Source organism: Pleurodeles waltl, chromosome 6 (assembly GCF_031143425.1).
Source record: "Pleurodeles waltl isolate 20211129_DDA chromosome 6, aPleWal1.hap1.20221129, whole genome shotgun sequence".
In the NCBI taxonomy this organism is placed as follows: Eukaryota; Metazoa; Chordata; class Amphibia; order Caudata; family Salamandridae; genus Pleurodeles; species Pleurodeles waltl.
Window position 1 is genome coordinate 345,834,960 of NC_090445.1, and position 216,934 is coordinate 346,051,893.

General features: G+C 45.6%; 1 protein-coding gene across 4 annotated transcripts; it reads left to right on the forward strand.

Moving 5' to 3' along the window:
* Window positions 1-53,571: 53,571 nt before the first annotated feature.
* Window positions 53,572-202,897, forward strand: SLC7A7 (solute carrier family 7 member 7). Of its 4 annotated transcripts, none has more exons than XM_069238247.1 (10): window positions 53,572-53,723; window positions 70,408-70,986; window positions 152,790-152,915; window positions 153,807-153,951; window positions 171,273-171,396; window positions 171,501-171,604; window positions 172,043-172,139; window positions 174,776-174,925; window positions 201,509-201,692; window positions 202,051-202,897. In XM_069238247.1, exons 2-10 carry the CDS (start codon window positions 70,482-70,484, stop codon window positions 202,155-202,157), a joined length of 1,542 nt encoding a protein of 513 aa, XP_069094348.1. In that variant the 5' UTR covers window positions 53,572-53,723; window positions 70,408-70,481; the 3' UTR covers window positions 202,158-202,897. The 4 variants fall into 4 exon arrangements, with proteins under 4 accessions (XP_069094348.1, XP_069094347.1, XP_069094349.1 ...); XM_069238246.1 differs by lacking the exon at window positions 53,572-53,723 and adding an exon at window positions 67,124-67,348; XM_069238248.1 differs by lacking the exon at window positions 53,572-53,723 and adding an exon at window positions 67,434-67,457.
* The last annotated feature ends 14,037 nt before the right edge of the window (window positions 202,898-216,934 follow it).

Below are 216,934 nucleotides of genomic sequence, written 5' to 3' on the forward strand. Positions count from 1 at the left end.
TTGTATGTTTGTCAGTGTGTGTTGCTGTGTGTGTGTATGAATGTATGCAGGCGTGGGTGAATGTGGGTATGCGTGGGTGAATGCGTGTGTGTGTCTGTGCGTGTAGGTGTGTGTATGTCGTGGGTGAGTCGGGAGTGTGGGGGGACTCTGGGGAGGGGGGTGGGAAAGACCCCTATCAGTGCCAGGGAACGAATTCCCTGGCACTGATAGTGCCCACCCCCATGGTTTTTGTGGCAGTAAGTTTGCCACAAAAACCATGGCGGTAGGCAGGGTTAAAATCCCGAGGGTGGGATTGTGATGGCTGCCTGGCTAGAGATTGAAGTCTCCAGCACGGCGGCTGTTACCTCCCTGGCAGATGGAGTGGTACATTGGCGGTTTGGCTTGAGCCAAACCGCCAATGTCATATTTTGGAGAAAGGTACCGCCAGCCTATTGGCAGTACCTTTCTCCAAAATAACGCCGTCCGCCAGGGTCATAATGAGGGCCATCATCTCTTAGGGCCACATAAAGATCCAAAACAAGGTGACAGAGATTGGAGGTGTCACAAAGGAAGCAACAGCTAGGGAGGGGTCTGGGTTCAATCCCGCGCTGGTCCCAACTATGTATAGCCACCATCAGGGTGCACATAGCACAAACAGTCCTGCTGGATTATCTGGAATATCATAGACTGTGCACAAGACATTAAATGACCACAGCAATCCATCAGCATACAATGTCCGAACTTGTCCACTCCTGCAGTCCCCCATTCTAGCAAGCGTCTTTCCTCAGTACCCTGCAATTGGGTAAGTAGTGCCCATAGCGGCAAATTCAGGTAATTGCAATCGCATACTCGCCCTAGTAAGAATGCAAATTCAGCATGCCCGGAAGACTGTTAAGTCATGGCGACCTTTATGGATGTCACATGTCCGGTAAAGCATCGGGGTCCAAAGTTGTTGTGGGTTAGGATGTTCTGGCAATTGTAACAATCCAGGGACATCCCATCCTGGAAACCAGCCTGCACACTACTGCCGTTGAGCTGTTAAGGTGGTACAGGTAGATCTAAAGGGCATTCATCCCACCACCCGATGTTACGCACTGAAATTGAGTCCAGGTCGCTGACCCTTGTTCCAAATAAGGTCAATGAGGATAGAATCGAGATCCCGGAATGTGGTCCACGGAATCACCAGAGGAGCACTGTGAAGAAGTATAAGAGGCGGGCTGAAGCCACTATCTTGACCACCCTAATGGGGCCCGCCACAGATAGGAGCAAGGTTTTCCAGAATACCACCCTTTGACGTGGTGACTGCCGCACCTATGTTGCCCTCTAGGAGATCAGAGATGGATCGCTATACTCTCAAGCTTAAATAGTGCACCACTGTCGGCTCCCAGCACATCCCCTCCAGATCCGGTGGCTCCTCCTCATCATTGCGCATTGAGAACAGGTTGGTTTTCAGCCAATTCACCTTGAGGCCGGAAGCCTGTCCGAAGGTAGAGAGGAGGCAGGCCGCCTTCGGTGGTTCTGAACACAGATCATGAAGGAAGAATACCTTGTCATCTGCACAGAGGGAGACATAATGAGTCATCTCACTGATGAGCATACCTGAAAAGGGTAGGGCACTACATGCCCAGCACACCAATGGTCCCACAGCAAGGGCAAAAAGTAATGAGGACAGTAGGCATCCCTTTTGGGTACTCGGCCAACCACAGATTGGTCACAGATCATGATTCCGGTGTATATCCTGTCCACAGGGTCTGTATAGAGTGAAAAGGTCCAGGACACAAACCCCACCAGAAGCATGGCCGCATGGAGCTAGCTCTATGTCTATAAACATGCACCCCACCCATCTTGGGAGTTTTGTGCCCTCTCTGAGAACTGCCAGAAGCTGCCTGATATTGAGGGCCCTTCATTGGCCAGATGTAAACCCGGATTGATCAGGGTGGATCAACCCAGCCATGTGAGGGAGCAGGCATGCACACCGCTAAGAATTTTGGAATCCACGTTTAACATAGACAAGTGTCAATAAGTGGACACATCAGTGACAGCTTTCCCAGGTTAAAGAAGAGGGACAATACGGGCCTCACACAATGTGGGGTACAGTGCCCTGATAATGAGTGTGTGTTTGTGTAAAGTCCGCGAGACGGGGCAAGAATGTCAGTGTATGTGATGTAAAACTCTGTTCCTGGTACCTTCCCACGGGCCATGCGTCGGATCTCAGCGCTGATCTCCCCCTCAGTGCTGTCCCCCCCAATGCCTCCACATTTTCTTATGCAGCTCACCCGTCGGGAGAGTGGCAAGCCACTCATCAACATTGCAATCTCATGGCGACTCGCAATTCTGGAATCACTCTCGCCAGGCCAGTCAGGCCAACAGTGGGCCAGATTTGTCCTCTTCAGTGTGTGTCTTGCCCATGTAAGTTTTGTGATCGAAGCAGGAGAGACATTCCACATGCTCTGCCACCCTCTCTTTACCCTCCAGCAGTTCTTGCTGTAGGTCCAGGTGGTCTGGGCATCGGCGTTCTTGATCTTGAAATGCTCATTCATTTACTACAACACCCTGCAAAATGGATTTCTGGATTCCTGCAGATTCAGACAAGCAATGCCCCCTAATGACCACTTTAATGGCTTGCCACTCTACAAGTGGGGAGGTAGCTTTACCAGCGTTCTCATCAAAGTAGTTCTGAATGCCCTTGTGGATCAGGTTGTGGAACATGGGGTCCTCCAAGCTCGCCGCCTTCAGCCCTCAGCTAGGGATGTAGGTGTGCGCTCCTCAACATTGGGGTGACATTTATAGGGGCTTTTGATTGGAGATCGCGCGTGTGAGATTTTCAGTGGGAAATATAGTCCAGAGTATGTCCTGGGATCAAAGAAAGGTGGCTACGCATACATGTAGAGGGTATACAGTCGAGTGAAAGGAGTAATCTCACTCCATAGGGTGGCAGTATTACCATCCGACTATTAGGCCCCAATGGTCCTGCCAGGTAGCAAACTTCCAAGCCAATCGGCCTGTGGGAGAATCACAGGGGAGGAGGATGGGACTGATCCAAGTCGATATTGGCAATATAATTGAAGTCCCCTTTGATAATAAGCGCCTGTGGCAGTAGAGGGGATAGCACCGGGACAGACCATCAAGAAATAGAGCCTGGTCTGTGTTAGATGCGTATAAATGACTGAAAGAAATGTCACAGCCATCCAAAAGACCCATTAAGACTGAATACTGCCCCTCCGTATCAACCACCCTATTAGTGAGCTGAAACAGGACCCATGTTTCACCCGTATCAATGTCCTCTGTGCAAATCTGAGTATGTGGTACACCCTGACATCTCCTACAGAGCGTAGCCTCCTCCTGAACATTCAGATGAGTTTCCTGTAGGAGGGTCACATGTATTCCCCTGCACTTCAAGTATGGGAATACCGTATATCACTTAGTCATATTGTGGAAGCCCCTGACATTCCAGCTAAAGAATTTGTAAATACAATGATCATCCCCCATCAAAGAATAACAAATTACTATATGCTCCTAAAGGAGCAGCAAGCATAGGTAAAGGGCCACGCAGTCGCAACCAGGCAGGGTGGAAGTGGAATAGACCAGTCAGAGGTGCCTAGAAACTAAAAAAAATAAACCAATACCCCCACTCCAGGAAAGTAAGGCAACAACCCCCCATCCAAACTACAAATAGCGACAATTAGCTAAACAATTCTGTAGGCCAGAGATGCAAATATGAACCGAGTGGAAGGGTGGTATAAACAAGGCATAGCTTCCCGAAGAGGGGAAGAGAGCCCCAATCCATTACCCCCACCCTAAATCCTGAATGAAGGAAATAGCAATGACCCAGCCAGGTCTTGTAAAAGGTACAGTGAGGGAAGTAGGGGGAGAATCCCCCACCCAACCCACTGCAAAAATATAGATAACAATATTTGAATCATACAAAACAATAAACAAAAAGACAGGAAAATAAGAGACCAGGAAAGAGGCAAAGCATGGAAGCATAAAGAGTACGTGGAAACATAATGTCGAAGGAACAGGTTATCAGCGGATGGTTTCCGCAGTCTGTGACATGACCTCACGCAAGTCCCAGCTCCGGTAAGAGTTCAGTGTGGAATCAGACTCCAATCCTGCGTCAGGGCCAGTGGATGTATTTCACTCTTCTGGAGAGTGATGAACTGGGCTGGAGACTGTACATTTGGCAGCTGACTCCAAGGCATGCTAATAATCTTTGTGCACCTGGTCAGAAGAGCGAGCCCCACTCCTTCACTGGATGTTCTGGGGTCTATTCCTAGTATGTTGGCTGTGACCTCTCACCTCCAGATGTAAGTCAAGCCAGTCCTACACCTCCTCTGTCTCTAAGAAGAATTTCATGCCCTGATTGGTGACAACCCGCACCCTGGTAGGGTAGAGCATAGCATACTGGATACCAAGGTCCCTAAGCTTGCATTTCGCCTCCAAGAATGAGACCCTCTGCTTCTGAACAGCGACAGTGAAGTCAGGAAGCAGGAGAACACGGCTGTTATCCAGCGTCAGTTCCCCAAGAGTTTTGGTGCATTTAAAAATGTGGTCCTATCTCTGTAGTGAAGAAGATGTGCCACTATAGGCCGGAGTGGTCTGGTACGGGGCAGTGGGCAGGCTGGAATCCTGAGGGCTTTTTCAAGCATGAAGATGGGGGACAAGCCTTCTGGTTCCACTTTCTCCCATAGCCAGGTCTCCAGGAAGGCCACCACATTGTCATCCTTTGCCTTCTCAGGTGCACCCAACACTCCTATGTTGTTTCTACAGGTATGGCCCTCAGAGTTTTCAGTCTGGGCCGCATGGACACATACATGCCCTATCATGTCTTCCAGCCATATGGATAGGTCTGTGGTTTTGGGAACAAGTTCCTGCATGGTGATTTCAGTGGCAGTAATCCTTCCCCCAATTTACGATGGTCAGCCCGGAGGCAGCCAAGGTCCACTACCACTGTGTCAATTTATTGTTCAAGGGTGTCTTTTGAGTCCTTGATAGCCAGAAGAATAAATTCCAATTTATCTTGTGTGACCTTCACTGGTTTGTTGGCAAACCAGTGTCCACTGGAGAAACAGTGGTGGTGCAGCACGTGGCATGATGAGAAGTTGAACAAATGAAGTGAACAGAGAGAGCAACTGTCATTATGGGTCAAGACAGGTGGGTCTCACAATGCACGTCCCCCCTGGATGTCACTATGCCCCAAAGCAGAGGAAAAAGCAGAGGAAAAACTCAGTCCAGCTCACCACAGGTAGTCATTTAGGTAGGTATATACCGAAGGGCCCACTAGTGACAGTGGAGTATTAGCAATGAGTGATGCCACTGCTGTCATGTCATAGTGAGGAGCATAGACCGTGGTCTCTGGGGACCATGGCCTTTATGCAGTCCTGCAGCAACTCCTGTATCTGCTGCCAACTAGGTACCCAGTTCTGGGCGAGCAGGGTGAGGGCCACACTAGGGACGAGCGACCGCAGTGCCCCGTGTCCACATCTCACAACAAAGCATGGACCTAGAAATATCCAACACAAAAGTGCCCACTCATCAGGTATTCTGGGGACTCAGAAATGAAGAGGCAGGGCACAAAACAGGTCATCTAAGGCTGAGAAATGAAGCAGGACTTATAGTGGCAGTCAGAGTCACAGCTCAGTCTGGTGGGGGGCCTCCGGTTGCCAATGGGTGCCCCCTTTTCAGGTCAGTGTTGTCTGCTTTACAAGCTGCTGAGGGGTCATAGGAGCACACAGTTAGAGTGTAGTGTGGGCAAGCCAGGGCCAGTGCAAAAGATAGGTCCCCAGGGAGGCAAACAGTATTATTACAGATTCTGGCTGTGGCCCGTGGTCATCAAAGTGCTCCCCTTACCAATGTCATCCACACTGACTTGCACTATTGTTGGCAGCCACGCCGCTTGGCCTCCCAGTGTCAGACCAGCCTCATAGAAGGAGAATGCCTAACTACTGTGGCACTTGACATGGCTTGCTTGCGGGTCCCTGATACCCCCAGGGAGACAGAGCAGGTTGTGGGCCTATAAACGGGGACGAGGAATCCAGCTATTGCGCCACCGGGCTGCAACCTTGCCTGCTCTTGCCTGGGACCATCATGACTCTGCCAGCCCCCATCAGGCCTCTAGATGTATCCACCACCCCCCAGGTATGGCCACATAAACAGGGAAGCACTCCTGCTACCTCGCCACCATTAATGCTGCCTAGTTCCAGACCGTGGCGACCTTGCTCCCAAATGTGAGGCCCCTGCATTTAATTGATTGCCTCCTCGCATTGCTGGGACCGCTGCTGCAAGGAGGGCTTCCCCTTTTTTATTTTTTCCCCCTACCTATTACGTCTTGGTTGCAACATGGGTGGCTACCAATGCTGGCATCAGGAAAGCAGCATGTTGCACTCACCTGCACCCTGAAGGGCAAAGCCCCATAACACCACCACAGGGACGCCAACCATGACGTATCTCATCTGACCCCTCGTACTGGCTCAGATAGGAAGTTCGTAGTGGCCTGGGGCGATAGATGAGCCCCCCACCCAATGGAGTGCTGGGTAAGTGTTACAACCCAGGTCCTACTGGGGGGGAAACACCCGGCAGCGCACAATTCTCTGCCCATTTAGGGGCACGGCATGGACCCAGATTTGGTTATTTGAAAGACGCCCTTGCCCTTCATCCTCCCCTTACCTGGGTCTGACTTCCGAGAGAGTGCTCAAGGTGTACCATACTCCCCCCAGAGTATACTGCGTGACTTGACTTGTGCCAGCTGAGAACCACAGCCAGAATCCCCTACCGAGGGGGCCCTTGCCACCACGGCCTGAAGATGGAGAATTACCTACCCCTAGCACCACTGATTATGAGCCATCCAGAGGACAATGCACCAGGATCCAAGCTAGTGGTTCCTGACCTCCCATCTACTATATCACCCCCCATCAGATGGGCGCCATGGGCAATCCTCCAGAGACCTTCCGCTATAAACTGGACCAAGTACTCGCAGCCATTGAGAGCTCCTAGAAGTCCATTGAAACTGCCTTGGGGTCTATGGTCACAGAATTGAGCTTCCTTAGGGCACCGAGCCCTCGCCCACTGCTCTCCACTGGGTACACTGCCCCATCTTGTGCACGCTAAACTACTGCACCTCTGGGATCAAAATGCCATTTTGTAGGCGCCCCCTCCAAGTCTTCAAGACAAAAACATTATGCTCCTCCCAGCCCATACAATCGCTGTGCAATGACAATGTGCTACCTTTCTAGGAATGAAACAGTAACTCCACCAAATGGGGGTTCAATACTTATTACTCTTCCCCACTCTCCTCAAAATACTGGACCAAGGCAACTCACACTTCTTTACTGACCCCTAAGATGTATGGGACTGGGTAGACCATCACTCAGGCACCTTCCTACCAAACACTGTGAAGAGATCATCTCAGCCTCCAAGACCCAGCCAGAAACGCTGGAACAGTTCTCAAAAGAGCCCTTTCCTCAAATCCCTCACCTCGCTAGTTCCCATCACTCGAACAAATCATAGCAGAACGTTGGCAGGCCCTCAAAGCTGCAACCAACCTGAATGCCGAGGCTGGCCCATCGGACCTAGACAGCGGCCCACACTTATTCTCCTCGGATGGTGAGTCAGACTCTCCCCAGCCGTCACATAAACTACACCTCCTCTACCTCTGGTGATGCCACAGATGGCAGAAGATATTATCTGACTGACCTCCTTACCCCAAAACCCCCTACTATGACTGTTAAATGCTCATGCCTTCCTAATGCAATGTTCATAGAATATGTCCCACTGCATACTTTCCTCCTTTCAGCATATGGCCACGTTACAGGCTCAACAGTCACTCCATTTCTCAGATTAATTTTCTCCCCCTATGGCTTACATATACTTGATCAGTACTCACAGGCAGTCAGACCGAGAATGTCACTGCTCTACTACATTGCACCCATTCTGCTGGGCCTAGGCCGTGTACACTGTCAATACATGGGGTGGACTGCACTCCCCCACCCCCCATGTATTGCAAGCTTTGCTTATTGACAAGCAGTTTTGGTGTACCGCCTATTGTGGTAGGCTCTGCTTGTTCCCCTTAGTTCATAGATCCCAGCATGCCCCTTACCCCTTATTCACACACCAAGAAAGCGGACAACTTAGGCTTGCTATATCTGTCTGGTACAGAGAAAAAGGGTCCAGGGCAGGGCAGGACTTGCCTTTTACTCCCTCCTCCCTGAGAAGGCACCTCCCCACACTTCACAGGAATGACATCTCCAACCACCACTACACTTCATACACTCAACATCAGAGACACGCACACTGCATGAAAGCGATCCTCCATATATTCTTACCTCAGAAGACAGCAGTTGCACATCATCTTCCTTCAGGAAATGCATACTACAATTATGGGAGTTACCCCAACTTCAGAAGTGCTGGTATGACCCCATATATGCTACAATGTATTTTGCATGCGCGAGAGGAGCCACAATTTGGGTTTGCCCGATTGCCCTAGTTTCAATCAGTGGATTATCTGGACTGCATGGTATCCGACCACGATGCCGGCCCCTATGCAGCACCTACGCCACAACTGCCTGGGAGATCCAAGAAACACATATACGCAGTTATTTCACAGAGAACGAGGGTTCGCCATCTAATAAGCTTCTTTTATGGTGCACTTTCAAAGTAGTCACCCACGGTAATTGCATTCAGGAAACAGTGGGCACCCGGACAATAGCTCCCGGCCTTGGAGCATTGTAGGAAGTTGGCTCTGTATGCACTATTTCAAAGTAAGGAATAGTATGCACAGAGTCACAGGGTTCCCCTTAGAGGTACGATAGTGGCAAAAAGAGATAATACTAATGCTCTATTTTGTGGTAGTGTGGTCAAGCAGTAGGCTTATCAAAGGAGTAGTGTTAAGCATTTGTTGTACACACACAGGCAATAAATGAGGAACACACACTCAGAGACAATTCCAGGCCAATAGGTTTTTGTATAGAAAAATATATTTTCTTAGTTTATTTTAAGAACCACAGGTTCAGATTTTACATGTAATACTTCAAATGAAAGGTATTGCAGATAGGTACTTTAGGAACTTTAAATCATCAAAATAGCATACACAGTTTTCAAATAAATCAAATATAGCTATTTTAAAACTAGACACAGTGCAATTTTCAACAGTTCCTGGGGGGAGTAAGAGTTAGTTAGTTTTTGCAGGTAAGTAAACCACCTACGGGGTTCAGGTTTGGGTCCAAGGTAGCCCACCGTTGGGGGTTCAGAGCAACCCCAAAGTTACCACACCAGCAGCTCAGAGCCGGTCAGGTGCAGAGTTTAAAGTGGTGCCCAAAACGCATAGGCTTCAATGGAAAAGGGGGTGCCCCGGTTCCAGTCTGCCAGCAGGTAAGTACCTGCGTCTTCGGAAGGCAGACCAGGGGGGTTTTGTAGGGTCCCGGGGGGGATACAAGTTAACACAGAAAGTACACCCTCAGCAGCACGTGGGCGGCCGGGTGCAGTGTGCAAACACGCGTCGGGTTTCCAATAGAAACCAATGGGAGACCAAGGGGTTTCTTCAGCGATGCAGGCAGGCAAGGGGGGGGCTCCTCGGGGAAGCCACCACCTGGGCAAGGGAGAGGGCCTCCTGGGGGTCACTCCTGCACTGGAGTTCCGATCTTTCAGGTCCTGGGGGCTGCGGGTGCAGAGTCTTTACCAGGCGTCGGGATCTGGGAAGCAGGCAGTCGCGGTCAGGGGGAGCCTCGGGATTCCCTCTGCAGGCATCGCTGTAGGGGCTCAGGGGGGGCAACTCTGGTTACTCATGGTCTTGTAGTCGCCGTGGAGTCCTCCCTGAAGTGTTGTTTCTCCACAAGTCGAACCGGGGGCGCCGGGTGCAGAGTGGTAAGTCTCACGCTTCCGGCGGGAAACGCAGTTGTTTTAAAGTTGCTCCTTTGAAACAAAGTTGCAGTCTTGGATGAACAGAGCCGCTGTCCTCTGGAGTTCTTGGTCCTTCTAGAGCAGGGCAGTCCTCTGAGGATTCAGAGGTCGCTGGTCCCTGGGGAGAGCGTCGCTGGAGCAGTGTCTTTAGAAGTGGGGAGACAGGCCGGTAGAGCTGTGGCCAAAGCAGTTGGTGTCTCCGTCTTCTCTGCAGGGTTTTTCAGCTTAGCAGTCCTCTTCTTCTTAGGTTGCAGGAATCTGAGTTTCTAGGTTCTGGGGTGCCCCTAAATACTGAATTTAGGGGTGTGTTTAGGTCTGGAGGGTTAATAGCCAATGGCTACTAGCCCTGAGGGTGGCTATACCCTCTTTGTGCCTCCTCCCTAAGGGGAGGGGGGCACATCCCTAATCCTATTGGGGGAATCCTCCATCTGCAAGATGGAGGATTTCTAAAAGTCAGAGTCACCTCAGCTCAGGACACCTTAGGGGCTGTCCTGACTGGCCAGTGAGTTCTCCTTGTTTTTCTTATTATCTCTCCTGAACTTGCCGCCAAAAGTGGGGGCTGTGTTCAGGGGGCGGGCATCTCCACTAGCTGGAGTGCCCTGGGGCATTGTAACACAAAGCCTGAGCCTTTGAGGCTCAATGCTAGGTGTTACAGTTCCTGCGGGGGGAGGTGTGAAGCACCTCCACCCAGAGCAGGCCTTTGTTTCTGTCCTCAGAGAGCACAAAGGCCCTCACCACATGGGGTCAGAAACTCGTCTCTCAGCAGCAGGCTGGCACAGACCAGTCAGTCCTGCACTGAACAATTGGGTAAAATACAGGGGGCATCTCTAAGATGCCCTCTGTGTGCATTTTTTAATAAATCCAACACTGGCATCAGTGTGGGTTTATTATTCTGAGAAGTTTAATACCAAACTTCCCAGTATTCAGTGTAGCCATTATGGAGCTGTGGAGTTCGTTTTTGACAGAATCCCAGACCATATGCTGTTATGGCTACCCTGCACTTACAATGTCTAAGGTTTTGCTTAGACACTGTAGGGGCATAGTGCTCATGCACCTATGCCCTCACCTGTGGTACAGTGCACCCTGCCTTAGGGCTGTAAGGCCTGTTAGAGGGGTGACTTACCTATGCCATAGGCAGTGTGAGGTTGGCATGGCACCCTAAGGGGAGTGCCATGTCGACTTAGTCATTTTCTCCCCACCAGCACACACAAGCTGGCAAACAGTGTGTCTGTGCTGAGTGAGGGGTCCCTAGGGTGGCATAAAACATGCTGCAGCCCTTAGAGACCTTCCCTGGCATCAGGGCCCTTGGTACCAGGGGTACCAGTTACAAGGGACTTACCTGGGTGCCAGGGTTGTGCCAATTGTGGAGACAATGGTACATTTTAGGTGAAAGAACACTGGTGCTGGGGCCTTGTTAGCAGGGTCCAAGCACACTTCTCAGTCAAGTCAGCATCAGTATCAGGCAAAAAGGGGGGGGTAACTGCAACAGGGAGCCATTTCCTTACAAGCATGATGCTGAATGCACTGCTTCCCATTGCCCCACATTACCTGAGGCTAAATGCCAACATGCAGCCCTTTTAGCGCACCTACGACACTTCACCTTTGCCACATATGTAGCTAAGGTACATATGTACGGTGATAAATCAGGTTGGCTTCTCGTCTGGTTGATTCACCAAGAGAAGCCCCTATCCTGGTCTTAACCTCCCCTGCGGGCACGACGCTCAATACGCAGCATGACATACTCCTTGAATTCTATGGATACTATTCACACATGCAGAGCACCTCTGGCTCGCCCTGAGGCAGCTGAGGCTCTGTTTCTAGCGCACCTTCCTCTACCAGTCATTGTCACTGCCCTCCATGATATGTTAGACACAGTAATAACACTGGCAGGCGTCAAGCAGGCAATCCTAGACCTGGGCAGGAATAAAACACCAGTCTTTGTCTGTCTCCCTATAGAATACTACAGCACCTTTGCCAGTAGTTCAGCACCCAGACTCACCGCCATGTACAATGCAGCCTTGGAGCTGGAAAAACTGATGGCCTCACTCCAGGAATCCCTCCTGGTCTCTTTACTCAAACCAAGCCACAACCCCACCTGTGCATCCTCTTACCACCCAATTGCTATACTAGCGGTGGACTACAAGATATTAGGAACGATCCAATCCACAAGTTATGCCCAGACCCTTCCGGGACTCTTTCGTTCAGACCAGATCCGGATTTGTCCCTGGACGTACTGCCTCTCACAATCTTTGTCACCTCTTTCATGTCCAGGACAGGGTACAGGGGCATTTCCCATTTGCTGTGTGGCTGGTCCTGGCCTAGAGAAGGCTTTTAACTCTCGGGACTGGAGCTACTTGTGCCAAGTCCTGATACGGATGTGCATTGGCAGGCGTCTCCTCGAATATAGCTGACCATTGTACAATAAACCTCTCTCGCGGATTTGACTGGGGTGTTACATATCAGCCGCATTTCCAGTTGAGCATGGCATCCCCTCTCACCTTTACTCTTTGTGATGGCTGTGGAGCCCCTGGCCATCTGCGTGGAGTCCTCTGATGAGGTCGTTGTGGGAGGCAGTGCCAAAGGCTGCAGAGAGGTCAAGCAGGATGAGGGCGCTGTTTCTCTTTGGATGATTTCAAATTTAATTGGTAGTCATGATGAGTCACGATGAGTGCTGTTTTGGTGCTGTGGCTCTTTCTGAATCCTGATTGAGGGTTATTTAGAAGATGGTGAAGCTTGAAGTGGGTTGTGAGTTGCTTGTTGATGGCCTTCTCAATCGCTTTGGCAGGATAGGGAAGCAGGGAGATTGGTTAGAAGTTGCTCAGTTGATTTGGGTCTGCTGCGGGCTTCTTCAGGAGGGTGTTGATTTCTACAAGTATCCATTCATCCTGGAAAGTGGCAGGTATGATAGAGGTGTTGATGATGTGGGTCAAGGTGGTGCATATTGATGATGTTCTCAGGTTATAGATGTGGAATGGGCATAGTTTCACTGGGGCCCTTGAATAGATGGTCCGCATAATTGCCATTGTGTTGTTTCTGGTGAGGGTTGCCTATTTGATCAGGTGTCTATCTTGATTGTTGGTGGGTAGGTAAGCAGTGAGTTCTTTGGGGGTGGGTTGGTGTGCAAAGTTGCTGTAGATGTTTTCTATTTTGCTGTGGAAGACGTTTGATAGATTGTCGCAGAGTTGTTTGGAGGCAGCAATGTTGTTGACAGTGGCTGAGGGTGAGGTGAAACCCTTGACAAACAAGATCTCCTTGCACCTGTTGGAGCTTCATTCGATGCTGTCCACTAGTGCTTTTATCTTGGTGTCTTTAATTTGCTGGTGATAGCATCTGACTGCAGCCTTGTAGGTAGTTCTCTCTGTGGTGTTTCTGCTGGCTTTCCATTTCCTTTGTAGCTGTTTACAATGCTGATTGGTGTCTTGGGGGTCTTCTGTGTACCAGTTGGCCTGCTTGTGTAATCTACTATGGTTGTTGGGTTTGATGAGTGGAGGGAGCCCATGCAATTCTTAATCCAGTTGTTGAACTTGTTGATGTCATGGTCGAGTTAAGTGCATGTCTCACAGAAACCTCCCTGCTCCTTATATATAGAGTCTCAGCCCAGAGTAGCAAATCTGCTGAACTCTTCCAAGCCAGGGAAGAAGGCCTGGAAGAGTTGGGGACAGCCAGGGACAAACATGCAGAGAAAAGTGTTGCAGGGGCTCACCAAAGGTTTTTGCAGTACTATGCAGTACAGGATTTGCTTGCTATATTTGTTCTGTCCTTCCTATATTCAGTTTCTCTTCTTCCAGGCAGGAAGGCTGTAAGAAACACCAGCCTTCGATCACAGATGTTTCTTCAACAACCTGCATGAGTGCCTCTTGAGAGATCGTCATAATGAAGTCTTTGGAAGACTAACTTGGTGTTTCTGCACCATTCTTAAAATCTGTTTCCAGAAATGGTTTATTTATTCTCCAGGCACAGTTCTGGGACTGGTTTCAGGTGGTTCTGCTGCTTTTGCATATTCACTCCAGATGGGTCAGCAGCAGTCTGTGTCTTCAAGTGTCTGCAGGAGGAAGGAGTGGGGAAACCTGGAACAGAGACCCACTTAATACCTATTAACCTAATGAGGTAACACCTCAAGAAGAGCCAACGACCAGGACATGAATTTCTGAGAGATTTGCCCTGTCCTTCACACCCTAGAGCCTGGCTTATAACAAGGGGTTGAGGAATGTATTGAAAGAGCGCAGCATGTCAGGATACCTTCATCCTCAATTTTGTACACCATACCCACTGAGGAAATCTAAAATTAATTCTGCGATGTCACCAGTCAATAATGACATGTTCCTTACTCATTCTGTTACATACGCATGCAACATCCACACACAACTGGGTGCAGGGAAGGACCCGGTAGCAAGGGAGTGTCTAGAGGTAGAAAGCCAGTCGGCATCTCTCCCTGCGCAGGTTATGGGTAAGAAGGCTTGCCCTGCCCTATTAACAACTGGATGGAACCTGCCGGTCTGCTGCAGCCCGATGGACGGGGGTAGCCCCGCTCGATAAAGGAGGATACACATGGTGTGCCGTCCCAGCCCACAGAACCACGCTATTAGTCACAATCTATTACACAGTGGGGCCTCAGGAAACACATGTTTATTGTGTGTGCAAAGGCAAAAGATAAAGTATCAAAAATACCTGCTACTCGCCGCGTGGGTTAGTGGTGCACGCTCTTAAGAGTCATGCAGGGGGCATCCTCATCCCAACACCCAATAAATATTCAGATCTATTATTGACTGCAGTCTGTTTCCCACAAATATTCTTCAAACCAAGCACAGTACGAACAGGATTTATATCCTTCCTGGGAGGATCTCCGTCACGAAGAAAAAACAGAAAGCTGGTCACGTGTGCAAGATACGTTGTTCAATCATGAAACTTATTTACTAAACAAGACCACGGTCCTCCTTATTCATTTTGTGACCGCGTGATGGAATTTGTGCTTTAGTGATGCCTGTGGTGAGCACAATTCATCAATGTGGCCTGGAGATAGGGTGGAGATACCCTGGAGATGAGGTGGTATATTTACACTTAGGCCCTGATTCTCACTCTGGCGGTAATTACCGCCAGGGCGGAGGTCGGCGGTAGCACCCCCAACAGGCTGGCGGTGCTCCGCCGGGCATTCTGACTGCGGCGGTACAGCCGCGGCCAGAAGCGGAAAGCCGGCGGGGTACCGCCGACTTTCCGCTGCCCGTCTGAATCCTCCATGGCGGCGGAGAGCGCTCCGCCGCCATGGGGATTCAGACACCCCCTACCGCCATCCTGTTCATGGCGGCTCTCCCGCCATGAACAGGATGGCGGTAGGGGGTGCCGCGGGGCCCCTGCAGTGCCCATGCCAATGGCATGGGCACTGCAGGGGCCCCTGTAAGAGGGCCCCGCAAAGTATTTCAGTGTCTGCTTTGCAGACACTGAAATACGCGACGGGTGCAACTGCACCCGTCGCACCTTCCCACTCCGCCGGCTCAATTCTGAGCCGGCATCCTAGTGGGAAGGTTGATTTGCCCTGGGCTGGCGGGCGGCCTTTTGGCGGCCGCCCGCCAGCCCAGGGCAAATGTCAGAATCACCGCCGCGGTCTTTCGACCGCGGTGCGGTGTTCTGACGGCGGTACCTTGGCGGACGGCCTCCGCCGTCCGCCAAGGTCAGAATGACCGCCTTAGTGTGTACATACGTAGATGTCAAAAGTCAGGTAGCGCACTTGAGCAATCCTCTACTGAGACTCATAGACCCACCTTCTAGGACCCTGATGACATCACATTGTGCACAGGACCAAACATATCATTAACAGACATGGAAAAACACAAGACTATCAAAAACCATACTAGGGAACTTACCACCACAGCACCGCAAAATACCCACACGCAGCAGACAACAAACTAGGAAACTCGACAAGACTACCACAAAATCCCAAAAACCACCCACACTTAATTTTCCTTGATGCAACGTCGAGGCAATCGAAAATGTCAGTGATCACACCAAATCACACTTTTTTGACGTAATAGTATTCGAATTCGGAAAATAGCTTATGAATTCTATTTAGAACACTGTCCGTTACGTCATCATTTACCACGTCTAGTATTAAAGCGCTGCTCTACTACGTGCTTCCCAATACCCCCAGTACACATGCAAATATATCTCTGCTATGCTGTTGTGTAGGTAATTTGCTGTTTGTCACAATTTGCCTCATGTCCTTCACTCTGTTTCCTTCAGTACCACTTTCCATGACTGTGTGAAGCCTGCTATTAGCAGTTGTAAGTGATGAAATACACATAAATAGTGGAAAGTGATTGATGTGGGACTCACTGCTGTCACATGCGTGTGTGAGTTGATGTGGGAAATGATTTACAGAGAGTGGGCTATGTGTAAGCTACACAGAAATCAGGGGCATTTTCGAGGGCCCTTTCCCATCACCAATCTATACACAGTTCAACAGCATTAGGTGTGCCTGTAAAGGACATATACAGTAAGTGGATGAAGACACTTGGGAAGGATCGGGGTAGCTGTAAGGCACATAATTATCAACCTGTGCACACAGACCACATGCCGACGGAATGCGTTTAAAGAATTTACATCTTTCAAGGTTTACCCAGATCTGCCTTGCTAAAACCTGCAAGTTTAAAAGTGTGGGCTGAGGATGTATGAATATTGACAGTGAAGGCAACTAACAGGCATCAACATAGACTATGTCCAATGGGTTTCGTGGCAGTTGTACTGGGTGCAGGGCAAGTCTGATGTCAGAGCCCTGTACTGCAGGGTACTGGAAACACGGGGTAGCCAACGGCCACACATCTTGGTAACGGCCAGCTGAGCAACTCTTCGACCCATGTTTGATGGATTTTTAGGGGAAAGAGGCTGGGGGTAGCACATAGTCAAAGGTGAGGACCTGTGCAAGGAGCCCACTTGGATTCCTGCGCATGGCATCAAATGTTTGGGGCAGTAGACTGCAAATGTCTTGTTGAAGGCCACACTGTGTGCCGTCATTTGTACACGGCCATCGGCTTACCCACAAGAACTGATGGCAGGGTGTGACTAAAGGACGTATCAAGTGTCCAGTGTCTGCAGGTCAGGTGCCCAGTATGATTTAGGGGCACGGTTGGCATTCTCTGTGGAACTAAGGATTACTGAAAGTCCTTTCTAACAAAGGGTGATTTTCCTCTTGCCTTAGATCAAGACAGTGAGCTCGACAGATGCCTGTGGAGGGGGAATATTGAGCTCCACAGCTTACTATGTATGCACTGGGGTATTCAAGGCCTATTTATTTTGATCCTCCTGAAGTATTGTGAAGAGGGGATTGATTGTTGGCTGAGTATGGAATATTCATTAATCTCAACATGCCATTGTGGACTGTGGGAAGCTTGGAAAAGGTCCGATGTGAACAATGATGAGCAAGATTGGGCAGTAAAGTAAACAAGCATTTGCAATGCAACTGGTCTTGCGTTTGCTCGTGTTAGAGTTGATAGCGTTGTAAACTCCTAACCGGACTTTTCACTCATAATGAAACCTATCAGCAAAAGTGTAATTAGGTACGTAACCGCAAAAAGTGCAATTAACTGTGTAAAAGGGTCGATATTATGTAAAGCGCTCGACTTCTGCCAAGCGAGATCGCGCTGGGAAAATAGAGAAAAAGTAGTCCACGAGCCGGACGGAAAACAGCGAGCCTCGCATGTTTTTCTGTTCTTGGTCGATGCGCTCGAGGAGGGCTATCCACTGGAAAAGGCATGACGTATGCATGCCTTCCACTAATGAAATCAAGCGGATTCTAACAGGCAAGCCCATGAGCCAATGAAAGACACTGACGTGACGTGGACAGGGCTCTGAGCCTTTTTAATTCCTAAAGCGTCTCGCTTAGCGAAATGACGCAGGCTCAACCCTAAAATTGATTGTAGGATCACCCAAAATTTAAAAAAAGGTACAGATATGTTGGCATCAGAGGTCTGATGACGAGGGAGTGATACAGTGATTAAAAGTTGAGACAAAGAATCAGGTCTGGATAGATTTTTGTTTTCTATGATGTGGAGGGAGCTACAATTTGTGTTCATATTAAAATATTGACTTATTTATTAAGGAGAGCGTGTTGTGTATCCCTTTTTGTTATTTCAAAGCGCTTGACAGAGGTAATAGACTTTGCTCATGAGAAAGCGTTTGGAGTCTAAACAGGCAGAATGAATGAATGATGCCTGAATGCTTCACTTGATATTCCTCCTAAATAATAGGTTCAATTAAAGTTTAAGTAGTTGGATTCTGATCTCAGGAAGAGAATAAGCACATTCCAGAGTCTAGGTAAATGTAAGCCCAAAGTGCTGTTGTATTATGGACAAGAGGATACTTTCCTTCAGTACTGCATTAGGAACTAGTTTGATATTGGCAATAAACAAATTAAACTGATGGGTGAGAGAATGCAGTCTTGCCATACCGCTCGACTAGCCTTGACGCTTTTAGTTACTGACTTAGGGCCCAATTCACAAAGGTAAACTTATATTTCGGTGTAAGTTTATGTTTTTTTCCTACTCACAAAGGAATTTTATTAGTAGCATCTTTAGGACTGCGGAGTCTTTGCATATAGAAAGATAGGAATTACCTATTGTTTTATGTGCTGAGTCTCTGCCCCGAGTGTGGAGACTTTGCAGTCCTACAGATACTTCTCATAAAATACCTTTGTGAATAGGGAAAAAACGTATACTTACACATAAGTGTAAGTTTACCTTTGTGAATCAGGCCCCTAGCACTTCGAATTTTTATCGACACCCAACTGAACTAGCACAAACTATGATTCATCTTCAGACGGTGGGTTGGCATATCCATTAAGCTTGTGCCACAATAAGGCATGGTTGATAGATTCAAATGTGGTTTCTAGATCCTCAACGTAACAAAACAATGGAGCAGTTTTCCTTTCAGTTGCCAATACCGCTAATTTAAACACCACAGAGTAATTGTGGCGTGGTAGAGCTTGCAATTTAGAAGTGTCCCTTGTGTCACAAAAGTCATCAGACAATATATGTCTTATTTGATTATTTGAGCAATAACAGTTTAAATGTAGAAGGTTGCACTGACAAATTTATGAATGTGCCTTAATATAATGCAGAGTTTGACTTAGATGGTATTTGAATTAAATTTAATGTAAGCAGGATAAAAGTGGTATTAAAATGTAATTTAGACTCTAGCCTAAAGAATATATTGAAACGATATTGAATTTCTCACGAATAATGAGTTTGAAATGCGTGCAAAAATGGGAAAATGCACTTCTCTGGTATACCTAATGAAATGCGTTTACAAAGCATTCTCGTTTAAAATTAAACATATTACTCATATTATTGAAGCATTTTTAATGTTGAATTTATAAGTTTGCATATAACATGTGTTTTATTAAAACGTACTAATTAAATGTAATGTCATGATTTTTGCCTTAGTGTAAGCGAGGCTTTTAGAGTTTGCATTTTGTGTTCGAGTTAGAAATGCTGATTAATTTTCTAGCATGAACTTCCTTGTAGGTTATGTTCTTATGAGAAGCTTAGCCTTTTGGAAATAGATTTAATTTTTTAAACATAAAAAAGTTGTATTAAATTGACCTTGAAGCCTGAAGAGTGTGGAACAAGCACTGACATGGTATACAATTGTTTCAAACTTGCGTGGAGTCTCACGGATGGAAGATGTTGTCTTGGAGAGCCTGGGAAAGGAAAAGAGTGTTATAATTTGGAGTTGTGTGATTGATTGTTATTGGATGATGCCCCTTTAACATGACATGAACTGTTACCTTTGGCAAATCAGAAAGTTAGTGACTTTTTGATATGAAAGTGCCAAGTTGGACTTTGGGCAGTTGCAGTTGCAGTGAAGGATGCTAGGAGATGCTCCTTATGCTCCTGACCTGGGCGTTTTGCTGATGTACAGTCCATGAATGCCGAGCACTTGGAGAAGTATCTGTTTGACTTCATTAAATAGTGATTGCATTTTGTTTAATGGTTCTACCACACCCTATTGCTGGGTCGAAGGGTCCGTCGACCTCCATGAGCATTGATTCCTGTGAAGAATGAAAATGCTCCAGCAGAAGTGTAAAGAAGACTTTACAATATTCAGTCTGTGATCTTCCTGGCTTCTCCTGGTATGCTATGGCTATAGCCAACAATTCCGATAAGCATACTCATGTCTGTCTATGAAACAGATGGGTTAATTCTCAAAATGGCAGAAAGTTGGTCTTTGGACACCTGTTTCACTACCTTTCCCAAATGAATGGTTTCTATTTGACATTATTGTAATTTAGCCGGGGATACTGTACACAGTTTTCACTCAGAGTGCTATGCCTGGTGAGGCGATAGCCATTCCGTGTGATAGCTATGTGTCCCTTCTCAAACAATGGGATCAGGATTGAGCCTTCAAAACAAGAAGAATTTACACACCTGCACGCAGTCTCAAGCCCAGGGCACAGAAGCCTTCCAAATAATTCCTTTTCAGAACAGTGTTGGCTAAACTATAAAAGCCTTGAGGATTTGTGACCCATATGTTTACTAATAGCCCTTGTGTTGCTGTGTATGTTCCTACATGTGATTTGTATTTCAATATTGAACTATGATGAGCTAATATTTGTGGTATTATCCATTTTCAAATTACCCTAATCACCATTGTCTGCATTCAAAATTTCCATTACAAAGAAAAGACGTTTATTACCTTCATTTATCACCCCATTCAACAATAGGCCAGACCTACAACATGAGGATTTAATTTGTAGCACCTTGCCTCTGTCATGACCTTGAGCACCTTCCCTCTGTCATGACCTTGAGGAAGATGACATAATCACATGCAGGTGTTCTCGCTTGGCAATGTTTTGATAATCAAATGAAAACACATTCCCACTAGGCCGTGGGCCTTCAAACTGGGGTGAGGCCCCCCAAGCTGGGAGTATGTGTCAAAAGGGAAGGGACTCCAAATACTCATCAAAACCCCCACTCTCACTTCTAATAATCACATTGTGGATACTTTTACACCTTAGTAAGACCTGTCTGACCAGAACAGTATGTTTGCCATCATGTATTTCATTGCATTTTTAAATCAGTAGAAGAACTTAACTGCAATGTTTAAACAAGTGTAGGCATATTTAAACATTTCCAATTTAATAGAATTTTTATGAAAAATTGAGAGGGGGCCTAAAGATTCTTTTTTCCACAAGGGAGGGATGTGGTGGTGGGGCGGTTTGGCATTAAAAAGTTTGAAGACCACCGACAAAGTGACGTTTTAGCATCCTACAGTTTGCACTTCAAAAGTAGTGAAATAATAGTTTACCATGAGGGTCCATCCAGTGTTTGTTCAGACACAGTCCTGTATTTGCGATTCTTTGTTATATCTACCATGGTGTGCTACCTGGATATCATGTTATAAATATTGTTCTACACAAATATTGTATCCAGAATATTGACAACCACTCTATTTCGTATAAAGATTTTCTATTATTAAATCCACATCTACATGCTGTTGCGTAAACTGAGTCTCTGGCTCAGCTCTACAAGGTTTGCTTTAACACCCACAGGTGACACAAGTGAACTTAGTTCAGTGCACCGCGCTAGAATGTGAAAGACATGTTTTTGTAGCCCAACAGAACTCCACCCATTACATAGCTGAAGTAGTGTCAATACTTTTGGGCTACTAACGGTCCCTAAACAAGGATACAGAGACACCATAGTGATCAGAAATAAACATTTTTCATTCTCTTTAATGACACACACACAAGACAATTTAACTAAAAAGTGCTTTTATTTCAACATGTGCAACCTATTGCTAAACACGTCTGAAATAACCCCACAAAATATGATTAAAACAGCACAAATGTACTTTGCCAACAACAGAATAAAATGAACATTTCTGCTAGGGTTAAAATGTTATCTAAAAACCCAACACCTTAAAATCTATTTGTATGCGCTACACTAGGAGAGCCTACAAGTAGAGTAGAACAACATGCTGCTAGGTTTTCTTAGGGTGTATGAGTGCACTGCATACCTTATTTAAAGCAAAACACTGTATTTATCAAGAATCAAGGAAGCCGTGTTCTGTGTGAAAGGCAAACACACATTCAGCATCAGCATCAGCTCCTCCCAGGCTCAGTTTTAACTTTCAGTAGAAAGAGTAATAAGGCGGCAGCATCTCTGGCATGCAGGATCGTTTTCTGATCTGGCAGTTTCTTTTTCACGATAATCTGGGGGGAAGGACCTCTCCTGACAAGTGGTAGTTCTTTTATATTATATCTTATCTAAAATGAAATTTCGAACATCACCTTAGAAATATTTGATATAATCAATGAGCATCTAAATGCTAGTCTAAGAAGCATTCCTTTGCACAAATAAGGTAAAAATATGATGATTCAGACTACAATGTTTTGGATATTTTTCTTTGTTTGACCTTGAAACTTGAGATAACAAGGCACTTGTTGAAGACTGATGTTGCATCACGTATTTTGTTGATGTCTATATCTAAATGACTTGACATTTTCACAGTTCTTGGAAAGATAAGGACAGACAACATTTGTGTCAAAGGCATACATTTGATGATTCTGCAAAAACCATTGCAGAAAATGGAGTTGCGGCCTACGTGAAATGGAATCAGGCTTTATTTCTTTATGTTAATGCCCTGACCACATAAATATGTGCCTTGATGATGGAACTTCAAGATATCCTTAGATGTGTAGCTATGAATTGTAAATATATAATTATCTGTATATACTACCTACCAACATATTCTGTCATTTGATGTATTAGATGATACAAGGCCTGTGCAAAATAATGATATAGTGATTCCATGCTGTCCTGTGGTACTAAATCCTGCAGTAATTTTATTTCAAATTCTAGCCAAAGCTGAGTGGTTCACTGTCACAGACTTATGTCAATCATTTTTCTTGATTGCTCTTCATGAGGATAGCCAGTTTCTTTTTGTGTCCAGGCGGTGATGCTTTGACCAGAAACCGCTGGTCTAGTTTCCCCCATCCAGATAAACAGTCCTTTAAATGGTTGCTTTCGGAGTGAAAAAACTTTTAAAATATGCTGTTCTGACCACACCCACAGCCACAGCCAGGAAACCATCAGACTGCAGATTGAAAAGTGTAATAAAGATAAAATAGGCCAGCAGGCCTTGTCTATCTATGCAGCCAGGATCTGGAACAACATCGCCATATCCATCAGCACCACCCCAACGCTGCTCAAATTTAGGAAAGAACTAAAGACTTACCTTTTTAAATAAAACTACATTACAATCCATTAACCGTCCACAATCCAGCTACCTGTCTTCTACTCGTTAACCTTATGCTTATCTTTGACCCTGTACAGTGCTCCATTACTTTTTGGCTAGAGTCTTGCTATTCAAATACATACATACATACATACATACTGTATAGTAATGAAGATTTTGGCTACCTATGGGATATCTTCCCTGTAGTTGTCAGACATCGATCAGAGATTACCTTGCTTAAATTCACCCCATTTTCCTGTCTAGTTAAGGTCCTTTGTTCCTGCTAGACCCTTGTATGGACAATCTTTGGGGTCCAGTGCCAGACAAATTCCATCATGAATGGTACCAATGTCAGTCACAGTCTCACGGATGCTTCTTCTTTATTTGGTCAGTTGTAATTTTTCTTTACCACAGAAGGCCACTTTAAGTATTGAGACTCTTAAACACATATAGTTGTACTAGGAATGCATAGTATATTTGTGAGAGGAAGCATAGACTATAAGACAGGTAAAAAAGACTCTTTACCAATGTACTCAGCCATAGCAATCTCCTGAAATATTAGGTCTTCAAATGTGAAGTCCTGAGGGGCACGGCAGACAGGCTGAACATCAACAGCAAAACTGATCAACATTGTAGCAATGACAATTAGCAGTAGTGTTGATCAGCAATGCAAGAGAGGCAAAAGAGAAGCTCTCTATGTTTCAACCTCACCTAGTAACCGTGCAGATTATAGAGCAGATACTAATACTAGCCTTCACAAATAATTATTAGTTAATTAATACTTTAATAATGTTAATACACCACCATGGATATAGCAACCATAACTGGATATGCCTAGGTGGGATTTCTAATTTCTTAATGCCTGAGGGGAAGTGCTGTTTGAACTCTTGTTGGGAAAGAGAGTCAGTTCCAATTCAGGAGTTAGACGTCAAGGAAAACACTAACTGCATCTCATCTTATGTAATCCATCCAATACTTGAGAAAACTGGTGCTACTCAAATCATTTAGAGAAGACTCATTTTTTAGTCTTCTTCAGATCAGAAGCCACTCAGTTCTTCTCAATCTGGCCATACAACTGTACCACCAGGTTCCAGAGATGACCACTTAAAGACTCTTAGTCCAAGAATGGCACATTTCAGCAATGGAGATGAGTGTCTCGGTCCTGGACCATAGGATGGTGACACAATGACTCTAGCTATTACCTTTTTTTGTAGACAATCAGCATGCGACAACCCACATTTTATGAAACACTGTGTAGTGCGTTCACGCCTGGATACCCCTTATCTGCAAGGGTTTCCTGGTTACTGTTTGATTGTACCTCTTCAATGTGTGGCCGTGTTATGAGGCATGACACCGTGTGGCAGATTGTGCCACTTTTTGAGTTAGCAGGCCTAAGGATGTCCAAGTTGATCCCTGTTATATGTCAGAGACTTACCATGCTCGAATAAGATGTGTGTGACATCTCAGGATGCCAACGGGGAAGACCGCATCGGGCGCCTGCCTTTCCTCTCCTGACCTTTTATGGAGCTGCATAGTGCGATCAGCACTATGTTGGGGCTTGTAGGCACATATCGATAATGATAATGCAAATGACAACGCGGTAAAGGTGTTGACTGTGTGTACACCCACAAACCAATATTTGTGCCACACCACTCCAGAAATTACTCATCGCATGCTGATATTTACTTCACTAGAAAATAGGCGTTTAGTAATTGGATGCCAAGAGTAATACCAGCATTTTTTTAAACTGTGCATGCCAGAACACATATAATAGACATCATCGTGTCTATGCCAACTAACAGCTGATAGGGATTTTGGTGCCAAAAAACAAAATAACAACAGAATTCCTTCTGCTATATGTCAGGGTATTGTGTACTAGCTTGGCTGACTGTCACCATAAGCTTTACTGCCTTTATCACTGCATATATCTCATTCACCTTCATTCGTACCTCATTCAATCCAGGGTTGTCTGTTAACCTGATTGGGAATCTCTGGCGTGGAGTAGATCATTTAGCAATCAAAATGATTGATTGTACATATCTTCATTTTCTCAGAACTCAATCCATAACACTATTATTGCAATGGCTGCTTGTGCTGCCTTTTTTTCACCTTTAAACATTGGCAATGGCCATTCTGGATGAGGCCCAAAAAGCCACATTCTTACTAGGCACTTTGGGGAGGCCCTGCTAGAGGTCCACGGCTATGCACCTCGCACTTTATAGAACCATAGCCAAGCAGGGTTTCCTCCTGGCTTCTACTGTGAGGGAGGTGGGGGGGCATATAAGGTACCCCGATGATTAGGCATGATATATTCATATTTCTAAATCTCGATTGAATGGTTATGCTAAATGTATGTTTTGGTTTTATGTTTATGGTTTTTATTAACTAATAAACCACTTTTACTATTACTACTACTAAACTAGGAGTTGGAAACTGATAGATTTAATTCATTAAAATAATAATGGGAGGTATATACAATACCATTTCTCTAGCAGAGCTGGAGGTATTCTGAAACCGGTTTCTGGACATTTTTGGATCCGTAAGTTGGCTCTTCTTCTTTTTGTTTAAAGACTGGGACACATCCAGTTAACAACTCTTCCTTTTACTTTGCTTTGTGGTTACAAATAGGAAAAGGCACGAGAACTGTACCTGTAATTCCACTGAAAAAGTGACTCGCTTTTGTGTCATGGAAATCAACTTGCTTCCAAAAGTGTATACATTGACACTTTTCAAAAAATGAATGAATTTCACGTTGTTAAGTATGCACTTTTACTGCTTCTCTTTCAAAAGGTTAACTCAGTGGTTTTCAACCTATGGTCCGGGGACCCAGGGCAGTGCGCAAAACCTCCTCAGGGGGACCGCGACTGCTTAAAAAATGAAATAATATTAACAGGTTAGGTCCCCACTTTCAGTAATGACTCAGTGTGGGGGTCCCCGGATTCCAATAATGATTCAGTGGGGGTCCTCAGGTTCCAGTAATGATAAAGTGGGGGTCCACAGAAGTCAAAAGGTTGGGAACCACCTGGTTAACTCATCACGGAATTCACTGTATTAAATCTTGTCTTGTACCATATGTGAAGAGCCTGCTTGCATGTACATTCTTCCAGAGAACACATGCAATATGGAAGAAAACACAAACGCATTAAGTTAGGTGCATAGAAGAGGAGGCAGAGGAAATAATGGTGTGTTGCATAGCTAGTAGGCCCGATGGGCTTGGCTATTGAGATATTCCTCGAAGGAATGAGTCTTTAGTTCATTTTTTAACTTCTAGAATGATACTGAAAGTCTCATACCCATGAACATTGTATTCCATATGTTTGTTGGTTGTATAGAGGAAAATTAGAATATGTGTTTCCTGGGCTTTTCATTATTTCCTGTTTTCGGTCTGATAATATTATGACTGATTAGGAGTACAAATTTGAAGATATGACTAGCAAATTTAAAAAATCTAATAAAGAAGCTAAAAAATGCTGTAGGTGTGGCAGTGCAGATCATTTGGCATTTGCTAGATCCTGTCCAGCAAAGAAAGTCAGGTGCAGTTCGTGTGGTATTATGGGCCATAATACTAAGGTATGCAGAAGGAAATCTAAATTAGTAAAATATGTACAGGGAGATATAGATGCAGATAGTGACACTAGCTGTAAAGATGATGATGTTTTAGAAGTCTGTTCGAATTTCAAGGAGAAACTGATATTGAGCATTATAGGGAACAAACCAGAATGTTGCATGAGGATTGGTGGGGTGAACATTCGAATATTTGGTGATTCAGCTTCACCATATACGATTGAAAATGAGGATGCATGGAGAAAGAATTTCATTAAAAATTGGGTACTAAATTATTTCCTTAGGGCATAGATCCAGAATGGTATGGAGGAGAAAAAATAGAAATGGTGGGCTTCCGTTGGTTTTGATTTGAATTTAAGAATTACCATGCTTTTGGAAAATATGTTTCAATGAAAGGTCCAGCTGTCCTCGGATGGAAGGATCAAAAGAACCTACACATCATACTTGACCCCCAATGGCATTAAACAAGTGTTAGTTATGAATGAGGACACAAAAACAGATAGTAGCCTTTTGGAAAGATTTCCATCTGTGTTTCAGAAGAACATTGGTAAACTAAATGGATTTTAACATAGAATAAAACTTAAAGAAGGTGCTGTACCCAAAATCCACAAAGCCAGGAATATACCTATAGCTTTAAGGGGCGAGGTTACACATAAATTAGAAAAAAATAGTTAATACGGATATAATGGAACCCACAGAATCATCTGAATGGGTCTCTCTCCTTGTAGTAGTGAAGCAGAGCAACTGAAAACTAAGACTATGTGTTGATCAAAGACACCTTAACGTAAATATCATAGTCGATCAATTTCCTTTACCAAAAATAAATGAAATGCTATCATTATTAAAAGGAGCCAGGTGGTTTTCCATAGTAGATTTATCTGCAGCATATCATCAAATTCCCATTGCAGAAAATTGCAAACAGCACACAACTGTTTTCAAGTTAAGAGAATGCTGTTCGGTTTGGCTTCAGTGGCAGCTGTGTTCCAGTGATTAATGCACCAATTATTGGTCAACGTAAAGCCCACAAAATGTTTCCAGGATGATTTTTTGGTTTTTGGGAAAAATAAGACGGAACATGATAAGTCACTGATTGAAGTTATGAAAACACTAGAAACAAATGAGTTAGCCACCAGATATTCCAAATGTACATTCTCAGCCAACAGTGTCACATATTTGGGTCAAATCATAGATAGCAATGGCATAAAACCCAAACCGACCCTGGTGGATTCTATTAAAAATGCACCGGCTCCAAGTTGTAAGGATGATGTGAAATCATTCCTTGGGTTAGCAGAGTTTTGTTCCAAGTACATCCCTAATTTTGCTGCCAAAACATACAACATTTGGCATTTTTTGAAAAATAGAAGTAAATTTGAATGGACATCTGAATGTGATGCTGATTTTCGCAATGTCAGGGAATGTATAATTAATGTTGTGTCACTTAAAAGCTTTGATCCTAGTATCCACAGCGTGATAACAACAAATGCAAGCATTAAAGGGTTAAGGGCAGTCCTGTCCTAAGTGACCGACAATGGAATAAAAAGTATTGTTGCATATGCATCCAGATCATTATCACCTACTGAGGAGAAATACTCTGCAAAAGAGAAAGAAACACTAGCCTATGTGTTGGCAGCGGATCACTTTAGAGCATTTGTGTGGGGGAAGTGCTTTACTTTACGCTGTGATCATAGACCTTTGGTAAGGGTTCTCACCACTGAAGGAACTAGTATTACATCTGCGAGAGTGGCCAGATTTGCAATCAGGTCGCAGGACTATGGCCCTCATTATGACATTGGCGGTATGTTCTGCTTACTGCCATGCTGACTACCGCCAACATACCACCGGTGCGGCGGATTACTGCTACCCATATTATGACACACTCATAGCAATCCATCCTTATACAGACACACACACAAGTACGCCAGCCCAAAGTTCAGTGATGAACTTGCAGTAGCAAAACCCACACCGTTACGCCAACAGAACTATGCTCACAGCATTATTACCCACGAATCACTGCAGCGGACATTCAACCGTGGTAAACCACTGGCGGTACATACCGCCACGCTCAAAATGCACACAATCAAACAAAACTACACTACATTGGACAATTCAAACTACACACACCTGACACACATACACACACCACACCCACACCCCCACATCACTATAAAACACCCACCCACAATACCCACAACTGTTTATTACTCAAAAAATTGACAACTGAGAGAGAAAGAGAAACCAAGAGCACCCACAGAACCAGAGCCACAGAACACCATCACCCATACACCATACACGGACCTCACAGCACACACCACAACACATCACCTCACACACCCTCACACACACACCACTCACACAACATCCATGGCATCACAAAGATACCCTAGGTTCTCAAAGGAGGAGCTAAGGGTCACGGTAGAGGAGAATCTGGGTAATGCCACAGCTATTCGGATCACAGGTGCAGCAGACATCCATTGCTAGGAAGATGGAGCTATGGCGGAGAATCGTGGACAGGGTCAACACCGTGGGACAGCACCCAAGAACAAGGGAATGACGTCAGGAAGAGGTGGAACAACCTACAGGGGAAGGTGCGTTCTGTGGTAGCAAGACACCAGATAGCAGGACAGAGGACTGGCGGTGGAACCCCCATCTCCTCCCCAAAAAATAACAAAATGGGAGGAGCGAGTCTTGGCAATCATGCATCCTGAGGGCCTGGCAGGAGTTGCAGGAGGACTGGACTCTGGTAAGTCAACTCTTCACTACTATCACCCCCCTACTTGCATGACATCACAAACCCCCACCCTTACCCTTACCCCCATCACTCCACCACCTCCCACACACCCCACCATCACAATCCACCCCTCCCAAAACGAAGCCATGCATGCAACACCAATGCATGGACACCCATCACAGACCTGCATGGACACCTATCACTAAAGCATGCACACTAGAGACAATCACCTAGCCCACCAAATCACTACTCACACAAGGCAAAGCTGCCTGGGCAAGAACAACCATAGAGGGCAACACACCCATACACAAGATGTCACACGCAGAAACAGTAACACTGCATTTACATCCTGTAGGAAGTTGGCTCTGTATATACTATCTCAAAGTAAGAGATAGTGTGCACAGAGTACAAGGGTTCCCATTAGAGGTAAGATAGTGGCAAAATTAGATAATTCTAATACTCTATTTTGTGGTACTGTGGTTGAGCAGTAGGCTGATCAGAGGGTAGTGTTAAGCATTTGTTGTACACACACAGGCAATACATGAGGAAAACACACTCAAAGACTTAACTCCAGGCCAATAGTTTTTATATAGAAAAATATATTTTCTTAATTTATTTTTAGAACCACAAGTTCAAGATTTGAAGTAAATACATAAAATGCAAGGTACTCCACATAGGTAAATTAGGAACTTTGAGTTAGAGCAATATCATATACAGTTTTTGTTAAAATATCAATAAGTTATTTTAAAAGTAGACAGTGAAAAATTCAACAGTTCCTGGGGGAGGTAAGTATTGGTTAGATTGTGAGGTAAGTAAGACACTTACAAGTCTCAGTTCCTGGGCATAGGCAACCCACCGTTGAGGGTTCAGGGCAACCCCAAAGTTACCACACCAGCAGCTCAGGGCCGGTCAGGTGCAGAGGTCAAAGAGGTGCCCAAAACACATAGGCGCCTATGGAGAACATAGTCTCCAGTCTGCCAGCAGGTAAGTACCCACATCCTCGGGGGCAGACCAGGGGGGTTTTGTAGAGCACTGGGAGATACACAAGTAGGCACACAAAACAGACCCTTAGCGGCACAGGGGCAGCCGGGTGCACTGTGCAAAGCAGGCATCGGGTTTTGTATTGGATTCAATGGAGGGACCTAGGGGGTCACTCTAGTAGTGCAGGCAGGGCACAGGGGGGCTTCTCGGGCCAGCCACCGACTGGGCTAGGCAGAGGGTCGCCTGGGGGTTACTCCTGCACTGAGGTTCGGTTCCTTCTGGTCCTGGGGGCTGCGGGTGCAGTGCTTGGTCCAGGCGTCGGGTCCCTTGTTACAGGCAGTCGCGGTCAGGGGGAGCCTCTGGATTCTCTCTGCATGTGTCGCTGTGGGGGCCCAGGGGGGTCGTCTCGGGCTACTCAAGGGGTCGCAGTCACCTGGGAATCCTTCCTGTGGTGTTGGTTCTCTGGATCTCGAGCCGGGGGCGTCGGGTGCAGAGGGTGCAGTCTCACACTTCTGGCGGGAAGAGTGAGTGCTTTAAAAGTTGCAAGAAAGTTGCAAAGTTGTTGCTTGTTGTTGAGCAGAGCCGCTGCTCACAGGAGTTTCTTGGTCCTTAGGTTCAGGGCAGTCCTCTGAAACTTCAGAGGTTGCTGGTCCCTGTTGGATGTGTCGCTGTTGCAGTTTTTTGAGTCAGGAGACAGGCCAGTAGGGCTGGGGCCAAAGCAGTTGTCTTCCATCGTCTCTGCAGGGCTTTCAGGTCAGCAGTCCTTCTTAGTTCAGGTTGCAGGAATCTGATTTCCTGGGTTGCCCCTAAATACTAGATTTAGGGGTGTGTTTAGGTCAGGAGGGCATTAGCCAATGGATACTGACCTGGAGGGTGGCTACACCCTCTTTGTGCCTCCTCCCTGAGGGGAGGAGGGTACATCCCTAATCCTATTAGGGGAATCCTCCAATCTCAAGATGGAGGATTTCTAAAGTCAGGGGTCACCTCAGCTCAGGGCACCTTAGGGGCAGTCCTGACAGGTGGATGACTCCTCCTTTTTTTTCTCAATATCCCCCCTGGACTTGCCGCCAAAAGTGGGGGCTGTGTCCAGGGGGCGGGCATCTCCACTAGCTGGAGTGCCCTGGAGCATTGTAACACGAAGTCTGAGCCTTTGAGGCTCACTGCTAGGTGTCACAGTTCCTGCAGGGGGGTGGTGTGAAGCACCTCCACCCAGAGCAGGCTTTGTTTCTGGCCTCAGAGGGCACAAAGGCCCTCACCCCATGGGGCCAGAAACTCGTCTCTCAGCAGCAGGCTGGCACAGACCAGTCAGTCCTGCACTGAAGGATTAGGTAAAATACAGGAGGCATCTCTAAGATGCCCTCTATGTGCATTTTTTATTAAATCCAACACTGGCATCAGTGTGGGTTTATTATTCTGAGAAGTTTGATACCAAACTTCCCAGTATTCAGTGTAGCCATTATGGAGCTGTGGAGTTTGTTTTGACAAACTCCCAGACCATATACTTAAAATGGCCACACTGTACGTACAATGTCTAAGAATAGACTTAGACACTGTAGGGGCATATTGCTCATGCAGCTACGCCCTCACGTGTGGTATAGTGCACCCTGCCTTAGGGCTGTAAGGCCTGCTAGAGGGGTGACTTACCTATGCCACAGGCAGCACTTTTGTGCATGGCATCCTGAGGGGGATGCCATGCCGACTTTGCCTTTTTCTCCCCACCAACACACACAATCTACAATGGCAGTGTGCATGTGTTAGGTGAGGGGTCCCTTAGGGGGGCATAACATGTGCTGCAGCCCTTTGGGACCTTCCTTGGTAGGGGCCCACTGGTACCTTTTACAAGGGACTTTTCTATGTGCCAGGGATGTGCCAATTATGGAACAATGGTACATTTTTAAGTGGGGAACACTGGTGCTGGGGCCTGGTTAGCAGGGTCCCAGCACACTTCTCTGTCAAGTCAGCAACAATATCAGGCAAAAAGTGGGGGGTAACTGCAACAGGGAGCCATTTTTCTACACATCCCCACAGGTCCCCCATCCAACGTCACCAGAGAGGAGGTGCCAGCAACATCCAGTCTCCACCCAGAAGAGGCCCACAGTGATGACAGCAGCTCTGCTCACCTGGATCAGGATGACACAACCTGGCCCATCAGGGACCTCCGGACAGTCGGTTACCCAGGCACAGTCCCATACTGTAGGAGGCTGGCCAGGCTTGTAGTGGGTAACTGATGGTACTTACATCTTGTGCCAGGTCCAGTTATCCCTTATTAGTAGATTAGTAGTGTTATAGCAGCTTAGGCTGATAGAGGTAGCTATAGGAGAGCAGCTTAGGCTGAACTAGGAGACATTCAAAGCTCCTACTATACCACTTATATCATATAGGTACTATATCATAAGAAACACAATACTCAGGGATAGTAAAAATAAAGGCACTTTATTTTAGTGACAATGTGACAAAAATATCTCAGAGGATATACTCCCTTAGGAGGTAAGTAAAATACACAAAATATACACACAAACCAAAATCAGGTAAGTAAACAGAAAAATAGTGCAAACACTGTAGAATACAATAGGATGCAATAGGCCTAGAGGCAACACAAACCATATACTATGAAAGTGGAATGCGAACCACAAATGGACCCCTAGGCTACTGTAGTGTGTAACGGGTCGCTGGGAGTGTAAGAAAACATTAAGGGTGTCCAAGATACCCCACCCCAAGACCCTGGAAAGTAAGAGTAAAGTACAACTTTTTCCTCAGAAACACACTAAACTTGTGATAGAGGATTTTGCCAAGACCACACCAGACTGCAACGCACTGAAGATGGATTCCTGGACCTGAGGACCTGCAAAGGAAGGGGACCAAGTCCAAGAGTTGTGAAAGTGTCAAGGGGGGGCAGGAGCCCACTACACCCCGGATGAAGGTGCAAAATGGCTGACTCCGGGTGGAAGAAGCTGAAGATTCTGCAATAACAGAAGATTCTAGGAACTTCCCCTTCATGCAGAAGATGCCCCACGGAGTGCAGGAGGATGCAGAGTTGTTTCTTTGGCAAAAGTCCACACACAAGGATTGCTAGCTGCAAGATTCACGGTTGAAGAAAAAGGGTGCTGTCTGGGCCCAGGAAGGACCAGGATGTCGCCACTTGGGAGAGAAGATAGAGGGGCCCCTCAGCAACCTAAAGAGCCCACATACAAGTAGGTAGCACCCGCAGAAGTCCTTGAACACTGGTTCAAGACATCATAACATGGCGGTCGTCTCAAAACTGGAAAAGGGGGTCCCACGAAGTCCGAGGTCAACTCAGGGAGTTGAGCAATGCAGTACAGAGTGCTGGGGACCTGGGCTTGGCTGTGCATGAATGATTCCATGGAAATGTGCACAGGAGCCCTAGCAGCTGCATTTCACACAGTGCACAGGATTGCTGTCTGGAGAGGGGAGGCATGGACTTACCTCCTCCAAATTTGGACAGCTGGACCACTGGACAGTCTGGGTCACTTGGGTCCACCACCTGTGTTCCAGGGGCCACACTCGTCAGGATGAGAGGGGTCCCAGAAAACCGGTGACACTGAAGTTTTGTGCCTGCTGAAGCAGGGGGAAGATTCCGTCGACCCACATGAGATTTCTTCGTGGCTTCCAGTGCAGGATGAAGGCAGGCAGCCCCCAAAGCATGCACCACCAGGAAACAGTTGAGAAAGCCAGCAGGATTAGGCGCTACAATGTCACTGGTAGTCTTCTTGCTACTTTGTCGCAGTTTTTCAGGCGTCCTGGAGCAGTCAGCGGTCGATCCTTGGCAGAAGTCAAAGAGAGAGAGATGCAGAGGAACTCTGATGAATTCTTGCAAGTCGTTATCTGAGGAAAAGCCCACTGGAGAGACCCTAAATAGCCCTCAGAGGAGGATTGGTCACCTAGTCAGGTAAGCAGCTATCAGGAGGGGTCTCTGATGTCACTTGCTGGCACTGAAGTACACTGTTCCATAAAAAGAGAAAGAGAGAAACCAGGGGGACCTGAGAAATCAGGAGCAAGGGCCCTCAAGCATCACAATGGATGACTGGCATCATCATTGGGTACTGCTCCTCGTCAAGCCGGCAGTGCAACGCCTGACGGGCTCCCCACATGGAGGAGCACTAAGCCGTATTATTCTGATAGTTACTGGTGAATGCTAACTATCTCAACGGGCATGCCTACATTCAAGCACCAGTACATAAAGGAGAGAACAAAAAGAATTAAGGATAAAATTGGTTAATCATCACTACGTATATCATCATTTTAATCAATAGTCAGAGATGAGGCCAAGATTAAAAACCAAGAGAAAGTAATATATTGAGTATCAATGCTCAATTACTTTCAATGAACAATAAACTCGGAGGAATAACCCTCTAGGAATCCTCCTCAATCAGGGTCAACATGTTTCGCGTCGTGTGGTCCCTACGGATCCAGTGACGCTTCACCAGGACCAAAAAGTTAATAAGCTCTACTCCAATTAAACCAATATGATATCACAATCAAGAACTCAATAAGCCGGTCACTTACATTTGAGGAATACTAGGCTAAGTCACAGTCAGGTCGCCCTAGAAAACAAAATTAGAAACAAAGCACCAAATATTGCCCAAAAGTGGTCATAGGTGTAATCATGCATTGTTCTCTCCTTTATGTACTGGTGCTTGAATGTAGGCATGCCCGTTGAGATAGTTAGCATTCACCAGTAACTATCAGAATAATACGGCTTAGTGCTCCTCCATGTGGGGAGCCCGTCAAGCGTTGCACTGCCGGCTTGACGAGGAGCAGTACCCAATGATGATGCAAGTCATCCATTGTGATGCTTGAGGGCCCTTGCTCCTGATTTCTCAGGTCCCCCTGGTTTCTCTCTTTCTCTTTTTATGGAACAGTGTACTTTGGTTGTTTTGTACTATTGTAGGGAGAGTGTACACTGGACCAATCAATCTCCCGGTCCCTTCCCCCCTCTTACATTATACGTTTGTACAGCAGCTTGCTGTGGGACCTTTTAACAATAACTTTCGCTTTAGTTAGCCCTGCTTACAATCTTCACAATGGAAGATTTCCAGGGCCTAAGCTATGATGATGACATGGTATCAGCTATTCTACAGACACCCTCAATTCTTGATAATGAGGGTTCTGCCGCAACAAGTAGTCTTAAACCTGAATGGGATAAACTTTCAGCTTTGAAAAAAGAATTGATAAAGACTGTCATGCATGGGACCATCATGACAGAGTATCTACGAGCCAACATCGCTCCTAACGGTTTGTTGGTTTCTAACATACCTCGAATATTTTTACAAGATCTAGCTTTCAGAAAGGACTGGGCACAAATAGCCTGGAAATGTACCAGAGATTGGTTGGTTCTAATTATCAATACTTCAAAGCGTCTTGCTGATACTATCACCATTCAAATCAATGCTATTGAGAACAGCCTTAAGACCACCATAACATTAACAGCCTTCAAGAGCCGGCTTGCAGAGATCACAACAGAATTAAATGAGACTAAAGAGTTCTTGACTCACCAAAAAATAACTAAACTTCAAAAAGACATCACTAGATTCAGTAGAGAAAAGGTGTACCCTTACATTAAGGATGATTATGATGTTGATAATCAGTCACGATCATCTGACGAATCCATGACAACTTCTAAAAACCTCGCACTTACAGTAGCGGTTCATCATCTGATGGTTGGAGTACGGATGAAAATCCACCACAACCCTTCTATAATTATCCTCCCTACCCAGTACATCAAGCTATGCCTTGGCAACCTCCTTATCCCTTCTTTCAGCCCTGCCCTATGATGCCATATATGCCTTTTTTAGGCCACAGCCGGGGCAGGGGCAGAGGCAGAAGAAGAGGAAGAGGCAGACGGGTCCAGTGGTCCAGAGAGGAACCCCAGATGGTGACCAGGAGCCAAACAAAAAGTCCCTCAGTGAGAACCTAGTTGTTAATTTATCATGTAGATCACTCACATCAACAGAAACAGATGTACTCAACAAGGGTTTGGGGTTCGTCCCCACACCTGAAGAGGACTTTTTTCGATTACACATCGAAATGGCTCAATTTTTCCGGAAAATCCGGTTACATTTCTTCTTTAAGGATAAGAGAGCAGAACTAACACAGTGTGATTCAGGTTTAAGAAAACCTTCAACTTTTGTGCCACCACAAGTAGTCATGCCCAGTGAAGTTGTGACTTTTGAGAAAGCAGTACTTACTGATTTAAATAGATTATGCCCGAAACACCCATTCATTAACATCCCTAACAAAGAGAAGAGGGCTCTTCTTGATTTAGCATCTGACCCTCAGATTACCATCAAACAGGCTGACAAAGGCGGTGCCATTGTTATCATGAACTCCACAGATTACAAACAAGAATGTCTGCGTCTGTTAAGTGATTCCACCTATTATGTTAAAATTAGGGAGGATCCCACTACCAGACTACAGACCCAGATTAGGATTCTTATTGAAGAAGCAAGGAACAATCTTTGGATCTCATCCAAGGAGGCTGATTTCCTTGATACACCACATCCTCGTGTTCCTTATTTTTATTGCCTACCGAAGATTCACAAAGGCATTATACCACCCCCAGGACGTCCCATTGTCTCGGGGATAGGTTCGGTCTTAGAACCATTATCAATGTTTTGTGATCATTTTCTTCAGACACTGGTTAAGAATTCCTCCACTTATTTGAAGGACACTAAAGATGTCCTGAATCTGATTGAGTCGATTAACAACTCTGGCACTGTACAAGGCATAATCACTATGGATGTTGAAGCATTATATACCAACATCCCTCAGGAAGCTACTATACAAGTTATAGAGACAGCCCTTCAGGAGTCATCAAGCACACTTTCCACTCCATTCTGCTTCATTATGCATCTAGCTAGGTTGGCTCTGACTGAAAATTTCTTTCAATTTGAGGATCAGTTTTTTCATCAAGTCAGGGGAACATCGATGGGCAGTACTTTTGCTCCAAGCTTGGCTTGCTTGTATATGTATGATTTTGAAAAGAAATTTATTTTATCACCACTTAATCCCTTTTCAAATCATGTCACACTATGGCGCCGCTATATCGATGATATCCTGATCATATGGAATGGCCCTTTGTCAGTTACGGATCAGTTCACGACTTGGATCAACACTCTTGATCCTTTTCTGAGATTCACGACTACTGTATCTGCCACACAGTTACCTTTCCTTGATTTAATGATTACTATTCATAACGGTAAACTGTCTACCTCCATTTATCACAAGCCCACTGACCGTAACTCTTTGTTACTATATGATAGTCATCATCCTAAATCGCTACGAGACAATCTACCGGTTGACCAATTTTTACGACTCAGACGGAACTGTAGTTCCTCTCATGAATTTGATCATCAAGCTGATGCTCTTCAAGAGAAACTTCTGGAACGCCATTATCCTTCCAGAATTGTGAGGCAGGCTCGAAAATGGGCGCGAAATAACAACAGGGAGTCTTTACTTACAACCTTTGATAAGACACCCCAGTCGAGAATTACGTGTGTTTCCACCTTCACTCCCCTATCGAATTCAATCAAGAAATTGATTGATAAAAGATGGTTTATTCTGACCAGCGGTGGCTGTGAGATCTCTCGACCTCTTTTTGCGTTCAAACGTTCAACCAATATCAAGGATATGGTAATTCATACCCGTCCACGACCACCACCTAATACGTACACCCAGAAAACATTGTGGGGTCTTCCCCCAGTTATAGGACATCATCCGTGTGGTAATTGCAGTGTCTGTGCATTCACTAGACATCTATCATCAGTAAACTTAGATCCGATTGGTACATGGCATTTAAAGAAACATACCAACTGCAACACTAGGAATTGTGTCTACATGATTACCTGTCCATGTGATTTACGTTATATTGGCATGACATCCAGACCGGTTAAGAACCGGATCAATGAACACCGTAGTAACATTAGGTGCAATAGGATCACGACTAAGCTTAGTACACATTTCCTGACGGTAAAACATTCCCCTGACGATCTTTGGTGGGTGGTTCTAGAAGCACCCAAAATACGACCCAATGACTCAGGATATCTTTTCAGGACGGAACAGAGATTGGTGTTCAAATTGGGCACCAATATACGGGGCGTTAATGATGATATTCCTTGGACTTCTTTAGCATAAGTATATCCATGCATAAATATATCCACGCACCCTGGTCTCGGCCCATGTATTGACTAGACCACTTAGGTTGTGTGACATCTTTGTAACATTTGAATATCATTTGTTAGCACCCTATTTTGTCCCCCATGAAGGTATTTTGGAATGTCAGATCTACTTACACTTAGTAAAATATTCACTATTTTTAAGGAATTATTTTACTGATTTTACATTCCTGCTGTTTATGGTGCTCTGCCTATGAATTTGAACAGTATAGATACTTTTCACCTATTGTATATATGGTTTATAAGTACACGACTATGCTGTTCATTGACTTTCACTGGTCGGTTCCTCATTAAAGATGGCCGACACCTTTGGCCCTTCTTTATTTTCATGACACCTCCTCCTTGCCTGGAACACCTTTTCTTTCACTTACTGTGAGACGTGCCGGGACCCGGATCGATTGTTGACTTCCGGGTCCGTGACGTCCTTAAATGCTCCGGGTTCGTTTCACCGCGTTTATATGCGGTTTCACGTCCCCGGAGGGTAGGTCCAGAATTCGGACCGGCGCTTTATCGCAGTGAGTATACTTGACACACACATTATCGGGCGGCACCGACATTATGCTTATGAGCAGATGGACGCTCAGTCAGTAACCCGATTGAGCGTCTTGTAAAACTGTTACAACCATCTGTACCCCGCCACACTGGTAACCTCAGTGTCTTTTTCAGCACTGGATACTGAGTTTAATACCACATCAGTACCCTTATGTGTTTATTTCTTTTTTCGACTTTTTACTATTTTCAATGGCCTTATGACTGGACGATGGTCTCTACACTTCCTTTTTATTCATTCACATTGCTATACTAGCAATTTCAGTGCTATAGTCAGCACGATCTACTATGTTAAATTGCCACTTAAGTGTCATGACGTGCTTTTCTCTCTATTATTGACTCTTTTACCATTTTTATTTACTTTGAGATTGGACAAGGGTCCTTATATCTCTCTCTTTTTTCATATACATTGTTTGAAGAGATATTTGTTATACATCTTCGCTACTATGTTAATTACCGAATGAGGACATTGACTAATACCCTTGTAGCAGACAATTTATATGAAACTCACTGATGATCCATGTTTACTATGTTTAGCTGATAGCCGAGTCCTTGGGACGTGCTTACTAAGGAGACTGGTCCCGACTTGGGGGTGGTAAGCCCACTTTATTGTCATCATTCCTTTCTTTTGTGATTTATTGCACAATGTTTGCATGATTACACCTATGACCACTTTTGGGCAATATTTGGTGCTTTGTTTCTAATTTTGTTTTCTAGGGCGCCTGACTGTGACTTAGCCTAGTATTCCTCATATGTAAGTGACCGGCTTATTGAGTTCTTGATTGTGATATCATATTGGTTTAATTGGAGTAGAGCTTATTAACTTTTTGGTCCTGATGAAGCGTCACTGGATCCGTAGGGACCACACGACGCGAAACATGTTGACCCTGATTGAGGAGGATTCCTAGAGGGTTATTCCTCCGAGTTTATTGTTCATTGAAAGTAATTGAGCATTGATACTCAATATATTACTTTCTCTTGGTTTTTAATCTTGGCCTCATCTCTGACTATTGATTAAAATGATGATATACGTAGTGATGATTAACCAATTTTATCCTTAATTCTTTTTGTTCTCTCCTTTATGTACTGGTGCTTGAATGTAGGCATGCCCGTTGAGATAGTTAGCATTCACCAGTAACTATCAGAATAATACGGCTTAGTGCTCCTCCATGTGGGGAGCCCGTCAGGCGTTGCACTGCCGGCATGACGAGGAGCAGTACCCAATGATGATGCCAGTCATCCATTGTGATGCTTGAGGGCCCTTGCTCCTGATTTCTCAGGTCCCCCTGGTTTCTCTCTTTCTCTTTTTATGGAACAGTGTACTTTGGTTGTTTTGTACTATTGTAGGGAGAGTGTACACTGGACCAATCAATCTCCCGGTCCCTTCCCCCCTCTTACATTATACTTGCTGGCACTGGCCACTCACAGGCCTCCAGAGTGCTCTCACACCTCTGGATCCAAAATGGCAGAGGTCTGGGACACACTGTAGGAGCTCTGGGCACCACCCCTGGGATGGTGATAGACAAGAGAGTGGTCACTCCCCTTTCTTTTGTCCAGTTTCATGCCAGAGCAGGGACTGGGGGTTCCCTAAACCGGTGTAGACTGGCTTATGCAAGGAGGGCACCATCTGTGCCCTTCAAAGCATTTCCAGAGGCTGGGAGAGGCTAACCCTCCCCAGCCTTTAACACCTATTTCCAAAGAGAGAGGGTGTAACACCCTGCTCTCAGAGGAAATACTTTATTCTGCCTTCCTGGGACTGGGCTGCCCATACCCCAGGAGGGCAGAACCCTGTCTGTGGGGTGGCAGCAGCGGTAGCTGCAGAGAAAACCTCAGAGAGCTGGTTTGTCAGTATCCTGGGTCCATAGTGGAGCCCCAGGGATGCATGGGATTGGCACCCCAATACCAGATTTGGCATGGGATGACAATTCCATGATCTTAGACATGTTACATGGCCATATTCAGAGTTACCATTGTAAAGCTACATATAGGTATTGACCTATATGTAGTGCACGTGTGTAACTGTGTCCCTGCACTCACAAAGTCTGGGAAATGGTCCTGAACTATGTGGGGGCACCTTTGCTAGTGCAAGGGTGCCCTCACACTTAGTAACTTTGCACCTAACCTTCAGCAAGTGAAGGTTAGACATATAGGTGACTTATAAGTTATTTAAGTGCAGTGAAAATGGCTGTGAAATAATGTGTGCGTTATTTCACTCAGGCTGCAGTGGCAGTCCTGTATAAAGGTTTGTCTGAGGTCCCTATGGGTGGCAAAGGAAATGCTGCAGCCCATAGGGATCTCCTGGAACCCCAATACCCTGGGTACCTAGGTACCATATACTAGGGAATTATAAGGGTGTTCCAGTGTGCCAATTGAAATTGGTAAAAGTGGTCACTAGCCTATAGTGACAAATTTAAAGTCAAAGAGAGAGCATAAGCACTGAGGTTCTGATTTGCAGACCCTCAGTGACACAGTTAAGCACCACACAGGTATACGCATTCAGGCCACAACCTATGAGCACTGGGTTCTTGGCTAGCAGGATCCCAGTGAGACAGATAAAAGACACTGACAAATAGGGTTTTCACTATGAGCACTGGGGTCCTGGCTAGCAGGATCCTAGTGAGACAGTAAAAACACACTGACATATACTCACAAACAGGCTAAAAGTGGGGGTAACAATGCTAGAAAGAGGCTACCTTCTCACACATACCACCACAGAGCCTCCCCCCTCAGGAAACACCAGCACAGCACCCACCTTACTGGCCCATACCTCTGTCCCCAGGACACGTCAATCAGCAGTGTGTCCACCACTACAGGGACCCCAGGACACCCCACAAACACAGGACGATCAGGGACCTGGGGACAGTGGCAGTGGACACACGTTTCAGGGTACAGAGGCACAGGACAACAGGGAAGCTGGGAGGACTGCTGTGCGACAGGGGGAGGACAGGCCCAGGGAACCAACTCTCCAGGAGGCACTCACCAACATCCTGGGAGCATACCACCATTCCCAGGAGACGATCGGCCAGATACTGTACAAGTTGCAGCAGACCCAGAAGCTGCAGGAGGGACAGTACCTGGGGATCATGGAGGACCAGAAGGACAGCCACACCACCCTGGTCACCATTGCAGGGGTGCTGGCAGACATTGCCAACACCATGAGGGAGGCAGTGGCACACCAACGGGCCCCTGACACTAGACACACCGAAGAACAGCCCTCCACCTCCGCTGCCGCTAGTGGACAGGAGGCCCCGCCACAGGACCAACAGGCCACCAGCACCCCTCCCCCTGCAGAAGGAGAACCACTCCACAAACAGTCCCTGCGATCCAGGCAGAAGCCAGAGACTATTGCCAAAACCCCGCCAGGAAATGAGACTCTCCTGAATGTCACCCTTGTGTCGCACTCTGTCACCCTGTCCACCTTGAACTGCTATTGCTCCACTTCCTATGCCCCCTTGGACAATGCACCTGTGATACAAATAGACTAGACTATACCCTGGACTTTCCTCCACCATCACCCCAGCCCATTGCAATACCCCCTCCACTTATTAGCACTTAAATAAACACCCTTGGAGAAAATAAAAGTATGGAGTCTGTCAAGGGATTGAACTATGTATTTGTTTAATAATCTGTAAACATTGCAATTAAACTGTACAGTAATGTATACATAGGTATGACCTGTAGTTGGATGCAGTCAACACACCAGAAGGCAGAGTGGGGCACAGATATCTAAAAATAGAGATGCCAAAGGGTACAGTAAGTGGCCATAGATTTTGGAGATTCTGCCTGCCACGTACAATGTCCAACACAAGTTACAGTGTCTTACCTGTGTGTCACTGGAAGTACTGTTGTATGATTGCTATTCTGTTGTCCTCATCCTCTGCCTCCTCTTCTTTACTGTCCACAGGGTCCACTGCTGCAACACGGCCATCTCCAGCCTCATCCTCCTGCAGAAAAGGCACATGGTGTCTCAAGGCAAGGTTATGAAACATGCAGCATGCCACGATGACCTGGCAGACCTTCTTGGGTGAGTAGTACAGGGATCTACCAGTTAGATGGAGGCAACGAAACCTGGCCTTCAGGAGGCCAAAGGTCCTCTCAATAATCCTTCTTGTCCACCCATGTGCCTCATTGTAACGTTCCTCCGCCCTCTGTCCTGGGATTCCTCACTGTGGTCCGTAGCCATGAGAGGTTGGGGTAACCAGAGTCACCTGCAAATATTGAGGGATACCTGTTAGACACACACTAACCCTTATGGCCAACACCATACCCATAAACCAACATACCCTCGGTGGGAACCAGGGCTCACCTATTAGCCATACCCGGTGCCTCTGGAGTTGAGCCATCACAAATGGGATGCTGCTATTCCTCAGGATAAAGGCATCATGCACAGACACAGGATACTTTGCATTGACATGGGAGATGTACCGGTCCGCCAGGCACACTGTCTGCACAATCATGGAGTGAAAGCTCTTTCAATTTCTAAACACCTGTTCATTTCTCCGGTGGGGGGACTAATGCAATATGTGTATCATCAATAGCCCCAATTATGTTGGGGATATGTCCCATTGCATAGAAGTCAGCTTTCACTATGGCCAAATCCCCCACCTGGGGGAAAACGATGTAGCTGCGCATGTGTTTAATAAGGTCAGACATCACTCTGGTCAGCACTATTGAGAACACTGGCTGAGACATTCCTGCTGCCAAGCCCACTGTCACTTGGAAGGAGCCAGGAAATGGAGCACAGATAGGACACAAGAGGGGGGATCCCGGTGGGCTGACGGATAGCAGAGATTAGGTCAGGCTCCAGTTCGGCACACAGCTCTGTGATTGTGGCCCAGTCCAGTCTATAGGTGAGGATAATGTGCATGTCCTCCATTGTTGCCAAGTTCACCAGGGGCCTGTACACGTGGGGATGTCTCCATCTCCTATTCATCCGCAGCGCTTGCAATTTAGGGAGCAAAACGGGGAGCAGCTCGTCAGTATTCCATATTTCCAAACACTACACTGCATTGCTGGGACTGTAACAGTATATTGTTGAATAGGCCCAAATGATGCCTATGTGTACTGTGACGCAGTTTGGTGCCATGGCCTGCCCCCCCTGAAAAGGCGTCCGCCTGTCCTGTGTGGATGGACATGTAGAAATGAGGTAATGCCACTGACGTTGCGTGCCGTTGTGGGAGGCGGTTGAGTACCGCCGTGCAACTCCTCGTCGGTTGTCATTGGGCCCTATGGGTTACAGTGGCCAATGGTGATGTATGCCAGCGGTGAAGGTACACACCACCGCGGACGTGACTGCCATTTTCTATCTGTTCACTCACTTGCCACCTGACCGTCAACCGGAGGGGACCTACACTGCAAGTGCTGCTGTGACCTGTGTCTGGAACTGACCATGGCTCGAGTCACTGGGGAAAGAGCCCCTGCCTTCACCACTGCAGAGTTGGAGAGACTGGTGGATGGGGTCCCACCCCAGTACCGAATGCTGTATGAGCCTCCAGACCAATAGGTGAGTACATTGTGAGCATGATGCATGGGGCATGAATGCATGGAGTGCTGTGTTTGAGGGCCTCGTGTGGGGGGGGGGTTGGTGGAAGGGCCCTGGCAGCGTGCTGCATGTATTGGGGCAATGTCTGTGCGTAAGGGGATGTGAGGGCTATGGTGGGACATGAGTGTAACAGTCCGGACGGTCTGACTTATTTTCAATGTGTATTTTTCTGCAGGTCAGTGTCCATCAGAAAAAGGGTATATGGTGGGCCATCGCCAATGACGTGCGGACCCTGGGGGTCTATGGCAGGTGGAGCACCCATTGTCGCACATGGTGGGAGGACCTGAGATGCTGGACAAGGAAGAGGCGGAGGCCAAGCTGGGGATGGCCTCCCAACGAGGAAGGGGGGCCAGTCGAACTCTGACCCCCCTGATGGCCTGCATACTGGAGGTGGCCTATCCGGAGCTGGATGGGCGCTTAAGGGCATCACAGCAGCCACAAGGGGGTGAGTACAGTTCTCCAATATACTACTTGCGCATGGTGGGGTGGTCTCTGGGTGGGGGAAGTGGGCATGTGGGGGCCCCTAGGCCAGGTCGGACATTGCAGGGTAGGTCCCATGTCAGGCAGGGTCTAAGGTACACCACCTCCTATCAAGCTAGTAGGCATCCACTACTGGGCAGGAGTCTGTGGGTCTCAGGTATGCTGCAACTGGCGTTAGGTATCCCTGTCCAGGGGCTGGTAACTAGCATTGTGACTATTAGTGCATTGCCTAGTGCGCAGGGCTGTTCCCTGTGTGTGTGTGTGTTGTGTACGCCAACAGTGGTGTTGTTGCCGCCACTGACCAAGTGTATCCTTCGTCCCTTCCTCCCCTTTTTGTATTGTCATCCTGTCCTTCTGTGCATTAGCATCATCTGGCGGAGGAGCAGAGGCACCGGCGACGGAGAGAGCTGCATCCCTCTTGGCCCAGGAGACCGAATCCACCGACTGTGAGAGCACCAGTGGAACGGAGGGCGAGGGGAGCACCACGGCGGAGGCAGGAGGGGACAGTTCTGAGAGTGAGTTCTCCTCCGATGGAAGCTCCCTGGTGGTGGCGGACACCTCTGTGGCCACCCCAACTACAGGTACAGCCGCCACCCCCGTACCAGCACCACCCTCCCAGCAGCCCCTCAGCGAGTTTCCCGTGCCCGTTCACCCAGGAGGGTGGGCATCTCCTTTGCCCCAGGCACCTCAGGCCCTGGCCCAGTTAGCCCTGCTGCCCTGAGTGAGGGGGCTATTGACCTCCTGTGATCCATCTCTGTTGGGCAGTCAACCATTGTGAACACCAACCAGAAGCTGGCAGCCCATTTGCAACAAACAAATGCATTCCTGGAGGGCATTCACTCTGGCATGGCTGCCCAACAGAGATCAATCCAGGCTCTGGCCATTGTCCCTGTTTCTAGTCTCCCCCTCCAACTTACTCTACCCAGTCCCATTCCCCTCAACCCCACCCTAACCCAAGCACACATGCAGACCAGTATGCACCCAGGGCAACACACAGGAGTGGCTCAGGCAAACGCAAGCACCACACCTCATTCCACGGGCACTCACACAAACACCATCCACATGCAGACATACCAACATCCACTACCTCCACTATGTCCCCCTCCTCCTCCTCACCCACCTCCCTCCCAGTAGCATCTCCACTCGCACCTGCATGCACTATATCCTCATCCACTACCTCCATCACCAGCAAGCCTATCACTACACAGCCCTCACTGGCAGTCTCCACCCCCACATCCATGCACATGTCCCCTGTGTCCTCTCCCACTGTGTCTGTGCCCCCTCCTCCCAAAGTACACAAATGCAAGCACTCAGACACCCAACAGCCATCCACCACACAACAGCATCCAGCCCATGCACCTGCACCCAAACATAGCAGACACCTCCTACAACCACTCCCTCTTCCTCCACTCCCAAACCTTCACCCTCTTCCCACCCCAATGTCCCTAAGAAGCTTTTCCTCTCCACCACTGACCTCTTCCCTACCCTCCCATCTGTCACGTCGGGCCAGGGTGGTCAGAACCAAAGTGAGCACCTCAGCCACCCAATCCACAGGCACAGTAGTGTTGACAGCTACTGCAGTGGGAGAGGCTCCAGGGAACCAGGCAGCAGCACTGAAGGTGTGCCTGCACCAGGTGCGTCGAGGAAGGGCAAGGACTCACCACCAGCTGCACAAGGGAAGGGCAAGGAGGCACCACCAGCTGCCAAAGGGAGGGCAAGGAGGCACCACCAGTTGCCAAAGGGAAGGGCATCGAGGCACCACCAGCTGCCAAAGGGAAAGGCAAGGAGGCACCACCAGCTGCCAAAAGGAGAGGCAAGGGGCTTGCACCAGCAGGCAGGATAGGACAGAAGGCCTGGTGCTGGGACTTATACAGAGCTCCCACCACCAACCATGGCTGTTCAGCCATCCAAGGCTACAGGGGATGGGCTGGAGCCTCCCCCCACCACTGCCAGCACCGCCACAAGCACCACCACCGGCAGCAGCAGTCCCCGTGGGCAGCTGTCCGAGGTTGCAGGGGATGGGCTGGAGCCTCCCCCCACCAAGCTGTGGCTTTGCATTCCCCAGGACCAAGCAGTGGGCAAACCACCCACTTGAGAGACTGTGGCTTTGCACTCCCCAGGACCAAGCAGTGGGCAAACCACCCACCTGAGAGACTGTGGCCTTGCACTCCCCAGGACCAAGCAGTGGTCAAACCACCCACTTGAGAGACTGTGGCGCTGCACTCCCCAGGACATCACACAGGGCATGTGGCCCCCTCCAGGACCAGTGGCGTTGTACCATCTTCCGGCTGAGGTGCCCCCCCCATTTCCCGTCCCCCTGAGGTGCCTGTGTATTTTCTACCTGATGCCCCTACAGTGTTCTCTCCATGTTGTTGCAGGAGTAAGGTGGGGCCTTGGCCTATGTGATGTGACCCTGTGGCCCACGGACATTGAAGACTGGGCAGTGTCCCTCCATTTGTATATGTGTATATACATTTTGAATTTGAAACACGTATTTACACTATTTTGTCTTATTACACTCACTTTAATTAATGAATTTTGTCCTTGCATTATTCCTGAGGGATATGAGGTGGATATGTAATGTTAGTGCATCTGGTTGTGTGTATGGTGTTGGGGGTGGGGGTGTTGCTTGTTGCGTGTGTGTCACTCTCTCCCCCCCTCCCTTGTGTGCTAGGTGGCAGGACTCACTGTGGTCGTCTTCGCCGGTGTTGATGTTCGTAATGCAGGAAAAGGTATACAAGTATGAGGAGGACGTGCAACTTGGGCTCCATGGCGTTGTGGTTGCTCCCTGATTCTCCAGAGGTAAGTCCTTTGACTTCTGTGTTCTGTTTCCACCGTGATTTTGATGTTGTTGGTACCGCCCCAGAAAAGGTGGTGGATAGGCCTGTTTTAATACAGTGTGCGGAACATTGTGTTCCGCCTGACTGTTGGCGGTTACCGCTGTGGTGCTTGTTGATTCTGCCATGGTGGTCGGTGTGTTAAACTGGCTGTCTGTGTGAGTGGTTTCCGCCGCGGTCATAATTCCATTTTTGTTACTGCCGTCCTGTTGGCGATATCACTGCTGCTTTATCAGCGACCGCCAGGGTTGTAATGAGGGCCTATGTGTATAAAGTTGAGTATGTTTCAGGGGAAAAAAAACATAATGGCAGATTATTCATCTACAATACCTTAAGACCTACAGGTATGTGAAGATGAGATACTGAACGCAGACCAAGTGGCATTTGTTCAGGACTACAAATATATGTGAATCAAAAATGATAAATGGGTAACAGAGTTTAACTGTGATAAAGCTTTAACTAAAGTCAGGGATTATGTAAGGAGTTCCTGGCCAAAGAGAAGTAAACTAGAAAACTCATTGAAACCCTATGAGGAAGTTAGATTGGAATTCAGATTAGAGGGGTGATAGAGTAATTCCTCCAAAGAGTCTGAGGAAAAAAATATTGACTGATAGGTGTTGAACACAAATATATATTGGTGCTTATTGCATGTTTTCTAGATGGCCTATCATTAAGGCAGTAGAGAAAATAGACACAGGTGTAATTTTAGTTTTTAGACCAGACATTTCTGATTGAAGGTTTACCATCTAACTTGTTAAGTAATAATGGTGTATAGTTCATATCTAATAAGACTAAAGAGTATTTCAACAGACTGGGGATCACACCCCGGACCACTTCATTATACACTCCCAAAAGTAATGGCATGGTTGAACATTTTAAGAGAGTCATAAAGAATACCATTCAATATGCCAACAAATTAAATGATTGGGAGGTTCAAGTTAAAAATAAATTTGGGGCACAGAGTGTCTATTAATGAGACCACAGGATACTCACCTTTTGTTTTGATGTGTGAGAGAAATCCCAAGACCAAATACACACCAGGTTGGTTATTGAAATCCAATATAGTGCATTGGTCTGAAGAATCAGTTCAAACTAGGATTAAATCATTACAGTCCAAGAGAAAGGAGTGGTATGATACCAAACATGGTACAAAGAAATGTGTAATTGATGTAGGCCAGTGGGGGAGAGTTAGGAAACCTGGTAAAATCTGGAAAGATGAAAGCAGGTTTTATGAACACAATGGAGGTTGTAGAAGTATTTAATAATACTGGTCGTTTAACTGATGCGAAAGTATGGAATCTAAAAAGAATAGCAAAATGTTTGTCACCATCTGCTGTGTATCACAGTGGTATTGGGGATTTTCTGGCGAACAAGGTAGACGCTGATATGAAAAGAGATTCTTCTGTAAATGGTAATGTAGATAAGAACACCTCACAAGATTGTACTATTTCTCAAACGTCTACTGATATTGGTAATTATAAGTTGTAGGAAAGTACCATCTCGCCTGGCATGTTACCCCATATTTCACTGTATATATGTTGTTTTAGTCTATGTGTCACTGGGACCCTGCCAGCCAGGGCACCAGTGCTCATAAGTATGTGCCCTGTATGTGTTCCCTGTGTGATGCCTAACTGTCTCACTGAGGCTCTGTTAACCAGAACCTCAGTGGTTATGCTCTCTCTGCTTTCCAAATTTGTCACTAACAGGCTAGTGACTACATTTACCAATTCACATTGGCATACTGGTAAACCCATATAATTCCCTAGTATATGGTACTGAGGTACCCAGGGTATTGGGGTTCCAGGAGATCCCTATGGGCTGCAGCATTTCTTTTGCCACCCATAGGGAGCTCTGACAATTCTTACACAGGCCTGCCACTGCAGCCTGAATGAAATAACGTCCACGTTATTTCACAGCCATTTACCACTGCACTTAAGTAACTTATAAGTCACCTATATGTCTAACCTTCACCTGGTGAAGGTTGGGTGCAAAGTTACTTAGTGTGTGGTCACCCTGGCACTAGCCAAGATGCCCTCGCATCGTTCAGGGCAAATTCCCCGGACTTTGTGAGTGCGGGGACACCATTACACGCGTGCACTGTACATAGGTCACTACCTATGTACAGCGTCACAATGGTAACTCCGAACATGGCCATGTAACACGTCTAAGATTATGGAACTGTCACCCCAATGCCATTCTGGCATTGGGGGGACAATTCCATGATCCCCCGGGTCTCTAGCACAGAACCCGGGTACTGCCAAACTGCCTTTCCGGGGTCTCCACTCCAGCTGCTGCTGCTGCTGCTGCCAACCCCTCAGACAGGTTTCTGCCCTCCTGGGGTCCAGGCAGCCCTGGCCCAGGAAGGCAGAACAAAGGACTTCCTCTGAGAGAGGATGTAACACCCTTTCCCTTTGGAAATAGGTGTGAAGGCTGGGGAGGAGTAGCCTCCCCCAGCCCCTGGAAATGCTTTGATGGGCACAGATGGTGCCCATCTCTGCATAAGCCAGTCTACACCGGTTCATGGATCCTCAGCCCTGCTCTGGTGTGAAACTGGACAAAGGAAAGGGGAGTGACCACTCCCCTGACCTGCACCTCCCAGAGGAGGTGCCCAGAACTCCTCAAGTGTGTCCCAGACCTCTGCCACCCTGGAAACAGAGGTGTTTGTGGCACACTGGACTGCTCTGAGTGGCCAGTGACAGCAGGTGACATCAGAGGCTCCTTCTGATAGGCTCTTACCTCTCTTGGTAGCCAATCCTCCTTCCTAGGTAGCCAAACCTCCTTTTCTGGGTATTTAGGGTCTCTGCTTTGGGGATCTCACCAGATAACGAATGCAAGAGCTCACCAGAGTTCCTCTGCATCTCCCTCTTCACCTTCTGCCAAAGGATTGACCGCTGACTGCTCAGGACGCCTGCAAAACCGCAACAAAGTAGCAAGACGACTACTAGCAACCTTGTATCGCTTCATCCTGCCGGCTTTCTCAACTGTTTCCAGGTGGTGCATGCTCTGGGTGTAGCCTGCCTCCTCTCTGCACCAGGAGCTCTGAAGAAATCTCCCGTGGGTCGACTGAATCTTCCCCCTGCAACCGCAGGCAACAAAAGACTGCATCACCGGTCCTCTGGGTCCCCTCTCAGCATGACGAGCGTGGTCCCTGGAACTCACCAACTCTGTCCAAGTGACTCCCACAGTCCAGTGACTCTTCAGTCCAAGTTTGGTGGAGGTAAGTCCTTGCCTCCCCACGCTAGACTGCATTGCTGAGTACCGCGTGATTTGCAGCTGCTCCAGCTCCTGTGCGCTCTTCCAGGATTTCCTTTGTGCACAGCCAAGCCTGGGTCCCTGACACTCTAACCTGCAGTGCACAACCTTCTGAGTTGTCCTCTGGCGTCGTGGGACTTCCTTTTGTGACTTCGGGTGGACTCTGGTTCACTTTTCTTCCCAGTGCCTGTTCAGGTACTTCTGCAGGTGCTGCCTGCTTCTGTGAGGGCTCTCTGACTTGCTGGTCACCCCCTCTGTCTCCTCATCCAAGTGGCGATATTCTAGTCCCTCCTGGGCCACAGCAGCATCCAAAAACCCTACCCGTGACCCTTGCAGCTAGCAAGGCTTGTTTGGGGTCTTTCTATGTGGGAACACCTCTGCAAGCTTCTTCACGATGTGGGAAATCCATCCTCCAAAGGGGAAGTTCCTAGTCCTCTTCGTTCTTGCAGAACACTAAGCTTCTTCCAACCGGTGGCAGCTTCCTTGCACCTTCAGCTGGCATTTCCTGGGCTCCTGCCCACTCTCGACACTGTCGCGACTCTTGGACTTGGTCCCCTTGTCTTACAGGTACTCAGATCCGGAAATCCACTGTTGTTGCATTGCTGGTGTTTGTTCTTCCTGCAGAATCCCCCTACCACGACTTCTGTGCTCTCTGGGGGTAGTAGGTGAACTTTACACCTACCTTTCAGGGTCTTGGGGTGGGCTATTTTTCTAACCCTCACTGTTTTCTTACAGTCCCAGCGACCCTCTACAAGCTCACATAGGTTTGGGGTCCATTCGTGGTTTGCATTCCACTTTTGGAGTATATGGTTTGGGTTCCCCCTATACCTATGTGCTCCTATTGCAATCTACTGTAACTTTACACTGCATGCATTACTTCCTTTTGCTATTACCTGCATAATTTTGGTTTGTGTACATATATCTTGTGTATATATTTTATCCTCATACTGAGAGTACTCACTGAGATACTTTTGGCATATTGTCATAAAAATAAAGTACCTTTATTTTTAGTTTATCTGTGTATTTTGTTTTCTTATGATATTGTGCATATAACACCAGAGGTATAGTAGGAGCTTTACATGTGTCCTAGTTCAGCCTAAGCTGCTTTGCCATAGCTACCTTCTATCAGCCTAAGCTGCTAGAAACACCTCTTCTACACTAAAAAGGGATAACTGGACCTGGCACAAGGTGTAAGTACCTCTGGTACCCACTACAAGCCAGGCCAGCCTCCTACATAAGTCACCAAGCAAAGCATGTAATGGAAAAAGTGTCCATTCCGGACAGTTCATTAACTAAGGAAATCAGAAGGAAAAGGTAACCTCCTGTATGGTTGAACGATTATATTTCAGACAACTTTCCACTGTAATGTGATACTTGTTGTAATTTGTTTTTCTTCTTTCTTTTTTTGATACAAATGTAGAGAGATGTTCTGTCATTTTTAATTGTTCTTTTTTGGGTTGGTTAAAAAAAAATCTTGTAGAAAGCGAGATGTTTTATCTATGCACGAATAGACTGTAGAATGATGTAGAATGTAGTGGGTGGGAGGAAACGTGAATACAGGGATTAGCCGGGTGGCGGCTGAGAGCGCATAGGTTGGACAGACATGTATCTGCCTACTCCTTATAAGACTAAACTTGAACCTGAATTCAAGATAAGTGTGGACATCTACATAACAATGGGATAAATGCTTGCAACCAGTCTATCCATTGGCAGTCCCTCCGGGTGTAGCATTCCAACCCATTGTTTATCGCCCACTGTGCCACTGTAGACATAGGCCAACGTAATGCACATCACAGGAACAGTCCATTCCGAGCCTTGGTCATCTCACCCATGCACACTGGAGCCCACTGCTTTTTAGTTGGAAAACTGGAGATCGATGCCACAGCATGCCACTAACTAAGCTACACCGTGGGTCCGTTATAGTAATAACACGTTATTAGCCACTACACGGGGTGTGAGGGGAGTACGCCTGGCTGGAGATTTTAGGCAGCGTGACGCATGTCCGGCGAGTTACAAACTTGCCTGAAATTTAATGCAAAGTCAACTGCGATTGAATGAGAACGCTGGTGGCTCCAGGTGAGTGTTAAGCGCCACTGCTACTGCGTGGCTGAAGCAAACACGGTTTGTTTTATTGAGATTGCGCACTCACTCTCACATGGGAAGAGTCCGCCGTCTTGCTGTATTGCTGTCTTTCCTTGTAGGGACGGGGCAGCCCGGTAGCGCAGGACGCTCCAGTGTGGAACGCGTCGTTGAAGCAAGTTGCTCCTGGAGACATCCTGCCCATAGCTCCGCCCCTCCCCACCTCCACAGCCCCACGCCCCGCCCCTCACGCTTGTTTAGCTCCATCAGCTGATCGTTTGACTTGGGCACAAGTTGTTTTTTCGGTTAGCTGCCGGCCGGCTCTGGTGTCCTTTGTCTCCAGAGGCAGCTGCACCTCCCGGCCTTTGTCCCGCACCGCACCCGAGGCAGCTGGACTAACAGGCACCAGTAACCCGCAGGTAAGGACCCTCAGCCCCTGTAACAAACTCCCCGGCGATCTAGCGCAACGATCTTCCATAAGAGAACGGTTTAAGTGAAATTATTCTGACGACAGCGAAGGGATGTACATAGAGCAGGTAGTGGTGGGGACAGGCGTCGAGGATGGAGAGATATTCTAGTCAGGTAAATGTTCTTACAAAAAGACAGGGAGGGCAATAAGGGACGACGGAGAGAAGTTATAATGAGTTAAGGAAAGTGTGCTGGGAGGATGTAGAGATGTACTTGTCCGGGGACAGTTCTAATAACAAGTAAACGGAGGCAGGCTGTGGAAAGATGTTCTAGTCGGAGGGTGATGGGGCTGGAGAGAGATGTTATCAGACGAAATTACTAATAAGAAGTAAAGGGGGCGGATGGGACTGTGGAGAAATGTTTTAATCAAAAGAAAGTTCTAAGGTAAGGTGGTGTGGGCTCCGCATGTGGAGATATGTTCTTATTAGAGGAAAGTTCTAATTGCCTGTAAGGAGCGCGCTGGACTATGGAGAAATACGTGTAATGTTCTGATACTAAGTAAGTAGGACATTCTGGGATGGTGGAGGAATATCTTAATAGAAGAAAGGTAGAACATGACCGTAGGTAAATGCCACTATGTTATAAAACGAGAATTACCTCCACATGATATGGGCTTAGCAGGACTGTTGTGCAGTGCTTAATTTGAGCAGGTGGTTGCTGGTGGGAGGTACTGGTACTTATTTTGGGGGCCAGCACTTATTTGTTTGCATCAGACATTTACTGCGACCAAAAGACACTAATGGAAATACGGGGGAAGAGAAATACTGAAAGTGTCTCAAAGGGAGAAAGCAGAAAGCTACAAGGGTGAGATGAAGGGACAGGGAGTGGCTGTAAATAGATTAAAGAGGCCCGAGATGGCTTTAGGACTACACTGCCTTAATATTATATGCTCGCAAATCTAATTAGAGCAGCTGCGAGTTTCAGAGGAAAGCTCTGAGCACAGGCACGTTTTTATTTACAAATTAACCATTGCTGTTGTGAGGAATTTTTCATCGGTGGAAGGTTGTTATGACAGAGAAGGATACTCTGGAACTGAGGAGAGATATCCTTCCTCACCAGGGAATGTTCTAAAATATGAACTCCGCTATCTAAACGACTCGCATTCCCCTGTGGTGTGTGCAGCAGGAGACAGAGGGATGGCCTATGCTCCACCTACCACAGGCCACCAAGCACCAGTGTGCACAACTTTTGGCTGTCCACCGGGGGAGGTTGGGCGTAGGGCTTGGCCTACTGCAGATGTCGAAGGGTTGGGCCCATATTACTTGACCATTCAGCAATTTTTGAGATAGTAGGGTTTTAAAATATTTCTTAGCAGCCTTTAAAAATTAACACTTTTGTATGTCTCTTCTGATTAAGTTCATGAATCAATCTTGTCAATTACAGTTTCAAAACATGTGTGGTTGACTGGATTAGGGCTAAATTGTTTTTCTGGAACCACCTCTTGCCCTAAATCTATAGATCACACAGTTTGGGTTTCGATGCTGGGAAGAAAAAAACATTGTTCACTCACAGCAAAGAATATCGACAGTTGTGCAATAATCCATGTAACGGGGCAGTGTGCATGGCAGTAACAAAACCTCCCCAAGGCAGAACAAATGTCAAGCATTTACAATGTCATCAAGTGAATTTTGGCAAGCCCACAAACAAATGAAAGTGACGGACATGAGGTGTGCGTGGTTAAAAGCCCATAATTCTTACAATAGGTCAAAGCACTTCCACGCTCGACCTAGAAGAAAACACTGTTAGAGTACATCTAAGTTATCTAAGTTGCAAGTCAGACCTGCCCAGAGGCCATTTTAGGTATTGTAATCGATGGACATTTTGTGCTTGACTAACAAGATGCATCTGGCACACCAGCTTCAACTACTGTAAGAAAAAAAACAGGAGCAAAGTCAAACAATATAATAAGTGTTGTCTTTTCGCTGAAGGTAGGAAGTAATGGCCTAACCTCTGCTGTGCAGGGTGGAAGGAATGTGCAGCAATGGTTGTGTAGCCACAGTGTGTTGGTTTCAGGCCATTGCACCAATCCATGCTGCATGTGGCCAACGGATAAAGCCCAGGTGTGCGTGGCCTTGCTGGATTCAAAATAAAGTAAATCATCAACAATTAAATTCACAGAAGAAACACATCTTAAAAGTGAGTTTTGTTTGAAGCTCAAATGTGTAAAGTCATTGAAATTCAGCAGCTATATTTTACAATGCACACAACATAACTCACAGGTGTCCGTCATGCAAAACACCCCTGTGCCAATGCCACACATACACAAAACACCTAACTCCAGAGCAACACAGCGGGTGGGCATGAGTTATGTTGTGTATTATGTGTGTGATAATGCATAACTATCGGATTATAGAGGTTTTATACAGATACATATATATCACACAGTGGCAGTCACCATTGTGTAATTAGTTAGGTCACAGCTTCTATAGGAAGAGCTTTTTTTGTTTCGCTAAGAAGTTTGGCACTGTTTAATGAATCTGCCTGAAGCTTTCTAAAACAAAAGTTAATCTACTTCATCTCCTTCTCAGAAACATGTTGATGCTGATCTGTCAAGCAGTGGCCAAGTTAAAGGGGAGGGTGTAGGAAAGTACCATCTTGCCTGGCATGTTACCCCCATTTTTACTTGTGTGTCAGTTTGTTTTTGCCTGTGTCACTGGGATCCTGCTAGCCAGGACCAAAGTGCTCATAGTTTGTGGCCTATATGTGTTCCCTGTGTGGTGCCTAACTGTATCACTGAGGCTCTGCTAACCAGAACCTCAGTGTATATGCTCTCTCTGCTTTTAAAATTGCCACTGCAGGCTAGTGACCATTTTCACCAATTCTGATTGGCACACTGGAACACCCTTATAATTCCCTAGTATATGGTACCTAGGGTACTGGGGTTCTAGGAGATCCCTATGGCTGCAGCATTTCTTTTGCCACCCATAAGGAGCTCAGACAATTCTTACACAGGACTGCCACTGCAGCCTGAGTGAAATAACGTCCACGTTATTTCACAGCCATTTTACACTGCACTTAAGTAACTTATGAGTCACCTATATGTCTAACCCTCACTTAGTGAAGGTTAGGTGCAAAGTTACTAAGTGTGAGGGCACCCTGGAACTAGCCAAGGTGCCCCTACATTGTTCAGGGTAATTTCCCCCAGACTTTGTGAGTGCGGGGACACCATTGCACGCGTGCACTACATATAGGTCAACACCTATATGTAGCTTCAGAATGTTAACTCCGAACATGGCCATGTAACATGTCTAAGATCATGGAATTGTCCCTTCATGCCAAATCTGGTATTAGGGTGCCAATCCCATGCATCCCCGTGGCTCCAGCATGGACCCCGGGTACTGCCAAACTATCTCTCTTGGGTTTTCTCTGCAGCTACCGCTGCTGCCAACCCTCAGACAGGTTTCTGCCCTCCTGGGGGTCTGGGCACCCCAGTCCCAGGAAGGCAGAACAAAGGATTTCCTCTGAGAGAGGGTGTTACACCCTCTGCCTTTGGAAATAGGTGTTAAGGGCCGGGGAGGAGTAGCCTCTGGAAATGCTTTGAAGGGCACAGATGGTGCCCTCCTTGCATAAGCCAGTCTACACCGGATCAGGGAGCCCCCAGCCCCTGCTCTGGCGTGAAACTGGACATAGGAAAGGGGAGTGACCACTCCCCTGTCCATCACCACCCCAGGGGAGGTGCCCAGAGCTCCTCCAGTGTGTCCCAGACCTCTGCCACTTTGAATGCAGAGGTGTGAGGGCACAATGGAGACGTCTGAGTTGCCAGTGCCAGCAGGTGACTTCAGAGACCCCTCCTGATAGCCTCTTACCTGGTTAGGTAGCCAATCCTCCTCAGAGGGCTATTTAGGGTCTCTCCTGTGGGTTTCTCGTCAGATAACAAATGCAAGACCTCACCAGAGTTCCTCTGCATCTCCCTCTTCGACTTCTGCCAAGGATCGACCGCTGACTGCTCAAGGACGCCTGCAAAACCGCAACAGTGTAGCAAGAGGACTACCAGCAAAATTGTAGAGCCTAATACTGCCGGCTTCCTCAACTGTTTCCTGGTGGTGCATGCTCTGAGGGCTGTCTGCCTTCACCCTGCACTGGAAGCCAAGAAGAAATCTCCTGTGGGTCGACGGAATCTTCCCCCTGCTAACGCAGGCACCAAACTTCTGCATCACCGGTCCTCTGGGTCCCCTCTCATCTTGACTAGCATGGTTCCTGGAACACAGGAGCTGGATCCAAGTGACCCCGACAGTCCAGTGGATCTTCTGTCCAAATTTGGTGGAGGTAGGTCCTTGCCTCCCCACGCCAGACAGTAATCCTGTGTACTGCATGATCCGCAGCTGCTAGCACTTCTGTGCACCTTTGCAAGGATTCCTTTGTGGACAGCACAGCCCATGTCCCCAGCACTCCGTCCTGCATTGCTCAACTCACTGAGTTGACCACCGGCTTCGTGGGACCCTCTTTTGTTGTGTTGAGATGACCGCCGTGCTCAGATTTCTTGAACGCCTGTTCAAGTGCTTCTGCGGATGCTGACTGCTTCTGCGTGGGCTCTCTCTGTTGCTGAGCACCCCCTCTGTCTCCTCCTCCAAAGGGCAATCTCCTGGTCCTTCCTGGGCCCGGGCAGCACCCATTATCTTCAACTGTGACTCTTGTAGCTAGCAAGGCTTATTTGCAGTCTTTCTGCGTGGAAACTCTGCATCCTTCGGCACGCCATGGGACATCTTCTGACCAAAGGAGAAGTTCCTGGCACCTTCCGTTGTAGCAGAATCTTCGGCTTCTTCCACCCAGAGGCAGCCATTTTGCACCTTTATCGGGGATTTAATGGGCTCCTAACCCCCCCCCCCCCCCCAGACACTTTCATGACTCTTGGACTTGGTCCTGTTCCTTTGCAGTTCCTCAGGTCCAGGAATCCGTCTTCAGTGCTTTGCAGTCAGTTGTGGTCTTTGCAGAATCCTCTGACTTTTCAGGGTCTTGGGGTGGGGTATCTTGGACGCCCTTAGTGTTTTCTTACACTCCAAGCGACCCTCTACACACTACACTAGCCTAGGGGTCCATTCGTGGTTCGCATTCCACTTTCAGAGTATATGGTTTGTGTTGCCCCTAGGTCTATTGCATCCTATTGTATTCTACAGTGTTTGCACTATTTTTCTAACTGTTTACTTTCCTGATTTTGGTTTGTGTGTATATTTTGTGTATTTTACTTACTTCCTACGGCAGTATATCCTCTGAGATATTTTTGGCACATTGTCACTAAAATAAAGTACCTTTATGTTTAGTAACTCCGAGTATTGTGTTTCTTATGATATAGCAACTATATGATATAAGTGGTATAGGAGGAGCTCTTCATGTCTCCTAGTTCAGCCTAAGCTGCTCTGCTATAGCTACCTCCATCAGCCTAAGCTGCTAGAACACTACTAATCTACTAAAAAGGGATAACTGGGCCTGGCACAAGGTGTAAGTATCATCAGCTACCCACTATAAGCCAGGCCAGCCTCCTACAGTAACTCAACACGCTATACTTGTGACTAATTTTCCATTCACCTTAATGGGTTTACCCTCTTAAACACTTTGAGTGACCTGCAATTGTAAGTCAAGAGGTGGACAGGCATGCATTGCCATTGAAAAGACCCCTTCTGCCAAGGCTTACGGATACACTCCTGTGGTTTGGTAGAATACACTACAAGCATTCCTAAGATGGGCACACAAGTTTAGATTTATGCTTACAAAGCCAATACTAAATTCATTTTATACACAGGCTTTAAATTAAACAAATAAAAAGATATGAATAAAAACATACTTTCCAGCATATTCATATATTTTTATTTGTTTTAAGAGCACAATTTAAATTTACTTTTAAAAGCCCACATGCATGAATTTTATATTTGTCGTGACGTTTAAATGTCTTATTCATAATGGCAGACTCCTTATGTGAACATGGTCGAGTTCGGCCGAAATGCCTAATAGCGACAAACTGAGTAAAAGCATTATGGGGAAGATTTTGGCGTGCTGGTTTCTGGTATTGAAACATGTCACCAGACTTCGTAATGTATGTACATATACATTTATATAAACATATTACCTACTGGCAGTTGCCAGTAGGTAGTTATAGTTAGGACCATGTTTCCATAGAAAAAGCGTTTTTTGACTTGGCTATATTTTTGGCGCGTTTGACAAATGTTAGGAAAAATTGCCAGAAAAAGTGTTCCTGAGAATCTTGTACATGGGAAGTTTCGGGGTGATCCATCAAGTGGAGGCTGAGAAAAAGGGGGAGGGGCAAAAAAAGTGTGTTTCCCATTATAATTCCCATTGGGATTTTGACCTTGACTACAGCCTGAACTGCTGGATGGAAAAACACCAAACTTGGCAGTAGATTTTGGTCCAGAAAGAAGCCTTTTTGTTGTTTGGTGTAAATCTGTTCAGTAGTTTTTGAGCTATTCAAAGAAAAAGATATATAGATATCTAGAGGCGCAAAGGCTTTGAAAATACTTATGATCTTATGCTGAGATCTGATCGGCTGAGAACACTTCAACTAAGAAGTGTTGGCAGCCATCTTGGGGCTCGACTTCAGCCGAGTGCCAGCACAAAGGTTAAAAAAAAAAACAGAAAATGGGGCAGGGTAGGGGCTTCCTTTCCTCTTAGCTCTGATGTTGGGGTCCCAGAGGGACCCCACCATGGCTAAAAACTATTTTTTTTGTTTTTAAATGTTGCCAAAAATCACTTCAGATCCACAAATTCATTGAGAATGTTTTTAAAATCCAAGTGCAGGCTCCTGTGCTTTTTTTTAATAGAGCCGGGGGGGGTGCAAGGCCCCAGGGCATTTTGTAAAAAATAGGAGGGTAGCATACCTTGACACACCATCTCCCCGGGGCTTTATTAGATAAGTATGTAGGTGGAGCATGTGGCCCCTCATGCTCCAGGGACCACCACCTCCCTGGGGCCAAACAGTTCTTGTAAGGGGAAGGCCTGACAGCTCCCACCAAGTCAGAGCAAACACTCCAGTTCCAGCAGGCTGGAGATGTCAAAGTTCTTTTGCCTGCTGGAAGCAGAGGTTTCATCTGTATGATGAAATGATTGCTCTTGCAGACAGGGAGCTGCATGTTTAGCAGCTCCCTGTGTGCAAAAGCAATGTTGGCTCCTGCAGGAGACGAGGAGCCGGCTGGGACCGCAGGGATCTTGAGGCTTCCCCGGTGGTCCCCTTCCACACTGGGTGCCCCGGGGACACTCAGGACAGATGGCTGGGCCCCAGGGGATGGGGTCCTGGGGCCAAATTTGGCCTTGGGAGAGGGGGGCTGCCCCCCCTTCCCTATTGAGTGAAGACATGGCCCTGAGGGTGGGGCCACACAGACCGCCTTCTCCATTTGTTTTTATGGCTAGGGCCTGGGGAATCGGGTCCCAGTGGGGCCAAGTTCTGTTGGATGGTTATATGGGTTGACTGCAGGCTCTGTGGCCAACTCCTGCCATGCACAGCTAGGTGGTTACAAAGGCTTGGCTGTAGGGTGTGGCCTGAGGCCATGCACGGTGCAGGGTTGGGTGGTTATACAGGATGGCTGCAGGCCTGGCCCTGTGGCGAAACCCTGCTGCACACAGTTGGATGGTTATACTTTATGTTAAAAAAACATAAAAAATCACTGAAAAAACAAAGGTTGAAGGGATGTTGTAGCTAAGAAATGTAATTTAAAAAAATAGAAATTCACTGAAAAAACACAAAGGTTATAGGGAGGTTATAGTTAGGTTCTGAATTTAGTCGTACAAAACCTAAGAAATTCAGAAGTTAGAGGTATTTCAAGTAACTATAACTCTTGCCCTAAGGTAACTATAACTTGTGCCCTCGCCATGCTTTGGGGGCGCGAGGTATAGTTACCTTAGGGCGCAAGGTATAGTTACTTGAAATCATTCTTACTGATAAATTTCTTTGATTTTGTACGAGTGAATTCAGTACCAAACTATAATGTTCCTGTAAACTTCATTTTTTTCAGTGTGTGTATATATATATATACACACTGGAAAAAAAGCCTAAAGTGACATTATAGTTAAGAATTGTAATTATATTTTAGTTAAAATTAAAAAAAAAACAAAAAAAAACTGCACTGTAACAAACAAAGGTCAAAAGAGACATTATAGTTAGGTAAAAATGGCAGTTAAAACATACTGTTTTAAATAAATAAAACCACTGAAATTCACCAGCTATACAGGGAGTGCAGAATTATTAGGCAAGTTGTATTTTTGAGGATTAATTTTATTATTGAACAACAACCATGTTCTCAATGAACCCAAAAAACACATTAATATCAAAGCTGAATATTTTTGGAAGTAGTTTTTAGTTTGTTTTTAGTTTTAGCTATGTTAGGGGGATATCTGTGTGTGCAGGTGACTATTACTGTGCATAATTATTAGGCAACTTAACAAAAAACAAATATATACCCATTTCAATTATTTATTATTACCAGTGAAACCAATATAACATCTCAACATTCACAAATATACATTTCTGACATTCAAAAACAAAACAAAAACAAATCAGTGACCAATATAGCCACCTTTCTTTGCAAGGACACTCAAAAGCCTGCCATCCATGGATTCTGTCAGTGTTTTGATCTGTTCACCATCAACATTGCGTGCAGCAGCAACCACAGCCTCCCAGACACTGTTCAGAGAGGTGTACTGTTTTCCCTCCTTGTAAATCTCACATTTGATGATGGACCACAGGTTCTCAATGGGGTTCAGATCAGGTGAACAAGGAGGCCATGTCATTAGATTTCCTTCTTGTATACCCTTTCTTGCCAGCCACGCTGTGGAGTACTTGGACGCGTGTGATGGAGCATTGTCCTGCATGAAAATCATGTTTTTCTTGAAGGATGCAGACTTCTTCCTGTACCACTGCTTGAAGAAGGTGTCTTCCAGGAACTGGCAGTAGGACTGGGAGTTGAGCTTGACTCCATCCTCAACCCGAAAAGGCCCCACAAGCTCATCTTTGATGATACCAGCCCAAACCAGTACTCAACCTCCACCTTGCTGGCGTCTGAGTCGGACTGGAGCTCTCTGCCCTTTACCAATCCAGCCACAGGCCCATCCATCTGCCCCATCAAGACTCACTCTCATTTCATCAGTCCATAAAACCTAAGAAAAATCAGTCTTGAGATATTTCTTGGCCCAGTCTTGACGTTTCAGCTTGTGTGTCTTGTTCAGTGGTGGTCGTCTTTCAGCCTTTCTTACCTTGGCCATGTCTCTGAGTATTGCACACCTTGTGCTTTTGGGCACTCCAGTGATGTTGCAGCTCTGAAATATGGCCAAACTGGTGGCAAGTGGCATCGTGGCAGCTGCACGCTTGACTTGTCTCAGTTCATGGGCAATTATTTTGCGCCTTGGTTTTTCCACACGCTTCTTGCGACCCTGTTGACTATTTTGAATGAAACGCTTGATTGTTGGATGATCACGCTTCAGAAGCTTTGCAATTTTAAGAGTGCTGCATCCCTCTGCAAGATATCTCACTATTTTTGACTTTTCTGAGCCTGTCAAGTCCTTCTTTTGACCCATTTTGCCAAAGGAAAGGAAGTTGCCTAATAATTATGCACACCTGATATAGGGTGTTGATGTCATTAGACCACACCCCTTCTCATTACAGAGATGCACATCACCTAATATGCTTAATTGGTAGTAGGCTTTCGAGCCTATACAGCTTGGAGTAAGACAACATGCATAAAGAGGATGATGTGGTCAAAATACTCATTTGCCTAATAATTCTGCACTCCCTGTAGTTAGCTGACTTATCTATAACTCGTGCCCTAAGGTGACTATAACTTGTGTTATCACCATGCACGTTTTTTTCTTCATTGAAAAAGTCACCAAGACAGGTTCTGGCATGCTGCTGAGCTGCCGGACAGAGGAGGAATTGGATCTGGTGTCCTCCGCATTCAGCATATACTGATAGAGTATCGCAGGACTGGTGGCAGAATACTCGCAGTTGTTCGGAGGCATTGGATGCCTTAAAGGAAGACTAATACACCTTCACACTGATGAGTTCATCCAACCTGTTGCCCTGAAGCACTGCTGGTTCCCTTTCCACCTGCGTTCCAAGGTGTAGGAGGAACTGTGAAAGCTAGAGCTTGCTGACATCATCAAATGGGTGGATGGACGAACGCCCTGGGTCTCACTAATTGTCATCACCTGCAAGCCCAATCAGCCTGGGGAGGTGAGACTATGCGCCAATATGAGGCTGTCCAAAATGGCCACCCATTGGGAACGCCACCTAACCCTGACCGTGGATGACATTGTGGCTGAGGTGAGCAGATCCAGTGGTTTTCTAAGATGAACCGGCGGGCAGGCTATCACCAACTGTTGCTAGCCCCAGAATCGCGGGTCATTACTACCCTCTCTACGCATGTGGGACTCCAGAGATACAAACGTCTCAGCTTTGGGGTGTCCAGTGCCGCTAAGGTTTTTCAGGACACGATAAGGGGGGTACTGGCAGGACTGGAGGGAGTAATAAACGCTAGTGACAATGTCCTGGTACATGCCCCCAACATAGAGGAACACCTTGAACGACTCCAAGCCACCTTCAAGCACTTGCAGGATCATGGGCAGATGCTGCATCGGGAAAAGTGTGCCTTTTTGCAGAAAGACATTGCATTTTTGGGGTATCACTTTTCAGACCGATGGGTAATGCCGGATCCTGAAAGGTCCGAGACATCCAAACAATGCCAGCGCCAACTTTGGTCATCAGAGTTTAAAGTTTTCTGGGCATGGTCACGTATTGCAGAAGGTTCATAAGGAATTTGGCATCCCTAACTGCCTCTCTCCCAAAGCTGACGAAGGCCAACCCCCCATGGGAATGGGGACCCACTAAACAAGACCCATTTCGTGCCACCAAACGCGCCCTGTCATCTCATACCACTCTGGTGTACATTGACCCCTCCAAAGAGTCTGAGTTATCAGTGGATGAAAGTCCTACTGGATTGGGAGCAATCTTATTTCAACGAGGTGAGAATGGGGAGTGGGCCCCGATAGCCTATCACAGCCGAGCATTGGCTGAGATGGAACAAAGATACTCCCACATTGAAAAGGAAGCTATAGCTGTCCATTGGGGCTGCCACCATTTTCATTTGCACTTATATGAACAGCCTTTCACCGCGCACACTGACCACAAACCTCTAATTCCACTAATAAATGGGTCAGCCTCTACACCACCCCCCAATATTGAAAAGTGGACTCTCCAGTTGCAGGAATATCAGTTCACAGTGGTTTATCGACCTGGTGCCCAAAGCCCCGCAGACTACCTCTCTTGGCATGCCAGGCCGACCACAGCCTACAAGGAAGCGGGAGCGGATGACGTGGAGGAATATGTATGGCTGGTGGTTGAGCGTTAATGGCTGCTACTGGTGTCGATCGGAGAGTTCAAAGCTGCCACCCATGCTGATGAATGTCTGCGACTAACTATCTGTATTACCGGAAGGATGCTTGCTGCATGGTCTGAGGCTGGTAGTCCCCATGTCTTTGCAACAAAGAATTCTCAACCTTGTCCATTCAGCACACCAGGGAGTCGTTAAGACCAAGGCAAGACACTGGTGCTAGGTTTGGTTCCTGGGGCCGGGGCTGGACCAACATGTAGAAAGAGCGGTGCAACACTGCCAACTCAGTCAGGCTGTTGGCCCCAGTGAACCCCTGGCACCCATCATCAGGGAGCCTCTCCCATTGATTCCCTGGCACAGAGCTAGCGCTGCCCTTGGAGCCCTGCTAGAAGGACAACACATGCTAGTCGTCATTGATGACTTCTCCAAATACCCAGAGATGGGGATTCTGGATGTAACCACAGTGGGGCAGACCATCCCACGCTTCGAAAAGATCATGGCTACGCATGGCATTATGCAGGAGCTCAGGGCAGATAACGGCAGCTGTTTTCAAGTCAGGACTTTGTAGAATACCTGGCCTTCAAGAGCATCTGTCACCGCAAGATCACACTGTGCCGGCCGTAGGCGAACGGCGAAGCTTAACGGTTTATGAGGACTTTGCACAAAGTCCTGAGGATTGGAGTGGCCAAGGGGGCAGAACATAGACTGTGCTTTGTACTCCTTCTTGAAGGAGTATCGATTTACGCCCCATAATACCACTAATATATCATCAAGCTCACTGTGCATAAACCGGATGATTGGGGACACCATCCCTCATCACGAAACACCAACGGTCCTGCAGGAACATGCAGCAGAGAGGCTGCGCCAATGTGGCCCCAACAATGATTGCATGTCAAGGAAGAGACACGCTCGAACCAAGCACTTAAGAGTGGGAGACCGGGTGCTAGTCAGGAGGCGATGCCTGGGAGGGAAGTTCGAGCCTCGGTTTGAACTGGTGCCATGGACAGTGGTGAAGGCACGTGGCACCATGATCACTGCAAGCCGTCTAGAGGAGTTTGTAACGTGCAACGTCTCGTTTTTTCAAGCTCTACCGGTCTGAAGGTCTGAGGACCTGCGCAGATGGAAGATCCAATATCCCCGAGTTTGCCAAAAGGATAATTAAGTCATTCCAGAACACACAGAGAAGGACTCTTTGCGTACCCTGGCGGACAGAGAGCTGTACCCGGCTGAGGGTCCGTCTGTGACCTTTGGGAGAGACGGGAGAGAGGTCATCTGTGGGAGGTGGACAGTGGAGAGCATCCCTCAGAGAGATGGTTCTGGATGGTGTCATCTGAGACCCCGACCCAAGCCGTCCAGCAGGCTTTGAGATTTTGTCCTGATGCGAGAGAACATCTGGAGGCGGGTGCTGGAAAGGTTTAGCGTTGGTCTTATGGCTGGTAACTGGGGTCCGACAGGCCGAACTCCCCTATGTGAAGACACGATGAGTAAAGCTCACGGCTGTGGGCCTTTTTATTTTGTTTGACGTCCTTTGTGATCTCTGTTTTAGTTTGTTTTTATTTCGGGAGCCGGTTCTGCGGTTTGATGTGTTTGAGTTTTTACTTTTTCAGTTCATTGTGGGTATAGGAGGAATGTTATGTTGTGGGATAGTCCAACTGGAGGGGAGACCCTGTCTGGGAGACTCGTGTTTCCCCTGCCGGCACCGGTGATTTATGGTATGCACCTGACATAAGGGGCGAGTGAATAAAGAGGCCCAGGCTTGGCGCCAAAGGTTACTATACCCCACGATTGTGTCCTGTCGTCATTACTACCGTGACCCAGTCTGGGTCTCCAGCGTGCAACAACACCGGCCAGTCTCGTTACACCCTACACTTTCATTATATCACCAACCTTATCATGCCCCAGGCACTAGCCTCGTTCTCACTACGTTCATTCCACACTCAGATGACATCACACACTGTCACGAGCCGCAGAGACCTCATTACTCCTTGTTCCCTCTCCCGCGGTCTCTCACTGTACCCCACACGCTGTCATCACTTCCCACCTCACCTCACGTCCTTGCACGTGCTTTCGCTCTTACTCAGCTTCTCCTCTGATACTGCTGACTGTCGCTCCTCTCTCTCTTGTGAAATGTGCGCTCTCTGCACCTTGGACTCCTGCCCCGCCGTCCCTTAAATCACTCCTCGTCGTAATCTCTTCCTCTTTTCTGTAGTCTCGGAGGAAAACGTCCGGAGAAGCGTAGAGCGGACACAGTGAGTAGGGAGCGGGCGAGTTAGACTGTTGGAGTGGGCGAGAGTCAGAGACTCTTATCTTGTGTATGTGGGGATGGTGGATTTAGGGGAGACTTTTGGGTGAGGCAAGGTGAGTGGGATGGAAGGGGAACCAGATACAGAGAGTGAGAGGAGGAGACCGCTGAGTGTGTGGGAGCGTGAAGGAGGGCGAAGTGGACGGAGTGAGTCAGAGACGGCTCGGGTGAGACGGCTGAAGTAAGTGGGAGTTGACTAGAGTGAGAAGAAATTGGCTAGTGAGAGTCGGGCCAATTGTGAATGCATGTCCCTGGGTGTAGGAGATGTCTGGGAGATCGCTGGCGTGAGGAGACAGACAACTTCATTGTGTGTAGATGTGTCTAGGGCACATCAGAGAAGTCCAGGGTGAGTAAGAGACGCCCGCAGTGAGCACTAGATGGTTGCAGTGAGTGAGTAAGAAATGGCAGAAATATTAGGAAATGGGGGAGTGAGCAGGAGACGGTCAGGTGGAGAAGTAGACAACTGCAGTAAGAAGGAAATGGCACGAGTCAGTCGGAAACAGCCGAAGCGAATAGGAGTCAGCTTGGGGCTGGGGAGGGGGTGTAGGGGAAAGCTGGAGTGAGTAGAAGACCAGACCTGTCAACTCATCTGACAACCAGAATGCCTCCGCAGGCTTTCACGGGATCACCCGCATTTCTAAGTCAAAAGGTTGGCCGGTATAAGAGACAGCTGGGGTGACTAGAAGTGGGTAGCGGGAAAGGAATGTCTGGACAGAGTAGAAGATCCTGGGGTGTATGGACAAGACGGGAGAAAGTACGAGTCTTCGGGCATGGTTAGGAGACGGGATGGTGGGTAGAAGTCACCCAGGGTGACTGTGGACCTGGCTAGTGAGTGACCAGGAGTCGTCAGGAGACCGAGCATGAGTTGGGGCGCTGGGTGGTGAGCGGTAGCTGGGCTAGTGAATGAGTAGGAGCCGGTCCGGCGAATGGACAGGAGTCGGCTCGGGTGAGTAGAACTCGGCCCGTTGTCACAGTGAGTGAGTAGGAATCGCCAGGTGAATGTGAGGTCGCTGGATAATGCACCAGAAGTGAGTGACTGAGTATATGACGTTCGTTCCCTCTGAGGTAAAGTGATATTTCTCCACATGACTGTAAATCTTACTGCATGGGCCCCTCTGACTCCCTCCATACACCCCCAATGGACAGGCATGTCCTCTCACCGATTACAGCCTTATTACCTGCACACACACTGCTGGGGCACAGTGTAGGCATTTGTCCGCCCTAACCTCAGACTCCAGGCCTTCACCCCAAGGTTTCTCTCAGGACGGTACACAATCCACTCACGACTTCTCAAAGCCCCGCTGTTTGGGGTTAACCTCAAAACCCCTCCTCATCCTCAGTCCTCCCAGCTCCCCTCCCCCAGTCTCTTGTCATGATTCGCTTCCTCTCCCCTGAACATCTGTTATCGGAAAGCCCTGCTGCTCCAGATGGAGGGGAATGGCAGATAAGAGACCAGGGTGTCGATAGCGGAGGGGGTGGTGCATGCGCCCCTCCGTATTTTCAAAAAGCTATTTTATGGCTTTTATTTAAAGTAGAATTTGACCTATGACAAATAAGCCTCGGGCGCAATGAGCATCAGCCTAAATCAAAATAACTCCTCTCCACGTAAAAATTAGTAAATTAGTAAAGTGACCCCAAAGTGTCACTTGAGCAGGGCATTCCCGAATTTCAAAGGCGAGGCGCCTAGACTCCCTCTTCCAAGTTGCAGGAACAAAGACTAAGCCCCCTCCCCCCTCCCCATCCCCCGCACACAAAATAACTGCAGGGGTAGAATAGTTGACAAAAGAGTGCACAATATGTTGGTGCACATTTCAAAATATGAGACATGGTTGATGTGCAATCTATACATCGGGGCGGGATGGCCTATGAAAAAAATCCTCATGTTTACTGACTTTCTGAAAGGCTGGTTGTGGAGGGCAATAAATAGTCCGTCGCATGTCTATGTCGCACTAGTGCTCGTGAAAGGCTACTACTCTCGAGCAGAGTGAATCATTCACAAGACAGGCTTGTTGTTGCCATACAAAATGCCGGAAGTTCCCAAGTAACGTGCGACGGTCTGCCCCAGTGCCACTGGCCGTTTTGAGGAACTAGTTCGCTGCTGTTGAAATATCCAGATTTCCAACAGACCCGCTACCGCATCGTCCCGCGACCACTGACGCCCCCACCCACCACTTCTGAAAGAAATTTTGAAGCACTCCCAACCCCCCACCCCTCACATCCACGCTTATCCACCCCATAGGTTTATCATTAATCCGGAATTACCCCAGGAGCAAGGAATTTTCGCAGTCATTAACAAATATTAATGAGCTTGCAGTTCAGAGATGGAATCTGGACCCAGTAGGTGGGAGAGAAAGGGTGAGCAGCAGAATCCGCATGCCCTCAGCGTTCGAGAACCTCCCCCACCGACCCAGGCTAATGGCTTCAGTCCCTCTTAGTCCCTTCGTCCCACTAAATTCGCAAAACATTTGTATATGCATACATGGCTAGGATCTAGGAAACTGGTGCATCTACAAGTCTACACTCTGTATAACTGCATCTCTCGACTGACCTCACGATCTACACCCTAGGACCTACCTACCCCGGTCCCACCAAGAGGCAGGCAAGCCAGTTAAACCAGAGGCCGAGCTGGGCAAGTGATATAATATAGGTCTGTGATCTAAGGCCATGGACCCCTTCATTTCTTAAAATTCCAAGGAATGCACGTGTATAATGCAAAATACACACTAGCTCCAACTATAAATCAAGGACAGAGGAGTTTTTACTTATTTTAATTTAGAAAATGTTGTACCTCACCCTATTTATGTCTAGGTATCATATACAAAAATGTAAGGTCAGTTAATACCAAAAAAGTCTCTAGCTTGTACTGGAAAAAAAGCTTAAACCAAGGACAAGTTTGACATTTGGCTAGAGCCACCATTGGGTTACCCACTTCATGTACCACCCTGCTCCCCATCCACCCCATCCAGGTGCATTCTTATATCTTGCTTTTTTTCATTTGTCTTCCAGTTGGCTATGCTGCTCCGTCTGTAACGAAGAAAGGCCTCTTGCTGACACCTCCACAGCCAGCTACCTCATTCACCATGGCTGAGGCCAAATACTACCCAGCCTCCACCACGGACGAGCACTCCACCATGGCCAATGGCAGTGCCCCTACCCCCTCTGACTCTCAGGAATCTATGAAACTGAAGAAGGAGATCTCGCTGCTCAATGGCGTCTGTCTCATCGTGGGAAACATGATCGGCTCAGGCATCTTTGTCTCGCCTAAGGGAGTGCTGATGTACAGTGCCTCATATGGCCTCTCACTTGTGGTCTGGGCCGTGGGGGGGATCTTCTCTGTCTTTGGGGCACTGTGCTATGCCGAGCTAGGCACCACCATCAAGAAGTCAGGTGCCAGCTACGCCTACATCTTGGAGGCCTTCGGTGGCTTTGTAGCCTTCATCCGGCTCTGGACCTCACTTCTCATCATTGAGCCCACTAGTCAGGCTGTCATCGCCATCACCTTTGCCAACTACATGCTGCAGCCTGCCTTTCCCACCTGCGAATCACCATACTCTGCCAACCGGCTCATTGCTGCTGCATGTATCTGTGAGTACAATCTATGACCTTTTACCCTATACATATCTTCTAGACCTAAAGTGCACATATAACTAGGAGTAACAGCTTCCTGAAGTGAAGGCAGTTGCGGCTGCCACTCAACAGGGGTGGCAGGGCGGGATGAGGGTGGGGGAGGGGATTGGGAAAAAAATAATAATAAAGCTTACATGTGGGGGAGACACATTTGTCTCCCCTCCGTCCTCCTCCTCTTCCTGTTCCCTGGATTCCAGCCAATCACGATGCTGCTATCTCCAGCAACAGCAGCGTTGTAATTGGTCTGAGCGGCCTGCTTTGCCGCTCAGACTGGGAATAGGAGCCTGGGCTTGTTCTCCACTCGGCTGTGCAATACAGCCGGGTAGAAAACTTACAAAGTGCGCATGTCTTTTCGGCCAGCCCAATACGGCCGGCAAAACAGACATGCGCACTTTATAGTGCACATGGTCCTCCTCCGACCCCCTGCCTCCAACCCAGCCCTGCCCCTTCTTCCAGGAAAAATAAAATGATAATAACGTAGCGTTATCATTTTATTTTTCCTTTCCCCACAATCCAGTTGGGTGACGCTCCTCCGCCTTAGCAGAGGAGTCGTCTTTGAGTGAAGGCACAGACTTCCATCAAAGTTGGATGAGTCAAAGTTGAGATAAATGAGGGAGAATTTAGTAGGGTTATTTGGGGATCATAGTAGTAAACTGAGCTTTGGGGTGAGCCAGATGAGGTAGAGGAGAGAAGAGCATAGGCAGGGTTATTTTGAAGATGAAAGTAGTAGAATGGGTTTGGGATGAGTTTATATATATATATATATATATATATATATATATATATATATATATATATATGGATGACAATTAGAGGTAGAAAGGACTGGAGCAACTGCCCAGGACTTGCAGTTTAGGACCTCTGGAACTGCCTAAGCCACCTGGGGTCATGAAGGAAGTAGCATGAATACAAATGAACAGGGTGCAACAGGCTCGGTATAAGTTACCCTCTGATATTACTGTGTGTCATACTGTTGTGACGTCATTTTTTGTCACCACAGACATTTTAGGAATCAGCGTTCGAGAGACTTACATCACACTGCTAGCAAAGTGCTTGAGTGTGACGCCAGGTTACTGATTAATGTCACTGTTTGAACCCATTGACAACAAATGGCATTGACGCTTCTGAATAATAAGTACGCAAATGTAAATGCAGAACGAGATTTTTTTCTACATCTCTATATGCCACACCAGATTCCATTGATTGAAGTTACAGCACTGCCATTACAGTCTCTCCCCATGCACTGGTAGGTATTTCTGCTGGAAGCGACTTCTTGCACGACCCTTGCTGTGCAGCTTTGACCTTGTTAGTGCACGCACTCGGTGTGATCTGAACACTGCTGACAGTCCGGAGAACACATGCTGTGGCTTCCTCTTCTGGCACAATTTCCCCAAGACAGGGTCCTAATCCTCACCTTTCTCCCTCCCTGCGGAGTCTGTCTCCTTTAATATCACTCACTGTTTCACTACTTTCGAGGCTAAGCGCTGCCTGGGGTTAAACCAGGCCAGAAACCACATTAACTAACCAGGCAAACGTTTCAGAACTTTTTCATCAGAGCAGAGGTAGACTGACCTCAAGACGTTGTAGGGACCTGTTTCTTGGCAGGGTAATGCCTATGAAAGGATGGCCAAGATGCCTGACGTAAGACTGGCTGTACCCGTCCCAAACCCATCTGCAAAAACGTCAGATTCCAAGTCAATCTTTTGTTTTCTCAAAGCAAAGATGTTTTAACGGTGCAATCGGTCCTAATGCAAGTAAGGAAAATTGTCAACCAACCCCTTTCAGTCCTCATTCTGTAAAAAAAAAAAAGTAAACTGCGGTTGGATCAAGTGAACTTTTCCCACCACGGGATGCCAACTCCACCTGCTACTCTATTGTGGGACGTGCCACTGCCATTGATAGCTTTCACCATCACCAAACCCCACACGAGCTAATACACCTTAAAAAACAACATTTCTTATGCACCCCAAACAAATCACAACTAAATGTCGTATACTGATGACATCACTAGTACCCTCACCAATACACCAGGCCGTGACTTCATCGTTGTGTGACAGCAGGTAAGAATGGCAATCATTTCACGTTCTCCACTACGGCAGAGAATGAAGAAATTGTGAAGAAAAAGAGTCGTCATATTATGTTTGTACCTATTACATGAATAGGCAAACATTTTATGTACGTTTTACAAAATGTGGTGAAAGGGTGGTATTTGGGGTCAAACTTCTCGTAGTTTTCCTCTGACGTGAGTAGAGGCGGGGCATACTCACTGTCTAATTTGAAAACTTAAATAATATACAATTTGAACAGGCAAGAACGCGGACAGAAATCAAAGAAAAAAATCATGTTGTGACCTGAACAATAGGTGATGGGTTTCACTTTGAAAAAGCGACTGCATGATTATTTGTCCACAACTATGTCATGTCTACCACCTTTAACTAAACACTAACGTTTTTGATACCAAAATTGAGACTGTACTGGAGATTCTTGGAAAGGCAGAAGCACATTCAATCGAAGAGAAACACCTCCTTGAGAATCAATGAATTAATTATGGACCATTGATCTGTCACTGGCATATTGGTATTCAAAATCAGTGTCATGATTTTAATACCTGCCTTGTGAAGTTATCCCAATCTTTGAGATTTTATGGCTGGTCTCCTGATTTTAGCATAAGCTAGCTTCGTAATTTTGACACAACCTTTGTGATTTTAACACCAAGATCCTGAGTTTATTTACAGTTTAATGAGTTTTTGTAGGACCCATGATTTTATCACAGGTGTTTTAATTGTATCATCAGCCTTAACACTGGCTTTGGGACTTGTGACAAAAGTCGCATTTTTTTATCACAAGCCTTGTCTTTTTGCAGTAGGCCAAATTATTTTATCACCTGTCTTTTGACTTATCAACAGAGAGGCCTACAACCTCTCTGCATCGTTCTGCTTCCCTCTATTGTGGACATCTTCCTTTTTTTAGGTCAAAGCCATTTGCTAACGACATGTGGACGTTTGGAAAGCTTCCCTGGGAATGCCTTCCGCTCGCTGCTTACCATTGCCATTTTGGTTTGTAACTCCCATTTTCTTGATTTCTGTTTGCTTGCTATATCTGTTTTAGTCTGCCCAGCTTGAGTTCGTCCCTTCCCTTGCCCACACCATATTTACAGTATCCTTTCGAGTGCCCCCTTTCTTTAAACAGGCCTTAAAGTCGTGTACTTATCTTGTCACATTTGCTGTGCATTCAAAAACAGTGGCCAAAAGCCAGACTCCGTTTTCCGAGGGAGCTTGGTGTTTATTTTTCTTCGTCTGACTTCAAAATGAGAGGATTTATGTGGCAAGCATGCTGGGTACTCGGGGCAGTTCTTAAGTGCGGTGGAAACACATATTTTAATATCTTCAAAATAAATAAATACATTTCCATACATTATAGTTTGTGTACTGTATATTTTTGTCAGTAAAACTGTATGCTTGTGCAAACGCAATGATCTTTTCAGTTGAAGATGTGTTGTCTGTTATGGAATTGGGCTACCACTTCATGTATATTCCACTTTACCCCACTTCACTCTACTCCTCACCACTCCACACCACTACTCTCAACTCTACACCACTCACACTACCCCACTCCACACTCCGTCACGGCACTCTACTCAGCACCATTCCCCACTCTATGACACTTCAGTCTACACATGTCTACTCTGCATCACTCGATGCCAATGCACTGTACCCCACTCTTCTATTGTATCCCCCACTGCACTCTTCACCACTGCACTCTTCATTACTCCACTCTATGCCACTATACTGTGCAACCCTGGACCCTAAGCTACTCCACTCTTCGCCAAAGCACTCTACTCTGTACCACTCCAGTCTATGCCAGTGCACTCTGTGCCACTCTAATCTAGTCTGCACCACTACACTCTACACTGTTGCACTCTATGCCACTGCACTCTACCCTGCACCACGCAACTCTACCATTCACCATTCTTTTGAACACCACCTCACTGTACTTTGAAACAATCTGCTCTGACCCACTGCACTCTACACCACTGCAATCTACGATGCACCACTCCACTCTGCACCACGCTACTGTATTCTGTACCACTCTACTCTCTGCCATTGCACTCTGCTCTAAGCACTGCACTCTATGCCAATGCACTCTACACCACTTTACTCCAAACAATACACTCTACGCCATTGCACTCTATACCAGTCTACTCTGCACCACTGCATTCTATGCCACTATACTCCACTCTGCAACACTCTATGCCACTGCACTCCACACCATTGTGCTATACCCTACTACACTCTATGCCACTCTTTTCTGCTGTGCATCACTCTACCCTACACCACTACTCTGCACCACCCTACTCTATGGCACTCTACGCCACTCTACTATACACCACTGCACTCTGACAGTCTATCCTGCAACACTGCACTCTCTGCCACTGAACTCTTTGCCACTCTACTCTATGCCACTGCACTCTACGCCACTGCAGTCTAAATCTGCACCACTCTTCTCTATGCCACTCTATGCCAATGCACTCTAAGCCCCTCTACTCTGTATTACTCCAGTCTGCACCACTGCATTCTAACCCCCAGCACTTCGCTCTGCACCGCTTTACTCTACACCACTGCACTCTATGATACTTCACTCTGACACTCTACTCTAAGCCGTAGTGCTCTACGCCACTCCACTCTTAACCACTGCAGTCTACCCAAAGTACTCTACACCACTTTACTAAAAACAAATGCACTCTATGCCAGCTACTCTGCACCACTGCACTCTATGCCATTGTACTCTACTCTGCAACACACCACAGCACTATGCACCACTGCATGCTATGCCATTCTACAACATTGCACTCTTCGTCACTGCGCTATATGCAACTCTGTTCTACTCTGCACCAATGTACTGTACACCACTGCTCTTTACAACACTCTACTCTGCACCAGTGCACTCTACAGCATTGCACTCAGATACTCTACTCTGCAAGACCGCACTCTCCTCCATTGAACTTTACACTACTCCGCACCACTGTACTCTTTGCCACTGCACTCTACTTTGCACTACTCATCTCTACTCCATAGCACTCTACACCACTACACTCTACGCCACTGTAATCTATTCTGTACCACTGCACTCCACTGCACTCTGCACTACTCTATGCCACTGCACTCTACACTTCATCCTGCACCACTTCACCTTACTTGGAAACAATCTACTCTATTCCATTGCACTCTACACCACTCTACTCCACCCTGTGCCACTCCACTCTACACCATTGCACTCTATGCCACTGCAGTCTATGTTGCACCACTCTACTCTACTCTTCTCCACTCTACTCTGCACCACTCCTCTCTATTCTGCACCACTCTACTCTGCACCACTCTACTCAGCACCACTCTAATCTAAACCATTCTACTCTAAACCACTCTACTCTATGCCACTGCTCTTTATTCCAATGTACTCTACACCACTTTACTCATAACCAGTGCACTCCAGCTACTCCATTCTATCACACTCAACTCCACTGTATGACACTCTACACCACTCCACTCTACTATAAGTCTACAAACAATCCACACACCATCTCTCCCTATAACCTCTTCCTGATCACCAAGAAACACACCCTTATTGGCCAATAATTTTGACCAAGAGAAGAAAAGATATGAATTGGAGCTAACATACTCAAAATATGCCCTGCACCTAAGCCAGGCAGAACCCACCCACTCTAGTCAGGGAGTAACACACTCAAGATAACTCCTGCTCACCACCTTGGTAGCTAGACACGAGCAGTTAGGCCTATCCCAGAGGCAATGTGTAAAGCGTTTGCACAACACACACAACACATGTGACGCGCTATCCCCACCACAAAGGAAACACAACATCAAGTTATATAAAAATAAACTGTATTGTACATAACATTATTAGACCAAACACAACATATCAGTAATACCCTGCTACCCAAGCAGTTTTCAGAATGTTACACAGTACTGTTACCCTGCAGAAATCAGCAGTAATCACAGATAACACACAGGTTACTCATTAATCTGCAACATAACAAGTAGTCAGGAAAACAATACTATAGAAATGCTCTTGTAATAAAAGCGAACCCGGGCTGCAGCCAGGATCCAGGACGGTATGGGGCCTGTTGGTGACCCTGGGATGCTCTTCGGAGCATACTTTGCCATGGGGGCACCGCTAGGAGCACTTTCACTCCAGTCTTCACTCAATGGTGCCCCGGGAGCACAGGACACGGTGCGCTTTCGACGCGCTCGTGTTTTGTAAACATCTGGGTTGCGGCAGTGATTCCTGCACTCCGACTAGCGTTTCCAGAGCACAGGGCAGATAAAAAGAAAGCGCTCCCCAGACACTTTAACAAATAAAGTGAGGTGATCTCCAGGTGCCAATGCAGTGGGTAGAGCACTTCTCCAGGTGCTATTTTCACAAAAATAAAGCGCTTCTCCAGGCGCTATGCAGGCAGTTGGAGGGGTCAGGGGCCACAGCACCCAGCCCATGGGGGACACAAAAGATGGAGCACAGGGCGGCAGGGCCCGCAGCAGGCCAGCACAAAGGGGATGCAGGCAGTGGCAGTTCCTCCAAGTGACCCAGCAGGTCACATGTCAACACAGCAGCAGCAGTCCAAGGTGGTTCCCGGTGAGTCCCTCCAGAAGCGTTCTGTGTCCAGTTTCAAGCATGTTTAAGTGTCCAGAGTGTCTCAAATAGAGGGGAAAAATGCCCTGTACCTATACTCAGTTTTGCAAAGGTTTAACAAAGAGGGGGAGAGGAGGTTCCAACCAGTTACAACTGGTTCTGGGAGTGTTCCCCCTCTCCTCCAGAACAGGCTACAAACATCAGTTGTGGGTGAACGACCCCTTTGAATGAGGCCAGGGCACAGCCTTTACAGATTCAAGTGTGCCCCGCCTCCCCTTCTCTCAGCCCAGACCATTCAACATGCAGATGCACCTCTGTGACACCTCCACCCTCCCTGTGTACATGCTGTTTGAAAAGTATGCACAAAGCCCAGCTGTCACTCTGCCCAGACGTTGATTGGAGTCAAGTTGCAAAACACCAGAGTCATAAGCACAGAGAAATGCGCACTTTGTAGAAGTGGGATTTCTCTAATGATAATAAAAAAATTCACCTACACCATTAAGTAGCATTTCTCACTATTGTTACAACCATATCAAACATGCCTACACTACCCCTCATAAATCCGACAATACACACTACACATAAGGCAGGGCATTTCCAATGCCATCCTATGAGAAGGCAGCACTCACAGCAGTGAGAAACCAAATAGGCTGTTGTCACTACCAGGATAGGCTACGCAACCAGGCACATGTCCTGCCTTCTACATACATAGTACCTTGCCCATAGGGCTTGCTAGGGCCTACTTTAGGTGTGACTTACATGAAATAAAAAGGGAGTTCTGGGCCTGGCAAGTAAATTCAGATGCCAGGTCCCTGTGGCAATAAACTGTGCATGCAGGCTCTGCGCTAGCAGGCCTGAGACAGGTTTGAAAGGCTACTTCAGTGGGAGGCGCAAGCAGCGCTGCAGACCCACTAGTAGCATTTAATTCACAGGCCCTGGGTATAGGGATACCACTGTACAAGGTACTTACAGGTAAATTAAATATGCCAATTAGGTGTAAGCCAATCATTGCAACTTTAGAAAGGAGAGCACCTGCACTTTAGCACTGATCAGCAGTGACAAAGAGTTCAGAGTCCTAGAGCCAACAGCAAGAGGTCAGGAAAAATAGGAGGAAGGCGGCATAAAGTCTGTGGATGAACCCACAAGAAGGGCCAGGTCCAACACTTCATATAAGAGGTCCTAATAATAATAAATTCTTCATTGAATATCTGACTCATTTTGAATATCTAACTCATTTCCCCTCCTTAAGGATGGCCACACATCCTAATAAAATACCCCTGGGTGACTTTATTTACATGGCGACACATACTCAAAACATACAAAATGTGCTAAAAAAAAGCAGCCTCAACTGCACTTACCCCAATCTACTCGCTTGAAAATTACTTATTGTTTCCTATTGGTCCAAGTCTGAATACCCCAACCTTACATAGCCCCCAAAACCCAAACAAGGCTCACCGGGTCCTGTAAAGCACTTCCAAGACCACATCATCTTTTAACCCATTTGACAACCATAAAAAATAACTTATTTAATGCCAAAATCCAGTTCATATAACAACAAACATCATTCCTTCACATACTAGAGATCTAAATACCAGCACAATTAAATTAGAAAACAAAAATCTCTGGCACAGACTTCTCTCCTTATAGCCCTTGCATGACTCAAAGAGCTCCACAACCATATATAAACTATTCCTATGTCCCTACTCTGCCAAATGAAAAAGTTTCTAACTGCTATCCTTCGAAGATCTCTCCAATATTCATGCTTTTTGTAAGATGAACACTTATAAAGATAACATATTCTCTCCTTTACCTTTCGCACACTTTAGATCACCTCCATGCACCACAAGCATCTGCTAAAGACCATTGACATCCCGCCATCTGAGCCTGAATCTGGGTCTGCCAATCTAACCTATTAGCGCCCATACCATCACCTTCCCCTTTTCAGAAAAATCATGTATGCAAATATATCCCTCTAACTTCAGACAAACATTGATCTAACTACCTTGTTTGAGACAATCAGTTTGGCATTTAGCTATCTTGTAGTACAGCCCCAGAAATTCAAGTTTTAGATTTTGCCCTCTACATATGCTCCCACTCGTCCTCCCCACCACCCTCTACATGTTTGAATATAAACCATTACTGACAACCCCAGGACACATGCAGGTTGGAGCTTTAGCCCTGGCTAGTTCTTCTTTCTCAAAGACAGATAAAAAAGTTGTTGGCTATAGATAGTTATTGCTGCTCTAAGTCACAGGAACCTGTGAAATCCGTAAGAGATATGTCTGATCGACCATAATATGGAAGTCATACATGAAGACGTTGTGTGTCCTGGTTCAAAATAAAATATGTCACCAGACAACCATAAATACATGACACACTACTGTGTCTAAAGGTATCACCATCTGTTGACATTACTATGCTGAGAACATGCCTCACATTTTTTGAATTATAGATATCAGCCATCTCACTTCAGCTGGACCCTACAACAATGGAATTCATCAATTTTTGTATTGATAATCTAGAGCCAAGAAATTCAGTCCTGGCTTAGCACCATGGAGCTGGAAAGTTAAATAGTAGGTACTTGTAATTTATGATTAGCTTGTTTTTTCAGAGCAAGCCCTATGATTTTATCATCAGACCAGGCATATGATTTTATTATGAATTTGACGACTTAATCCAAGGTCTAAAGATTTTATGATGATAAACTTGTAACTTTATTATTAGAAAAATTGTCATAGGATTGCCTTAAACCACGGTACAACCTTTGTAAATCAAGGCCTTAGTCACTAACCCTACATACATATAAATTCTTGGAAAATAAAATGTGTGAGGTATTTATTGAATATAAAACTAAAAAGTGTGGGAGTATTTGATGGGGTTAGGGAACTGTGGGTATTGAGTTTATAAAATTGAAGTTTGTGATTTATATGTGGAAATTAGAGTATTTGGGATCTCTTTAGAATTCATGTAGACACTTACTTGCATCAGAATCACAAGGCTATATAAAGCATTGCTGAGGCTAAGCCCTTGGCCATCTGCGCCATTAGGACAGCCTTTAAAGTGGCTATTCAGTGGATGATGTCACAATAGGTCTCAAACCCACCCAGGAACATTTCAGTACTCGTTTGGTGATTTTAGACATGGCAGAGAACACTTTTATTTCTCTACACTGTTTTTTCCTCTACACTGGGTGTCCCCCTTGAAAATTATATGATCTACAAATTCCAGAATTGCTTGGGTTGCACATCACAACCACAAGATGAGATACACAGCCAAAGAAGAAAGACTGAAAACTAAATGCCAGTAACATACAATATAGGGAAATTAATACCTAGAACCCTTTAATAAAGACAACGAAGACTGTTCAAGCATGCTCTAGCAAACAAAATGTACTACAGTATGAGACTAAAGGAAAAAGGTACCTATAATAGTGTTCCTGATATACGTTAGTGTGCATCAGGTTTCATACACAATGCCTTCAATACAGCTTAATTGGCTAGCCTGGACAAGCCTTACCTAGAGGCTAAAATTGATAGTTATGAGCCGGTGAGTGAGAGATATTTGATTAATTCTAAACAGAAACCCTTTGTCGCGACTTCTTCCAAACCATCATTTGCTGCAGGATCAGTCACAGAGAACTTGTATTTATGCTACCTGTATAGTCGCTTTAAATTGCTAGTTCCAGGTGTCCATTCTTTGATCTGAGTATATTTTAAATGTTTTACCTCTGTCTTGGTTAATAGATTATGTGAGAAAGTGATTTATGATTTTTGTGAAAGTTGAGCAGGTTGTGTGGACTCCGTATGGGTGGTGACATTACAGGGAATGATGTAGCAGTGGCTGCATCAGAGTGCCTTTTTTCCCTTTTTTGCCAATCCTACGTAGCATCAACAAAAAATGTTGTCAAAGCCAATAGGTCAATAAAGTGAGCTCTGTTGGTTTGCACATGCTTGTTTATTCAAGTAGGGCACTGTATAATGGCTTATTGTTGCCTATTTTTGTGTTGTATGCTTTCCCGTGTTTTACAAGAATCACCCTTTTCTTTTACCAAGAGTTACAGGTTTATTAGGAGTTTGATATGGAAGCTCCAACCTAGGGTTTCAAGGGTTCCAGATTAAATTCTGAGTCCAATTAGATACCAAAATGTTTTTTTTTTTTCTACTGGAGTGTAATTAGGGACCTGTCCATGTTTGGCAAGTTTTACGTTAGCTCAAGTATTCCGAGATCTCTGGTTTGCAGCTCAGGTTTATCCAGTTTTGACAATTGAGAGGTGGTTGTGATGGTGCTTGACCCTTGTTCCCCATAATTGTGTAGCAGAAGTCTGGGATACAGATAATTGCGAAGACTCACTGCAACACATGCTAGGATGACACTGAAGGGCTTCATATAAGGGATGAAATGTGGATACCTTTTAAAGTTCTGATTTTTAGCTTCCTATGCTAAAGTGCTGATTCATGGCTTCATGCAAAGACAAAAATCCTGATTCTAACTGGAAGTACTGATTCTTGCATACATGGGCAGCATCATGTATGTCAGTTGCTTCTTTTGTTTTGCTGAGTGGGATTTGTTAGTCTGTCATGTTGAACCCAGCAGACAGATCGAGATGGAACCGGATGGCAGTTTTCCTGATGTCAGCTTTGGCAAATTCTTCTTTTATGCTGAAGAGAGTAGTATCTGTTCCTCTTTGCTCACTGAAGTTTGGTACAAGGTTCGTAGGATGTCGTCACATTTGATGTGGTTGGTTAGCAGGTGGTGCCTGTTTTCTCAAAGGTCACATCTTAGAGAGCTGTATTTCCTACTAGACTGCCGCTAGTCCATCTTTAGGTCTCACCTGCGACAGCACATGCGCTGCGCACACTCTCACTTGCGAGAGTAATGTAATGTAGCTTTATTGTTTTAAGTTAATAAAAACCATCACAATATCCTACACTTATAAAATCTTCACCGATAATATACAATAGCCGGTCGTCCCGAAAAATTTACCATTTTCGCATTTCCTGGAGTACATATCAATATTAAATATTTGAAAATAAACTTTAAAAACTGCACTCAGCATGAACAGTCTATGAAAGTGGGGTACATAGAATAATACATATTCCTTGCTTCAATAGTATGAGGGTGCTTGATGTTAAAATAACAACTCTTAAACTGCTAAAATGTATTTAAAATACCGTAATAAATAAACTCATAATCCTCACTTTTAATAGCATAGAGTGTACTGTGCTGCAAAAAGTATCTCTAAAACAAAAATTAAAATATCTAAAGTTCTAGGTTGTATTAAGAGGTGATCATTAAAGTGCCAAAGTACCAAAGTGCTGCTGAAATCGTCCAAGGCACCCCAGAGTTTGGGCTGTACCCAAGGCAATCAAGCTTCATCTAAGTCGTTTTGCATGTTGTGAAAAGAATTTCAACAATTTACGGTTGATCTGGGGGTCAGAGGGATCAAGACTTCAAAATGGCCGACTGACAAGTTCAGATCCCTCGTTCATTAAAGATGGATTTCAACAATAAAATATGAGATTTTTTTAAAGCCGGGCATAGGCAGACCAGATGTACAACGTCTTCCTTCAGGGCACCGCATAGACTGCATGATTTTGAACCTCGATGCCTCCATGTGGGTTGGTCGGCCAGGGATGGCAAGGCCACTAGCTGGGTGGCTAATAACTTTCTCTTTAGATACGCTGGATATGTCATACTAAGATAAGCTGCTGGCCTTAAATTGCTATAATTATGTATTACCCTTAAAGGCATGCGACAAGTAGTACATTTTTACTTGCCATCAATTAGAGAGTGTAATTTGGCAGCTCTAATAATGGCACAGCAGAAGGCAAGATGTGGTAGGTTTGAATTCCATAGGTCAGATGTATTTGTTTCTTGCAAGGAAGCCCTAAAATATTTGTTGTAAATTGAATGTAGGTCATTCTTCACAGAATACCATAGGGTGCTGACCAGTGGACTGGTTTGGGTAATCCGTATTTTGTACCATGTTCTGTGGTTAATCCGTATTTTGTACCATGTTCTGATGGTGACATATTTTCTCCCTAGAATCTGCTGTGCAAGGCCGAATTCTAAACTGACTTACACAGGAGATCCACTCCACAGAAGCCCAGAAACTCGCTTATAAGTATTTGTTTGTAGTTGGTCCAAAATTAGAGCATCTTTTTCATGCATTACAGTACTTCTGGAAGTCACAGTTGGGAGAAATTTTGCAGCAATAACAGCCAATATTGGCTTAAATTAAAGGCTGTCCCGCTTCTTCATGAGAACACAAAAGGCGTAGGTCAGCACCTTGCTTTTCTTCATCAGATACTCTTTATGCACTTGAAAGTTCAATTTATTGTCAACGTAGAGGCCCAGGTATTTGTAGTTGCTGACTTCTTCTTGTATTACGTGTCCTAGCTTAATCTTAAAGGGGGGACCAAATCTGTTCCACATGAACATTGTTTTGTTCTGGGTGGTATGTATTTCTAATTTGTTTACCAAGGCAAAATCTGCTAAATCTTCAATTGATCTTTGTAATCCCACCCCCATGTTGCTCAATAGGACAATATGGTCCGTATATGAGAGGTGAGTCAAGATTAGTGGTCCTATTCTCGGTGGGTGCAAGTTTACCTCTTCAAGCTTAGGGGTCAGGTCAGCCATAAAAAGATTAAACAGGTGTGGAGCAAAGACACACCCGTGTTTAAGGCCAGTGGCTGTGGGTATTCTCCTGGATAGCCTTGTTCCATCCACCATCTTGATTTGGATCCAGGTATTTGTCTACAGTTGCTCAAAAGCTCACAGGGTTTTGTTGTGAAGGCCCCACCACTTTAACGTTCCCTACAAGAGGTCTCTAACCACCCGATCGAAGACGGCTTTAAAATCTATAAAACATAAATGCAGTTTCTTTCTTAAGGTGCTTACATTTGTCAGCAATGGTTGTTGCTGCTATCATACTGATGATGGTTCCGCAGCCTTTCTGGAACCCTCTCTGGTTGTAAGGAACCAGATTGTTGCAGTTTTTCCCGGCAGTCTCTCCAGTCGTCCGGTTGTTGTCCCATTCTGGGCATGAGTATTGAGCCATGCATTAGCAGTCTTCTTGAAAACAAAGACCAAGCTTTTGTTGTAATGACGTGTGATGCTAAGCTAGACTCCAGTGTTGCTTTCGCCTTGGTGGCCAGGTGCGGGAGAGAGTGGTGCGTCCATTTTAAACACTTTAAGTTAATCGTTTCCAGGCTTCCAAATTCGACTGGTGCTGACAAATGCCGAGCGACGCTGAAGCATAGCTCTAGATGCTGATAAGAATGATCGCTTTGTACAGTGCTTTTGATTTTAAACTTCCTTAACGGCTTTAATAATGGTAAAGAGAGAATAGAATAGTCAATTATTAATCCTGATGTCGCACCGCAGTATGTAAACCTGGGAGGGTTATCATCTTGTGCTCTACCATTAATTACCCTTTGGCCAGATGTTCAAGGGCAGTGACCATTTCTTTCCCAATGCGGTCAGGTTGTTTTTGAGGGTGGCTGGCCTCAGGTTGTTTTTGAGGGTGGCTGGCCTCAGGTTGTTTTTGAGGGTGGCTGGCCTGTGGTTGGACCACCCAGATTGCATTTTCAGCTGCCAAATGCTCATCGTCATCCGGTGTATATATTAAATTGCCATTATAATCGCCTGTCACCAGTATTTCCCAGGTGCGGTTTATAAATCTTGTTTCAGTTCTCTCATGAATTAGTTTTTTGAACAATGCGGTCTTTCTTTGTTTATTAGGATGCACGTAGATGTTGAATAATATTTCTAGGGTTTTCAAATGGTCGCGGCGAAACTAAGCTTGATTTCCTGTAGATCTCGGATGGAGAAAGGTAGTTGCTCTGAGGTAACACTTCGTGTAGTTGATACATAGACCGCAAGACCCCCTCTAGGCCTCCCGGATTGATAGTGTTTGCTACCATTAACATGGTGAAGAACATAACCGGCCAATTGCAAGAGACAAGGGGCTTACAGCCCCCCACTGCTTAACATTTGTTGGCTTCATTGCCACTGTTATTTGCTGCCTTCTGATTGACTAGCACCTGCCGGCTTCACTTCCTCTTCTTTTGGCTGCAGCATGGACGAAGGTTTGATAACCTCAGCATGATTACTGTCTTTCCGCTGATCGTGCTGTAATTGACGTACAACTTTTTCCCTGTTGTCCTTCGTGAAACTCTTGCCATTTGTATCTGTATTTTACTATGCTGCACACACTTCCAAAAAGCCCCTTTCTCTTGAAATAGATGTTTGTGACAACAGATGTTATCTGCTTTAACTGTGGGAAAAGAGGTGAAAGTGTGACCTGCTCTTTTTCACTTTAAGTCACACAGACTTTAAAATGTTTACACTCTGGTATTATGATTTCAAGAAAATAATGGCAAATTGTGAAGCTTTCTGCCCGCATGGGCAGTCATTTGTTCTGTTAAAAAACTGCAATCCCAAGAGAGGAATCAATGTCTGACAAAAGCCCTGAATAAACATCGCTGAAACTTCACACACTGGAAAAGTTCCTATAACGGTGTCTGGGGTGAGCAGCGCTCCCCATTTTGCACCATGAATCTGAAGGTTTCTATTTTCCAGTCACAGCCTCGTCCTCAGTCACGGCTCATAAGGGTTAAAAGGGGTGGGGCGGCGCGTGGGGTGGGAAATATTAACAAATAAACAAATACAAAAATGGTTAAAAAAAAATACATGTACCTGTTGTGCCGCTCCTCCGTTCCCTCAGCAGGCACAGGCTCCCAGCCTGCCCTCTGGCCAATCCTAACCCTGCATGAAAGCAGCATTAGGATTGGTCCGAGCGCCCAGCCAGGGCACTCCCAGGGAGACTGGGAGCCCGTGCCTGCTCTCTCCAGCCCGACATCACAGTGCTGGGTTGGAGAGAGCACAGTGGGCATGTGTGTTTGGCGGGCCAGAGACGGCCGGCCAAACACACATGCCCACTGAGTAGAGTGCACTCCCCCATGGCCCCGTCCCTTTAAAAAACAAAACAATAATAAATATGGTTTATTATTGTTTTTTTGTTAAAGATTTTCAGCGGCTGCGACACTGCCCATCCTACTACCTGTTATACCTGAAATCCATCAGTTCACTGTCCAGTTCCTGCTGTCTTCACCGCAGCTCTTTCATGTGACCTTTGGCAACATTTTCGCCAAAACAACAAATTATAGGAGAAACTATCTGACCGAACAGTTGTCATGGTTGTGTTTTTCAGTAAGTCTCTCTCCTGCATCCTTTTGTCCAGCATTCCCTTTCTTTGCTTCACCCCCAAATCATTCAAACACAAAGCCACTGTGTCAATTAATCCCTCCAAGAAAACACACAAAACGCATTACACAAAGAGCGCACACAAATACATAATCTAGTAACACTTGCCTCAACATAAAAACACAGCTCACCAATACACATCCTGCAACAACAAAAGCACATATGGCAGGGGCTGACATGCACAAAACAACAGACACATGGTCCTCCACAAACATAACACATAAACACACATTACTCAAAACCCAGCTACACTCACAAAAAAGATGTCACACAACACCATTTATACGTGGGTAATGCATGAACACTCAACACACCACACACTAGAAGAAAACACCTAAACCTTGCATACAAAACACGTAACACACAAAAACTCATACGCACCAAATCATGCACTTAAAATACTTTACGGTCAAATATTGGCAAAGACAACAGCTTATCAGTTGCATTATAAAGGCAAGACCTATTGGCTTTGCTGATGCTTCTTGATAGTGTACTTTTAGTATCGCTGTGATCCAGCTTGTCCAGTCTTTCCAGCCTGCCAGCACTGGCTGCTACAGTGGTTTTGAAAAAAAAACAAAAAACTTTCAGCTGTGCAACATTAATAAAAACATTGAAAACGCCAATATATCTTTTGGGTAAGACCTATTGGCTTTGCCAATGTTTTTTTTTTCTTACCAGGAACATCCATCCACTGGATGATGTACTCTGGTCACAAATGAAATACCTTTGTAAAAAAGAAGGAGCAAGGGTCTCTGGGATCTGGGGAAAGTATCTGGCTCTCATGGAGGTGTGAGGATAGAAGGGAAACACAAGGCAATCTGATCAGCTCTTGGGCTTTCAGAGCAGCATCTCATGCTCGCATAAGCAGGGTGCCGGTCTGACAGGGCTCTGAGCCATAACCCAACTAGTGCTTGTCTGCATTTGGAAGCCTTGTGAAAGTTGAGAGGGACTTTGGACAACAACCCCTGCTCAAAATGTTGGCACCTTGAGCCTAGCAGGATTCCATGTACGCCTAAAAGGAGTAGAATCTGGGCCTTTGAAGGCAATGCAGTTTCGACTCAGGCTGCCAGGCTGATAGTTGCCCTAAAGAATAAATTATTCAATCTACGGTAGTTAAAACTGGCACTTCCAAAGTCTCTAGATGCTTGGAATAACAAACAGACTTTTTTTTTATATATATTATCATCATGTCTGATGTGTAAGAAGGACAATGGGAGGAACTATTGCAAGACTTAGGGCCTGATTGAGACCTTGGCGGACAAGTTACACCATCACAAGGGTGACGGACATCCCGCATCGAAATATAAATCTCATTATATCCTGTAGGCTTTATATTGCAATGGACGGGATATCCGTCACTGTTGTGAAAGACGAACTCGTCTGCCAAGATCTCAATCAAGTTCTTAGTCTTTTTATTGGTTCCTTTAGTCTGATCATGGGTCCAATTTTGCCAGACTGATGTTATACAAACAAATGCCCCTCTCGGTTATCAGTACTTTATGCAAATGTGGATAGTAGGGCATAGAAGATGACCATGTCAGTCCGAGACCTCCTAATGACTTCTGCACGGTGATCCCTTAAAGCTAGACATCTGTCCTGCTACTCACAATTTTTATGTGAGTTTTTGCCATATTGCATTAAAAAACAGAACAATTGAATAACTACCTCAACAATACAATAGAGTGCAATACATATATTCATTGTATCATCAACATTCTCAATTGTTATCCACTTACCCCATCCCGCCCAGAGTCGATGAACTGGAGCTTGGCAGAACCATGGCACATGTCCTATCCTTTGAAGCATAGCATTTTATATGTCTTTGGCTATTTCTCATATATTACATCTTTCTAGTCAGTATGTTTGTCTGTGTGAACCCCCAAGAGACCTAGGGATTCAGGAGGCCTCTGGGCTTACCAGTCTGGCGCTTTTGTTCCTTTTCACTCCCATCCCTCCAAAGGGGGCTGGGAATCTTTATATATATTTTCCGACCTGCTTCTCTAAGTCTAAGATAAAGAAGAACATCTAATGTAGTGTGATTGGTCTTATCCTGTACAGTACCAGTCAGAATAAAGGTGGCCCCGGGTTAGGGAGAGACCCCCCATACATATGTAGCTGTTGACTTGACTTTGGCCACTTGTTGGTGGCGAGCATGGGTCACATGCTAGCGGCAGGCTAGGGGTGACATCATATTTAACTGCTTGGTCTTTTAGTCACTCTATTGCTACATGTGGTTGAAACTGTGTTGGAAATTGCCAGTAGTGAACATAATGAGCTTGTGCACCGAGAAAGTACATCTCCAAGTCTAATGTGGTCAGCTTCCCCTGCTTGAATGGTAGCGTTAGGACCTCTTGTTGAGTGGGATAGGAATGTTGTTGAATAAGTATACAAATCTGGGCAGCTGGACCATTTTTGCCAGTGCTACGCGACCCACACAAAATAGCGGTAGTTTGATCCATTGGTCTATTTGTCTGTCTGTGTTTGATACTGCTACGTCACAGGTGTCTTGTTTGACCTCTTCTATGCTCCTGCTTACCCAGATGTCTAAATATTTTAGTGAGGTTTACCATTGTAGTGGGTATTCCAAACAGCATCTTCAGGCGAATGAGGTGAGGAGAAATGTCACAAATCACACACAGAAAGACATGGCAAAGAGTAAAGCAGCCAGTGCTGGGAGGGTGTGAATGGAGCAGGAAACTTTCGTTTTTGCTAGAGGAACGTCAGTCAGACAAAAAACATAGATTTTGAACAAATGACCATTCATCTATACATGTGTAAACATTTGAAAAATGCATTTAATATTTGTTAAATTTTATAGGGGAATGTAGTTTCTCGAAATTCAGGCATTTATCCAACAAAAAAATAATACTGGATTAGAGATGCAAACTTCAATTTCTCCGATTTCCAGCCTCCAAAAGATGAGAAAATGTTTATATTACACAAAAAGGAGAAGGGGACCTTGCCTCCTCCTGTCTGTTGAGTCTGTTTTTTTCCCCTTTATTGCTGTAGACTGGCCACAAATCTTCTGTGGTCCATGTGTAGTGCCGGACTTTGTATCATACTGATGATTATTTTCACTACCTGCTGGGATGGTGTAAGGCATCAGTTTCTTCTTTTGGTGGTGGTTTATTATCTGTACCGGATAGTTCATCACTTGCTTCCTCTAGTCTTCAGAAGTGACTAGTACCATGTTAATTTTGGAGAAGAGTGTTGCTATGACCATTATTCAGTGTACATTTGTTGATTCTGGTCCCTCTGCCTTTTTGAGACAGCGCTGTTAGCATTTTTTCTCATCAGTTTAGGAAGATTTTTTCTAGCCTCTTTATTTCATTGATGCCTTTGAAGAGGAGAAACTCAAAGGTACACATTCATTTACTTTTTAGAAAAATGCTTACGAAATACTTGTGATATTGTCAGTTGTATGCTCCTGCACCTGCAGAGTATCATTGGCATCTGACCCAGCAGAAGTATCTCTTAAATTATATATTTCCTTATTTGTAGACTAATGCCACACTAATTGGAGAAGATATGTAATAAACATTTAAGAAACATGGATGTGCTAAGTCAGCCATATTTCATGCAGAGTGACCTAATGGGTCCAACCTTTGTAAGGTAAATTAGACCAGCATTTCCTTTGAACTACCAGCCAGACCATAAATACCCAAACACTCCTGCCTGCACATTTATGTGTAAGTATGTATATATGCTTTCTGCAGGGTAATACCCAAACTTTTTGCCTTCACTCCTTCCATTTCTCCTATTTTTACAGAATTTGTTTTGTTGGCCTTAGAAGTCTGCACTTTACCACAGCTAACCAATACTAAAGTGCTTGTGCTCTCTCCTGTAGTTACGGTAAAAGGGACTTACACCGGAATGGCTTGGTTAATTTACCTGTAAGTCCCTAGGAAAATGTGATGTGTGTACCAAGGGCCTGTAAATTGCATGCTACCAATGGGCCTGTAGCACTGGTTGTGCTACACACTTAAGTAGCCTTTAAAACATGTCTCAGGCCTTCCATTGCAGTCGGTGTATGCAGTTTTAAACTGCTGTTTTGACCTGGCAAAATAAACTTTTGCAGGCTTAGACCTTCCTTTTGAATATATTTGTCGCCCCTAGGGGAGACCCTAAACAGCCCACATGTCAGGCTGTAGTGTATTTAAAAAGTGGGACATATCATTTTAAGTTTTAAATGGCCTGGTAGTGACAAACTCTTAACTTCATTTTTTCACTACTGCAAGGCCTACCTCTCCCATAGGATAACATTGGAGTTTTCCTACTACCTTTAATTTAATAAGCTGTAATTTCCAAATGGGAGCAGGTTCATGTCATTTTGGTGTCTTTGGAATTGTAACAAAAATCCTCTCTCATGGTAAAGTCTGATTTTAAATTACAATTTTGAAAGTGCCACTTTTAGAAAGTTGCCATTTTCCTGCCTTAGCCATTTAGTGCCTGTAATCTATCCTTGGGTCACATGACTGAGCGTAGCTGACAGTTGGACTTTATGCATTCCTCCAAGACAGCCACACAATAGAGAGCTTAGGTGTGCCTCGGTGGGCCATCACTGACAGGTTGGGAGGATGGAGCTGGGCACAGCCCTACTTACATTTGAATAGGCTGTGCCCTGCCTCCACACAGGACTGCATATCCCCAGTAGTTAGTCTGGGGCCAGGACAGGAAAGGTGGGATGCCTGGGGACTTCAAAGGGAGACCACTAGAATCTTCTCACACCTTCTAGAGGAAGGGCACCAAGTATAAATATTGGACCTCAGACGCTACCTCTTCATCACACTTCAGGAACTGTGGATACTCTGCCAGGAAGAGGGATTGCTGTGCTGCTGAAAGGACTGCCACTTTGCCTGACTGCTGCCCTCCTGTGCTGACCCGTTGCCTGCTGCCCTCTTGCCTGGGTGAGAAGGACTGGAACTGCATCTGTTGAACCCACGACCCCAAAGTGACTTGGCTTGCCTTCTGACTACAGACTCAGAGATGGGAGGCTTTAACAACCTTGAACCCAGCACCTGGGCTCTGCCATCTGTGTGTTTACTCTACCAAGTGCTGCCATCATAGTCCTGGACCTTTGGAAGTGGGCCTAAGGTGCTCTGCCAGCCTCTTTGGATCCAGCGGAGCTGGCACATCTCCTCTGTTACATTGTGCAACCCCGATCAGAATCAACGCATCATAACTGCTGCATGAATCAGTTGCGCTTCGCAGCCTGTTGTCTCTTTGGAACAGCCGCTACATGATGCATCCTCTGTGCAGGCCCTCAAATCCCTCATTGATGGCAACCTCAACAACGGACTCCACATCACAGCCTCACAGCTCCTCAGAAATGACTCATCGTCACGACTGTGCAGCGCATCTTTGATGCCAGACTTCGTATTGTAGGCCCTTGTTGGCAGGATCCTCGAAACCGACACAGGACCTTGCACTATAGTCACACCGCACCTCAGAATGGACGCATCACTTTGGCTGCATGACACATCTTTGACGTGGACCCTTGCAATGGTCTGCAACCCAAGATTTAAGGTGCTTTGTTTAACTGGCTGAACTGGGTCTCTGTAGGCAGCCCAAGCTCAATCGCTGTCGGCCTGAACTTGTGACTTTGACCCAGTCCAGTGTGACCAGATAGCCATAGTTGGCGCTCTGTGCTTTTTGGAGCAACTTTTTCACCGCAAACTTCATGGATCAATTCTGTTTAAGCAGAGATTAAGCATACACAGCTATTCACCTACAATCCAGGGACTGTCAATTAAAGAACAGTAAGGTCAAAGCTAACACAGACATCTGCCTACAACCCTGGGGCCGGCAGCATCACTAAGGAATTTTCAAAATAACATAGAAAGTAAATATTCCATAAAACAACCCCACTGACCACAGACTCCCTCAAGGGAAATATCTGCAGTGGCCTATGATGGTAGTATGGTAATGTGGGTAGTGGACTTGCAGAACTGGGTGTCAGCCTGTCAAGGTTAGGTGGGGGATGAGCTTCCTAGTGACTCAGTCGCTGGGACCAGATGGAGCAATTTAAGATAAGTCAGCAGGGTAACTCATAGAATTCAGAAGAGGGGATATTAATGAATGGTGCCCACATTTTGGAGTAAGAGACAGTTTTTCCATTCCTAGTATGAACCACAGTTTATGGAACCAAGCGGTATAGTCAGGAATCCTATCGTAGCCCCACAACGATAGGATAGCTTGGAGGGCAGCTTCTAAGGCCAGTGTCATTTGCCTCCCTTTCAAGGAATGAAGTGGGTAGGTGACAGGATTAGGAAGCCCCAAGATAGTAAAGGCCAGGAATCTTAGGATCGTAGTGTTAAAGGCCTTGTCTATGTCATCTACTATATACCCCTAATAGCAAAGCAATTTCAGGCAATGCCAGAGAAGGTGGACTAAGGTAGCCGTATCCCCACCTACCCTCTAACATTCTCTTGGGCTCTTCCGGTTCTACACCTGAAGCCACGCAAGGGTAAGATACCCATAGGATACTATCTTGTATGTTGTTTCTGTGCTTGCCATGTTGTGTGCTGCGTGACGGGCCCTGTAGTAGATGTCCCCCCAGTCTTTGGCAGAAAGAACCCTGCCCTTGTGATTTGAACAGGCACCCAATGCGTTTGCAGCCACTTTCCCGCTAACGTTAGAACCTCTGTTGGTGCATCCCCGGTAAAGTCTGGGTTAGACAGGATTGGGATCATATGGGGAAGGGAAGGAAGTCAAGCCAGCCTTTGTTGCCACGGCATCCCATACTCTGAAGGTATAACCGGTCACTGTGGATGAATATATAGGCCCCATGCTTAATGCCTACAGGGGACACTATGGCTCTTTCCATATGTGGGAGCTCACTACAGCTTGATCCATAAAGCACTAGTGCTTCTTGGAAGCCAGGGGCTCCACTCCACCAGGAAGTGCAGTTGAGAGCCCTGGTAGTAGCATGCCAGCATGGGCACAGCAATTAGTGCGGTAGAGTAAGTGTTTCTGAAGGCGGGGTTTCTTTCCATCCCAGGTAAACCTGTTGAGTTCAAATTGCAGGGAACGGAGTGTAGTTTTCGGTGGGGCTTGTGGCAGGGCTTGAAAGGTGTAAAGAATTTGTGGAAGGTTTGCCATTTTGACAGCCGATATTGTGCCCAGCCATGAAAGATATAAGTGGTGCCAAGAAGTTAGGCCTGTGAGTATTTGGGCGGTGAGGGCAGCATAGTTGAGTGCTGTGGTCTTAAAAACATAATGAGCCAATCTAATGCTGAGGTAAGGTACAGACTCTTTTGCCAAATTGAAAAGGAACAATGAGCGGAGGAGGGCCTCCTGATGCGAGGCTAATGGAAGATTCAGAATCTGGAGACACATTCCCAAAGGTTTGGAGCTCTGCCAAAAGGGCAGGGAGAGACACCAATGGGTTAGTGAGGTCAAGAATCCCATTGTTGTCATATAGTTGATGAGGTGGTGATCTCCGCCAAAAGGTATCCAAGAAGTTGTTGGGTTGGCTGTTATTCATTGTGCCAAAGGTTCCATGTAAAAGGTGAATAAGGGGATGAGGGGGGGTACCCCTGTCATGCCCCCCTCTGGATAGGAAAAGGTTGGGACATCACGCCATTGACTGTCACTGACACCCCGGGGGCACTGTTAATGCTGTGGGTCCATGTACAGAACTTATTTCTGAGGCCAAATTGCTTCAAGGTCTTGAACAGATATGGCCAACGTAGTCTGTCAAATGCATTTTCTGTATCGATTGAGAGAAGGAGGGCCTCCTTCTGGGATCTGTGGATCTTGTCCATTAGTTGGATAATGCATTTGGTATTGTCTCCACATTGGCGGGGGGTATGAAGCCCACCTGGTCCGAGTTGACTAAGCCAGGGTTAAGAGGATTAAGGCAGTGGACCAGAATGCTAATAAAAAGTTTGGCATCAATGCTCACGAGGGACATGGGTCTGTAGGACCCACAGAGGGCTGGATCCTTGCTGGGTTTTGGAATAACTGAGATTGAGGCCTGTAGCATGGTACTTGTAGACTCTGTCATTTCTCCTTCCGGCGTTGCTGGTCAGGCACAGATATTGCTACTGATTCCCCCCCACCGTAGTACTATTTTCAAACTCTCCCAAATAGCGGCTAGTGATGTCCCCCCAGTATCATTGTTATGGAGAAAGTCAGCAATCACCTTGCACTGCAATTCTATTGTGGTCTTGGATTTGAGGAGACTATCTCTGAGTCACCAGCGTGAAGCCCTAGTCTGACATGAGTCGAGCTGCAATACTAGGGAGAGGGAGGCATGGTCAGAAAGTGTCCTGGGAGCAATTAAGATTTCTTGGAGGAAAGTCTGCAGAGCTGTGGTCACTAGAAAGTGGTCACTTGGGCATAAGGTTTGTGTGCTGCAGAGTAATATGTGTATGTGTAGTCTCACATGCTGGGGAGGGACTGTCCCAGACTTCTGTTAGCCCACAGTCAGCCAACTTTTGAGGGCTATGGGTCTAGAAGACTCTGAATTGGCCAAAGCATTGGCCAGAGTGTTCCAGGCCAGGGTCCATGATTATATTTATGTCACCTCCCATCAGTATAGCAGTGCCGGGAGATCATAATACAGGTAAGAGGACTCCCATGAAAAACGACTCCTAGTGTTCGTTGGGTGCAGAAATGTTAGCAGGTGTAAAGTGGAAGTTGCCCATGTGAAACCTATAGGCCAAGAGTTGCTCTTTAAGTTTGGCTATGTTATTCAGGATCTCGCACCTAAAACCTCTAGAAAGAAGGATCACTGCACCCCTTTTTTCGTAGAGCTTGAGGACCATAACTAGCTTGGAAACCATTGGAATTTCATCTTATGTATGTCTTTGAAGAACAAGTGGGTCTGTTGTAAGAAGCATATGTCACTTCCCAAGTGCTCTAAAAGAGATAAGACAGCAGCTTGTTTGGTACGGTTATTGAGGCCTCGTACATTGAGGCTTGTCACTTTAATTTTCAGGAAGGTGGGAAAGGATAAGGATCTGTGGTGAGCTATCCAGAGTCGATGCTATGACATTGAGTGAATAACGTTGGTCTGGCGGCATACAGTTCGTCTCGGTGAACCGCTTGGTATCATCTGTAGGCCGTGAGGAGTGAAGGAATAATAACCAACAAGAACTGTACCCAAAAAACAATGATGTAAAAAAAAATAACAGTTGAAAGTCCATTAGTAACGACAGGTTGCAATTTGGGATGGACTGACAGGCAAGGTGTGTTTTTTAGGAATGGTGTGTGTTTTGTTAGCCCTCCACCCCACCCCCCAGGCCATGATAATGAGGAGGTGACCCAGCTTGGCGAAGGCAGCCTGGACACAAAATGTGGATAGGGCTGTGTTTCACGTTGTTCATTTGCCAGTCCCTGAAACTAGGCTGTCAAGCACTCCCTGGCATTCCTGAGTACATTCCTCCGGCCCAGGGCGAGGATGTTTCCTACATTTGCTGACTTTCTGCCAGAGCCCCGTCTGGGTCGGGGAGCTGTGGGGGAGCCAGGGGTGGAGTAGGGAATAGAGTCATCTCACAGGTCGAGGATGTGATGGGCATTCTTGACTTTTGTGAGTTAATTATGGTAGTCCTCCCAGTGAAAGACCAGCCTGAAGGGGTGCTCCCAACCATAGGATACCACTTCGGAGTGCAGGAACTCTGACCGTTTTTTATTCCCAACAACGCTGAAGGGTGAGGAATGAGATTTCCTGAAAGAGCCCAATGGCGTGTCCATGAAAGTGAACTATTAGTTTGGCTCTGGCTTTCTTCAAGATGTCCTCCTTGGTTTGAAAGCCATGTACGCAGGCTAAAATGTCTGGCGTTTGGGCCCCCAATTCGACCAAACCAATGTACTCTATTCAGCCGTAGTTCAGCATCTTCTGCCCATCCCAGTATCGAGTGGAATAGTGCCTGTGTGTATCATTGGATATCTGAGCCCTCAGAGCACACGGGGACCCCTCTGAGGCACATATTTTTGCAACGGGATCTGTTCTCGAGGTCTTCTGCCTGGGCTTGAATGTCATTATGTTGCTCATGGAAGCAAATGTTCTGTTGCAGCATTTCTACCTCCTCGCCTCTCTCAGTTTCATTGTCCTCCAGGGTGGATACCTGCTCTCTAACCGAAGGTCTTGCCTTAACTCCAGCAGATCCTGGGAGAGGTCTCTCTTAAGTTCCTGAATGTCCATCTTCAGTGAGGCAAAGAGGGAGCCCAGAAAGGCCTGAGTCGCGGGGGCCTGCTCCAAGTTGGAGGCCTCCTCTACCTCCATCTGCGATGGCTGGTGCGAGGCCGGGCTGAGTCTTTGGAGGAGGCCAGCACGGAGTGGGTGAGCATGTCCCACACTGATTGGTCGAATATGCGTATGGCTGCTGACATGAATTGAGGGGCAGCTATGTATGTTGGGTTCCCATGTATTCTGTTGTCTATCTGAACTTGCATTTGGAGAATCCCTACTCAGGCAGCTTTACGCAGTAAGGACCGGGGGAGTGGTAATCTGGTGCTAGCTGGAGGTTCGTTGGAGTGTGCAATGGTCCTGACCATGAAGGGGAGCACAGAAAAGTCCGTCTGACACACACAAGGCCAGTCTGAGCCTTCCCTGTGAGGTCCCCCGCTGACTGCTGTCCCCCAATCTTGGCCTTCGCGCTCACTGCACTCACTGTGCGAGGCACTGCATGTCAAAGCCTGCCCCTAGTGGGGGCCCCTTCTCCGTCAATGATATTGCGGCGCACTACTGAAATATTGAGGGACAAATATACATTTGAAAAAAACATAATAATAAATAAAATAAAAAAACCTTCATTTACAGCAAACGTTTTAAAATATTTATCCATGCATGTTCATATGGGACTTTATCTAGTACAATTTTATATCTCCTGATTATTTTCTAGATGCATATCACGTAAAAATCTCTATGTATGTATACCTCTCATGTGCGGTTATGTATCTGTGTATTTATATATTTTCTTCCCACTGCAGAAAAAACTTAACTAACCTCTCTAAACCTCACCAAACCACGACTGTACGACTCATCCTATTCCTCTATGCTGATGAGGGATAATGGGAGATAAGAATCACACTTTTTGGGTGTTTTTTCTGTTGTTAGGAGGATTATCATTAATGTTTTTAACTTTTCCCTGATGGATGGGAAAATTGGCCATTTAATAGAATTCTTCGTTCATGGCTAGGACTCGGAGAACAAGGATCCCCGCATAGTCCTTGTAGAATTGGGCCGTTAGGCTTTCTGGTGCAGGGGTCTTAATTACTTACAGAATCTCCTTTGTGGTAATAGTTATGTTTAAATATTGTCTATGAACATTGCCTAGCCAAGTCAGTGCCATGGTATCAAAGAATGATTGTATTTCCTCATTAGTAGGGTGGGATTTAGAAGTTTGAAGATGCGCATAAAACTGGCAAAATTTCTCTAGGATGCCTGTACCCGTGTTTATGTTTGTACAATTGTCCCTCACTATTTCCACAATGTTTTCTGCTTTCTCAACAGTCCCACTAGGGTTTTGCCTGGCCTGTAGCCCTCCCCGTATTTACTGGGCATATCCTCCTTCTTCAAGTATTTGAGCTAGCCATGGGCTGCCTTGTTAAGATTGTGTAATTTTGTGTTTATTTTTTCCAAAGTAGCTGTGTTCCCGCGTTCATAATACATGAGCTTCAGTACTTTCAATTCATTTCTATCCTAAATGAAAAAGTCAGGCTAAAATATTTCTAAGTATGCCTGCTTGTGTGGCTTTATTACTACTTTGAAGAATTCCCACTGAATAGAAGGGCTATGTACAAATTGTTTATTAAGGCTGAGGAGCTGGTCGCCGCTGACCCTGCACGAAGGTGTGCTGCCTTCATTTCTGTAGCTTGGGGGTGGAGACCAGCTGAAGTGAGGAACAATGGGGACAGTGAGGAACAATGGAGACGGGGCTCCCCTTTGAAACTCAGTGAAGGTCTCTTTGGGAAAGGGCTGCTGATTACTCGCTCTTCCTGAGCACTGTAAGTTTGATGGTTGGTGGGTGTTAGGAGTGGGACTGCAGTTTCTGTTGCTCTAGTGAGGAGATTTCTGGGCAGGGATCTTCCTTTTGTGTGCCCCACTACTGCTACAGGAAGGTTGAATGACAGATGGAAGTAGGATATCACACTTTGTTGTTCTTATATTGTGGGCACTCAAGACTGTAGACAGCCTCAGTGCTACCAGCCCAAAGAGGCATTACGATACAAAAAACACACTAGGACAGACCTTTCTCCTTCATCCCACCCAGAACATCAGAGAGAAAGGAGAGGAGCATCTCTAGCACAAACTTAAAATATAACATTCCTCGTTTTGCGTTTTCCTTCCATTGGACTTTATGAGAAAATTAAACAATATTTTTTAATTGTATTTACCCCATGGGCGATGGTGTGGTGGGCTTGTACTGGGGTTCTCATGGTATACAGTGGTATTGTAACACATGCATTAATGTTTCCTTCTATGATTGTACATGTAGTCTCCACAATAGTCCAAACAACCTGCATTAAAACTGACTTTGACTTACAACTTCTAATTGTTGACTTGTCTTTTTCTTTCAAATGAGTCTCTCCTTTCCTAACCATCCTCTGTATGCCTCCTCTCCCTCAGCACTACTCTAATCCCAAATATTGTATCTCTGCAAACTGCCCACACCTCATTTCAGAGATCACAACCTCTCTTGTAAATAATACTGCTGCATCATAACGTTACCTAATCATCTCTAGCACAAATATTAATAGCACCAACCAATGTATGAATTCACATGCCCACTTCTCACTAAAGATCACACCTAACTCTTAGTAATTGAATCCACCACATACACATTGGAATAAATGCATGGAATCATTTCTTTTAGAGCACAACACTAATCCCAATAATCAATAATAACCATAAAAAGCCCCCTAAACCTGGGCTACAAATGCAGTGTGCTGCCCGACATAAAGCGCTACAATGCCTCATCAGCGGTAGTAAGTGGTATGCATGTGTAATTACAATACAATCTACAGCCCACACTAAAACTAATATCATAGCACTCAGCAGTAGACGGTTGTAGTCATAGAGGCTGAAAAATAGTCCCCTTTTACTGTTTGACATGCTTATACTCACATAAGACAAAACTGATGAGGGTTACGTCCATCACCCAGTGTTGTGCCAGTCCCCAGCAATAAACCACCCATTACCATCTGATTAGGTATGGAATAACTGAAGAAATCTGCACATGCAGTTGTCCAAGGGAGGACTTCAATTTCGTTCACAACTGCAGGCCCGGACTAGCTACATATTATGGCCACTATTTGACTTCTCACAATGACAACCAGATTTGAGAAGATATTAACAAAGTCCATTTCAGCAGATCTCTCCACCATTTCTTCCTTTAACTTATGCCTGCACAAGAATTTTAAAAAGAATATCTCAGAATGGACAACCTGGTACAGTATGAACATAGCAAATACGTTAAAGGGACTTGCAGAGCTGCTCAAAGTTGCCAGCTTTCTGAAAGCCACAAACTGCGCATCGGTCTCTCACACTTTTTGATCGATCAGACTGCAAGTGCTGTGCCCCATAACATGATAACTGCACCTCTGCGGTCCTCAGGCATGATACGGAAACACGTCCCTCACTGGATCAAAACAACACACTTTCAACCACACACCTTACAAAGTGTAGTATGCTACCCATGTAGGCAAGCCCTTCAGAGCCACAAAGGGGTAGTAAGCACTATATAGATGTTGCAATACAATACAATCTGTCTTTAAGCCAAATTAAATGAGGGTATCTGCCAGTTACACTAATTAAATCAGTCGAGACTACCATTCTTAACACTTTTTCACCGTGGCTGAAAGTTTAGGAAAAAAGTGTTATGATGCGTCTAGCGCTGGGCACGTCATAGTGCTTTTTCTAACTGCTGGTGGGAGGACAGGGTGGGAGGCATCTCAGAGGAAAAGAGGGCGTGCAACACAGGCGGTGTGGATACTTCTCAATGACATCCTTGCAGCAATAAAAAAAATCCCTATAAGGTGGCTGGTGCTGACCGTGTCTTAGTGCTTTTTTGAAAACTTTCAGCCATGCTTCACAGTCACGCTGGTGTGTAATATGGTTAAAAACACTGACAAAGGCAATAGGTTACATAGGTGAGACCTATTAGCTTAGCCAAAGCTTGTTTTAATCAGTGGACATCCAACAAAGCATAATGTCTTTGCTGAAATGTAGACCTTAAGCAATGGGAAAAAGTGGAATGGGAGAAGCAAACAATAGGATGGAGTGGTATGGGAGTGGAGTGCTACAACACGAAGAGGAACGGGGAGTGGGAGGGGCAAGCAATGAGAGAGAGGGTGCAGGGGAGAAGGATAAGCAGCAACATGAGAGGGGGCAGGAGCAACAAGGCAAACAACAATGTGTGCAGGAAGGGGCAAGCTGCAGGATGGGAGGGAGAAGCAACAACATGGAAAGGAGCAGGTGAAAGCAACAACATGGAGCAGGACAGGAGGAGACAGCTTGCAAATACATACATTCTTATGGAGTGCTACAACCTAAAGGAAAAAGTAGCTCTGAAAACGGGAACAGTGGAAGGACACTAGGAAAGGAAGTAGTACATGGGAATATATGCCAACAGCCCTGATTCAGGGGAGAGACTCCCGATGTGTGAAATGCCAAAAATGGCTTTATTTTAGCTGTGCTAAACTTGCCTCTGTTTCAATAGAAGTCAATGGGGATTTTTTTTCAAGATCTCCCACTTTCCTGATCTAAAATGTTGGCATGTATGCCTGGGCCATGCTCCAGGGGAAGGAGAAACACATGAAAAGGAAGTGAAATAAGCATGCGCCGACCAAAGAGAAGCAAGGAAATTAAAGTGATGATGAAGTTAACTTATGCTAAGCAATTGGCATGTTCTAAGCTGCCTGTAACTTAACAAAATGTGCTGTATAATGCGACACCTAAACATTTTCACAATTTTCGAAAGTAGTGACTTTTTCAAAAATTCCCTTTTTTAGATTTCCTAACATTATACTCTCTTTACTGCTTTAGTCTTGTACTCAGCCTACAAAATACCTGGAGAGATGAGAGTATTATGCCTTAATGTACAGCCATATCCACAAGAGTGTATTCATCAATAAAAGTCACATATAGTACTGCTTTTTTATAGCTGTAAGACTGCCTTGGTCGAGGTCTCGGATCTCATAGGAAGTACCATCGATGCGGGCGGCATGGCAGTCCCGATAATGTTGGACCTGTCGGTAGCATTCGACACAGTCCCACATGTCAGGCTGCTCTCACGTTTCCTTGAGATTGGAATTAGAGATAATGCCTGGAAAGGGCTGAGGTATTTTCTTGAGGTCAGAAGTCAAGAAGTTTGGTTACCTCCCCACTTTTCTGCCAGCCGAAGGGTGCCAGTCAGAGTCCCCCAGGGTCTTGCACTTAGCCCCACTATGTTTACTATATATGTCCCCCCCTTGCTAAGGTGGTGGAATTATTTGGAGTTAAGATTATCTCTTATGCAGATGACACCCAGATTTTGTTGCTTTTAGCAAAGGGATGTCCATTGACTCAGGTGCTATTCAACCCTGTCTCACAGCTGTTTTCCATTGGCTAACTTGTAACCACTTGAAGCATAACACCAAGAAGACAGGGATGCTCAGCTTTGGACATCACTTTGTTTTAAATCTGGACGTCCATTGGCCTACAGGGGTGCCTTATCCAGATACCCAGCTTGCAGTTGCAAAAAAATTTAGGACTTAAGCTCGACAATAAAATGTCATTTTACAATCAAATCATTTGTGTGGTTGGTATATGTTTTGGCATCCTGCACAGGGCAAAAAAATGTTAGCTCTTTTTGTCACCTTCTACTAAGATTACTGTGATACTGGCCCTGGTGATGTCCGGATTGGACCACGCCAATGCTTGTTTTGCAGGCCTGCCGAAGTATCTTTTGAATAATCTCCAGATGGCGCAGAACGCTGCTGCTTGGTTTGTTCTTGGTCTTCCAAGACGGGAACATATTGCCAGCCATATGCGAAGTCTGCACTGGCTTCCCATTGAAAAACGGATTATTTTTAAATCAGCTCTCTTAATGCACAGAGCTCGCCTTCAATCTGGACGTGACTATCTTTCGGCCAGGATCGCTTTTTAAAGCCCGGCGAGAGTTTTACACTCATCTGGTAACCATCTGGCTAAGATCCGTAGGATCCGTCTGGCTATTGCAGGTGGTCGTTCCTTTTCTTTTCGGGGACCTTTAGAGTGGAACAAGCTCCCTCTGGACCTGCATCAAATAAGGGTCCAGGCTGTCTTTAAGAAAAAGCTTAAGACCTGGCTATTTTCACAGTATTTGCCTTTGGCATCTGCTTCTTTTACACACCATATAGCGCTGGGACACTCCTGTAGCGTGCACTTTATACATTTCCATCACTTTTGCCGAGGAGCTTTTCTTGATTACTTTAAAGTGTGAGGCGTATGTGAAGGACCCCTATGTGATGATGTATATTAACACACACGACTGGAGTGGGCTTAATGGATAGGACAGGCAGACATGGGCATTTCCTAGTTGAGTTTCGGACTGCCATCTGTGGCAACCACCTGCACAAATTCGGCACTGAAAAAGCAAAGGAGGATTTTGCAAAACAGTACTATAGTGGAGAGCGCTGTGTGCAAGTCCCCCACATCTTCATCCACCTGAAGACCAAGCTGAGTCATTCCTCACCGCTCCCCTGCCTCTGTACAAAAGTGTTGCTTCCATGCGTCCTCTTGATGTGGTGGATAGGGAGAGCTTGCTGGCAACTTATGCCACTTGACTGAATGGGCATCGATTGAGGCCCCAGGTGGGAAGCCTGTAGTTAAACCACATAATGTTGCCTTTTCTGTGAGTAGAAGGGTGTGAGAATTTCTAAAACGTACTCCAAGAGAAAATGAGATTCTACAGCATAAAAGGTTCGACATTGTTGTTGGGCGGGCAACGGAAGATCTTATCCAATCTCTAAAAAGCACAATGGAACCAAAGCCAAACCATGTCAGTCCCCCCGTTTAAGTAATTGGAAGAATGTCAGAGAAAACAGAAGAAGCCTGGTATAAACACCTGAAGGACAAACCATCCAAAGGACCAACTTCCAGTACCCGGTTCGGTGTCTCAGGCATTACGGACCCTACTTACTCCTTCCTTTATTCCGTTCTGTTCTTGTCTTCCATGTCCCCATCTAACCAATTCATTGTTCCTAATTCTTGCACATCTCTCCTTTATGCACTGTTTCTCTCACCATTTAACAATGTTCCCCATTATCTTTACATGTTTATTTTCATTGATTTTATTTATTCACCTCGTTTTATTTATTCACCTCGTTTGTGCAGGTACTACCATGTGGATTATTTGCGCTTTTTGATAGTCTCTTTGTGCAGCAATAAACTGTGAATGGACCTATCGAGAGGAAGAGAAAGGTGAATGTCTGGTGAATGTCCTTACATAAAATTCTAAAATAAGAACGCTTTTCGCCTTTTTTAAACTAAACATTTCAGCTTAGGCTAAGCATTCCCAAAGGATATTTGTTTTTGCCTCGACTTGACGTAGCGTTGTGGATTCCAGTTGTATTCTAACGTCCGATGGTTTAATTTTGTTTTGAATCCTTGTAAACCTTGCGCTGATAGATTCCTCTTACGTAATATGTTTGTAATAAACAGGTAACCTTTAACCTCTAGCTCTCGGGAGACCTTGCTGAGAGAATTTGTGCCTTGGCGGAACTCACAGTTTCCCAGGGCATTGATGATGTCTTATCACTGAAGATTATAACCAGGTTCTTGGGTGAATCTCCAAACGACCTTTCCATTTACTCATAAAAACAATTTGCTCGGGTTAACGAGTGGACGTTATTACAGCTGCGTAACAAGTCAGTCATGGTGGGCCCCTAATGTAAGCAAGTAAAATGCGGGCCTTCCTCTGGTATGGTATTGTAACATATAGCTATAATTGGGGCGCGGAGGACCTCTCGGATCCCTGAGCCCGGTACTACTGCACCTTATGCGATGTGGAGAGCTGTGCCTCTGGATATCCGCACAACCAGTGCCCTGCAGCAGACTACTTCTCCCTGTTCAGTCACAGAGCACCTTGGCATGGTGATGCAATGGTTTCAGACCCCCTTTTGGGGAGGTGGCAAACAAGAGCTGCTAGGCCACCTCCATGGCCCAGGGTTGGTTGCTTCTGATGTCCTGGGGTCCTTCCTACAATGGCTGTACAAACTTTCAGCACTTTACTCTATGTACTAGTGATGGGGATCAGTCACAGGATTCTCAGGGAAGTTAGTGTGGTGGTGCAGCAGGCTCAGAACTCAACAGAACCCAATAGAACAAACATTTGATTATCCATTCTAGTGCTAATTTTTGTAAAACAAAAAGTAATATAATAAACAGTAAAACGTAATACTACATTCGAGACATAAGTATCAGCTACTTAGAGTCTCTGCAGGCCCATGCGCCCTCTGTGAGGATAGCCCCTGCCCTCTTCCATCTTCCCTTAATCTAAAGGTACCCTAGTGTGGGCGTCAGCACAGGTGCAGCACATCAAACACAAAAAAGGAGATGGGAGGAATGCTTGTGATAAGTGAAACCAGTGCTTGGAGTAGCCTTCTAACCCATTGGTCGTTTTCCTTCCATGCTACCTCAGTTTGTGTGTTTGATGTAACACCCTAATTGGCCAAGGGTATGCCCATACGTTGTTCCTTTGTTCACTGTGCCATTGGAACCAAGCTGCATCTGACTGAAGAGGGCCAATCAGGCTGAAACCAATCTTGGGTTGCTTGTGTTCTGGTTCAGAGAGAGGACCTTGCTTGCCAGTTCAGGGTGGACTGTTCCTATTGGAGCAGTGCCAAGACTGATTTCCATACGGCTGGGTCTATATTGAGGTGCCACAGAGGGCAAAAGCATGATGGGTTGAAATGCTACCCAGAGCGATTGTCAGTGGTTAGTCTTGTTCCAAGCATTCCTTACATCACCCTTTGGTATTTGATTCAACACCCTAAGTGGCCAAGTGTATGCTCAGATGTGGGTCCCTTCCTCACTCTGCCACTGGAACCAAACTATACCGGACTGAAGAGGTCCAATCAGGTTGAAATCATTCGTGGGTTTCTTGTTTTCAGGGTCAGTGAGGTACTGGTGTTGCAGTTCAGGCTGTACTGTTCCCACTGGAGCAGGACTTGGACGGATTTGTATGTTTGTAGGTCTAATCTGAGATGGGATGGTGTGCAAAAGAATGATGGGTTAGAATGCTACCCCAAGTGATTGCCAGTGGGTATGCTTATTGTAAGCATTCCTCCCATCACCTTTTATGTGTTTGATGTTCCCCCAGAGTCAGCCTCTTATCTGAGTGATGGTTTCTGGAGCCCCATCATTTTAGGTTGATATGATAGGTGGTATTCACAGCATAATTTCTAGCGATACATGCCTGTTTACATTCATGCTTACAGGGAGACTGCCTACAGGCTCTCCCATTTTAAAGGGCGACAAGTCTATCCTTGCATGGGACATGTGGTTAGTGAATGTATATTCTGTATGTGTTTCATAGTAACGGACAAATAGTCGTGTCCATGAATACCATCAGCATGGGTGCAGAAGATGGTTGCCTCAATACAAGCTGTCTCTTGTCAATGTTGAGCAATATTGACTATATGACCTGTGTTAAGGGCCCCTCCCAGAAAATAGTCTGATGTAATGGGCAGTGGGGATTTCCCGTGTCCGTTCTTAGTTTGGAGCAGGTTCTCTCTGCTCTGATTTATCTCTCCCTCCAACTTTCCCCTTTTTAGGTTGAGCCTACTAGTTAGCTCATGTACTGTTTGTTGAAAGACATATTTTAGGCTTGTTGAGAGCATAGAGTGACTTGGAGTCTGCCCATTGCTTAGCATTGGTTTGCTTTACTGTCAGTCTTATTTCCCTGCTTCTTATTTGACGGCTTTCCTGTCAATCTTGTTAGGTCAAGCCTAATAAACTGTGCATACAAGCTTGTGTTTGTCTTCTCATAAAGCATTGCCTTCTGGTTTTAAAACTCACTTTCAAGGAACTACTTTTTTTCATTTTGTGTAAGCACTCCATGACAGTGCATGTATTATCCACCTCTGTACCTTGTCTGAATCCCTTCCCTCAGTTGCATCCGCCCATCGTTACTTCTCCACACCTCTGCCCATTGTGCTGCTTCCCCCCACTCTCGCCCTCCTCTTTCACCTGCTGCTTCTCCTCCACACCTCCATGGGGTTATCCCATGGCTGCTCTACATTGCACTCTTGCCTGTTGCTTGCTATCCCGTGTGCTTCTCCCCTGGCCGCTCTACATTGTGCTCTCACCTGTTGCTTTCTTGCCCATGTGCTTTTCTCTTGACAGCTCTACATTGCTCTCTCACGTGTTGCTTCTCCTACCCACCAGTTCCCTCAGTGTTGCTTCCCCCACCTGCACCCACTCTTGCCCGCTGCTTCTCTTCCCTACTCCCCCTCCTTGATTCTGGAGAATTTGCTTAAAGGAAACCATAAGGATCCAAGACTGCCCAACAGCCATAAGATGCTTCTAGCCCAGCTGACCTAGTGGAGCAAAGAAAAAGGCAGTTCACTGTAATAGCTGTAACTAAAGTACAGATAAAAAAATCAAGTAAAAATGTGCACTTACAAATAAAATACCTGTGTCCCTGGATTAAACTCATGGTGCATCCAACACCTGCCTTTTCTAACCTGGGTATAGGGACTAAAAGCTACCCTTGTGGAATGTGGAAACTGTTGGTTATATATAGGTGACCCACTAACAGTCACATACTCTCTGGTGATAAACACTACAATAAAAATGTGGAGAACCTCCAGTGAACTCACATATTGTCAAAATTCACTCAAGGAAAACAAGCCTCGGTCAGGCTTGAAACAGTTTATAGACAGTGTATCACCAATAATGAAGAGCATGTTCATCTTAATTGTACATTAACTAGTAAGATGTTTCAGACAGATCCAGGATCCAGGTGTCCAGCTGCAGCCGGCGGATTACAACCCTCAAAGCAGGCTGGTGGGTGCAGATACCTATGGGTTCTGAAGGGGTATACATAGTGTAGGCTCAAGAATATGTAGAGAGGAAACTAGCTGTGCAGCTCCATGACCCACACAATAATCGTGTATTGCTTCAGTAACTCAGTGACTATGTACTGCTAGGATTCAACGATCTTGTAGCTCCTGGGTGGCTCAGTCTATTGAGCCGACCTCTACCCAGATCTTCAGTAGACTGAACACTGAGCAGATCTTCCTGGCAGTGATGGGCAGGCTACTCAACAAGCTGGGCAGTTCAGGTTCGCCTCTTTGGAAACCGCAGTAAGGATTCTCCAAGGTCCCATGCTTGTTCCCACTCAAGCCTTAAGGAAGACAGATACCAGCTAAGATTCTGTGCCTGGAAAACCTCTCTGCCATCACAGGTATGAACGATCTCTATGAGTTCCAGATGAAGCGCACGTTCCTGGTGGTCAGCAACTATCCTACTTTTGGTGCGTGCACAGGAAGCTTAGGATTGCCAAAGTCGTGCGTTATTCAAAGTTCAGATTATTCCTCCACTTGCTGGGCAGTGGATATTGGCCTTTCACCCTTGCTTGATAGGCTTGTTCATGCAGGTAGCCACAGGTCAGACCAATCTGAACTGATCAAGTGTATTTTGGTAGTTGTAGCCAGACTGGTTAAACTACAAGGCTTGGTTACAATGCGACAGCCAGCAATACAGGAAGAGAGGGGGAGTTTCCCTCTGCTCAAGGGAAATACGCTTCTCATATGAAATAGGGATTCCTACGCCCACTCACCAGGCAACTCCCTACTGGAGAAGAAAACTCTGAACAAAGGGAGAGGCAGATTTACCACAGACACAGGGCAGCATGGGACACAAACACCATGCGCTGGTGAACACGCATCACCCAGGCCGAACACAAGAGAAACACTTATACGATCACATATCTGGACACCAGTAGTCAGCCCCTCACTAGGGCTGCAGTATTAGTAGAAAGGCATTTTTTGTCACGCCGCGGCCGCGGCGGCTCCTACGGCGGGCGCGGGCTCGGGTCGCCGCAGCGCGGCATTCCCTTCATGCCGCGGTCTGTGTGCGAGCCTCAGGAGAAGCCGCGGCTTGCGTACAGGTCGCGGGGAAAGCCGCGAGTTCATTCAGGGGTCGCAGCACTCGCCGCGCCCCCTTCTTTTGTCTCTATTGGAAAGACAAACGCGGCGGGAGAAAGACCTCGAGTTAGGTCTAGATCCTGTCGTGCACAGCGCATTAGTGCGCTTTACATTTCTTACAGCATGTACTTTGGGCGCTTACCAATGTCTCCAGGCAAAAGCCGAACCCTTGCACATGGTGGTGTTTTTATGCCTGCCTTTTCCTTTCCCAGCATGCTGCCCACTTCATCTCTTCCCAGCATGCATTGTTTTTCTTTGTTTGGACGCATGTACCTGATTCACTATTATACTCTTTTCCCCAATCCAAGATGGTGGTGTTTCTCCTTCCTGTTTCCTACTTCCTGCCTAGAGGTATATAAGGGGAATCCAGCTGCTTGTTCATTGCGTTGCAACACTCCTTGGTGGTAGTCACGCTCTGACTGGTTTCTTCCTGCGAATCCAGTATTTTCCTGACCTGTCTTCGTTTCCAGTCTTCCTGTACTCCGGATCTTCAACTCTAACGCCTTGGTGTCCTCCTTTTGTTTCAGGGAGTTCCCGTTGGAGGTTTTTTACCTTACTGGGGTTTTTCCTCTGGGACTCCTTCTGGAGGGCACGGACTGTAGTGGCTTGCTATTGTCAAACAGCACCGTGGCTACCGGAAGGGGTCGCCCCTACCTCGGCCAGAGCAGAACCTGCCGGAACCGGGGTCGTTCCCCAACTCTTCTCAACTTCGACGGTAAGCCCATTGAAAACCGTGACAGATTGCAACACCCACAAATCCAGTTGCAGTCCCGAACCATGGATAATCCAGTGGCAAATACGGAACCTACGAGCCAGACCCTGCTTATGACGATACAACAACAGGCTCAAGAACTCCAACAGCTACGTACTGAAAATACCATCTATCGACAAATCTTTGCATCCAGGACCACAGATGTACCCTCAGTAGCTGCCACCACACCTCGTTTCACCGGGGATCCTAACAGATTAAAAGAATTCCTGGATGCCTTGACGGTTTATTTTGCCTTTCGCCCCTCGCAATTTGTACAAGACAAGACCAAGGTGGGGTATTTGATTAGCGCCTTATCGAGGCCAGCATTGGCTTGGGCCACTCCTTTAGTGACAAGAAATGATCCTTGTCTATCTAATTATTCCACCTTTATCACTACTTTTAAACAGATGTTTGAACGCCCTGGACTCGAGGCATCTGCAGAAGAAGCTCTTTGCGAAATCCAACAAGGGAATCAAGATGTATTACAATACATCACCCGTTTCAGACAATTAGCAGCAGAAACATCCTGGGTGGAACGTACCTTGGTGACATTGTTCCGTAGAGGTCTCAGAGAGGACATTAAGGACGAACTGGTGCACTCTGCTAGAATAGAGAACCTTAAAGGATTGATGGATCAGACTCTGACAATAGAATATCGGTTGAACGAACGAAGAATGGAGAAAAAGAAGAGTCGTTTGCCATCTCACTCAGTGACGTCTCGCACCTTCTCACATCGTACCGAGGAAGTCCGTCCTGAACCTAAGGGGAATACCGAGGAAGAGCCAATGCAAATTGACACGGCTCTAGGACCTTTATCAGCTAGTGAAAGAGAACATAGACGAAGGAAGGGGCTTTGTCTATATTGTGGTACAGCTGGTCACCTAATTCGCACCTGCCCCATTCGTCCAACCAAACCCTTGGGAAACGCCAACTCCCGTCCTCAGTGAGAAGGGTGAGGACGAGATATCGTGAAATACCTTCCATTTGTTCTTCCAGGGAGGAAGGAACTGCTCTTTTTCTTTTACCAGTTATCCTTCATTTAACTGATGGCCGGGAAGAAAGAACCTTGGCCTTATTGGACTGCGGAGCCAGTGGCATCTATTTAGATGAAGCCTGGGCCAAAAAACGACAGATAGCACAAATACCTAAGGAAGTACCAGAACAGGTACACACAGTGGATGCATCACTCTTGGCCTCAGGACCCGTACAATATACCACCCCTACCTTCTGTCTACAGTTTGGGAAACACCAAGAAAATCTTTCGTTTGATTTAATTTCATCACCACACCACGTCATGATCCTGGGAATTCCATGGCTCACACAGCACAACCCTTACATCAACTGGGAAACAAGAACTATTTCCTTATCCTCTCACTTTTGCCAACACCACTGCTATCCCGCAGGGGATTATTGGTCTCCAAAAAGTCTCTTAGCAGCACCCCCTAAAGTGGGATGCTCTATTAACGTCCTACAGGGAGTTCCCAGGCATTATCAGGAATATGCCGATGTATTCCAGAAGCCAGAAAAACCTGAACTACCACCCCATAGAGAATACGATTGCGCCATCCTTTTAGAACCAGATACAGTGGTTCCTTTCGGGCGAATGTACTCTCTCACAGAACCAGAGAAGCAGATTCTTAAAGAATACCTTGATGAGAACCTACAAAGCGGGTTGATTGCTCCCTCTTCTTCACCTGCAGGGGCTCCTCTTTTCTTTGTGCCAAAGAAAACTAAAGATTTGCGTCCCTGTATTGATTTCAGAGGATTAAACAAGATCACTATTAAAGATCGGTACCCGTTACCCCTCATAAAGGACGTCCTAGAAGCAGTCAGAGGGGCAAAGAGATTCACCAAGCTGGATCTCCGAGGAGCCTACCATCTTCTAAGAATTAAAAAGGGTGATGAGTGGAAGACTGCTTTTAGAACACCCTTTGGTCACTTCGAATATAGAGTAATGCCATTCGGACTCACCAACGCCCCTTCCATTTTTCAAAGGTTCATGGATTCTATCTTCTCTGATCTTTTGCAACAAACAGTGGTGGTGTATCTTGACGACATTTGAATCTTTTCTGTACATCCAGAGGAACACTCTACACACGTTCGCCAAGTTTTAGAGAGACTCCGACAACACCATTTATTCTGCAAACCTGAAAAGTGCGAGTTTGATCAGTCGGAAGTAAAATACTTGGGATATTGCATTAACCAAACTGGAGTCGCCATGGATTCAGACAAGGTGCATGCTATATTGAATTGGCCATCTCCTTCTTCCATCAAGGAGACTCAGTGTTTTTTGGGATTAGCCAACTTCTATCGACAATTCATAGCAGACTTTGCCCAGAGAACCAGCTACATTACACAAACCCTTAAAAAAGAACATCTAAAGAAGGGCTTTTGTTGGGCACAAGACGCAGAGTTAGCCTTTCAGGATTTAAAGAAAGCCTTTATTCAAGCCCCTATTCTACGACACCCAGACACCAGCAAACAATTCATTGTTGTCGCAGACGCCTCAGAAAGAGCCATTGGGGCTGCCTTGTTGCAAAGACAAGAGGATGATGATTTAGAACACCCTGTATTCTACCTGTCACACATTTTATCCGATTCCGAGCTGAACTATTCCGTGTTAGAACGTGAATTACTCGCCTTAAAAACCGCTTGCACAGAATGGAGACACTTTTTGATGGGCTCAAAGGAACCTTTTGAAGCCCGGACAGACCACAGGAATCTACAGTGCTTAAGAAACTTTCAGTGTCAAAATAGCCGGCAGGCTCTATGGGCTTTCTTTTTCAGCCAATATGACTTCTATATCACTTACATCCCTGGTTCTCAGAACATCCTGGCGGATGCCTTGTCCCGACGTTACCCTGAGTGCAGCGATTGTACTGTACAGAACCTATTTGACGATAACAAGATCATTGGGGTAGTACAGACTTTTTTAGACCAAGTCAAGTCCGAATATGCCAGTCTAGAAGAGACAGAGCTGAATAAGTTGCGTCCGCAACTGCATATAGATCAAGGCTATTTTTATCACGATAAGGCCCTATTCTTACCCACTAAAATAGTACAGACTGAAACCTTACGTATGTGCCATGATTCCCCTATCGTGGGTCATCGAGGAATGAAAGCTACTCAAGAACATCTGCTTCGCTCCTTCTGGTGGCCAACACTCAAGACAGATATTGAGGAATATGTATCATCTTGTCCTATATGTGCTCAAGCCAAGACACCCCGTACCAAACCAGTAGGATTACTCCGCCCACTACCAGTTCCCCCAGGCCCATGGCACACTATCTCCACAGATTTCATGTGCGCATTACCCTCTTCAATGGGAAATCACGTAATAATGGTAACCGTAGACTCCTTCACCAAAATGGCTCACTTCACGGCCTTAAGAAAGTTACCAACGGCAAAAGAATTGGGTCAAATCTTTATACAAGAAATCTTTCGGCTTCATGGATTACCTCAGGTCATTATATCGGATAGGGGTCCTCAATATATCTCCCGATTCTGGAATCAATTCTGTAAGACATTGGAAATCAAAGTGGCCTTATCATCTGGGTTCCACCCTCAAACCAATGGACAGACGGAACGACTCAATCAAGGTCTCGAACAATATTTACGTAGCTTCTGCAATGCTACGCAGAGTAATTGGGCTACCTATTTACCGCTTGCAGAATTCTCCTATAACAACTCCATACACAGCGCCTCGAAGGTCTCTCCCTTCTATGGCTCCTACGGTTTCCATCCCAAGGCCTTTCCATCTCCCCTGAGAGATAATTCCAATCTTCCTGCCATCTCCTCCTATTTTCGACAGCTACGAGGTATCCAACGTGTTATCCAGTCCAACCTTGTGGCCACTAAGTCTCGCATGAAAAGGATAGCAGATAGGAGACGCTGTGCGGCTCCTCAATATCAGGTCCAGGATAAAGTCTGGCTCTCCTCTAGATTCCTACCTCTCCGACTCACTCAGAACAAATTCAAACCCCGCTTTTATGGTCCCTTCCTAATTCTCAAAAAGATTAACCCAGTGTCTGTGTGTCTTCGCCTGCCTCGGACGTGGAAGATTCACCCTGTATTCCATGTCTCTCAACTTAAACCTTACATTCCTGATCCTTTTCACAGACAATTTTCCTGTCCCCCTTCTCTGTTGGTTGATAATGTGCCCGAGTACGAGGTCCAGGAAATCTGTGACTCTCGGCTTTTCCATGGGCGCCTCCAGTATCTTATTCATTGGAAAGGTTACCCTATGAGTGAGTGTTCCTGGGAGGATGCCCCTTCAGTTCATTCCCCTCTTTTGGTCCGTCGCTTTTGTCGACTCTTCCCTCACAAACCTGGGGCTTCGGGGGGGGGGGACATACTGTCACGCCGCGGCCGCCGCGGCTCCTACGGCGGCCGCGGGCTCGGGTCGCCGCAGCGCGGCAATCCCTTCATGCCACGGTCTGTGTGCGAGCCTCGGGAGAAGCCGCGGCTTGCGTACAGGTCGCGGGGAAAGCCGCGAGTTCATTCAGGGGTCGCAGCACTCGCCGCGCCCCCTTCTTTTGTCTCTATTGGAAAGACAAACGCGGCGGGAGAAAGACCTCGAGTTAGGTCTAGATCCTGTCGCGCACAGCGCATTAGTGCGCTTTACATTTCTTACAGCATGTACTTTGGGCGCTTACCAATGTCTCCAGGCAAAAGCCGAACCCTTGCACATGGTGGTGTTTTTATGCCTGCCTTTTCCTTTCCCAGCATGCTGCCCACTTCCTCTCTTCCCAGCATGCATTGTTTTTCTTTGTTTGGACGCATGTACCTGATTCACTATTATACTCTTTTCCCCAATCCAAGATGGTGGTGTTTCTACTTCCTGTTTCCTACTTCCTGCCTAGAGGTATATAAGGGGAATCCAGCTGCTTGTTAATTGCGTTGCAACACTCCTTGGTGGTAGTCACGCTCTGACTGGTTTCTTCCTGCGAATCCAGTCTTTTCCTGACCTGTCTTCGTTTCCAGTCTTCCTGTACTCCGGATCTTCAACTCTAACGCCTTGGTGTCCTCCTTTTGTTTCAGGGAGTTCCCGTTGGAGGTTTTTTACCCTACTGGGGTTTTTCCTCTGGGACTCCTTCTGGAGGGCACGGACTGTAGTGGCTTGCTATTGTCAAACAGCACCGTGGCTACCGGAAGGGGTCGCCCCTACCTCGGCCAGAGCAGAACCTGCCGGAACCGGGGTCGTTCCCCAACTCTTCTCAACTTCGACGGTAATCCCATTGAAAACCGTGACATTTTTTTAGGAACAATAGTCCCATGCCAGTCACTCCTTGTCGGGTAGAAGGGGCAGTAGCTACCCTCACCTATGGTTAGGGGTACACTTCAGGCGTACCCCTTTTTCCACAGCTAGATTCTGCTATTGAATGTCTCTTGTTGAAAGGTATAGCACCTTATTGGGCTTGCAGATTGCCAAACCCACTAGAGATAAAATACAGAATAGTTCAGAAAGCATGCACAAGGTAGCGTAACTTAGCTTTACAAAGCCAAGCAAAGAAACATTTGTTGCAACAATTTCATATATGTCAGTATTGAACTAAAACCCTTAAGGGTCGCTAGTCACCACTCAAGGCTCTTTGATTGTGTGATGGCCTTAGACAATAAGATGATTGCAAACGTCCTTAAAATGTAACCTTACAAAGAGGTTCTACATGTTGGCAATGTCCCCTTCGACCACTGAAGATCGATGGCCGTCTACCTTAGCCCCCAGGTGTCACCTGCCTTTCAGTGGGACCCAAAGTACACACTAATGGTAGACTTGTCCCATCTTTGCTCTGTGAGAAAACTCCTTTTACTACATCGATTACCCACATCAGATTCCAGCGTCATCTCACCAATGCAGTACAGGTTGGACTATGCAAACGTACCATACTTGGATCTTCTGGCATCATTCTTTGTTCTTCTGGCATGGGACAGTATCGAACATCAAGGGAGGTCCATCAATGCAGAAGAAATGTACAGTATACGAACCTCATCAATAGTTCCTTTCAACAAAGATACATTTGGTGACTATTGCACTAATTTGTCATTTTTGCACGGTATATTGTTCCTTTACATTTGAATCTGCACGCCAATTAAATGATCTACCTGAAAACTTTTTGGCGCTTCCTGGTCACCTGTACTTTTGTTAACAGATCAAAACATGACTTATTTGCCAATAAACTGATGGTAGTCTTACTGCCCAGTAATAGAAAGTGTCAAGAGTCCATACTTTAGTGACCAAGCACTTTGAAAGACAAACACACATGAAGATAAAACTTGTTGGGAAAACCTTTTTTAACTAAAACCTTCAATACCAGGAATGATACTTCAGATGCCCCTGAAACATTACTCTACATCCTAGACGTGGGGAGTGAAACATAATTTGGCACCCAAAACTTTACTCCCAACAGTGAGGTTTTCGTTGTCTCTTCCTGCTTGAGTCCTCACAGTTTCAAGAATCGCTCTCTTCTCTGTGCCTACCTCTCTAGCCACTACATTGCCATGGAGTTCTGTTCCCTGCTTTTACCCCTGTTTGCCTTTACCTCTTCCCCCTCTCTCCTTGACATATGGCCTTTCATGAACAGAAGTGTGGCTTGATCTCACATCTTTCTCTGTCCTATTGTGCATCACGGTGCAGGGGAAAGTCCGTTCTTTCTCTGTATCTTACCCTCTGCCCTTCACGTGAAAGGCAGTCCTTCCCTGGCAGGGTACTCCGTGCTTCCTCCTTCAGTCCAGCGGCGCCGAGGGCACCGCCTCCTCATATTTCCTGTTTATCTGTGTGTTTTGCCATGCCAGGAAAACTTGACTGTCGTATTCTGTATGGTCCTTTTCTGCGCCCTCCAGCGACTACAATACCTCGCATCTACCTCCGAAGCTCTTTTTCTCTAAGCCTTAGCTCACCCTATACCCCCCGGCCACCACACCCCCACGAGGCACTGTGATGCATGGCATACATTGCCTCCCCTCGCCTCATACAGCCTCTTCCCCTTCCTCTTGCCTTGCCACCGATATGTCCTCCTCTCCTTATACTACTGCTTTGTGCACCAAGTACTGCCAGTAAGGGTCAGTGAGGGACCGGCCACAACGTGCATCGCCTTCTCTCTCTTCCACAGTGTGCCTTGCAGTGCCAGGCAGGGGCAGTGCCAGTGATGGGAAAGACACCGGCTGTTCCCACCTTCTGTCTGATCTACGGTGTGCCGTGCAGTGCCAGGGAGGAGCAGTGCCAGTGATAAGCAGCAGGCCATGTGCTGTTGCCACCCTCTGTCTGATCTACTGCGCAGTAGTGACCCACTTCGGTCACAAGTGGGGGGGCGGTTGCGGCGCATGAGGCTCTGGAGGTGGGAGGGGGTAACATTTATTAAAAAAAATATATATATATATTTTTTTTAAACATACCTGCTCTGCTGCCGTGCCGCGCCGCTCCTCTTGGCCCCGTCGTTGCAGGCAGGCACAGGCTTCCAGCCCGCCTTGCAGCCAGTCCTTATGCTGCTCAGAGCAGCATCAGGATTGGCTGGGGCGCCCAGCTAGAGCGCTCCCAGGCAGACCGGGAGCCTGTGCAGTCTCTCTCCAGCCCAGCCTGCGCACATGTATTTGGCCGGCCCAAGACGGCTGGCCAAACATACATGCACACTGAGGGGAGTGCACAGTGCACTCCCCTCACTGCTCATCACTCCAGTGGCCCCACCACTTTAACAAACAGCACAAAAATAAACATGGTTTATTATGTTTCTTTTGTTAAAGGTTTTGCAGCTTCCGCTCCTGGTGGAGGGTAGGGGTGTGGTGGGGGGGCGACCCTCCTCCTCCTCACTAACAGAGGAGTGGCCCCTGCTACTGCATGCCCTGCAGTGGCAGGCACGGGCAGTGCCTGTGAGAGGAAATCACGCACTGTTCCTCCCCTCTGTATGATCCACTGTGTGCCATGCAGTACGAGGGAGGGGCAGTGCCAGTGATAAGAAGTGGGCCACGTGCTGTTCCCACCCCCTGTCTGATACACTATATGCTTGCACCAGGGAGTGCAGGTGCTAGTGATGGGCAGGCCATGCACTGTTTCCCCTTCTGTCTAGTCTACTGGGTGCCCTGCAGTACCAGGGAGGGCAGTGCCAGTGATGGACGGGCCACACCGTGCATCCCCCTTCTGTCTTTTCCACTGTGTGCCCTGCCGTGCCGGGGAGGGGCAGGGCCAGTCGGGGGCAGGTCAGGCACTGTCCCCACTCTCTAATCCACTATGTGATTTGCACCAGGGAGTGCCAGGGCTAGGCCAGTGATGGGCAGGGCATGCACTGTGTACCCTTCTGTCTGGTCTACTGTGTGCCCTGCAGTGCCAGGTAGGGGCAGTGCCAATGATGGACAGGCCACGCCCTGTTGCACCCTCTTTCTCTTCCACTCTGTGCACTGGAGTACGGTGGAGGACACCGTCTACTTCCCCTTCTGTCGTTTTCACTCTGTTCAAGACAGGACGGAAACATTTCCTGTTTTCTCAATTCCAGTGTCCCCTCGAGAGCTATTGGGTCTCCCTTTTCTCATACTGTCTTTCCCACTATGTGCCTTCCGGTAGCCTGTACCCTGTATATGCCCTGATATATCCGGAAAGGAAATGTCCTGCTGTCCTCCCTACCATTGTCTTCGCCTCCCTGCCATGCTGTGCCATGGGCGGGCACTCACTGCTTTCTCCCTGCCTCCTCTTCTGTGCCCTGCGGTAAAGAGTATACTCTCCCCTCTCACGATGATGTGTACTTTGTATGCCCACGGTTACCAAGAAGGAACACTGCCTGCTCGCTGTCGTCCAGTGCTTAATTTGTAAACAAAAACGTGCCGGTGCCCAAAGCCTGTTGCAATTAAATGTGCGAAAACGGAATACTGAAGCAGCGTAATCCTGAAGCCATCTCGGGCCTCTTCAATCCATCCACGGCCACTCTCCACCCCTTCAGCACACTCCTGCAGCTTTCTGTTTTCTCCCTTTGTGACGCTTTTTCGTTTTCCTCTCCCTCCGTCTTTTCCATGAGTCTTTTGCTCGCAGTAAATGCTTGAGGTAGAAAAATAAGTGCCGGTGCTCCACACCGGAAACAGCAAGCACAAATTAAGCACTGCTCTCGTCTCGTAACCTCCATGCCATGCAGTGCCAGGGCGCTACCTTCTCCGTAGCCCTCCAATGCCTTTGACTGTCTATCGCCGCCCCCTCCCTGTTTCCTCTCAGCCCGCTTCTTCCTCTTCAGTCTACACTTTCTCTTGCATCACTGTCATTCTTTTTTTGCCTTTTACTTCCTTCACTTTCTCTGTTCTCTCCTATTTTCCTTTTCTTTATTTTCTCCCATCTCGCATCCCATCCTTGCGTGTATTCACTGCTCTCCTTCCTCTGCTCTACTCCTTCGTTTTGCTGGCTTTGCCCTTATTCGCTCCTCCTTTACTGTTACCTTCTCCCTCCACTACTCTTTTCCCCTGCCGTCCTCTCCCTTTCTCTCCTTCAGCTCCCCTCTGGTTTCCTTCGCTCATCCGCCCCCATTCTTCTACTTCCCTGAACACTCCCACACACTTCCCCATTGCTTTACTCACTCCCCCCACCCCCCGGTTCCTCTCACTTCCCTTCTGTATCCATTTCCTCTCCTCCATTTTTAGGTTCGGGATAACAGCGCTTGAGTACCGTTAGGCAATCACTATTACAAGGTTGCCACAGGAGCGGCAAACATTACAGAAGTTTACAAGAAGGTTCATATCTCCAAGGGCGCTTCCACTGCCGTGCCTTATGCCTCCATGCACACTCGTGGAGGAATTCTGCAATGGTCCTGCTTTATAGAAGCCAACGTTTGACAATAAAAAATGCTTTATCATTTTCGTAGTAAAAATATTTTAAGAAGGAAAAAAACAACTGCAAATGCTGAATATTGTCATCAAACTGCCTTTATGATTATACAATTAGCAACCGTGCAAAAGCAGAAGAGCTGCACATGTTCTGTTAGTTTAGCACTGGGGAAGAAAAAAAAGAGTGAAGATGGAGATAGAGGGGGTTAATGGCTGAAAGTGCCCGAAGGACAAACGCCGTGAAACCATACAGGGCTGCCCCGGCTGCTTTGGAGCTAAAGCTAGGTACCTTATTGCAACTCGTGTTTGCTTAATGCACACGGACCCCCCTTTGTTCGTTTGGGGATTCAGTGTGGGAGTCAGGAGAAGACTGTGGCTTCACTGCAGGGTTGCCTGCTTCCACAGTGGGCGGAAGTTCCTGCCCCTATTCAGGGGCCACTGCCCAATAGTCTAGGTGTTCAGTGGGCTGGGGAAACTAGTGTTTCCTGCCGCCAGACCAGTCCCCTTGCTCTCAGACATGTTCTGTACTGTGCAGGCCGTCGCCTAGCAACCAGCGCCCTGCAGCTCAAACACTCTAGCTCGATTCAGCATCACACTTTGACCAGGCATGACCAGTCTGACCAGTGCTTAGAACCTAAACATCCAAAAAGAGAGAAGGACAGAGGCCAAGGAGAAACATTCTGGGACTTTGTTTAGTTAAGAACTTTGCTAACAAAGACCTAATGCGCCCTTTTAGTGCAGCTGCATGTGGGAGGATGTAACGTGGCATGTTGGCTTTGACTTGTCCCCATTAGCTCCAGCCAGCTGTTCCGACTGTGAAATTGGGTGAACCATCTCTTGCCATCACGTTTCCACTGATATCTACATCCCGCTGTACAAGTATTTTGCAAGGTATGAAATACTGAGTGGTTTTGAGCTTCCTGCAAGCATTGTTTGTGGTAATATTAGGGAAATGAACAGTAAAAATCATCACACAAGGCTATAAAACCAGCCCACCAACAGTCAAAAAAACTAGGCCACACACTGACCTGTCAGGCCAGCCCTTCGGGCACTGCATATTGCCAGATGGGTCAATCCGACCCTGATTAGAGTTTGGCTGATGCGGGATATCCACCTAAAATAGTGTATAAGTGACTAAATATGGCAGCCAGGACACCCACTGTTTTTGCCAAACTCTCAACAATCCCCTAATGCCATGATTATGAGAAGTTCAGAGTTTCCCACCCCTGCAAAACCCTTGTTTGTGCAGGGATCGGAATTCTGAGTTATACAATATATACTGCACTCAAGTCAGTACGAGGTATGAGAAAGACCCTACCCTCCATTCTATTTTGAAAGCTCAATCTGTCCAGAATTTAAAAGGGAAAGGTGTACGTTTTTTACCACAACATGTGGATTTTATGGTAAGCTTTAAAACCTGCATCTTTTTTATTCCCCAGAAACTCAAAATATACAGCGATTATTGTATTCTATACATTTGAAACAACTCAGAGCCCGATTATTATCAGATCCCATAGTTATCTTACCCCACCCCACCTGGGCCTTTCGTTGTCAGGCCCGAAAGACACCTACTACAGCTAGACTGCTGAACTTCATTGCCTAGAGGTGAGTGCCCAAAGTGATTAACTTGGTTGTCCATTAGCAGTGTACCAGTACTGGTGGCGCTGGAGCATCAGTGGGAAACATTAGTACCCACGGTGTGTATACTGTCCAGCAGACACTGTTGGCCCCTGGACCCAACAAGAGTCCTTACACTGGTGGACAAGCAGTGGTATCACTAGATCGTAGACTTGAAAACACACAAAATACTACCTATTAATGTTCAGTACATTTAGAGTAGTGGAACAGTGAAGATCGCTGTTACATTTGTAGGGAGTTGCAATGGGGACCCATAAGGTATCGGGCCTCACAGATCTTTGGGCTCGATTGGCTTACCTTCCTCAGTCACAAACAAAGACCAGGTCATTCCCACCATCTTAGAATTCTTGCCAGATGAAGATAAAATCTTTGATACAGGTATTTTATTATGTTTATTCATGTTCATTCACTGAATGGCAAATTAAATATGTAATATTTATATTTTGCAGTTTTCAGCTGGGGAAAAATAATACATATAGTTAAGAAAAAAATTCAACTTTTCCCAGAGCCATGGACTCTTGGTAGCTCAAATCCCTCAAAGCGGGACCCCACATTGGCACCTCTGTGCTGTTCATAGCTTTGTGTCAACCTAACGTCCCAAGAGACACCGTTCCAAAGTGGGTCTTTTTCTGATGTCTTATTTGGATGAGAAGAGTAGAGATTGAATTATTTGTGCCAAAAACAAGTAGGGTTAAACAAATAGATGGATGAGTTCAGTAAACAGCTTCCGGATCAAGAGAGGGGGCTGCATTAGAGGAAAATAAGTTTACCAGTGCCCTAAAGCTTAAAATGAAGGGCCTGATCCGAGTTTGGCAGATCGAGTACTGCCGTCCCCTAAATTCAGAGTCCACCAACAATCCAGTGTGGATGTCAGTACCTTGAGTAGAACCTTTATGGTGGTGTTTCCAGTCAAGGTGCAAAACATTTGTTGGGCAGCCACCATCATCTTTGACACTCGTTCACCAAACTGTACTATAGTTTTTGTTTTTCAAAACTAATTACCCCCAGGCCCAGAGAGTTTTTTACTCTCGATTGTGGGGTCATTATTTGTTTTCTTCTGCCGGTCTCTGGTGGAGAAAAAAGAACATCAAACTACAACCCTAAATAGGGCGGGCGGTGTAATGCCCTTACTTTGACGGCCACTGTTCTTTTGGACCATTGGAGGAAGCTTGTTGTCATTGGAGCCGACTGTCGCTCTGTTGATGGAAAGCTAGCAGTGCTTATAGGGCAGGCAGACTGTCGGTTTGGTGAACATAGTACTCGGTCACGTTTGTGTTGGAGTACGCTGTCCATCAGACTCTAAATCTGCTCCTAAATCTGGTGGCAACAAAAGTTACCCCTCCCTTAGGTGCAGCCCTTTCTGCAATTAAATCTCACCTCTCACACTCTAATGTCTCAGTAGTTGCAGATCTGTTGTAATGCCTGTATATTTCTAAGCTGGTAAGGTTAAAGCAGAAATTGAGTCAGGAGAAGTTGTCAACACTATGGCGCCACTTTGACCTTACTGGGAACAAGGCTGATCTCAAACTGAATGAAAGTGATCGGATGTAGTAGAAATACAAGAAGGATGCATCAGTGAGATGGCTTGGGATCACTCCCAACCCACATTAAACTTTCCTGATCCTCAAGCTGAAGGGCCCTCATGTTTGGAGTATAATGACGATTCTTATTGGTAGAAAGCTGTTGTCCCAAGAGGTGTCCTGACATTAAAAGTGTCATCTGTAACCTGACACCTGCATATCAGGCAATATAAAACAGTGTTGGGCTGTGTTGCCTACTTGTTCTCTCTGACTTCTCTGTTGACCCTGATCTGTACCCATGACATTGAGATAAGGAAAAGTCTACAAGTGAGGAACATGGTGCGAAGCTAGGGTTCATGGACTTACTCTTTGGCATAGGCTATTGAGGCAAATAATGGTAACCATGACAGGTATCCACCACATTGCTGTAGCTGATAAGCGCTTTGAGATGTTGGGAGCAACAAAATAGTTTTGGCCAGTGGCTTCTGGCAAATCACTTTAACCCTGTGAGAAGATGTCTGGTAGCTTCAAATGTATACTCTTTGGCTAAACAAACCCTGTCAAATACATTCCACAAACTAATTCGTGTGGTGCTAGCTGGTCTGGATACACTTTGTGCCAACTAGTTATCTGTTTACAATGACAACTAAGGAAAAACCCTAAGGCAATTTTAAAACAGCGGCCGCTCTGCTCAAGGTCAAGCTAAGCATTTGGGTAATCACAAGACTAATTTGTGTATCTTTGGCAACTGATGGGTACTGGAAAGATCAGAGATGAAGATCCAAGCTGTGCAGGACCTGGAGTCCCCCATTACTCAGATGAAGGTCAGATGCTTTCTAAATATCGGAGTGTTACCAGACCTCTTGGCTAACTGCGGCACCACCGTACACCCTCGACTGTCCATACATCACACAAGGAGCCCAACAAGGTCATCCAGACTGTTGCATGTTAAGTGGCATTTGAGGCTCTTGTGGAAGCTTATTTATTTATTATTTGTTTTTAGTTTCCCGACCCAATATTATGGTGATAGGACAACATTTACTTAAGACAAAACCATAGTAATAGAACAAAAGACTAACCGATAATGTGTGCTTGCAGGTCTTTTCAGAAACAAGATTAGCCCCAGATGTTACACAGATGGGACAGAAAAGCACACCCCAGTTGGAGGCCCCGGACCCTGAAAGCTCTACTCCCGCAACGTGCCTCTTTGAAGCGAGGTGGCTTCAACAGATATTACTGAATCGGAGGACTCCTTTAGGAACATGGGGGAGGGGATGCTTACAGCTGAGTGAGAAAAAAAATGAGGCCGTTTCTATATATAGGAGGCTGAGCACTTTAAGTGAATGAGATGGTTTCGGGGCAGCCAATGAAAGAAACGTCGAAAACGAGACACATGGTTATACTCTTAGCCACGTGCAAGTCGGATTGTCATGTTCTGCAGTCTCTGCTGATTACCTATCAAAGTGTCTGGGAGGTGGAGATGCACAACCTTACCTTAGTGGAGATGCAAAAAAATATGGAGCCCCGGCAATTGAAGCTTGTTTCCGCACTGTAATGAAAAGAATGATTTTTTCAGCACTCGTAGCAACAGGAAAATTGAAGACCAGACTTTCCGAACCTGGTCAGATCTTGAATATATCACACTGCCAGGTGTTAGGCCTTCAAAACCAGCATTGTCATTGGGCAGGGCAGTGATACTAATGCACTGGTTTATAATCAGCCCAGTGCTTACTTTGGAAATAAAAACGTACCAGTGCAATTAAATGTGCGAACACGGAACACTGAGGCAGCGTAATCCTGAAGCCATCTCGGGCCTCTTTAATCCATTTACAGCTACTCCCTGCCCCTTCAGGTCACTCTTGCAGCTTTCTGCTTTCTCTCTTTGTGACGCTTTTTCATTTTTATCTTCCTCAGTCTTTCCCACATGTGTCTTATGCTCGCAGTAAATGCTTGAGGCAGAAAAATAAGTGCTGGTGCCCCTCACTGGAAACCACCGGCTCAAATTAAGCACTGGCCCAGATGCTTCATACAGGAAAGTAGTATCCCTCCAAGTGTAACTCGAAGTTAACCGTAAAAAACATCCTGTGACATTCACCAGTTATAGATTGTTGCCTAGAAAGCACACCTGTGCAGCGAATACAAGGAGTGTTTTGCCATCTTCTAGGCCTTCAAACACCTTAAGTCCTACTAGCTTAGGTCTCAGTTTATAGTCCAGACAGACCACAAATCCATAAAGTGACTGCGGCAATCAGGTCAGCTGCAACTTGAGACATTATCTATGTAATATTAAGGGCCTGACAGATGTCCCTGGAATCCGGATGTCTGCCTCCAACCACAGTAGTAGACCTCATGCCTAGCATTGGTGGTCTTCTGACTGGCCCTTTTCTAGCTTGAATATACCCTGACCTGCACAAAATGGTCTGACCTTGATCTCACAGCTCCAGAAGACAACAGTAACTGGACTTAAAAAGATAGATGCATTTCTTTTTGATTGAGGACGAACTGTGAAGTTCACAAAATGCCGATATTTGGGTTTTCTCTGGCTTCCTGTTTTGGGTAACAAAGGAGGAGAAAGCATTGGCAAAGCCAATAGGTCTCACCTATGCAAGAGCTACTGACTTTATCAATGTATTATAGCAATGTTGTACAACAATGTGGTTGCCATTCAGCATGGCTAAAGGTTAGTGGAGGAGAGTGGAGTGTCGTAGAGTAGAGTGCTGTGGAGTGTCATAGAATGGAGTAGAGTGGCGTGGAGAGGCATAGATTGTCTTGGAGTGGCACAGAGTCGAGTAGAGTACAGTGGAGCAGATTGTCAGAGAGAGGAGTAAAATAGAGTGTTGTAGAGAGTCGTAGAGTGGAGTGAATTTTCGACAAGTGGAGTGTCGTTGAGTAGAGTGGAGTGGCATATAGTGGAATACATTATTGTAGAGTGGAGTGGCATAGAGTGAAGTGGAGTGTCACTGAGTGAAGTGCTGTTGAGTACAGTGGAGTGGCATTGAGTGGAATAGTGTTGTAGAGTGGAATGCCGTAGAGTGGAATGGAGGACGCAGACTGTCTTAGAGTGGAGTGGCATAGAATAGAGTGGCATGTCATAGAGTAGAGTGTTATAGAGTGAAATAGCGTAGTATGGAGTATGCAAGGTGTAGTAGTGCACTACCATTACAGTCAACACATTTTCAATTGAAATTACCATTTCATTTGCACAGACATATAGTTTTACTGATAAATGTAAACAAGGGATAATGTTTGGAAATGTCATCACTTAGTGTATTGATTGATTGATTGGATTAAAATTGTTTTTTCCACCACACTTCAAAGTTACAAAAAAGCGGTTCATTTCTGCTTTCTAATTCTGATACATTCTGAAATATCTGCACAGTTCATTTACAGACATCTTCATTTTGTTGTGTGCTAGAAAAATACCTTTCCCTCTCACAGCAAGATTGTCACAAAAACCCTCTACTTTGAAGTTAGAGAAAGAAAAATAAAACACCAAGCTATCTCGGAAGACATAGACTCACATTTGACCTCTGTCTTTGAATGCACAGCAAACGTGACAAAATAAGAACAAGATATATAAAGGACAATTAACAGAAAGTGAGCACCCATGGAAGAATCCAGTAAATAGGCCATGCTCACGGGAGGGACGAACTCAACCAAGACAGCCTAAAACAAATAATGCCAGCAAATGGAAAACAAGCACATTTCAGTTATAAACCACAAATCTAATGGTAAGCAATGGATGTACTCTATTCACAGTGAAGCTTTCTGAATGTCCCCAAGATGTCGATAGCAAACCAGACAGTAGGCTTCGACCTAAAAATGATGTAGCCTTTGAGCCAATAACTTTTACTTTGTTTAGTCTATGAAGAGACTCTGTACAAAGCCCAGTTCAGCCACATTACCTGTGAAATGATGTCTGCATGTAAGCTGTCTTCCTACTTATGCTGGGACAAGCAAGGGCTGATAGAGTTACTTGCACCTGAGGTAGAAGAGAAGCTGAATGGACAGGAGCTGCTTTGAATGCTAGTAGGTCTCCACAAGGCCCAGCTAAATGAATTGTTGCATGGGGACAACTGAATCAACTCAGACCGTTCAGGAGTCATGAAATTCCTGCTGGCCCAGGAGGGAGATTTTACCACAGGCAAGAATAACCTGGGTCATGACACAGCAACTTAAGTGGTGAGACTGCACTACCAGATCCTCCTCATACCAAGAGGCCTTATATTTACACTTCTTAGTCCCAGAGACCTGAAGGTTCAAGACCTTCATGCCCTTGAATTGAGTTTTTGTCCCATTGGCTAGAGCTTACTTTGCTGATTGCTAATCCCCTCAAACGACCACACAAGCTTTTACGGTCTGAAAACATCAAATGCAAAGCTCGAAAAATGTTTAGAATGTGGAAATTTGTTACACCGTTATGCTTTCCTTGAGAAGGTGTAATTAATCAGTGCAAATTGCTATGTACAGATGTTAGTAGACAGGGATTTGCATCATACCTCACAGGTAGTTGCATGGACATGCCTATATACCACTCGTGGTAGACCCCCTTGATGCAGACTAGTGTATAGTGCTACTTTGTGTTACTTTAGGCAACTTTCCAAAACAAATCATCATAAGCTTTACAAAGTAAGTCCCATCACAACATTTTGTGCTGGGTTTTATGATGCAAATCTATCAAAAGATATAAGTAAATCTGGGTCAGATTATGGAATAGTTTCAGGAAACTTGAGTAGGGTTTAGCTGTGATGCACTGTAATGCAGCCCTGCACATTTTGGATATGAGATGTGCAGAGGTGCCTCTGACGGCCAGGATGGAGGCATGTGAAAACTTATGGCAAAGTTGTCATGAATCAGTACCGGACTAAGCAGGTGCACAACAATCCCCTAGGCAAGTCTCAATCAGGGTTCAGACAGGGCTGCAGCACAAAGCTGCTCTTCTAGAAGGTAGTACACGGCACAATCTGCTTTCTTGACTTGGGAAATTCAGGCTTATTTGTTCTTCTAGACCTAGAAAATACCTTTCATATGGTCAGTTATATTTCTCTGATCAAAATCTAAGAACTATGAAAATGCATCAAAAGTGTAGTCCAGGAGTGGTTCACAACCCGTTTGACAAACCAAATCCAAAAAGTTTAAACAGGCAACTCTGTATCTAGCAATATCCGTATGCAACACGGGTCTCCTCAAGGCTCTATGTGGTTTCTGACACTGTTTATTCTATATATGAAATCACTTGGTTCTATCATCAAGAACGCTGGGATACTTTATCATTAACATACATATGTAGCTTAAGATTTCATCTCTGAATATTAATTCTTTACAAAAAAAATATCCAGAGATGGATGTTTTTAATCATCAACTAAAAGCTGACGTATCAAAAACAGAGTTTCTGCTAATTGCAACGAAAAAATCCAACATACCTGTTTAATCATGGATTTACTCATGTACTCTCATTTACTCCTGTATTCTGAATTGCAAACCAGCTGTCGACTATAACACCAAGTTCTTGTGTTTCCTTCAAGACAACAAAGTTAAACTTCTTTGGCCAAGTGTGCATGTTACCAACGAATGTTGCATTAGGTATTAAGCAGGTTATTTCTGATCAAAAATTTAAAATCTTAGCTCAGGTGTGTGTACTTTCCAGACTGGATTAAGAGTATTATCTTCTCACTGGCTGACCAAAAATTAATCTAGTCCCCATTTGAGCTGTGGTACATGCTTCACTTCGTTTATGGATGCAGCAATCTTGACCATATTACTGCTGTCATTATAGCACTACAGTGGCTTCCCACTGAAGAAAGAGGGTAGTTTAAGGTGGCCGGCATCATTCTCGAAGCATCACACACATCTACTACCATCTATTTGGCTGAGAAATTAAAAATCTCTGGCAGTCAAGTGGCATCGAGAATCGCTTCTCCGTGAGCCCCCTACACTCAAACAACAGCGGTGTATGAAGCAGTCATCTCTGGCAGTGCCACGAGTATTAGGAATTCACTTCCACTAGTACTGGTGACCACTCCCAGTCTTGTAATTTTTAAAACGAAGCTTCCAATCCTCTTGTTCGAAAGACACTTTAAATGAAACTAAAAACATGAGCTACTCTTCTAACACATGAGCCCTGTGGCCTAATTCTGCAGACATGCCACGTCTGTCACCAGCTCATCTTCCTGTACCAAACTTCTTACAGTCCTCCTAATGTTCCCTCCTCTCTGTATATCCGTTCTGGGTGCTTTCGTGGTTTCACTTTTTGACTCTTCCAGTTCTTCACATTGTCCTGGTTTTCTTTCACATTTGCTTACTTTTCCGGTGATATCTCTAGTTTTGTGTCTACTTTTTCTGCCGCCGATCGCTGGCTGTGGTTGTTTAGGTTGAGCATAGCAGCGCGCAAGCACTGCTTTTCAGACTTGTTGGTATGTATCTGGGATTTTAACCTCACCCACTGCAAGCCCATCAATATCGTTCGTTCATGGGCTTGCCCTTCAAAAATCCTTTGTTATCCTTAGTAAATGTGTTACATTTGTCCCTTCTTGGGGCGATTTGGATACCTCCTTGGACATTTACACTGTTACATGGCTAATTGCAACTCTGCCGATACGTTTGACTGCAAGCGAACTTCTTTTTCCTTTTGTGCTTCTCCTTCACGCTCATGGCGGCAGTCGGCTCGCTTATGTGAAACTGTTTTACTTTCCATTTTCAATTTATGTAGCAAGAAAAGTCCGGTGAGGAGTTTACAACGCTAATAGCTCTAATTCAAGCAAATGCGAGACCCATTGCATTGCAATTGTTAATTGACTTTGTGTATTATTTATTATAAATAACTAATTTTTGTGCTGCTTTGTAAAGCACCTTAATGCCCTTTGGCCCTGTTCACGCAATCAAAAATTGCACAAACCAATCAACGTTGCAGCAGGCACAGTGGCATGAGGGGGCACTTGCATCTCAATTATGGCTGTATTTTACTGCCCAATGAGGTCTTACCAGGACATTTTCCTTCATTCCATCAAGACACGTAGTGCCCAAACCAGCAGGACACCAGAACCATCATGCACGCCAGACTGAGTTAATGGTGAGTCTACCCCTGGTGGTGATACTTTTCTTTGCACTTTATAGCGCAGTCTAAATTTATGATTTTGCCATGTGTATCATTGCCTATTCTCCCTGCTTGCACTCAACCCCTCTTTCCTCCTCTATCTAGGGTTAGCAGGCAAGAATTTTGCTTCATACACACAAAAATTGATGGGAGGAATGCTTGGAATTTGTCTAACCACTGGCAAACGCTCAGGTCGCATTGCTACCCATTGTTGTTTTTGCTTGCCATACCACTTCAGTTTGTACCCAGTTGTAGGCCAATCAGAGTCAACCCTGGGCAAAGGAACAGTCCAGCCCGAGCTGCCAGGCAAAGCCCTCCCTGCATCAGAATACAAACAACCCGAGACTGGTTTTGCCCTGATTAGTGCCACTTAGGATGGTATATCAAACACACAAATGGAGATGGGAGGAATGCTGCACCCAGCTAAAGAGTCGCAATGAGGGTGAAACCTGTCTTAGGTTGCTTGTGTTCTCATTTAGAGGCGACGGAGCTTGGCAGTTCAGGCTGGATTGTTCCTATTGGAGCGGTGCCAAAATTGACTTCAATATGACTGGATTAAATCTGAGGTGTCAGTGTGAGCAAAAGAATGATGGGTTGAAATGCTGCCTTGATCGATTGCCAGTGGTTAGACCTTATGCAGCATTTCCATAACCTTTTGTTTGTTAAATGTAATGCCCTAAGAAGTTAAGGGCATGCCCAGGCATGGAGATCTTGCTCACTGTGCCACGAGAACCAAGTTACACCCGACTGAGGACCCCAAATCAGGGTGAAAGCAGTCCTGGGTTGCTTATTTTCCGGTTTAGAGACCACCTGGCTTGGCAGCTTGGGCTGGATTGTTCCCATTGAAGTGGGACCAAGTCTGATTTGCATACGGCTGGGTCTAATCTGAGGTGGTACACTGAGTGATTGCCAGTTGTTAGACTTGTTGAAAGTATTTCTTCCATAACTTTTTGTGTGTTTGATGCTTTCAGCTTCACCCTGCGCACTGATCCTGAGGCCAGTGAGGTGCACCAGCCTTGCTGTTCTCGAGCCTGAGAGTTTGAAGGCAAAAAGGGGAAATGAGGCCGGTCTTGAGACCGCATTATTAAAGATGTATTTCCCTGTTTCCTGTAACAAACAGGCACGCGGCTCTCTTGCTAGCACTCTTTTAAATGGAAATAGAGAAGTCCTGCTACTCACTATCCAGTCTACCTGTTTCACCTGACAAGTGCTGGTGTTCCCATTAAATGTACTGTAGCAGTGCAAGTACTCAGTACCGGGCAGCACCTGCCCATGTAGGGCACTGCTTGTGGGGTATCTGAGTCAAGTGTACTGTTTGCACATCCTAGGCCTGTATAAAGAGGGCACGGAGAGAGCTGGTGAAGTGAGCCCCACTGAATGTAATTCTGCGCATCCCAGTGTTGGCTTCTTACATTAGGGCGATGAAAGGAGCGCTCCCCCAAGGAGCGCACCCTTTGAAGGTCACAGGCCGATACACAGGGCTCTTAAAGTGAGATCCGGGGCTGTCTGAACATCTTGTTTACGCAGCCCACTTAACGTGCAAAGGTCGTTTAACTGGTACAAGTAATCATGCTGTTATAGATCTCTGTCTCTTCTCTTGTCGATAATGAATAGCTGGTTAAAGTCCGAATTGTATTTTTGCATTTGATGAGCAAGGACTTCAGGCGAACGGGCAGCCTCTCCACGAGCGTCGGCAGCTACATGCGCACCGCGCACAGGTGACTGGAAGCCGCGTGAACATGATCAGTAACATTTCTCGTAACAGGGTGCCCAGGTGGTGCCGTTTCCCCGTGCCCCCGTTTCCCCTAGTTAAAGAATAGCACATGCTTCTCTGGAGCGACGTTCCGCACATGATGTGCCCAGATGAAAAGACTTGCACGCATGCGCACAGAGTGACACTCTACTTGTTTTTATATAAAAGCTTCGGATTCCCCTTCAGTTCATTTATTCTTTGGCATAGAGCTGGTGCTGCCCAAATGGCCCTTACAAGTACTTTGGGGGCACTGAAGAAAGTTGAAGGCAGTGATGGAGTGACTGTAACGTAAACGAGATGACAACAGGTTACTCTGTGCTTTGTGACAAGACAGGTGACTCGGCTCTCAAAGCACGGGGCTTACGACGATTCCAGGGTCCGCCAGAAAAGACACAGAAAGAAAATCTTTCATCAATCTTAGAAACCGTGCTTCGATGCGAAGGGGAAGAAGAAAGAGACAGAGAGCTCTGGAGGGATATCATGGTCTCGCCCCCAACCAGTCACTACTTTTCTGCACCTCTGCCGTGCAAATAAAGCCCGTTCATTAACAGTTAACCAGCCCCAGGGTATCATTTACTGTGTCTCACGGGAAGCACCGACAGTGAGTGAAAAACACATTCCTGAGCAGGGAGGAGCAGTCACCTGCTACAGGTTTACAGCCCTGTTTATGCCTTCCCTCGAGCTCCCCCGGGCCATCACCCCACGTGGGCTGCGCGCTGTCATTAGGAGCCCCGTAGACTATCAAGCACGGCCATCAGTAACTAATATAGATTAGCAGACCTGTTTTTAAGTGTGGTCCAGGGTGCCTCCTGGGGCAAGGGTTGCCATCTATCTTCATGTTGTTAAGGACACCGTAGTGATGTGTATAGGAGTGCCCTTGCATCCTACTCAACAGAAGCGGCTCCAAAACACATTAGGCTGTCAACTGAAAGGCCAAGACTGGAAATACGGCTGTCTGACAAAAGGGCGCGAGGTGGCAACTCGTGTCCAGCCACTGTTAAGTGAAACTAAACACATGTATTATATACAGTGATAGCCCTAGGGAAAGGCGTATTTCCCTATCCTACTAAAAAGGATCCAGCTGTTCCAGCCTGCCTCCGTAAACAGAAGAGGGCTCACAGAGCCCGAGGACGTTGTCTGTGTTGTGGTCAGGGCCACTGGAATTATGCGGCAGGAGAAGGCCAAATTATGCGCCAGGGTTTAGTAAATTATGTGGCAAGAAAAGGGAAATTATGCGGCATAATGTGGCACACTGTGTAATAGTATTACATCATTATTTCATAATTTTAAAACTCCGTAACACTGTCTGGTCATTGGTTGCACCCCGTAAGTACAATGCAATACCAAATATAGCAATAAGCAACAAAAAGGTGACCAGTCCAGTTTTGAAAGGGCCTTTTACCACACAACATGTGTCACTGCATTTTTAGTAACTTTTGAACTGTTTGAGATAGAAACAATTTTTGCTAAAATCTGGAGTATGCGGGAGATAATGGATTATGTGGCAAATGCGACAAATCTGTAATTATGTGGCCTTCATTATGGTGTATATGTAGACACCCTGCGGCGGAGTGGGGAATAATAAACATGCATTACCACTTCGTCTGTTCCCTCCTGCATTTCTTTTGCATTTCAGGTGCCCCAACCCAGAGGAGGGACTGTTTCAAAGCTCTAATTTCTTTTTCTACAGAAATATACATAAAACACTTAGCAGTCACTAATCTCATATGGTGTCCGTGTTCCCTCCCCCAGTATGAAATCCTATTAAAAAAAACAAGCTACAGATAACCTATGCCACCACAACCAAGCAGGGGGGGTAGGTATAGGACTGAGATAAGGGAGATTTTGGACTTAGTCCAATGAAGATTACTGGCAGGAAATCTGGACATTACCACTTAGTCCCTCGTCTTCGTCCCCTCCCTTAACATTTGAGGATGTAACCAGCATGGCACAGATGAACTGCGACTCTGAACTCATACACAATCGAGGAATTTATTAATAACTCATTGAATTCCATCCAGCGCACGCACTTTGTGTTAAAGATGAGGAAGCATCACACAGGCAGTAAACTCAGACTAACTTCACTTGAGTGCAATATTTGTGCAGAAATGCACAGTGGACGTGGCGAGTTTCACATTAAGCAACGGGTTTACCGTTGAGGTTCCAGGGATGTTATCCAAGTCCCTCCAAATCAGTCCATCATACATTCACTTCTCTTCAAGTACAGACGTAGCGCTATGAGGCATATCACACAATAATTATTAATCGGCCTGAATCACGACACATGGTCATTATTGTAACATTAATTTTTAGAAGGCATTATCCAGACACAGTTGCCCCCAACCCATGCTAGGGACCCAGAGTCAAAGGTAAGAGTGCTTAAAATGCTGAAAGGTACTATCATCATGCCACTGAGTCCTCCTCGGGGTACTAATGCTGTCCGACATGTTCATGGGGGAGTCCCCGTGGCCCACTCTGGAACCGAAAGAGCAGCGGGAGGTGAAGGGGCGCTAGTCAGGCTACCACTGGACCCAGCAGGGATGTAACGCGCCCCTGCCATATCTGATGCGCCCCCAACTCGTGACAGCAGCCTTCACTGAGGTACTGGAGGTGAGCACGACTCTACAGGCCACGCCCACTACAGCTGTCACTCACTTCCCGTGGAGAAAGGGGGCACCAGTCTGTCGCCATTTATCCCTGCTCGCTGCTGATCCATTGTTTCTGTTAGAGACACGAACAACAAACTGCATGACAGGCCGGGCAGGCCTTTGACGGGCTTTGAAAGCCCAGGGCCGCTCTTGATGCCTCTGCCTCTTTCTCGGCCTTCCGAGGTTAATGGCAGCAGCACAGAGAGGCTGCGAGAGAGAGTGAGAGAAAGCGACCAGAGAAAGAGGAGAGAGAAGGATGAATGGATGGAAAGCGAGTGATAGCGTGAGAAGATGAAGGCGGGAGGGGGGGGGGACGGGACTGGGGGCTAGTCTGAGCATTTTTAAGTCTCGCCTGAAACGGCGCACATGCCACATAGACGTCGGCACACTTCATCCATGTCCTAGTTGTGATTAAAATAAGGACCCCAGGTATGGGGGACTGAATAAAGCCTTGTGTGGGGGTGAGCTGGAATGTAGTCTCCCCCACCTCACAAGGTACAGGTAAAAGTCGTGCCCCTGACTAGCTTGCCTACTGCCACCACTGTGAATTCCACTTAGCCAGGTAAAGGGCAATAGCCTCTTCCCCAGAAGTACAGCTAAACTCCAAGTCGAATAGCAGCTTCACAATCCATGCAGGTGACTCTAGTCCCAGCTTGGACTTTAAGCGCGCTCCACTCAGATGCTTGTGTCTCATCCCTCGGGGTGTCTCACCCTCCTCTTAAGTCACAGCCATAAGGGTCATTCATCATGTACGGAGAGATTCCAGCCATTAAGGAAGTCAGTCAACCGCAAAATTCCTCCACGTGGAAACCAAAGCCAAGCTTGTCTAACGTTCAAAACGTCCCCAAATCCTGAGGAAATACATCTTTGATTTTCATTCTTTTTTCACAAGTTGCCTTGCAGTGTTAGGATGGCTGCTCAGTCCAGTCCATGGTAAGGCTGCATATTAGAGTCAAACTGGGGAGGGCACAGATCTCACAATGGTGGACAATGACACCAAAGACCAACAGCAAAAAGAAGGGGATGTGGGTGTTTTATTGAGTGGTCAGAAGTCTAGTTCTCAAAATGGAAGGGATGGACAAAGCTCCCTTAATCCACAGGGCCACCCAAAGTGGCAATTCTGGTACTCTGCCACTTCCTCGGCAGGCTGCAGATGAGAGGCTGCTTCCAGAGAAGGATGGGCCACAGTGACTCAACCGTACTCTCATGGCCCCTTTCTAGTGGCACCCCCATGCAAACATTTTTTTCAGGGCTGGTTTTCGTTTCAGTCCGGCCCTACCAGTTCACAAGGTAAATAACATTTTGGGCAGGGTATTTTGAGCGATCCCCCTACACAGTTGCAAGGATAGCAGCCAGATGGAGCAGCAGCTGCCTGCTGCTAGCTAGTGGTGGTGCTAAATTATTTTAAGAAGGCCAGACCATGAACGTTTTGGTGTACTTGAAGTTATGCAGCTGGTAAAATCCTTTATCCTGGAGCACTGGATATCCTTGCACCCATCTTGTAGACTGTAACTAGACTTCCGCTATTTAGGGACGTAGCTTGGTCAGTATGATTGGGGGGGGGGGGGAGTTGAGCTTCAGATTTCCCATCAATCACGCTGTGACATTTTGTCAAAACATTATTTGAGAAACTGGACATGAACCCAGCTTGAGGGGCAGAGGAAAGAGAAAGTGTGGAATGATAGTGATTAACTTAAAGCAATATTTTTCAAACGAATCAAAATTTTTTAAGGCCTTCAAAACATAGAGGCGAGAGATTGAGTGTATTTCTGTCAGTGTGTACATGTAAAAATCATTGGTGAAATCCGACACACACTTCACATTTACCTGACTGAAGGCACTTGTACCCAACTATTTGTTACAGCATAGATTTTTAGGGGGGTGTAACACCCCAACCCTCCCCAAAGGCGAGTAGCAGGCAAAGCAGAACAGGGGATGGACAAATGGCTAAAGTCGCCAAGTTTTTAACAACTTTTTGAGGGAAGTAAAACTGTGACAGGAATGAATATTTAAGGGCAACTTGTTCCGGTAGTAAGGTGCAAGGCAAGAAAAAGAGTGTCCTCTATTTTGAGTCGTGTGTATGTGAAGGGGGTGGCTAGTGCAGTGGCATATGGTCTAGGTTTCCCGACTGGCTTGTAAAACCTGATTCTTTACAACTTTTTTTGGGAAGCTTTTAATGGTTATTGTTCACTTTGGGTAGACAAGCTCTTTTACTGGGATGCCTGTAATAGGTCACTAAACCTGCCTTCTGCCTCTTCACTCGGCATCACCCATGATTCCGACTGGATCTGTGCCTCTGACCCAACCTCTAACCTCCCATCACGTGTAGCATCTTCTAAAAGAGTGGTTAGAATTAAATGGCAGGAGAGAGAATGGACTGTGATCACTCTACTTGCCCCACTCAACGTCTCCAGAGTGTCAGACCAGGCATTAAAAAGGTTCCTGTGGGAAGCACCTTCTTATACCTTATACTGCACGGCTCTCGGAATGCCCCGTTCCAGCCATTATAGGCAGTGGAAGCTTGGACAGTGTGGACCTCACTGCATGTCTTCCCTCAGTAGGCAGAGGTTATTCTGCTGGGGAACCCTGCCTCAACACCAGCGAATGTCTCTTGAAAGGTACATCCTTCTACGCCACGGAAACCTGGAAGACCTGATATGTTTCCCCAGTGTGGTGGCTACACTGTCACTCATTTCTGCTTCTGTGGAGGTGGCCAGGGTTCCTTCCATCCAACAGTGGTACACAAGTGGCACTCTTTATCTCTTGTGGCTTAGAAGCCAACAGGCAAATGTGCTGTATTTTGGAGTGCAAAACAATGAAGGTGTCCATACTTACACCCACTTGCTTCTGGCTAAATCTTTCGGTCACAGAAATTTGTTTGACGGGTTCCAGTACAGGGCGAAGAAAGGGTGGGGGACATACGACCTCTGGTGGTATCCCAGCCAGAATGATCCAGAGAATGCCAGCTTGCTTCCGTCCTCAGAACTGTGTTCCTGCACGGTGAGCTCTTGGCCACCCTCGCTAAGGGTCTACTGCCCAGTACCAGGAAATAAAAATGGCTGATCATTGGACAGTGGCAGAGAACACCCCTCGATCCAGCAGTCTCAGCTGTAAGTAGGGGCTGAGCCCGGGAACAACATAATCACACTCAGGAACCCCCTCAGACAAGAACCCCCAACAGGATACATCTGCGCTCATCCTTAATTTACCCCTAGTAACATATAACTTATTCCAGGGGTTTAGACCATGCTTCCGTACTCAGACTCGTAGAAGATCATCTCACTGGGGCCTGGACCTTATTACAGAAAATACCTGTAAGTGGCTCCGTTCTACGTGCCATCCACAACAGCCTAGACTCTTGGTGTCCAAAGAGCTAAGGCAGATTTTCAGGCTATCCACATGCCATACATGCAGATCGAGGTAATCTACATTTGCATCAGTTATCAGTGGATACCCTAAAAATCTGGCATGGTTCCAGCTGTTGTGGGCCAACACTGGACATCCGTGCTGTGGACAAGTACATTTGTGTTTACATGCAACATGCGTCAACATCATTACAAATGAATTAATGAGGAAACACCTCGAACTTCCCGCAAGAGGGAGTTCAGTTCCCCTGTGCTTCTCTGCCAAATCTATGGTCCGTAGTTCCATCAAAGCCAATAATTTGCTCAGTCATTTGATGGGAGGCAGGACCTTCTGCTAGAATCCCACGGCTGTTTCCCCGTCTGTTGACATAACACTATGGCGGTCATTCTGACCGCGGCGGGCAGCGGTAGCCGCCCGCCATGCGGTCACTGCCATTTGGCCGCTCCGCGGTCAAAAGACCGCGGAGGCCATTCTGGCTTTCCCGCTGGGCCGGCGGGCGCCCGCCGGCCCAGCGGGAAAGGCCCTTCACGGTGTTGCAGGGGTGCGACGGGTGCAGTTGCACCCGTCGCGATTTTCAATGTCTGCTATGCAGACAGTGAAAATCATGCTGGGGCCCTGTTAGGGGGCCTCTGCACTGCCCATGCCAGTGGCATGGGCAGTGCAGGGGCCCCCAGGGGCCCCACGACACCCGTTCCCGCCATCCTGTTCCTGGCGGTAAACACCGCCAGAAACAGGGTGGCGGGAAGGGGGTCGGAATCTCCATGGCGGCGCTGCTTGCAGCGCCGCCATGGAGATTCAGTCCAGACAGGGGAAATCCGGCGGGAAACCGCCGGATCCCCTTTTCTGACCGCGGCTTTACCGCCGCGGTCAGAATGGGCATGGAAGCACCGCCAGCCTGTTGGCGGTGCTTCCGTCATTCGCGGCCCTGGCGGTCTCTGACCGCCAGGGTCGGAATGACCCCCTATATGTGCTATGTGCTGGCCTGGTCTACGGAATACAGAATTCTAAGAAAAGAGGAGCTTCAAAGATTCATCTGTTTACTTCTTTTGAGGCACGACTCAAGCCTTTAATTACAGGAACGTAATTTAAGGAGTTCAACTAAGCATTATAAAACTACTAACTAAATACAAATCTACACAGTACAACCCAGGCCTTGTGACGTGCTTGTCTATTGACCTAAGTTCTAACTTGGCTTCTTGCCACGTGGGGCGACCGTGGGCAAAAATCCAATTTCTTTACGCTAGATTTATGTATGGGACGGGGCCATGGAAATCATTGCATTTTCACATAGGATAACCTTCTACCCAGAATAAAACTGTTTTATCTCACCCGATTCTTCCGTAAAGTGCGCCCCTCCTTCTCCTGCCCCTGCAGTCTTCTCGGTTCACACGAGGAAGATTCAGGGTTTCGCCCTCGCCCCTCCCCCGCAGGCGCTGTCTTAACTTCTGGCTGTATAATGCTATTTACAGGAACTGCAGGAAGTCAAAACATCAGCAGATGCAGCTCATGCAAGGACAAAACCAGAGAGATAGGAGCTCGAGGAGGAGGTGCGAGTAACCCTTGGCATGCTTTATCGGGGTCGGGATAACGTCGAGGGCCTGCGGGGGAGAATCAGGCCCCCATCTTCTTTTGTGTGAGTTGCATGTTACCGACTTGACATGGAGCCCCCAGAACAACTTTGGGCATATGGGAGGTTGGTTCACGCACATACTTCCTAAAGGCCCTACTAGGATTGAGAATGGAGACATAACATCGTTTAGAGTGAGGGACACGTGACCTAAAGGGCAAACACCGACATAACAGCGCCCAAAACAGTTTTTTTTTTTTTTTGGACGGGGACACAAATGAGAGAGGAAGGAAGCAGTGGCGGAAGATGAAAGTTAAAGGACATGCAAAGGCATAGCTAGACCCCTATAGTCATCTTTGCAGAATCGGGGAGGAGGGAAAGAGGAGTGCAAAGGAAAGACTTGAGTTTCAAACACCTGCACTTACTTCCACAATAACTAGGGTGACCACCTGGCATTGAGGCAAATTCTGGACAGGACTGTAAAAAAATTCAGGACAAAGGGTCAAAGTTCAGGACAAAAATTCAGGACAAAAATTCAAGAACAAACGTCAGTTTTACAGATACACCCAAGGGAGGCCATGTCTCACTATGTTGTCAGTGCATTTATTTACTCTTTTTTGACATAGCACTATTTATTGATTGTGGTCTTTTTGTGATTGCCTCCTGGTATGCTACATTCAGGTGTCACAATATGTCCTTGCTCAGTAGTAAATGAATGCCCTTAAGCACTGTGTCACGGCCATCACCCCTACCCAAATCTACCCGATCTTTCTTGAAGAGAAAGAAATAGCATAATTTTGATTATGTTTCTGAACATTTTAAAACCCCTGCAAACAGTTTGGGAAACACTAAGGTAATTAACCTTATGCTACTTTAAACAAATTAAACAAAAATAGCTGGCTCACCCCAACCGCCCATGGACTTTGAACCTAAAAAAAATGTAATGAGGCAGGGCAGATGGTGTGGGCGACAGTCTCACACCTAATGTCAGGATGTGAGGTACCCAAAACTTGTCTGTAGTCTCACAGCACTAGAGTGTATGTCTGGGACTCTACATTTATCTCAGAAATGGGAGCCCGGATTACCAATCAAAGATAATAAAAGAGGAGGATGAAATCAAGATCAAATGGGAGATCCACGGCAAGTGATTCAAAGGGTTGTTACTAAGAACTGGATAAATAAGGAAGAGAAGAACAAGGTAGGACAATTCCTAAAATCAGACAAGATGGGTCCACCAAGACTATCGTAAGGTATTGGGTACCTAGGGCGTTGTCTCTATACACACAAGAGAAACAGAAGAGGCACTGTCAAGTGGTTGAACAAGCAACACCCATCCACCTTGGCAAACTGTTCTGGTGCATTGGTCCGCTGTTCGTCCTTGTGAAGGGTGAGCAAGGGCCAGACCCCTTGCAAGGTTGTGCAAGGCAATTGCCCGCTTTGTCCATGCCTTTAAATGGTTTTGAAATTGAGCAAAAGCCAAATTAGTGATCTGGGTTATCCCTAAGTGTCAATTACATACAGAATCTTCAAAATATTTGGGATGTAAATTGCACAGACAAAAAGTAAACATGTTAACATATAATTAGTGTTTCTTTAACATATGGCACTGTTTTCCCCTTTATATACAATTAGATCTCAGATTGAACTAGGAAGTAGTTTTCTTTTGATACCTAGTGAATAATATCTACCATTGTCTCACTGATTTGCAGGATGGAAATCTCGGCAGAACGTCAAGGTCCCTCCAAACCCAGTTTGCTTTTTGGTCTTCACTTCTACTTTCTGTAGTGGGCCCCGTGGCATTGGTGAAGATGGTGTGCTACCCCAGTGATAGTATTATTTTGCAAACCTTCTCCTGCTCGTCCTTCATTTCTTCTTCAGACATGCCACACATCTGATTCGGTCACTTCAGCGGCGTTAGGTAGCTCTTTCCACTGTAAAGCTATCCATGGCTGCGGGTGGATTAGGTCTTCTGGACTTAGAATGCTATTATTCAGCTGCACAGTTCCAGTGGGTGGCTCGCCGGCTTTCTGCCCAGCTCCCTGCATGAGATGGGGTTTATCTGTAAAAACTTTTAAGGAAGGCTTATTGCACTGCTCATTGTTTCCTACTGACCATTCTACGTATCACCAACCGGGGCTATCATGCACAACTTTCTCATGCTCTCTTTGTTAGAACCTGTAAACTCATTGACATGAAGAAACTCTGTGCTCTCATGCACTATCTTTGCTAAGCCTTTCCACTCGCACAGAACGGCTGTGCTCAGAGCAGCTCCATCAGTGGCATGTTCAGGTGTCTTAAAATTGGGGGATTTGTTTCTGGACGGCGAGCTACTAAATTTCCAAACCCGTGTGGTAGACTACCGTCTTCTTACTTACAACCACCTTAAATAATCATGAAATGCCCTATTTCTTGTCTGCCACCTAGCACTAACCCTACATGAGGTGTGCCAGAAGCTCTACAACAAAGGAACTGGTGGCAAACTGATAAAATGGGTGTACAGTCCTTTACTGCAACATTGAGACCACTCTAAGTCTTCTTGTCATACTACCTGGGTGATTGATGCGGAAAAACCTCTGCAAGATACGGATTGGACTAAAATACTGGACTTTTTTCACAAAGTATTCCACGGCTGTCACTTTAAGTACATACATAGAGCTTCCAAGGTAATGCATTCCACCCGTTGCTTGCCATTGGCTTTGTGGTTTGTAACTCACATTTCGTTGCTTTCAATTTGCTGGCTTGATTTGTTTTAGGCTATGTAGCTTGAGTTCATCCCTTCCCTTGCCCAAACCCTATTTACAGTATCCTTCGGAGCGCACCTTTTCTGTAAACAGGCCAAATCTTGTTCTTATCTCATCACATTTTCTGTGCATTCAAAGAACAAGGTCAAATGTCAGGCTTTATCTTTGGTGGGAACTTAGTGTTTACTTTTCTTTCTCTGACTTCAAATTGAGAGGATTTATGATACAATCTTGCTGGATACTGGGGTTAAGAAAGATTTTTTTTCTATCACATGACAACATTTAAATAAACTTCAGAATATATCAGAATTAGGAGTACAAATGTAGCACATTTTTGTTAATTCTGAACTGTGCTGGGAACAAATACCTTTATATGATTAAAATAAATCATTGCATTAGGTGATGCAATTTCCACACATCATCGTCTGTGCACTGTATAGTTTTATTTGAAAAACTGTATGTCTGTGCAATGTAATGGTCATTTCAATCAACAACGTGTTGTCTGTAACAGCAATGTGTTACCACACCATGCAAACTCCACTCCACTGTGCACCACTCCACACCACTGCAGCCTACTCTGCACGCTATACCACTCCAGTCTAGGCAACACCAATCTAGTCCGCACAACTCTGCTCTATGCCACTCTGCAGCACTGCACTGTACGCCACTGCACTCTATGCTAATACACCCTATGCTAGTGCACTTTACTCTGTAACACTCAACTCTATGCCCTTGCACTCTCCATCAATAAACTGTACGTCACTCTAATCTACTCTATGCCACGGCACTCTACACCAATTTACTCTGTGCCATTACAGTCTATGCCACTCTATGCAACTCCACTGTACCCTGCACCTCTCCGCTCTACGCAACTTCACTTTACTGCAAAACAATCTACTTTACGCCACTGCACTCTGTGCCACTGCATTCTATGCCACTACACTCTACCCTACACCTCTCCACTCTATGCCACTGCATTCTACTCTGAAACAATCTATTCTATGCCACTGCACTCTACGCCACTCCGCCCCACTGCACTCCAAACCACTGCACTCTACTTCAGTGTGCTCTATGCCAATGCAATCTAAACAACTGCACTATATACCACTGCACTCTGACACTCTACTCTGCAACAATGCAAAGGCCACCACTATACTCTACACCACTCTACTCTGTACTACTGCATTCTGCACCAATACACTCTATTCAACTGCACTCTATACCACTATTACTCTGCATAACTCCACTCTCTGTCACTGCACTTTACAGCACTAGACTCTGCTCTGCACCATGCTACACTACTCCACTCAGCACCACTCTATGCTACTGCGCTCTACGCCACTCAAGTCTACTCTGCACTGTATGCCACTGCACCACTCTACACTACTGCACTCTATGCCACTCTACTCTGCCCCATGCCACTGCACTCTACGCCAATGCACTCTAAACTGCACTGCACTCCACTTCCCTCTACTCTGCACCACTGTACTCTACTCCACTGCTTTCTTTCCCACTCTATACCACTGCACTGACACTCTACTCTGCAACATTGCACTCTCCGCCACTGTACTCTACACCACTCTAATCTGTACTATTGCATTCTGCGCCACTGCACTCTATGCCGCTCTACTCTGCATCACTTCACTCTATGCCACTGCGCTCTACAGCACTATACTCTACACAGCACCACTCTACACCACTGCACTCTATGCCACACGTGTCTACTCTGCACTCTGACACCGCACCACTCTACACTACTGCACTCTTGGCCACTATATTATATGCCACTCTACCCTACTGCACTGAATGCCGCTCTACTCTGCCCCACGCCTCTCTACTCTAAACCACTGCAGTCTATGCCAATGCACTCTAAACAACTGCACTGTACTCCACTGCACTCTACTCTGCACCATTGTGCTCTACGCAACTGCTCCTATGCCACTGTACTCCACTCTACAACACTATGCCACTAACTTTTAGCCATGCTGAACAGCAGCCACTCTGGTGTATAACATGTCAAAAACACATTGGCAAAGCCAATAACTCTTGCATAGACAAGACCTATTGGCTTTGCCAATGTTTGTTAGTACTTTGATGTACAGAGGTCCATGAAAGAGCTGTGAATGTTTAAGTCCTTGTTTTAAACATGCATTACACACATCATAATACATGCTGCTTCAAAATGCGCAAATACATTTCGGTTAAATAAAAAAAAAGTCCTTCTAAAATACAGACTTGAATAATTTACAGTTTATACCTAGTACTATTTTTTTTATAACAGTCCAATAAAACCACACACTCCACAGCCTACCTTGGAACACAGTACCTTTCTAAATGAAAATATCTTTGTTATCAGAAAGCTTCAAGTGACTCCTTTGATTAAAGTCAATGTAGGTTTCCAAGCCCCTTTACATTTGCAGATTTACCAGTTGTGCACATTTACATTTCTTTAGGGAAGGAGACACCCTGGCAAGAAGGCCTTTTCTTATCTGTCTGCCCCTCCCTCCCTCAGAGCACAGGAGACTCCCTGCCTTTCAATCCAGCTGGGGAAACTGATCTGTCCTAATTACATTTTCTCCTTTAGGTGAAAGGCTAAAATTACGGACAAATACTGTCTGTTAAGCCTTTCATCACCAACAACGGACTGTAGGGTAAAATTACGGGCATTCCGTGAAAATTACGGATGGGTGGTCACCCTACTCGGGCCCCATCCAACTCTCTTAACCAATCCTGGGGCACTGCTTTCATGCTGGTAACCAGCATGAAAGCATCACCAGGATTGGAGGGAGGGGCCTCTCTCGGCACTCCCTAGGGCACTAGATGCCTGGGCTTTCTCTAACCCAGCTGTCTTATGACAGCTGGGATGGAGAAGTTTAAAGTGCGCATGTCTGGCTGGCCATCGCAAGACGGCTGGCCAAAGGGATATGCACACTTTAAACAAGTGCACAGGCAGCCCACCCTCCTCCCTGCTGCAGGACTTAGGTTGCCTCACCCCATCCTGACACTCGGTTCAGGACAGAGGATGAAAAATAAATTGGTGATAAATTAACTTTATCATCATTTTATTTTTCATCTCTGGGCAGTCCCTGGTGGCATTTTTCCCAGCGGGGAGATGCTCCTCCCCTCTAACAGAGAGGCCACCCCTGGTTAACACTAATAAAGCTATACTTCCCTATATATACTTACATTTCGATATTTATGTCCTCATTGTTTTGGCTATGGCATTACGGAATAACAGGATTCTCTCCTCAGTATTCCAGACTACATTTTAAGGTATCTGAAATAAATTTTAATATTCACAGCAGCCTGAACGTCTCAATCACCTGGCGTTCTGACATACAAAGAAGCTGCGTAGTGTAGGTGAATAAATGTATGTATGGAACGATAGGAGAAACTTTATAGCCACTCTCTTTCATTAAAAGGCAATAGCCTGGAACTCTGGAACCCCTGGTCAAGGGAGTAGCCAGAAAAATAAAATACCTCCACCTTGCATCATATACCAATATACAAGTGAGTGAAACATGTGATCCCGACCCTTTTAAGGATAGGCTCCAGGAATTGTTGCCCCTATTCTTCCCTTCTTCCTTTTTTTCCCCTAGCCATCAATATTTTCATTCCTCTTCCCTTCTATTTTTGAATTCTCATGCCTCTTGCCTTTACATTATTTTTATCTTTGCATTTTCTATGTTTTCTCTTTCTTTCACCCAGTTTGGTTCCGTTGCCACTCTTTGGCTTCCGCGTCACAACTTTGTTGCAATATCTTTTTTCGGTCAATCTTATTTTTTCTTTAGCTTTTCTTTCTATCTTGGGAACTGCAAGTCATAGATTAAAGTTAAGAAGGGTCACTAATAACTGTTTAATCTATCCATGGCACCTCTCTACCGTGAAGTTGTTATGGCGGGTGCCTTGCTACGTCCTTGCCCCTGGTATCAAAGTCCACCAAATTCTAAATAACAGTGAGTATGGCGAGGAAAAATGCACACTCATTTGGAATGGTACCACAAATACCTCTCCTTATTCAAACGGAAACATTGAGGTAGTCCTTTTACAAGACCAACAGTAATATCTGTGTAGGTCCCACATTATCTTCCGAAGGGTGCTGCTCTGCCCAGCTTCTATGGGTCCTTCCTGGGCTGTCTGCTCTTTCTACTGATCCCGGAGTCTGTGGAAGCAGTGGGATGTGACAGAAATGGGACCACTACTGTAGCCCAGGATACTGGATACAACTGCTTGCAAAGCTAAGCCAGAGTGTCACGTACATTATCACAACTAATAATGGCAAATAGCTTAACTGTATTCAAATTATACAATTAGAAAGTTAGACCTGGTAAAATAAACAATTGAAAACCAGAATGCCTATGTTTAATCCATTTCTTAGGGTCTCGTGTCAGTCACTGGTCAACATCATATGTGGTACTGTTGTTTCCCACTGGTGTATAAGGGCCACAATATTGGTGCCTTCGTATTAGATAGCCAGGTTACTACCTCTATGCACTTGCCTCACTCCCAGTAGCCAGGGCAAGGAACATAAGGTTAAATCCCATTGTGTATTAATTACATAATGTGCAAAATTAGTCAGTTCTTCAGGGGATGGGTTAGCTAGGCCACTTCACCTCTGCCATATCTATGTTGATTTCAGTAGGATTGGCATAGTATATGTCTTAAGTCATACAGACAGGGCTTGCCGATTCAGTTCAAGGATGAGCTAGCATTGTAGGCATTGATTGGGGCAGTAGGTGTTTTGCAAGCTGTAGTGCTTTGAGGCTTCTCTTTAAGGAAGCAGTGGAGGTGTTTGATCGTATTTCTGGCATAAGGGAGTTCCGGATTCTGGGAGCATTTTTGCAAAAGAGCATGCATAAGATCTTTTCTTTTCTTCTTGAACCTGGGTGGTTCTAGTAGCAGTGATTCATAGCTGTGTAGGGAGTCCTGAGCTACCAATCTGGTAAGTTTTAGAGCCAGGCACACTGGAGAACCCAAGTGCTGTGCTATGGGGATAATGTATACAGTTTTGAAGATGCATTGTGCTTTAATTGGAAGCTACTTTAGCATTGTGAGTGTGGAAGTAACATTATCAACCTCTTGTCAGTGGCAAAACAAAAGCCCCTATATCCCCGTGGTGCGGGCGGTGCTCCAAGGGGACCCCTCAGCAAAACTGGTAGGTGGTGGGACAGGGAGGAGAATGAGTCTGGCTGCTTTACTGAATGTGGCCTTCATGGCAGCCAGGTGAGTTTTTTAGTTTTTTAGCATTCCCATAGTTTAGTTGAGTCTGAGTTTGGCTATGACACCATATTTTTGAGATCACATTTGGGGATCAAGAGTTTGACCATTTTGATGAGTCGTCGGTTATGCATGCTGCTTCCGGACATAGGGTTGATGTGGACTGTCATGATCAGTCTTTTGTTCAGTGCTATTCCCTGAGAATTAGGGTCACAAGTACAAAGCTTTTTCCAGTTGCAAATGGGCCGATTCTGCAAATCAGCCCATTTGTGACTGGAAAAAAGCAATTTGAGATGTACACAGCCCAAACTGTGATCGATAACTTGTTAACAAATCACAATTTAGGTCTGTGATTCGGTATTAGGAAGGGGTGTGTTTGAGGGATTCCCTTTCTAATACCAAATCTGAAACGTATGTGCAAATATTTTGCAACCAAAATGTAGTTGCAAAACATTTGCAATTTACCGCCAATGAAAAATTGGTGGTAACCCATTTGCAAATGGGAACGGGCCCCTAGGGACCCCTTCTCCTTTGTGAATATTTGGGAAATACTTTTTAAGAGCAGGGAGCGGTCCCACAGACCACTGACTACTCTTAGAAAAATGAAACTTAAACATTTCATTTTTTCTTTCTAAACACATTCAATTTTCCATTAAGGAAAACCGGCTGCATTAAAAAAAAAGATTGCTTTATTGAAAAGCAATCACAGGCATGGTGGTCTGCTGACCCCAGTAAGCCACAATCCCTGTGATTTTTGCGATTCCCAATGGGACACAAATTGCGACCTACCTCATCAATATTCATGAGATAGGTCTATTTGGGACACACTGGGAATCGCAAGAGAAACTCATTGAAGTTTTGTACATTTGGAATTGCGATTTCCTAATTGTGATTCACATGGGATTAGGAAATCACGATATCTTACATACTTACATGTGGCCCTTAGTGCCGTCAGTTATTTTGGGGGGGCAGTTGAGGGCATCTAAGTGTATAAACCAGTCTTGGTCTTGGATTGGTGCAGCATTGTTGCACAGTGGAGAGATTAGTAGGGGTTCTGTGTTCTCTGGTTTGAGCTTAAAGTGGTTTAGGGGTAGCCAGCAATGTACTTTCTCTAGAATTTGGTTTAGGTGTACAACATCGAGAGAGGAGATTTTTATGTCAAGTTGAGTGTGCCATCTGCGTAAAGCTGGTATGCTAGGTTGGTTTGTTGGAGGATCAAAATCAGGGGCCCCATGCAGAGCTTGAAGGGAGTGAGGATATGATGTAGCCCAGTGGTTGGTTGGAGATGGGTTTGAGCGAGATTCTTTTAGTTTGATTAGTTGTGAGTAATGTTTAGGAAAGAGGAGAACCATTTCAAGACTGTGTTTCTGATACAACTGTGTTATTTTAGGATGTTTTTGAGAGCACCATGGTTGACCAGTTTGAATGCTGTTGAGAGGTCAAGTAGAATGAGTAGGCAGGGGTCCCCTTTGACCAGAATCCTAAAAATGTCCTAAGTGACGTTGAGGATGTCTGTTTCTATACTGAAGCTGCCCTGAAATCTGATGAAAGGTATCAAGTAGGTCGCATTCTTTGATATTTCCATTGCATTATGACATTATTATTATTGATAGATAGGTAAAATACAACACTTACATCTAAGATGAAATTGGCAAGGTCAATAGGTCTTGCCTATGCAAAAGCTATTGGATTTGCCAATGTGTTCTAGCCATGTTGTACATCCTCATGGCTGCTGTTCATCATGTCTAAAAGTTATTGGCAGTGAGAAGAGTGGTGTGGTGTGTCATAGAGTGGAATGGCAAAGAGTAGAGTAGAGTGGCAGAGTTGTTCATTGGAGTGGCATTATGTGGAGTCGCGTAGAGTGGCATACACTGGAGTAGCATGGAGAAGAGGGGTCTGGTGTAGATTGTATTGGCATAGAGCAGTGGTCCTCAAACATTTTAATGCTAGACCCCAAAGTGAAAAAAAAAATCACATCCGCTCTCCGAAATGTTCACAATTATTCTATTAAATTGCAAATGTTTGAATATGTCTAGACTTATTTAAACATTGCAGTTAAGTTCTGGTACTGATTTAAAAATGGAATCAAATACATGATGCCAAACATACTATTCTGGACAGGCAGGTCTTACTAACATGTCAAAGTACCATAAGATGATTATTAGAAGTGGGGGGTGGGAGTTTTTGAAGAGTATTTGGAGTCCCTTCTCTTTTGACACATACTCCCAGCATGGATGCAAATGTACAAAACATGCTAGTGATTGCCCATTATGGAGCACTTACTGCTGCTCTTTTTTCAGCTTAAAACAAAGTCATGTTTTCAGCATAATGCTTCTGTTGGCCAGAGCCTCCCTCCCCCAGGATAATTTTAGCCCCCCCAGGCGGGGGCACCCCCAGTTGGACGACCATGGCTTAGAGTGTTGCAGAGTATAGTAGTGTAGAGTACAATGGCATTGAGTGCAGTGGCATTGAATTCAGCTGTGTACAATGCAGCGTTGTAGAATGCAGTGTCATATATTAGAGTGGTGCATAGTACAGTGCAGTGGTGCAGAGCAGAGTGGAGTGGCACAGATCAGAGTGGCACAGAGCAGAGTGGCACAGAGTGGAGTGGCACAGAGTGGCACATAAAAAAGTGGAGCAGAGTGACATAGGGTGCGGTGACGTAGAGTGCAGTGGCATAGAGTAGAGTGGTGCCGAGTGGAGTGGTGTAGAGTTGAGTGATGCAGAGGGCGGTGGCACAAAGTAGAGATGAGTGGCATAGAGTGCGTAGTACAGTTGAGTGGCATAGAGTGCAGTGGCATAGAGTGGTGCAGAGTAAAGTAGCATAGAGTGGCGCAGAGCAGATTAGTGCTGTACAGTGCAGTGCAGTGCACAGAGTAGAGTAGCTTAGAGTGGTCTAGTGAAGAGTAGAATGACGTAGAGGTCAGTGGTGGAAAGTGCAGTGTTGCAGAGTAGAGTGTTAGAGTGCAATGGATAGAGTGGCGTGGAGAGCAGTGGTGCAGAGTACAGCAATGCAGAGTAGAGTGCAGTGGCGTAAAGGGCAGTGGAATAGAGGGCAGGTTTGGAGAGTGCATTGGTGTAGAGTGGAGTGGTTAAGATTAGAGTGGCGTGGAGTGGTGCAGAGTGGAGTAGAGTGATGTAGAGCGCAGTGGCATAGAGTAGATTGTTTCAGAGTAGAGCATAGTGGACTACAGCGGAGTGGTGCAGGGTAGAGTTCAGTTGCGTAGAGTGGCATAGGGTGTAATGGTGTAAAGTAGAGTGGTGTAGAGTGCACTGTTGCAGAGTAGATTAGAGAGGCATAGAGTGCAGGGGCATAGAGTTGAATGGGACAGTGTAAAGTGCATTGGCGTAGATCAGAGGACTTCAAAAACTGGGGAGTGGGCCCCCTTTTGGGGGCCTCTAGTGATCCCAGGGGGGGCCCTGACTCTGGCTAAAAGAAGCGTTATACGGATAACAGGCCTTTGTTTTAAGCAGAAGCATACTATTGCATTTTTAAAAAGGTAACAGTACTTACCTGCAATGTTTAAATAGGTCTAGACATATTTAAACATTGCCATCTTTATAAAATAATTGTGAAAAATTCTGAGGGAGGCCAATGATTTTTATTTTTCAACCGGTGCAAGGCATTAAAAGGTTTGGAGACCACTGGCGTAGAGTATATTGACATAGAGTGGAGTGGCATAGAGTGCAGTGTTGCAGACTGTAGTGGTGTAGAGTGCAGTGGTGAAAAGTGCAGTTGTGTAAAGGGGATAAGAATGATTTGGCATAGAGTAGAGTGGTACAGGGTGGAGTAGAGAGGCGTAGCGTAAAGTGGCACAGAGTGCAGTGGCGTACAGTAGAGTGGCACAGAGTGCAATGGTGTGGTGTGGTGTAATTTGTAGTGGTGCAGAATGGAGTGCAGTGGTGTGGAGTGGTGCATTCATGGTGTGGCAGCACATTGCCATTACAGTCAACACAGTTTCAGTTGAAATGACCTTTACATTTGCACAGGCATACAGTTTTACTAATAAACTATACAGTGCACAGACGAAAATGTGTGGAAATTGCATCAGCTAGTTTGATTTGTTTTGATCATATTAAAGTATTTGTTTCCAATACACTTCAGAAATAACAAAAAATGTGCTTCAATTGTGCGTTCATATTTTTGATATATTCTGAAATATTTACACAGTTCACTTAAATGTTGTTGTGTGCTAGAAAAAAACTCTTTTCTATCCCAAGTATCCAGAATGATTGTCACATAATTCCTCTCACTTTGAAGTCAGCAAAAGGAAAGTAAGCAAGCACCCTCAGAAGGCAACGCATGACATGGGACCTCGATCTTTGAATGCACAGCATATTTGACGAGATAAGAACAAGATTTACAGGCCTGTTTACAGAAAGGAAGCTCTGAAAAGGATACGGTTTTGACATCAGTAGAGACTAAGTGAGTCTGGAGAGCCTAAGTCAGCAAATAGGCAGCAAGAATATATGAGTTGCAAGCACAAAGCCAAAGGCAAGCAATGGGCAGAATGCATTCCCAGGTTAACTTTCTGAAATTCCACAAGATGTCTTTCGCATACCAGACAGCTGCACTGTCTGATAGGCTGCGACCTAAAAAACAGAACTTACCAACGTCCTTTTACGGCTGAGCTACAGCCCTGAACATTATTATAGCTTTTATATCTCTTCAGCGCCAAATGCTGGATGCTGTTAACATTACTATGGGGTTTGTTCAGGCCAACATTGGGGATTTAAAAAAAAGGTTTTAAATGTGGGAAAAACAAAAACGAGGAGACGCGGGATCCATCTTTTGTTTTTTAGTACTTCTTTTCTAACTGGTGGGCAAAAAGGTGTTGCTCCTAAAAAGACTGGGCTTAGAATAACAGTAACACACCAGAGAATGTAAAATCCAAAAACCTACCCCTCAAACAGCTAGGCTAAGTACATACACCCTAGTGGCCCTGTTAAATTCACATAAGACAGAACCATTTCAGAAGTTATCTATGACCATTGCAATTAATCACTGTGCAGCATCTAGAAAGGTGTACTCTGAAGATACAGACATACTTTGAAAAAATCTGCTAAACAGTTCTAGCCATCAGAACCTAGTCCAGCGCTGAAGGTTCTACCCATTTATCACAGCACCAATTTCTGACCCTCTCACCAGCCAGCACCATACATTACTCAGATGAGTTGTTGTGCTGCAACAAATACACACAGTTGAACTGGGATTGTGACGAATAGCAGTGAACACCTTAAAGGGACATATAAAGCTGTGTTACTACCCGAATAATGAAAATATCAAATTATGCTGTATTTCTCAATATTCCTCAATGCTCGCACTGTTAAGCATTGCGTCCCTTAACATGATAACCCCACATCATGGAAACACTTCCCTCATAGGCTCATAACAAAGACAGCACTGCTCCAACCACACATCCTACATGGTGTAGCATGATACCTGTATGGGCAAGCACGTCAGAAACCAACCAACAGGCAGAAAGTGCTATATAAATGTTGCAATACAATAAGAAAACCATAAATGTCATCAAGTGATGAACCCTGCCGGTAATGAAGACGAGTGTACAGTAACATGCTTACAGGTTGGCAAGTTTAGGAATCAGCTCATGCTTATAACTTTCTCCTTTCTATTCCCTAGGTCTGCTCACCTTCGTGAACTGTGCCTATGTGAAATGGGGCACAAGAGTGCAAGACTTGTTCACCTACGCGAAGGTGCTGGCACTTATCGCTGTCATCATTGCAGGCATTGTGAAAATCTGCCAGGGTGAGTGTGCCCATCTCAGCTGATTTTTGAGTTAGGAAACCGCACAACCAAACCAAATAGTAAATTCAAATGTACTGAACGAGTCTGTCAAGGCTCCACACAAGTGAGAAAGATGAGTGCCTTAAGAATCAACGTGATTGATCTGGGTTAGTGTGTCAGCAGTTAACACAATCAAGCTGGATAAGCGTGTTAGGGATAAACACACTGAGCTGGATGAGTGAATGAGCTGGAAGACCGCATCAAGTGTCAATTCAGACAAGCTGTTTGAGTGTGGTAGACATTAACACATGATAAGTGAGGAGCAGTGCTTAATTTGTAAACAAAAAATATATATAAAATAAGTCAAGGAGATAATGGCTGACCCTACTGAATACTCGGCTAGCTGATTAACAAGGCTGCAGTCTCTTGATTCTTCATCAAGCCTCTTTCTTCCATACTCTACACTTCATGTTTCCTTATTGGACTCTTGCAGTGCTTTTTCATCACTGTATTTTCCCAGTGTCACTAGTTTCTGTCTTTCTTTTTCTTCTTCTCCCTTTTTGTTTTTCTCTCTCTATGTCAAAATCTGCTGATGAAAATAAATCCCATTACCTGCAAACGCAAACATAGCACAATTAAGAACTAGTGATGAGTCAACACAGCTGAGATGAAGGAGGAAGTCATGAATCAAGATCACAAACTTGGATGACTGTAGAAATAAAACAACAGACCTGAATGAGGGAATCCACAAATAATGCAACTCAGAGATGAGTCAGATAACGTTTCTTGTGCCTCAGTTGTAATAGCGAGAAAGTCAGGATAGTTCTGTCCAAGCTGGATGAGTATAGAGTTTCAAGTGCTCATATCCAAGATAGATGAATAAGTTAACTGATGTTTCTTCACCTGTTCCAGGAAAAACTGAGCACTTTGAGAACTCCTTTGAAGGTTCATCCTACAATCCAGGCGACATTGCCTTAGCGCTCTACTCTGCCCTCTTCTCTTACTCCGGATGGGACACCCTGAACTTCGTCACAGAGGAGATCAAGAACCCGGAGAGGTAAGAGAATACTAAGAGATGGAGAGTGGTATTATGTTGCTCCAACATAGTGAGAGAACAGTGCTGCTATATAAATGTTATAGAGGACAATACCAACATACAGAGAGTTTGGAGTGCAGACGTGCATAAAGATAAGATTATACCATCTTACAGAAGGTTAGTAGTGCACCAACAAAAGTAAACGCACTAAGATAAATGTGTGCCATGAGTGAAGAGTGTACAACTTCCATTTAGTCTATAGTGGTAAGAGTGTGTCAAATACAGTAAAGGTACACTAATGCACATAGAGGTAAACATGTAGTGATGTGCAGAGGGGTTATCACACCAGTTTGCAGCGGGGTAAGAGTGCACTAGTGTATAGTGTTAATATGCATTAGCCTAAAAATTAGTGTTAAAAGGTGTTTTGCAAAAAAGGAACTGCATGTTAGTCCTAAGGTTTCCTTTGCTAGATCATCTTTGCAACTCAGCAATATGGGTATCGATGGCAGAAGGAGAACCTACTGCCCTGTGTTCTTAATAGTGGATCAACAATCTTTGATGGATGAGCTTTTCGATTACATTTGACAGGAGAGTGTACCCCAGATGCAGTTGAGGTTGTCTACTGCCTCCTCATACCAATCTGTGGCATCCGTGTCCATATGTGGCAGCTGATCAGAGACACAGAGAAACAGGCCTTTTAACTGTATCTCAAGGGCCAATCCTTCCTTGGAAAATATCTCAAGTTCTGAAACATTAGATTTCTTCTTGTTCTTTTTAGTAAATCAAGTCTCTAGACAGCAGAACACCAAAACCACATTCATCATCCAACTGAATGGGTAGCCCTTCTTTAAATCCAATGTTCATCCTGGAATTCCCTCTCACTCAGAAAATCTCTCTTGATATGCATTAGACCAGTCCCCAATGGATACTCTGTGATAAGCTGGCCAATGTCTCATGTCTCAGCCCTAGAACTAAACTTCTGGGGTGAAACTCAACCCTTTCCCTTGTGGTCACTGTTTCCTACACCAGCATGTCACTTGGGATCCTCTGGTAGGCTCTCACTCTAGGGCAGGTGCAGCAAGTGTAATAAGACTGTGAAGACCAGTCGAATGTCTGTGTTAGAGGTAAGGTAACAATCCGCATGGCCAGCTCGATCTCGTCATTGGATGAACCAAATTAGGCAGTGCTTGGAAGGGTCTGAAGTAATGCAAGGTATGTAGTCTGTGCAGCCAGGGAGGTTCACTTTTGTGGAACATGCTGGTTGATTAACACTAGAACTTTGTGCTAGACACGTACCAGTTCCAGGATTTCCTTTGCAGCACTCTAAGCTTGGGTATTGTCTGATAGGGCTGTCTGATTCACAATTCAAGATGAGCCTAGTGCGTTCTAGAGAAAAGTGAGAGACACCTGCCTGCTTTCCTTTCCTCCGAAGAGGGGGCACTGTAAGCTAACCACGCCCCTTGGGGCTAAGGACATTTTTCCAGGTGTGCCTCACATTTTGGAGGGTTCACAGTAGTTTGGATTGCCAACATTCAGATGTAGCTTCTTCCAGCTCACTACAAACCTATAGAGTTTTGGGGCAAGGATCCAGAAAAAACAATATTAAATCAAGGGTGTGTGCATATGTATATTTATGTGTGTGTGTGTGTATATATATATATATATACACACACACACACATTACAGCTTATATTACAGTCACTAAGTGATTCATTTTGGAAGTGAACATCAATCTTTAAATCTCACAATACGAGAACCATATTTAATTGTTTCTAAAACCTTTGAAATGCCTGTTTGCAGTGGCACTCTCAAATAACAAATATTTTCAGTTGTATTGGTCTTTCATTAATTATGAAACAATTTGTTTACATATACATGAGGTTTCTAATAGATTCAAACAGTTGTTTGCATTTAAAAACACAGGTTGTTCTTCAAAAAGCAATGCACCGATAACTACATTTTACATGTATACTTTAAGATCCATTTCCCCAATTGTATGTATCAACTAACATCTTTCTTAATAATCTGGGCTTCTAATTACAGTGCGATAATGTGTATAGTCACATATCCACGTATTAATCATGTACCAGATTATTCATAAGGTGTATATGACAGCGATCAAAAGTCTTTTACTGAAACAAACTGTACACCAAGTCTTGTTTGCTCACGTTTTTTTTGATGATCACTTAAATTATATCCATAAAATATTCTAATTTCGTTAATGAGATTCCTATGCGATCGCAGTTCATGTAAAGAAGATTGTAAAGTGAATACAGGTTTCCATGGTTCTTTTTCAAACCTATAATTTCCTAATGTGTTTCTACTGCATCAATAGGACATTATGGTGGTCATTATGACCCTGGCAGTATTATAACCGCAGGGCCAAAACGACGGGAGCACCGCCAACAGGCTGGCGGTGCCTCCCGGCGTATTTTGACCGCGGCAGTAGCACCGCGGTCGCACCGCCGGGGCCGGCGGTTTACCACCACAATGGCCCCGGCGGATGTAATCCGCCAGGGCAGCGCTGCAAGCAGCGCTGCCCTGGGGATTATGACATCCCTACCGCCAGCCTGTTTCTGGCGGTTTGCACCGCCAGGAAGAGGCTGGCGGTAAGGGGTGTCCTGGGGCCCCTACACTGCCCATGCCACTGGCATGGGCAGTGCAGGGGCCCCCTAACAGGGCCCCGGCCAGCTTTTCACTGTCTGCATAGCAGACAGTGAAAAGCACGACGGGTGCAATTGCACCCGTCGCACGGCCGCAGCACCGCCGGCTCCATTAGGAGCCGGCTCCTATGTTGCGGCCTCATCCCCGCCGGCCCAGCGGGGATGTCATGATGGGGGCGGCGGGAGTGCGGCCGCATTGGCAGCCGCACGGCGGTTACCGCCGCCCGCCAATGCCGTAATGACCCCCTATGTCATTTCTGATATTGAATATATTTTATTTACCATTATCTTTAAAACACTATTATATTGACTGTTCCTTGCAAGTTTTCTGCATCCATTTCTCTAAGTTTGTGTATAACTTCCTCAGCGATTTTGTGTATTATATCCATAGCTCTTAAGGCAATCAAACCTCTCTTCACTTTGCTTTATTTATTTGAACTTTAAGAAAAATATGAACATTCATATTTTTCCACAAAATAGAAATGTGTTGACTTATAGTTTTCAATAATTTACCCACTTTAGGCACAATTTAAGATTGCTCATTAACTAATGGACCTGATACTCCTTTAGCAAATTGCTCATAACATTGAATTGTTTGTGAATTCCACTCACGTTCTCTTTGATTTTCAACATACATTTTTGAAAGTACCAATATTAATAATTTCTTGCATTTTATTATCATTCAGTGCTCTTCCAATTTTCTATTTGAGAAATTAGAACAGTCCTCCTTAAGTATCAATGGTCATATTAACTCATTTACATTAGTGAAACCTGCACACATTATTTGCAGAAATGTATCATTGAACAATATTAAATATTGTGGAAAGTAACATGCTTGTAGCAATGTTTCTGACCCTTGAATATGTCAACTTTCTGCTCCTCATATGATAGTACTGGAATGAATATATTCCAAGTTGGACAACATTTTTCAATATATTCATGTAGAAATTCAAATTAATTTATTTTGCAAAGGTCATTTTTCATCTGTTTCTTTTTTGTGACATGTTTTCAATCATCAAACCCTTTAAAAGAATTGTCTCACGTTCTGATAGTTATGTACCTATTTTTTAAAACTATCACTGAACCAGTTTTACAATCAGTCCATTTTCTGTATGCAAATGTCATGCTATTGGAAATGTCACATTATTGTTAATTCATTCAGTGCTTACCACTTGTTGATCTGTGGTTTGAAGATGTAGTCTAACTCTGACCGTCCCATGTATGCTGCTAATCCTGCAACAGAGTGAGACATGGTTGATCAAGCAGATTCTCCCACCCTAGAAGTTTCTGTACATACATCTTAATTCTGAAAAGCAACCCATAAGGAGATCGGATTGACAATACACACCTTGGCATATTATTTATTGCTCCCTATGCACTTAAAGGGTTTTGGAGCCACAGACCTCCATTGTCTAGGACTCTTGCAGTTAAGGCATACTTTAACGTACTATTAGATCTCTCCATGACTCTGTTTCACGTGAGGTTAAAGCAGTATGAGAATTGGAGGCTTATCACCATCTTATGAAGCTAATGTCTTAGAGGTAAAGAATGGTTTATGAACTCCACCTATTGCTACTAAGCCGAAAGAGTATTTTACAACTGTGGGAGCTGTAGCTTGGCTTAGTGGTGATACCCTCTTAAATTGAGTGCCTGAGCCTACCACTACTACTCTACCAATTGGATAGGATTAATATGATCAAGATGTACAGTTTAGAAAGGATGTACAGGTTTCTCGAATGGAACTAGTTTGGGTCTAACAAGTGTAGAATGTTTTATATTCTTGCAAATTTCACATTGTAATGTGTATTGTTTAGTTAGATTTGGCCACCAGTAATGTTCTTGTATAATGCATAATGTTGCAGACACTCCTGCATGCGGATGGCACATTCCTTCATGAGTGACTTTTATTAAATTCAATCTAGCAGATTCATGGGGGATATTGGATTGGCTTATTTTAGGTATGTTTACAGTAGAGAGCCTGTCTCATCCCAGGAAGTAGTTGTACTTCTCTGGAATGCATGGAGATTGTTTTTTTTATGTGCATTAAATGGACTGCTGGATCTATACTGGGTAAATTTTAGTTTGTGACCAGATAATTGCATCTTGTTTACAAACCTGCACCTGTGCTTCAGATTTTGCAGGTTGATCTGTGGCAAGAATTGCCTTAGGCTTAAACTCCTACATTCTTGTGTGCCAGCATGTGTTGGATCTCCACCACAGGAAACTGTTGTCAAAGAGCAAATATACATGCTCAAAGCTGTTCACCTTTTGTGATCTTTCCCTTGGAGGCGTTGTAATCATTTTCTCATCTTGTCTGAACATATACCAAAGATGCATTATGTTTGAGAATGTGTTTAGGAATGTGTAATTGAGGAATGAACTGGGGAGATCAAGGGTCCAGTGGACCTCACATGTGTGTGTTACACAAAATTGTTCTCTCCTTTTTGTCAAGCTGGTGATGTCCACCTTGGGTGTGGTTACCAGCTTATACACTCTCCCTGTCCTCTCCCCATAACATTTTTATTTGGTGGGTGGGAAGCCCACCAACCAGACCATTCCTGTTGTCCAAAATGTATGTTCTCTAAGCCTGGCTGAAACTCACTCATTGCCTGCATCTTGTTTTGTGCCCATCTCACGGCAACAGAAGAAGATCAGGCCACTTGATGGAGGCTAATACACTGCACACCTCAAGCAATCAGGACTGGTCGCAAAGTGAAAACAGTGCAGAGAGCCCACAAAATATGACCAGCAGCAATACAAGGTTCTCCAACTGTTTTTGAGAAGACCTCCAACCTTTGAATGTGGCACACCCTCTGGTTCTGGAAGCCAGTCTAACCCACCAGAGCGGTATAGGAGAGCCCTCGACCAGTACTTTAGTCATCATTGCTGAGAAGCCTGTATACCTAGGTAAGAGAGAAGACTGCAGCACAGACCTGGGATCTCTATGAGATCGAGTCTGGGTCTATGAATGCGAAACCCTGCGGAGTTGTCCTGGAGGTTCAAACTGGGAAGGGAAGGAAGACTGACCTGGTTGAGGAGGAGCTGGATAGGGCCTGCCAGGAGACGAAACCTGAGACCCCTGAAAGATCGACACAAGGGCCATCTGACTGAAAAGACCTATGTGACACAAGGTGCTGCCAGCCATTATTGAGGTATGAAGGACATCTGGGTTGAGCAGCTCCTCCATCACCTTCACAGATCAAGAATGGAGAGACTAGGTTACAATGTCATTAATTCACCCAGATCAGTCGGGCTTTATCTCAATCTAAGACGCCTGCCTGGTGTTCTTGGACGTGCAGGAAGGCTCTGTGAAGATACCCTGGTGCTGTCCCTGGATGCGTGCATAGTGTTTGATAAGGTCGAGTGGCTGTTAAGGTTTGCAATTCTAACCAAGTTTGGGTTTGGTCTGCGTTTTGGGGTGTGGCTGTGTCTCCTCTACACTGACCTTGGCTCAAGTGACAGTGAATGGGGGTACGCCTAGAGAGTTCCAGCTCCGATGGGGTACTAGACAAGGTTGCCCGCTGTACCCTTTAATATTTGCCCTGGTCCTGGAGCCGCTGGTGGCCTGGATCAGGCAAGATTCCCTAGTGCGTGGCCTGCGATGGATGGCTGAATAGGAAGATAGGATTTCCCCTTATGCTGATCATAACTTGCTCTGTATGTCAGATCGACCCATACACTAGATAGACTAATGCAGATACTTGACGAGTTCCGTCACTAATCTGGTTACACCATCAACTGGGACAAGTCACTCATATATATTCTCAATGGAGCAGCACTGCGATTGCTCCAGGGGTGTACAGCTTGTATTGCGACAGATGGCTTTCGCTACTTGGAAATTTACATCATGTGTACCTGGGTATAGTTTACAGCTCTAACCTGAAACCTCCTCTGACGTGGCTGAGGTGAGATGTACAGCACTGGAGGATCCTCCCCTTGCCACTCCTCGGCAAGGCTGCACAGTTCAATATGATGGCACTGCCTTGCTTTCTATGTGCACTTCATAATGCTCCCTATCCGGTCTGTGCTGGTTATTTCCGGACAATAGAAAGTACAATTTGCACTGTCGTCTGGAATGTTGACCCTACGCATATTCCCTTTAGAAAGCTTTCTAGAGGCTGGTGTGATGGTGGTATTGCTTTGCCTGTCATGCAAAAATATTACTGGGCAGCACAACTCACTGTCATTAACCACTGGGTCCATCTTCCTCCAGATGAGCCTGCATATAGAATGGATAGGCAAAATATGCACCTAGGACGATATCTCAGGGCTCTATATGGCGATCGGCGACCTGCCCCTTCCTGAGTCCAACAGCAGTTACTATTATCCTTTGGAACACAACACTTTCTGCGCTAGGCTGGTGAGACAAAATCACACAGGCCAACCCTCTGGGGGACTCTGCACAGCTGGGCACACAAGTGGGCTTCGAAAAATGGGAACTAATTGGACTCTCAAAGGTAGGAGATCTGTGGTCCCATGTGTGCATAATCCCATTCTCTGACCTCCAAAGGGACTATCAGCTGGCGAGTACTGAAACCTACTGTTGCTTGCAAGTCCGCCATGCCCTGATGAAGGTGCTGCCTAGGGGAGAAGAGCTTCCCTATTCGTCGCTTCTGGAGGGCCAAATCTCTGATGAATAAGGCAATTTCCCTCACTCATCAAAAACTACTTAATTCCCCTGGTGCCCTTACCAAGCTCCGGGCGCAATGGGAGAGCCCCCTTGAGGGTATGGAAGATGATGAATGGCCTGAAGCCGTAGCATCCCAGGTAGGTAGCAATTAGATTCTGATTCCATCTAGCCTCATTACACATCCTGCACAGGAGTTACTATGCATGCACTGCCATGGCTAAGATGGGTACAGCGCTGTCTACACTCTGTCTGCACTCCCGTTCTTTCACATGATTTGGAGTTGCAATGATGTTCAGAGTTATTGGAGAGCTGAAATGTCCTGTATTAATGGGATCTGCGATCCATTCCTTGAAACTGTGTCTTTTAAATATTTGGGACCCTACTGATCTAGGCCACATGGACCATATTTGGGTGACACTGGGGTTAATGCTGGCCAAGGGTAATATTGTAAGACGATGACGGGAGGATCAGGTGCCTCAGCATAGGAAACGGGAACACAACATGGATTGGTGCATGTTGACAGAGAAGGTTGTCTATGAGGGTAGAGGCATCCCTGCACAGTGGTCCAGAATATGAGGGAAGTGGAACAAATATCGAGGGGTGCATGTGTGCCTCCAATGCTACTACTGAGCGCAATGCTATCTGAGGGACGGCCAATGGTTTTGGCGGTGGAGGGGCATAAGGAGGTGCTAGTGAACCTCCCAAAGGTGATGGAGTTTCGGACACTTGCGCATGATGTTTTCGAGTTCCATTGTGTTATACTATCTGTCATGCTGTTGTTGTTTGCATTAAATTTAATTAAAATATTTGTTTAAAACACAGAACAGAGAGACTAAATTGTCCCTGACCCTTCCTATAAAGCCTCTACTCACTTCACTTCAGCTTCAGAGGAACACAGTTAAATTCTAGTTTCATAGGCTGGAGTAGGTTGTCCTGATTCTGAAACCGTTTGGCCCATTGTTCGAGCCATTATGGTTACAGAGATGTTGTTCGATAAAACCATGATTCAACTTAACAGGATTATGAACAATAACGAATGACTAATGGTTTCACATTATCCTCCTGTGGTTGCCCCTATCTGTTGGGTTTAAAAATACATTTAGTGGGAGCTGAACCACTAATCTTTTGTCCACCTATGAGCTAAACATAGCAGTTTAGCCCTTAAATGGCTCCTTGTGAACTGCAACTGGTCAGGCGTCCTTAAATAGACATTGGTGACTGCACAAAGGGTGACCTTGACAACATTAGGAACACTCTAGTTTTACCATTTTCCATAACATCAAAGTAGTACGGAAACTAGTGTGTTAGATTACAAGAGCATAAACATATCACAGGTTTTTCTTGCCATATACACCTTGTAGACAATGCAACCTACACACCTATATCTCGTTCCTACAACACATATAATACGATTACATTGAGAATCTCCATAAGTGAATGTGACACTCACTAGTTTGTTATGATAGTATTTTTTATCTAGAACAGAAGTATACACGGCCTAATGTTTAGGTGATTGGGTGGATAGTAGGGTAGTCCATATTCAATAGACACAGGTCTCTCGAGGACAAATTATAGCAGGCCAATGTGAGAAGCAGGCTTTCAGTCTCTTGCAGAAGACAGCATCTGCCAAGCTTGGTGCCTAAAACAGAAGCCTCGTTTAGCCAGCAGGAGCAGTGCAGCAGATAACCCCCTAACTGATCTTGGCACACTAATGAGGAGACGTTGAGGGAGACTTGCGTGATTTTAGTTTTTGTGTCCAGTTACCTTGCAATGATCTGTTATCCTTCTCAGTGTCATCTGAGGTGGATAAAGTTCGACCATAAGTGGCTTGAAGCAATGATGCCTGCTGGTGCAACTGCATCTTTCTCCGTATATGGCAGATCTGCCAATGTGTTCAGCAAGGTTGTTGGTGATGCCCCAAAAGTACGCTCTTATACTTTAGGGACACTTCTTTATGCAGGTAATATTGTTTTGCTAGACCTGACTTCCAAAGGCCTCCAGATGCATCTCGATATTTTGTCATCTTACATTCAGTTCCTGAACATTAATATAAATAAGACCAAAGTCTTGAGGTTTTGTCCAAAGGGGTGTCTGACCAATACAAAGTATAAGTGGTTCTACAATAATTCTACCATAGAAGTAGTAAAGTCGAACCCTTACCTTGGAAGAATTATATCCTCAAATTTGGCCGTCAATGAACATATTGCATATAAATCAGATAAGGCATACTGTATGCTCATGGAAACGCAGTAAAATCACTTAATGGAGTAACAGGTTATAGGCACTTTAATCATCTATTAACATTATGCAAAATGAAGATTCAGTTGATCCTTTTATATGCTATAGAGACAATAAATATTAATTGATGCTCTCTGTGCATAAGATAGAGGCGAGGGATTCCTCATACTATTTGCACATTCAAATCCAAAGTTTCAATTGAAGCGTTAAGGCTAGAATTAGGATTGGTGAGCACTTATATAAGAGGACTAGCTGCATTTCTACGATGGTTTCATTGTATTTTACACACCAAAGAAAAGGCTTTAAGGAGTCTTATGGCCACAGAGAGTCTCTTTCCTTCTACAAAGGCAGGGGCATTTTTAACTAACATTTTATCTGTACTACAGCTTGTTTCTTTGACTAGATCAGACATTCAGAATATAAGCTATGTTCACCTTACAAAGGTTTTTTAAGCATAACATGATAAATTCCTCAATGGAGAATGATATGGATATATGTAGTGCAAAGCCCCATTTCCATTGTGACATTCAATCATGCCAGGCAACAGTTCCCCAAGTCTATTTGAATTTTAACCTGGAACATATGGTGCAAAGGTGTATAATTTTATGTAGGTTGAAATGTTTACCACTAACAACTTTGATGGATGCATGGCAGAATGTAGTTTAGTAGGAAAGAATTTGCACCTTATGATATAATGATGAATAGACTATCGAGCATGTTATATTTGTCTGTCCCATTTCAAGAGTCTACCAACAGAGATTTTTAAAACCACTTTTTAAAAAATATGGAATTACAACAGCTAAAACTGCCACGGAGTTGATAAATTGCCCTGTCAATTAATTAATGTGTTGCAATTTTTTAAAAAATGTATAGCTCCTTTTTAAAGCTGTATTAATTATTGTATTTCATATATTGTAGATGTAATTGTAAGCTCTAAGGCCCTCATTACGACCCTGGCGGTATAGAACCGCCAGGGCCGCGGGACGCGGTGGCACCGCCGACAGGCCGGCGGTGCCCCGCGGGGCATTCTGACCGCGGCGGCTTAGCCGCGGTCAGAGAAGGGAAACCGCCGGTCTCCCGCCGGTTTCCCTCTGCCCCCAAGGAATCCTCCAAGCCGGCTTGGGGATTCCGACTCCCCCTCCCGCCATCCAGTTCCTGGCGGTTCTCCCGCCGGGAACCGGATGGCGGGAGGGGGAGTCGCGGGGCCCCTGCGGGCCCCTGCAGTGCCCATGCCAACGGCATGGGCACTGCAGGGGCCCCCGTAAGAGGGCCCTAAAATGTATTTCACTGTCTGCATAGCAGACAGTGAAATACGCGACGGGTGCAGTAGCACCCGTCGCACCTTCCCACTCCGCCGGCTCGATTACGAGCCGGCTTCATGGTGGGAAGGTCGTTTTCCCCTGGGCTGGCGGGCGGCCTTTCGGCGGCCGCCCGCCAGCCCAGGGGAAAACTCTGAATACCCGCCGCGGTCTTCCGACCGCGGTGCGGTATTCACGACACGCAACTTTGGCGGGCGGCCTCCGCCGCCCGCCAAAGTTGTAATGAGGGCCTAAATCTCTAATAAAAACCTTGAGCCTGAACAGTGTGCTTTAGAAATCAACTTGAAAAGTAATAATAATAAAAAGTAATGAGCGATTAAACAAGTGAGTAACCTTAAAGTGAGCCTGAGAGAGACTGAGGTGAAAAGCAGTAATGCAGTGATTCCAGACCCTGGGTGGCCAATGTGGCAAGCCAGATGGTAGTGGTAGTAGTGAGACAGATAGGGAATGACACAAGCAAGGTCAGCAGACCAACACAGTGGACTGTCCTGCTTGGTACATCTCTCATTCTATTCTCGATCGGATAGACAAAGACTGTTCCTGTAAGACTTTTCTACACTAGGTATCAATAGACAAATTTGACGCAGACCTCCAGGTGTAGCTCCTAACAATCTGAACGCCTCCAATGTGGGCAAGTGGGAGCAACGAAGGGCGGTCCTTATCCAAACCCAGATGCATTGTACGCATGGTCCAGGCTGACGTTTTCACTGGACCTGATGCTGCTGTGGTGCAGATTTGAAGGCACACAATGCATGGTTTTCTTTACTTTAAGTAGATGGACAAAGATGGCTATATTCACATCTAGAATAAATGGAGGTGTTCTTGCTGCCTTGCTCAGCTGGCTGCCCTTCGGGTTTAACTGTACATCAACACAGTAATCAATACAATAAAGAATGTGTAGCCTGAGCAACTTACTTCTGAAGAATTAGTGGGAAATGACATTCAGCTAAAAATATTTGCTAGGGGATAAAACTGGGACAAAACAGTGCTCACCGTTTTTGGAGCCATGGTCCCAAACGGTTCCCAACCAAAGTGGGTCTACTGTATGCAAGGTAAACAGCAGGCACTGCTGCTCACGATGAAGCCAAAGGTTTTGAATCAAGATTCTGTATGGATTCAGAACCCTTAATCTGGAAAGGAGAAATTCTGTTGCTCTTCTTTACAGTGCTTTGTGGCACTCATTCTTGGTCTAGGCGCTTGTGCACCTGGAATGCAGCATACATTGCAGCTCACAGTCACCTCCTTAGAAGGACACTTGTGCTCGTCAGTTCGCAGTGTTTTCCATATGCTTACATCAAGGAAGTGAGACATTGCTCCTGCCAGGTAGACGTGAGCTGGCTTAGTGGGAGGACATTTTTGAGTCCTCGCACTAAGCAGTAGGAATTACCCATGCACGAAAGGCCAAAGCCTATGGCACACCATCCTGTTGTGTCCTATGCTGCAACACAGACAGCCAAGCAGCCTTAGCACATCAACCAAATTCTTGGTTTTTGAACGGATTGCTATTGTTGTTTGGTCAAGAATGTAGTATCCGCCTGGTCCCGCTGTAGAATTGTAAATAGCGGTCTCTGCAGAAATCATGTATTTGCCCTGGAAGCCAACTGCCTGAAATATGAAAGAAACCTCCGAGCCAGAAGGTCATTGTGTGTCCTTTTCTAGCCAATGATGTGGAGACACAAGTTGATTATCAATAAGTAATTAGTGACCTTATGCACTGGTCCCTCTTGTCCTGATGAAAGCACTTAGGGGCATATTTATACTCTCTTTGCGCTGAATTAGCGCCACTTTTTTAATGCAAATTCAGTGCAAACTTAACTCCATATTTATATTTGGACGCTAGACCCATCTAGCATCAAAATATTGGAGTGAAAGTCATTTTGTTGGATGTGTGAAACCTCCTTGCTTCAATGAGATGCAAAGTAGGCGTTCCAGTCCAAAAAATTACTCAAAGCCCCTAGTGCCTTATTTCTCCTCCCATGCAAAAAGGTGCACGGCGGAGGCGGGCCTAAATAATGGTGCTAAGCCTTCTTAGCGCCATTATTTAATGCTTGGGTCAGGGCAGGCGGTAGGGGACCTGTAGACCCATTTCAATGGTTAAACACCATGGAAAGAACGCACAGGTGCCCACCCCAAGCCCCAGGAACACCCACACCAGAGGGACACCGGAGGATGGGGGACCCCATCGCAGGTAAGTAGGGTAAGCAGAGGTAAGTATTTAAAAAAAGAAATTAAAGTGCCATTGGGGGCCCTGAAATGGGCCCCCATACATGGCACTGGGTGAGATGGCCATGCCCAGGGGACCCTTGTCCCCTGTGCTGGCCATTGGGGTGGTGGGCATGACTCCTGTCTTTTATAAGATAGGAGTTGTTGTATGGATGGTTTTGCATCAGGAAATAATGCTAGGCTGGTTAAAGGCATTTGTTTTGCCTCTAACCAGCCTAGCATCATTTTTTGGTGCAGAACCCTCTTCCCGCCATATTGCCACCCCCACCCGGCTAATGTAATTTTCCCCAGACGCTAGCCCACCCTTTGCGCCAGCATGCGGGATTCCATAATTTGGCACCCGGCTGGCGCTCTGGAATGACGCAAGCCGGCACTATACTTTTTTAGGCAAAACTGCGTTTGCCTCAAAAAGTATACATATGGGCCCTAAATCTTTGTAAGTGCTAGAACTAGTCGACATAACTACCAACAGTATTAAGCTTGCAGGTTAAATGCACTTGTTCTTAACCATGGGATGTGGAGAAAAAAAACTAATTTCCAGTGCTTACACCTTTGTAGCTGTGGACATCCTAAAGAGAGAAAAATAGTTGGAGCATCCTAAAGGAACATGAGAGAAGGTAGGACAAATATAGATTGTTAGAAGCACATACAATATTTTCCCCCATACACCTTTCACTGTTAAAAAATAATTGAGGAGTTAGTCTTAAAATTGACACACCTCTCCAAAACGTGTCCCTTAAACACACAACACATTGTTCTGATGCATGGGTTCAACCAAGGAAAAGAAACAGTGGGTGGAAAGGTATGGTTGCCCTCTAACAACACACGTGTATGCTGCCGTTCTTGTGAAGAATTGTCAATATATTGTGACGCCTGTGAATAAACCAACACTTCAAATGAACGGAAACGTGTCTGACCTTGGACATACTATTGCAGTGTGCTTTTGGTTTCGTTGTGACATAAGTTTTAATCTACGGGCAGTTTTAATGTTGGATTTAAGCAATGTAGTTGATTTTCTGTGACAGCATGTAGTTTGAGGATGCAAGAATGTAGAAAGAAATCTTGTGTTTCAACTGCTTACTTATCAGTGGGATGACAGAGTTAACATCTGCAACCTAAATATTGACAATACTCTGTGTGGATGAACATCAAAATTGGACAAATTGGTAGGCTCTTCTAATAGAGAATGCATTTGGGTTGTTAGCAAGGTTGATATAAAACGGTTCCATAAAATTAGAGGGCACCAATATACAGCAAGGTGAGAGTATGTGAAAGAATAGAAGTAAGACGGTGCAAACTTATGGCGTGGTATGAGTACGAAAACACACCATGAGGAAAGAGAACAAAAGTACAGAGGTAAGTGTGCAAACATGCCGCGAGGACAGAGGGCACAAATGTACAGAGGTAAGAGTGTGCAGACATACCGCAAGGAAAGAGTGAGCAAATGTACAGGGGTAAGAGTGCACCAGTAAACACAGAGGACAGCGAGTGCACCAGCATACATGGAGGCAATAGCGCATCGATTTGATAGAGGTACAAAGAGCGTAAAGAGTACTCCAAAACATATCATGCATCGCTGCATCCTGAAGGTAGGGCACAAGCAAGTTCTGCATGCACTGGTCATCTCCTGACTAGGTTACAAGAACTCCCTTCTCACTGACCTTTCGGTGATCCTCTTTGCTTCACTGGGAGTTGTCAAAGATGCAGTGACTCGGACACCAAACAATTACCAGAACAGCAGGACTAAAATCTTGCAGATGGTTCCCTCAGGAAGCTCACTGCTTCCTCAATTCAGCATGCTTCCTCTATAAAGCCATAAAGCGTGACACACTAAGCCACATAAAAAGCAAGCCAAAAATCATGGGAGACAACAATGCTCCACAGCAAAAATACACTAAGGGTCTGATTTAGAGTTTGGCGGAGAGGCTACTCTGTTGCAAAAGCAATGACGTACCCTGCCAGCGATACTATTGGTCCACCCACCTCTACAAGTGGGCGCCTCTTTAGTATTTCAGAGCTCCCATTTGGTCCGTTGACAGAATTCTTCCTCCAACAGCCAAACAGTAGCCTGCCGGTATAGTCTGAAGTTGAGGTTACTGGTTACCCCTTCTAAATGATTTAAACAGCGCGCCTGCTAGTAGCCTGCTCTGTGTTTACTCTTTCAAAAGTATGGTAGGCATGAGGTACTAGGGAGGAAAGTTTAAGAGAGAAATGGAGAAAAGAGGGAAAAATAATGAAAAAGTAAGGATAAAAGATAGAAGGGCAAAGAGGTGATAAAAAAGAAAAAGAACAAAAGGATGAGAAAAATGTGACAGGGAAAGAGAAAATGGTGCGGAATAAAGATGATAGGGAAAGAACAGGAGCAAGGAGAATAATGAAACAGAAAAACACAAACACAGATGTAGATGTGATTAATAGGGAGGAAGGAGACAGAGAGAACTGGTGGATTGAAGATATGTAGGACGCAGACAGAGCTACAGGAGAACTGGAGAGAGAGGAAGCAAAAGAAGGGGATTTAAAAGGGGTGTGAGGTCAGAGTGTGAAAGACAGGATGGGGAGAGAAACAACAGAGGGGGAGGGAGGAGAGAGTGTTAAAGGATTGAAATGAGAGAGAAATGTAAGGAGGAGAGAGAGAGGAAAGGTGGGTAGAATGAGGAACTTGAAGAACTGTAGCTAGTCATAGTGCTGCTTGTGTAGTGACACCCAGGCCCAAAGGTGTGAGGGGTCCTCAATTATGGATGGATGTATTGTAGACCTTAGGTGAAGGAGGCCCCTTTTTTTTTCTTCCCCTAGGGCTCATGGCAGCTTTGTACATCATTGTCTTTGTACTGGATCTCTTCAGGAGATTTCGCTGTGGCTGTGTGGCACTGGCCATCAGGCCCTCTTTACAATTGTTTGCGAAATGGGTATTTGGGGAGAAGGCGGGCAGGACTGTAAACGATTAATAGAAAAGAATGGGAAACTGTGCTCAGCAGTGTTGGACCGAGACGTAAAAGCAGCCCCGGAAAATGTGTTCACAGCAGCCCTGTAGTGTACCACGTGTCAATGGAGTGAGTGAGTCTAACCATCTCCGTGCGAATTTAAGGGTGGGGGATGATAGGGCTGTTAGCCTGGTTAGCTGGTGATCTCTCCATTCATCCACGCCTAACAGCTTCCCCTTAGCCCTCAGTCTACAGGGAGGTCTTTCTTGTGTCCCATGAGGCCAGTCCAGCCCTGGTGAAAGTGCCCATATGTAGAAAATCTATCAGTAGTGGTATTAGAGCAGTGCCAACACCCTTACATTTGGGCCTGGTACTGCTAGAGAATGGATAACATCTGTCCTGTTTTGAGATTTATTTTACCTTGTCAAGGCGATTGACCTGCAAGCAAATGGGATAGCTTCCTGGACCTTGCTAAACTAAAAGCAACTGAAAGGGGAGCAAGGAAGCTGGACAAAGCCTCTGTGAGAGGCAGGAAACTATCCTCTTTGGGTCACTAATGTATAAAGAAGCAAATTATTATCCAAGGTTTGATTAGTTATAAGCTTCACCTATGGGCCGATCTAACATAGAAATAATGAATTTCTGCTTGTGTAATGTAAATTGAAGCAAACTAGCATGCAATTTTCATTTCTCTCTAAAATATATGATATAGAGAGGCGAAAATATTTTAAAGCACTATTGAATTTACGGGGGATTACGCAATGCAGACCAGCATCCATGCAGCTAACAATGCCGAATAGTATGGTAATTTGTCATGGTGTGAGGCTATTCGTAAAAGAAGTAGTAAGGTTGAGATCAGCTCTATATATTTCTGAACTGTAATGGACGAAGCACAAACTAAATGAAAATAATGCATGCTCTTACAGTTAAAGGTAGCAACGCTGCTGTTTGCAATAACTAGTTACTAGATTTCATTTTCTGTAAATTAGTGGAGTAACACAAATTGATGCCCCCTGCAGAATGTGAGGAGGAGCCCCTGTGTATCGTACATCTTGAGACATACATTGGCCTTCGGTGATTAGGGGCCCCTATCAAAGGGTTGGGGGGGCCTTGGAGCATTGCCCCCCACACTGCGGGGGCTTGCTGTAGTCCTCTGACGTGAATGACTGTGAATAGTTAATATTATTGTGAAATATGTATGTTTTTGTAGTCTCTGTGCCGAAATAAACTTGTAGCAAAAACAAATGAACATTCTAGTAAACTGTTCCTGTCTTGTCTTTTCTTTAAACGATCTATTTTGTTTGGAGCTTGATGGGTGCAGGTTTAATCCTTTCATATTTTACTGCAGGAACTTACCACTGGCCATCGGGATCTCCATGCCCATTGTGACCATTATCTACATCCTGACCAATGTTGCCTACTACACCGTCCTCGACATGAGGTCCATCCTGGCCAGCGACGCTGTGGCAGTGGTACGTTCATGTCTTCCTTAAGCCGTCTTGACAATGGGTCCATGAGGGATAGAGTTGGATATAACAATGTGATCCTCTGTGACATCTGTCTGTTTTTTACCTAGACCTTTGCGGATCAGATTTTCGGGGTCTTCAATTGGACGATCCCTCTGGCAGTGGCTTTGTCTTGTTTTGGTGGCCTCAACGCATCAATTCTGGCAGCATCAAGGTACAGCAGACATCACTAAACCTTGTGTAATGTTGTACATCAATCCTTACCTGCAGCAACCCTGTCAATTACTATAGCCTACATTGCATTATCGAAAGATCAGTGAGAAGTATGTCAATAGTGTCTTGGGCGGTGTTACATAGGGCTGAGTGACCAGATGACCTTTTTATGGTGTTAAGTGGATGACGGAGCTAGCATTAGTGCACTGCAATGGTGTAGATGGGAGTTAGCACTTGCTGGGAGGGTATTGTGGGGGGCAGTAATGGCCATAGGGTCTCATGTGGGCATTAGTACCAAAAGAGTTTTAAGAGGACATTAGTGCCTGACAGCTTTTTTGTGACCATGGGGCAGAAATGTTGATGGTGTTACAACCTCAGAGGGACTTGTATGCCTTTAAAGCCTAGTAACATTTACTCACAGTCCTCTTGTGTTTTTCAGACTTTTCTTTGTAGGCTCTCGCGAGGGGCACCTCCCTGATGCCATCTGTATGATCCATGTGAAGCGTTTCACTCCAGTGCCATCTTTACTTTTCAATGTAAGTGCCTGGATTTCCTATTCAAGCAATAGCTAGTGTCTGCCCTACCCTGAAGTATATTAGCCACGTCTGCTGCGACCACAGGGATTTGTCCTTAGACTCCTTCTTTTGTAGGGCATCACCTCCCTCGCCGTGCAGTATTTCTCCTATCTTACCCTACGTTGATAACCTACTGCCCTGCTTTACCATACCAAGCATATCCACTACACTTTGCACCATATTGAAGGCCCTTCTCCCCAATTGACCCACCCTACAAGGAATGGATCATTATGGCCTTGCACTGCAGTAATTTGTCCTCATCCCTTGTTCTGCAGAATAACTTAGTTTCAGTTTGGCTCACCTTCACCCACACCTGTATCGGCTTGCAGGGCATTGTCTTCATCTGCCCACACCATCTGTAGCCTAGTTGCCTTTTACCCTGTGCAAGGCATTCCTCACATCCATCAAACTCTGTCCTGCTGTGCTCCCCCATACTGATCTGTCGACACCCACATTCTTGGCAGTGCGGGGTTGCTATGATTCTAGAAAGCCACCACTCTTTGTTCACACTTATGCCACTAGGCTTTAGCATAATATCCAACTTGACAAGTAGGCCAGGGACAGGCTCGTTTTGGGGACGTTACAGTGTGAGGTAATATGGGGATCCAAGAAACAAAAAATGAGCCACCGCCATGATTTTAGAAATCTTGACTACAGGTTAACCCCAGTCAAGACATCATTGTGCTGTTCAAGCAGCCTTTTCACTTCTGTTTTCAGGGTCATTTTAGCAAAGAACTATTTACAACCCTGATACATACGCGCCGCTGTCCTTTCGGAGACTCAATTACAACACCTTGTTGCTGTCCATCTACAAATATCAACAGGGAAACATTTGGTAAAACTTTAACAGTGTCCAATCCCAACGTCCAGAAGATGAAAGATGCCAAAAATAAGTCACACTTTGGAGCCATTCTCATATAACATGCCACTACACTTCAAGGTCCAAAACCAATGACAATGTGGAAACTTCAGTCTCCAATGATCCACGTCTTGAAATCTTTCATTCTCCATGGCACTTCTGTTTCTGAACCAAATGGCAGAAGATGGTGCCCACACTGTACAGCTTTGTTGGAGTTGGGATAAAAAATAGCATCAGTCACTCTGACCATACCTTGCGGTCGACACACAAGCATTAAATGCCATTAAACAAGATGCTATTCCGAGCCAGGCACTTGAAGACAAGGCAGTGCACAGAATGGTAATCTAGAATAGCCTGAATGTAGAAAACTAATTTTAAGGGCAACTGCAGTGAAGTTTTCTTGGCTTGCAATTTGCATCAGCATCGACTTTGCTTTATTTTGCTTTTACATTCTAATTTAAAGTAACACAAAATAAAGTCTATCACAAATAAAAAGGCACACTTCTTTTAGACCTCACAATACACAAAGTTTTTTGTAGGGCTGGTTCATTTACATTCAGCCCCTGCAAGTTCTAAATACATTTGAGCACCCTAGGAATCCCACTGAGCATTCAGTGGTTCCATTGTCCCTATTAGGCGGTTGCACACAGTGTATATAGTAGAAATGGCACATGCATTGAATGAGTATCTGAAATGACAGTTCAAAGGATAAACATTGACAGAGATGTAGAGTTTTCTCTCAGTATAGAAACGCCCAGCTTTTAAGTAGGGGTGTATGAAACTTGTGTAATTTGCTGTAGTGTAATTATGTGAAATCACCACAAAATTATGCTAATTATGCAAAATGCATCTTGCACTCATTTACCTGAACAGTCCATTGGGGTAAAATTCAACTAAAAAATCTTACTTACAGTTGATTTCCAGTTGCCTGCTTTTGAAAAATTGCCGCTCATGTATGAATTTGTAGTTCTACGCTCAAAAAAATACCCAAACAGCCCCTTGGATAAAAATCTACCTGAAATGTTGTTTGGCTGCCCACACCTTAAGGAACTGCAACTTGCGTGCAAAATAGTGTTACTCGCATTTTGAAATGTACTTTTGCTCTCAACAATTACTTGAACAGTCCATTCATAGAAAAAAAATCTACCCGAAATGCTGCTCACATTAAAAAAAATTACCTGAATGTAACATTGAACTTTAAAGTTTCTCCCCGAAAATACGCCATGTGGCTTAATCGTGTAATCTCGGTAATTTGGTGTTATTTTGCTATGAGAAATTAGTAAAATTACGGCAGTTACACTGTTGTAATTAAAATTGCACCCATGCAATCTTTTAAAGTTGGCCCTTCTTGAAACACTCTTGGAGGGTATTTTGAGCCATATCTTTGCACCCATTAGAAACAATATCATTAATTTCAATCATTTTATACATGTAATCTACAATGATTATGTTTGTTATTGGAAAGTACCATGTTACCATATTGGGCACTCTAGACCAGTAAAACATTCAAAATAAATTATAACATCTGGCTACCACTGATTTAATGTTTGGAGAGATCATATTTAATTGTTTGCACACGATTGGAAAGTATTTGGAGAATGGCTCATAAATCAATAGTTAAGATGCCTAGAATGAATATCGAAATGGAACCTTTTTGTTTGGAACAGCAGTACTTTTTGATTTCTGTGTACTTCTCCTGTAAATTTGTTCAATAGACATTTCCTTTGTTGTCCTCCAGGGCGCAATGGCACTCATCTACCTGTGCGTGGAGGACATCTTCCAGCTCATAAACTACTACAGTTTTAGCTACTGGTTCTTCGTGGGCCTGTCAATTGCTGGGCAGCTGTACCTACGGTGGAAGGAGCCCAACCGACCACGACCGCTCAAGGTACAGGTTATGGGAGCTGAGGGTGGAAATCATCAGAGCCTAAAGTATGAGGCAAAACTAGGTATCTCTGGGGGCTGTATTATAAAAAAAAAAAAGACGGGAACACTTTAAGAGGCTGCTGAGCATGATGTTATGTGTATTTGTAAAGCACACTATCCCTTGTGAGGGTATCCTGGTGCTAAGTAGGTGTGTGTGCCTAGCCGTGCCTATGGTAGGTTGTTTAGTTGAAAAGCCAGGTCTGCAGCTTTTTGTGGAATTCCTGGAGAGAGGAGTAGGCTCTGATGGGGAGTAGAAGGACGTTTCACATTTTAGAAGCAATGTAAGAGAATATATGTCCTCTTGATCTGGTTCTGTGTATACTAAGGATGTGTGTGAGTAGGAGTCCTGAAGAGCAGGGGAGTTCTGGGTGGATGGTGACAGGAGATGCAGCATTTGAGGTTGGTGGGGCCAGAGTTGTGTATTGCCTTCAATGCTTGTGTGACAAGTTTGAATTGACTGCTTTTATGTATCAGGAGCCAGTGTAGTTCCCTAAGGTGTGGCGGGATGTAAGTTCTTTGTTGGAGGTTGAGGGTACGATTGACATTTTTTCTAACGTTGCTTGGGAGCGATTTGAAGATCCTCAACATTTTCAGGGTGTGAAAGCAGGATGCAGTGACAGTGTTGACATGTGCAGTCTCGTCTCATTTGCTGTTGACGTGAGTTCTGGGTGTGAGTCAGAGTTTGACCGCCAACAGTTGGAGTCCCATGGTTGGGTGTTGTTGCTGAAGATCACTACTTCTGTCTTGTCAGTGTTGAGCTTGAGGCAATTGGCTGTCATCCAGTTAGCGACTTCAGTCAAGCAGGCGGTGAACTTGTTTCTTGTGTTGAGGGTCTCGTCTGTGAAGGAGAGTATGAGTTCTGTGTCATTAGTGTAGGAGAGGATGTTGATGTTGTGTTTACGGATGGCTTTGGCCAGAGGGATCTTGGATGCTTTGAAGAGAGTGGAGCGGAGTGATGAACTGTGAGGATGGAGGGTTATAACATCTTAGGGAGCTGCTAAGCATGGGTCATGGCTACTTAACATTTGAGAGCTGATTTGCATTGGAAGCCTAGGAGGCTCTCTGGGAGCAGCTGAGCGTAGGCTCCTTTCAAAGAACAGGAGAGTTACTTGGCAAACGAGGTGTGGGTTAAGAGATGCTGAGCATGGGATGGAGTTAGAGGAGATCCACAAGCTGCTGAATGTGAGGAGAAGCGAGAGAATTTCAGGATACTGCAGAAATTCTGGAGTTGGAATATTGACTCTAGGGACTGTATTTTCTTGGCTAATTTCAGTCATTTGGTTTTCAGTACTTAGTGTCGCTTTCACTCAGACTTTGGAGATCATCTATAATTTGAGCATATTAGCAAAAGAAGAAGGAGTGTGGCTAACCTTCTATATAATGGCAGTAGGAGAAGATGCTGCCCTGTATTGCCAGAGTTGTTGTGTTTTGGCTGGACGTAGGTGTGACTGAGAAGTGTAATGAAGTACAGCTGAATGCTCACAAATAGCACCAGGCCTTGGCATGTCAGAGGAAAGAAATACCCACTTGCAGCACCATTTAATAAGCTGGCTAAAACATATGTCAAATATGAAATTGTTCAATCATCGCAAGCTTTCTGACAGAAGATAAATATTTTCAAAATATATGGTTATGAAAAAAACAAAAAAACCTATGAAGGAGAGCAGAAATTGCTGCACAAGTTGTTGTCGAAACAGGCAAGCAAATCAATAGGTCTATTCAAATCATATTATATGTGATAAATGTATGTAGGCGTGGGCCTATAAGTATAGTAATAATGGCCATTTATATAGCACACAATGCAAATTTAATCTGTTTCTACCACTTAATGAAATCTGTGATTATTGTGCTTTTTAATGGTACTCATTTTATTGACCTCAAAAGAATGGAAGTTTCAATTAGTGCTTTAAAGATTAAAACTTAGGACTCGTATGCTACTTGCAGATATTTGCAATGGGCATTTAATCCCCTTGTTAACTGCATGTTATGTCAGAATTACTGTAGCAAATACATGACCACATTGAGCTATTTCACTAAGATTTGAACCGTCAACCTGCAAGTTACATGAAGAGGATCTGTGGCAGGTGCAGCCTTTCTATAACTACTTCACGAAGATTCGACATTTGACGAGTACATTACACACAGGTTTTCACTGCAAGTATATTATCCACCTTAGGAATGTTACTAATATTAGAAAATGAGATATGCTAAATGCATACAAATCTCTCTAGCAGGCACTTAAACCCTCACACTATCTCAACAGTGGATGCACGTGGCCAGCATATATAGATTGTTAAATAGCTCTTTGATTTAATACTGTGCATCTGGCAGTCGAGATGCAACAGGTTGAATCTTATTGTGGCTACCTCAGGTTCTGATTTAGATACTGGCAACAGGTTTCTCTGTCACAACAGTAACCTAGGAAATAATGGGATTTATATATAATGGGAAATAATTATAATGGGAAATAATGGGATTTAGACAATAAATAAATAAATAATAAATGAGAAATAAATAATGGTATTTAGATTTCGGTGGACAAGATACCGGTCACCATTGTGACGGACTAACCTGTCCACTAATATCAAAAACTATGGCCTGCAGTCTTGTATCCAAAATAGGGTTTATAAAATAAGTATCAGTGAGTTGGTTAACAGTGGTACTAAAATGCAAGGCTCTAGTAAGCAGCACCAGGAAAAAAAACACTAATGTGGAGACATGGGAGATTAGATTTTCCAACCCAGATTGGAAATGAGAAAGGAGAGGAGCTCCTATTTGACAGACAATCATAAGAGACAAGGGCTGTTCTGGACTTGAAATTCAGGCTAAAAGCGGCATGGTTCACTCTTTATGCAGATTTAGGAGATGAATGGCTTTTAGAGGTCTACATTTCATGCACAAATGTGAAAATGTTTAGGATTTCGGTACACAGTTAAGGGGCACAGAGCTCTATTTAAGCTTTCTCAGGCATAACTGGGTGGGCCTGTGCACTGTAATGTTGTCTTATCTTTCAGGTGAGGTAACCACATGTTGCCCTGTTTCAGATGTGTAGTTTATCCATTTCTAATTTTGCTTTCCACTCTGGTACTTGCTTCTCCCATTTCAAATGCAAAATGAGTACCAGGATGCAAAGCAAAATCAAGGACTGATAATCTACTCATTCCTGACATGGGGTCAGTTGAAAGCTCTGGCATTGGTACTAACTTGCAGTGCTGGCATAATGATGGGTGGGATACAGGACTGTTTATGTTACCCAGGTGATGTTTATTTTATTCACCCTAGAAAAATCAACACCTAAGTTAACAACAAAAAATCTTAAATCTGTAACCTTTAGGTTACCTCACCTGGAAATTTGACCACCAAAGTATTTAACTAGCTTATTTTCCCTACAAAATGTATCCACAGATAAGAGGAGCTTAGGCAGCCAGGCACATGCTGCAGAGATTTGTGCAGGTCCAGCAGCTTTTTGCATAATACTGGCAACTAAGGTTGTGTAGCAGTTGCTAGCAAGATGAGTGTGTAATCTGCTGGTTACAGGTTTGAGTAATCATACAGTATCTTAAAGGGCTAATACACCTGCTGTAAAGCACTGTATTAAACCTCTAGGTCCCATATTCGTGGCCTATTGATATAGGGCAGCAGGTTTCAGCTTTTTGAAGGGATCCTTGTGTAACCTGCAAGTTAAATGTTCCTATAATGCATTATGTGGCCGACAGACACGCTTTTGAATCTTTGCAGTGCGTTATCAAATGTTCATTGCTTTGAGGTTGATAAAAAGTGTACCATTGAGTTTGGCAGCTGTTTGCATCTACTATCACATACCAAAATAATCAAATTGCATGTTAGCAACTTATAGCACTTCATACTTCCGTTTCTAAGTGCTGTAAATAAGAAGACGTTCTATTTTTAATGTAATGAAATCCAGTTTTGTAACATCATATGGAAATAAGGCTCACTTGGCCTTGTAGGGCTCAAGCTTGTGACCCGACAAACCACAGTGTTCAACTCACTGAGTCATCCTGCTGGATAATGGGCTGCATAAATGGCAATTTTTTGAATATTTATGCAAAAATCCAAGAACAAAGATGAAGGGAAGAGGCTAAATTGATCCTCAAAAGGCCTCAGACCAAAAGTGTCTCAACCTGTGACCCTGTACTCTTATTTTTAGAGAACAGGTGATTCAGTCTGACAAATTAAAGTTGAAAGGATTCACATTGTGCTCAAAGTTTAAAAAGCTGATGTACTTTATTCAAAATGATACTGTGCATGGGCCTTGAGTCCCTTGTTAGATTGTTTTCTCTTCATCGTCGGGTTCGGACATGATTTAGTCACTCCTTATCTCACTCGCTCCGGTTCGAGATTCTCTTTCCATCTTTTCCCTACATCAACAGTATTGTATTCCCAACTGTCGTTTTCAGAGTCTACACTCTGTTTTCTTGGTCCATCCAGATCGAACTTCAACCGTGCGCCCTTCAGGGCGGGCTTCGCCTGGCCTCGGGTCTACCTCCACGTGGCATAGAAAGACATGATACTCTGATGGAACAAATGCCATTTCGATTCTGCCCTTGGTGCCATGCCAAGTTTCCACACACTGATCATCACTACGGGCCTGATTCTAACTTTGGAGGACGGTGTTAAACCGTCCCAAAAGTGGCGGATATACCACCTACCGTATTACGAGTCCATTATATCCTATGGAACTCGTAATACGGTAGGTGGTATATCCGCCACTTTTGGGACGGTTTAACACCGTCCTCCAAAGTTAGAATCAGGCCCTAAGTGTGTAATCTCTGCCTCTCACTGGATCACTACAAGGCCACCTGTGACATATGCAAATTATTTTGATCCAAGAAGACCCTTCGGGACCTACAAGCTCGCAGGATGCAAATGCCGCATTCATCCCAAGAGCAGACCCCTGATATTTTTGGGGATGAACATGAGCAGGAGGAGGTATTCTCTATTCAGGACTTTTGAGAGCCAGGACATCACTCCGGCACAGCCCGTGAGTACTAATATCGCTCCTCCCTCTCAAAAAAGCCCCAAAAAAGGTCGCCGGACCACCACCACTGCTCTCGGGCCATGGTCCGGCTCGGCCCCGAAAGCTGGCAAGACTTTGAGTGTGTCTTTCATCTGGACCTCCTTTAGCTCAGTCCAAATGATGACAACTAAGTCTTCAGCACTGATGACTTCAGCACAGAGTGGGAGTAACATATCAACCGCTCTAGCACCAAAAAAAGTCCATCGCCCCAAAGCTTGAGTATTGAAAGCCACACCACAACTTCTTCAGAATATATGAAATCTACCCAAACCTCCAGCACTACATCTCCTATTCAACCCATCATTGAAACCATGGACACTAAGCAGCACTGGCTTCATATAGAAAGTGGCACATGACACATTGTAGCTTCTCAGGATATCCACAACCTTGAAGAAGAGACTCACTTTCCAGGAGGCCTTAGACACCTCACCTCCTCCTAAGATACCTCACAAGGATAAAGTTGCCACTCTTGCAGCCTCCACCTCGCTCTTCTCCTCATTCTCCTGCCTCTCCTACTACAGAAAACTACACTCCACAGGGTTCACCTCCGTATGCTGGGGGGGAACTTATGGGATATACCACAGGACCTAGACCCCTGGAACTCTTACAATTCGAATCCTCTTATCTCACCTGATCCTAAAAAAATGAGCTAAGGAAGGTCTCGGGGCATTCATCAGGGCGAAGGATCCCTGGATCCCCTGGATGATCCAAGCGGTCCTGAGAGAGGTCGGTTTAGGCGCATAGAGAGCGCCCGCCTTTGATGCAAGTCTGACTATGAGGGGACGCTCCCTCTCCTGGACATCGGAGGCCAGTAGCCTCTTGTGATAGGGTCCTCTCCAGGTATTTCCTTGGCAAGGTAGGACCCCCCTGCCCATTTGGGCATCACTCACTTTTTATTTCCTACACTATTGTGATTTAATTATTCAGTGCTCACTGAGCATGAATAACAGGGATCCTTCGCCCTGATGAATGCCCCGAGAGCTTCCTTAGCTCATTTTTTTACGGCAGAAACATGTCGGCTTCTTCCTTTTAGATAGGCGACCCAGTGAGTCATTGCTCTCACATTGGTGTCTCAGTCCCCTTTTTAATCACACCAAACAGAACCCCCTATTAAAAAACTCACATGGGTATCTGTTTAGGTATTTTTATTTCTTAGTCTAGCTGGATCCCCTTTCCAGAGTCAGAATTTATTTACACACTACCTCCTGTTCCTATAACAGAGAGGTTGAGTCCGCCCAGGTGGCATTGTCCTACCTGGGTGGGGCTAGGTGGTCATATGATGAAGCATGACACCATAGAGTGTGTGAGACCACCTAGTCCGTAAAGGAAATTCCCCTCTCAGACCACACACCACAGTCCTCCCGTGTCTTGCCTCTAGTTGAGGATTGTAGGAGGCTGGACTGGCTTGTAGTGAGTACCAAGGGGTACTTACACCTTGCACCAGGCCCAGGTATCCCTTAGTGTATAGGGGTGTCTAGCAGCTTAGGCTGATAGAAAAGGTATTTAGCAGAGCAGCTTAGGCTGAACTAGGAGACGAGTGAAGCTCCTACAGTACCACTAGTGTCATATGCACAATATCATAAGAAAACACAATACACAGATATACTAAAAATAAAGGTACTTTCTGTTCGGTGGCATGTGTAGCTGCAGATACACATGTTGTGCATAGTCCGCCGTCTGGTGTTGGGTCGGAGTGTTACAAGTTGTTTTTCTTCGAAGAAGTCTTTTTGAGTCACGAGACCGAGGGACTCCTCCTCCTTTGTTCCATTGCGCATGGGCGTCGACTCCATGTTAGATTGTTTTTTTTCCGCCATCGGGTTCGGACGTGTTCCTTTTCGCTCCGGGTTTCGGGACGGAAAGATAGTCATAACTTCGGAAAACTACGTCGGTATTGTTTCGTTCGGTATCGGGTTAGAATAGAATCGACACTGAATCGTGAAGAGCTCCGGTAGCCCTTCGGGGTAATTTCGATCCCCCGTCGGGGCCTGGTCAGCCCGACCGCGTGTAACATCGACACTGATGGAACGGACCCCGTTCCGATTCTGTCCTAAATGCCACAATAAATATCCATATACAGACCAACATTTGGTCTGTAACTTGTGCCTGTCGCCCGAGCACAGGGAAGAGACGTGTGAGGCCTGTCGTGCGTTTCGGTCCCGAAAAACGCTCCGTGACCGGCGAGCCAGAAGATTGCAGATGGCGGCCACGCCAACAGGACAACGAGGGTTCGAGGAACAAGGAGAAGAAGAGGAAGCCTTCTCCATTCATGAATCGGACTTGGAAGAATTCGACGTCGAAGAAACCGTGAGTAAGACGTCGAAGCAAGCACCACACAAGAAAACAGACAAGGCCCAGGGGACGCCACTGCCAACAGGCCATGGCTCAACTCATAAAGTAGGTGACCGTCCATCGGCACCGATAAAGGCCGAACCGGTGCCGAGATCGTCCGACTCGGGTCGAGACACAGGCACGCAGCAATCTCGGGACCGAGACAGTGCTGCCGAAAAAGATCGACGCCGAGACAGCGGAACCGAAGCTGCTCGACGCAGAGACAGCGGCACCGAGGATGATCGACGCCGAGAAGGCTCGACTCCGAAAAAGAGGAAATTCTCCTCGGAGCCGAAAACAAGCAAAGACACAGTTTCGGTGCCAAAACGACCGGCAACCGAACCGACTGCCAGCTCGTATTCAGAGGAACAATCACTGTCCTCTCAAATGCGCAAACACAGATTTGAGGAAGAGTTGCAGACCACTGACGTGGACCACACACAAAAGCGGATCTTCATACAAAGTGGGACAGGGAAAATCAGCACCCTTCCCCCAATCAGGAGAAAAAGGAGACTCGAGTTCCAAACACAGGAACAAACACCACAAACAAAAGTGGTTAAAAAGGTAACCCCGCCACCCTCTCCTCCACCTGTAACTCATATATCACCGGCACAGACTCCGTCACATTCACCGGCTCATACCACCATGAGCCAAGATGACCAAGACGCTTGGGACCTATACGACGCCCCAGTATCAGACAATAGTCCTGAGTCGTACCCTACCAAGCCCTCACCACCTGAGGACAGCACAGCATATGCACAGGTGGTAGCTAGGGCAGCAGAGTTCCATAACGTGTCGTTACACGCAGAACCTGTCGAGGATGACTTCCTTTTCAACACCCTCTCTTCCACCCATAGCACCTACCAAAGCCTGCCTATGCTTCCAGGAATGCTAAGGCACGCAAAGCAGATCTTCAAAGAACCTGTCAAGAGTAGAGCGATAACTGCAAGGGTGGAGAAAAAATATAAAGCACCGCCCACGGACCCTACTTTTATCACCTCACAGCTGCCACCAGATTCAGTCGTGGTAGGGGCAGCTCGCAAGAGAGCCAACTCGCACACATCAGGCGAGGCACCACCTCCGGATAAGGAGAGCCGCAAGTTCGACGCAGCTGGGAAAAGGGTTGCAGTACAAGCTGCAAACCAGTGGCGCATCGCCAACTCTCAGGCGCTCCTAGCGCGATATGATAGAGCCCATTGGGACGAGATGCAGCATCTCATCGAGCATCTACCCAAGGAATTTCAAAAACGGGCAAAACAAGTGGTTGAGGAGGGACAAAACATCTCCAATAACCAAATACGCTCCTCTATGGACGCAGCGGACACAGCTGCAAGAACAATAAATTCCGCAGTAACCATAAGAAGGCACGCATGGTTGCGCACATCTGGCTTTAAACCGGAAATACAGCAAGCGGTGCTCAATATGCCGTTCAATGAACAACAATTGTTTGGACCCGAAGTCGACACGGCAATTGAGAAATTGAAAAAGGACACTGACACAGCCAAGGCCATGGGCGCACTATATTCCCCGCAGGGCAGAGGCACTTTCGGCACCTTCCGCAAAACAACCTTCAGAGGGGGGTTTCGGGGTCAAGCCACACAAGCCAGCACCTCACAATCAACACCGTCTACATACCAGGGACAGTACCAAAGGGGAGGCTTTCGGGGCCAGTACAGAGGAGGACAATTCCCTAGAAACCGGGGAAAATTTCAAAGTCCAAAAACCCCTCCAACCAAACAGTGACTCACAAGTCACTCAACCCCTTCACACAACACCAGTGGGGGGAAGACTAAGTCAGTTTTACAAATCTTGGGAGGAGATAACAACAGACACTTGGGTCTTAGCAATTATCCAACATGGTTATTGCATAGAATTTCTCCAACTCCCTCCAGATGTCCCACCAAAAACACAGAATATGTCAAAACAACATCTAGACCTTCTAGAACTAGAAGTTCAAGCATTACTGCAAAAGGACGCAATAGAATTGGTACCATGTACACAAAAAAACACAGGAGTTTACTCACTGTACTTTCTAATACCAAAAAAGGACAAAACACTGAGACCAATCCTAGATCTCAGAACACTAAACACCTACATCAAATCAGACCACTTTCACATGGTCACGCTACAAGACATGTTACCACTGCTAAAGCAACAAGACTACATATCAACCTTAGATGTAAAGGACGCGTATTTCCACATACCGATACATCCCTCGCACAGGAAATACCTTAGGTTCGTATTCAAAGGAATACATTACCAATTCAAAGTGTTGCCGTTCGGTATAACAACAGCACCAAGAGTATTTACAAAATGCCTGGCAGTAGTAGCTGCACACATCAGAAGGCAGCAAATACACGTATTCCCGTACCTAGACGATTGGCTAATCAAGACCAACTCCCTAACAAAGTGTTCACACCACACGGATTATGTCATACAAACCCTCTACAAACTCGGTTTCTCCATCAACTATACAAAATCTCACATTCTGCCGTGCAAAACACAGCAATACTTAGGAGCAACAATCAACACAACAAAGGGAATAGCCACTCCAAGTCCACAAAGGGTTCAAAATTTTCACAAGGTTATACAAGCCATGTATCCAACACAAAAGATACAGGCAAAGATGGTATTAAAACTCCTAGGCATGATGTCCTCATGCATAGCCATTGTCCCAAACGCAAGACTGCACATGAGGCCCTTACAACAGTGCCTAGCATCACAATGGTCACATGCACAGGGTCACCTTCTAGATCTGGTGTTGATAGACCGCCAAACATACATCTCGGTTCTATGGTGGAACAGTATAAATTTAAACAAGGGGCGGCCTTTCCAAGACCCAGTGCCACAATACGTGATAACAACAGATGCTTCCATGACAGGGTGGGGAGCACACCTCAGTCAACACACCATCCAAGGACAATGGGACGTACATCAAACAAAGCTGCATATAAATCACCTCGAATTGTTAGCAGTATTCCTAGCGTTGAAAGCATTTCAACCCATCATAACCCACAAATACATTCTTGTCAAAACAGACAACATGACAACAATGTATTATCTAAACAAACAAGGGGAACACACTCGACACAGCTGTGCCTCCTGGCACAAAAGATATGGCAATGGGCAATTCACAACCACATTCGCCTAATAGCACAATTTATTCCAGGGATCCAAAATCAACTAGCAGACAATCTCTCTCGAGATCACCAACAGGTCCACGAATGGGAGATTCACCCCCAAATTCTAAACACTTACTTCAAGATTTGGGGAACACCTTAAATAGACCTATTTGCAACAAAAGAGAACGCAAAATGCCAAAACTTCGCATCCAGGTACCCACACAGGCAGTCTCAAGGCAATGCTCTATGGATGAACTGGTCAGGGATATTTGCGTACGCTTTTCCCCCTCTCCCTCTCCTTCCATATCTAGTAAACAAATTGAGTCAAAACAAACTCAAACTCATACTAGTAGCACCAACATGGGCAAGACAACCTTGGTACACAACACTACTAGACCTGTCAGTAGTACCCCATGTCAAGTTACCCAACAGGCCAGATCTGTTAACACAACACAAACAACAGATCAGGCATCCAAACCCAGCATCGCTGAATCTAGCAATCTGGCTCCTGAGTTCCTAAAATTCGGACATTTAAACCTCACCCAAGAATGTATGGAAGTCATAAAACAAGCTAGAAGACCATCCACTAGACACTGCTACGCAAGCAAATGGAAAAGATTTGTTTGCTACTGCCATAATAAGCAAGTTCAACCATTACATATATCTCCAAAGGATGTAGTGGGATACTTACTACATTTACAGAAATCAAATCTAGCCTTCTCCTCCATAAAAATACACCTCGCAGCAAAATCTGCATACCTGCAGATTACCCATTCAACTTCACTATTTAGGATACCTGTCATTAAAGAGTTTATGGAAGGCCTAAAAAGAATTATTCCACCAAGAACACCACCTGTTCCTTCATGGAACCTCAACATCGTCTTAACAAGACTCATGGGCCCACCTTTTGAACCCATGCACTCTTGCGAAATGCAATTCTTAACGTGGAAGGTTGCATTTCTCATTGCCATCACATCTCTAAGAAGAGTAAGTGAAATTCAGGCGTTTACTATACAAGAACCTTTTATTCAAATACACAAAAATAAGGTAGTCCTAAGAACCAATCCTAAATTTTTACCAAAAGTTATTTCACTGTTCCACTTAAATCAAACGGTTGAACTACCAGTGTTCTTCCCACAGCCAGACTCAGTAGCTGAAAGGGCACTACATACATTAGACAACAGAAGAGCATTAATGTACTACATTGACAGAACAAAAGAAATTAGGAAAACAAAACAACTGTTTATTGCATTTCAAAAACCTCATACAGGAAACCCAATATCAAAACAAGGTATAGCCAGATGGATAGTTAAGTGCATCCAAACCTGCTACCTCAAAGCAAAGAGAGAGCTGCCCATTACACCAAGGGCACATTCAACCAGAAAGAAAGGCGCTACCATGGCCTTCCTAGGAAACATTCCAATGAACGAGATAAGTAAGGCAGCCACATGGTCTACGCCTCACACATTTACTAAGCACTACTGTGTAGACGTGCTATCCGCACAACAAGCCACAGTAGGTCAAGCCGTACTAAGAACTTTATTTCAGACTACTTCCACTCCTACAGGCTGAGCCACCGCTTTTGGGGAGATAACTGCTTACTAGTCTATGCACAACATGTGTATCTGCAGCTACACATGCCACCGAACGGAAAATGTCACTTACCCAGTGTACATCTGTTCGTGGCATTAGTCGCTGCAGATTCACATGTGCCCACCCGCCTCCCCGGGAGCCTGTAGCCGTTTGGAAGTTATCTTCAACATTTGTACATTTGTCAATATATTACTTAAACCTTATTTGGTACATACTTATTCAATCCATTGCATGGGCACTATTACTAACATACACAACTCCTACCTCACCCTCTGCGGGGAAAACAATCTAACATGGAGTCGACGCCCATGCGCAATGGAACAAAGGAGGAGGTGTCCCTCGGTCTCGTGACTCGAAAAGACTTCTTCGAAGAAAAACAACTTGTAACACTCCGACCCAACACCAGACGGCGGACTATGCACAACATGTGAATCTGCAGCGACTAATGCCACGAACAGATGTACACTGGGTAAGTGACATTTTCCTTTTATGACAATATGCCAAAAGTATCTCAGTGAGTACCCTCAGTATGAGGATAGCAAATATACACAAGATATATGTACACAATACCAAAATATGCAGTAATAGCAATAGAAAACAGTGCAAACAATGTATAGTCACAATAGAATGCAATGGGGGCACATAGGGATAGGGGCAACACAAACCATATACTCTAGAAGTGGAATGCGAACCACGAATGGACCCCAAACCTATGTGACCTCGTAGAGGGTCGCTGGGACTGTAAGGAAACAGTGAGGGTTAGAAAAATAGCCCACCCCAAGACCCTGAAAAGTGGGTGCCAAGTGCACCCAAGTTCCCCAAAGAGCACAGAAGTCGTGATAGGGGAATTCTGCAGGAAAGACCAACACCAGCAATGCAACAACAATGGATTTCCAGACGAGAGTACCTGTAGAACAAGGGGACCAAGTCCAAAAGTCACGATCAAGTCGGGAGTGGGCAGATGCCCAGGAAATGCCAGCTGTGGATGCAAAGAAGCTGCCACTGGATGGTAGAAGCTGAGGATTCTGCACGAACGACAAGGGCTAGAAACTTCCCCTTTGGAGGATGGATGTCCCACGTCGTGAAGAGTCGTGCAGAAGTGTTTTCCCCGTAGAAAGACCGCAAACAAGCCTTGCTAGCTGCAAGGGTCGCGGTTAGGGTTTTTTGATGCTGCTGTGGCCCAGGAGGGACCAGGATGTCATCAATTGCGTGAGGGGACAGAGGGGGCGTCCAGCAAGAGAAGGAGCCCACTCAGAAGCAAGCAGCACCCGCAGAAGTGCAGGAACAGGCACTACGAAGTGGAGTGAATTAGTGCTCACCCGAAGTTGCACAAGAGAGTCCCACGCCGCCGGAGGACAACTCAAGAGGTCGTGCAATGCAGGTTAGAGTGTTGGGGACCCAGGCTTGGCTGTGCACGAAGGAAATCCTTGGTGAGTGCACAGGAGCCGGAGTAGCTGCAAAACATGCGGTTCCCAGCAATGCAGTCTAGTGTGGGGAGGCAAGGACTTACCTCCACCAAACTTGGACTGAAGAGTCACTGGACTGTGGGAGTCACTTGGACAGAGTTGCTGAGTTCAAGGGAGCTCGCTCGTCGTGCTGAGAGGAGACCCAGAGGTCTGGTGATGCAGTTCTTTGGTGCCTGCAGTTGCAGGGTGAAGATTCCGTCGACTCACAGGAGATTTCTTCGGAGCTTCTAGTGCAGAGAGGAGGCAGACTACCCCCACAGCATGCACCACCAGGAAAACAGTAGAGAAGGCGGCAGGATCAGCGTTACAATGTCGCAGTAGTCGTCTTAGCTACTTTGTTGCAGTTTGCAGGCTTCCAGCGCGGTCAGCAGTCGATTCCTTGGCAGAAGGTGAAGAGAGAGATGCAGAGGAACTCTGATGAGCTCTTGCATTTGTTATCTCAGGAATTCCCCAAAGCAGAGACCCTAAATAGCCAGAAAAGGAGGTTTGGCTACCTAGGAGAGAGGATAGGCTAGCAACACCTGAAGGAGCCTATCAGAAGGAGTCTCTGACATCACCTGCTGGCCCTGGCCACTCAGAGCAGTCCAGTGTGCCAGCAGCACCTCTGTTTCCAAGATGGCAGAGGTCTGGAGCACACTGGAGGAGCTCTGGGCACCTTCCAGGGGAGGTGCAGGTCAGGGGAGTGGTCACTCCCCTTTCCTTTGTCCAGTTTCGCGCCAGAGCAGGGCTGAGGGATCCCTGAACCGGTGTAGACTGGCTTATGCAGAGATGGGCACCATCTGTGCCCATCAAAGCATTTCCAGAGGCTGGGGGAGGCTACTCCTCCCCAGCCCTGACACCTTATTCCAAAGGAAGTCCTTTGTTCTGCCTTCCTGGGCCAAGCCTGGCTGGACCCCAGGAGGGCAGAAACCTGTCTGAGGGGTTGGCAGCAGCAGCAGCTGCAGTGAAACCCCAGGAAAGGCAGTTTGGCAGTACCCGGGTCTGTGCTAGAGACCCGGTGAATCATGGGATTGTCTCCCCAATACCAGGATGGCATTGGTGGGGCAATTCCATGATCTTAGACATGTTACATGGCCATATTCGGAGTTACCATTGTGAAGCTATACATAGGTAGTGACCTATGTATAGTGCACGCGTGTAATGGTGTCCCCGCGCTCACAAAGTCCGGGGAATTGGCCCTGAACAATGTGGGGGCACCTTGGCTAGTGCCAGGGTGCCCACACACTAAGTAACTTAGCACCCAACCTTTACCAGGTAAAGGTTAGACATATAGGTGACTTATAAGTTACTTAAGTGCAGTGTAAAATGGCTGTGAAATAACGTGGACGTTATTTCACTCAGGCTGCAGTGGCAGGCCTGTGTAAGAATTGTCAGAGCTCCCTATGGGTGGCAAAAGAAATGCTGCAGCCCATAGGGATCTCCTGGAACCCCAATACCCTGGGTACCTCAGTACCATATACTAGGGAATTATAAGGGTGTTCCAGTAAGCCAATGTAAATTGGTAAAATTGGTCACTAGCCTGTTAGTGACAATTTGGAAAGAAATGAGAGAGCATAACCACTGAGGTTCTGATTAGCAGAGCCTCAGTGAGACAGTTAGTCATAACACAGGTAACACATACAGGGCACACTTATGAGCACTGGGGCCCTGGCTGGCAGGGTCCCAGTGACACATACAACTAAAACAACATATATACAGTGAAATATGGGGGTAACATGGCAGGCAAGAGGTTACTTTCCTACAAGGATCACGAGAGGCATAGTGTTATAAGTGATATACTATTGATTCACCCCCATTACAAGAACCCCGTACTCCCAGTTGTGTTTTTTTTCCGCTGGACAACATTATCAATTCAAGGTTCTGCCTTTCGGGGTCCCAGTCACTCCAGGAGTGTTCACTAAGTGTCTAGCTGTTGTAGCAGCACATTTCAGAAGACAAAAGATACATGTGTTCCCTTATCTAGACGACTGGCTCATCAAAGCCAGTACTTTACACCAATGTCAATCTCACACTCAAACAACAGTAAACCTTTTCCACGAGTTAGGATTGATAGTCAATATCCTCAGATCACACCTACAATCTTTCCAAGTTCAACCAGACCTGGGGGCTATTCTCAATGCAGAATTGGGGTTAGTTTACCCCAAGTCTGCCCATATTCACAACTTCTAGCATACAATCTCTCAGTTTCAGGAGAATCACCCTTACACAGTCAGGACAATTATGCGCCTCTTAGGTATGATGGCATTCTGTATTGCCATCGTGCCTCATGCCAGGCTACACATAAGTCTTCTACTGCAATGTTTCTCTCGCCAGTGGTCTCAGTCACAGGGTCACCTTCAAGATCTAGTGTTGGTAGACCGCTTGACTTACATCCCTATATGGTGGAATTCCACCAACCGATTAAAAGGGGAGCCTTTTCAAGATCCTGTTCCTCAAATGATTCTGACCTCAGATGCATCACTGACAGTTTGGGGTGCACATCTCCAGAATTTCACAGTCAAGGACCCCAGTCACCAATTCATACAAATCAACATTCTGGCGAGTTAGGCAGTCTTTCTAGCCCTGAAAGCTTTTCTCCATTACCTATTGCACAAGACCGTCTTTGTCTGTACAGACAACATGACAGCAATGTATTATCTGCAAAAACAGAGGGGGGACACGATCACTCCAACTGTCATCTTGCACAAGCAAAATGGAAATGGGCTCGCCATCACCACATTCATCTACTGGCAGAGTATCTCCCAGGAACCAACAACGATTTTGCAGACCTGCTCAGCAGAATGCACCAACAAGTACACAAATGAGAACTCCACCCAATGGTCCTCCAAAAGTACTTCCAAAAGTGGGAACCCCTCGAATAGACCCGTTTGCCACTGCAGAAAACTCAAAAATGCCCAAGCTTCACCTCCAGGTACCCACACCCTCTCTCCAAGGGCAATGCCCTATGGATCGACTGGTCTGGGATATTTGCCTACGCTTTTCCGCCTCTCCCCCTCATTACATTTCTGGTGCGCAAACTCAGACAAACTTCTCTCAGATTGATCCTTGATTCACCCACCTGGGCTTGCCAACCATGGTTCACAACACTACTAGAACTCTCCATGGTACCTCACGAGAAGCTCCCCAATAGGCCGGATTTTCCCAACTAAATCTTGGTCGGATCAGACATCCAGACCCCAAATCACTTAACCTTGCGATATAAGAGTTTGGTTAGCTACAATTACCTTCCGAATGTATGGACATTTTAAAACAAGCTCATAGACTTACAACTAGGGCCTGTTATGCGACAAAATGGAAGGTTTTATCTGCTACTATCAATCCAAACAAATGGATCCCGTAATACAGTCTGTACAAGAAGTTGCTATTTACTTTCTCTGCAAAAAGCGAACCTGGCTTACACGTAAATCCGATTGCACCTTGCAGCCTTTGCTGCATGTTTACAAAACAGACAGCATATTTCATTGTTTAAAATCCCTGCTATTAAAGCCTTTACAGAAGGCCTTAAAAGAGTAATCCCACCAAGGTTTCCCCCTGTACCATCCTGGAATATTAATATTGTGCTCACTCGGCTCATGGGCCCTCCTTTTGAGCAGCTTCACTCCTGTCCAGTTCAGTTCCTTCCTTGGAAAGGGGCTTTTTTAGTCGCTATTACATCACTTAGATGTGCTAGTGAGCTCCTGGCTTTAACATTAGAAGAACCCTTCTTTCAAGTACACAAAGACTAGGTAGCCCTTCGTACAAACCGAAAGTTCCTACCAAAGGTGGTCTCACAGTTCCACATTAATCAAACCATTGAGTTACCGGTTTTCTTTCCACAACCTGACTCGGTGGCAGAAAGAGTGCGCCACACCTTAGATGTTAAAATAGTGCTCGTGCTACATTGAGAGAACTAAGGAATTTAGGAAAACTTAAACAGCTTTTTGTGGCCTTTTCAGTACCACATAAAGGGAATGCTATTTCAAAGAATAGCATAGCTAGGTGGATTGTAAAATGTATACAGATCTGTTAAGCTAAAACAAAAAGACAATTGCCACTTACTCCTAGAGTAAGTTTTACTAGGAAAAAAGGTGCCACTATTGCATTTTAGGAAACATTCCTTTAGTGGAAGTTTACAAAGCAGCTACATGGTCTACACCGCATATATTCACAAAACATTATTGTGTAGATGTACAAGCGTGTCAACAAGCTCATGTAGGACAAGCTGTACTAAGAAAGATTTTTCAAACAACTGCAACTCCCACAAGCTAGCCACAGCGTTTCTAGGAGGGACTTCCTTATGCAAAGCATGTGTATCTACAGTCACACGTGCCATTGAACAGAAAATTTTACTTGACATGTAGTGCTGTAGACTCACATGCACCCTCCCCAGAAGCATGTGGCCATTTAATTTACTTTATACTTGTATATAGTTGTACATAGGTACTTACACTTCCATGGACATCTTCTTTTCTATACCTCTCTTATACTCTATCCCTTACCTGCCTGCGGGAAAACAATCTAACAAAGGACTCGATACCCATGCGCAGTATCACAGAGAAGGAGAAACCACTCAATCCCATGACTCGAAAATGCTTCTCAAAGAAAAACCAGTTGCAGCACTCCAAACCTAACAATAGATGGCAGGATTATGCAAAGCATGTGAATCTACAGCACTACATGCCATAAACATATGTTTTGGGTAAATAACATTTTCTTTTCAACTTATGATTTGTAATTTGGAAAACAAATCACAAGCATAGGCAAAGGCAATAGGCCTCGCCTTTGCCAATTCTTATTTGCGATGCTGAACAGCACAATGCTTTTTTTAATGCTATTTAGCATTGGGAAAAAAAGTGTGACAGTGCAGCTGCTGTTCGTGGTAACGTCATTCTGTAGGCATGCAGATCCTTACAGAATAAAGCAGGCAACATTTTTCTTTTTGATTGATTGATTGATCTAAGATAGTGTGTGCCACTTAAGTCAGCCAATACAAAAAATATGCACACAGAAGCACTTCTATGGAGGGCTGGCAGCAATTCGCTGCCTGGTCTTTAAAAAAAAAAAAAAAAAAATTAAATATAATAATAATAAAAAGAACCACAGGTGGGTGGAACAAAGGGGAGTGGGCCAGGGGAGCTGCAAATTAAAAAATAAGCTGCGCGACTTACATCATGTAAGAGAGGTACCAACATGAGACTTTTAGGGAGAACCACACAAACAGACCAATATGAAGTGCTGGGGGGGTGTGTGTGTGTGGTGGCAGTGAAGGTAAAAGCACACTAGGGAGACAGCAACATACTGGGGTGGCGGAATAGAGTTAGGTAAAAATGGCATGAAGGAGAGAGCTAAAGAACACATGCTGTCCTGGTGCTCAAACAAGAAAGAAAAAAGCAATTCCCTAAAGTTGAGTGGTGAAAGAAAACAAGTCAGCAAAGCAAACGATTGGTACAGAGAATATCCTCAAAGGGAGGAACAAACACAAGATAGAAAAGAAAAGCGATTGAATAAGAAGCAAACATCAGCGTAACTATAAAGCCAACCAATGGAAAGGAATGCTAAAAGCTAAATTAAAAGCCTAATGTAAGTTCTTGGTAAGCCCACAATTTGCCTTTTTTTTAAATCATCAGAGAGGCAATACATAAAAATAGGCTGTATGTGATTTCATTAAAAAATGATTTAATGGAATACCATGACTGAGAAACAATTTCACCTAAACGGTTCAATGGAAACTTACAGGAAGGATGGCATTTACCTTTTCATGGAGACCAGTTCACAGATTGTATTTTTTTAAATGTGTTTAGCATGCTTATTGTATGGTTGCAGTTCTCACTTTCAGAAATGTTTTTGTCTGAGGCACTTATTTCACTGCATTACTTCAGGCAACATTATTTTGGTTTTATTTCTGTTACATTGTTAAACAATAACTTCAGATGCTTTTAATGTGTTGACCCTCACCACCTCTAAACACTAGGCAACACTGACTTCCTCACAACCCCTAAACACCATCCATCCCTGCCCTTTAAAACCCCTCACCATGCCTACATTCTAGCCATTGCTGACCCCTCAACTCAATCTATCCCCAAACCCTAAGAAGCCCTCACTACACCTAAACTCCACCCATCCCTAAACACTGAAAGCCAATTCTATGTCAGGACCGGAGGCTCAGATTATGTCCTGATTGTGCTGGTTCGCCTCAGTTATACTCCCTGACGCCCTAGATTCACGTTGTGACCAGGGTTGTATAATTGGATTAGGCGCTGCCTAGAGTGCTGCAGGCTGGCTCCCTCCACGCTCTAAGTCATTTTAGCAGTTTTGGCATTTTTCTACTGCTTTCAGCCTGCTGGGGTGTGCACTCCCCCTGACTTTAGTCTTGGACTACCCATAATTCACGTTTTTACGTGACAGAAATTCGCAGAATCCACGTTGCCTAGCATGACTGTAATAAGATGGCCCACTCATATTCTTATGAGGACAAAGAATACTTTGGGGATGAGCCTCCCTTTTTTGATGAGACTCTGGCTGGCGCGTTGGACAATACTGTGCAGCTCTCTATAAATAAGGCACTGGAGAGGGCTCTGGGACCCCTCACTCTTCATTTCGAGAGTTTTGCGCTCCAGAAAGGTTGGTTTCCCACCATTGCGTCTTCGGAGGAAGCGCTTTCGGACCAGCCCTCTACCTCTAAGGGTAAGGCTAAGACCAAATCTTGGGCCCACTCCGATATTTTCAGAAAATTGGCCTCTTCCATCCAAAAGGAACATGGTTATAGCTCCTCCCAAGCTCAAGACGCTTATGGTTCGGATTCGGACCAGTCATCCTCCAAATCATCTTCCGGGTCGGATTCTGAGGAGGATCTCGGTACCAGGCCAGGCGCGGGCAAGCGCAAAAAGTCGGAGTCTACCAAAGCCCCTCCTACCAAGACACCTAAGGTACTGACGTTCAGCCCAGAAGAGATTGTACACCCCCGCTCTTCTAGCTGGGTTCCTCCACCAGAGGTGGCTGAATACCTCCAAAAACATATCAGGGCTAGTTTTGATAAGGATGTGAGGGCCCGGCTTCGTGCGGAGTGTCCTCGCCCTGAGTTGGAGGGTAAGGTTACAGATACACCGGACGTGGACCCGACTATGGTCACCTTTTTAAAGAAATGGGCGAAAGACCCCAAAAAGGGCCTCGACCGAGCTTGGCGCTCTTGCCAAGACAAGCTACTTGACCTCTCGGGTCCTCTAGCCAAGATCTTAGAGATGGCTTACGTGGCCAAGGAGTCTCAGTCCCCTATCGATCCTGACATCTTGGTAGGGTGGGCTCAACGTGCCATTTGCCACTTGGGTAATGCCAACGTGGCTTTATCAACAGAGAGGAGACGTTCTATCCTGATGCGAATTGATCCTCAGCTTACTGAACTCACCACCTCAGAAGCGGGTCCGGTGGCCCAGGGGCTACTATTCGGGGCTCCTTTCATCAAGTATAGTCCAAGACTACAGTCAGGGGGAGTGCACACCCCGGCAGGCTGAAAGAAGTAGAAAAATGCCCAAACTGCTAAAATGACTTAGAGCATGGAGGGAGCCAGCCTGCAGCACTCTAGGCAGCGCCTAATCCAATTATACAACCCTGGTCACAACGTGAACCTAGGGCGTCAGGGAGTATAACTGAGGCGAACCGGCACAATCAGGACATAATCCTCGCCTCCGTGTCCTTAATAGAATTGAAAATTCTTAACGCGTAAGCTTGAAAATGTTTTATCCTGCCCCTAACCTAACCCCACCCATTCCTGAACCCTAAAAACATTCTGCACCTAAACCCTGCCCATCCCTATACCCTTGAAAGCCCTCACTACACCTAAACTCCACCCATCCTCAAACCCTGTAAACACCTCACCACCTTAAACTCCACCCATTCCTGAACCATAAACCTTTCTGCCCTAAAACTCCACATTTCCCTGACTCCTAAGACCTCAGAACACCTAAACACCACGCCTTCCTGAACCCATAAAAACCCTTTCTGTGCCTGAATCCACCAAGCCCAGGTCCCTAAAAATCCCTCAATATCCCTTAAACATTTCCTATCCTTGAGCACCAAAACCCCTCATTACTCCAAGCTCTACCTAAGTTTATAATATTTTTTTATTTTTCCTTACAATTTTCTTTCCTTTAAAATGTTCCCTTTAATTTTTGATTTATTTGTATTCCCTTAAAAATATATTTCCTTAAAACGGTTTTCCATAATTTGGTTTTCTCCTGTGTGGTTTCTCAGTTTTCGTTTTTCTATTAATCCACACACGTTACTAAAAATCTGCGAAATCCGTGGCTGTCTCAGGGAGCTTCTGAGCTCATCGTGTGAGCTGCAGAGTCCCAGCAAGCTTGTGTGAGCATGTAAAGAGTACTGAGAGAATCTCACCATGTTGATTGTGTGAAGAGGCGATAGAGAACCTATGGAAGCAGCGAGCATGGAAAGAAATTTAAGAAAATCTGAGAACTGCTGAACACGGCAGGTGGGTTTATAGATTTTTCAGAGCTTCTAGACGTGGAGCCAAGGTCTTGGAATGCTGGAGCTGGTGAGGGTGGATGGACTTGCTACATAATTTCGAGAAGCTTTTCAGTGTGTGAGGCCATAAAGAATCTCGGGCAACTCTGTTGGAGCAGGGTTGGAGAAATTGAAGGAATTTATAATTGTGGGACCATCTTTAGGAGCTGTCGAGCACAGCAGATGAGCTACAGATTTTTAAGGGACCGCAGTTATTTTTCTTCTATAGTATACCCCCATTATTTGGCACAACTAAAATGAGAAAACGTATACTTACGCCTCATATTTAAACAGAATGTTTCTTATCCAATATTGCCATCGTGTGGATATTGTATGCATTAAAACAAAACAGAGTCGCTCATATCTTATATAGGCCAAAAAACAGGTGACACTTGAGCACACCTCCAACTATTGAGAATTTGTTACAACTTTCAGCAAAATATTTACTTGCATTAAGAAACTATAACAAAAAAAAAGCTAAAGGACTCTCCCAAGGGATAACAACGTGAACATTCTTGGGTTAGAGGAAAATCCGTAACATAAAACGCAAACCCGTGTATAATTTCTACAAACATAGTTCTCCGATACACGAAATGAGTTGGTTGACTTCCCTGCTAAGACCAGCTTTTCTTTATTTACCATTATAGGCAAAGGTGTTTTAAATAGGAGGAAAGATGACAAACACAAATGAGCACATCCGTGTTACTTATCTGATCTGAATACGGCATCCTTAATCAAGGCCATCCGCTGTACATTTGGCGAGGTACACTCGTCTCTGAGATGCTACTAGAGAATCCATCCCAAGTGGCATTGCTTTACGCCAACAATCTACCCAGGCATGTGAGACGTTTTTGAGGGGTCGGGGGCCAAAACTATTGCAGGGCTTCTCTAAGGTTGTCACTGAAAGAGGAGTTCATAATGAATAAGACTTAAGCATGGTAAAAGAGAGATCACAGTAGTTGGCGCCACCTAGTGGTCTTGCCGCGTTAATAAGAAATAGGCCAGGCCTGTTATATTTTATTACGAGGGAGCAGCGCTCTAAACAACGCTGCAGGACTGCTTGAAGAGTAATTTTTAGGGTCGAACGCAAAGCGCTCTGTCCCGGTTATCTCTTTCCGGGCTTTTAACCAGGTTGTCACGCCCATCGGTTAGGTGGGTTCGTGGGCTTGCCTTTTAAAACTCGGTTGATTTAATTAGTGAAAGGCATGCATACGCTATGCTTTTTCTGGGGTTTAGTCCGCCTTGAGGGCGCTGGCCAACTACTGGAAACATACGAGGCTCCATGTTTTCAGTATTGTTTCTGGACTACTTTTTCTCTATTTCATAGGCAGCTCGATCTTGCTGAGTCAACTGCTTTGCATGACATCGACCCTGTGACATGGATATTTGCACTTTTGCCGATATGTTTCACTGCAAGATCGCTTATGTGGAAGTATTTTACTTTTCAGTTCATGTGGCAAGAAAAGTCAGGTTAGGAGTTTACAACACTAATAGCTTTAACTCGAAAAACGCGAGACCCATACCATTTCAAATGATTGTTTTCTCTAGTCTGGATCACTCTTTAATGAGGGCCCTGGCACCTGACAAGGGTTGGACTTTCAAAATACCATTGAAATGCATTGGACTCAGGGTGATTTGGAAGGCCCTAGGACGAAAATGAACCACTGACCAGATGAAACATCTTGCTGTAACTTTTAATCAGTACTTGACTGCTTTCCAGTGGTCAGCCTCAAAATTATGCCATAATGTCAGTGCATTTCAGTGACTAAAATGCTGGTTTTGGATACCAAAGAGGGTCACTAATTTGAATAAATCCTGTCCGGCCCTCCCGAGGAGGACTGGTCATTTACACTAATTTTTATGTGAAAAGGACCCAACACTTTTCCATCAGCCACCACCCCAGGTCTCCCCACTGGATCCAAATAACAAGCGAAAGACTAAGACATGGAGGGTACTATGTATTACGGCGACTTTCGAGCAGTGCTTAATTTGAGCTGGTGGGGGCCTTCTGTACTTATTTTTCGGGACCAGCGCCTATTTTTCCACATCACACATTAACAAAGAATAAGAGATAGAAAGAAGCACAAATCGGAAAGAGAAAAAAAAAAAATCACAAAGGCAAAGCAAGAGCCTGCAGGTTAAGATAAAGGGACAGGAAGTGTTTGGTTGGGGGTTAAAGAGGCATGAGGTGGTTTTAAGGCTACGCAGCCTGATATTTCACAGGCAGACATTTTACTGTATCCTCTGCGGGCTTCTGAGCAGAGCAGTGTTTGTGACAGTATTGTTGTGGTAGTTTTACGTCATGCCTGCAAGTAGCACCCGGTGGCCTCTGGAGTTCTCACTATTCTTTCTCTCTAAAGCCTGGCTGAGTCAAACCACAGTAATGAAATAATTTGAAAAGCAGGGAATTAGACATGTAGCAAAATGTACTGAGTACGAGTGTAGGAGGTGGATAGGACCAAACACATGCAGGGCACAGACGGTGCAGTAAAAATCCTTAGTGTACCTAGAAATTTATGTTTTTACGCCTCCTTCAATTTAGATTTTAATTGCAAGATGTTAGCTAGAACCTACAAGACTCAATTTTCTATTCCAAGTCTTGATGGTTGCTGGATAACATCAAAAAGTCTCTCCTGTTATTAAAAGTCTAGTTTAAAGAGGTCGTACCTTGCTGGAAACAGGGAATGAAGACATTGTGAGGTTCTTGATTCTAGTGGCGCCTAAGAATACCAGCAACCAAAATCTGGTTGACAATAATTGGAGATACGTAGGAATTAGAGCCCAATTGGCCATCTCACGACTTGACATGGGACAGTTTCCTGCATTTTAAACAAAACAACCATTATTTTTCCAGTTTTGTGGCTGAATTGTCCCCATTCCAAAGTACTGGCAGTTTTGGGAGAACATCTAGCCTCAATGAGGAGTCCATGCCAAGCACAAAGGTATTTTTATGGAAAAATACACAGTGATGCCTAATATCTCTTGGTGTGCAGTAGCTGTGTGATTGAGGTTACCTCCAGCCACAGCACAAGTCAAGGGTACACGTGGGTAGACTGCGCCCACCCACTATTTTCACAAGGTGGACGCTGTCCACACTGCCAAGTAGTTGTGCTACACTATAATATGCTGAACTCTTTCAGGTGTAATGTTTAAACACCACAACGCATTCAGCAGTGCCCGTCCGCACGTTGACTGCTTTTCTTCTGTGCAGCAAAGTGCAGGCAGCAAGGAGGGGGCGTTAAAAAAAATATATATATATATTCGAGCTGTGGCCAAAACAAAGGCCAAAGTTAAGTGGTCATCAGGCCTCTTATGTTCTGACTGGAGCTATCTGGAGCTTCACACTTACCTGCAAATGCAATGGAGGGTTAACAAAGACACGTGGCTTGTCGTGACTTCACAGGTACTTAAATGGGGTATGATTTTGACTTTGTTCAGTTCCTGGATATAAGAGATATGAATGCACAGTATGAATGTCAGATATGGTGGCCTGTTCCTTTATTCACACAAATAGCAATTAAAATATCATTTTGTTGTATTTCTTTTATAGCACTACTTACCCCACTGCAAGATGTCAGAGCTCTTTACACCATTTGTTCACATTCTACATTTACAATAAATCATCAAAGTGTAAATCTATATATGGTATGTGTTACATAGGTTAAGAGGGTTACAAGGTGCAGGAGTCACATTTCCTTCATAGTATTACAATTTATGAACTACAAATAACAAAAGGATCTCCATGTTAAAAGCAGTAGCCCACGTAGTTATCTACATAAAATAAAAAATCTGTAATGATGTGCTTTGCAGGAGACACGTTAACCCTCTGTGCTACTTTGATTCAAAACTGGAACTAGACACGACACACATCTTTTCAGCCAATGTGTTAACCACCAGAGTTAGCTTACCATTATTATTCCCTGAGATTTATGGGGCAAGCTAAGCTCTCTGCAGCAGGTGTCTTAACCCCTTAAGATTTTTAAAAATGCAGTCTTTGCAACTAATTAATCAGTACAGATTTGTTGTCAAGTTTCTCCTTGTGTCAATATCTTTGTGGCAGAGATTTTAAATAATAAATATTGAAATTGTGGCCAAGATTTTGTGTCAGGATTGTGTCACTTTTTTGGCACAACCCCAAATGCAAAATGTCATTTGTTAAATCTGGTACTTCAGTCAAATGTACTTCTTGTAGACCTGCTAAACGTGTGTGTGAAGTCTTAAGATCAGATGTCACTCCTTGTGATGTCACTTCCTGTGATGTTATGGGTTGTAATGCCACTTGTGATGTCACGCATCATGATGTCACCTGCTGTAATTTCAAGCGCCATGATGTCACTTGTATACTGTCTAACTTGGTTAGTCCCCACTTCTTTTTTAGGACTTGTGCCCTACCTACAGCCAAAGAGTGGGGGCCGTGGCTCTGTTCATTTCCAGAGACACGCATTAGTGATTTAGGGAAAGAGGGGCACTACATTCACAGCTTCTCATCTCTCTCCTCACAGCTCAGCCTGGTGTTCCCAGTCATCTTTTGCCTTTGTACTCTGTTCCTGGTAGCTGTGCCCCTGTACAGTGACACCATCAATTCCCTCATTGGGATTGGCATTGCACTTTCGGGAGTGCCCGTCTACTTCCTGGCCGTCTACATGCCAGTCAGCAGAAAACCCATGTGGATACGGAATGCCTTGGGTAAGTGGAAAATCCTTGAAGAGTACTGTTGATGTTTCTAGCTTTTGGGAAGTAGGGCGAAGAAATGAAGGTAATCCTACCATCAAATACCACGGAGGTACCTGTCATCTTGAGGGGGAATAATGCAGTTTTTTTGCTGATTTATTTGGGGACTTCTCCATTATCGCATACCCCCATCGCTTCCTTAGGGGCCCACATATCCACTCCAACTCCCCACACCACAAACTTCCCCAACATGAAACAGTCATAAAGAGGCGGTAATTTTCTGAGGCTAAAGGTCACAGACATTTTTATTTAAAAATTATATGTATGCCTCCTGAAAGTGGATCTAAATTAATCTTTGTCTCCTTCTCTTTAGCTTGCACAACCCGCTACATTCAGATACTCTGCTATTCTGTGATCACAGAGATGGACCTGGACGATGAGGTGGAAGAAGCCAAAAGAAGAGGCTCCAAGTCCAAATAAGGCACATGTCTAGCCAATAGAAATCAGTCTTTTTCACTGTAGGCAACCAAGGAAACTGGTGACCATTTTGGATGTATAGCCTTGGCCGTTGCCAGCGGAGGGCAAATGAGACATGTAAAGTTATTTGTTTACGGCCAAGAGGTGTTTTTCTGATGATGGTAGGCGTATAAAATTGTATTCCCCGAAATTGCTGGTGGGAACAGTGCACACTCCAGAGCAAGAAGAGCGGGGACAACACTTCTCCATTCTGATCTCTTCCTTTGAGGGTGATCATGCTGTCTTTATTCCTCTGACAACAATCCACAAACTGTAGTTCATTCCGATCACCATGAAGGAGTCCCATTTTGTAGGGACTGAGGCCTACAAGTTATGCCTTGGATTTTTTTTCAAGCTTCCAGACAGGATCCACATTGCTCCAAAAGGCCCATGCCACAAGCTTTGTGACGCAGTCCAGTGCCAGATACCCACACAACTGAATGCACAGGCCATCAAAGGGCAGCTAACACGGCTACCGAAAGGAGCCCACTGCTGGAAAAGAAAATGAAACTCGATGGACGTTTCTGGGGATACAGATGATGGATGCCGGGAGAGCATGGTCACAGCAGGAATACCGTCAAAGGTGTGCTTCCACTCTCCTCGGTTACTGGAGCAGGGTCATAGAGCAGCTTCTTCGTCTGAATGGCCCCGACTCACAGACCCTTGTGATGATGATGTAATAATATTAAAATAATTTTACGAGAGTTGGCTGAATTGTAGAGTTTCTACAGCAGTGTGTGCATGGGGATATTCCAGAATCCATGGATTGAGAGGCTTCCAGGCCTAAAGAATCCACAGTGCTCTCACAATGCATCTCCCCCCTCACTTCTCACTTGAAACCCCACACTGCCATCCCATGATTAATACTTCTGTGAAGCTTTCACAACGCATCTCTAGCCTCACTTGTACACTACAATGCTTTTGCAGGACAAATATTTCCACGGAGCTGTCATAATGTATCTGTTTTCTCTTGTTCCATGCAGTGTTATCCCAGTACTAAGTCCTCCTCAGAGATCTCACAATGCATCTTTGCCCGCAGGTGCACTATCCCTTTTCGAATTCCACAGAGGTCTTGCGATGGAGCTGTACTTTGGCCCGGACTACCCTATTAAGACTCCAACAAAGCTCTCGCAATGCATTTCTACTCTCACTTGTATAATGTATTGCTACCCCAGTGTGATTTCCAGGGAGTCCTTCAGTTCAACTCTACTCTGCCATTAACCACCAAAATCTATTCTAATAAGTTTTCTACATGGTTCTCACAGAGAATTGCAACCCTCGCTTGCACCAAGCACTGCCATCCTAGTAAGATTTCCACAGAGCTCTTCCAGTGCATCTCTGCCCCGACCTGCACTACCCACTGCTGTCCAAGTAAGGCCATAAAGCACCCCCGCAGTGCAGCTTTACCATCCCTTTACTTGCACCCTGGGTTGCTATACCGGTATGACTTCCACAGAGCTCCCTCTTGCAGTCCATATTTACCCTCACTTGTGCCCTGCATTGCTACCCCAGTGAGACTTCCACAGGGCTCTACCAATGCATTTCTACTGACTTGCACCAGGCACTGCTGTCCCACTACTATTTTTAGTGAGTGCTTACAGACCAATACCTCAGCTGATCAAGCCACTCTACAAGAATAAACTTGAAGGTGGAACACCTGTCTCTGTACAACTGGCACAATATGAAATTCCCTCCAGTCAGACATGAAATATTATGTTCGATGGCATCTGTCGCTGTAGATACGCATGTTCTGCAATAGCTCGCCATCTGGTGTTGGGCCGGAGTGTTACAAGTTGTTTTTCTTCGAAGAAGTCTTTCGAGTCACGGGACCGAGTGACTCCTCTTTTTGTCTCCATTGCGCATGGGCGTCGACTCCATCTTCGATTGTTTTTTTTCCGCCATCGGGTTCGGACGTGTTCCTGTCGCTCCGAGTTTCGGAACGGAAAATTAGCTAATTTCGGAAGATTTTCGTCGGTATTGTTGCGTTCGGGATCGGCGTACTTAGATTCCACACCGCATCGAAGATCGAAGAGCTCCGGTGCCCTTCGGGGTAGTTTTTCGATCCTCCGTCGGGGCCTGGTCGGCCCGACCGCGTGCTGAAGAACGCCGATGGAACGGACCCCGTTCCGTTTCTGCCCCAAATGCCACAATAAGTACCCTTACACAGACCAACACTTGGTCTGCAACCTGTGCCTGTCACCTGAGCACAGCGAAGACACCTGCGAGGCCTGTCGTGCGTTCCAGTCCCGAAAAACACTCCGAGACCGTCGAGCCAGAAGACTTCAGATGGCGTCTGCACCGACAGCCCAACGGGAGTTCGAGGAACAGGAAGAAGAAGGTACCTTCTCGATCCAAGACTCGGACTCCGAAGGATTCGACGATACACAAACCGTGAGTAAGACGTCGAAATCCACTCAGAAGAACATTTACAAGGCCCAGGGGACGCCACTGCCACCAGGCCATGGCTCCACCCATAAATTCGGTGACCGCCCGTCGGCACCGAAAAAGGCCCACACAGTGCCGAGATCGTCCGACTCCGGTCGAGACACCGGCACGCAGCCTTCTCGGGACCGAGAAAGTGCTGGAGACAAGCCTCGACACCGAGATGCCGGTGCCGACACGGCTCGACGCTGAGACAGCGGCACCGAAACAGATCGACGCCGAGAGGTTTCGGCCCCGAAAAAGAAAAGAGTCACCTCGGAGCCGAAAAAACACGCAGACAGGGTTTCGATGCCGAAACAAACTGCAAGCGACCCAGCTTCAGGCTCTTATACAGAAGAGCACTCGCTAACCTCCCAAATGCAGAAGCATAGGTTTGAGGAAGAGCTGCAAGCAACTGATGTGGACCATACGCAAAAGCGTATCTTCATACAGCAGGGGACAGGAAAAATAAGCACCCTTCCCCCCATTAGGAGAAAGAGAAGGTTGGAGTTCCAGACGGAACAAACACCACAACCAAAAGTGGTGAAAAGAGTTACCCCACCACCCTCTCCTCCGCCTGTGATTAACGTCTCACCAGCACAAACTCCATCACACTCCCCAGCTCACACCACCATGAGCCAGGGTGACCAAGATCAGGACGCATGGGACCTATACGACGCCCCAGTGTCAGATAACAGTCCGGAGGCATACCCTACAAAGCCATCTCCACCAGAAGACAGCACCGCGTATTCTCAAGTGGTGGCTAGAGCAGCACAATTTCACAACGTAAGCCTCCACTCAGAACAAGTCGAGGATGATTTCTTATTTAACACACTCTCCTCCACCCACAGCTCCTACCAAAGCCTGCCTATGCTCCCTGGTATGCTCCGGCACGCAAAAGACATCTTTAAGGAGCCGGTCAAAAGTAGGGCAATCACACCAAGGGTGGAAAAAAAGTATAAGGCGCCTCCTACAGACCCGGCTTTCATCACTACACAGCTGCCACCAGACTCTGTCGTTGTAGGAGCAGCTAGGAAAAGGGCCAACTCTCACACATCTGGAGATGCACCACCCCCAGATAAAGAAAGCCGCAAGTTCGATGCAGCTGGTAAAAGAGTCGCAGCACAAGCTGCAAACCAGTGGCGCATCGCGAACTCACAGGCACTACTTGCGCGCTATGACAGAGCCCACTGGGACGAGATGCAACATCTCATTGATCATCTGCCCAAGGACTTACAAAATAGGGCAAAACAAGTGGTTGAGGAGGGACAGACCATTTCCAACAACCAGATCCGCTCCTCCATGGACGCTGCAGATACAGCTGCACGGACAATTAATACATCCGTAACTATCAGAAGGCATGCATGGCTCCGAACGTCTGGATTTAAACCAGAGATTCAACAAGCAGTTCTCAATATGCCTTTTAATGAAAAAGAACTGTTCGGTCCAGAAGTGGACACAGCGATTGAGAAACTCAAAAAAGATACGGACACTGCCAAAGCCATGGGCGCACTCTACTCCCCGCAGAGCAGAGGGAATTACAGCACATTCCGTAAAACGCCCTTTCGAGGGGGGTTTCGAGGTCAAAGCACACAAGCCAGCACCTCACAAGCCACACCGTCCAGTTACCAGGGACAGTATAGAGGAGGTTTTCGGGGACAATATAGAGGAGGGCAATTCCCTAGAAATAGAGGAAGATTTCAAAGCCCCAAAGCCCCTACTACTAAACAGTGACTCACAGGTCACTCACCCCCTCCACACAACACCAGTGGGGGGAAGAATAGGTCATTATTACAATGCATGGGAGGAAATCACTACAGACACTTGGGTTCTAGCAATTATCCAACATGGTTATTGCATAGAATTTCTACAATTCCCTCCAAACATACCACCAAAAGCACAAAATTTAACAACACACCATTCCAATCTCCTGGAGATAGAAGTGCAGGCACTATTGCAAAAGAATGCAATCGAATTAGTGCCAAACACACAAATAAACACAGGAGTTTACTCACTGTACTTTCTGATACCAAAGAAGGACAAAACACTGAGACCAATCCTAGACCTCAGAGTAGTGAACACTTTCATCAAATCAGACCACTTCCACATGGTCACACTACAAGAAGTATTGCCATTGCTAAAACTGCACGACTACATGGCAACTTTAGACCTCAAGGATGCTTATTTCCATATACCAATACACCCATCGCACAGGAAATACCTAAGGTTTGTATTCAAAGGAATACATTACCAATTCAAGGTACTGCCTTTCGGATTAACAACCGCACCAAGAGTCTTTACCAAATGTCTAGCGGTAGTCGCAGCACACATAAGAAGGCAGCAAATACATGTGTTCCCATATCTAGACGACTGGCTAATCAAGGCCCACTCGTTAATAGAGTGCTCAAATCACACAAATCATATCATACAAACCCTCTTCAAACTAGGGTTCACCGTCAATTTCACAAAATCCAAAATTCTGCCACGCAAGGTACAACAATACCTGGGAGCCATAATAGACACATCAAAAGGAGTAGCCACTCCAAGTCCACAAAGAATTCAAAATTTCAACACCATCATACAACGCATGTATCCAACACAAAAGATACAGGCAAAGATGGTATTACAACTCCTAGGCATGATGTCATCATGCATAGCCATTGTCCCAAACGCAAGACTGCACATGAGGCCCTTACAACAATGCCTAGCATCACAGTGGTCTCAAGCACAGGGTCACCTTCTAGATCTGGTGTTAATAGACCGCCAAACTTACCTCTCGCTTCTGTGGTGGAACAACATAAATTTAAACAAGGGGCGGCCTTTCCAAGACCCAGTGCCACAATACGTAATAACAACAGATGCTTCCATGACAGGGTGGGGAGCACACCTCGATCAACACAGCATACAAGGACAATGGAACGTACATCAAACAAAACTGCATATCAATCACCTAGAACTTCTAGCAGTTTTTCAAGCACTAAAAGCTTTCCAACCAATAATAGTTCACAAATACATTCTCGTCAAAACAGACAACATGACAACTATGTATTATCTAAACAAGCAGGGGGGGACGCACTCCACGCAGTTAAGCCTGCTAGCACAAAAAATTTGGCATTGGGCAATTCACAACCAAATTCGCCTAATTGCACAGTTTATACCAGGGATACAAAATCAACTCGCAGACAATCTCTCTCGAGATCACCAACAGGTCCACGAATGGGAAATTCACCCCCAAATTCTGAACACTTATTTCAAACTCTGGGGAACACCTCAGATAGACTTGTTTGCGACAAGGGAGAACGCAAAATGCCAAAACTTCGCATCCAGATACCCACACAAACAATCCCAAGGCAATGCCCTATGGATGAACTGGTCAGGGATATTTGCTTACGCTTTTCCTCCTCTCCCTCTCCTTCCTTACCTGGTAAACAAACTCAGTCAAAGCAAACTCAAACTCATATTGATAGCACCAACTTGGGCAAGGCAACCCTGGTACACAACGCTGCTAGACCTATCAGTGGTACCCTGCATCAAATTGCCCAACAGGCCAGATCTGTTGACACAGCACAACCAAAAGATCAGACACCCAGATCCAGCATCGCTGAATCTAGCAATCTGGCTCCTGAAATCCTAGAATTCGGGCACTTACAACTTACCCAAGAATGTATGGAAGTCATAAAACAAGCAAGAAGGCCATCCACCAGGCACTGCTATGCAAGTAAATGGAAGAGGTTTGTTTGCTACTGCCATATTAATCAAATACAACCATTACACACAACTCCAGAACATGTAGTGGGTTACTTGCTTCACTTACAAAAATCTAACCTAGCTTTCTCTTCCATTAAGATTCACCTTGCAGCAATATCTGCATACCTGCAGACTACCTATTCAACTTCCCTATATAAAATACCAGTCATTAAAGCATTCATGGAGGGCCTTAGGAGAATTATACCACCAAGAACACTACCTGTTCCTTCATGGAACCTAAATGTTGTCCTAACTAGACTTATGGGTCCACCTTTTGAACCCATGCACTCCTGCGACATACAGTTCCTAACCTGGAAGGTGGCATTTCTCATCGCCATTACTTCCCTGAGAAGAGTAAGCGAGATTCAGGCGTTTACTATACAGGAACCTTTTATACAACTACACAAAAATAAAGTCGTCCTAAGGACCAATCCTAAATTTTTGCCAAAGGTTATTTCACCGTTCCATCTAAATCAAACAGTGGAACTTCCAGTGTTTTTTCCACAGCCAGATACCGTAGCTGAAAGGGCACTACATACATTAGATGTCAAAAGAGCATTGATGTATTACATTGACAGAACAAAGAACATCAGAAAGACTAAACAACTCTTTATTGCATTTCAAAAACCTCATGCAGGAAACCCAATTTCAAAACAAGGTATAGCCAGATGGATAGTTAAATGCATCCAAATCTGCTACCTTAAAGCTAAACGACAGCTGCCCATTACACCAAGGGCACACTCAACCAGAAAGAAAGGTGCTACCATGGCCTTTCTAGGAAACATCCCAATGCAAGAAATATGTAAGGCAGCCACATGGTCTACGCCTCACACATTCACCAAGCACTACTGTGTAGACGTGTTATCCGCACAACAAGCCACAGTAGGTCAAGCTGTATTAAGAACATTATTTCAGACTACTTCCACTCCTACAGGCTGATCCACCGCTTTTGGGGAAATAACTGCTTACTAGTCTATGCAGAACATGCGTATCTACAGCGACAGATGCCATCGAACTGAAAATGTCACTTACCCAGTGTACATCTGTTCGTGGCATCAGTCGCAGTAGATTCGCATGTGCCCACCCGCCTCCCCGGGAGCCTGTAGCAGTTTGGAAGTTACCTTCAATTATTTATATATGTGTCATCTCAACCTTAAATAGGTGCATACTTAGTCACTCCATTGCATGGGCACTATTACTACAATTCAACTCCTACCTCACCCTCTGCGGGGAAAAACAATCGAAGATGGAGTCGACGCCCATGCGCAATGGAGACAAAAGGAGGAGTCACTCGGTCCCGTGACTCGAAAGACTTCTTCGAAGAAAAACAACTTGTAACACTCCGGCCCAACACCAGATGGCGAGCTATTGCAGAACATGCGAATCTACTGCGACTGATGCCACGAACAGATGTACACTGGGTAAGTGACATTTTCAATATCATTTGAATTCATAAAATAGGTCAAACCTGGTTTTCCCCAAACCAATAAAGAGAGACCTTCACCGACGCAGGTAGAGAATGGACATCAAATAACTCAGCTGAAAGTTTTTAGTTCACTTACACGTAACATTCACATTTTCACTGAATTTATGTGCGACTTTTCAGTTCTTTAAAATTAAATGGTAGATAGATAGCACAAATTGCCTCTTCTATGGACAGTTATTGTCTAGAAATGACCTTAAAACAGCCCTAAATGTACTTATGCAAGGCTACTATTACTTTCAAAACATGACACGGGGCACCTGGCAGCTTGGTATTTCACAGGTCTCCCCATTGTGTGCCTCTGGGCCCTCTGTTGATAGAAAACCTTGGACCAGTAAGGTCTCAGTCATATCCTGTCCATAATAAACATGCACATCCGCTGACATTTGTAGGTGAGCATCCTTCCCCATAGACGCGTGCCCCAGTGACCTCGTGTTGTGAACACCTTAAATACCACACACTTTTAAAGGCGAGCCAGAAGAGTTAGTAGGCCTGTTATACTTCTTGCACAGGGCAGGATTTGGGCTTGATTTAGGAGATGAGCCACCATGGATAAACTCTCACCCCTGGAGGAAGTGGCAAAAAAGGAGGAGACTCAAACCCCCTAATGTCACCCTTGCCCAACACAGTACACCTAAGGTGATTACAATTTTGACCAGTAGATCCTCGTACCTCACACCATTACCTTCACCAGAAGCCTGAGCGTTTTCCACTACCACCCAACTACAAACCAGATCCAGGCTGCTGGACTCCAAGAGAACTTGGAAAGTCCTCAGAGGTGACCAATGTGATATTTCAGCACTGTATAAAACTGTAAAAGTACATTAACAAAATAATGCATGCGAGGTCCTAGCCATACGCCCAGTCTTGTTAGCGATTAAAGTATCCCATCTTTTGCCTTTACATCCTTCATTTTGCCATACACATCTCTTGCTTCCTTTGTCCTTTTTCTCCAAATTTCACTTCCCCACCTTCATTTCATCCTGTTTTTCATTCTCTCCATCTCTTCATCCATTCCATCTTTCCTCTTGCCACCATCTTTTCTTTCCAGTATTTCTTCAACCACTTTTCTCCTTCCTTCCTCTCAGCACCGGTTTCACTAGCTTTCTTTCCTCCCGCCTCTGGCTTCTCTTTCTTCTTTTCCTCCTAATGCCGCTGCGTTTCTCCACATCCCTTTGGTCTTTCTTCTCCATCCTTTCCTTTTTTCTGTTATCCCAATTCTTCCCCTATGCCCTGCTTTTACATTTCCTTCCCTCACTCACAGTCCTCCATATTTGGGGCCCTATTTAGAGTCTGGCAGAGATGGACGGACCTTAAATTTTCATCACCGCCATGACAGTTCATGTTTTGTTTTTCAGAAATGAACTCCTGCTAAAAAAAAAAAAAAAAAAAAAAATGTTAAAGGTTTGGTGGCTGGCCATCAAAACTGATAGCTGTCCAACAAAACTTTGTACAATGCAGCGAACAGCAGCGATAGCGGTTCCTTTCAATGTACAGAAATGACCAGTGTGCCAGCTGTCACTTCTAAATTTAGTGGATAGTAGGGCGGCAGAAGTACTGTCCTCTGAGAACCTGATGACTGCGTACCGTCTGTCAAAATCTAAATCAGACCCTTTGTTTTATTTCTCTTCTACCTTCATTTTTCTCTTCAAACTTTTCAGTCAGCCTACTGTCTTCCCTTTGTTTCTCCATGTCCTTTGTTTTTTCCTCTTTCCTCAAATCTGTCTTCTCCTTGTATCTCACTCTTCTAGGCTTATTCGTCAACCCTCTCTTATCTGTCTGTCTCGATTCTCTCGTTTTTCATTGTCCCTCCCTCCCAGTCATGGTCTCACTTTTATTCTCCCACCGTTCCTTAAGTGAGTCCTTCTCTCTCACCTAATTTCTTCCTCCTCTGTCACTGTTAAGATTACATGACAAAAACAATTCATTTTGGCTAGCTTATCACTCATTTTGACTAGATATATGGGTTAATTCAGTCAAAAAAAACACCTTAACTTGTTAGGCCTAATAATGTAATACATTTGAGAAAAGAACATGTACATGGTTTGATATGTTTAGTATTCTTTCTCATAGTTATTGAAACTATAAAAAGCTTGCTTGGGTGAAGGCAAGGTGCTTATGGGTGAGGGATTTATATGTACACAGAGGTGAGCAGTGTTTGTTGGATGTAGGTGATATGAGGAATTGCATGGTGTACACAGATCAGACAGAGCTAGGTGCATATAGGTGATATGTAACTGTGTACACACAGGTGAGAGAATGACCTGGGGCACACACATAAGGGCAGCACATGTACACAAGTGCGATATGGCTTAGTAAACATAGTGCAAACTATAGGCACCCCAGGGAGGGGTGTCCATGCACACACAAGTGAGAGTGAGTTAGGTGTGAAGGAGATTCACACAAGCGAGACGTGATTCAGTGCTGCATATATGGCTCACATAATTATAACTGGATCCATACCACATTTTTATGATAGCCACGTAAAATATATTTACATTGAATTATCTAAATGCAACCTACTTGTTACTCTGAAAAATCTGACAGACTAAAACTCCTGGGCCTATGCTGACTACACAAGTCTGTTATTAAAATAAACACTCTATCCACGGCATCCAGATTTCCTGTGCACGCAGGGAGTTTTGGTGGAAGAACCTAAAAAACGGTGAATTGTGTGTGAGATGAGTATGTGCATTTTTGGTGAGACGTGTGCCTGGGACTGAGTCTGTGGAGACTGTGTATAGACTTGTAGTGATAGGAGGGGCAGTACTTGTGTTCCACCAATGGCTACCCTCCATTTAATGGTTATTTCCCTATGAGACATCACAGAGCATATGAGGTTATGCCTGAGCATATATTAGATTTGCCTTTGCATGTAGAGATTCTACTGGGGCATTTGAGTCTTTTTCCTAAGAATATTATTCTTTTATCTAGGAATTTCATGGTTGCAGTTACCAAATGATGGGTGTGACTGAGCACTCAAGGCTGCACGTGGGTATTTGAAGCTATGTTTAAGGTTAAAATGATTGAAGCTGGCCTATAACGTATCTTCTCTTTGTCTATGATGGCTGTGATGGCTTTTGTGGGTACATCTCTGGCATGTCACAACAGCACCCTAGAGAGTCTATCAATAGAATCTAAAATGCACTTTCAGCTACCTTAGTACCATTATCACATATTGCAGGTTTTTAAACTTCAGTGGCATCACTTCTTGTAAAGTCAACAGGTTCAAAGATCACTTGATGTGACTTCCTGTGCTGTCACCAGGGTCAAAGGTTATGAGATCACTTCCTGTGATGCCATCTTAGTAGACAACATGCATGTGAGGTCACTTCTGCTAACCCTAGCATTTTGATGTATTACCGATGGTGTATAATATATGCTGTCCGTGTAAAACGTCCTCCCATGTCCTGATGGACAGGTGCAGTTGGAGGTAAGCCATCAGACAGTTTGCCCTATTTAGAATAGAGGGTCAACTGGATGTTTTTACAATCACCGTCAGGCATCCCCTGACAGTGAGGGATGGAAAAAAAATAAAAATGACCACACACTATGGGGGGAAATGCCCATGGTGTGGAGGTCATTTGTGTTTTTGTTTTGTTTTTTAGTTTTTAGTTTTCAAAAACATATGATTCCACTGTTTGATTTTTAAAAACTTTGTAAAAATTTGATGTCCAGCTGTCAGTTTGATGGCGCCGTCCATCAAACTTTCCCTACGTTGACAGGAGCCCCCCCATTATAGAGATTCCTGCCAGTGTATCTCTAACCTTAGTAGGCGGATTAAAGCAGAGTGGGATGTAAAGACCGCTCCATTCAGTCTGCCTTTACACTGTCTACCAAACCCTAAATCAGGCCCTCTGTGCAGGGGGGCACAGTGGGTGAAAAATAATGGTTTGGAATGCTACCCCAAGGGTTTGCCAGGTGTTAGACTATTTGCAAGTATTTGTCCCATCAACTTTTGGGTATGTGTGATTGGAAACCATAGACCGGTGCAACTTTCCAAGCCTACTACCACCAATGATTGTGAATTGTAAAGAAAAAAAAAAGTGTGAATTTGCATCCATTCAAGGCATACTTTTATGGGTGCATAGTTGCTACTTTTTTTGGTAAACCAGTCACTATAGGTATTTAAGTTTCAAATGAACAAGTAAAAACCTCTTAGTAAAATCAGGATTGCCTGCACATGAGGCAGCAGTAATATGGGGGCCAAGATAGGTGGCTGAAGGGTTCAGTCTGGTGGCGGCAGTGATCTCAGGTTCTAGTAAGGCAGCAGCAGGGAGTCCTGGGCCTTTCCTTATAGAATGTGGTTTCAGTCTGGAGGAATAATAGGGATCGAAGGCTTCTGTTCAGAGCAGTGAGACTAGTGTCAGCCTCATGCAGAGGTACAATTGCAGCTCAGCTTAGTGGTAGCAATGCGTTGGGATCTGGCCTGTAGAAGCATCTGGTGAGGTTTCAGCAGTTGAACGAGGGCCCACCAGGTGACACCATTGGGAGGAAGGCCAGCCTCAAGGTCGTTGTGAAACAGCCCACTTTGTTGCATGTGTGAGCTACGGTTTTAGATAACAGACCATGCAATCACCTGAACCCGTCTTTGTAAAACTGCTGCTATTAAAATGAGCCCATCTGATGTGCCCAGTTGGATGTCAGTTGTGAGAAGGACAGCTGTTCTCGTAGTAGCTGCTGGATGTGGGCTCACCTTCCAGCAGTTTTTAGTGGCAGCAGTGGCACTGAGGCCAAAAACCACAAGCAGCCTAGAATTTGTGGGATGGCCCAAGCTTGGTGGAAACAGTGGGAATGGGGAACCCAGCAAGGTGCAACAGTGACAAAAGATTCCAAGTATGGTGGCAGCAACGGCAATATACGTCCAGCATGATAGTGGCATTTGAATCTAGAATGTTGGCACAAGAGGTAGTTAAGATTCAGTAAAGTGGCAGAAGTGGAAATTTACCTTCCGCAAAATGGCTAAGTGAGGCTGGAAGCTCAGCGAGGTGGTGGGAGTGGGTCTGGGAACCCACCGTTATGGCAGCAGTGGGTCTGGGAGCCCATCACTGTGGAGCAACCGCTCATCCATATGTCAGCTGTGGGAGTAGTTAACAGCCAAGAGATGAGGATCCAGCCGGGTGCCAACTGAGGGACAAAGGGACCATCGCTATAGCTCCCATCAAGCCTATCTTTAATTCCAACTGGCGCCAAAAGGCCTGACCCTTGTCCTCCCACTGCCTTAGGGCAGACCCTCCTTCAATCAATGCAATCAAGTGGAATCCTAAGTCTATGAGGAACTTGTAGCAGCAGAGGAAGGGGAGCCCAACTCTATGCAATCAGGCCTCCTCTCACAGTGACATAATTTGATTGAAGATACACTGCATAGGTGACAGCAGTGAGATGAGGCCCACGGCCCAGCCTAGAGGTAAACGTAGGCTGGAGGCAGCTGCGGACGAGGGCCACACGCTGTAGACAGCAGGGTTGTGGGAGTGAGGTCAGGACTGAGCATACAGGAATTATATATCAGATCACACAATATCAAGATATAAACCCAACTGCTTGTCTTCAGGAGGAGAGGCTCTTATTCCTCATACACCACTAGGCCGAGCCCTCACGTTGCCAATACCACCAGGCAAAGCCGTTGTGGGATGAGCACCAAGCCTGAGTACAAGCCCAAAGGGATAACGGAACCAGCCTGTCAGCAGGAGTGGGAGAAGAGTCGAGTCTGTTTAAACCACTCTGGTGGAAGCTGTAAATTGAGGACCCATTTGGGGGGTGGGGGGCTGAGAAAGGCGATAGAACATAGATTAAAGTCGGAGTGTGACAGCTGCCTGTAGGGCGAACTGAGATTGAGATCCTAAGGTAGGCACACATTGGTTTGAGGGAACAGCCTGTGATTACCAGTCACTACAGTCCTGAAAAAAACAGTGGCCCTCTCTGGTGTCAACAGCAGGTACAGTGCACAGATTCGTAGAAAGACATCTCAGCCTGGAAGTAACAGAGGAAAGATTTAGAGCCTTGTTCGCAGCATTGAGGTAAAGGCCAAAATTGGTAGAATGAGGGCCCAGTTTGTGGACTGCAGTGGGACGTGGGCACAGGTTATTGTCAGCAGTAAGTCGTTGGCCCAGTTTGGGGCCAGTATCAAGCCGGGGAGCAGCTGTGGAACGAGGGGTCACACTGGCTGCAACTGTGTGACAAAGGCCCACTTTGGGGGTCAGCCACAGGACAAAAGATTAGACTGGTAATGAAGGGCAGCATGTGTCAGCTGTGGGACAACAACCAAGCCGAGCTGTACCTGTGGCACATGAGCCATGCTATTAGAATTAAAATGAAGATTAGGGTTGGGGGAATCATGTCCTCGCTTATGAGCAGCAATGTGAATTGGGATTAGCCTAGTGAACCTAAAGTACCAATCAGACAGCAGTAGTGGGTGACCCACTAAACCCGACAGCGACTACACAGCACATCATTAGTGTGGTGTCAGCTATGGTGGCAAGGGCTCAATGTGCTCAAAGCTGTCAACAGCTGCATGGTGAAGTTTCAACCTTCCAACAGCTATGGGGCACACAATAGCTGCAGCTACTGGGATGGAGCCCATCTTGATTACAGTAGAAAGACGAGGCTCTGCCTGTGAAAGGAAGACACAGCTCACAATAGAATAGCTCCACATTCCAACTCCTGTCACCTTGCCAGATTTGTGTCTTACGGTTGCTACTAATTTAGGGCGCGACTACACCAATGCCATCAAGTAGAGCATTCATAAGGGCTAGTTTGGTGGCACAAGTGATGCAATGACCAAGTCTGATGGGATGAGGGATATGCCTCTGAGAGCATTTGGGATAATGGTTCAGATGGCCTGAAGGTGCAGTCTAAGAGCAACATTTGGATTTGGCAATTTGGGGGCAGAAATTAGATTAAAAGTATAACCTGTGAGTGAATTAGGACGGAGGGTGCATCTTGTGGTAGATTGCAAGAGCAAAGCCAGTGGCAGGATGGCACAGAGGGCACAGCCCCATGGCAGCTAGAGAAAGAGGGCCTAGCCAAGTGGCAACTGCGGGGTGAGAACCTACGATGTTGGTACTGGGAAGAAAAGGGACCAGCCTAGTGG

Excerpts from the sequence above, each read along its gene's own strand:
- SLC7A7 (XM_069238245.1), top strand. The coding sequence starts at position 67,717 with ATGTGTCTAGGGCACATCAGAGAAGTCCAGG. Across the intron at positions 67,748-70,407 it reads GCACATCAGAGAAGTCCAGG|TTGGCTATGCTGCTCCGTCT; the intron begins GTGAGTAAGAGA and ends TTTGTCTTCCAG. Across the intron at positions 174,926-201,508 it reads ACCGACCACGACCGCTCAAG|CTCAGCCTGGTGTTCCCAGT; the intron begins GTACAGGTTATG and ends CTCTCCTCACAG.